At 44.2% G+C, this 205,958-nt stretch overlaps 3 protein-coding genes and 1 non-coding gene across 9 annotated transcripts; 2 read left to right on the top strand and 2 right to left on the bottom strand.

The window, feature by feature from the left end:
* Positions 1 to 6,212: 6,212 nt before the first annotated feature.
* ANAPC16 (anaphase promoting complex subunit 16) lies at positions 6,213 to 18,158 on the bottom strand. 2 transcript variants are annotated; one of them, XM_047072918.1, is made up of 4 exons: positions 18,068 to 18,158; positions 13,761 to 13,929; positions 7,830 to 7,904; positions 6,213 to 7,045 (listed from the first exon to the last, which is right to left on the bottom strand). In XM_047072918.1, exons 2-4 carry the CDS (start codon positions 13,900 to 13,902, stop codon positions 6,930 to 6,932), a joined length of 333 nt encoding a protein of 110 aa, XP_046928874.1. In that variant the 5' UTR covers positions 13,903 to 13,929; positions 18,068 to 18,158; the 3' UTR covers positions 6,213 to 6,929. The 2 variants fall into 2 exon arrangements, with proteins under 2 accessions (XP_046928874.1, XP_046928875.1); XM_047072919.1 differs by lacking the exons at positions 13,761 to 13,929; positions 18,068 to 18,158 and adding an exon at positions 13,178 to 13,399.
* Positions 17,896 to 132,234, top strand: ASCC1 (activating signal cointegrator 1 complex subunit 1). 5 transcript variants are annotated; one of them, XM_047072913.1, is made up of 11 exons: positions 17,896 to 18,001; positions 19,927 to 20,071; positions 21,388 to 21,487; positions 26,885 to 26,982; positions 34,540 to 34,718; positions 66,565 to 66,701; positions 73,754 to 73,873; positions 94,758 to 94,882; positions 100,695 to 100,780; positions 123,015 to 123,173; positions 125,056 to 125,239. In XM_047072913.1, exons 2-10 carry the CDS (start codon positions 19,960 to 19,962, stop codon positions 123,129 to 123,131), a joined length of 1,074 nt encoding a protein of 357 aa, XP_046928869.1. In that variant the 5' UTR covers positions 17,896 to 18,001; positions 19,927 to 19,959; the 3' UTR covers positions 123,132 to 123,173; positions 125,056 to 125,239. The 5 variants fall into 5 exon arrangements, with proteins under 5 accessions (XP_046928869.1, XP_046928871.1, XP_046928870.1 ...); XM_047072915.1 differs by lacking the exons at positions 123,015 to 123,173; positions 125,056 to 125,239 and adding an exon at positions 132,159 to 132,234; XM_047072914.1 differs by lacking the exons at positions 123,015 to 123,173; positions 125,056 to 125,239 and adding an exon at positions 105,820 to 106,533.
* On the bottom strand, positions 95,031 to 95,137 carry LOC124507337 (U6 spliceosomal RNA). Its single transcript, XR_006960991.1, has one exon. It is a non-coding gene; the product is annotated as a U6 spliceosomal RNA (small nuclear RNA).
* Positions 132,235 to 132,254: 20 nt separating the features above from the next.
* Positions 132,255 to 158,346, top strand: SPOCK2 (SPARC (osteonectin), cwcv and kazal like domains proteoglycan 2). Its single transcript, XM_047072912.1, has 11 exons — positions 132,255 to 132,653; positions 146,275 to 146,283; positions 146,626 to 146,671; positions 146,909 to 147,023; positions 148,306 to 148,420; positions 150,211 to 150,325; positions 150,671 to 150,787; positions 151,259 to 151,477; positions 152,830 to 152,892; positions 154,292 to 154,429; positions 154,557 to 158,346. Exons 1-11 carry the CDS (start codon positions 132,465 to 132,467, stop codon positions 154,700 to 154,702), a joined length of 1,272 nt encoding a protein of 423 aa, XP_046928868.1. The 5' UTR covers positions 132,255 to 132,464; the 3' UTR covers positions 154,703 to 158,346.
* The last annotated feature ends 47,612 nt before the right edge of the window (positions 158,347 to 205,958 follow it).

Here is a 205,958-nt window from a genome sequence, read left to right as displayed (position 1 = left end):
AAGAAAACCAATGTCTTGACTGTATGTACTCCTTTTTAACTGTCACCCTCCCTAGTTCTTCAGTTGTGCCTCCCCTTCCCGTCGAACTTCTTAAAAGGGTTGCCTTGATTTGGCACCATGTTCTCACCTTCCCTCAGTCTCCCACCCACAGCAGTCTGGCTCTGCCTCCACTGTACCGGTGGTCTTGAGACAAAGTCACCAATGATCTCCTTGGTAAAATCCATCCCGTATCTCACTAAAATATACACCAGATATTGCTGTTTGCAGCCTCCTTTTCCAAATGTCCTCTCCCCTTGGTTTCCACGACGCCACATTCCGGGCTTTCTGGTTCTCTCTCTGGCAACTTCCGCCAGGGCGTTTCTTCCTCTGCCTGTCCCTTATGTGTAAGAGTTCCTCGGGGATCTCTCCTTGGTCCAGTTCTCTTCTCACTCCATGGGCTCTCTCCCTGGGCAATCCCATCCACCCCGCCTTCTGGTTTCATAAATATCTTTAGGTTGATGAGTTTCAAATCTAACTCCAGCCTGTCTCACTCTCCCGCGCTGTCAACCCATAGGGTCACCTGCCTATGGGACATCTTGAATCTGCTCTTTCCATACCCCTATCTTAGTGAATAGTACCCCTAGTCCCTCAGTCACTGACACAAGAAACTCACGTGTCCTCCCTGAGTTCTCCTCCAAGTTTGACCAGGCACCAAGTCCTGTATAGGATGCTTCTTGAGTAACTCTCGAACCAGATCCATTCTTCTGTCTCCACATCTTAAACAGGTTGCAGGCATTTCTCATCTGGATCTCCACTACAGCTTTCTAGAAGACCTAGATCGTACTGCCAATGACTCGCCACCATTCCCTCCCACTAAAACTTCTGAAGTGAAACCAGATCTTGTCATGCAAACCTTTTAAGAATTCCCCAGTGTCCTCAGATTGAAGTTCAAATTCCTTAGCAAAACCCACCTGGTCTAAAACGCTCTGAACCAGCCATGACAAACACCTACAGCCCCACCAAAGCATGATGCCTTTTCTGACCCTTGGGCCTCTGCATAGTTTATTCCGTCTACCTACAAAATCCTTCCTTCCCACCCCACTGACTTGTTCTTCAGGTCTCTGCTTAAAAACATCATCCTAGGAAATCTTCTGACCCCTTGCTCGGCTGGATTAGCTGTCTCTGATTTTACAACATCTCATGCTTCCTCTTATCGGACAAGTTTTACACTTAAAATTACCCTTTTGTCTCTTAATATATTTATAACCTCAAGGTTGGTAACTGTGTCTCGTTTGACAGTATATCCTCAGCGTATAGCAAATGCTACATACATAGTAAGTGCTCAATAAATGTGTGTTGGATGACAAAAAACATTTGGAAAGGAACATCCCCCTCTGCTACTGCTAGTAATAAATTGTATGTTGTTTTTATCACTTGTCTTAAAGAGCCTGTATTATAAAAATGAAATAAGCTGATTCTGGAAAATAAGTTCTCCATGGAAACTTGACAGGCTGGAGAAATCAAAGTCTCTGGAGAGGCGGAGACTGGCTCGTGGTGGCATTTACCACCGGGCCTGTGTGCAGGAGCCCATGAGGAGGGCAGGGACGCACAAGCCTCCTTTACCTTGGCCCCTCACGTGCATGGGATCATGTGAGCCATGGCTGCTTTGGCATACCGTTTCCATTTTTCCACAGCTTCCAACTGTCAGTGTAGTATTATAGAGAGCTGTGGGCTGAGATCTGGGTTAGTCTCGGCTCTGCCCACTACCTCGTCTCAATAACCTTAGACATTACTCCACAATGGATGTTGCACTGTAAATAGCTACCATGGCTTCTAAATCAGAGTGGACAGACAACAAATGCATACATTCATTCATTCGATACCTATAACACACCTACTCCGTGCCAGGTAGGATTCTAGTTACTGAGTATATGGCAGTGAATGGGCCAGGCAAGATCTCAACATCTTATCTGTAAACCAGGGAGCTGAACTAGATGCGCTCCGGTCTCTTCCGGCTCTAAAATTGTGAGATTCCCTCTCCGACCAGATGCAAACACACAAGGCAGGCTAGTGGCAAAGTATCACGCTTCAGCCTCCTTCCCCCATTCTTCACCCATGGGGCCATCTCCATCCCAAAGTCAGCTCTGGAAAACAGGAAAAGATCTGGTGTCATTTGTACTCTGCCTGCAACCCAAGATTTGACTTTCCCAAGTATGTTATTTAAGCTCTTTTTTTCTCTTTTGTGGAAAAGATTGTCGTGGTTAGAATTTCAGGCAATTACAAGGAGACCTGGCAAGATATTTTAGGCAGAGTTAGGTGCTTTGGCAAAAGCACAGGGAGAGGCAGAACGGGCTCCTCCTTCAAGTGTAGTATCTCTTAGGTTTGCCTGAAAGGGCACCATGTCCTGGGCAGGTTGCTCCTCTTCCTTCTGGATGAGAGACATCTGCTGGTCATATCTTCTTTCTTCTACTTCTGACTGGGCCTTAAGGCCCAAAGTTTCTACCACCTTAGTATCTGGCATTGTGACTGGGAACAAGGGATCGAAGGATTTCCAACCATGTGGGGGAAGGGAAGCCATAGGTTGCAAATAAATGGACAGAAGTCCTTGGGTGAGGGACTCAATTTAGAGTTCCAGACCATTGTTGTTCGTATCAGGTATGGGATGGCACTAATAAATAACACATGTAAGTGTATCAGTGAAAAGTCAGGACTTTAATGCTGATCCGGGATCATTAAATGTGAAGTTAAAAAGTAAAATTTTGGGGGGTGCTGGGGTGGCTCAGTCGGTTGAGTATCCGACTTTGGCTCAGATCATGATCTCACCGTCAGTGAGTTCGAGCCCCGCGTTGGGCTCTGTGCTAACAGCTCAGAGCCAGCGGCCTGCTTTGGATTCTGTCTCCCTCTCTCTCTGCTCCTCCCCCGCTTAAGCTCTGTTCTGTCAAAAATGAATAAACGTTAAAAACAAATTTTTTAAAGTAAAATTTTTGTTCAATGATGTAAAAGTGGGTTTAAGTTTACTGCTTATATACTATTTATATCTCATTACTATGAAACAAGACACTTATATGGAGTTATGTATCAAACTGACATGAATCATTATTTATTCATTTATTTTTAAATGTTTATTTATTTTGAGAGAGAGAGAGAGAGCATGAGTTGGGGAGGGGCAGAGAGACAGGAGAGAGAGAATCCCAAGCAGGCTCCACACTGTCAGCTCAGAGCCCGATATGGGGCTCGATCCCATGAACTGTGAGATCATGACCTGAGCCGAAATCAAGAGTTGGATGCTTCACTCGCTGACCTAGGCACCTAGGCACCCCTTTTTATTTATTTTTAAAAAATGTTTATTATTATTATTATTTTTTTTCAACGTTTATTTATTTTTGGGACAGAGAGAGACAGAGCATGAACAGGGGAGGGGCAGAGAGAGAGAGGGAGACACAGAATCGGAAACAGGCTCCAGGCTCCGAGCCATCAGCCCAGAGCCTGACGCGGGGCTCGAACTCATGGACCGCGAGATCGTGACCTGGTTGAAGTCGGACACTTAACCGACTGCGCCACCCAGGCGCCCCTGTTTATTATTTTTGAGAGAGAGGGAGAACAAGCAGGGGAGGGGCAGAGAGACAGAGAGAGGGAGAGAGAATCCCAAGCAGGCTCTGTGCTGTCAGTGCTGAGCCTGATGCGTGGCTCCATGTGGGGCTTGATCCTAGGAGCCCCGAGATTGTGTCCTGAACCGAAATCAAGAACCGGATGCTTACCTGACTGAGCCACCCAGGCACCCCACGAATCATTCTTTATTAATGGCAAATTCTGTCTTGAGATTTGCTAGTTTCTGATGAATTAGAAGCCACAGAGACAAAGATTTGAAGGGTTAGCTCCCTTACGAACTACAATCTTAGTTAATAATCTTGGAACCTCACCCTCTTGGTGCCGTTTCAACCGTAACACAGTACTTGCCTCATTTATCTTGCAGGGCTGACGTGACAATCAAGACACAGCGTATGTGACAATGCTTTGGGAGCAGCAGAGCATTTTATTGCAGAGGCACCCTTGCCATCAGCTTGCTTAGGATGGCTGGCTGTGCCGTCCTGGTCATTAGCTGTCATCCACCCTTTGCCTTCCTCCTTGTTCACGGAAGTGTCCCTCAAGCATCTATTTTTTCACCATACTGAACCTTAAAGAGTTATGTAGACACTGACAAATAGCTAATTCTATCAGCTCCTCAAGGAACTGCCTGTCTCTTCATTTTGCTTGAGACCCCTTATCACCAATCACTGGGAGGAAGAAGGGAGAGTAGTGACAAAGCTTATTTCCTCCTGGTAGTTAATTCACTTTATCATTTAAAAAAAGGTGTTAGGGTTTTTCTTTGTTCAAGGCACTGGGTCGGGCTCAGTGGGGTGCAGCATGGTGCACCTAAAATAATCTCAGCTTTGGAATCTGAGAGACTTTGAATTCAAACCCAGGCGTGGCTATTTGCTTAGCTCTGCAGACTTGGCGGGTAATGCTCGCTCTGAGCTTTAAGTTCGTCTTCTGTACTGGGGATATTACATCTCTTGCAGCGATATTGAGAAGATTATAATTAATGCCTGTGAGTGACTGGGACATAGTGAGTGCAGAGAGGACAGATAAGCAGCAAGGACCATCTTCAAGCTCAAAGCGTGGTAACAGGAGTTGTGGATGATGAGATGTGACAACCAACAGAAAGGTGCAGAGAGGGAGGGGCATCTTCAAAAAAATAGCGAAGGTCTTGTTCTGACAGTACTCAAGTAGCAGCCGAAGGATCGCTGTGAAAGGTGCAACCCTGTGTTCTCTTCAGTTTCTGAAGTCATAAAAACAAAATGGCCAACCGAAAAAAATTCTGTTAAGTCCCAATACTAAAGGGTAAAGATGAGGTAATACAGTGTCTGTGTTGTAGTTATGAAATGAGAACAATGAGAGAAAGTTAGCGATGGCTTCTCAACTGTCACTGGAAATGTGACCTAAAGGTTTACTGCAGTCTAGGTATTTTTAATTTTTCCTTTGGCAATCATCACGATGGTTGGTGCTGGGGCACCTCGCTGGCTCAGTCGTTTGAGCGTCCGACTTTAGCTCAGGTCATGATCAGGAGTTCAAACCCCACATTGGGCTCGCTGCTGTCAGCACAGAGCCTGCTTTGGGTCCTCTGTCCCTTTCTCTCTCTGCCTCTCCCTGTTCTCTCTCTTTCAAAAATAAACATTTAAAAATAAATAAATAGCCTTAAAAAAAAAGAGATGGTTGGTGCTAAAAAGTACATTAGGAAACTCAATGGCTTCCAAATATGGAATTTGTTTGGGTTGAGAGGTATTAATATGGAAACAGGTGAGTCTGCAGGCTGGTCATTTTGTGCTCTGATGTGCTTTAGAGACTAGAGCAGTGGGCTGAATTATCAATAAACTGAAATCTATTCTAAATTCCAAGATCTCCTTCTGCCTGGGCTATGTGACCATGAGCAGGTCTTTAACATCCCCGTGTTCAGATTCTGGGAGTCAAGATTACTGACTCAATGAAGTCACCACCTCCTTGTCAGGTAGTAGGTGTTAAACGTTTTGAACTCCTGAGATTAGGGCCAATTGCTACTGGGATTATACTTATTCATCATTAAGCAACTCTAAACAGGTTGGGTATAAGTTACTAAGGAGGAGAAACACAAATGTTATCAAGACAAATGTATGCTAATTTTTTAGCATCCAATCTAAAATAAATGATCTTCCTAAGTGTACAGTGTGGACCCTGGAGTCCCATGAGGGAGAACAAAGGACATCTCTTAGCTTTCCAGGCTTTTCCATATCCTGGTGTAAGAGCCTACTAAATTCGGGGTGTCTGGGTCGCTCAGTTGGTTGAGCATCCAACTCTTGATTTTGACTCAGGTCATGATCCCAGGGTCGTGGGATTAAGCCCTGAGTTGGGCTCTGCGCTGACGGAGGCGTCTGCTGAAGATGTTCTCTCTCTCTCTCCCTCTGCTTCTCTCCCCAGCTTGTGTGCACACTTCTGCTCTCTAAAAAAAAAAAAAACAACAACAACAACAACAACAACAACAAAAAAAAAACACCCCAACCTAAGTTCATATGGTTTTGTAAAGACAAATATCCCTGGGATAAAGGAAATCTATCATTTGCTTAGGAGAAATGTTTTTAGACTCCCTTCTTCTAAAAAGTAATTTGACCTCTTCCTGGTATCCCAAATCCCTGAGACTTTGAAAGGACAAAGAAAACCAATTTGGAACTCTTTCAAAGGATTTATTTGCTACAGAATTGCTTGAGCCCACCAACAAGATGAACTCAGGATTTCTGTGTTTAAAAGGATTTTGCTCACAGATTTATTTTTACAAGTGCTTCAACATTCAAAAAGTAATTCTTTTTGCCAGCATTTGGCATGTCTAGAAGAGGTTAGAAAAAGTTAGAATCTATAGAATTAGATGTCTAAAAATAGAAAAAAACCCGAAATTTTAAAATTCCTCATTTGAACAGGTCCTGAGTTGAAATCACATTCATCTGCAAGAAGAACTGTTTTAGGTCAGAAACGCTGTGTTGTGTAACTCCAGATCCTGATCTTGGATTTGACCAGTGAGGATTCCAGGCACTGCATGAATGACAGCAGAGATGTCATTCAGTTGGCCAATTCCGGCATGTGTCCTACCTGGCTTGTAAAGTTTTATAAATATCTCTTAAACCCAAACCTTCAGGTTCTCTGACGCCGATTGTCTTATTCTGATTCTCAATACTTTTTTTAAACAAATAAACAAAAATTTTCCCTGCAAGATCACACATTTAAGTATTTGTTGCTTGTGGACAGATACAGAGAAACCAAGCATGGATGCGAATTAACAATTCAGCGATGGAGCTGTGAATCTCTGGATGGCTGTGTAAGCTGCGAGAAAAGTCCCTCGCTGGCCCTGCACTTGCTGTGCACCAGAGGCGGCCTTCCGGGCAAGGTCAACCTGAAGAGGGTGTGAACCCCAGCAGCTGCTCGATGGGTTTAAACCGCCACTCATCTGCCTCCAGCTCTTCTACCAAACCAGCTAATTTTTCCATCCGAGCAACTTGCTGATCTGTAAGGGTCAAGGAGGCAATATATAATACAACGTATTTCCCACGAGACAGTCACCACCCACCATGATGATTGGTTTAAAAATAATTTCCAGAAGGATTTTTTTCCTCACTAGTCGAGAATTGAGGTCTTACTCTTTGTTGGTCAGAAGACTTAATCTACAACAACAATGACAAAAAACAAGGAGTATGTACCCTCCATGCCATAGCAATTTGGTACTAAAATCCTTGAGCTCCAGGCAATTGCAGCTTTCCCTCCTACATCATGCCTTCAATAGAGAGAAACGATCTGGTGGGAGAACACAGTTCCCTGATGCATAAATGAAGGCCGCAGAAAAGGTGCTATCAGGGTCTTAGAGTCCGGGCTTCTCAGAGTCCAGACAGACAATAAGGTATCACATAAATACTTGAAGGTGAAGATGATGATGGTAAACAGTGGAGAACATTAAAAGGTTTTAGGAAGGAGAAGGAAAAGCAACACACGAATGGTAGGAAGCAGAGTCTCCTCTAGAAAACTAACACTTCTGACTTCAGCTTCTGAGCCTCAATGTGGACATGACATCTGGCTTAAGACCGCAGAAGGTTGTCCTCGCTTCGGCAGCACATATACTAAGAGATCACGGAATGTTTTTGTCTGCAGGTCATTTAGAAAGTTCGCTTAAACAGCCTTGTAGAGTTTCAGGAGTTTTTGTCACAAAGCACACCGACCTTTCTGATCCTCCGCTCCCATCCCCGCTGCCCCATAATTTGTTCTCATAGTTAAGTATACAACACTCATGTGCTTACCATGTTTCACCTGTTTAAGCGTAGATGCCACTTGATAACTGAAAACGGATTCGCAGAGGAATCTCTCAGAGCCATCTACAAACAGAAGAGGAAAAGTTTTAATCTGCTCTAAGGGTTTTATGGCTTCTGATAAACCAAGCAAGCGTGGCCATTCTTTTCCCTGCTTTCACATTCAGGGTAGTTTTCAGTGTTTACAAAGAGGGCTTCTGTTTCATTTAGAACTAACAGTCCTTAGCTATAAAAGCTACTTCTTCTATATCTAGAATATTAAAACAGTCCCTCTACTTGTTTCAAAGTTTAAAAATAATATTTAGAAAAACAAAAATAAGAAACCTCAGTGTGATGTCCTGGTCAACATTTCTCCCCTCCTAACCTGAGAGTTTCTTAATGTTCTCTTATTCTGCATGTCAGGCAAACACTGACATCTGACCCATTTGGCCACATGGCTCCTGTGCTATCCAAATACAAAGGTACACCAAAACTCTAGATCATTTTCATTCTGAAAAGTAAAACTGAGGGCAGAATAGCTGTTGTTGATTTTTAATATATCAAGTTACATCACTATGACCATCACAAAGCACTGCTGGGAAATTTTATTCTGTAAACGCAAATTGTAACCTTGATTTTCCAACTGAACCAAAACACTGCAATTTGGATGGTGATAAGAGTATGGTGCAATTTCAGAACCTAGCATTGTACCGGTGCCAAGAACTGGCAACAAGAAGGTAGCTAACTCAGTCGCAACAGCACTTGGAAGATGATTATGAAACATAAGCTAGTTCATGTTATTCTTTGTCAGGCAAGGGCTGATACAGCAAAATATACTCTCCAAAGACACGGAACTCATATAAGAAAATGTGACTTTTAGAAGGGTAGCAGAAACCATTTGGGGAAGGTGTCGTATTGCAAAAATCCTAAAACAAACGGAGGGAGAGGACACAGCTGTCTTTTTTTAGGTGGTAGTTCACGTCAGCACTACTAGGTGTCAAGCACTCAGCCATCAGTCACGGGCTGGCGTGTCACCCAGCTATTAAGTGACAAAGAGATAGGACTAACACATTCTGGCTTCATGCTGAGTTTCACACAAGGCTGACCTGATTTCAGAAGTCATGATTGTAGAAATAAAAGGAAACCTCATTTCAAATGGAGGCAGAAGGCCAGGACGGGGAGCTCTCATGCCCTAACACTCAGGGTCAATTGCAGACTCCAACAGGTAGAGGCAAATCTTGCTTTCCCAGCAGGAAGAAAGAAGCCTATTATTTTGCCACCCCAGCAGGATGAAGAAAGGTTTTTCTCCTCGCCAGGCAACAGCCTAGCCAATGAGAAACTGTCATAACTCAGCCAATGGAAAGCCACGACACTTCCCAAATGCCTACTTTGTGCCAATGGACTTTTTGTTTATAATAGTCTCTCCCAGCTCCCCCCTTGCATCTCCTATGTTCTCTGGACTTGCCTATGGTTTTGCCATAGCTTGCTTGTCCCCAATTACAATTCCCTGCTATTCCTGAACAAACCCATTTTTTTGCTGGTAAAATAATGTGACAGTTTTATTTTTAAGATTAACAGGGTGAGGGGTGCCTGGCTGGCTCTGTTAGTAGCGCAAGTGATCTCGGGGTCCTGAGTTCAAGCACCACGTTGGGGCTAGAACTCACTTAAAAAAAGAGAAAAAAAAAAGATTAAAATGGTGAACAATAAAACCATAGATATTGTATCCAAATGGCTTGGATGTACAACCAAGAGGGCTTCTGTCCAATATTATATTCAAAATTGATGCAAAAAAAAAAAAAAGAAAATGTAACTATTTTCAGATTATGTATTAATATATGCATAACGTTTTATTTCAAAATATTATTTCATAAAGTGCTACACTTTAGGAAGAAAGCTACGTTTGTTAAATTCAACCTCTTTTCTACATATTGAACTATATGGTGTATAATATCCTATCCCTTCCTCCCACCCCATTCCTCTGGCTGAATGGAAATCATTTGATAATCTAAACTGAGCAAAAAAATTTTTTATTTTCAATTACCTAAATATTATACTGTCCAGTTTATTATGTAAATATGCCAGTGTTCATTATCCTCTTCATACCCTTGCTTAAAGAGTCAAATTATAACTCAAGTTTTATTTTAGAAAGAGCAAAGCATAGAGAATTAGAGCCCACTTCTCAGGTAGTTTGATCCTAAACTTTAGGATCTCACTTCACGAAAGGCAGTGGGGATTATGGGCTATAAGGATCAGGCCAAGATGTATTTGGAAGCTCTTGGAAGTGCTACCTCGCACTTACATTTAATCACAGGTGCTATTAGGATAAAATGCTTAAGTTATAACATTTGCATATTTCCCTTGGCAATGAACTTCAAAGCAAAAAGATGTAAGCTAATCTTTCAAAAAGGCACTTGCGTATCACTTTACCACTTTATGCCTATGGAACACACTTTTGTTGACTTGCAGCTCTGTATTAACCACAAAGTCCACTGCTTAGCCACATCCTATTAGATGTGGTATCTGTACCAATCGAAAGCCTGGAATTTCTCTAGAGAGGAGTCAGCCTGGGGCAATCCATCTTCTATTTAGAAATTGTAATCAAACCCTTTGTAACACACCAAACAGCAATACATCAGCTTTCCTCTTAAGGGACAAGCAAAGGTTATAAGTAGTGAAAAGTTCAGTAAATTGCCAAATCTAATAAATAAATGCCATGCCAACTCCAATAAATAAAATGCTATCAAATTCATTTAAAAGAATATTACCTCACAGCAGGAAATTAGACTATGCCAGATAATTTATACTTCAGTAGCCTACAATGTCACTAAAATTCAGCTACTTCTGGGTTGGAAGGCATTCTCTAATTTGCTCACTAAACTGGGTGAGGACAATCTTAGCCAAGGGCAGGAAGAATGCTGAAAACTGCTGTACAGATCTTCTTCAGTTTATGATGGGGTTACATCCTGATAAACCCATCATTAGCTAAGAATATCAAGTTGAAAATGCATTTTTTAAAAAGATTTTTATTTTCAACTTCATTATTTATTTTGAGAGAGAGAGCTAAGAGTGGGGTAGGGGCAGAGAGGGAGACAGAGGATCCGAAGTCAGCTGTGTGCTGACAGCAGCAAGCCCAAAGCGGGGCTCAAACTCATAAACTGAGATCATGACATGAACCGAAGATGGCACTTCAACCGGCTGAGCCACACAGGCGCCCCAAGATTTTATTTTTCTAAGTGATCTCTACACCCAGCGTGGGGCTCAGACTCACAACCCTGAGACCACAAGTCACATGCTCCATGGACTGATCCAGCCAGGTACCCTGGAAGATGCATTTAATACACCTAACCTACCAAACATCATAACTTAGCATAGCCTACCTTAAAAGTGCTTGGAACACCTGCATTAGCCTACAGTTGGGCAAAATCATCTAACACAAAGCCTATTTTATAATAAAGTGTTGAATATCTCATGTAAATTATTGAACACTGTACTGAAAGTGAAAACCAGAAATGATTGTTTGGGTACAGAATGGTATCATCGGTTGTTTACCCTGGTGATTGTGTGGCTGAGATCCGTGGCTCCTGCCCAGCATCCTGAGAGAGTGCTATACCAAATATCGCTAGCCCAGGAATAGATCAAAATTCAAAACTCGAAGTATGCTTTCTATTAAATGCATATGGCTTTTGCATCATAGTAAAGTAACAAAATCCTAAGTCAAAATATCAGTAAGTTGGGGACCATGTATACATTATTTGAGGTGTCTGTTACAGAGTGGATGCGTGAGAAAGTTAATTCATAATGTTAAGTATATTACTTTGGTTTATTATCCTTAGACTTATGAGGAGGATGCAAAATCAAGTCGAACCTGTTATAAACAGTACCCAATCTTGGCTCCTGATTGCCTGTCTTCCTTCTCTGAAAAGGCAACTTTTCTTACTCTATTTTCATATTCAATTAAACTGGTGTAAGAAAACTGGTCCGTTAATGTGCGTTAGATTAGCTGCATAATAGTATCACCCATAAACACAGTAGAAGATGCTTCGAAATCCAACATCCTTATTAGGTTTCATTTAAGAAAATTCTTTTTAGGAGTACTCTTTTTCAATTCAACATTCTTGATTTGACCAGGATAATTCAGGAATGACCATCTTGAAGTTTTCATAGTTTGTCCTTAAGTGTAAGTGGCTTTAAAATATAGCTAAAACTTTAAACCTAAGAAAGGGAATCAAAACTGTGCACTTTGAATTTAAACCTAATATAAATTCATCCTACAACAGAAAGCCAACACATTTCCTCCATGAAGCACACTGGGATGGAATAAAAATGTAGAGAACTAAAACTTGTTAGAACATCAGCATTCAGACTAATCTCAGTAGCCTTTCTTCTTTAATGTTTCCAAGTAATCTGGTATACGCTGACACAGAACCCTTATAGCTTTGAGACTAAGGAGGTACCTCCTGTATCAAATTCCTCTTGTAGCTAGAATTTAAATGACTTTAATCTTAGAGTCCATTGTTAAACATTGATTCCTCTTCTGCGGCTATAAAACTCATTAAGCAATTTCAGTGCCTCCAATTTTTGATTTTTGTGGGCAACTTCCTTAATACCAGTTGTCTGCTGCATACAGTTGAAGTCATAATGTATTTTTAGTGCCACATATGGTAAACAAGGCCCCAATTGTTCACTATGTCCAGACTCAGTGATGCCAACTCGAATATTCGATTAACACAACTGAAGATGAAAAGGCAAAGACAGAAGTACGTACATCACAGATGGATCACCAACTACATTACCCAATTGTCTATTTCACTAATCGTGATTTCAACCACTTCTAGAGAGCCTTATGGTCCCAGGCTTCCCATGCTTCTTTGTCACAAATGATTCTTCTGTTTGGGCTTAACCCAAAATTCTTTTTACCCGACATAAATGAATAAAGTTCACCCCCAAAAGCTGACGCCTATAGTTTGTACCTTTCTCAGAGATCTCCAGATTTTTAAAATATACTTACCAAGATTTGCAATTTAAAGCAAAAAAGATCAATATGTAACTAAGCACAAAAGTGCTACAAACAAGTAGATTTTGAATCCTTAATAGGTTCTTTGCTGACTTTTTTCAAAGTATGATGAATAGTTTATAGTTACGGACCATTCTTTTGTAAGAATCCCTCGAATGTTAGTCACAAGACAGACTCCTGTGCTGCACCCTAGACTAATTCAGAATCTCTAAGGTGGGCCAGAAATGTGCATTTTAAATAAGCTCTTCAGGTGATTTTTTATGCTCCCTATTAAGAATTTATTGGTCTAGCTCCTAAAGTGACATGTATCCAATGAATTTCGGTATCAATGCGGTTTCATGCTTACAGCTTGTGCTCTGATCTTGGCCAGCCAGTTTGCAAATGTGTGCTGAGTAAGATGGTGGATGATTTGACGCAAATCCAGCTCCAGTGCTAGTAAAACCACACAGCACTGTCCTGCAATGGGCCAGGAGAGTCATCTTCACATATAAGAGTAGTATATTAGTTTTCCTCTTAGAACCTATTTGATGAGGTTAATCTATCTGTAGTTTAGAAAAAAACGCATCAAACCTACTCATCATAGGGAGGCAGACTGGTGCCAGGATAAAGCAAACTGGAGCAGGAGGTCAAGAGAATTCCTGGTTCTAGTGCTGACTTTGTCTTTAACGTGGTCAAATCACTTTAACTTTTCTGGGTCTAAATAAGTCTAGATGACTTCCTTGATTTCCAAAGTCTTTTTCAGCTCCAAAATTTTGACAGTGGAGAAAGATTTGTGTTTTGAACATAACATTTTGAAATGGGGACAAGAGATGAAATGTGAAGCTGAAATCAGGGCACACTTGTCTCTAATCCACTTAATAGCTTCTTTACAATTAATATTCATTGCAGGTCAGAATCCAATTATTCAGCAAAAAGCAGCATGAGATCACCTTCTAACATCTCTCCAGCTCCTTTGGGGTAGGTGAAAAGGGCTTTCCGTGGTGGGGCAAGGTCTGAGACACTGAAACCAGATCCCGTGACAGAACTTCCACTGACCCCACCAGCTGAGGAGGATGATGAAGAGGCAGCCATTTCCTCTCTAGCAGAATTCTCACTTCACTACAGAGAAAGAAAAACAGTGATTGGCAAGTTTATGGAAGTGAGACTGACAATGTTTCATTCTAGCTGCCATAAAAGCCAGCATACAGTTTAGTATAAGCTCTCCTTTTTTTCTATCCTTTCTACTTCCGCAATCTTTTACTAATGCCTCAGGCCAAAATCTCAGGATTTTAAGTGAAAATATGTTTATTCTGCTTTTCTACTTAAAACACTACTTCCTACCATTAGCAAACTGTTTATATCACTTGGGATCGACTGTGGGTGATTTATGGGTTATGAAAGGGTGATATGGCAGGGCCAAGGTAGCAATTTGACTGAGGAAATAAATTATATGAGGATAAAACAAATGCCTCATAGGACAATTTGTCTTGGCTACGTCCTGACCAAGCCATACCAAAAAATTCACTTAAAAAATTTTCCAAATAAAATTCCAGAATAACACTGTGTTCTGTTCTCAAGGAAAGGGAATTGGTTAGGAAATACATATTTGTCTTTTCATTAAAAATGTTTTAAAAACTTTTTCATCCAAATGTAATACCCAAATTGGTCACTTGGTGGCATCCCCAAACCAGAACAAAGTAGCTCATGAAATGGCTCGTTGAATTCATGGTTTATTACGAATACAGCAGCTGTGTTTAACCCCATGTCATATTAAAAAATCAGAAAGCCCAAATGTAAATGAGAAAATCTGTACTGAACACATGATTCCTTACAGAAGTTCAAAACCAAAATACTACTTTTGCCATCGAAGCTTATATTACACATTTACTTAAGATTCTAAAAAATGTACGTTTTCTAAAAAGAATGGCTAGCATTGTGCTAGAATTTCCCGCCATGATGGAAATGTTCTAACATTCTATTTCTGTGCTGTCCAATATGATAGCCATTGACCTTCTGTGGCTATTAAACTAGTGTGACTGAAGAACTGTATTTTAATTAAAAAAAAATTTTTTTTTAGGTAATCTCTATACCAAATGTGGGGCTTGAACTCACAACTGCAATCAAGAGTCACATGCTCCACCAACCAAACCAGCCAGGCACCCCTGAAAAACTGTATTTTAAAATTGTATTTAATATTAATTGAAATTTAAATAGTCACATGTGGCTAGTGATTACTGTATTGGATAATACAGCTCTAGTCTTTAGACTAAAAAATGACTTTACACTGAATTGTATACTTTAAAATGGCTAATGGTTAATGTTATGTTATGAGAATTTTAGCTCAATTTAAAAAAAACAGAAAAAATGACTTTAAAAGGATTTTAAAAATGAATTTCTGTCTTTAATGGCCAAGAATTTTAGCTGGTATTTTCTTCTTTTGCTAGTTGCAAAAAACATTTGTTACAAAAGTCAGAACTTATTTTTGAAAAAATAGAAAAAATGAGAGAATACTATGCAGACATAAATCCCACATATATATACATAATCCAGTGTCCTAGCAAGAAAAATGATATAGTGTGCATTTTTGAAATGCCGGCTGTTCTGTTTCCTTAATTTTGTGATGATGATTTAAGGCTGTCAGGGAAGCAGAGTTTAGTTTTTTATTTCATTATATGTCCATAAGTAATACTGATTAAAACTGAAGGGAGACATGGGAACAGTAAGGCAACTGCTATAATTAGAATGTCAGCCTATTTAAAAATACAAATTGATTAAGGACATCGTCAATTTTGCTATTAGATCACCTTTTCTTTTTTCTCTGAGCTCTGTAACTTTCCGAATCATAGTCAGAAAACCAACAACATTTCAAGTTGGATACATATCCAATCTTTGGGTGACACTAGCTTAAAATATAGCTTGACAGGTTCTTAAATACTCTTTTAAACAGAACTGAAGCAGTAATGGACCTGGTCTAAATTTCTAAGTGGATTCTTGTTGGAATTCAAATAAAGTATACAGATAATTTAGCCATCTTTTGAGAGGTACTCAGTCTTATTTCCCATCAGTTCAGAGCAGAACCTACTGTGAAGTGTTTATATATCTCACCTAAGACTTAAAACCCCAAATCTTTTTTCTACACCTTGATAAATGCTCTATTCAGTTGCAAATGCAAGGGATGCTTTATATTTTGAAATCAGTGGCTCAGCAGAGCTCCCTAGGGACTGCCAGAGTGAGGACAGCTTCAAAGGCTAGACACAGTGTGACTTCTAAACTGAGTATAATCAAAGGAATTCCCTTTCATCCCATTTTCTTTCAAACTCAGAACTACTATCATTCAATACACAAAACAGCTAAGGTTGAAAACTGGAGTGCACAATTAGCACAAAGTACCTTTACACAGGTAAGCAGTTTTCTGCTGAGTTAGAATAATACACCTAAGTAATTTCTAGCTTTAAAGATACAGGTTGAATTTTGCATGCTATCAGCAGATGGTAAGAGAGGAATTTAAATGAAACTAACAATAAACCCTGCTTTGTAACTGCTTTATGAAGGCACGCATTCTGATCATCAGAACCAAACATAATGCTTGGCTTACATTAAGTAGCTGTTGATTTAAATAAATGTTTGCTAAATGAATTAAACATTTCACAGGAACCACAAGATTCCTTAAAGGTCATCTAATCCAATTCCTTCATTTTATGGATGACCAAACAAAACCAAGCTATAGAAATGTTAGCTTCTATGCTGTGACACTTTTCAAGCAACGGCTTTGTGGACGTATCATGTGCCATATGAAAGCACTAAGAGTACAGACTCTGAAGCCTCTCGGCCTAGGTTCACGTCTTGGTTTTGCTATTTAACTTGCTGTTGTAACTCTGGACAAATCGTTTAACCTCTCTGTTCCTCAGTTACCTCATCTCTGAAATCGGAATCATAGTAGTACCTTCCTCAGAAAGGTGTCACAAAGGTTAATATAACTAAAGCATTTAGAATAGTTACAGGTATAGTAAACACTTAATACTAGCTATCCAAAATTAGTAATGGATATTTACTCCTGAATCTTTTTTTCCCCTAACGCAGATCCCAGTTTTGCATTCACAGTATGTCCCAACACACTTACTCATGAGAAAATTTTAATTCTCTCCGTTTGACAGAGTCAGCAAGCTCCTAGAGGGGAAAGGGTCTGCTCAGCAAGAGGGAAAATGCCCTCCATTAACCCACTTAACACTTTCATTTTACGGTTCATGAGTTTAGAAAGAATTCTGTGATCTAGGAAAGGGGGACCGAGTTGTCTTTCCACCTGCAAGGCCTAGCAACAGAACCCGGATCTCAACTTTCCCGAATGAATAACGAACGATGATAGAACACAGGGCTAGTGGCTCAGCAAAGATTATATGCATGGGAAAGACAAGTGGGGTGTCATGAGAGTTAGTCCATTACTGGTTTTTTTTTTCTTCTTCATTCTGCAGATCTACAGTATTAATACAACTCTAGCACACACTAGGCTGCCAGGCCCAAGGTAGGTACTCGCTAAAATTCTGTTTAATGAGTAAATATTCATGATAAGTAATCTAATGTGGGGCTTAACCTTATAAGGGAAGCTGAGTCTGTTGGCAGTAGAGATCCCCATAGCAGAGCAATGTTATTTCGGGGGGACACAGCATGGCTGTGTCCAGTGATAGGATGATCAAACATTTACTTTATCTACGACAGGGATGACCTCGTATTCATAAACTTTACTTTCTATCAGATCTACGTCTGTTTTCTTAAAAGAATTCTTCTTTTAGAAGGAGTCTCCTTATGAAAGACGCTGAAAGGACACTGGTACAATGGCAAGTTATTACAAGCAATCACTAAATTCCATCATCAACAAATCGTTCCATCGGGCTCCACTTAAAACAGCAGGACTACCACCCAAATGGATGCTGCAGCTAAAACTAGGTCGGGTGGAGAGAAAGGGGAGGGGTCAGGACGCTGGCAGTTTCCCCACTAACTCCCAGGCACGCTTCCTCCTCCTTCCCCGTGCGGTCCCAAGGGGGCGACGCCACCGGCGCCGCCCCATTGCGCAGGCGCCGCCCCTCGGCCCGCATGCGCACCCAGTGCGGCGCGGCCTGAGGAAATTTCCTTACACTCTCTCTGCGGCAGGCTCCAGTTTCTCCTCCCATCTTCTCCGTTTTACTAGTCCCTGCAGGTAGGATCCCAGGGATCAACTCCCTTCCACCAAGCTCCCGGGGTCCTTGAGCCCTCGGCCACTTACCTCAGAGGATTTGGCACTTTCCCCTACAGCCCCGCCCCCAGGGCCAGCCGGAGCGGCAGCGTTTACAACGACGAGGACGGCGGCGTGCGCGCGCCCGCGCGGAAGGAACCGGCGCCGGCGTGCGCGCGCTCGCGCTGGTGGGCGTGGCCAGGGCGGAGGGAAGTGGTGAACGCGCTCAGGGAGAGAACTTCCGGGTCCTTCGTCCCACACCCCCCCCCCCGCCCCCCCCAACCTTACCGTGGTTTTCCTTGGAGTCCTGGAGTTCCTTTCTCTTCAGTCGTTTTGGTGTACTCGCTTTTTTTTTTTGCTCGCTTTATGATGCGGGGCGTTAGCTTCCCCCACGACATTTCAGGCCTTCTTCTCTCCTCTCTCCAGGCTACCACGAGGCAGGATTAAATTGCTTATCTACCCCGTCCTTCCCCCCCCCCCCCCTTTCAGAGCAGTACCCCAGTGCTGAATGGGAAAGGCAGACGAAGTTTGCTGCTTTTGAGACACTACGCTCTTACTCCAGAGCTCATGGTCTGAGGGCCCGGCCTAAACATTAAACTACCTTTGTGAAGGGCCTTTTTTATTTTGTGAGGTCCTGGGGGAATAGGGCACTACGGTGTAATGTCCTTAAACTGTTGCTAATTATGCCTGTCTTCAAGTCTGCTTACCTTCTATGTTGTTATTTCTTGCAACGCGAAATCTCTCCTTCATTCCGGAAGCAAATTACCAATTAAAGTGACTTACTTGCTGAGGGTTGGATTGAGCTTTAGTATATTTAGTAAGGACGGGTCGGGTTTTTGAGGATCTCTCAAATTTTGGGCTTCAAGACTGTGTAACATGTAGGAACATTCGTTGAACTTAACCACAGCTAGTCCGTAAGGAACCTTTGCTTTAATTCTTGATTCATTAAGTGGTGACTAGAAGCTTGGCTTCTCAGTGAGTGATGTACAGTTTTTGGGTAGTGGCCTGTAGAAATGGATAGCAATGTGTTGGTTTGAAGAACCATTTGGTTAAGTGATAGTTTAACTGTTTTGATGGGCAACTGGATCTAATTTTGAGGTATGTTTCTAGCATCTCTGAAAGTACTTAGAGGTTATTTTTACTTCCTGAAAGATAAGTGTGCTAAACATTCCTAATCCTCTTAATTATCATGAGACACTTAGCAAATGGTTAAACAGAAAATTGTTTCTTACTCTCTTTAGGTTGAACTAATAAATAATAGTAATAAATACTATTCTCACAAAGTCATGGATGACCTGTATATAGAGGGCTGAATATTTTTTTTTTGGTTGCACGTGTGTGGAGGAGGGGCAGAGAGAGACAGGGAGAGAGAAAGAGAGAGAGAATCCCAAGCAGGCTCCTGATAGTGTGGAGCCTGACAAGGGGCTCGAACCCATGAACTCTGAGATCATGACCTGAGCTGAAATCAAGAGTTGCTGCCCAACCGATTGAGCCACCCAGGGGCCTCTGGGCTGAGTACCATTTAATCACCTTTTCTTGGAGTGCTGAAATAGTTTACAAATTACTGTTTAGGGGCACCTGGGCACCTGGCTGGCTCAGTCTGTGGAGCATGCGACTCTTGATCTCAGGGTTGTGAATTTGAAGCCCATGTTGGGTGTAGAGATTACTTAAACGTAAAATCTTTAAACACAAAAACAAATTACTGTCTAGAGTGATCCAGGAATGGAATACTGTTATGGAAGATGTAGCAACTGACTTAAAACAGCTTGCAGGTAGGGGAAATCTAATGGGAATAGGGCTGCTTTTGCTTAGTGTGTACTTTGAACAGATGTCCAATTGCATAATGGTCCATGTAATAGAGGGTTTTTATTTCTGATTAAAACAAGGTAAAATGATCATTTGTTTTTCAGGATTTCACTAGAGTACTATTGGGAGAAAGTATCATGGAAGTTCTGCGCCCACAGCTTATAAGACTTGGTGGACGGATTTACAGAAAAAATCCCATCCAAGAACAGACTTATCAACATGAAGAAGAAGATGAAGACTTCTATCAAGGTAATCCTAGTTGCTCTTGGGTCAGATTAGTACAGTGGTCTCTGAATTGTGGAAGCAGTGTTTTGTTCTGTTTCAAAGTGTTCTTTGTGAGCACTGAAATTTGAGATGTTTGGCCTCTACCTAGCTCCATTTGTGTGGATGTCTGAGGGGACTGATTAGTTTCAATTTGATGAGCCATTCTCAGTTGCAGTCCGTAAATCATGTTTCATCTCTGTGCAGAGACAAAAATGTAATAAGGGGTAATTTTAATAAACTCATAACAGTAGCCATTAATATTCTGTGACAAAATTAATTTCCTTTATCTGTAAAGTTGTGAAGTAGTATATATAAATTGTTGAAATAAATGAAATATACATTTTATCCAGTGCCCCAAAATGTTAGCTGTTATTACTGTTATGTTGTGATTTTTCTTCTTGTAATCATATAGGCATTTCCAAATATGTGACTAATGTAACTTCATTATTACGTAGGGATGATTTTAAGAAGTAAAATAAACAGTTGAGATGGATTATGAATATATATATTTTTAAGTTTACTTATTTTGAGAGAAAGGGAGAGAGAGAATCCCTCAGTGCAGGGGCCCAATGCAAGGCTCGAACTCACAAACCGTGAGATCGTGACCTGAACCGAAATCAAGACTTAGATGCTTAACCAGCTGAGGCACCCAGGCGCCCTGATTATGAATACTTCTAAGTCAATTAAATTGGGCTTGGGTTTAATGCACGAATAGGGCCTTTCATGTTCTCTGCTTCCTTTTCCTTTTGGTTTATAAACTTTTTCATCAGGCCCTAAGCCTTGGGGGTCAGTCTTCCCTTTGGTTTTCCCATTGTTTTCCTTTAGCCTTGGGGACTTGATCTCCTTTATTTGACCCTCCTTTCTCTTTGGCTGGCCTAATGGTGTAAGTTCTCCTGCTATCACTGCTATCTCATTCAAGTAATTTTGAAGTAATTTTGTCCTCATACTAAAAACTGCTTACTTGCACGTTGTAAGAGGATACTTTATGTTATGTGAATTACATCTCCGTAAAAAATAGTAAAAAAGTTTTATTGTGTCTTATCTTTCTGGGGGAAAACAGTTAAATAGTGCTACGTATATACGACTTTAACAGGGTTCTAAGACTGGAAGGTTTAACATAGTCACGTGTTTTTTATTTTTCTTCCAAGAGCAGATCAGGAGGAATCTGTCAGAGCAGTGTTCTGCAATATAAAGTGTTTGTACATGTGTATTTTTTTAAACCTTGAGAGTGGTTGGCAGGTGGGGAGAAGACTTCTCCGCAGAGCAGCAGCTGTGAGTGAGGTGTGATGGTTTCTCTGCAGGCTTCATGGAGTGTGCAGAAGAGCCCTGTGATGCCTACGAGGTGGTGCAGACCCAGCAAGGTTTCCGGTGTACCGTAAAGGCCCCCAGCCTGCTCTACAAGTGAGTGAGGCCCCCAGCTTCACGGGACATACTGACAGGAAATTCAGCAGGAAGATGACTCTTTTCTACACTTTTCTGCAGTGCTTGATTACTAATGACAAAACAGTTTAGTGTTTTATGTCCTAGAATTTCTAAGGACTGATAATGGATCAGTTTCATCATTCCAAATGTATCACCAAGTCCTGTTAAGTTTTGTCTCTTAAATTTGTCTTTTGAATCTACCACTTGTCTCTTTACTGCCACCCTGCCGCATCTTCTGTGAATTATTTCAACCTACTTACTAGGCACATAATTATTGTTCTCCTCCCAATCAGTTCTTCACATTGAGGGTAGAGGCGTCTTTCTAAAAGGCAAATGTGATTACTTTATTACCTCTGCTTATATCTGTCAACATCTTTCATTGAAGATGGAATTCTCTTCCATTGGAGTGATGGCCAAACTCTTGAACGTGACTTGCCAGCCCTGCATTTTCAGTCACAACTCACACCACTCTTTTTCTGGTTTTGCACTTAAGCCTAGCTAGTTTTCTTCAGTTCCTGAAGTGTGCTGTGCTCGTTCCTGCCTTAGAGCCTTGGCATATGCTGTTCCCTTTGCCTTATACTCTCTCTTCCTTACCTAGTTATATTGTTAAATTCTTCTTTCTAGGGAACCTTGCTTTGACATCTTCATCCCCACCAACCACGCTGATTACTCTACCATATGTTTTTGTAACACCCTCTACCTTTCCTTTGTAGCACTTTTCAGTTATGTATATTTATTTGCATATTGTTTGATGTCTTCTCCACAAGACGGGAGACTTCTGGAAGGCAGGACTGTGTCTGTTCGATTAGTCTCCAGTGTTTGTCAAAGACTGATGCTTTCTTCAGGGTCATCTTTATGAATTTGCTCAGAAACTTTGTGATCACTTCACTCTGTGCTTACTTACATGGTTGCCCACATTCTGTCTCCACAGTAACATGGTTAGCTTAAGTGGTTAACTGGCTTCTTTTGGACTTACACCTCTGGATATAGGCTGGTTTAGGAAGTGTGTAAATTATTATTCTGTGTTGTACCAGGTGAATTAGGTCTGTTCAAGCTCCTCTGTGGAGGAGATCTACAAATAGGGAATCCTATTCCCTTTAAGCTCCAAGAGGCAAATCATTTCATTTTCACCAATCTTGAGAATATTCTGAAACACCTGTTAAGGATGAAATTCTTCTCTTGGCGTGTGCCCAAATGGGAAACCAAATGCTAAACCTGACAGCTCATTTTCCTTTAAGGTTCCAGTGACATTTTCTTCTAAGAAACAAGATTTTAGAAAGTCATGTTCAGTTTCCTGGTGAAATCAATGTAACTGTTTTCCTTAATGTGTGTGTGTATTTGCCACCACTTAGGTGTATAAAAATTCCTTAGATGTCTGATTCCAACTTGATCTTTTGAATTCTATATATTCTAAGTATTCATTATGTTCTAGGTGACTTGCATGTTAGATTAGTTATTAGTTCTGCTCAATTGTAATTAATAGACAGTGTTTATTAGGAAGATTTTTTTCTTATTAATAATTTCTTTAGGCTTATTTGGATCAAGGAATAAATTTCTTGACCAAATTAATTTATAATGATATCTTAATAGTAGTAACACCTGTCCATGGACTAGATGTAATTCTTTAGTTCTCTGTGTCAGATACACATTAGAATCACCTGGAGAGCTTTTAAAACTCTCTATACTTGGGTGTACCGCAGACCAATTAAACAGAGTCTCTGGGAGCTGGATTCAGGCATCATTGGTTTTTGAAACCCCCCAGGTAATTCCAGGGCGTAGCCAAGATTGAGAACCACTTGATCTGGTTGGATTTTCTACCTTAAGGAGTCACCTTTTCACTGTGTATCTTTTTTTTTTTTTTAATTTTTTTAATGTTTTTTTTTTTTGAGGCAGAAAGTGACAGAGCATGAGCAGGGGAGGGGCAGAGAGAGAGAGAGAGGAAGACACAGAATCCGAAGCAGGCTCCAGGCTCTGAGCTGTCAGCACAGAGCCCGACCCGGGGCTCGAACTCACAAACCGCTAGATCATGACCTGAGCCGAAGTCGGACGCTTAACCGACTGAGCCACCCAGGCGCCCCTTCACCGTGTATCTTTTATTGTAGTGAATGTTTTAGATTCCTCATGTAAACCTCTTTTGAACCTGGCAGTAGTCTTAATTGGAAGGATGCCATTTGGGGATAGCATGGAATATACCGAGCTATGTACCAGTCACTGGGAAGCCCTTTTATATATGATCACGTTTAAGCCTTACACCAACTTTGTTGTACTTAGGTATTATTCATTCCATTTTTCTAAGTGAGGAAGTAGGCTTAGAGTGGTTAGATGACTTGCCCAGGATTTGAGTCTAAAACTTCTTTAACCTCAATTACTTCTTCTCTAAAATGCCTAGGCTATTAATAATACTTTGAGCCAGCTACTTTTGTGTTTTTAAAAAATATTTTTATTTTTAATTTTTATTTATTTTTACTTTTTAAATTTAAACTTTAGTTAACATACAGTGTAATATTGGTTTCAGGAGTAGAATTCAGTGATTCATAACTTTATACAATACCCAGTGCTCCCAGCATCCATCTAGCCCATCTCCCACCCACATCCCTCCATCAACCCTCAGTTCTCTATCATTGAGAGTCTCTTATGGTTTATTTCCCTCTCTTCTCTTCCTCCCTCCTTCCCATGTGTTCATCTGTTTTGTTTCTTAAATTCCACATATGAGTGAAATCATATGGTATTTGTCTTTCTCTGACTGACTTATTTCACTTAGCATAATGCATTCTAGTTCCATGCACATCATTGCAAATGGCAACATTTCATTCTTTATGATGGCTGAGTACTATTCCATTGTGTGTGTGTGTGTGTATACACACACCACATCTTCTTTATTCATCAGTCAGTGGACATTTGGGCTTTCTCCATAATTTGGCTATTGTTGATAATGCTGCTATAAACATTGAGGTGCATGTACCCCCTTGAATGTGTTTTTGTATCCTTTCAGTAAATACCTAATAGTGTAGTTGCTGGATTATAGGGTAGTTCTATTTTTAGTTTTTTGAGGAACCTCCATACTGTTCTGCAGAGTGGCTGCACCAGTTTGCGTTCCCACCAACAGTGCAGGACAGTTCCCCTTTCTCCACATCCTTGCTAACACCTGTTGTTTTTTGTGTTTTTAATTTTAGCCATTCTGACAGGTGTGAGGTGAGATAGCTCATCGTGGTTTTGATTTGTATTTGCCTGATGATGAGTGATGTTGAGCATCTTTTCGTGTGTCTGTTAGCCCTAAAGATTTTATTTATTTTGTTATTTTTTTAATATTTATTTCTGAGAGAGAGAGAGACAGAGCACGAGTGGGGGAGGAGCAGAGAGAGAGGGAGACAGAGAATCCAAAACAGGCTCCAGGCTCTGAGCTGTCAGCACAGAGCCCGACACGGGGCTCGAACTCACAAACCACGAGATCATGACCTGAGCCAAAGCCGGACGCTCAACCGACTGAGCCACCCAGGCATCCTGTTAAAGATTTTATTTTTAAATAATGTCTACGCCCAACATGAGGCTCAAGTTCACAACCCCGAGATTAAGAGTTGCATGCTCCACCCACTGAGCCAGCCAGGTGCCCTAAGCCAGCTACTTGTTAATAGGCTTCTCTACTAGCCACATGCTAACAACAGTAGCCTGGTTGAAAGTACCCTTATTGGGGATCCTGGGTAGCTCAGTCTGTTGAGTATCTGACTCTTGATTTTGGTTCAGGTCATCATCCTGGGGTTGTGAGGTTGAGCCCCAGGTTGAGCTCTGCACTGAGCATGGAGCCTGCGTAAGATTCTCTCTCTCTCTCTCTCTCTCTCTCTCTCTCTCTCTCTCCCCCTCCCTCTCTTCCCCTCTGTCCCTCTCCCCTGCTCCCACACACGTGCTCTCTCTCACTCTGTCATTTAAAAAAAAAGGTAAGTACCCCTTATTGATAAGGCATGGAAAGACTAAAGCCTGACAGAGTTGGTGGAATAGACTCTCTAGCCCAACACAGACAAACCACTGGAGAATTGTCCTCTTCTAAACATTTGTTTTTTAAACCAGCTTACTACAGTGCATCTTAATGGAGATAATTGGGCTGGTTATTCCATTTAAAAACAAATGCACAGTCTTAGACCTAGTCACTCATGTGGTTGCGTACTGTAACTGAAGTCATAGAAGGTGAAATATCGTTGATGATGGGAAGTTTTTTTCTCTTTATGGTCCTGTCTTTGCATCTTCAGTGCTTTATAGACTCTGAAACTTTTCTCCAGGGATCCAGTAGTCTCTTTACTTTAACACATCTAATTACTCTGGGTTCCAGAAGATAACCTTGGATTGTCAGAACTATTTATTCTAGGAGGCCCAGGCAAGTAATGTAAGTGAGTCAATAGATGGTGGAATTGGAGTAGATGAAACAGAGTAGGGAGTGATGGGGATTGTGATAAGCTCATGTTCCATTTTTAGGGACTAGAGTAAGCTCCAGCCTATTTCCATGAGTTGTCAGATCTTCTGATTTTTCTAAAGAATCTGGAAATCTATATTTTTAGGTTAAATTTCCCCATTTTTAGGTGAAATCTCCTGAACAAAACGTGTATTGCTGAATTCAGCCTGAGGGTTACATATTTATTCTTTTTGCTTTTGAAGCTGTTCTGAATAATCTGTCCTGAATGGTGGACGCTTCTCTTTGCCAAGCTCTTTACCTTTATTTCATTTTATTATTATTTAATATTTATTTTGAGAGAGAGCGCGCGCGAGCACGCGCACATGCATGCATGAGCAGGTAAGGGGTAGAGAGAGAGGGAGAGGAAGAATTCTAAGCAGGTTCTGTGCTGTCAGTGCACAGCCCAATGTGGGGCTTGATCTCATGAACTATGAGATCATAACCTGAGTTGAAATCCAGAATCGGACACTTAACTTACTGAGACACCCCTATGCCCCAACCCTTATTTTATTAAGGATAATTCTTGTAGGATGAACTCATAATATAGTTAATTTGCTCTCGAAAGGACAACGTTTTCCCTAAACTGTAGACCCACTGGTTGCTGGGAGTGCCTTTTGAGACTATGCCAGCTTTCTTTTTACTGAATTGCAGACCCAGATTTTGAATCTAACTTTGAAGAGCAAATAGGTGTTGGGTGTGGTTATTTTGTTTATATGTTGAACTGACTCTAGGGCATTATTTTGCCAATTGGTGTATTGCAGCACATTCTATAAAGCTATATGACTTGTAATTTCCTCTACAAATATTGAGCCTTTACTGATGCACTTTTCTATAAGGGAGTATCTCTGGCTACATATGATTTAAATATGTAATTTTTTATTCTGATGCATTTGACTTACTATCCTTCCATTAATTAAATTTTCTCTATATTATAGGCATATAGTTGGAAAGAGAGGGGACACTAGGAAGAAACTAGAAGTGGAAACCAAAACTTCTATTAGCATTCCTAAGCCTGGACAAGAAGGAGAAATTGGTGAGACTTGGTATATGTATGATATTTGCAATCACTTTTGCATGTGTATGGAATAGTGTGAACCCAACAGAGGTGTTTAGTGACTATATTCTTTGTGTGTGTGTGTGTGTGTGTGTGTGTGTCCATGGGCAGAATTGAATAGTGACTGTATTCTTTATGGGGTTCTTTGGCCTTTTTATGATACATTAATTGGGTTTTTTATAAATAATCAGTATCAGTCTCCCGATGAGGGAAGATGTAGTTATACTTGATTGAGTACCTGGGCCTTCACTTTATACTTTACCATGCCCTGATGTTATAAAGCTTCCAGATTTTGTTGTGTAATAGGAGAATTCTTCTATGCTTTCCTAGCTTGAAATGGAGTTTGTGAATTGTTTAAAGTTAGAATTCGAGGAAAACCAGTGAGGTCAGCAAATCTGAAATCAAGTTCAGCCCTTTTCAAAGGTGTTGTCTTGTTTTTCCCTTGCTTTGTAGACTGGGAAGGATATTATAAAAGCAATGATTAAAATAACAACCTGATTCAAGTAACTGCTCAAGTGAGGAAAAATAGCTGAGTATAAATCAAGTCAGAAAGTGTCTGTACTAAGCATCAGTGTGAACCAAGGGCACAGGCTTGTGTGGTAAAATGGCTTTGAGTGAAGGGCACTCACTGTAGGGACAACATTTTACAAAACTCATTCCAAAATGATAGGACTTTCTCAAAGTCCAATAAGCATAGCAGCCACCAATAATACATCTTTTATAAATACCCATGGGTTTTATTAAGTCTTAGGAGAAAAAAATTACTAGTTTTCTTCTCATTTTGTAAGCATAATCATCATGACAGATAAGATGCAGTTGACTGTAGAGCTGTGCTGTCCAGAAGGACTTTCTGCAATGATGGGAATGTTCTATACCTGCATTGTCCAGTACAGGAGCCACTAGCATGTGTGACTTTGAGTGCTTGAGATGTGGCTGGTATGACTGAGGAACTGAATTTTTAACTTCATTTAATTCTAATTCATTTAACTTTTAATTTAACTGGGTGCGTGTGGGCTCCTGTATCGGACAGCAGAATGCTAGAGTTTTTCTCAGTCCTTTGGTAACATCAGCAGGTGTTAACATAGGAACTCTAATGACATTTTTGAAGAACTCTCATTAAGATAAATATTCAGCTCATTAGAATTACAGATGGAAAAATTCAGGTCTTTCCTTAAGTATTAAAGTTGAAGCTGCAAATACTGAAGTCATTTTATAATTGCAGTTAAGGTTATTTCTTTAAAAAAATTTTTTTTAATGTTTATTTTTAAGAGAGAGAGAGAGCGTGAGCAGGATGACTGGGGGAAGGGCAGAGAGAGAAGGAGACACATAATTCAAAGCAGGCTCTGGGCTCTGAGCTGTCAGCACAGAGCCCGATGCGGGGCTCAAACCCACCAACTGTGAGATCATGACCTGAGCTAAAGTCAGATGCTTAACCGACTGAGCCACTCAGGCGCCCCAAGGTTATTTCTTTATCTGTTTTTTTTTCCTGACTGTAGATTAATACAGGCTTTCAAAAGAACAAAAGCTTATAGAAATTATATATATGTATAAAGGGAAATGTTTAAAAAAAGTATAAAGGGAAATGTCTTGTAATATGAACCTTAGACATAATCACTGTTAACAGTTGAATATATTTCTCATTTTTTCTATCTGTATAGTAGCTATAACAACTTTTATTGCAGTAAAAATTATAACATGGTATAAATGTGGAGTTCTTAGGCATTTTAAGATGCTGGAGTCATTCCAAAACTTATCCAGAAAAGGGTAGGCAGGTTGTAAAGATTCCATTTTGACTTAGAAAGCACAAATATTTCAGTGTGGAAACCCGTGTGTCTAATCGTTAAAAGTAAGAATTTAGTGGAACTAATTTAATTGGAAAACGAGGATAAACTGATTTATTGGTCTTGTAGGGAAGTATAGTATACAGAAAAATCAAATCTTTGGTTAGAGTAAATTGAATCGTAATGTGAGACTAAGACAGGTTGCACTGGTGTGGTATTTGCTTTCGTTTATTCATTTTCTTTTGCCTCTCCTAAAACTAGAGAGGCTAAAGAAGGGAATGATCTAGTAGGTTTTAATTTGTCCTCTTGGCAAGGATCTGGTCGTCTAGGCTGTTTTGAAGTCTCAGGATATCAGAAATGCTTCTTTTCTTTTTTTTTTTTTTAAATGTTTATTTTTGGGACACCTGGGTGGCTCAGTTGGTTTAGCATCCAACTTCGGCTCAGGTCACGATCTTGCTGCTTGTGAGTTCGAGCCCCGCATTGGGCTCTGTACTGACAGCTCGGAGCCTGGAGCCTGCTTTGGATTCTGTCTTCATTTCTCTGCCCATTCCTTACTCATGCTCTGTCTCTCTCTCCCTTTCAAATGGTTTACATTATATTAAAAAAAAAAAAAAAAGGTGTTTATTTTTGGGAGAGACAGAGACTGAGCATGAGCCGGGGAGGGCAGAGAAGGAGGGAGACACAGAATCCGAAGCAGGCTCCCAGCTCTGAGCTATCAGCACAGAGCCCAGTGCGGGTCTCAAACTCATGAACTATGAGATCATGACCTGAGCTAAAGGCGGACACTTAACCGACTGAGCCACCCAGGTGCCCCTCAGAAAATGCTTTTAAAATGATACTGTCAGGGCACCTGGGTGGCTCAGTTGGTTGAGCATCCAACTCTTGGTGTTGATTTTGGCCCAGGTCATGATCCCAGGGTCATGGGATTGAGCCCTGTGTCGGGCTCCATGCTGAGTGTAGAGGCTGCTTAAGATTCTCCTTCTCCCACTGCCCCTTTCCCCTGCTCACACGCGTTCTCTTCTCTCTCTAAAATAAAAAAATAAAATTATATTGTTATTGTAGTTAGAGAATTGGTTTTTAAAGGTTTAATGTCTTGGGGCGCCTGGGTGGCTCGGTCGGTTAAGCGTCCGACTTCAGCTCAAGTCACGATCTCACGGTCCGTGAGTTTGAGCCCCGTGTCGGGCTCTGTGCTGACAGCTCAGAGCCTGGAGCCTGTTTCGGATTCTGTGTCTCCCTCTCTCTCTGCTCCTCCCCTGTTCATGCTCTGTCTCTCTCTGTCTCAAAAATAAATAAACGTTAAAAAAAAAAATTTAAAAAAAAAAGTTTAATGTCTGGTTCCTGAGTGGCTCAGTCAGTTAAGTGTCTGACTTGATTTTGGCTCAGGTCATGATTTCACAGTTTCATGAGATCTGCACTGACATCCCAGATCCTGCTTGAGATTCTCCCTCTCTTTCTGCCCCTCCTCTGCTCGCATTCTCTCTCTTTCTCAGAAATAAATAATAAATAAAGAACTTAAAAAAAAGTTTAATGTCAATGCCTTTAATTCTCTTTTTCCTCTGTATCCCATGTTGTAGTCACTAGACCAGCTGAATTTTGGTCTTCTCAGATATTAGTGTTTGTAGAATATTTCTAACCTCATCATATTTGATCTTTAGTCATTATGTGATCAGTTTTGAGGCTTTTTGGGAAGTCACTCTGAGCACCTTTCAGTGCCCTTTTCAGTTTACTGTGTTACAAAAATGAAAGCATCTCATTGGTCTGTCTTTTTTTTTTAATATTTACTTATTTTTGAGAGAGAGAATAAGTTGGGGAGGGGCAGAGAGAGACAGTGGGGGACAGAGTATCCAATGCAGGCTCTGCGCTGACACCAGAGAGCCCTACACAGGGCTCGAATTCATGAACTCAGATCATGACCTGAGCCGAAGTCAGACACTTAACTGACTGAGCTACCCAGGTACCCTGGTCTTACTTCCTACCAAACCACCTTCTTTTTTTTTTTTTAAGTTTTTAAATTTATTTTGAGAAAGACCACGCGTGAGCAGAGTAGGAGCAGAGGGAGTGGGAGAGAGAGAATCTCAAGCAGGCTCCTCGCTTAGCACTGAGCCCAAGGTGGAGATAGCAAGATCATGACCTGAGCTGATATCAAGAGTTGGGCACTTCACCGACTGAGGCACCCAGGTGCCCCCCAAACCACCTTCTTAATAAAAAAGAATAGATTTAACATTTTGTACCAGATGTTTACAGAAATAAAACATAAAGACGAGTTTTAAGCTTCCTTTCCTTCTCCTTTTCCTTTTAATTTCTCACCAAATTTTTGGTCTCTGGCAGAGGTAATTTCTACTCTCCTTTAATTTTGTCTCTGTTTGCCTTTGAACCTCCTTTATCAGCATTTCTCTAGCACAACATTTGAGTATCTACTGTGCATGGATAGATAGATCCCTTCACTGAGCATTTGAGTCTTTTGGATTCTCCAGGTATTCTGTCTGATAATATAAATAATGTCATTAGAAAACACTGTATCTCTACTTACGTTTTTTTGGCTATTACTCCTGTCAGTTTTTTACTTAGGCAAATGGTTCTCATGCTGTTAATCCATTCATTCATAATCTACCTCTTTTCCTGGATATTTCTATCTTGTTTCTTTGTAATAAAATGGCTGTGATACTTTCATTCTTAGAAAAGGTTGTTTTTATTGAAAATTTCAAGTGCTCTAACAGAGAGTGTTAGGATAAATACATGGAATTATCTCTTTGCCTTCCGCAGTTGCTTGGAAGGACAAGCTTTGTGGTCTTTAAAGCACATAGCCCATTTTGCTGCTATTACAGTTAATACCTTAATATTTTATATCCTATTCAGAAGTCTGTCTTTAACCATTTTAATAAATAGTCTGTTGAGGGGCACCTAGGTGGCTCAGTTGGTTAACCTTTGGACTTTGGCTCAGGTCATGATCTCACAGTTCACGAGTCTGAGCCCTGCATCAGGTGAGCTTGAGCCCTGCTTTGGACTAGCATGAGCCCCACTTCGGATGAACCCTGCTTCAAGTGAGCATGAGCTCTGCATTGGGTGAGCCCCACTTCTCTCTCTCTACCTCTCTGAGCCTGGTGGGATTCTCTCTCTTTCTCTCTTTCTCTCTCTCTCTCTCTCTCTCTCTGTCTGCCCTTGCTCACTTGCACCCTCTCTTTCTCAAAAAATAGTCTGTTAAAATGCCAATTTTGTTCTTTGTTTTTATCTTTTGCACCTTTCCTTAGTTGCTGTTTTGAACCACGCCCTGCCAGTTCTACAACCTAGAGATTTAATCTCTGCTTACACAGAGATTGTATTATCCCTAAATGATTTTCTTTGTTTGCAGACAGTGGTCTGTGCTTTGTGGCTCCCCACCAACTTTCATTTATACATAAAGACATAGTCTAGATCAAAGAAGGCCAGATTATACCAAAACATGGGTATTTGGTATCCATCCATATAATGTAGATAAAGATAAAGATTTTACTTTAATTTTCTGTTTTCATACTTTTTTTTTTAAGTTTATTTATTTATTTTGAGAGAGAGAGAGCGAGTGAGCGGGGAGGGGCAAAGGGAGAGGAAGAGAGAAAATCATAAGCAGGCTCCATGCTGTCAGCACAGAGCCTGATGCGGGGCTCGATCTCATGAACCATGAGATCACAACCTGAGCCAAAATCCAGAGTTGGACGCCTAACTGGTTGAGCTACTCATGTACCCCCTGTTTTCAGACATATATGATAGGATTATATATATGTAGTAGACTCTCCTTTGGCCTTTCACTGTAGTGAATGTCTAATAATTATTTCCACAGTATTTTTTTTAAATTGAGATAAAATTCACATGACAGAAAATTCCAGTTTTTGCTTTTAATTTTTTATATTGTTATTTAAATTTCTATGTGATGTATTCATACTTTTTTAAAATTGTGGTTAAAATATACACAACATAAAGTTTGCCATTTTGACCATTTTTTTTTTTTACATAAACTCTACACCTAACGTGGGACTTGAACTTATGACCCCGAGATCAGGAGCTCCATGCTGTACTGACTGAGCCAGCCAGCCCCCACTCCTGCCTTTGATAATTTTAGAGTGTTGAATATACTGACGTTTAGTGCACTTATAGTGTTGTATAACCATCACCATTATCTAGTTTCAGAACATTTTTATCATCCCATACCCTCTAAGCAATTGCTCCCCGCTCCTCTCTACCTCCAGTCCTTGGCTGCCACTAATCTGCTTTCTGTCCCTGTGCATTTGCCTGTTCTGTCTATTTCTTATCAATGGAAACATACAGTGACATTTTGTATCTGGGGTCTTCCACTTAGTGTAATGTTTTCAAGGTTCATTTATAATTTTGCATGTATCTGTACTTCATTCTCTTTTCTATGGCTGAATTATATTCCATTATATGGAGACAGGACATTTTGTTTATCCATTTATCAGTTAATGGACACCTCCATTGTTTCCACTTTTTGGTATTGTGAATAGAGCTGCTCTGAACATTTGTATACAAGTGGTTTTGAACACCTGTTTGGTTTTTTTTTAATGTTTTTTCTGGATTTTTTTCTTCTTGTATTTCATATTATTATTTTTTAAAATCTGTTCTGTTTTTTTTTTAAAGTAAACCGTACCTGCAATGTGGGGCTCCAAGTCATGACCCCAAGATCAAGAGTCGCATGCTCTATTGACTGAGTCAACCAGGCACCTCTTGTTTTTACTTCTTTTGGGTTTCTATATAACAGTGGAATTGCTCATCATATGGTAATTCTCTTTTAACTTTTTTTTAAAAATGTTTATTTTTGAGAGAGAGACAGAGCATGAGTCGGGGAGGAGCAGAGAGAGGAGACACAGAATCCGAAGCAGGCTCCAGGCTCTGAGCTGTCAGCACAGAGCCGGATGCAGGGCTTGAACCCACAAGCCGTGAGATCATGACCTGAGTTGAAGTCAGATGCTTAACCAACTGAGCCACCTAGGTGTCCCTCTTTTTAACTTTTTAAAGAACTGCCGTACTCTTCTGTAGCTGTTGCACCATTTTACATTCTCACCGCAAGATATAAGGGTTGGCTGTGTAGCTTTTTAAACTCATTTTCCTACTTCATCAGGTGGTCTTAAGGATACTCTGTTTTTGTTTTTATTTTTATTTTTTCTTTTAGAGAGAAAGAGAGTGTGAACGGGGGAGAGGGGCAGAGGGAGAGAGAGAATCTGAAGCAGGCTCTATGCAATGTGAAGCCAATATGGGGCTCAATCCCACTCCCTAGGATCATGACCAGAGCCAAAATCAAGAGTTAGATGTTCAACTGTCTGAGCTACCCAGGCGCCCCAGGATATTCTGTTTTTAAATTTTTTTTAAGGTTTATTTATTTTTGAGAGAAAGAGACAGAATGTGAGCAGGGGAGGGGCAGAGAGAGAGGGAGACATAGAATCTGAAGCAGGCCCCAGGCTCTGAGCTGTCAGCACAAAGCCCAACACAGGGCTAGAGCTCGTGAACTGCGAGATCATGACCTGAGCGGAAGTTGGACACCCAAGCAACTGAGCCACCCAGACACTGCTTTGTTTTTAAACCTCATTCTGCTTAGATTGAATTCATTGGTAACTTTCCTACCCTTGATACTGTCCCTTGTTCAGAAATTATGTGCACATTCGGGACTGTTTTAGCTCTCCAGAGATGAGAGTATCAAGGTCACTTATTTTACAAGCATCTGATGGTCATGTTAAACATCCCTCCTTTTTTTTTTTTTTTTTGCTTGCAGTAATCACTGGACAGCATCGAAGTGGTGTTATTTCAGCCCGAACTCGGATTGATGTTCTTTTGCTCACTTTTAGAAGAAAGCAGCCCTTCACTCACTTCCTTGCCTTTTTCCTCAATGAAGTTGAGGTTCAGGAGCGATTCCTGAAGTTCCAAGAGGAAGTACTGGAGAAGTGCTCCATGGTAAGCAGCAAACAAAACAAAACAAAAAGTTAAAAAGAAAGGGTGCAAAGATTGTTCATAATTCAAGCAGTAGAAAGATATAAATTTCTTCTCCCACCAAAAAAGGTAACCATTTCTGATTTCTTTTGATTCTGAACTGAAAAAAAGATATAGACATATCAGCACATAAGCCTCTGTGTGTTACTGAACTATTCTTTAAAAATTTCAAGACATAAAAGGATCATTCTAAAATATATACTGTTCTGCACCTTGTGTATGGAAATATTAATGAAGTACCATTATCTGTAGATCTTCTGCCCTGGGTGGTAATGGCTTATTTGGGGTTAGTAACTAGAAGAAATTTGCATGTAGAATTGTCCTCTTATATAACAGTGAAATGCTTGTGACCAGGATAAGAGCAGATAATCTAGATTAGAAAACAAATTTTAAACCTCCTTTTGGATATAATTTTGGGCAATTTAAAGAAACATTGGTTTAAAAAAACTTATGAACATTAATAAATATTTTTTTTCTTTTTGTTTTATAATACATGTTTTTTCTAGAAAGTTTAGAAAATAAAGAAAAGATGAATAAAGTGTCACCCATAATCTCACCACTGAGAGATAATATTGTGGCACAAAAACAAATGTTTAAAAATTAGAATTTGGTTTGTGTATGATTTTATATCCTGCTTTCTTTGCAATTTTGCATTATACCATTATCATTGTTTTCTCATTGAACAAAAACCTTTACTTTTGCTTTGGAGACAGGAAGGAAATTCTAGCAGTGATGACTAAAAAACATAATTTCATTTCGATAACAGTTCAGATAACTTGATTTTTTTTTTTTTAATTTTTTAATGTTTGTTTATTTTTGAGAGAGAGAGACAGAGCATAAGCAGGGGAGGGGCAGAGAGAGAGGGAGACACAGAATCGGAAGCAGGCTCCAGGCTCTGAGCTGTCAGTGCAGAGCCCAACACGGGGCTCAAACTCACAAACTGTGAGATCATGACCTGAGCCGAAGTCAGATGCCCAACCAACTGAGCCACCCAGGTGCCCCCAGATAACTTGATTTTTAATGGCTGCTTTTATTATTCTATTACCTAGATATATAATAATTTATTCTATCTTTTAAAATTTCTATTTTTCATTATAAATAATGATGTTATGACTCTTCTTGCATACATTTTTCTGCGCTAGTCTAAGTAACTTCTTAGTAAATTCTTGGAAATGGAAAAGAGTCTTTGTGTGTACAATTTTTTTTTTAATGTGTATTTACTTTTGAGAGACAGAGAACGAGTGGGGGAGGGGCAGAGAGAGACCAAGACACAGAATCCGAAGCAGGCCTCAGGCTCTGAGCTGTCAGCACAGAGCTCAACGTGGGGCTTGAACTCACGAGTGCTGAGATCATGACCTGAGCCCAAATCAGATGCCTAACTGACTGAGCTACCCAAGCACCCTCCCCCTTTTTTTTCTTTTTTAATGTTTATTTACTTTTGAGAGAGAGAAAGAGTGAGGGTTTTGATATATGTATCTCCAAATTACCTTTGGGAAATGTTATAACACTATATGTCAAACTGTAGTTTTCTTGAGTTTCCTTTTCTCATCCTTGCCAATATTGGTATTACCATTCTTTTAAGGTTCTTTTTTTTTTTTTTGTAATCCAGTTGCCAAAAAATATTAGTTTATTGCTTGATTGTTCATTTATTTGATTATTGGTGAGATAAGGCTTTTTTTTTAATTTTATTTTTTAAATTTTACATCCAAATTAGTTAGCATCTAGTGCAACAATGATTTCAGGAGTAGATTCCTTTAGTGCCCCTTACCCAGTTAGCCCACCCCGCCTCCCACAACCCCTCTAGTAACCCTCAGTTTGTTCTCCATATTTATGAGTCTCTTCTGTTTTGTCCCCCTCCCTGTTTTTATATGATTTTTGTTTCCCTTCCCTTATGTTCATCTGTTTTGTTTCTTAAAGTCCTCATATGAGTGAAGTCATATGATTTTTGTCTTTCTCTGACTAATTTCACTTAGCATAATAATCTCCAGTTCCATCCACGTAGTTGCAAATGGCAAGATTTCATTCGTTTTGATTGTCAAGTAATACTCCATTGTATGTATATACCACATCTTCTTTATCCATTCATCCATCGGTGGACATTTGGGCTCTTTCCATACTTTGGCTATTGTTGATAGTGCTGCTATAAACGTGGGGGTGCATGTGTCCTTTCGAAACAGCACACCTGTATCCCTTGGATAAATACCTAGTAGTGCAATTGCTGGGTCATAGGGTAGTTCTGTTTTTAGTTTTTTGAGGAACCTCCATACTGTTTTCCAGAGTGGCTGCACCAGCTTGCATTCTCACCAACAATGCAAAAGAGATTCTCTTTCTCTGCATCCTCACCAACATCTGTTGCTGCCTGAGTTGTTAATGTTAGTCATTCTGACAGGCGTGAGGTGGTATCTCATTGTGGTTTTGATTTGTATTTCCCTGATGATGAGTGATGTTGAACATTTTTTCATGTGTCAGTTGGCCATCTGGATGTCTTCTTTGGAGAAGTGTCTCTTCAGGTCTTTTGCCCATTTCTTCACTGGATTATTTGTTTTTTGGGTGTTGAGTTTGATAAGTTCTTTATAGATTTTGGATACTAACCCTTTATCTGATATGTTGTTTGCAAGTATCTTCTCCCATTCTGTCAGTTGCCTTTTAATTTTGCTGATTGTTTCCCTCACTGTGCATAAGCTTTTTATTTTGATGAGGTCCCAGTAGTTCATTTTTGCTTTTGTTTCCCTTGCCTCCAGAGACATGTTGAGTAAGAAGTTGCTGCAGGCAAGATCAAAGAGGTTTTTGCCTGCTTTCTCCTCGAGGATTTTGATGGCTTCCTGCCTGCCTTACATTTAGGTCTTTCACCCATTTTGAGTTTATTTTTGTGTATGGTGTAAGAAAGTGGTCCAGGTTCATTCTTCTGCATGTTGCTGTCTAATTTTCCCAGCACCACTTGCTGAAGAGACTGTCTTTATTCCATTGGGTATTCTTTCCTGCTTTGTCAAAGATTAGTTGGCCATACGTTTGTGGGTCCATTTCTGGGTTCTCTACTCTGTTCCATTGATCTAAGTACAGATAAGACTTTTTCATGTATTTAATTCTTGTTTCTTTATGTCTTGGCCTGTTTATCTTTGAGGGTGTTAATTTTTTTAAAATGCTTATTTGTTTATTTTTAAATGTTTATTTATTTTTGAGAGAGACTGAGCGAGCACGGGGAAGGTACAGAGAGAGGGAGACGGAGGATCGGAAGCTGTCTCTGCACTGACAGTAGAAAGCCTGATGCAGGGCTCAAACTCATGAACCAAGAGATCACAACCTGAGCTGAAGTCAGATGCTTAACCAACTGAGCCACCCAGGCGCCCCTATTTATTTATTTGAGAGACAGAGAGGGAGCACAAGCAGGGGAGGGGCAGAGAGAGAGAGAGAGAGAGAGAGAGAGAGAGAATCCCCAGCAGGCCCCATGCTACCAGCACAGAGCCCCATGATGTGGGGCTTCATCCCATGAACTATGAGATCATGACCTGAGCAGAAATCAAGAGTTGGACACCCAACCGACTGAGCCAGCCAGGTGCCCCAAGAGTGTTCATTTTTTAATTTATTTGTAAGAGCTTCATATATATTAAGAGGATGAGTATTACTTCATAATTTGCGTGTAACTTTTTAGTTTATTTGGAATATATTTTGATACATAATGAGGTAAAACTCTAATTTTTAAAATCCCTATTTAGTTAACCAGTTATCTAGAGAAGAATTTAAAAATCTTATTTTACCTTAAAAATTATAATGCAGTAAATGGGGCGCCTGGATAGCTCAGTTGGTTAAGCATCTGACTCTTTTTTTCGGCTCAGGTCATGATCTTGAAATTTCGTGGATTCAGGCCCCACATCAGGCTGTGCACTGACAGCATGGAACCTGCTTGAGATTCTCTTTCTCCTCCTCTCTCTCAGGCTCCACCCCCCCCCCCCAGCCCCTTCTGGTGCTCTCTCTCTCTCTCTCAAAATAAATAAGTAAACTTAAAAAATTTATGATGCAGTAAAATGGACTTTTTTGGGACTTGTATGGATTTTTTAAAGCTTATTTATTTGAGAGAGACAGAGACAGTGTGAGTGGAGGAGGGGCACATAGAGGGAGAGAGAGGAGAGAATCCCAAGCAGGTTCCAGGCTGCCAGCCTGGGGCCCAAACCCATGAAACAGCAAGATCATGACCTAGACTGAAACCAAGATTTGGATGCTTAGCCAACTGAGCCACCCAGGTGCTCCAATTTTTTTTTAAATGTTTATTTATTTTGAGAGAGAGTGGGTGTGCATGCATGTGCGTGTGCACTGGGGAGGAGAGGGACAGAGAAAGAGGGAAAGAGAGAGAATCCCCAGCAGGCTCTGACAAGGGGCTTGATCTCACGTCCTTGGGATCAGAACCTGAACAGAAATCAAGAGTCGGATGCTTAACCAACTGACCTACCCAGGCAGCCTTAGATTTTTAATTAATATTTTATTTTTAAGTAATCTCTATACCCAGTATGGGGCTTGACCTCACAACCCTGAGATCAAGAGTCACATGCTCTTCTGACTGAGCCAGCCAGAAGCCTCTGGATCATACTTTTAATGTCATGTCTAAGAACTCTTTGCTTAACCCCAAATAACCAAGGTTTTCTCTTAGCATTTTTGTAATTTTGCTTATTTATATTTAGATCTATGATCCAGTTAATTTTTTTTTTTTTTAAATTTTTTTTTTCAACGTTTATTTATTTTTGGGACAGAGAGAGACAGAGCATGAACGGGGGAGGGGCAGAGAGAGGGAGACACAGAATCGGAAACAGGCTCCAGGCTCTGAGCCATCAGCCCAGAGCCCGACGCGGGGCTCGAAGTCACGGACCGCGAGATCGTGACCTGGCTGAAGTCGGACGCTTAACCGACTGCGCCACCCAGGCGCCCCATGATCCAGTTAATTTTTGTATTAGGTGTGACATTTAGGTCAAGGTTCATTTTTATGCACATGGATGTCCATGCTATGTTTTCTCAATCTTGTACTAAAGAGAGGAATAAAAGCATACAGAATGAAATAGAACAGTGGTTAGTATCTTTGGTTCTCGAAACAGATGAACCTGGATCTGATTCTGGGTTCCTTATATGTGTGGACTTTGGCAAGTGAACCTCTCCAGATTTTTACAGCTTGCTTTGGAGAGTTGCAGGAAGGATTAAATGTAACATAAAGTACTCAGCACCGTGCTTGATACATAAGAAGCATGTAATAAATGGTAGCTACTACTCCTATTTTATGGCTGTTTAGGTTAAAGTTATTTGTATTCCTTGGAGTATTAAGAAAAGATGAGGGCTGTCTTTAATAGCTGTGTGCAGGGTTAATGAAAATGTTCTGGGTGAAAAAGTTTTATAAGATTTCTCCTTCCCTCTATTCCTTTTATTTTTCTTTTCCCCTTTTCCTTTCCTTTCCTTTGCTTTCTCCTATCCTGTTCTATTGCTCAGCTAGGTCTTCAGTGTTAGAATTTGGCAAGATATAGATACGCAGATGTAGAAGTATTAGAATCCAAGTACTTGTGTGGGACAGGGAGTAAGAATTGCTAAAATTGATAATTTTTAAAAATTTATCTTTTAATGTTCATTTAAAATGAAATTAAAATTTTTTTAATGTTTATTTTTGAGAGAGAGCGTGTGTGACTGGGAGAGGGGCAGAGTGAGGGAGACACAGAATCCAAAGCACGCTCCAGGCTCTGAGCTGTCAGCACAGCGCCTGATGCAGGGCTCTAACTCACAAACCATGAGATCATGACTTGAGCCAAAGTCGGACACGTAACCGACTGAGCCACTCAGGTGCCCCTTTTTATTTGTTTTTGAGAGGTGGGGAGAAGGGGCAGCAGGGGAGGGGTAGAGAAAGAGAGAGAATCCCAAGCAGGCTCCGTGTTTTCAGAGAAGAGCCTAATGCAGGGCTCAAACTTACGAACTGTGAGATCATGACTTGAGCCAAAATCAACCATCTGAGCCACTCAAACACTTCTAAATGTTTATTTTTGAGACAGAGAATGCACGTGAGCGGGAGAGGACAGAAAAGGGGACAGAGGATCTGAAGTGGGTTCTGTGCTAACAGCAGAGAGCCTGAAACAGGGCTAGAATTCATGAACTGTGAGATCATGACCTGGGCCAAAGTCAAATGCTTAACCAACTGACCCACCCAAAAACCCTAAAATTGATTATTTAAGAAGGAGACTACAGCATGACATAATGTATAGAGAAATTGAATCATTGTGTTGCATACCTAGACTAATGTAACATTGTATGTCAACTCTATTGAAATAAAAAAAAATTTTTTTTAATTAAAAAAATTTTTTAAGTTTATTTCGCAAGTAGGGGAGGGGCAGAGAGAGAGAGAGAATCCCAAGCAGGCTCTGAATTATCAGTGCAGAGCCCGATTTGGGGCTTGATCCCATGAACCATGAGATCATGACCTAAACCAAAACCAAGATTTGGACGCTTAACCAATGGAGCCACCCGGCGTCCCCCAAAATTTTTTTTTTATTTTTAAAAAAAAAAAAATTTTTTTTCGCGTTTATTTATTTTTGGGACAGAGAGAGACAGAGCATGAACGGGGGAGGGGCAGAGAGAGAGGGAGACACAGAATTGGAAACAGGCTCCAGGCTCCGAGCCATCAGCCCAGAGCCTGGCGCGGGGCTCGAACTCACGGACCTCGAGATCGTGACCTGGCTGAAGTCGGACGCTTAACCAACTGCGCCACCCAGGCGCCCCATCAAAAAATTTTTTTTAAAGGAGGCTAGGGGTGGCTGGGTGGCTCAGTTGGTTAGGTATCCAACTTCTGCTCAGGTCATGATCTTGCTGTTCATAAGTTCAAGCCCCACGTCAGGCTCTGCTCTGAGCCTGGAGCCTGCTTCAGATTCTGTTTCCCTCTCTGTAACTCTCCTGCTTGCACTCTGTCTCTGTCTCTTTCTCTCTCTCTCCAAAATAAATAAGCATTAAAAATATTTTGCTTTTAATGTTTTTAATGTTTATTTTTGAGAGAGAGGGAGAGGGAGAGAGCATGAGTGGGGGAGGGGCAGAGAGAAGACACACACACACACACAGAATCCAAAGGAGGCTCCAGGCTCCTTTGGATTGTGCTGAGTTGTCAGCACAGAGCCCAACGTGGGGCTCAGACCCATGAACTGCGAGATCGTGACCTGAGCCTAAGTCAGACACTTAACTGACTGATCCTCCCAGGCACCCCTAAAAAATTTTTTTTAAGGAGGCTAGAAAGGTGAGTAGATTCAGACTGGAAAATATAAGTAGACAGTGTGGAATTATATAACCCATTTTTAAGTGATTGACTGGCATTTATGTGCTTGAACAAGGGCACATTTATAAATTAAATACTATATATGTATGCAGTATATATATGTATGTACTATGTATATATATATATATATATATATATATATGTATATAGTGTGCATATAAAATTAGTAAGCCGTCAGAATGTCTTTTTTTTCCCCTTAGCATTTCATAGCAAGATGATTTCATTCTCATTGGAGGGTGGGGTAGGAGATCAGGAACACTGAAGTTTCAGTGTGGGCTGGTAAGTTTTGAAATTATTTTACCTTATAAATACCAACTTATTGAAGCTCAGTGATTTATATTGTTTTGAAAAGTTACAAATGTTTGGTGTGCAATAAGCAGCTTGTAATAAGTAAGCCTTTTTGTCTGTGTGTGTGTGTACACTTTCTCCCTTTCCTTGTGGTTCCTGACATGGGCTGACAGGGAACAAATATTGGAGAATGATTGCTTTAATTCAACTAGAATAGGATTGGCCACTGTGGATATCATGCTGGCCTTAATCAGGTCAGAGTACTTTCTTCCTGCTTTCAGGGAGACTCCATAGTGACATTGCTTTCTTCCTGCTTTTAAATCAGGTTCTGATAACAGCAGGGGAGTAAGTACAGCATAAAAGAGTAAATAAGTAGTAAGTGACCATTATCTACCTATTATATGAAATTTTTAGTGGTTTTCATTCTGATGTTAGAACAACAGGCTGATGGCTGTAAGAGCCTATAGGCATTTTCTAGTAGTGATCTGCACTTACTACCCTAACTTAGATGAGTTTCCTTCCAGTAGGTTGTTTTGTTTTTTTTTCCAGATTTTATTTTTAAGTAATCTCTGCACCCAGCGTGGGGCTGGAACTTAAAACCCTGAGATCAGGAGTTGGGTGTTTTACCTACTGAGCCAGGCAGGTGCCCCCCCCCCCACCCCTTTCTGGTAGCTTTGAAGAGCACATACCTATTCATTGAGACAGAAGTTTCATGAAAGACTGGCGTTCAGTCTTGTTTTGGTTCCTCTGAAACTCATTTGATATCTCTGATCATGTCTTAGCTCCAAAATAAGAATGGGCTCGACATTCTCTTATTTTTAGGAAAAAGATGATACCTCTTGGTATAAAGTTGGCACATAAATTTTTTGAATTTACATATGTATTATATACATTTATTAAAATAAAATTTATCATACTTGCTTATTAAAATTTGTCATACTTGCTGTGTGTGTGTGTGTGTGTTTTTAATGTTTGTTTATTTTGAGAGAGAACAAGAGCGAGCGAATGGGTAGGGCAGAGAGAGAGAATCCCAAGCAGGCTCTGCACTGCCCAATGCAGGGTTCAGTCTCATGAACCATGAGATCATGACCTGAGCTGAGATCAAGAGCCAGACACTCACCCAACTGAGCCACCCAAGTACCCCAGTATTCACTGTTTTGTACCCACCTTTTGATTTAACAGGATGTTCCAGGTAAATACATATAAATCTAATTAGTGTTTTCAATTACCATAAAGTATTTTATGAATGTACCCCAACTTATTTAAGCAGTCCTCCTTTAATGGAACATTAAAGGAAATTATTTCTATTAAATAATGCTATAATGAACATTTTTGTACATGCATCTTTATGTTCTTGGCTCATGATTTCTTTGGAATACATTTTGGGGTAAATTCTTAAGAAGTAGAATATGTGGGCTAAAGGAACATAAAGTTTAATTTTTTGATAGTTTTTTTTCTATGTTAGATATCAACTTCTATGTTAGATGTCAACTTTATTGAGTTATAATTTACTTATAGTGTAATGTCCCAGTTTTGACACACACATACTGCAGTGTGACAGCCATCAAAAACAAGATACAGAGGGGTGCCTGGGTGGCTCCGGCATTATGGTCCAACTTTGGCTCAGGTTATGGTCTCATTGTTCGTGGGCTCGTGCCCCATGTCGGGCTCTGTGCTGACAGCTCAGAGCCTGGAGCCTGCTTCTGATTCTGTGTCTTCCTCTCTCTTTGCCCCTCCCCCACTCGCACTCCTGTCTCTCTCTCAAAAATAAATAAAATATTAAAAAAAACTTTTTAAATAAATAAAAATAGACTTTAAAAGAAAGTTTTTTTTCTTTTTCTTTTTTTTTAATATATTTTTTAAATGTTTATTTATTTTTGAGAGAGAGAGAGAGAGAGACAGAGCACGAGCAGGGGAGGAGCAGAGAGAGAGAGACAAACAGAATCCAAAACAGGCCCCAGTCTCTGAGCTGTCAGCACAGAGCCTGACGCGGGGCTCGAACCCACAAACCGTGAGATCATGACCTGAGCCGAAGCCAGATGCTCAACCAACTGAGCCACCCAGGCGCCCCGTAAAAAGCAGAAATTTTTAATTTGATGGAATCCAATTTTTTTTTATGGTCTGTACTTTTTGTGTTGCCTCTGAAAAATCTCTGCCTTTTTAAGATGTCAAAGTTTTCTTTTGTAAACTACAAACTGTAAAACTATGTTGTATGTTTTAACTTTAATGTTTAGGTCAGTAATTCATTTGAAGTTAATTTTTGTGTGTGGTGGGAGATAAGGATTCAGGTTCATTTTTCCCATATAGATGTCTAGTTTAAGTGCCATTTGTTGTAAAGACCATCTTTTTCCCATTGAATGGCCTTGCTACCTTTGTTGAAAATCAAATGATCTTTTGTGTTTGAGTCTGTTTCTGGACTCTATTCTGTGTATTTATCTACATGTGTATCTTTGCACCAATGTTATACAATCTTGATTACTATAGCTTTATAAGTCTTCTAATTAGATAATGTAACTTCTCCAATTTTGTTCTTTTTAAAGATTTTTTTCCATTTATAATACTTGGATTTCCATATAGATTTTACTATTTTTTAAATTAAATTTTAGTTTTTTGAGTAATCTCTACCCCCATTGTGAAGCTCGAACTCGCAACCCCAAGATCAAGAGTTGCATGCCCTACTGACTGAGCCAGCCAGATGCCCCTTGATTTTCATATAAGTTTTAGAATCATCTTGTTGATTGGTATAAAAATGCCTGCTGGGATTTTGACTGGAATTGTGTTGAGTCTATAGATCATTTTGGGGAGAATTAATATCTTAATAGTATTGAATCTTTTAGTCAGTAAACATAGTATATATTTATTGTTTAGGTCTTCAGTTTCTCTTAGTAATATTTTATAGTTTTCATTGTACAGGTTGCACATACATCTTATTAAATTTTATTCCTAGTGTTTATGTTTTTGATGCTACTATAAACAAAACTGCTTTTTAATTTAGTTTCCCAATTTTATGCTACTTGTATTAAAATTGTCCTAAGTTTTGCATATTTTGTGATGTTATTGGAAATGGTATCTTTTAATTTCGGTTGCACTTGTGTATTATTACTGTATAGAAATATAGTTGAGGAGCATACTGTAGTTCAGGTCACGATCTCATGGTTTATGAATTCAAGCCCCACATCGGTTCGCTGCTGTCAGGGCAGAGACTGTTTCAGATCCTCTGTCCCCCTCTTTCTTTACCTCTTCCTGCTGGCATACTGTCTCTCAAAAATAAATAAACAGTTAAAAGAAAAAGAAATACAGCTGATTTTTGTATGTTAAACTGTGTATGTATCCTGTGACCTTGCTAAATTCATCTATCAATTCTGTAATTGTGTATTAGTTTGCTAGGGCTTCTCTTACAAAATACCACACACTGGATAGCTTACACAATACAAATTTATTTTTTCACAGTGGAAACTGAAAGTCTGAGATCAAGGTATTAAAAAGGCTGGTTTTTTCTTCTTCTTCTTCTGTTTTTTTTCCCCTAAAGTTTATTATTTATTTTGGGAGAGAGAGAAAGATGCGGAGCTCGACCTCACAAACCAACAGATCATGACTTGATCCAAAGTCAGACACTTTAGAGACTGAGCCAACCAGGTGCCCCAGGGCTGGTTTCTTATAAGGCTTCTCTACTTGGCTTGTAGATGGCTGTTTTCTTTTGATGTTTTCACATGGTCTTCACTGTGTGTTTGTGCCCTAGTCTCCTCTTTTTATAAGAACACTATCATATTGGATTAGGGCATACCTGTATGACCTCATTTTACCTTAATTACCTTTTTAAAGGCCGTAGTTACAAGTATAGTCACATTATGAGTTACTGGGAATTAGGACTTCAACAATGTGAATTTTAGGGGGACACAATTCAGTTCACACCAAATTACTTTGTTGTTTCCTTAAAATTTTCTATGTATAGGGGCGCCCAGGTGTCTCAGTTGGTTGAGCATCTGACTTCAGCTCAGGTCATGATCTCACAGTTCATGAGTTCGAGCTCCGCATCAGGCTCTGTGCTGACAGCTCAGAGCCTGGAGTCCGCTTTGGATTCTGTGTCTCTCTTTCTCTCTCTGCCCCTCCCCTGCTCATGCTCACTTGCTCGCTCTCTCTCTCAGAAATAAACATTTTTAAAAATGTAAAAAAAGAATTTTCTATGTATATAATCATACCATCTGTGAATAAAGATAGTTTTACTTCTTCCATTTTTAAAAAAATTAGAAAAATTTTTTTTACGTTTACTTGGAGAGAGAGGGCATGTGTACGGGGTGGGGGGGTTGGGCGGCAGAGAGAAGGAGAGACACAGTCCCAAGCAGGCTCTGCACCATCAGCACACAGCCCAATGTGGGGCATGAACTCACAAACCTGTGAGATCATGACCTGAGCCGAGATCAAGAGTCGGATGCTTAACCAATTGCACCACCCAGGCACCCCTACTTCTTCCATTTTAATCTACGTGTCTATTACTTCTTTTACTTATTACATTGCTGGGGCCTCCAGTATTGTGCTGAATAGAAAATGTGAGAGGGGACATTCTTTTAAATAAATGTTTATTTATTTATTTTGAGAGAGAGAGTGTGTGGACAGGGGAGGGGCAGAGACAGGGGCGGGTGGTGGTGGTAGGGAGGAGCAGAGAGAGAGATTCCCGAGCAGAGAGAGAGATTCCCAAGCAGACCCCGTGCTGTCAGCGCAGAGCCCGACACAGGGCTCAGTTTCACAAACTGTGAGATCATGACCTAAGCTGAAACCAAAAGTTGGATGCTTAACTGACTAAGTCACCCAGGTGTCCCTAGACCATTTACTTTTAATGTAATTATAGATATGGATGGCTTTAGATCTACCATTTTGCAATTTTTTATCCTGTCTTTTCATTGGTCAAGTTTTTCCTACAATTTTTGAATTGAGGGTGTTTAAAAATTTTATTTTGTTAAAAATTTTTTTTTAGCATTTATTCATTTTAAAGAGACAGAGTACGAGTAGGGGATGAGCAGAGAGAAAGGGAGACACAGAATTTGAAGTCGACTCCAGGCTCTTAGCTGTCAGCACAGAGCCCAGTGCGGGACTTAGACTCACAAACCATGAGATTGTGGCCTGAGATGAAGTCGGACACTTAACTGACTGAGCCATCCAGGCACCCCTATTTTATTTTTAAACAGCTACTTTTTTTCTTTTAAAGTTTGTTTTTTAACAGTCTCTACACCCAACTTGGGGCTCAAACCCATGGCCCTGAGATCAAGAGTTGCACACTTCTTTTGACTGAGCCAGCCAGGCACCCCAGGTGTTTAAAATTTTTAATTTTATCAACTCTATTGGCTTATTAGCTATACCTGTTCATTTTTTAAGCAAATGCTCTAAGGTATACAATGTACGTCCTTAATTCATCACCTCCAGATAATATTACACTACTTTATGTACAGTGAGGAACCTTACAATACATCATCTCTTTCTTTCCTTCTGACTTTGTCTCATCATTAATTTTGCTTCTCTATATAAACAACTTCCTGTAAGATTTCTTATAGTTCAAGTCTTCTGGAAACACTTTCTCTCAGCTGTTATTTGTCTGAAAAATTATTTAGGTCATCTTTTTTGAAAGATAATTTTTACTGGCTATAGGATTCTAAGTTGATAGTTTTTTTCTCTCAGCAACATAAAGACATTATTCCATAGTCTTCTGGCTTACGTAGATTCTGATGAGAAATCTGTTAAAATTCTTTGTTCCTCTATGTGTAAGATGTTTAGTTGCTTTCTTATTTTTAATTGGAAATAATTTAAAATTTATAAAAATTGGGAAAAGAAATAGTATAACAAACACTCATATGCTCTAATATGATCGATCCTTTATAAACTTTCCAATACAAGTTCCAGGGCAAGGTCAGGAATTGCATTTAGTTTTTATGTTTAACCTCTGTTCTGTTTTGAGCAATTCTCTGGCTGTAATTTTTTCCTGAATTTTCTTTTGGGGAGAATGCTTCAATTTTGTCATTTTGGCTAAGTTTCTGTCTTTTGCGTGTTTTAATAGCTTGTTATGTGTCCTGCACTTGTGAGTACTACTCTTATTAAAAAGGGGGTCATACAGTGTCCAGGGTTGTCACTTTAGGAAGTGTTTTTGATGTATGTTGCGTGCACTCTGTTGTTGCATTTTGGCCGCTCTATCCCACTGGTCAGTCCTCTACAAAGCTTCTCCTTGCTTGTAGTGGTAGAGTGTTTGGACCTTCTACCACGTGTGCCTTGATTTGTTTGTTGAAGTTCCCTGGGCCTTCCCTGTTCCTCCAATCTGGGATACAGATACCGTGACCACTCCTCTTAGGGAAGGTCTTCAAGTTATGGTTTAGTTTTGTGTACTGGGAAAGTCAGTAATGCCAATTCCACCCAGTTTCTAGTCCTGTTTCTGGGTTGAGACTTGAAGACCATTCTTTGTTGCTGTAGCATTCAGGGTTAAGACTTACTGGAAAACTGGCTCGAGTTGTGCATAGACCTCCAAGAGTCTCGCCCGCCATCTACTTGGCCAATATGTTCCTCTCCCCAATCTTGCAAAGTAACCTTCGTTCTCATTGTTCCTTTTGCTCTCTGGCCTTACCCTAATAGTTGCATTTCTTCCCTTGACTATTATTTGTCTTTTTTTGCTCCTTTTATCCCTCGTGCAGCAGGTGCTCTCTGGGAGAGAAAACCAATGTTCTGTATAACTCCCTGCTGGCTCTGAAGAGCTGCCTTCCTTCAGCCTCAGGGGTGAAGGGCCTTTTCTAACCTCTTTTAGCTGGAGCATTTCATAGCCTTTCTGACTTTTATGTTATTGACATGTTTGAAGAATACAGTCCTTTCCAACATTCTTTTAAAAACAGAGCATTCTTGGGGCACCTAGGTAACTCAGTTGATTGAGTGTCTGTCTCTTGATTTCGGCTCAGGTCTTTTTTTTTTTTTTAATTTTTTTAACATTTATTTATTTTTGAGAGACAGAGAATGAGCAAGGGAGGAACAGAGAGAGAGGGAGACACAGAATCCGATGCAGGCTCCAGGCTCTGAGCTGTCAGCACAGAGCCCCACGCGGGGCTTGAACCCACGAACCATGAGATCATGACCTGAGCCGAAGTCAGTTGCTTAACTGACTGAGCCACCCAGGCGCCCCTCGGCTCAGGTCTTGATCCCAGGGTTGTGGGATCAAGCCCCGCCTCAGGCTCCACCCTGAGCATGGAGCCTGCTTAGGATTCTCTCTCTGTCCCTCTTCCCCTCTCTTGTACTTGCATGTGCTTGCACTTTCTTTCTCAAATAAAGAAAAATAAGCCTTAAAAACAGCATTCTTTTTGCATTTGTCCTGTGTTTCCTCATGGTTAGCTTGATGTTATCCTTTTTTTTTTTTAATGTTTATTTTAGAGAGAGAGAGACAGAGAGAGAGACAGCATCAGTGGGGGAGGGACAGAGACAGAGGGAGAGAGAATCTGAAACAGGCTCCAGGCTCTGAGCTATCAGCACAGAGCCTGATGTGGGGCTCAAACTCATTGATTGCAAGATCATGACCTGAGCCTAAGTCAGACACCCAACTGGCTGAGCCACCCGGGCATGCCCCTATACTTTCTCAATCAGAGTATTGCATAGGTGATATTGTATTCTTATAAAAATATCACATCGGGGGCATAAATATTCATCTGTTTTTCATAAGTGATGTTATATCCAGTCAAGATTTGCCCGATTTCTCCTAAGCATAATAACTATATTGTATCTCCCTTACAACTAATAAGTCTGTAGGGAGATATTCTAAGATCATGCAGATTCTCTTCTCCTCATCAACATTTCCCCTGGACTTAGCAGCCATTGATGATTTTTACTTGATCTGGTCTTGACCATGATGATTTCAAAATGGTAATTTTCTAACTCTAGTACTTACTCTGCATTTGGTATTCAGCTTTCTACATTCTCATACAAGTGGACACCTTCCTTCTCTCTTTACTTTTAAATTTATCTATTATTAGTATGGTTTCATGAATTTCAGTTTTTTCCAAGTGCTTGTAATTTACTATTGTGCTTAATTATTTTGCTGCTTAAATTGTCTCAGATTTGTTTTGGGGTCCTCTCAAATCTTTTCTGGGGATGTGTCTTCCTTGGCCTGTGTGTGTGCCAAGCCATATACATGGCTGCTAAGTGCCTTAATTTCTCTAAGATTTCACCACTGCTTTTTTTTTTTTTTTTTTTGGAGCCTTTTGTAGTTCTGTTGTATTCCTTTGCCTATAATCTCTTGCCCCCAGATACCTGTAGGTCTGCTTTCTCCTGCAGCTCTCTTGCTTCATAGGCAGAATTCAGCATTACTTATGGCCTCCAGCATGTTGTCCAGACTATGCCACTGTTCCCAGCAGCACTCCAAGTCAGGCAGGACAGAAACCAGTTCTTCAGATAGCCACCTAACAAGCCAGAACACTGCAGCCTACTTTCACTCTTCTTCAGCCCTCATGAACGAGTGGAAATTGAGTGGCTTTCTCCTGACCTGTTGTGTTCCCCTGAGGAAGGAGTCCGGCAAAGGGTGGAGAGAAAACTTGAAATTTCCTACCATTTTGAGTACAGCTTTCTCTTGATTAGGGTTAGGCACTTGCTTGGTTGTTGCTGCTTTGTAATTAGTTTCTAGAGTTTTCCCAAAGCTACATTGGTCTGTCTGTTGTTGTTTATTTGGTATTTTCATGGGGGAATGAGGGCTTGGATTTTATTAGATGCTGTTGTGCTGATGTTGCTCCATGTTTGGATAATTTTCAGGCATTATTATTTCTTTTCCTCTTCTCCTTCTGGAACTCTGATTACATATATATTAGATCAGTTGATACTGGTGCACAGGTTACTGAAGTTCTGTTCATTTTGCTTCCATACTTTTTTTTTTCCCCTCTCTCTCTCTCTTTGCTTTAGTTTGGATAGTTCCTGTAGTTATGTCTTCAAGTTCACTGATTTTTTTTTTCAAGTTTCTAATCTGCTATTAATCCCATTCAATGGAATTTTCATTTTTGCTCTTATTTTTTACCTGTTGAAGTTCTGTTTCTTTTTTTTTTAATTTGTTTAATGTTTTATTTATTTTTGAGACAGAGACGGAGCATGAGCAGGGGAGGGGCAGAGAGAGAGGGAGACACAGAATCCGAAGCAGGCTCCAGGCTCTGAGCTGTCGGCACAGAGCCTGACACGGGGCTCGAACTCATAAACCGTGAGATATGACCTGAGCTGAAGTCGGATGCTTAACCGACTGAGCCACCCAGTCGCCCCCTGTTTCTTTTTTTAAAACACCCTTTTCTCAGTATCTTTAGGTTTTCCTTGAACTATTGAGCATATTTATAATAGCTATTTTAAACTCATTGTCCACCAATACCATTAGTGTGATAGCATTCTAGATCTATTTCTGTGGACTGAGTTTTTACATACTTATGGGTCACATTTTCCTGCTTGCATGTATGGTAATTTTTTATTGGATGCTGAACATTGTGAATTTACTTCATTAAGAGCAACTTTTTTTCTCTTTAGAGAGTCTTAAAATTTTGTTCAGGAAGACAGTTATTTGTGGATTAGCATAATCATTCCAAAGCTTGTTATTATTATTATTTAAAAATTTTTTTAAATGTTTTATTCATTTTTGAATGAGGAATAGAGAGCACAAGTAGGGGAGGGGCAGAGAGAGAGGGAGACACAGAATCTGAAGCAGGTCCAGGCTCTGAGCTGTCAGCACAGAGCCTGACGCAGGGCTCAAACCCACAAACTGCGAGATCATGACCTGAGCGAAGTCAGACGCTTAACCAACTGAGCCGCCCAGGCACTCCCAAAGCTTGTTTTTAAGCCCCTTAAGGACAGAATAGAGTATTCTTTACTCTAGGGCTAATTTAGCCTCACTACGTACTTAGGTGTATCCTTTCTGGTATCTCTGTTTAATGCTCTGTGTGTTCAAGAATGGTCTGTCCCCTCTGGCTGATGAGAACTTGAGTGTTTACCTGCTCTTTGAGCTTTGGGTATTGGTTGGCTTACAGCTTCTGTTCTTGTCTTGTGGATTTCACCCTCTGCATGTGCAGATTTTTGTTCAGCCAGAGTCTCAAAGAGACTTTATGCAGATCTCTTGAGCTCCCCCCTTCCCATCTTTTTTAAACTTAGCTTCCTCCTCTTTCACACTTGGCCCTTCAAATTTTATTTGCCTTGGCATTCATTTCCTGAATTCCACTTTTTGTCACTTCAACTCATTGGGATCACTGGACTCTGGGTTTCCCACTCTGTGCCACTGTCTGGAAATTGTCTCCACTCAAAAAGCCAGGATGGGGTTCAGTTTGCTTTTTTCTCCTAACGTAGGTGTCACCGTTCAGGACCATCTGTTAATCTAATGTCCAGAAACATTTGTTTTATATATTTTATCTCGTTTTTATAGTTATTGATGGCAGAAGGACAAGTGCTATGGGAGTTAATTTTCCGTGGGCTAAAGGAGATATTCTCATATATTTTGAAATTGAGATATTCATGTAACATAAAATTCCCATTTTTAAATTGCACAGTTCAATGATATATTCACTACATTGTGCTACCATCGCCACTGTCTTAATTCCATAATATTTCCATTGCCCCCCAAAAGAAATCCCTATCCATTAAGCTGTTACTCCCCATTGCCTCCTCCTCCCAAACTCTGACAACCACTCATTTACTTTCACCATGGATTTGTCTATTTTGAATATTTCATGTAAATGAAATCATATGGCACGTAGCTTTCTGTGTCTGGCATCTTTCACTTATAAAGTTTCCAAGGTTTATCCATAGTTTATCATGTAGCACTACTTCATTTTTTCTGTGGCTGAAAAATAGTCCATTGTATGGGTATATACCACGTTTTGTTTCCTGTATTCATCACTTGAACATTTGGGTTGTTTCCACTTTGGGGCTATTATGAACAATGCTTCTAATAAATTGTAATATTATAAATAGGGCTGGGTTTACCACTATTTTTATTCACTTATTCAACATTGAGTGACATATAAAATAGCAAGTAATTGTTGAGCTCTTGCAGTGTGCTGGATAGTGTTCCTGTGTTTATTTTGTTTAATCTGCAGTCTATCCCTGTGTGATAGGTATTAGTATCCCATTTAACTGATGAAGAAATGGAAATTTAGGGAGGGTAACTTGCCCAAGATATTGCAGTTAGTGGGTGCTACCATCCTAAAGTAGAGTGAATGATACAGGGTTGTGTGCGACCTAGTCACTACTCTAATTCATACAGTGCAATATAACAAATACAGGAGGTTAGTTCCGGGAGTCACTGCAGGAAATTATGTGAGTGGTGTTGAAATTGAAATTGGCTGGCTCAGTTGGTGGAACGTGTTACTCTCAATCTCAGGGTCGGGAGTTCGAGTCCCGCATTAGGCATAGAGATTACTTATAAAATATAAAAAATACATTGAAAAAATAAAGAAATTGAAGATATTTGATGACTGCTTGTCTGTTAACCAGTTTCACCAGTTTTTCAGTGAGTGTTTTTTTTTTATTTTTATTTTTTTAAGATTTTATTTTTAAGTAATCTCTGCATCCAACGTGGGGCTTGAACTGGCAACACTGAGATTTAAGAGTGTCACACACCATTGACTAAGCCAGCCAGGTGCCCTGAGCAAGTATTTCAATGAGACCAGTCTTTACTAAAATTGGATAGTAATATACATAGTATTTGAGGATTTAGAAAAAGAATAGCAAAGCCTTCCTAGTTGTGCTTGGGTTTTTCAACTTCAAATCATCTCTTATTCTCTAATTGTTTTGGTTTTGTAAGTGAATTTTTTTAATGTTTATTTATTATTTTTTCGGGAGAGAGAGTGCAAGCAGGACAGGGACAGAGAGAAGGGGACAGAGGATCCCAAGTGAGCTTTATGCTGACAACAGTGAGCCCGATATGGGACTCAAACTCGTGAACTACAAGATTATGACCTGAGCTGAAGTCAGATGCTCAACCAACTGAGCCACTCAGGTGCCCCTCTTATTCCCTAATTGTTTAAAAAAGAAGAACTTTTGTTCATTAGGGATGTCCATCTTTCATCCTGAATCAGGATGGAAGGATCTTTTTAAAGTAATTTATTAACATTATTATCAAATATTAATATTATTTTTAAAAGGTGAATTTATCCTCCTGTGTAGCCTATGTCAAATATATCAAGTCCTTTTGGGATCTCTGGGGGGGGGGGGTGAAAGGTACTATGAACTATGAGTTTATTAGTTTATATTTGTACCCTATTTAGTGTATTAGTTTCTGTTGCTGCATAGTAAATTACGTCAATCTTGGCAGCTTAAAACATACCTATCTGTCATCTCACAGTCCTGTAGTAGTTCTGTAGATCAGACGACCTGGTGGGTTCAGTGGGTTTCCTGCTTAGAGTCTTACATGGCTGAGATCAAAGTGTTGGCCAAACTGGTCTTTTTTTTTTTTTTTTTTTAATGTTTATTTATTTATTTTGAGAGAGAGAGAGTGAGCAGGGGAGGGGCAGAGAGTGAGGGAGAGACAGAGAATCCCAAGCAGGATTCAGCACAGAGCCCAATATGGGGCTCAAACTCACGAACTGTGAGATCATGATCTGAGCTGAAATCAAGAGTCAGGCTCTTAACCGACTGAGCCACCCAGGCACCCCATAAGTTTATTTATTTTAAGAGAACGAGAGATCACAAGTGGGGGAAGGGCCGAGAGAGAGGGAGAAAGAGAATCCCAAGCAGGCTCTGCACTGTCAGCACAGAGCCTGATGTGTGGCTCAGTCTCATGAACCATGAGATCATGACCTGAGCCGAAATCAGTAGTTGGATGCTTAACCACCTGAGCCACCCAGATGACCCCCCCCCCCCAAACTGGTCTTTTATTTGGAGGCCCTGGGTAAGAATCTGTTTCCAAGTGTGTTCAGGTTATTGGCAGAATTCACTTCTCTGTGGCTGTAGGCCTGAAGGCCCCATTTCCTTGACTAGCTTCTATTAAATTCCTCTTGTGTTTCAAATCTCTGACTTTTGTCATCAGAGAACCCTCTGCCTTTTTTAAGGAGCTCATGTGTATAGGTCAGGTGCATTGGGATAATCTCCCTATCTTAAGGTCAGCTGTGCCATGTAACATAGTATAATTATAGCAATGATGTCTCATCACATCCACAAGTTCCACCCCCCAGTCAGAGGAGGAGAGGGGGTTATATGAGGCTGAGAGTCATTGAAGGCCATTCTTAGAATTCTGCCTACCACAGATATTAATTTTCATTTTTAAAAAATGTTTACTTATTTATTTTTGAGAGAGAGCCTGCGAGCAGGGGAGGGGCAGAGAGAGAGGGAGAGAGAATCCCAAGCAAGCTCCACACTGTCAGCCCAGAGCCCAACACGGCTTGAGCTCACAAACTGTGAGATCATGACCTGAGCTGAAACCAAGAGTCAGATGCTTAACCAGTTGAGCCACCCAGTCCCCCCAGTTTTCATTTTTAAACATTATTGTGAAGGTCACATTTTAGATACAGCAGATGACTTTCTACTCCCAGGTCTCATCCTATCCTTCCCTCACCCTTCCTTGAACTCTTCTCCCTTTCAAATACTTGGCCTCTTTTCTCTTTATTTGGTAGCATGCTCGTCCTTGACCTTACCCTTGACTCTCCAAGGAAACTGAACTTACCTTTTAGAAGAGCGTTTTCTGAAATCACCTTCTTTAGTGCTGATCAATTTATAAGAAATGTTATTTCACTACAGACATTATCATGATCATCCCTGTGCTTCAATTCTCTGAGCCTGAGTATTTAATGTAGGATTTAGCTGCTCACAGACATCAACAAGGTATTTTTCATTTGTGTGATCTGCAGATAAACTGTGCCTTATTTTTTTACTCTTTCCTCTCTTGCATTAAGATTCAAAGATGTCTCACTGTGAGTTCAAGAAGTATATTAAAACCTTGTATATCTCTCAGTCATTCTATAGCTGGTAATGCTGCTATAATTCCATTTTATCTCACAGCGGGGTCTGGTAGAAAGCACATCAGTAATGAAAAACAGTAATTCAAAACTGTGTTTGGTGGAACATTCTGAGGGCTTATAGCAACAGGGGATTTCTCAGGCTGCCTGGAGAACCTGAATAGGTTATAGCTCCAGAAACTACATAATTCTGCTCACATTGTAGTGTGAAGGCTGACACTGGGCAGAAATGACTAATGGTTCTGGGTCTCCCTCCCCCAATTGGGATTATTTTTCTGTTTAGTGTTATTTCTCTGAAGAAAATTTATATGTAAAAGCTTTGGTATATAATTTAGGATTCTTCATATATAAGGAGAGTTGTGGGATTTGTAATTATCTTATGAACTAATTTAGGATGGAGATGGAATAATTGTCCTTGGTAGTAAGAAAACTTGTAAATTCCTGAGTCCTCCTGTGGGGTAGGAAAGTAAGAAATGTTTACAAGATTCATATATTACACCATTTGGATGGCAACAGTTGTTATGAACAAGTAAATGTTTTTTGTTTACGAATTCATTCACTATTTATTAAATGTCTGCGATTTGCCAGGCTATGTATTATGTACTAACATTGGACTCTACTCCTACAGATGCCATACTCTGGCAGCAAAAATAGCGTTCTTATGGAAATAGTTATAGCACTGTGAGATAGGTGCCATTAGAAGGGACTGCAGTGGGTACCCACGGAAGAGGTTCTCCAGTGGATGGAAAAGGTTTAATGAGGGAGGCAGAGTCTTGAAGGAAGAGCAAAAGTTTATGCCAGGTTGGCAAATGGGGGATGAGCATTCTGGGCAGAGGAAATGGCACTTGCAAGGTATGGCAGCATTCTAGTCTGCTGTTCTCTGGGGAGAGTGAGGAGCTTTTTAAGATTGGAATCTAGAAAGTGGGTAGGGTAGGGAAGAGTGGAAAGGTAAATGGTATACAGGTGGTAAAAGATCTTGTGGGGGTTAAGGATTTGAGGTATATCTTATAGTCAGGAACTAGTAAAGAATTTAAGTAGGGATCGTGTGATTAACTTAGCATTGTAGAAAAATAATTCTGAAGGCAGTGTGGAGAATGGATTGAGAGTTAAGGAGTGGGGTACCAAAGGCAGCTAGCAGTCAGAATCTACTGATGTAGTCTGTTGGAAAAAAAGAGACTAGATCGCTGGTGTATTCAGGAGGGGACGTATTCAAGAAATGTTTCAGAAGGCTTCTCTAAAGTGGGGATAACAATAGCACCTATCTTACTGTTGATATGAAGAGTAAATACGTCAATAAATTAAGGTGTTTAAGCTATATGCAGAGCATGGCACCTAGCTAGTACTGTATAAATGTTAGCTCTTTTTGTAATAATACCACGGATGACAGTATGGGAGATGAAGGAAAGCATGGCATCAGGAAGAAGCAAAGGGTCTGCCTTGAAGAGGTGGTGTACTGTTAATCCATTACTAATGTGTGAGTGATCGGTGTCTTTCTTTGGGAATAAATATAGGTTGGTAGATGGATTGTTAATTAGTGCTTACACCTTACTTATGGAGGAATAGTTAAGCTTTAAGAAAAGTAGGTTTGACTCTTCATTGTGCTCGTCAAAGACAAAAGGGATCCATTCTTTAGTGAAGGGGAGATGCTCTTTGCTCCTTTTTAATGGGGAAGAGTATTTAGTGCATTCTTTTTTTTCTGGTCAGTGTAAAATCTGATGTTTCAATATTTGTCCTTTGTTTTGCTTTTTTTTAAAAAAGTTATTTTTAATGTTTATTTATTTTTGAGACAGAGAGAGACAGAGCATGAACGGGGGAGGGTCAGAGAGAGAGGGAGACACAGAATCTGAAGCAGGGTCCAGGCTCTGAGCTGTCAGCACAGAGCCTGACACGGGGCTCGAACTCACAGACCGTGAGATCATGACCTGAGCCGAAGTCAGATGCTTAACCGACTGAGCCACCCAGGCGCCCCTGTTTTGCTTTTTAAGTTTAATTGAGAGAGAGAGAGAGAGAGAGAGAGAGAGAGAGAGAGAGAGAGAGAGAAAGCGCGTGCACAAGAGGGGCAGAGAGGGAGAAAGAGAGAATCCCAAGCAGGCTCCGTACTGTCAGTGTGAGAAGCCCCATGTGGGGCTCGAACTCATGAACTCACAAGATCATGACCCGCGCTGAAATCAAGATCGGATGCTTAACTGACTGAGCCACCCAGGCACCCCTGTCCTTTGTTTTTAAGAATTTCCACTTTTCCTGTAATTACATCTGGACAGAATTTATAAGCCACAAGAATTCAAACTCTTTTCTGAAACTTATTCAACTGAAGATACTTTAGTATCTGAAGATATTAATACTGAAGATATTAATAACATATAGAGACTCTCAAAGTCAGCGTTTGTGAACATTCTTACATAGAAATGACTTAGCAGAGCCTAATTTAGCTCTTGATGGTGCTTTGTAAAAGAGAGCAAAGATGGCATTTGTTTAGAGTGGTACATGGTCACATAAGAAGCAGGAAGAAGGGGGAGCCTGTATTTATTCCATACTGCTATGTACCAGATTTCTTTTAATCCTCAGAACAACTTTGAGAGGAAAATGTTGTCTTTTTTGTAGATAATGAAGTTGGGTTTCAGAATGATTGAGTCACACTGCTGATAGGTGGCAGAATTAGAATTTGAACGTAGGCCTGTGTGGTTGCAAAGACTAATTAATGTTCTTTTCACCAGTCTGCCTTGTTTGAATAACTTTCCGATGTGAATGAGATTTATGTCACCTGCCCAGAAGTGATTTTATGGGATTTGGCCATTAAAAAAAGAAAGAAAATATAATGAGCACAGGGAAGGCTTCCATGTTTATTTCCTCTTTTCTTTGCATGGAATATCAAGAAGTGAATCGGTGGATCCCTCATAAATCCTATTTTGTACTTAATTATATGTTTTGTGGGAGCACGTAAAAAATTCTTAATACCTTTGACGTAGAGGTAAAGGAGGCATCTCCTTTATGTTACAGAGGAGGAAACCGAGGTCAGAAGTTAAATGGCTTGCCTAATTACAGCTGGTTTGTAACAGAGTTGGAATTAGGACCCTAGACTCTGTATTCTGGGTTAAAGGCCTTAGCTAAAGCACAAACCTTTGTTATGCCTGGAGCTCCTAGAAGATGATATATGTGAATTTAATTGAGGATTTGTTTGTTTGTTTGTTTATGTCTCTGGCTCTCAGCATGTACTGTCAAGGCAAGTGCTTCTGGGTGGTACAGGTTTGGGTTAGATTCATAGGTGTTCTTTTCTTAACTCACATGTAACGGCCCAGAGGCTTCCCTTCTGCTTGCTGACGGCTCTGCCAGATGCACCTGATTATATCCCATCTGCGTGGAGAGGATGATTGAGTTCTACCTAGGGCTTTAAGGAAGCAGAGAGAGTGAATGCTCCATGGTGATCTAATCCATACTTCTCTGTACTGGCCTTTTCCCCAAGCTTGACATTTTTAGATTTCACTATTCTTTATTACTTGTTCATGCTGATAGCATTGCCAGTATTTCTGCCCCAGTGGAGCCCAGGTGCTGGATTAAAAATGCAATCAATGAAAGGCCTGTGATGGTGTGGTGATTGCTAATGGTAGATCATGGAGTTGCAGTTTGAATGAGAGGGTTAAGGTCTTGCACCTGGGACTGCTCAGTAAGACTGTGACTTTGAACTCTGAACTGTGGGTTAGGACTGCACATATGCTTTCTGTGGAGGTAGTTTGTGCATCATTTTCTCCTTGGATGAGACCTTATCTAACAAATAAAGAAACTGAGGCTTATGGTATGGCTTAGCCATAAGAAACACTTTTTTTTCCCCTTCAATCTAGGCACACCTGCCCTAGGGAATTCTGTTACTTCACCCTTTGCTTATTCTTGTTGGGTGGAAAGTCACCACCATTAGAATTTTCAGGCGCCAGCTTGGTTGTCCAACCTAATGGAATAAAATAGTTCTAGCTCTGAGTAATGGTGAACTTGGAGCAGGGCCCAGTGTAATTAAAACCCCTGGAGTACAGAATTTGATGTTGGTCTTTGTTCATTTCAGTGAAGATGCTTGTGGCTGGGAATATGATGTATTCTGAGCAAAGAAAAATAATGGCTCTAGAGGATTATGTCACTGCCTTGAAGATTGGTTCCACATTAATTTAATTTTTTAAAGTTTATTTATTTATCTTGAGAGAGAGGGAACATGTGCATTGGGGGAGGGGCAGAGAGAGAGGAAGAGAGAGAATCCCAAGCAGGCTCTGTGCTGTCAGCACAGAGCCCTCTGTGGGGCTCAATCCCACAAACTGTGAGATCATGACCTGAGCCAAAAATCAAGACTTAACTGACTGCTTCACTAACTGAGCCACCAGGGGCCTCTCATTCCACATTAAATTTAGATAATTCAGTAAGAGAAAAGGTTTTCTCAATAGATGGCATTGCTACAATTCCGGGAGTTTCTTCATTTATTGAAAGACTGTCCGGGGCGCCTGGGTGGCTCAGTCGGTTAAGCGGCCAACTTCAGCTCAGGTCATGATCTTGTGGTTCACGAGTTCGAGCCCCGCGTCGGGCTCTGTGCTGACAGCTCAGAGCCTGGAACCTACTTCAGATTCTGTGTCTCCCTGTCTGTCCATCCCTCGCTCAAGCTCTGTCTCTCTCTGTCTCAAAAGTAAATAAACATTAAAAAAAAATTTAAAAAAAAAAAGAAAGACTGTCCAATAGGATTACATATACATTATATAACCTCCCATACGGTTAAAGACTGAAGGCTTATGACTCAGAGTTCTCCAAAAGAGTTCATATTATGTGGCCTTTAGGTATTCCATCTGTTCTTTTTCCTGCTCTTTTGTGTTCTCCATGGTTCCCCCACCCCCCCCCCCCCCCCCGGTATTCAGTGTTGTCTTGGCAAGCAAACTTAGGTTGACTGAAGTGATACGCTCTCAGAGAGTAAGGTAAGGAAAGAAAAGTTCTAGATCTTCCTTCTGCTAGGTAGTAAGATAAAAAATTTGTGTTATTTTGTTTATTTAAACAATTTTTTTTAATGTTTGTTTATTTTTGAAGGAGACAGTGAGAGAGAGACAGAGCATGAGTGGGGGAGGAGCAGAGAGAGGGGGAGACACAGAATCCAAAGTGGGCTCCTGGCTCTGAGCTGTCAGCACAGAGCCCGACGTGGGGCTTGAACTGATGAGCTGGTGAGATCATGACCTGAGCTGAAGTCGGACGCTTAACCAACTGAGCCACCCAGGTTCCCCAGTTTGTGCTGTTTTAAACTGTCAAGTTGGTAGTAATTTGTTACAGCAGCAATAGGATATTAATAATTTTAAACTCACAGAAAGGTTGGAAGACTGAGGACACTACCCTTTACTCACTTTCACCCGTAGTTAATATTTTACTCTATTTTAGTTTTATCATTCTCTCTCTCTCTTTTTTTCTTTCTTTTTGAACTACTTTAGAGTGCATTGCAGATGTCATGGCCCTTTAACCCAGCAATCTGTGAGCAGTTCAGTTTCCCCATGTCCTTACCAACACTTGCTATTGTCTGTTTTTTTTTTTTTTTAATGTTTATTTATTTCTGAGAGAGAGAGAGAGACAGAGCGTGAGCAGGGGAGGGGCAGAGAGAGAGGGAGTCACAGAATCTGAAGCAGACTCCAGACGCTGGGCTATCAGCACAGAGCCCGATGTGGGGCTCGAACTCATGAACCATGAGATCATGACCTGAGCCGAGGTTGGATGCTTAACTGACTGAGCCACCCAGGAGCCCCCTCATTTTGGTTTTGATGTGCATTTCCATGATGACTAATGATACTGAACATCTTTTCACACGTTTTTTAGTCATTAGTATATCTTCTTTGGTGAAATGTCTATTCAGATTCTTTGCTCATTTTTAAGTGGGATTATTTATCTTTTTATTATGGAATTTTAAGAATTTTTAATATATTTATATTTATCAAATATATGATTTGTAAATATTTTTCTCCAAGATATTTTTCTCTGTTTCTTGTCTTTTCATTTTTTTCTTATTTTTTATTTATTTTGAGAGAGAACACAAGAAGGAAAGGGCAGAGAGAAAGGGCTCTGCACTGTCAGCGCAGAGCCTGATGTGGGCCTCGAACCCATGAACCACGAGATCATGACCTAAGCCAAAACCAGGAATCAGACACTTAATTGACTGAGCCACCCAGGTGCCCCTTGTCTTTTAATATTCTTTTTTTTTTTAAGTTTTTTTTTTTAATGTTTATTCATTTTTTTGAGAGAGAGAGAGAGAGAAAGAGAGAGAGAGTGCAAGCAGGGGAGGAGCAGAGAGAGAGGGAGACACAGAATCTGAAGCAGGGTCCAGGCTCTGAGCTGTGAGCACGGAGCCCAATGTGGGGCTCGAACCCACAAACTGTGAGATCATGACCTGAGCCGAAGTCGGACACTCAACTGACTGAGCCAGCCAGGCTCCCCTCTTTTAATTTTCTTAATGGAGTCTTTTGAAGTATGAGTTTTTGATTCTGATCAAGTTCAAGTCATCCTTTTTTTCTTTTATAGATCATGCTTTTATGGTGTCATATCAAGAAAAGGCAAATATTAATATCAATTTTCAGAGAATTATGGGATTTGCGCTATTAGTTTAATGATGAGATCCATTTATTGTGTGAGCTTTGTTGAAATGTGTAAGGATTTGCCTTTGAGTGATGATCATATTGTCCCAGCCTCTTCTGGGTAGCTATTACTAGTGAGGCAATATAATATTCATAAAAAGTGCAGGCCTGACTGCTTGGGTTTGAATTTTGGCTTCATCCCTTTCTAGCAGTGTTGCTTTGGGAAAGTGACTTTATTTCTTTGTCTCAGTTTCCTCATCTGTAAAATGGGGATAATACATCTTTCCTCATAGGGTGTCTGTCTATGTAAAGTGCATAGGAAATGCCTGGAAGAGAGTAAGGGCTAAAAAAATATTAGCTCTTATTGCTAAGGGAGCAATTCTCAACTGTAGTTTGGGATGAAGTTGTGCATATTGGAATCTTTTGAGGGGCTTTTTAACACTTCGCATGCCTTTCTAAAATGACAGGTTCTGCTAAAGGTTAGAGCAGCTGGGGTGATAAATACTTCACTTTGCCTTCCTTGACACATTCAAAGCTGATTGTTCCTTAAAATCACTTTCATTAAATGAGGCAATTTGGGTTGATGTGTAGAATCACAAAACTCTTCATCAGATATAAAAATAGCTCAAGCTCCATTAACACTTACAAAATGAATAATCCATTAACTCCTGTTGCCAAGGCAAAAATTAGGCAGTCTTTGGCAAACCAAGAACAGAATGTAAGCTGTGTTTGAGAAATACATTTCTCTGCCTTTGGGATGGTTTATTTGTCCAAGGATTAGAATATGGGCCCAGAACTTGCAATTCAAAAATAGAATTATAGCTTTGCTCTTGTTGGAGGAGAAGATTCTCAACTCTTTTCCTTGTCTTCATTTGCATAATGAATGTAATAAAACTTGAGACCTACTTACCTTCAAAAGGGATTCATGATCTGGTATAGGACTAGTATCAGGATATATAAAGAATTCCATAACTCAACAATAAGAAGACAGAAAATGGGCAAAGAATTTGCATAGACATTTCTCCAGAAGAGATGTCCAACAAAGATATGAAAAGACGATCAACGTCATAGGTGAACAAGGAAATGCAAATCAAAATTACAGTGAGATACCACCTCATACCCACCAGGATGGCTGTAATAAAGATTTTTTTTTTGAGAGAGAGAGAGCACGTGCACACGTGCACACAAGCATGGGAAGGGCAAAGGGAGAGAGAGAATCTGAAGCAGGCTCCATGCCCAGCACAGAGCCCAATGTGGGGCTTGATCTCACAATTGTGAGCTCATGACCTGAGTGGAAATCAAGAGTCAGATGCTTAACCAACTGAACCACCCCAGGCACCCCTAAAAGGAAAGTAGTAAGTGTTGGCAAAGGTGGAGAGAAATAGGTACCGTTGTACAGTAATGCTAAGAATGTAAAATGACTCAGCTGTTGTCGAAATCAGTTTAGTGGTTCCTCAAAAAATTAAGCATAGAATTACCACATGACCCACCAATTCCACTCTTAGGTATGTACCCAAAAGAATTGAAAACATGGTGGCACAGAAACTTGTACATGAATGTTATAGCAGCATTATTTATAATATCTGTAAGATGGAAACAACCCAAATGGCCATCAAGGGATGAATGAATAAACCAGTTATTTTATATATACAATGGAATATTATTCAGCCATAAAAAGGAATGAACTACCAATACGTGGTACAACTTGGATGAGCTTTGAGTACTTGCTAAGTGAAAGAAGCCAGACATGAAAGTCATATATATTATATGATTCCTTTTATATGCTATATCCAGAACAGGCAAATCAAAAGAGACAGAAAGCAAATTAGAGGTTATCAGGGGATGAATGATGGAGAACGGGAAGTGATTCTTTAATGATTATAGAATGTTTTTATGGGGTGAAAAAAGTTTTGAAAGTAAAGAGAGCTGATGGTTGCATAACATTGTGAATACAGTAAATATCACTGACTTTTACACTTTAAGTTCATTTGTTTTGGAAGAGAGAGCATGAGCAGGGGAGGGGCAGAGACAGAGAGGAAGAGAGAGAATCCCAAGCAGGTTCTGTGCTGTCAGCCTGAAGCCTGATGTGGGGCTCAAACTCAGGAACTATTGAGGTTGTGACCTGAGCTGAAATCAAGAGTTGGACGGTGAGCCGACTGAGCCACCCAGGTACTCCTCACGTCATTTTTTTTTAAAGGAAGATATAGGAGCATATTTACTATTTTTGCTACCCAGAGACAAATGTTTTATTTAAAGTGCAGAGAATGATGAATGACACAAAAGGATAGCTATATTTGATGTGGCAACTCCAGTGTCTAGATATTTCTCCAGATTCATTTTTCACTCATCTCTTTGCTTGGGAGAATTTATTCTTAACACCTAGTATTTTACCTGGAAATACTACAGTGTCTGCTAAGATAGAAGCAACATTTTTTATAAAGAGTATATTGTTCTTTGGGGAATCCCATAAAGGCCTGGTTGCTCTGGGCCTAACAAAGCTGATAAAGGAGCAAAAGATATTCTGAGAGCCTACATTTAGATGGCATTCTGTTTTTCCTGGGCATGCCATTATATCAGGCTGTCAGTTCCTTTTTTACAAAACAATTTTTTTTGAGGGGAATTTCACATAACACAAAATTAGCCATTTTAAAGTGAATGATTGAATGGCATTTAGTGCGTTTACAGAGTTGTGCATCTACCAGCTCCATATTATTCGGAAACATTTTCATCACCCCAAGAGGAAATTCTGTATCCATTAAATACATCCTTGCCAGCATTTGTTATTTTCTACTTTTTTGATTATAGCCAGCCTACTGGGTATGAAATGGTATCTTATGGTTTTGATTTGCATTCCCCTAATGACTCATGAAGTTACCATCTTTATGTGCTTGTTAGCCATTTGTATTTCTTCTTTGGAAAAATGACTACTTAAGTTCATTTTCTATTTTAAAAATTGGGTTTTTTTTTTTTAGTTGTGTTCTTTATATATTATAGATACACACCCTCATCAGATACATGGTTTGCAAATATTTCTGTCATTCTGTAGGTTGTCTTTTTACTTCCTTGATAGTGTCTTTTGATACACAGAAGTTTTTAATTTAGGTGAAGTCTCATTTGTCTATTTCTTTCTTTTGTTGCCCATACCATTGATGTCATATCTAACAATCCATTGCCAAGTCCAAGGTCATTAAGATTTTCCCCTAAGAAAACTCTTTCTTCTAAGGGTTTTATAATTTTAGCTTTTATATTTAGATCATTGATCCATTTTGATGTAATTTTTGTATATGGTAGAGGTTTGGGTCCAACTTCATTTGTTTGCATGTGGTTATTGAGTTGTCCCAGCACCATTTGTTGATGAGGCTCTTCTTTCTCCATTAAATTGACTTGGCACCTGGTTGAAAATCTGTTGGTCATAGATGCATGGGCTTATCTCTGGACCCTAAATTGTATTCCTGCAATTTACTTTTTTTTTTTTTTAATGTTTATTTATTTTTGAGAGCCAGAGATACAGAGCACAAGCTGGGGAGGGGCAGAGAGAGCCAGCGACACAGAATCCAAAGCAGGCTTCAGGCTCCCAGCTGTCAGCACAGAGCCTGATGCGGTGCTTGAACCCACGAGCTGCAAGATCCTGACCTGAGCCGAAGTCGGACGCTTAACCTACTGAGCTGCCCAGGCACCCCTCCTGCCATTTACTTTTATGTGGGCTGAGTTTCTTATTTTTCTCCCTTTGATAACAGGATCATGGGGTTGATAGCACCATTTTCCAGAATCCCAGAAAGCTTCACCTAACTATTGGAATGTTGGTACTTTTGAGTGAGCAAGAGATCCAGCAGACGTGTGAGATGCTACAGCAGTGTAAAGAGGAATTCATTGAGTGAGTAATCTACAGGAATGGGGAAGGGTGATCACCTCATACTGGCTTCTTTTTGGTGTCACAGACTTGTTTTTGCACTAGGGAGCTGAGTCACATGGCAGCAAGATTTGTCGACTCACCCAGTTGTTAACACTTACCATTGGAACGTTGTCTGAAAGCTTAAAATGGATTTAAAGCATGTATTTACAAAATTTTATGGAAAGACTCTACCTTAAATTTTACTTGGTCAGTAGGCAAATTTTGTTCTTAATAGGACATCCCATTATTTTCTCCAAAAGGAAATTCTCTTCATTATCTGTTGAACAGGATAGACTACTGTATTCATTTTTTGTGTGTGCTGCGGAACACATTACTACAAGCTTGGTGCTTAGAACCATGCAAATTTATTATCTTCAAGTTTTTTGGGGTAGATGTCTGACATGGCTTTCACTGGGTTAAAATCAAGGTGTCTGCGAGGCTGTGTTCCTTTCTGGGGGCTCAGGGGAGGAGTTCATTTGCTTGCGCTTCACGCCCATCTCCTAGAGGTCATTCCCATCCTTTGGCTAGTGACCAAATCCTCTGTCTTCATCATCTTCATCATCTTCATCACTAGCTGCACTGCATCTCTCCGACCCTTCTGTTACTGCTTCTCTATCTCTGGCCGTAGTAGGGACAGGTTCACTGCTTTTAAGGACGCGTGAATTTGACTGAACACACCCAGATAATCCAGGATAATCATCCCGTCTAAAACTCCTTAACCTTGATCGCATCTGTAAAAGTCTGTCTGCCATGTAAGGTAGCGTATTTACAAATTCCAGAGAATAAGACATGAGCATCTCTGGAGGGCCATTATTCTGTTACCACAGTAACTCAAACATTACATAAATAACATGATTCCCTACTGAGGTGTTTATTGTATTTCAGAAATGCACTTTAATTTTCTTTTTTAAATACAGGTAGTATTGTTTGAATCGGTAAGGATACCAAAAACTGTCCAAGCAGTCTGTTTTGGCTCGGGGAAAGCATTGCTCTTCTGGGGGTAGAGTTCTTTTTACTATAAAATGTTAATTTACATGTATATCTGACCTAACAGCTTTATTTTAAAGAATCATCTCTTCCCTACCCTTTACTCCTTTTACTTAAGACTGATGAAGAGTAAGAGAAATTTGAAAACTAAATAACTTGAAGAGCTTTTTTGGTCACTTATAATATCCAGGTCCCATACTATGTTTTTTTAATCAAAAAAAAATTTTTTTTTAACGTTTATTTATTTTTGAGACAGAGAGAGACAGAACATGAACAGGGGAGGGTCAGAGAGAGAGGGAGACACAGAATCTGAAACAGGCTCCAGGCTCTGAGCTGTCAGCACAGAGCCCGATGCGGGGCTCAAACTCACAGACCGCAAGATCATGACCTGAGCCGAAGTCAGACACTTAACCGACTGAGCCACCCAGGCACCCCAATTTTTTTTAACTTTTATTTACTGTTGAGAGAGAGAGAGAGAGAGAAAGACACAGAGTGCAAGCGAGCCTGACCACGGGGCTCAAACTCCTGAACCATGAGATCATGACCTGAGCTGAAGTCAGACACCTAACTGAGCCACCCAGTCGCCCCTAGGTCCCATACTATTTTTTTAATGTTTTCTTATTTATTTTTGAGAGACAGAGATTGATAGAGAGAGAGGGAGAGAGCAAGTAAGGAGCAGAGAGAGGGGGAGAGAGAGAATCCCAAGCAGACTCTGCACTGTTAATGTGGAGCTCTATGCGGCGCTTAAACTCATGAACCGCAAGATCATGACCTGAGCCGAAATCAAGAGTGGAATACTCAACAGACTGAGCCCCCCAGGCGCCCCCCCATACTATTTTGATATGGCCTTGTAGAAGTGGGTTACCTAGTTCATTGGGTGAGGCAAGCTAAAAGGGTTACATTTTCTTATATATGCTGTAAATAAAACTATGTAATAGGGTGACTTGTTTGTGGGCCATTTCTTCTTTTACAGTTTTGAAGACAAGGTATTTTTCTTGAGCAAAATCATAAGCTGACTGGGTTTGCAGTCTGCAAAGAATACTTCTTTGTCTTGATCTTTGCTCACTGATGGACCTAACTGTTCTCTCTCCATCTTAACCTAACATTCAAAATCATTGTTTGTAATTAGATATTTGCAATTTCCTTGCATACGATAAAACTTTGTGCTTTACCTTACAAAACAGAGCAATTTTATCTGATTTAAGAATTAGTCCTCATACTTAACTTATTTCCAGATCATGTTTTGCCAAACGAAACGGAAAGCAGCTGCACTTTCTTGGCTGCCATGAGGGTAATCCTGCTAAGAAAAATTTAAAGGTAGATAAATTATTTGTTTAGGGAAGTGTTTGTTTTCTTACCTGTGAAAATCAGGCCACAGGTTTTTAATCACTGAAGCTTTATCCTGAGCTATGTGAGGATTTAGTTGAGTTCTTCCCTTTTATGTCTCCTGGTGCCTTTTGTGACTAAATGCCAAATCTGAGCCCTTTAAGCATGTCAGGGTTGGTGTGCATAGGAAATGAAGAGCAGCCTTAATAGTTCCTAAGAATTTTTGACATGACAGGATGAAAACAGTAATTGTAGTTTTTCAAATTCAGCAAAGCTTTTGAAATAGGACAGAGTTACACTGCCAAAAATCTGCAGTGCAGGCAAAAATTTTTTTGAAGAGGCTTTTTTCAAAAAGCTGAAAAGATTTGAAACTAGCTAGTAAAGGAACCCCTCCCCCCCCAGCCCTCTTCTCCCACTTTCTCCTCTGCCACACATACTTGTTTAAAAAGCACATAGTGCAAAATTAACTTATTTCTGAGGAGAATGAGAATCAGAATTGGCTGTTTAGGTTGGTTAGAAGTGCCTTGTTTCCCTAACAAGGGAAAAATGTCTCCTAAAAATACATACATATAGCCACACACACACTTACAGCCCTGGTGAGTAGAATTCTCATTTAACTTTTTTATTCATACTCTTTGATCTTAGCTTTTGTACTTGATATACTTAGATTGTCAGTAAATAGTGGCTTTTCTTTTTTTTTGAAATGTTTGCTTATTTCTTTTGAGATGGGGGAGGGGCAGAGAGAGGGGGGGAGAGAGAGAATCTGAATCAGGTCCCATGCTGTCAGCGCAGAGCCTCACAGGGGGCTGGATCTCCTGGGGTTCAATCTCCTGAACCCTGACTTCATGACCTGAGAATAGTGGCATTTCTAACCTGGGCCTTTTATGATGTAAAGATCCCAAATTAAAATATAAGAAGGAAAAACTTTGAAATTGATAGACTAATAAGTAACATGCTGTGGTTTAATTTGATGACTTTTTAAAATTGAGAGATTAAATCTACATGGCTAGATTGGCATTTAATTAAAACTGTGGTGCTAAATAGATATTTTAAAGAAATAGTTGAATATTTGTCTTTAATTTGGGGGTGTTTTTCGAGTGATGTTACCTGACCAGGAACAGAATTTTGATTTCAATTCTTAAGCTAAGGGCTCATGAAGCTCTATAGATTCCGAATGAATTATTCAGTGTTCAGTAAACGCTGAAGCTTTAAATGTATCCCTTGTGACTTTTCCTTGTGAGATGGAGAACACAAACAGTGCGCTGGCTCTGAGTATATAGTCTGACAAATACGCAGTATTTTTTTGGTTCCAGTATCACTCTTCTTGTACCTAAGTGTTCCCAGTAGGCCTGAGGTAAAACCAAATAAGTTAAAAAGGGACAAGAATAAGGAGAGAAGAGGAGGAAAAATACCCATGGATGAATGCTGGTTCCTGTTTATTGCCTCAAGTGTCAGTTGAAAAGTATGCTCACGGGTGTCCCAGGTGGACTCTTTGTCACCATGACCAAGAGTATGAGTCAGGTAAACCACTGAATTTCTCTCCCTCTTGGTAAATCCTAGGGAAGGTTGAAAGAGTTTCTGATCCTACTCCTGAGACAGGCTTTAGATCCTGTTTCATTGTTGCATTTTTTGTTGTTGTTGTTCCTGGTACCCCATCTAATTCCAAAGATTTGAGGTGGTTTGGATTGAGGATATACGTACAAGAGAAATGTTAAAAGTCAGAGAGCTCAGAGATAAAGATGGAATGGGAGAAGGTTTTACCTGAAAACCAAGGAATGGTTATAATTACACTTGAGCATTAAAATTTAATAGTTTTCAAGCACTGGTACACTTGAACTAAATTCCAAAAAGAAACACATCCATTATTACACTTCTTACCTGATAAAAAGGAGCATGGCAGTTTTTTAGGAGAGAATCCTTTTCTGGTTCTCAATGCAAGAAAAATTTGTCATGTAAATCTTAACCCAAAATGATGATGAGCAGTGTCTTCAACAGGACTTTTGCAGAGAATACAAAAATATTGTTTACATGGTTCTCTCTTGGCTCGATCCCTAGAATTTGAGGGTAGAGCATTAGGCAGAATCCAGTAAAAACATTTTAGTGGGAAACTAAACCAATGGTATGGTGGTTTGGGGTGATCTATGCGGGGTCAGAGTTGGGGGGAAAAAACGTAGAAGAATGTATGGTTAGTATTAAACTTTTTTTCATGTAAGTTTGTTTGACTATACCTTGATAGGATTGAATGGCAGTCTTCTGTGTTGAGTTTTCGCTTTTATTTGGAACGGAGATCTTCTGTGCTGTTGGTTGAAGCTATAGGCCTCAGGTAATAGTTCAGAGCGTGGCTTGTGTTTTGGAACACCCCACTTATTAGAGGTAGTAACAGGGATACTTATGATGGAGGCGGTAATTTTTATTGAATATCTGTCTAAAATAGTTTCTTACTGAAAAAAAATTCTGGTCTTGTGCAATAATATGGTCTTGAAGTTTTAAGGGAATATTTACCGTGAAGTTTCTTAGACTACAAAGGGTCTCTCTGTGGCATTGGTGCAGTGTCAAGAGAACTGTTTTGTTTTGCTTTTTTAGGAATTGTCCTTTGGTTTATCCTAACTTCCTTTTGTCTTTGAGCTAGTACCACATTTTTTTTCAATGACGATGTAGGCACGTGTCCACATTCTTCTCAAAATTGTCCAGAAAAGCTTCTCTGTTTAGTGTAGAACATCCAGTCAGTGTTTACCAGAGATTTATGGAGTTTACCTATTTTACATAAGGCATTGTGCCCGGCTCAGGATATCAGAGTGGACAAAATGGATAGATTGTCCAGCCTCATGGGGCTTGCAGAAGACTGTGTATGGTGAGCTGATTTTTAGCTGGGTTTCACCTTGGCACTGCAGGGCCTTTTCTGGTTGAAGGATAAATCTGTTTAAGGAGTCTGGGAAGGAAGCAGAACGGTGAAGTTTTACTTAACATGAAAGTAATACCTGCACCCATGAAACTAATGTAACATTGTATCTCAGTTATATTTCAATTAAAATAAATAAAGTCATATATAATTAGTTTTAGAAAAGTCAAAAATTATAGATAAACAAAAATATCACTTTTAATCTTACCGCTTAAAGATAATTACTATTAATGCTGTGGAGTATGTACTCTCAGACTTTTTAATATGCAAGTCTGTATTTCTTCTTTGAGGTGTAATTTACTTACAGTAAAATGCACAGATCTTAAGTGTAGTTGATGAGTTTTAACAAATGCATACACTCATGTAACTTCAGCCAAATCAAGATGTAGTACATTGTCATCGCTCTATGAAGTTCCCTCATGACCTTTTCCAGTAAATTCACTTCTCCCAGCAGCCAACTATTGTTCTGATTTCTATTTCCATAGATTAATTTAGCTTGTTCTTGAATGTCATATGAATAAGAAATCAGTCTGTACACTTTTGTGTTTGGCTTCTTTGGCATATATGGGCATTTTATAAACTTATGTGTGGCTTCTTTTGCATATATTTTTTATATTAACTTTTTAATGGATAATACATTTACATGGTGCAAGATTTTAAAGATTCAAAGGATATGCAGTGAAGGGTTTCCTTCCCACTGCTATTCCCACCAAGCACCCTGCTCTCTTCTCTAAAGGCAACAGATTTTTCCAGAGATTTTTTATACATACAGGGAATGGATATACATACACACACACATATATATGTATATATATGTATATATATATATATATATGTATATATATATAAATTTTCTTACTCCCATCTTTTGCACAAATAGTAATATATAGCATGTACATTGTTGTGCACCTTTTCTTAAAACTTTAATGAATATTTAATTTGTTGCCAATCTTTGGTTGTTCCAGACAAAGCTTCAGTCAAACCCTGTGCCCAAATTGTTTTTCATGAGTATAAGTGTAACCTGTTACATCATATCAGGAGATAGTATTGTCTGGTTGTTCTTCTGTGTGTGTGTGTGATAAGTTTGATCAGTGGGTTCAGGTGTGGTTAGCCTGATCGATCGTTATAGAGCTCCCCTCTTTATATTTTCTTTATATTTCAGCCTTTTGCCGTTAAGTTTTAGCAGCCATTGCTAATCATTGTCTTCATCCATTATTTCATCAGGGGTTGCAAAATGGTGATACCCTGATTTCATCATTACTTCTGCGTTTTTTAGCTGGAATTCTTCTGTAAAGAACTTCCCTTTGTCAGCTATGGTTGGATACGTAGCTGAATTCATAATGATTTCCTTAGGTTTGGCTCCCAGAAATTGAGTTGCTTGGACAAAGGGTTTCTACTCTTGAAGACTTTTTATAAATATTGCTGTTAGGATGTTATACCACTTTATGCCTCCACCATTGTTAGATGAGTAAAATACTGTTTGCAGCTTATAGAAATAATGAAATAAGACCCAAGAGATGGGCAACACATTAAATGTCTTTGTCAATCAGAACTGTCATTCCTTGGCTTTTTCTTGTGAGTACTAATAAACTGGTATTGGGGTAACTGTAGTGTGACTTTGGAACTACTTGTATTTCTAGTTGGTGTGCATAGAACACAATTTTGAAATTGGAAGGATGGTTAGATAATATTGTTAGTAAAAAAAAACCTCCCAACAATTTTATTTTTGGTAATATTTGACTGTGTATAATAACTATGTTTAAAATATAATGGCCCTCTTAGTTTAAACATTTGTAAAAATCTAACGTTTTTTCCTTTGCAGTGACATTTCTGGGGGCAAACCCTTAGAGGTAGAGATGGCAGGGATAGAATACATGAACGATGATCCCGGCATGGTGGATGTTCTTTATGCCAAAGTCCATATGAAAGACGGCTCCAACAGGTATGTTTCTGGAATGCTTCTTTGTTTCCATCAAGAGGTGCCTAAAAGCACTGCTAGAAGTTCAACAAGTTTTGATTCCTTTTCTTTGAGATCTTACTATCATAAAGAGTGTGTCAATTCTTTTTTTTTTTTAAATAGTAAGCAATTATCTTAAAAGAGGAATTTGTTGTAGGAAAAGTATCAGATTTTAGTCTGATAATTATTGAGTTACTTGGATGGTGGATATTGATTGTAGCAATCTAGTTTTTATGATGTATGCTTTCTTCATGTTTTTCAGTCTATAGGAGGCAGAAAGGATGGCATTTTAGGATGGTAGTTAGTTGCAAAAGTGACATAACACAGATCTAGTGAATACCATGACAAAATGGGATGATAACTATACAAACTCTATAAGATTATTAGGATTAAGCTAATCTACATGAAATGCTTAGAACAGTGCTTAGCACATACAAACATCCTCAAAACACATACCAACAGATGTTTACTGTTTTTTTATTTTTGTCGTTACTACACAGATCGCTTCTAGGGATTCTCAGTCTATGACCCAGGCTATTTCTGAGGCTAGTTTAGGCATCCAGAGCCATTTCTAATGTTAATGCTGTTTATTAGTCTATTCAAGGTCTTCTGTGAGCAGAGGAGCTAACTTGAATTGGAAGTTTGTTTTTGTGGTCTTTTTATTAAGGTGGGATAGAACAGAGCTCACCCTGAATCAGAAACCCTCCAGAGAAAATGAGTCTTTAGGCAAGCCCCCAAATTGATTTGCTTTTCTAGAGGATCCCTTGTAAGATTTCTCATATTTCAATTCAAATTGGTAATCTCAGTTATCTTCTAGCTCATTTCAATTGGAAGTGAATTTGGGGCGGGGCTGGGGGGGGGGAGGAAAAGACAGTATAGAATCAGATGTTGTGTGTGTTTTGGACCAGATTTGTCTTGGATACCTGGCATGTGCCTAAATAGCATACTAATGACCTTGTCTTTTTTTTTTTTTTTTTTTAATTTTTTTTTTTCAACGTTTATTTATTTTTGGGACAGAGAGAGACAGAGCATGAAGGGGGGAGGGGCAGAGAGAGAGGGAGACACAGAATCGGAAGCAGGCTCCAGGCTCTGAGCCATCAGCCCAGAGCCTGACGCGGGGCTCGAACTCACGGAGCACGAGATCGTGACCTGGCTGAAGTCGGACGCTTAACCGACTGCGCCACCCAGGCGCCCCAACCTTGTCTTAAAAAGTAGGGACACATTGTTCTTTCAGGACATCCCAAAACATTTCTTATGAGCTTGGAATTTGATACCCGGTATGGATCATTTCCTTTGCATTGTGAGTTATAACAGTCCGATGTCTTCACCAGTTATAGAGCTCCTGTGTATGGAGTAGATTACTTTTCAGTTTTGTGAACAAAAACAGTGAACGATAAGATAGCAGTTCTCAAGCTTTTTGTCTTCATAATCACTTAATTTCTTAAAAATTATTGAGGACACTAGAGAGCTTTCTTTATATGGATTATAGTTATCAATATTTACCTTATTAGAAATTAAAATTAGAAATTTAATATTTGATGGTTCATTAAAAATAGTAATATTTTTTTTGTTTACATAAATAATGCATTTTTCATGAAAAATCTATTTCCCAAACCAAAAATATTTAGTGAGAAGATAGACATTGCTTCACATTTTTGTGAATTTCCATAATGGAAGACAGCTGGGTTCTCATATCTGCTTCTCTGTTCAGTCTATTGCAATATGTTGTTTTGATTGAAGTATACAAGAAAACCTGGACTCACACAGAAACGTATTTGGAAAAATGAAGAGTACTTTCAGTGTTTTCAGCTAATTCTGGATATTTGATACTACACTAAAACTTGACAAGTTACAGTTTGGTAAAGGTCAGAAATCCTATCAGCGAACATTTCATACTCTTGCACTAAAATCCATTGATCTCTTTTACATTTTGACCGGACCTTTAATCTATGCACAGTTTTGTATTGGTCATTTAGAAGATACCGGCTCACTGAGTTATGAACATCTTCCTAATGTTGACATATTTCATTATGCGATGTTAAAAACGTATTGATCGCACTATTAATTTCACCACAGACTTTAAGTATTAAGAAGCTGCTGTCAAGCTCATGGTAGCAGAGACACATTTTCTAAAATTCTTATTTTCACTTGAAAGCTTAAATTTTATTATTGGCCCAAAATACTGTTTTCCTTGAAGTTCTTTTTTGAGAAAATGTCTGTCAAATAGCCAAGTCTGAATAACCATAATTTGTCTGTCAGTCGTTCTTTCAAATAAAAATGGTGTTCGTGGACAAAGAGGCTAGTTCAGCTCCAGCTCTGACAACCTCACAAGTGCTTTTCCTCCAGACAGCCATCTGCTTCCACATACAGCCCAGCTGCTTTATCCATACTGCTGATTGCATCACACAGATACATTAAAAAGACATGTACTCAAGGCCTGAGATTTAATAAAATCGATTATTTTTACAGTTTCATCAAGGATAAATGAAACTAGTTTTTTTAAAAACCATGTATATATAGTGAAGAATATACTGCTGCTCATACAATTTGCTGCCGCCGCCTTAGTTTATACTAAGGTGCCAGCAGTTTTTCTGTTGTTGTTTTGTTTTAAAAACAATTTTTTTAATGTTTTTTTATTTTTGAGAGGGAGAGAGAGAGAGAGACAGACAGACAGACAATGCGAGTGGGGCAGGGCAGAGAGGGAGACACAGAATCCCAAGCAGGCTCCAGGCTCTGAGCTGTCAGCACAGAGCCCAGTGCGGGTTTTCAAACTCACAAACCGCGAGATCATGACCTGAGCTAAAGTCAGATGCTTGACTGAGCCACCCAGGCACCCCAAGGTGCCAGCAGTTTTACCCAACATTGCTTTTGCACCGTCTATGCAAATGTCATTACAATGAAAAAGGCGGACAGTGTCATACAATTACTATAAATATAGTTGTGACCTCATGGGCTCCCCTAAAAGAGTCTCAGGGATCTCCAAAGGTCCACAGACCTTACTGCAACAACCTTTGATCTAGGTAAGGTTTTAATTCTAATATTGAAGATTGCATAGTTTCCGGGGAAATTATAACTTTTTTTTTTTTTTTAGCAATTACTCTTACTTGGCACTGTGCTTACATCGTATTATCTTCATTTTATCTTCACAGCATCTGTATAAGATGGATAGTATTCGTATGCCCGTTTTATAGATAGGGAGGTTCAGAGAGTTTAAGTAGTTTGGCTAAGGAACATATAGTCTGCAAAACCATGCTCTGAATCCCTATGCCAGAATAAAGAAGGTTTTCAGTGTGTGTATGCTAGGTTGAGTAGAATAGACTATGTTCCAATTCTTATTTCCACTTTTTTTTTGAAAGTGGTAAAATTCACATAACATAAAAGTTACCGTTTTAACCATTTTAAAGTGTATAATTCATTAGCGTTGAGGACATTAACAACATTGTGCAACCACCACCACCAATGTTTCAGAACATCTTTATCACCCCAAAAGGAAATCCTGTACCCATTAAGCAGTCACTCTTCCATACCCCCTGTTCTCTCCCCAGCTCCTGGCAACCAGTGATCTACTGTCACTATGATTTGCCTATTCTGGGTATTTCCTATAAATGGAACCACACGATATGTGGCCTTTTGTGTCTGACTTCTTTCACTCAGCATAATGCTTTCCAAGGCTCCTCCCTGTTGTAACAGTGTCAGTACTTGACTCCCTTTTATGGCTGAATAACATTCCATTATATGGAGATACCACATTTCAAGTTGATCCATTCATCAGTTAATGGACATTTGGGTTGTTTCCACCTTTTGGCTATTGTAAATGGAGCTGTCTTCAATTCTTTTGGACTGACTCACTTCTAAAATGTATTACATTTTTTATTTCCTTGATTAACCTTATAGTTTTATAGAACATCATAGCCACTGAGCCTGACCTCTGTTAATTTGCTTTCTTAGTATCTGTTACGGGATTTATTTAATTTTTGTTCATACTGGTTTAAACCTTACTGTTGTAAAACTGAAATCTTTGATAGCTTATAGACATACAGTTAACATGAAGCTATATGGAAAATTTACATGGGATTACAGCAATACAATAGTGAGTTTTTCCTAATCTATGGCTTCAAGTCTGCATATGTCATAGACATCACAGTTTTTTATTTACTCTATTCTTGGTGGCCCCCAGAGGGAAAAAGAGAGGTTACTGGGAAGAGATAATAAAATCATTACTTTGAGTTTTCCACTGGATATCTTTACCTTTTGCTTTAATAGTTAGACTCTTGGTTCTATAGAAGGCCTTCAAGTGTAAAGAATAATATGTTTTTGAGATTGGAAGAAAATAAGAGCTATAGAAGCTAGGTGGCTTTTGAAGACAGAGTTCAGACACGATTGGTACCCACATTAATGGAATGGTGAGTGCTCCAAAGGTGAATACACTCATTATTTTCCCAAAGATCCAGCCCTTAGAAATTGTGCACACTTACTATTGTCAAGGCTTTGTAAATTGAAAGATCTTATGAAGTATCCACCAAATCCACTAGTGTGATCATCCAAGAAGATTTTTGAATAATTCCCATCTCTCTTCCTGCCCATTTTTTTCTCTTTTGCCCATTCCTCTTCCACAGGGAGAGACATGTTTATGTTATTTCAAAAAGATTTGTAAAATTCCCTCCTCAAATGTGTGGTAATTACTAAGAGACTTAAACACCTCTTATTTAATTCAATTTTAAAGCAATTCAGATGCCTCCTTTGTGCAGGGTATTTTGGAGGGCTGTGCAAATTGATACGAATTGAGTAAGACATGGTCTGTTTTAAAGGAACATTAAATCTTTTTGTTTATATGAAGAGATCCTGCTCAAGACAAGAGGCATGGGAGAGAGACCATGTTGTAATAAAAACACATTCAAGTTTCTTTGTATGATTTCATGTAGTTTAAATCAGAGATTTCTTCCCTCAAAATGATTGAGTGTGAAGTGCCTGACCTTTAAAAGGATAGAACTGCTTAGCTCAGATTTTTCGTCTGGAAACTTGCAGCTGGGACAGCGAGAGGTTTACTTACTGATGCTTCCTTGGGTTTGGTAAAGCGTGACTGGGTGAGGAAGCTGTGGCAATCTTTTACTCATTACTTAGTAGTCAGCTGTTGCTAAGACTTAAGTATTGAACACAGTGGCTGTTCTGTTCTGTCTGGTACTGTCACGCAAGCTTCCATCCTTGCCCCTCTAAGAAGAATGGCTTCCTCACATTTTCCTGACAATACAAAGTCAACTCAATTTCCTTCCTTTTTCCCCTTACAGTCTGCTATTCTCATCACCCCTAACCCACTCAGTTTCACTCTCTTTCTGAAGAATGGCATGCATTATCTCTGATGAGGCTAACCTCTTATTCTCCTGACCTAATTCCTTCTTATTTCCTCAAAGACCTGGCTCCATCAGTTATTCCACCCTGCAGTGCATTTTCAGGCTTCTTTTCCCTCAGGCATTTTCCAGATGCCCAGTGTGTGTGGTGCAGTAGACTCCAGGGCTTCCATCTTAAGGAGGAGGCAGATGTCAGTAATTAGAGTACAGTCGGGTAAGGGCTCTGGTTGAGGTTCTAGAGGTGTGTAGATGGGCAGCAAAACTCTGCTCATGGGTGAGCAAGTTTTATAAAGGAAGACTTTACAGAGAAGGTTTCTTTGCTGAATAAGGAGTTCACAGGCCAAGAGAGTAGCATTTTAGGAAAAGGGAATAATAGCAAGGACAGATCTAGAAGCACTGTTTTGTACCATGTAAAAAGTATGTTGGATTTTTATTTGGTCATTTGTTTATTCAACAAAAATTTATTGAGTGCCTGTTGTTTGCCAGGCACTGTGCTAGGCTGTGAATATAGACTGGTGAATAAAGCCAGGTGCAATCATTATCCCTATGTAGTTTACAGACTAATGTTGGAAACAGATGCTAACAAATAACACATAAACGAATAGTTGACCCTTGAACAACATGGATTTGAGTGGCATGAATCCACTTACATGCAGACTTTTTTCAGTAAATACAGTACAGAACTGTAAATCTATTTTCCTTATGATTTTCTTAATATTTTCTTTTCTCTAGCTTTATTGTTAAGAATACAGTACATAACACATATAACATACAAAATATGTGTTAGTCGGCTGTTTACGTTACCAGTAAGGCTTCCCATCAACTGTGGATGGTCAGTAGTTAAATTTTGGAGGACTCAAAAGTTATCTGTGGATTTTCAACTGTATGGGGGGTCAGAGCCTCTAACCCCTGCATTGTTCGAGTGTCAACTATAATTGCAAAGTGTGATAAAGGTGAGGCAGGGGGGAAATGGTGCTCCATTAAAGAGGAAACTATCATAGCAATGTGGACTGGAGGAGGACAGGGTCAGGGAAAGTCTCTAAGGATCCAATATTGAATTGAGATCTAAGGGACTGAGAGTTTGCAGGCAAAGGAGAGGTGGGAAGGCTCTTCTCACCTTTTGTCCTAGGCAAAAGAAAATATAGAGCAAAAGCCCTGAGGCAAGAAAAAGTCTAGCAAATTCCAGGTATGGATGAGGTTTAATGAGGGAGAGGATGGTGTAATAGGAGATGGCCATGTGAAGAAATTAGAGGGGCTTGGGTAATAGATAAGAGAAAGAAGATTAAACACAAGCAGAATAACTAAAAACAGATCCATATCAAGGTAAATCATGATAGAACTGCAGAGCACTAAAGACAGAGATCTCGAAAGAAGTCAGCCACGAAGGAATGGCAGGTATAAGGACCTCTCAGTAACAACAGTGGAAGTGAAAAGACAGCAGAGTATTTTCTAGAGGAAATAACGGTCAACCTGGAATTGTGTCCTCAGGAAACAAAATCTTTAAGAACAAAGGTGAAATGAAGACTGTTAGAGATGAACAAAATCTCAGAGACTTTATCACTGTGAGATCTGCAGTAAAGGAACGAGTAACGGATGTATTTCAGGAAAGGGAAAAGGAATCCAGAACGTCTGAGATACAGGAAGGTTAGTATGAGATGCAGAAAAGAATGGTAGATACATAAAATGGCAAACAGTGTCTGTATAAAATAACTATTTTATAAAATTTGAGAGAGTTGTGGGTTTATTGTTGTTGTTGTTGTTTTTAAAGTAACTCCACGTCCAGCATGGAGCCCAATGCAGGGCTTGAACTCACAACCCTGAGATTAAGACCCGAGCTGAGATCGAGTCAGATGCTCAACTGACTAAGCCACCCAGGTGCCCCATATATTTGGGAGAGTTTAAAAAAAAAAACAAAAAACTGGGGCAATCTCACACTTCATGGGTTTGAGCCCCGCATCAGTCTTTGCGCTGATGGCATGGAGCCTGCTTGGGATTGTCTCTCTCCCCCTCTCTCTCCTCCTCCCCTGCTCACGCTATCTCTGTCTCTCTCAAAATAAATAAATGAACTTTAAAAAAAAAGAACTAACATTGTTCAGTTAAGAGCACTGTAAGTCAAGACTAAGGAGAATTTTGAAGTTGAAGTATTCTAATTTTTTGTATTATTATTATTTGGGGAGAGTGGTGTTAAGAGATTTCTTTAACTTTGTTAAGCTAAATGCACATAGTAAAAATTTTAAAGTAAATCTAAGAGTATATAAATAATAAACAAGTAGAAAAAGGAAAAAGGAACAAATGGAAATTAAATCCAAAAAGGAACAAGCGTAGAAAAAAGTGGGATGAATATTTAAATGTAAGATGGCAGGACGAAGTCCAGACATATATACGTTAATGATACACATTAATGAATAAACTTACAGCTTAAGATATTATAAGAAAGATATAAGCAAAATTCAGTTATATGCTCTTTACCAGAGATACATCCATCCATGAGGTTGCAGTAGTAGAAAGGAAAAAGATAACACTAAGCAAATACCAAAATGAAATTATGAAGTTGGCATAACAGAATTAATATTAGTGACAGAGAGTACTGTTACATAATGATAAACAATTTACCAAGATGTTATCATTTTAAACTTGTACCCACCTGAACATCCCCAAAGTAGATTCAGCCAAATTTGTATAATTAATTTTTTAATTTAATTTTTTAATTGAGAAATCCATCATCATGGGAGGAGATTGTGACATATCTTCCAATAATTGATAGGCCAAGCAGATACAAAGTCAGTAAAGATACAGAAGCTTTTTTTTAACTTATTTTTTTTTGAGAGAGAGAATGTGCCTGTGCGAGTGGGGGGGGGGCAGGCAGAGAGAGAGAGAGAGAGAGAGAGAGAGACTCCCACAGGGCTCAATGAGAGGCTCACTCATGAACTATGAGATCACGACCTGAGCTGAAATCAAGAGTTGGTCACTTAACCAACTGACAGCTTAACCCAGGCCCCCAACACAGAAGATTTTAACAATTAACAAGTTTAAAAAAAACAACAATGGCACAAAAACGGACACCCAGATCGATGGAACAGAGTAGAAGACCCAGAAATGGACTCACAAACGTATGGTGAACTAATCTTGGACAAAGCAAGAAAGAACATCCAATGGAATAAAGACAGTCTCTTTAGCAAATGGTACTGGGAAAACTGGGCAGCAACATACAGAAAAATGAACTTGGATCATTTTCTTGCACCAGACACAAAAATAAACTCAAAATGGATGAAAGACCTAAACGAAAGACAGGAAGCCATCAAAATCCTCGAGGAGAAAGCAGGCAAAAACCTCTTTGACCTTGGCCACAGCAGTTTCTTATTCAATACATCTCTGGAGGCAAAAGAAACAAAAGCAAAAATGAACTATTAGGACCTCGTCACAATAAAAACTTCTGCACAGAGAAGGAAACAATCAGCAAAACTAAAAGACAACTGACAGAATGGGAGAAGATACTTGCAAATGACCTATAAAATAAAGGGTTAGAATCCAAAATCTGTAAAGAACTTATCAAACTCAACACCCAAAAAAACAAGTAATCCATTGAAGAAATGGGCAAAAGACATGAATAGACACTTGTCCAAAGAAGAAGGCTAACAGACGCATGAAGAAATGCTCAACATCACTCATCATCAGGGAAATACAAATCAAAACCACAATGAGATACCACCTCACACCAGTCAGAATGGCTAACATTAACAACTCAGGCAACAACAGATGTTGGCAAGGATGCAGAAAAAAAGGATCTCTTTTGTACTGCTGGTGTGAACGCAGACTGGTGCAGCCACTCTGGAAAACAGTATGGAGATTCCTCAAAAAATTAAAAATAGAACTACCCTACAACCCAGCAATTGCACTACTAGGTATTTATCCAAGGGATACAGGTGTGCTGTTCTGAAGGGGCACATGCACCCCAATGTTTATAGCAGTGCTATCAACAATAGCCAAAGTATGGAAAGAGCCCAAATGTCTATCGATGGATGAATGGATAAAGATGTGGTATATATATATAGAATGGAGTATTACTCGGCAATCAAAAAGAATGAAATCTTGCCATTTACAACTACATGGATGGAACTCGAGGGTATTATGGTAAGTGAAATTAGGAGAAAGACAAAAATCATATGACTTCACTCATGAGGACTTGAAGAGACAAAACAGATAAACATAAGGGAAGGGAAGCAAAAATAATATAAAAACAAGGAGGGGGACAAAACATAAGAGACTCTTAAATACAGAGAACAAACTCAGGGTTGCTGGAGGGGTTGTGGGTAGGGGGATGGGCTAAATGGGTAAGGGGCATTAGGGAGGACTCTTGTTGGGATGAGTACTGGGTGTTATACATAGGGGATGAATCACTGGAATCTCCTCTTGAAATTATTATAGCACTATATGCTAACTAACTTGGATGTAAATTTAAAAGTAAGCAAATATAAAAACAATGAGCAAGTTTAATGCAGTAAGTCATTTCTGGAATTATGCACCCAGCAATTAGATAATTCATATTCTTTTCAGGTATACATAACAGCTGAAAAAAATTGATCACACAGTAGACTGTAAAGTAAGGCTTAATACATTTCAGTGAGTTGGTATCTTACAAATCACATTTTCTGACCAGAAATACAGCAAGGTTATTATCTACAATGACCAAGTTACTAGAAATAAGAAGAGAGTTTAACAAAGTGATTAGCTATAAAATTAGTATAGTTCTGTATAGTAGCAACAAACAGAAAATGTCATTTATGAAAGATACCCAGCCCTGTGACTTGCTTTGACTAATGGAATGGGACAGGAATGATTTGTAAATCTGTCATTGCTAGGCCTTAAGAGATTTTGCAGCTCTTTTGTTTTCAAAGTTAACCTCTTAGGACTTGGTTGCTATTTAGGGAAGTCCAAACTCTCTGGCTGGAAAAAAGACCTCAAGGAAAAGAATTTAGGTGTCCCCAGTTGACAGCCAGCACCAAGGCTCCAGTCATGTGAGTGGGGCCCTCTTGGATCCTCCAGATCCGGGTGTAGCTGCCTAAAGAGGAAACAGACCAAAAGAGTAAATAGAATAATTATAAATTATAATAGATTCTACAAAAGAAACAAACGAGAATAAGAAGAATAACATAGGGGGACCTACTTTTAGATGCAGTGGCCAGGGAAGGCATCTGTAAGGAATTGACATATGAGTTCAGACTTAAAGGATACAAAGGAATTGTGGTAAGAGTGTATGAGGCAGAGAGAAGAGCAAGTGCAAAGACGTTGAGAAAGAGCCTAGTGTGTTTCAGCACTTAAAGAAGACCAGGAAGATAAACAAGGGAAATGAGGCCAGAGAGGCAGAGACCAGATTACACAAGGTTTAGACAGTTGGTAAAGAATTGGTATTTTTTTTCCCTAGGTGGACCAAAAGGTTTTAAGCAATATAATGACATGATATTTTTAAAAAGGTCATGTGTGGGAGAATGGATTAGAGGGGGAAAGAATGCAAGTGGGGAAATCAGGTCATACTGCAATCTAGGCTAGAGATGAAAGCAGGTAGCCAGGTTAGAGCAGTAACAATGAGGAAATGAAAAATAAATAAGACACCATCCATTTATGGTAGCAACAAAACTCATAGGTACTTAGGAAATAACTATAATAAAGTATGTGTAAGACCTTTTTGCAGAAAATTATAAATTATACTCAATAATTATAAGTTACAGTGTAATTGTAACTTATCAATTACATTATATATACATGAGAGATTGCTCATGTTCATTGATAGACTTAATTTCATAAAGATGTCAGTTCTCCCCAAATGTTCTATATAAACTTAATGAAATTACAGACTACATATGTAATTGAAATGAAGAGCCAGGAGCAGGAGGGGAAGTAGTTAAAAGTCATTACAGGAATGCAGGTGAGAAACAAGGCCTGAACTAGAACAGAGCTATGAGAATTGGTACGTGGATGCAAGAAGAGTAAAATCTGCTGGATTTGGCAGTTTTCTGAAGGTGGTGTGTAGGAGTCCGATGAATAGGATCCATTATGACTAAGCTGGTTTATCTCAGGAACACAAAGATGAAGTAAGACCAGAAAATCTAATAACATCCAACTCAATAGATCAAATTTAAAAATGTCTAAATACATGCCTAAAAGCCTGCTGATGAAATTCAGCCTGTTTTTTTTTTCATTAAAAACTTTCAGAAAACAGAAAGATATTGCCTAATGTGATAAATAACAATTTTAAAGCAGAAACCAACAATCCTATTGAATGGTAATTTACTGGGTTTGTTATTGCCATTATATTCAGAAATAAAGCATGATGTAACCACCATCACTCTTAAACACATTGTTCGGAAAGTTCATGCGAAATCCTCAGCTATAAAACAGAAGACAGATGAAGACAAAAATTGCCATTGAGGATAACATTATAGTCTACTAAAAAAAAGCTCTAAAATTGATAAGGAAACAGTAAAAGTGCTAATCAGTGTAATAAGTGGTTGGACAAAAGATAAATACCCCCAAATAAGTAGTTCAGTACTAACAAATTGTTAGTTCTAGACACTGTTTAGACACTGTTTTAGGCACCATAAGAGATACAAAAATGGGTAAAATGACCGTTATTTTAAGGACCTGAAATCTACCTAAGCACTAAACTATTAAAAGAAAACACAAATTTTAAAAAATAGAAGACAACTAAGTAGATGTTTGATAAATGACATGAGAAGTCCACTGCTGCTAAAGGTATAAATTAGGAAAAGCTTTTCAGAAAGCAAGCTGGCACTTTATACCAAGAGTTTTATTTTATACTCCTTGGACTTGCTAATTCTCCCTATGGGAATTTTTCTGGTGGAATTAATCACATATGTGGACAGTTCACTGTATGTGGGAGATAGATCTATTACATATTGCCTGTAATAGTATATACTGGAAGCAATGTAAATATCACAAACAGAAGAGTGGGAAATAAACTATAGAACACTGTAGAATAGAGAATACTAGGGATCGACTAAAAATTGTGTCTTGGAAAAATGGCAGATATTCACTATATAGAGTATTATGTGATGAAAACAGTTTACAAAACAATTTATAAACACACGTTTACTTTTCTCCCCCTCAGAAGTGGAAGAGAGAGCAAGAGAGAAATAAATCCCTTAATCTCAATACATAAAAATCTTATCAGTGGTTCCTTCCAGATGGCAAGTGATTTTTTTTGCCTTTAGCTTATCTGATTTTCCTTTTCAATAATGTGGCTATAACAGGCAAGTGTTCTACCTGTCCACCTTTACTTGGTCAGGTTAAGGTCAGCAGTAATTAGTGTGTATTTGTAAGTGGTAGAATTATAATTTGACCTGGCTCTGACTGTGAAGCTCGTGTTCATGCTGGGGCAGAAAAGGGGATTAAGAACAATTGGAGACAGGGACGCCTGGGTGGCTCGGTTAGGTTAAGCACCCAACTTCAGCTCAGGTCATGATCTCGCGGTTCATGAGTTTGAGCCCCACGTCGGGCTCCGTGCTTATAGCTCAGAGCCTGGACCCTCCTTCAGATTCTGTGTCTCCTTCTCTCTCTCTGCCCCTCCCCCACTCTTATTCTGTCTCTCAAAAATAAATGAAAAATTAAAAAAAGAAGACAGAGGTCTTGGACACAGACTGCTCTTTTGAGAAGTTTGGTGAAAAGAAGATGAGACAAGTGTATGTTTGTGTGCAGTTAAGAGTTAAAATCCACAGCTGTGCAGCCTGGCATATCTTTTGGCTTGCCATCTTCCTTTCACAGCCAAGCTTCTTCTCTTTACATTGTTTTCTCTTATGAATGTAAAGGCTTACAGATGGGTAAAGTGAAAATTAACTGGCTCCCTTACCCCCTGCCCTGACCCTCCCACCCGGTAGATGGTACACAGGACAAATAATGCTGAGAGGCATCATGTACTATGCATATTGTTTTACACAGACAGGACCACATTACACACGTGGGTTGACAGTTCATTCTTCTCATAACACGTAACCTAGAAATTACTTTTATGTCAGTGCCTGTAGATCCCATGAAATAAAACTGCATTTGTCCTGAGGCATAACCTATATGCCATACGAGTTATTTGCTTAGAAATTTCCCATCGGAAATTCAAACCAAAACTATAATGAGATCTCACTTCACACCTGTCAAAATGGCTAAACTCAACAACACAAAAACAACAAGTGTTGGTGAGGATATGGAGAAAGGGGAACCGTCCTGCAGTGCTGGTGGGAATGCAAACTGGTGCAACCACTCTGGAAAACAGTGTGGAGGTTCCTCAAAAAGTTAAAAATAGAACTACCCTACAACCCAGAAATTGCATTGATAGGTATTTTCCCAAATAATACAAAAATACTAATTCAAAGGGATACATGTACCCTGATGTTTCAGCATCGTCAACAATAGCCAAATTTTGGAAACAGCCCAGGTATCCACTGATTGATGAATGGATAAAGATGTATGTGTGTACACGTACACACAGACATACACACAATGGAATAATATTCAGCTGCCAAAAAGAATGAAATCTTGCCATTTGCAGTGACATGGATGGAGCTAGAGAGTAAGTATTATGGTAAGTGAAATAAGTCAGAGGAAGACAAATACCATATGATTCCACTCAGGTGGAATTTAAGAAACAAGACAAATGAACAAAGGGGAAAAATAGAGGCAAACCAAGAAACAGACTCTTACCTATGGAGAACAAAGTGATGGTTACCAGAGGGGAGTTGTGTGGTGGGGATGGGTAAAATAGGTGATGGGAAGTAAAACACATTTGCAGTGTTGAGCACTGGGTGACGTATGGAAGCATTGAATCACTGTATTTTACACCTGGAACTAATATTACGCTGTATGCTAACTAACTGGTATTTAAATAAGAACCTTAAAAAAGAGAGAGAGAAAGAAAACATCTACCATCATTTCATCTCTCTCTCTCTTTTTTTTTTTTTTTTTAACGTTTATTCATTTTTGAGAGAGGTAGGAAGACACAGAATCCGAAGCAGGCTCCAGGCTCCGAGCTGTCAGCACAGAGCCTGATATGGGGCTCTTACCCACAAACTGCGAGATGATGACCTGAGCCGAAGTCCGACGCTCAAATGACTGAGCCACCCAGGTGTCCCACATACCTTTTGAATTAATTAATATTCCTCAGTCTAGCATTCAAGATCTTCCAGTAGGAAACCAACTTAATATTTCAACTTGATCTTCCACTGTTTGCACTTACTTACCCCCAGCCCTAGCCAACTTCACTGCTTATTGATGATTCTTTGGGTCTTTGTTAGTGTTGTGTCTTGTGACTAAAACTTCTCTCATGTTACTCCTCATCTTTTTCCTTTTTGCTATCTTTTTTTTTCCTTTTCTTAAATAGACTATAAGATTCTTCATGGCAGGGAGTACTCTTATTCAGCACTGTATATCCAGTGACTTTTAAAATTCAGGTTCATAGATGTTTAGTGAATGTTATTCACCTAAGTCGTTCACTCATTCAGCAGATACACAAGATGAATTGAGTATAGTTAGCTTCTTGTCCTGAGCCCATCCTCCTAACAGCCTATTCTGTTCCCAAAGCAGCTATACTCTCTTCCACGTTTAAATTACCTGAAGCACCTTGTCTTGCTTGTGTCATTATCAGAGTCTTCTTTATAGTTACCTCAGTAGATTATAAGCTCCTTAATACAAAGGGCTGTTTGCTTAGTCTTCTTTTTAAGGTTGATTTATTTATTTATTTTGAAAAACAGTGAGAGAAAGAGAGGGGCAGAGAGAATCCCAAGCAGGCTCTGCACCATCAGCGCAGAGCCCCACACAGGGCCCAGACTCATTAACCATGAGATCATGACCTGAGCTGACATCTAGAGTTGGATGCTTAACCACCTGAGCCACCCAGGCGCCCCTCGTGTGGTTCTTCTTTTTCGTAGAGACCAGCATAATGCCTGTATGCAGTAATCTCTCAGGAAATACTAACTGTATGGGACTGAATTAAACTGGAAAAAAAATCCCAAACAAAAGCCTGGAATTTGTACTTTCTAGGAAGTCAGTGATCTTCCTGCAATACAAATACATATCTGTAAAGATGCCTCTGGAATGCTTGAGCTCTGGAGCGCTTACAGGCCTTTTAAACTAAGAGCTTAGATTTAAGGCATTAATAACTGGCTTCTGTTTTCAAATTCAAAGCACTGTCTAAATGATAAAGCTGCTTAAGAATAATACATCATTTTTCACATAGCAACCCTATATTATTTTTAATTCTGTTATGAGGAAGAAAGGCATAGAGCAGCTCTGTGACTCATTCATAGTCAACCAGGAAAGGATCAATGAAGAAAGAATCAGGAGGCTATACTTTTAGAAATATATGGACATATGGGGCGCCTGGGTGGCGCAGTCGGTTAAGCGTCCGACTTCAGCCAGGTCACGATCTCGCGGTCTGTGAGTTCGAGCCCCGCGTCAGGCTCTGGGCTGATGGCTCAGAGCCTGGAGCCTGTTTCCGATTCTGTGTCTCCCTCTCTCTCTGCCCCTCCCCCGTTCATGCTCTGTCTCTCTCTGTCCCAAAAATAAATAAACGTTGAAAAAAAAAAATTAAAAAAAAAATATATATGGACATATTGTCCAACGCGGTATGTATGACATCAACCTGAAATTTAGTGACTGTACCCAAGTACCCTTAAATTCTTCTAATAGAACTCCAGAATATTTGTCATCTGTGAATCGTGTGTGCGTGCAACAGCTCTTGACTGAGAACTGATTATGTGTCAATTAGGCATTAATTTAGGTTCCAGGGTGAAACAGGGGATAAGATAAAGAGCCAGCCTTTGTGGAATGCACAGTGAATTGATAACAGCAGAACCGACTTGGATTCTGGTCTCTGTCCTGACTGGGAGCAGCTCAGTCTGTCTGTGCTTTACTCCTCTTGCATAAAATGAGAGGTTAGACTAGAACTTTTTAAAGGACTTCAGTTCCTTCAAAGTCCTAATAAGTCTTGAATTGGACAGAAATCTTAATTTTCCAGAAAGACAGAGCTGGAAATTGGTTTCTTTCATTTAGTCTGTTTAATTTCCTTCCTCTAATATTTCTTGCTCCCTGTTTCTGTCTAGTTGAACTCCCTATTCACTTCTTTTTCTTTAATAGAGGGGAGAGAAAAGAAGGGCATCATTCTGCTGTGATTTGTAGTTGAGGTAGATTTTGAAGTCCTTGGTTATATTCAGACTTAAGTTATGTTGTAGCGTTCAGAAGTATTTCAAAACCTTATTGTTCTGTCATGGTGTTAGTTACTCAGAAACTTTAGACCCAAAATAATGTAGGTCTTTGCTTGGAGATCCACATGCACAATTAATTGAATCGGCTAACTGTAAAATTAGAGTTCTGTGCAGCGTGAATAGATTTTTATTTTCCCTTTAGGAATGTGGGGACAAAGTTGTTTTCATCCTTTCCCCCTTTATAGCGCAGTCCTTAAGGCACGTACTCGGAAGCCACACGGCATGGATTCTGATTTGGGGTCTGCCACCAATTAGTTAATATGATTTTGGTCAAGTTTTATAACTTGTCTGTGCCTCAGTTTCCTCATTGGTAAAATGGGGATAATAATTCATTGTGAGGATTCAACGTGTTAACAGATCTCAAGTGCTTAGAATAGTGCTTGATACTACCACTCTAGTTGACTTCTGTACCTCTGGTCTCTTCTCCTTCTAAAGTGTTTTCTACTCTGCTAGAGTCAGCTTTCAGAAATGGACATCTGACCACATCGTTCTCTTTTTTAAATCTCCGTGGCTTCTGATGGTCCAACCACTACTTTATATCAAGCTCATCTCCACTGTTCTTTTTCCCTCATTCTCTGCTATAGCTATATTCAGTAATCAGTTTTCCAAATAAGATGTGATCGTGCATGCCTTGGCATCTTTGCACATGCTGTTTCTTCTGCTTGAAGTGTCCTTCCTTCACTGGTTTTATCTGCAAATCTTCAGCGATACTTCAAGACCTCATTTATTTTATTTTTTACATTCACTTCTCACTTTTTAATCAGTCACATCCATCAGTTAACCAATCACAGCCAGTAGTTACTGAAAGCCAAGTATAATGGTGCACTGGAAGATACAAAACAAATACAACATGCTCTTGAGCATATAATCTAGTAGAGGAACAGGACAGACAGACTTGAAATAGCAAGGGACTGTCACTGAGAATGCTAAGGAAAGCACACGTAAGTGAAGCAGCATTTCAGAGAAGGGCAGAGTCATTGCTCACAGATACAGGGGAGTGGGGATGTTAGGGTGGTTAGAAAGGCTTCATGGAAGAGTGGGATTTAGTTGGGCCTGGAAGGATCTGCATAGGTGGAAACTGTAGCCCAGGGAACAGAAGGCACAGAGGTGGCAGTTGTCAAGCCGCTCAGTGGAGGAAGCCTGGTAAGAAAATGTGCATGTTGAGGAGTGCTGAGGTCATGGGGCAGCAGGGGGTCCCTAGGGTCTCCAGAGCCTGGAGCATCCTGAGCGACCGGTGTGTTGTGTAACGTTCTACCCCATGCCAGCCACACTGGATCCTGACGCAAAGGGAGGACTCAGCAGTACTGGCCCCAACTTCATTCAAAATTTTGAGACTCTGTTCATCATGGATTTTTTTTTCATTAATTTTGATTTTTAAAAATACTGCATTAAAACATGATTTATTGGGGCACCTGTGTTACTCAGTAGGTTAAGGATCCAACTCTTGATTTTAGCTCAGGTCATGGTCTCACAGTCATGAGATTAAGCCTCATGTTGGGCTTTGCACTGGGGCATGGAGCCTGCTTGGGATTCTCTCTCTCCCTCTCTCTCTCTGCCCCTCTCCCACTCACATGTTCACACTCTCTCTCCAAAATAAAATAAAATCTTTAAAAAAAAAAAACCACATGGGTGCGCCTGGGTGGCTTGGTCAGTTAAGTGTCCAACTCTTGATTTCTGTTCAGGTCATCACCTCGTGGTTCTTGAATTCGAGTCCCACATTGGGCTCTGCGCTGACAGCGTGGAGCCTGCTTGGGATTCTGTCTTTCTCCTTCTCTCTCTGCACCTCCCCCACTCTTGCACACGTGTGCTCACTCTCTCTCTCAAAATAAATAATAAATAATAAATAACTAAAAATAATATTTTTAAATATAATAATATAATAATAATATATAATAAATATATAATATAATATATAATTATATATTATATGTTATATATAATTATTATTGTATATAATTATTATATATAATATATAATATATATTATATTATAATTTATTAATTATATATTATATTATAATAAATATAATAATATTTTTAAATAATATTTTTAAAATAATAAATTAATAAAAAAATAAACTGTATGATTTATTTAGGTTACTGCATTTTTTGGCACCCTCTTAAATTTTGTGCCCAAAGTAATTTCCTCACTTGCTTCACCCTAGTGCCAGCCCTGTGTTCTAGTTCTGAAGTTTGGTGGAGGGGACATGAGTATTTATGATTATAATTTATTATTATTATTATTATTATAAATAATAATGTTAACTATGGCTTACTCATTTACAAATATTTTTTGGTTCATGGATAGTATTTCATTTAAAAAAAACCCACAAGATAAAGAACTTAGAATTTTAAGAAGATTCATTCGGAACTTTGGAACCTGCAAACCATGAAAGGGAAGATAATTGTTTGTGTCCCCGAGTCAGTTTCTGGGGGACGTAGCTTCCTCTTGCTGCAGTGTATGCCATGCAAGCAAAAAGAGTTGTTTTGCCCACGTCTAAACGAGTGAAAGGTCACTGGAGGGTAGGGGTACTAGAGGCTGCTGTCCACTTGGAGACAGACCTCAAGCAACTGAGTTGCTGTAGCCAGAGTATTCTGCCTGAGGCAAGATGGGCCACAAAATGGGCCACACAGGTGGGTTTGGCCCATATCTCACATAAAGCAAACCTGTCTAGCTCTGCTCACTGGCCACAGTGCTTACACTGTGGGCCATTACACTTGGGCCATGGCCCAAGAAGCAATGGAAGATTCCCAAACTCTCTAAGTTTCTCAGGGCTACTTGTATCCAGGAAAAGAGGTGATGTTTGACCCAAAAGACTCTTACCAGCACATCTAAAAATGTGAAATACAAAAAATGTGAAGTCTATTGTTCATTAGTACGCTAGTGACTAATGGGAGATTATTTTGGGCCAGGGATGTCAGGATCAGCACTAATCTCAGAGGTGGCTAAGGAAGGGTTGAAGGTGCAGGCTGCTCCCTGCACTTGCCACCAGGTGCACTGCTCTGTCATTTGATATGGACTCGGCACATATCCAGTGACAGCTGCCTCAGTCTCAGAGTGGACATTTTGGCACATGATGTAGAAACCACAGGCTGCATTTTACCATCAGATGAGTGGGTGGTCACAGAAGATGGCTGCTTCCTGAGGCCTGCTCACCACACACTTGCTGGGATGCTGACCCCTCTTGTCGGCACAACCAGCAAAGCTGTTCTTCAGAACTGAAGTGTCCTTCACTTCAGAACTGAAGGAGAGAGAAAAGAGTTTTCCAGACGGACAAAAGCCGAAGAGTTCATCACCACTAGAATAGCCTTACAAGAAGTGTTAAAGGAAGTTCTTCAAGCTGTTGAGCAAAACACCTGCATAGAATGAAAACTTCTGTGCAAGCATTGTTTCTGGTGGAGGTGCTAGAGTGAATGGCCGTTGCCGAGATAGAACACAACCACTGCAGAACCCTTACTGCTTAGAGCTACCTGGAGTCCACAGGAGGAATGGTCACGCAGCCCATGGATTTTCCTATAGTTGTCTTTATGGGTACTATGCTTCAGCCTCAGTGAAACATTGAGATAGTGTCCAAGGCTACGGGGATCTTCACAGTGCGTGCTCTTTCCCAGTGAGCAAATGTCTTAAGACCTCCTTTGATCCTGGCAGAAACATATTGCCCACCTGGTAGCTTTAGGTTCTGTGACGGGATGAAGCAATAAGGCGCTTCCTTTTAGGCATGTCTCTGTTGAGCCTGGCTTCTTGAGCCCTGTCCCAAGATGCTAAGCTTCAAAGTCATGTTTAAACCTCCTGTGAAGGGGCGCCTGGGTGGCTCAGTCGGTTAAGCGTCTGACTTCAGCTCAGGTCACGATCTCACGGTCCGTGAGTTCGAGCCCCGCGTCGGGCTCTGGGCTGATGATGGCCCAGAGCCTGGAGCCTGCTTCCGATTCTGTGTCTCCCTCTCTCTCTGACCCTCCCCTGTTCATGCTCTGCCTCTCTCTGTCTCAAAAATAAATAAACGTTAAAAAAAAATTTTTTTAAACCTCCTGTGAAAACCTGGCCCTCCCTTAACGCTCACCATGATATATTACAGTTATTGGTTTCCATCTCCATCTGCTCCATAAGGCTGTGAGCACCACGTGCCTTTTCTCTCCCTCCTCTTATGCACGGTCTTGTACAGTGATTGGCCCAGAGCAGATACTCTGTAAATGTTCAATCAGTAATCAGGGATTTAGGACTTTACTAAGATTTTTATACTTCTGTCTTCAATTGCTCCAGGCTGCAAGAATTAGTCGATCGAGTGCTGGAACGTTTTCAGGCATCTGGACTAATAGTGAAAGAGTGGAATAGTGTGAAACTCCATGCTACAGTCATGAACACTCTATTCAGGAAGGACCCCAATGGTAAGTCCCACATAGAACTATAGCATAGTTTGTGATCAGTAAGGCCTTATGATACCCCTGGGGTTCAAACAAAACGGGCTATCTAAGAGCCTCTGGTATATCTTTTTTTGAACCTTTGAGTTGTTTTTTTCGTTTTTTTGTTTTGTTGTTTTAATATGGAAGCTTCACGAATCTGCGCATCACCCTTGTGCAGGGGCCGTGCTCATCTTCTCTGTGTCGTTCCAAGTTTAGTGTATGTGCTGCCGAAGCGAGCACAAACCTTTGACTTGTTTTGATGAGCACAGTGGAAGTGGGCAGAGACATATCTAGCATGGGACCATGACATTCTAGATCTTTGATTTCTGTTGCCCATAGCATTGCCAGATTTAGCAAATAGAAATACAGGATGCCCAGGTGAATTTAGGTAAACAGTGAATAATTATTTTAATATAAGTGTGTCCCAGAGGTGCCTGGGTGTCTCAGTTGGTTAAGTGTCCAACTCTGGAGTTTGGCTTGGGTCATGATCTTCGTGGGGTTGAGCCCCGCGTTGGGCTCCGTGCTGACTGTGTGGACCCTGCTTGGGATTCTCTCTCTGTCCCTCTGCCCCTTCAAATAAATGAGGGGACTTTAAAAAAATAAAAATAAATAAAAGTATAAGTGTGTCCCATGCAATATTTGGTGACTTTTTTTGAAAAGAAGAAAGAAGGAAGAAAGATTAGCTAGTAAAAGTAAAGGTTAGACCAGTGGTTCTCAAATAGGGGCAATTTTGCCCCCCTTGAGGACATTTGGGATTGTTGGAGACGTTTTTGGTTGTCACATTTAAGGAGTTGAGGGTGCTTTGCTACTGGCATCTAGTGAGTAGAGGCCAGGGATGCTGCTTAACTCCCTACAGTGTACAGGACAACCTACCTCAATAAAGAAGTATCTAGAAATGTCAGTATCACCACAGTTGAGGAACCTTGAATTAGAGTAATAATTTTTCCACATGGATTCTGAGCCTTTATATAAAAATGCCTTGTTTTAACCCTTGATTTGGGACAGTAATCTACATTTAAAAAGGATTCTTCTTTTCTTCCCATTGCCTCTCCCCAGCAAGTGAAAGCTTTTCTAGCACATTCAGCATCTATCTGATCAGGAACCACAAATTCAAGTATTTGAAATGGGTTTTATTTCCTTTGCTTAGGACCCTGACCTTGGTTTTAGAAAGTCTAGGTTGGAAGAGGAGATCTCCATCAGGACTTGACCCCATAAACTATTTGTAGATTTATACTTTAGGAAGTTTGTGTGTCCCATTTTTTGTCAAAGTACAGTTGATCCTTGAACAACATGGTTTAAACTGTGTGGGTCTCACTTACACACGGAATTCTGTCTATAAATACAGTATATACTATAAATGTATTTCCTGTTCCTTATGATTTTCTTAATATTTTCTTTTTTCTTTATTATAAGAATACAGTATATAATACATATAATATACAAAATATGTATTAATTGGTTATATTATCAGTAAGGCTTTTAGTCACAATGGTAATTTAGTTTTAGGGGAGTCAAGAGTTACACATGAATTTTCAACGGCATGGGGGTTGTTGTCCCTTATCCCCATTGTTCAAGGTCATCTGTGCATCTTTTCTTTATCTCAGATATATACCAAAGATCCCAAGTGGAAGTCATTTAATATTAAGCCCATTTGGTTAGAGCCATTGTAGGACTAAGAGATATGTAGCTGGCTAATTTTCAGTTCTAGCGTTTTGTGATGTTAGATCCTATTTTATTTAAGGTTTTTCTAAATAAATCACTATTTTACCTTTGGGAACACTGAGATCAAAAATGGCTCAAATGACTCAGTCAAAGCCTATAGACTCTTATTTGGGTAGTTCATAGAATCCAAAGCTCTATGCTTGCTCTTGTTCTGATGGAATGCGTTTCTTTCATTTGGATAATAGTATTGCAGAAGAATATGTAGAATTTCAGGAAAAAAATTTCTGGAATACTTCATATTTATAAATGTATGTACCTTGTCCAGAGCGAACATTTAAAGGAGTTTTTAATATTTATTTTCTTCTGGATGGTCAGTTTTAAGTTTGGAAACACAGATCGTCTGATGTGATGTACATCTTAACATCACTATGTAAAAGACAGAATTTTAGAGCTCTAGAGTATACGATAGATTCGTTGGTTCAGAAGTTACGTTGTATCCAGCACCATCCAATAGTACTTCCTATGATGATAGAAATATTCTGTATCTATAATGTCCAGTATGGTAGCCACCATCCACATGTAGTTATTGAGCACTTGGAGGTGGCTAGTGAGACCGAGAAAGTCAACTTTTCATTTTAATTCCTTTTAATTAATTAAATTAATCACATATGGCTGGTGGCTACTGATTTGGACTGTGCAGGTACAGACGGTATTTTATGAGACATTTAATACCATCAGTAGTACGTTCTGCAAATGTCCTAGTCCTTAAATCTTTCTTTGGAGCTCTTACCATGCTCCATTATTAACTAACCTTTTGACATGTAAGAGTTGAATTATGCAGGAACCTGTATCTTCTAAATTGTGTGGATCCAGATTTATATTCAGTTAGCACCAGAGCTTCATGTAAGAAAATGTTCTGTGTTCACGGTATAGTTATCCTTTCTTACTTAGAGATAGTTTGAATGTAACACTTTCATTGAGATAAATTCACATACTGTATGATTCACTCATTGAAAGCATATAAGCCAGTGATTTTTAAGTATAGTCAGAGTTACGCAGCCTTTACCACGATCAATTTTAGAACACTTTTCATCACTCCAAAATGAAACCCCATTGGCGGTGTGACTCCTTAACCTTGCAGTCCTACACACCATCAGTCACTTTCTGTCCTATAAATTCGCCTTTTCTCTGGATATTTTGTATAAATAGAATCATGCAATATATGATCTTTTGTGACTGGCTTCTTTCACTTAGCATAATGCATACAGGATTCATCCATGTGATAACATGTATCATGCCTCATTCCCTTTTTATTGCCAAATAATCATCCACTATATGGATGTTCCACATCTTATTTATCCATTTCTCAGTTGACGGACATTTATATTGTTTCTTCTTTTTGACTATTAGGATTAATGCCGCTGTGAACATTTTCATACAAGTTTTTGTGTGGGCGTATATTTTCGCTTCTTTTGGGTATATACTTAAGAGTGAAATTTCGGGTCATATGGTAAACCAGTGTTTAACTTTTTGAGGAGCTGCCAGACTGTTTTCCAAAGTGTCTGCACCATTTTACATTCCTACCAGCAGTGTCTGAAGGTTCCAGTTTCTCTCCTTCTTTGCTGACACTTGTTACTATCTATCTTTTTGATTATTGCTGTCATTTTTGATGTGAGGTGGTATCTCATTTTAGTTTTGATTTGCATTTCCCTGATGGCTAGTGCTACTTACAGATTTTTGAACCTGTCATTGATCTTTGATTAAGTGAATACTTTGTCGTTAGAAGTTACCAGTGTGTAATTCCAGTGGGCTAGCTAACTTATATTATGCACGTGGAGTTAGCGCTCTGGACATATTTTACCAGTTCTGACTTGGTATTTTCCATAGCTGTATACAATAAAAGAGCATATTCAAAAGTGGCAATACAAATACTTTTGAGTGTCTGTTGGTAGGCAGGAAAGGGTAAATATCTTAGAAAATATTCCGAGGGTTAAATAATTCTTAAGGATGCTTTGAATTTTCTATACCTTGGATTCTTCTGTATGATGAATTTTTACTTGAAAAGGGGATAGGAATCAGGTGTTTCACTCTTTCTTACCTGTCATCCCTTTCCTTTGAAATCCTCTTCCTGCCATATTTCAAGGATGTCCTTCGGAATAAGCATGCTAAATTAACACAAGGAGTTAGAGCATAGCTTTGATGAGGCTAAGGTCATAGATTTGCTGCATTTCTGTGTAGAATGTCTGTAAAGATACCTTTGAACTGAAGGGGGCTTTCTCATTTGCAGGGGTGGGGTTTCCTTAAATCAACCCACATCTTGTTGGTTGCAACCCAAATCAGCGTTGCCAGCACTTTTGACTACTTAATGTGTGAGTTTTTGTATGTTTTTTTTTTTTTACATATTTCATTTTTTTTTTATTTAAACATTTTTTTTTCAACGTTTTTTATTTAGTTTTGGGACAGAGAGAGACAGAGCATGAACGGGGGAGGGGCAGAGAGAGAGGGAGACACAGAATCGGAAACAGGCTCCAGGCTCTGAGCCATCAGCCCAGAGCCCGACGCGGGGCTCGAACCCACGGACCGCGAGATCGTGACCTGGCTGAAGTCGGACGCTTAACCGACTGCGCCACCCAGGCGCCCCTTTACATATTTTAAAAGGCATGCAGCTTAGACAAAATCTTGGGCTTTTAGACTTCAAGGAACCTTTGGAGATACCTAATCTTAACCCGTAACTGTGTAAATGAACTGAGGTCCATAGAAGAGACATAATTTGCTTAAGAATATGGTTCATTTTATACACACAAGCACACACACACACACCCCCCACATCTTTTTTATCCATTCATCTATTGATGGACATTTTAACTGCTTCCATATCTTGGCTATTGTAAATAATGTTGCAATAAACGTAGGGGTGTATATATCTTTGAATTAGTGTTTTCGTTTTCTTTGGGTAAATACCCAAAAGTGGAATTACTGTTTGGAATTATTGTTTGGTACTTCTATTTTTAATTTTTTAAGGAACCTTCATCCTTTTGCTCCAAGTTTACATTCCCACCAACAGTGCATGAGGGTTCCCTTTTCCTCATGTCCTTGCCAACACTTGTTATTTCTTATCTTTTTTTTAGAATGGATAAAGAAGATGTGGGGGGGTGTGTGTGTCTACTTGTATATACATATACCACAGAATATGACTCAGCCATAAAAAAGAATGAATTCTTGCCATTTGTGACAACATACATGGACCTAGAGGGTATTATGCAAAGTGAAATAAATCAGACAGAGAAAGACAAATGCCACAATGATTTTACTTATATGTGGAATCTAAAAAACAAACAAAAAACACAAGGCGACTAATAACTATAGAGAACAAACCAGTGGTTGCCAGAGGGTTTGATGAGAGGTGGGGTGGGCAAAATAGGTGAAGAGGATTAAGAGGTACAAATTTCTGGTTATAAAATAGGGGCACCTGGGTGGCTCAGTCTGTTAAGCGTTCAACTTCGGCTCAGGTCATGATCTCACGGTTTGTGGGTTTGAGCCCCACATCGGGCTCTGTGCTGACAGCTCAGAGCCTAGAGCCTGTTTTGGATACTTGTCTGTGTCTCCCTCTCTCTCTGCCCCTCTCCTTCTTGCGCTGTCTCTCTCCCTCTCAAAAATAAATAAATATTAAAAAAATAATAATTTACAGAGATGGAAAGTACAACATGGGGAAGGAATATAGTCAATAATATTGTAATAATGTTGTATGACAGATGGCGTATGGCACATGGTGACTAGACTTACCACGGTGAACGCTGAGTAATGTATAGAATTGTTGAGTCACTGTGTTGTACACCTGAAGCGAATACAACACTGATGTCAACTATAGTTCAATTAAAAAAAAAAAGACCATGGCTAATGACATACATAACCTACCTCGAGTGCTTGGACAGTGTTGAATGAATAAATGTGTATGGAGTTGATAACAGAGCTGAGACTGGACCCCGGGCCTCTTGACTCAGCCTGCTGCTTTTCCCTCCCACTGTACCACTTTCCAGGTAATACATTTTGCTAGCTATACCTGTAGAAACCCAAAAGAAAACAAACGTATATAACCCAAGCTTCTTTTCTAATATTGTCTTTGAAATATTTACAGCTGAAGGCAGGTACAATCTCTACACAGCGGATGGCAAATACATCTTCAAGGAAAGAGAATCATTTGATGGCCGAAACATTTTAAAGGTCAGTGCATAGCAGGTGAATTGGAAATTCTTTGGCATGTATCCTAAAATAAGAGAGGAAAACAAGTTGATCTCCTTTTAACAGTAAAGTACATTTTTCTCATGCTTCCCATAAGGATCATTGATTGAAAGTCTGGCTAAAAAAAAACAAAAAACAAAAAACAAAAAAAAACTAATGTCCTAAAGGAAAAGGGAAATCTTTTTGAATCTGTCGAGGCTCTGATGTCTCTTATTAGAGTACTTGAAATTGATGATTTAAGAAACAAGTATCTAAACTACTTGGACCCATAGCAATAAGTTGATTTTAATGTGGTGAGTTTTACTTTGTATTTTACCTCTGGAGGTCTGAGTTTGCATTTTTTCAGTGAAAAAGAATTGTTTTGTTCTAATAGACTTTTCACTCACTGCTCTCTAAAGTTGTTTTGTAATTTGTTTTTACTCAGGAATAGCCTCTGTCTGAAAAGTAGGCAGTCTGTCTCTGACTGTTGAGGTTTTGCTTTCCTGAGTGTTAAAGTAATCTATGAAATTCCCATAAAAAGGGTTCTTCAGGATTGCATTTATCTTTCTCCTACAGACCACATTCTGTAATATCCATGATTTATACCCTCTCTATCAGGTTAACATGTCATTGTGTCTCTGGGCAAACACAAACAAATTGATACAATGGAGAGGTTTTTAATTCTTCATTTCACTTGTTCTGTAAGGGGTTTAGGTCATACATTTTCAAAGCCATTGGATGGTTTTTAGAGTTGGGAAGAGAGTCTGTGTATATAACTTCAGAAAAAACTTTAGCTTTAAAAATGCTCTTTCTTTTTCCTTCCCCACCTCATCCTCCATTGCCATATCTGGTCACTTGGCACTTTTCTTGCCAGATGCCTAATGTGATCCAGTTACCTCTAATTCATGACCTCACTTCAGCACCTGCAGACTTCATACCACAGAAACCAACAGGGCAATGACCGCATCCACTCGTAGGCAGGCATTCAGGCTTCTACAGTTTATAGAGCTGTGTCGATTCCTTCTTTCCTTGATATCTTTCCTCTTTCTGAGTACTTTTCTTGTTTGCAAAGTAGCTATGGTAGCTTTGGTTTGAGTGGCAAGCTGCTAATGAATTCCACAGCCATTTACTGATTTTCCCAGGCCACATCTTCAGTGTGATATGAATCTTTTTCTTCCTCTATCTCATTTTCTGGGCCTTTTCCAATAATAGCATTAGTTATTTTGCTTTTTTTGTCATTGTTGTTAGCTTGATTAAGAAAGAAAAGTAGACTGAATGGGGAAAGAAATCTGTAGGAATGACTCAAGCTGTCTTGGTTCTTTTGGAATCCAAATTAGAGCTCAGAAGGTATGCTGATCAAAGTCAAGTGTGAGGCACTTTGACATCAGCAAGAGGGAGGTCATGGCAGAAAGCCTGTGCAGTGGCTGTATGAACAGTATGGGTGTCTCACCTAATACTTAATTCCTCTCATTCTGAAAAGTCCATCTTCCAATTTATTTATTTATTTTTTATTATTATTATTTTTTAATGTTTATTTATTTTTGAGACAGAGAGAGACAGAGCATGAATGGGGGAGAGGCAGAGAGAGAGGGAGACACAGAATCGGAAGCAGGCTCCAGGCTCTGAGCCATCAGCCCAGAGCCCGACGTGGGGCTCGAACTCACGGACCGCGAGATCGTGACCTGGCTGAAGTCGGACGCTCAACCGACTGAGCCACCCAGGCGCCCCCCCCTTTTTTTTTTTTTCCCCGTCTTCCAATTTAAAGATGCTTTGCCTTGAAATCTTCCTATCCACCCCAGTGATGGCATGGGTGCAGCTCCCTCTAGTGTTAACAACGGCTTGCTATGTTAGTAGTACCCTAACTGGTTGGTGCCTCATCACAGTCTCAAAGCTGGGCTCAGCTAGGGATTTAGAGACTACTTAATCCAGTTTCCCACTTTAATTTCTAAGGGCACAAGATCCAACATAATTAAAGTGGCTGGCCAAAGGTTACCGATCGTTAGTAGCTGAGTCTGAAATGAGAGCAAAAAGATTCAAATCACAAGTTAGCATCGTCTCTGCTGCCTCCCATAAAGAAGCTCAGTGTTTAGGTAGATATCATTAGGTTTTTGCAGTTTGGCGTATCTGTTTGAACTGTAATAATGTCTGATTAGAAGTTGTTTCATAAATGTTGGGGCAATGGTGTATGCCAGTTAGTCTAAAACTGTGGCTAATTAAGAATTAGACGTTGAATTGAATATAACACCAACACCAGCAGAAATACTTACTGGCTGTATACCATCTGCCAGACCATGTGCCCTGCAGATAAAACAGTCATTATGATACAATCCCTGTCTTCCAGGAGCTTCCTGTCTTTGAGGGGTACGGACTGTTAATAGGCAATTATAATATAAAATGGTGGGGGCGGGTTACGAGTATGGAGAAGTTCCTTTGAACACAGAGAGTTAGAACAAAGTGTCTTTTGATACACTAATATTTTACTTTCTAATCACTAGCTGCAGAAAATATAATCTTTCACCTATATTCAATCAAAGGAATTCACTTTTCTTTGAGAATAAAGGTAATATGTGGCCTCCAACGATTACCCACCCCTAAACGCAGAAGTAGCTATGGTAGCCCACCTTTTGGAATTTCCATGAATGAACATGCCTTTCTCAATTAGAACATAAGAACCCATGGGCCCTGACACCTTTGGGGACAAAAAAGATTACAAAAAACCAATGAATTGTATATGTAGTTTTTGTATCAGATAAAATGATTACATTTAGAAAGAAAAAAAACTTCAATTTCACTAACAAGATAGGAACTGACGTGGAGAAAACCGAAAGATTAACTGCATTGGTGGTTCAGGAGCCCAAGCATATGTGTGTAGCATATTAACAGCTGCTTAGGTCAAGGATCAGGAATGCGGGTGGTGAGAAGCAGCCTTGGAAAAAAATCAGCTTCATCTACTATTCAAAGAGAAACAAAAGGAGAAAGCAAGCCATCGCACGTTGCTCTGAGAATTTAATAAGTAACAGCCAACTGCTCTTCTCCTCCATGAAGGGAATTGATCCTTTTGGCCTGGTGTAATATTATGCGTTCTGGGTGCCTTAATAAGAAAGAAAAAAGTCTTTAATGTCTTCTGGAGGTAGAAGCCACATTTTTCTTTTGTACGGCTCTTTTGAGAGTTGTTGCAGCTGTAATAGACCAGTATTGGGTTATTCATAACTAAAATAAGAATTTTACCTGAAGAAGGACTTTGAAAGAACTAACAAGTAAAAGAATCATTCTCCTGTGGTTTTCAGATTAGAAAAGGAGCATATGTAGTTGTGATGGGTTTTTATGAAGACGGACAGATAGCTCTGAAAGGAGCATGTACTCATGAAGATGAACGAGGCCAAATTCACAGGGTAATGTCCCCTCAGACAGTTTCTATTTCTAATCTAAGAGATAGGAACAAAGATGCTATTTGTTTATCTATAAGGCAGTGATAAACTTGTAATTGGAGAAATCATGCTGACCTAAAGACATACTATACTGCCAGAAATAACTGCTCCCTCGCAAGTGGAACAGTCAGAAACTGCCAGCCCCAGAGAGAGAAGTGGTCTTAATGGCAGTCCGTTTGGGGGGCTTGTGAACCTACATTAAGCAGTAGAATCATTATTCCAAGACTGTGCTCTCAGCAGATTGAACAGGAGTACAGTATTAACTGTTCGAAAGCATAGCTTCTGACTGCAGTGAAGAGGAGATATTAGAGCCCTAGGTTGTACTTAGTAGAGGAGGTGATGCCGTACAAATAAAGGCACAGTTGACACAGTATTTGGGAAAGAATAGAAAGAAAGTTCTGTAGGTCCAGAATCAAAGGACATCATCACAGTGCCATTTCTTCAGACACTTGAAAATCCTGGAAAATATAAACCAAGTAAAAAGGAGATGAATTTGTGCCTTTTCCATTTTATATATAGGAATCTTTAGAGAAAGAGGGAATTGGTGCCATTAAAGTAACTGTATTGGTTCAGGAGGTTAAGCATCCACCTCTTGATTTCAGCTCAGGTCATGATCTCAGGACCATGAGATCAAGCCCTCCATCAGGGCTCCATGATGGGTATGGAGCCTGCTTAAGATTCTCTCTTTTCCCATATTCATTTTCTCTCTCTCTCTCTCTCTCTCTCTCTCTCTCTCTCTCAAAAATAGCCATATTGGTTTTTAATATTTTACTTGAAAAGTGGTTTTATTTTTGAAAATGTTTTAAATCTGTCTAGCATCATTGAAGCTTTTCTTGAAAGGTATAAATGAGAGTAACTCAAATATTCCATTCATTTTTGCTTTTGTTCCATCTCTGTCCCTTAACCTCTTTTTTAAAAAGGACAGTTAGAATAAATAAATTTAAATGAGAGCTTTATTTAATTTACTTAAGGAAGCTGTTTAAAAATATTTTATCTTTTTTTGGTAAAACATATACATAGAACAGTGCATGAAACATACATATACATTTAACAAATAATCATGAACAGTGTAACTACTAACAAGGTCAAAAAGTAGAACATATTCCCCATGTCCCTCCCTGGCCAACTCTTTAGTTTCTTCTTAGGTAACAAATGCACAATTAAATTCTTAAACACTCTCAGTGAACATTCTTGTTTAGAATGATTACTTTGTTTCAAAGTATTAGAAGACTATTGAAAAGTTGAATTCATTTTTGTTTTTTTCTAGGGAAGAGATGTGAGACTGGGAACTATGTAGAAATTAAAAAAAAAACAAACTATGAGGGGCACCTGGCTGGCTCAGTTGGTGGAGCATGATGCAACTCTTAATCTCAGGGTTATGAGTTCGAGCCCCACGTTGGGTGTGGAACGTTCTTAAGGAACGTCCTTAAATTTTATATATATTAATGACTACAAAGAAAGACTAATATTTAGAAACTATTATTTCTAAGGAAGAAAACATTGTGTCTTTCATTATCCAGCTCAGTATTCAGCCATATTATATACTGTGATTGAAAATTACTTCTTAGTCACATGGCTGTTTAGAATTTTTTTTCTTCAAAACTGCTCTTTCAGAAAGACTTTCCTTGAGAGTCTATCACTACTTGTTCCACTGCACTATTATATCAGGATAAATAACAGCAAATTGAATGTGGCCTAAAGTTCTTCTCTCTCATTACCACCGTAAGTATGGTGTTGTTTTTACTAACTGCTGTCTCTGTGACTTGACGTTTTTTTTTTTTTTCTGTGACTTGAAATTTTAATCTTATTTAGGTAAGTAAAATCACTAAACAGACATCACTTCCTCTCTAAGCTATTTATGCTTATACACTATTGATACTAAGTTCAGTTCCCTTGGACACACAGATAGTTTGTAATAGTTTTGTCCATAGCGTTGAAAACAGTCACATTATTCGTGATAATCATGTGAAGTAGGAAACATGTTAGAGGAGCAAACATACAACTTTCTGAAGAATTTGACTTGTCAAGTTAAGATGTGGAAAAGGTCATTTAGAGAATAAGAGAATCCGTGGAAATTATATACACTCACACACACACACACACACACACACACACACACACACATATATTCAATTAAGGATTGGAAGATAGAGTTAAGAAAATGGCAAAGGTGAAGAGATAGAAAATATGAGGGGGAAAATATGACACAGAGGATCCTCAAACAGTGCAAAAATTAAGATTCTAAAAGGAGGGAGCTCCTGGATGGCTCGGTCCATTAGGTGGCCAACTCTTGATTTCGGCTCAGGTCATGATCTCATAGTCACGAGTTCGAGCCCCACATCAGGCTCTGTGCTCACAGAGTGGAGCCTGCTTCGGGTCCTCTGTCTCCCTCTCTCTGCCCCTTCCCCACTTCAAAAAAAAAGAAAAGTTAAAAAATTAAAAAAAAAAAAAGATTCTAAAAGGAGACAATAGAGAGACTGTTCTTGAACTTGGATGAAGGAGGCTCTACTCTGATGTTGCCCCCAGGCACTTGGGAGTTGCAAAGAAAAATCCTCTCCAGAAGACAGTTTCATCACCCTCCACCTACTAACATCCCTCCAAGGAACTTTCCCCCCAAAATGGCCAGTACACAGAGATAGCGAGGCATCTGAGGAGACCACTCTCTGTAAGCAAACAGACATCCAAAACTCAGACACGACATGCTGGAGTCATCAGACTCAGACTAAAAACAACTATGCTTCCTGTGTTCAAAGGAATAAAAGCCAAGCTTAAAATGTTATCAGGTAATTGGGAACTGTTACAAAAGCAAAGTGACGTAGCAGTTTTTTAAACCAAATAGAAATGCTAGAGCTGGAAAATGCAGTAATTGAAATTAGGAGCTCAGCAGTAACGTAGACAGAGAGAAAGAGATGTAGTGAACTGGAAGGTCAGAAGAAATCCTCCAGAACGTTGCATGGACAGAGGGAAAGGTAAAAATTAGAGCTGAGAGGATAAGAGACCTACCTGTAGGATAGAGCGAGAAGATCCAATGTGCATCTAGTCCCAAGTCCCAGGAGAGAAGAGTGCAAATGGAGCAGAGCTGATGAAAGACACGTGAATTCCAAACAGGAGTTTTGTGAAGTGAGCTTATATTGTACTTTTCTTTCCTACAACCTATGACTGCATCATGGACAACAAAACGGACAGCCTTAATTAACTAAACTACTTGGGCCCCAGCAGTTATTAAACTGAATGACTGAAATTTGTTGGCAATAGCTACATTACAAAGAACAAAAAAACAAAACAAAATTCAGCTAAAGAATGCTTTTCTTAAAGTAGATGATAAAAAAAAAAAGGAGGATAAAAGGTATCCAGGAATTCTTTTTATTATTCTTATAACTTTGCTCTGAAACTGTCAGAATAAAAATTTCTAAATGTAGGAAAGACAGACGTGCACATAGGAGGGGAATAGGACACTAGCCATTTGCTGTATTTTTAATAACCACCTTCGAGAAGAGTTGAAATCTTAGCTGTGTTTTGTTTCAGTGTTTAGAATAGACGCAGCTTTTATTAATTGTTGATCTTACTGCAAAAATTGGGCCATTTGATTTCAAAGGGCATAAAAATTTAACATAAGGAGCAATTTTCTGATTAGAATGTTTCATATTAGAACAAGCTACTAGGAAGGTAGTGGCATCTTTCATTAGAATGCTTTTGTTTTAAGAAATGAGAGTTCCATTTCATTTCATTCTCCCTGCTGTCATCCCTTTCAGAGTATTCCCTATGTAATTCCCTGAAACCTATCTCTCACCTCTATTGTTGAACTGAAACAGCACTGTAAAGGTCACTAGTAGTCCCTATTTGTTCAGTGCCTTGACCCACTTTTACTTTTTTCCAGTAACCACATTGAGAGTATTAAGTGCTTTTCTCCTTCAAATGTTCTCTTCTCTTGGCTTCAGTGGCAATTGGCTCTCCTGGTGTCTACTGTGCCAGTGAATCTACTTTTTTTTTTTTTTTTTTAAACATTCACTGCCTTGTAGGGCTACCTTCTAAGGTTTTGTCCTTATCTCTGTTTTTCTCTTAACTGCAGTCTTGTTTTGTGCAAATTCTACTCATTCTTCACGTACAGATACTACATCCTCCCTAATGGTTGATGACGCTCTTCCCCCTCTCCTTACTTTGATTGTGCAGAGACCTGTCATGTGCTCCCCAGTGTTGAGCAATGTTCCTGTCCCTGGCAACCACTCAGGAAGCTTTTCTGGACCGACTAAAACTGTTTTTTTTACAGGAATCAGATTTTAGAAGAGGAGACGAAAAAGAGTTTTTGTTTGCCAAAGGAGATAGTTTTACCCCATACATGAGATTGTAAGTGCTTAGAGCAGGGGCCAGCAAACTGTAGTCCGAGGGCCAAATATGTCCTGCCACCTGTTTTGCACGTGGCCCTCAAAATTATATAAAATTCAGATGTCAGGGTCCATAAATAAAATTTCTATTGGCACACAGCCATCCTCATTTGTTTATGCACTGACTGCTTTTGTGCCACAGTGCCAGAGTTGAGTAGTTGTGACGGACACCATATGGGCACCTTGCCTTTTATGGAAAAACTTTGCTGACACCTACATGGTTAGAGTTTAGTTTAATTTTCTTTTATTCCACCCAACACAACTTCCTGCTTTATGATTAGACGTGATGCTCATATTTAATAGACCCTCAAGATATACTAACTATGTCATATTTAGTTAACAGTCAATCCTATTGAATTTCTATCTACTTGAATATTTTCTAACAAATGTTTGTTTCTTTTTTAAAATGAGTTTACTAGGGGCTTCTGTGTGGCTCAGTCAGTTGACCATCCAACTTTGGCTCAAGTCATGATCTCTCGATTTGTAAGTTCAAGCCCCACATGGGGCTCACTACTGTCAGCGTGGAGCCTGCTTCAGATCCTCTGTATCCCTCTCTCTCTGCCCTTCCCCTGCTCATTCTCATTCTTTCTCTCTCTCTCTCTCTCTCAAAAATAAACACTTAAAAAAATGAGTTTACTAAATTCAAGAAAAAGAGAGTCCCAAATTAAATATACCTATAGCTCATACTCGTAATCTTCTGTTAATAAGTGAAGTTCATTTTTCAGTTAAATTTGATTGCAACTTTAGTACTCCATATAGCAAGATTCAGCTGATACAGATCATAATGAACTTGAATTTACACTTAACCTCCTTTTATTTCAGAATACATCCCAAACTAATTTTATATTTCTCTGTATACATTCATTAACTTGAAAGACAAACAATGATTTCTTTAACAGTTTTATTTATGCCTTATTACAGAATATTTTAATAAAAATTATTGAATGAAAAATAAAGTGCATTGCACTTGTAAGTAAATTGTGCTGATTTTATAATTAGCATGAATATCAGAAAAATTGGGGTTTAAGAACAAGCCTGGGACAAGACATCTTGCCAAAATACAGCCACTATTATTTTGCAGTTAGTGATAAAATATGGCTCTGCCTTCATTCATTTTTTTTTTTTAACATTTATTTATTTTTTGAGAGAGAGCACAAGCAGGGGAGGGGCAGAGAGAAGGAGAGACAGAATCCCAAGCAGGCTCTGGGCCATTAGTGCAGAGCCCAATGTAGGGCTCAAACTCACTGACGTGTGAGATTATGACCTGAGCCAAGATCAAGAGTCAGAGGCTTAACTGACTGAGCCACCCAGGTGCTCCTGTTCTTGACGGTTGAAAACAAAACTCATGAAAATGGGAGATTGCAGGAAATCATTAGAGGCTTTTTCATATTTTACTAGTAATAGAAATAACATACTGTACTTGAAAAGAAATGAAATACTTCTGACAGGTGATGGGACAGTTTTTTCAGGCATCAGAGGTAAAAGAAAAGTGCAATTTGGAATGCTTTAGTTTAGTTTTACATAGTCTTATTTTAGGCTGTGGGGTTGGGGTGGGAGCCAGGGGATGGGGAAGATGCATATTTTGGGACAATGTCTTGTCCTAAGTAGTATTTTACCATAACTTTTCCTCTGCCTTTGTTTATGTATCACTTTGCTTGGAAAGCGAAGTCTTAAATCATTAATGGGGGCAAGCAAAGACAAGATTGTCAGTGAGGTGAAACCATCATTGAAATGAAACTGGAAGAGAAGCATTTGGCTGATTTTCGACAAAGCCAACATCCATTCTAGAAAAATGCACCTTCTCTGGTCTGTTGCTGTCTGTTCGTACATGGTATTTCACTCTCTTGAATTTATGCTTATTGGTTATTCATCTTTGCACGGTGCTGGAATACTTGTATGTGTTGTCTTGGCTCAGGCAGGGAATGATGGGTTTGGAAGGGTCTAACTGCACAATGACAAGATCTAGGCCATGGTTTGGCAAAGACAATGACAGTAGAAAATATCTTCTTGAATACCTACTAAATATAAAACACTAAGCTAGACGCTCGGTGTATTGGGGGAGGGAGAATAAATAATTGTCTTTTGTCCCTCCAATTACATTCCTGTGAACTCTTTGAACAGGGTGCTTGTTTTCATTGTGGGAAATAGTAATCTCTTTTATGTACTCATTTCTAGGGATCCAGTCATATCACTTGGGGTATATATCACAAACTTAGTGAGTTGTGTTATAGTTCATTTGGGGTCCATTGTAGTTGTTTTTTTTTTTTTTTAATGTTTATTTTTTTTGAGAGAGAGCACAAACTGGGGAGGGGCAGAGAGAGAGGGAGACGGAGGATCCGAAGTGGGCTCTGTGCTGACAGCAGCAAGCCTGAGGTGGAGCTTGAACTCATGAACTGAGAGATCGTGACCTGAGCCGAAGTTGGACGCTTAACTGGCTAAGCGACCCAAGTGTCCCGTTGTGGTTTTTTTAAGTTGTGGTACAACATACATGATAGGAGATTTCCCATTTTAACCAATTTTAGTGTGTAATTTAGTGGCATTAAGTGCAATTCACATGGTGCAACCACCACTACCATTCCTCTCCAGAACTTTTTTATCATCCCAGTTGAAACTCTGTACCTACTAAACAGGAAGTACTCATCTTCTCCCCTCTTTCCCTGGTACCCACCATTGTACTTTCTGGCTCTATGGATTTGATTACTGTAGGTGTCTCATATAAGAGGAATCATACAATATTTTGCCCTTTTGTTTCTGGCTTTTTTTTTTAATGTTTATTTATTTTTGACAGAGAGAGAGAGAGAAAGAGAAAGCATGAGCAAGGGAGGGACAGAGAGAGAGGGAAACACAGTCCGAAGCAGACTCCAGGCTCTCAGCTGTCAGCACAGAGCCCGATGCGGGGCTTGAACTCACAAACCGCAAGATCATGACCTGAGCCAGAGTCGGACACATAACTGACTGAGCCACCCAGGTTCAGGTTTCTGGCTTATTTCAGTTACATGTCTTCAGGCTTCCTCAATGTTGTAGCATGTATCAGGATTTTATTTCTTTTTAAGAATGAATAATGTCCCAGTGCGTATATATACTCCATTGTGTTGTTAGCTACAGTGTAGACAAGCCAGTAGCCAAATATAAATCTGTACCCAGAGATGGTGACAGGGCACTGTCTTCTCTGGAGCAGCCTATTGTTTAAAGACCATGTTAGATTGGGTGGCTTGGTGCCAACAATACCTAAGTGTTATTCCAAATGTTAAAGGACACTGGTGCGAACAGATCAAAGAAACAAGAGTGAAGTCCACTATGCCAGGAAACATATTAAGTTGATGACTAATTAAGAAACAATGTCCTCTTTCCCATATCCCAAGGATGAAACAGTTTTCCAATTCATGCTCAAATGTGAACATTATTACAAGTTAAAAGTGAAAACACAGGATGTAAATCAGCCAAAACACCAATTCAGAGTTGACCCTCTCAGTTGTGGATTAAAACATTGACACCATTTTCTTAAATTATAGAGGTCTTGTTCTCCTAACTCCTGAAGTGTGGCAGGGCTTCCGAGGCCTTTTGCTTATTTGAGGTATAGCCCTTTGCAGAGGGGAAGGAGGCCGTCTGAACTGAGTTATGGACAACTAAGTGTGTGTCATAATACATAATGCCACATTGATGCTGCTGGGGCTGTGGTTCTGCCAGAGGACAAAGTATTTCATGCCTCCCTGTGTAATAAGATGACTTAGTTGAAAATCCAGGATAACATGTGGCAACCTCTCTCTCATCTTCCCGGGAACCACTACAACCTCAGCTATTATTTGGACAACTGTTATTTGTACGTATTTATACTCTTGCCACCGTCTGATGTTGCTGAGGGCCATCTGATTCGCTCAGCTTCTGGATGCTGCTCTCACGTTGGAAAAGTTGGAACAGAGTGGACGGAGCCTGATGACCTTGTTTTCTCCCCTCTCACGTTGTTCTTTTTCTGAATGTGTTGCTCGGCACAGGAGTCAGCCCCTTTATGCCCAGCCTCCCTAACGCCACTTGCCTAGAGACACGCAGGCCAAGAAGAAACCATCTCTGCTGCTGTCCCCCGTGCTCCCTTTCAGGGATTTCTTTCTGCCGACTTGCACCTCCTGTCTGATATATAATACAGAGATCAAACACTTCTCTTCTGTTGCATTTGTTTGTTTGAGGGATAATTACAAATAATATCTGAGGGATGATTATCAAACTGAAAATAAGAGAGGTGACATATTTGAGTGACCGAGAAGAGGCCTTCTTCCGAGGGCAAGAATTTATCTGCAGAAATATTAGCTACATTCGTTCTGAAAAGCCACCTCCCGGGGGCCTGGAAGAGCCTCTACTAGCCAGAAGCCACCAGGAGCCACCAGCGGCAGTTTTGCCCTGCTGAGGCAGTAATACCCATGCCCTGAGGCAACGCCTTCTCTGGAATAGATTTTGTAGCCGAACCAACTCCCAGCTGCCCATCTCTGATGGTAATTCTACCTGCTGCTGTGGAACCAGGGCAGAGCGTGCTTTTGCGTGCAGGGTTGGTCCAGACTCTGCAGCCCTGGCAGCATGGCCTCCTCCCTCTTCCTTCCTTCTACCTCCACCCCGCATTTTTTTCCTGCTGCTTTTTAAAATTGAACAGCCCTGCAGGGAGGGGAAGTCCCTTGGCATTTTGAGTATTGAGGTGCTCAGCAGAACTGCCTGGCATCCTGTTTGTGTGTAGCTGTTTTAATTCACTCTCTAATAGGTCATTTGGCCTTACCAGCAGAGTCTTAAACTAAACTTGATAATCCTTATGTCAGCAGTGAGGCTCAGGCCAAACATCCAAAAGTGCAACCCTGAGTGATGATTTGAGGGAAGTTTTGAAGCCTTTATTCCCTGGCTGTGTCTGGCTGGCTTCTGCCTGGTGCCTCCTCGGGTCATGCTGTTAACATCCCTCATGCTCACTGCGGCTAAGACAGGCAGGTGGTCCGGGAGAGCAGAGTGAACGAAGGACTCTCACGTTCACGTTCACGTTCCCATTCCGTGTAAGGAGCCCTTTCGGTCACTGGAGATGGGACTTGTGCTCTGGTGACGTGCCGGCTCTTGGTGCCCCTTTAACGGATGTGTGCAGAAGCAGGAGTGACGTGCCGATGGTAGAAGAGCTACTCCACTGATTCACAGCCTTCTTGCCGCGGTTCTGATGCAGGCACTGATGTTATCGGGACCTCCTCCCACAGACTGGCCTTCACCTTGCTCCCTGGGGCTGCGGTGTCCCAGGCCTTCTGGAAGTACATTATGTCCTCTCTGTATTGGCTATTATTAGCTATTATTATTGGCCCTCTCACCACTTGATTCACTGCAGTTTGTGGTTTCAGACATTAAAAGTGGCATTTTGGGCAGAGTTAGGGCTGTATTTGGAGATGATTCTAGGAAAATAAGTACCTGCCGGCCACTCTGTCTTTTATTCTGAAGCAGGTGTTCCTATTCCAGTCTGTTTATTCTAAAGGCAGTGTCCCTATTCCAGTCTTTAAAAATACTACAGCCCTGTGAGACCAGATGATGACTGCAGAGGCTGTAAGTTGTCACAGTTCCTACTAAACCTTTTCATTTTTTTCTTTAAAGGAAACTCTGCTCTTTGGTTCCTATGATGATGGATTAATGGTTATAGTCAGTGAGTGATGATCGTAATCAGAGCTCAAAATTCCATCTCATAATTGATCTTGCTGTAGTGCAGCACATCCTTGTAAAGCATTGTCGCTGTTTAAAGATGGAGAAATTGGGGGAAAGAGTGGCTATGTGGTCATTGACAGGAAAGCATTAGTCTGCCCTAAGAACCATTTTGACCTCTCTCTCAATAGAAAAGAAGTTTCTATCTCTGGTTTTCAGACCAATTTGTGTTTTGTCTGTGTGTAGAGGAACAAGGCTTAGTATGAATAGGCTGGGTTGTGTTCTTTTGTGATATTTAGGAAGAATCCATAGGAGTACAGTCTTTATGAGTATTTTAAAAGTAGATGGGAGGCTTTTTTTTTTTTTTTGACCCCTGGATGCATTGGATCTCCGTTTTCCTTCTTGTCTCCTATCTCCCACATTTACTTGCTTCAGAAGTAATGTCGCATGTAGCCAGAAGAAAAATGTAAAGTACCGAAAGGCTTGAGAATTTGAATTGCATGCTACCTGGGCAGAGATCCAGAATCTTTTTTTTTTTCCTTAGGTGAGGGGAATTTTAACAAAACTTTGAAATAAAGCTTATTTGTGGGGAAAAAACCTTTATTTGTGATCCTAATTCTAAGTGAGATTAGTACTGTGACCTATGCAGAGCTGTGATATTCTTCAGACCTATTATATTTTCAGTCCGGTGCCCATTACTTTCTGTCTACTACCTAAAGCCTTCCTCTTGGACGTGCAGGCCAATTTCATGAAGAGCATTTCTGACATATACCGTTATTTGTTCTGTTGCTTTTCAGAGAGGATCTGCCGGGGCCGTGCTGATCGTTTTTCACATCATTTGTTTCTCATTCTTGGCCACAGAGCCACGTGAACACTTTCTTTGCAGTCTGATTCACGCACGTAGCCCAAGGATGGCACTTCTCCACTTGGCATTCTTTGGCATAGATTTGTTATTCGAACCGTGGCCCTCAAAACACACTGGCTTGTGGGTGTGGCCTTCTACTGGCCCGTGTTCTGGGCCTGGTCCTGGGGTCTCTTAAATTTATATCCCAGTGTTAGTGGTTCTGGCCTATCTGGTTCCTTTCTTTTAAATGGAGCTAATACGGGGCGCCTGGGTGGCACAGTCGGTTAAGCGTCCGACTTCAGCCAGGTCATGATCTCGCGGTCCGTGAGTTTGAGCCCCGCGTCAGGCTCTGGGCTGATGGCTCAGAGCCTAGAGCCTGTTTCCGATTCTGTGTCTCCCTCTCTCTCTGCCCCTCCCCCGTTCATGCTCTGTCTCTCTCTGTCCCAAAAATAAAAATAAACGTTGAAAAAAAAATTAAAAAAAAAAATAAATGGAGCTAATAAAGCTCAGCTCTGGTTTACATCACAGCAATTTTTTGAAGGGTTAACAAGCTGGGCTTATTGAGATACTTTTAGATCCTTAGAGGAAAGGTGTGATTTAACCACAGCAAGGTTTCATGCTGGGATTGCCTTCCTACAGAACCCCAAGTGCTTGTCAGACTATCTTCCATTCATGCTCATACCATCCTCCCTGCTAGGGAGGCAGGTGGGTAAACATTGTTATTAAGTACAAAATAGTGTTATTACTGTTACTCTTATCTGAAAACGGGGTAATTGTAAAAAAGTAGAACTTGGTAAAACAGATTATGGAAGAAAAACACTGGGGAAAACCTTAGAGTATCATGCTCTTGACGTTGCTGTTTACTTTGGGTCTCAAAAGTCTGATTGCTATACATGAAAACAATAGGAAACATTCCTTCTTCTGGAGAAATGGGACCCGGCACATCCTTCTACATACTTGCATTAACTGAATACCAGTACTTATTTTCTGTTGCACTACTTTCTTTATGTTCTAAGGGTTAGTTTAACTCACATCTACCAGGAATGAGTATACATTTCATAGGACTTCTATACGTTGGATCTATTTTGGACTTCAAAACTGGATTTCCTCACAGTGTAGTCATGTTGGACAGCATATAGTTCCCTGGGGCCTCTCAGCACAAGAATTGGATTTCCGTAAAAGAGAGATCTTTGGAGAGAGGAGGCCACTACTCTGTCTAAGATGGAAGAGAGGGAACAAGCCTCATTTGGGAAGCCAGTTGGGCAGAGGTCCCCAACAGATCTGTCATTGTGCTGTTGAGGATCGGCCATTCATTCAGTTCTGTGGCTTGAGGTCACAGATAGAAGGCCCCTTTCCACCCTCTTCCCACCTGTGTCTGAGACTTTTAGTCTCATCTTGCAGCCTAGTCACACATGGAGTTATTTCTGGTCTTTCGTGGTTGTGTCACAGGTCCTAGGAAGGGAGAAGTAGGTCTGAAAGGAATGCAAGGAAAAATGACCACAGTTAGCCTTTAAATCTTGCTGTTTGTTTTCTTTCAGTGTATACCACGACATTACTAGAAATCAATAATTCTCTCTGTGTTCTCTCTAGGAAACAAACATGTACAAACTAAGAAATGATAGGCTTCACAGATCATGTGAACAGAGGAAAGCAGGATGGTTGGATTTTATCTGTCATGGAAGCCTTGGCTTTGACCTATTAAAAAAACAAAATTCAACTGAGTACATTTAAAGATCTGATTGACTTTATTAAATGATTCATGAATCCGGCAGCATCCGATCCTTGCAGATAAAAAGGAGCTCCAAGGAGACATACAAAATGGAAGGCTTTTATTGGAAGAAGGGAGTTGGGCGCGAAAAAGCAGTTTCTAGCAAAGAATGGTTTGTTTCAGGCAAGGTCACCTTCCTTTAGGGTGAAGGCAGGGGTCTGTCAGGCAGATGACCTCACCAGTACTTACCAGGTAATTCCAGATTGGTGAAAGGTCACATTCCTGGGAGAGGCTGAAACTGTAGTGAGGTTAGTTATTAAGTCTTTGCTGGCGTCGGGCTTAGCATAGGTGACTCCATTTGGGGCCTGCTTTTATTTGTTTATTTTTTAACAGAGCAAAAATGTTTCATCTTGATAATCCACACTTCTGTCTTTACTTGGTGAAAGGAAAGGTTTGTTCAGTTATTCGGTGAAGGATAGCAGCTGCGTGCACAACAGTTTTCAAATGTTGTATTTATACTTACTTAGATTTACGTTTTTCTTCTTAAATTGTCCAGTTTGGTACTTATTAATTACAAGTAGTATCATGAATGTTTGAAGTCTTAAATTGTAATTTTATTTCCTTATCAAATATTTGTAGTTTTGTGTAGCTGTTTATCGTTATGTTCCTGTACAGCAGGCTTTTTTTAAAATGCTGGCTTCCAGCACAACAGGGCTCTGTGTGAGTGTGTGTCAGAGATGTTTTCAGAAAGAAAGTGGCTTAGGTTTCAAAATTCCCAAGGGAGTTGTTATAAAACAACAGTGAGGAGAAAAAACTCAGCATGATTTAAATACCTCAACATGATTCTTTTTTAATTTAAATTTTTCCTGTTAGGTCTTTTATTTCCCAAACAATAGACTGCTTTGCTCTTCCTGAACTACTTTAGGCTAGAGAGAATTTTTTTGAGTTTAAGCTCTTTCCTCTTTCCTGTCTCAGGTACCTAATTAAATAGAGCCACTTGTGCTTATGTTCATCCAGAATTCCAGTAGAATTCTTCCAGCTGAACTAGAGCAATCCCACAGCAGGTTCCGGATACAAAGGTGGCAAGGAAAGTAGGAGTAGCAGGTGAAAGAATGTGCTCATTTCAGTCACCTCAGCGTGACTGGCTGGGGTGCCCTCACTGGGGCTTGAGCTGGGGTGTTGGAAGGGGCACCACCCACAGAAAGGGGCTGGGGGTGCAGGGGTACAGGAGCCCAGGTTCCAGAAGTTAGGCTGCCTAGGCTTACATCTCCATTTGCCTTTCTTTTTCTTCTCCAGCTTTATGAATCTCAATTTTGCACCCTTTACTGGCCATGTACCTGTGGGCAAGTTACTTAAGCCTTTTAAACTTCAAGTTCAGCTATAACATGGGAACTAATAATTAGTATCTGCTCCTTGGGGTTTTGAGGATCCAGTCAGATGGCCTCATGAAGCCCAAAGCATAATGCCTGGCACATACTTGCCCAGTAAGTTGGCCAGTAACAATCTTTATTTTATTAGTGTTGTCAATACATACGTACTGTTCACTCTGATTTTTTAATAGACATTTAATAATACCGGCATTGGTAACTTTGTTAAAAAAAATCTCCTATTTTGGGGGCACCTGGGTGGCTCAGTTGGTTAAGCATCCAACTCTTGATCTCAGTTCAGGTCTTGATCAGTTCAGGGTTATGAGTTCAAGCCCTGCGTTGGGCTCCGCATTGGGCCTGAAGCCTACTTTAAAAAAAAAAAAAAAAAAAAAAAGAATCTCCTGTTACAATGCATTTGAGTTCATAAAAATTTAAATGGACCTGGTAAAAACCACCATAAGGGAAGTCAAAAGACAAATGACAAAGGAAGGGGGGATATATTTGCAATTCATACCATAGACAAAAGGGTTTACTTCTCTACTGTATAAAGAACTACTAGTCACTAAAACAATAGACAGTTGTAAAGTTTTTAATGGTGATATGCTTCTATTTAACTGTGCTACAGATTTCATGTTGTGAATACATATATACTCTGAGCAAAACGGGAAAACTTTAGGTTGGAGCGGGGCTTGGGACACATGTTGCCAAAGAAACGGCCATGAGTGTGTAAACAGACCTGAAATTTTTGTTTTTCCCCATAAGATAGCTCCCTCTCAGAAACGCTCTGTTACTGTCCATGGTACCCTCATATTTACTCTGTCATCCAGGATTTTTCTTATCTCCTTTTCCTGACTCCTCCATCTCCAGAAAGTCACTGAGTCTTTTCTGTGTTTCATTCAGAGCAGAGTATCTCTGCTCCAGTCTTTCCAGTCATGCAACTACTAATCTCTGTCATGACTGAGCTGCTGCCCTGGTTTCCTTTACTTTGTCTTGTTCCCTCGTCCATTCGGCACAGTATACCACAGCCAGATCAATTTCCCTAAAACAGGGTTTCATGTTGGGCCACCAACCTGCTCAGAGACCTTCAGTGGTTCCCCACCATCTAGAATGGAGTCTGACTTCTGAACCAGACCCTCAGGGTCCCTTAATGTGATTCACCGTCCTATGTCTCTCGACTTAGTCTTTCTCACTATGATTTTTCAGGGACCCTCCAAACACCTAACCTGGTCTGCTTGACCCTGCTGCCCATGCCCATTTCTGCCTTCATGCTAATCTCCTCCTTCTGTTTTCTGAGTCTTATACTTGCTGCAAGCCCCAGCTCAGTTCCCATCTCCTCTAGATAGCTGTCCTAGGTGCCCAACCTCAGCGCCCATTGTTTTCTTGCCTTGATGCATTTACTGATTGCCTGTACCTCCCCTCTCACACTTAACCTTTGCCACCTTTGTTGTCTTCGGTAAACTTTTTCATTGAAGCAGGACATACTACAGAAAAGTACCTAGATCACAGAGTAAGTCAGTAACTTTTCACGAGGTGGACACACCCGTGTCATCCACGTTTCTCTCTTCTGATTCACACCCTGTCTCCCTAACTGGATGGTAAGCACCTGGGAGACAGAACCAAATCGCATGCCTTTGCATAAAAATGCATCACATCAGGTACTCGGTGACATTTCAGATCAGGAATTGGAGCTAAGAAAGGGGTCTAGGTTTTAACAAATAAGAAATACATAGAAATTTAAAGGAGTACACGAAATTTCCATTACTAACTACAAATTCTTTCTTGACAACTAGTTAACAGTTGAGGCACGATTAGAGGGAATATAGCTTTGGCGAGTCCTGTTCAAGGATTCCTAGATGGTGACTGTATGTAAATAAGACCTTTAAATCTGTTGCCAACAAGGCCATGTCATACTTTCTCTTTTCAGACATAATGTTCACAGACATATGCAGCATGAGTTTTTGTTGTCATTGTCTCCAGCAAATATTTATTGATCACATGCATCCTACTAGGTGCGGTTCCAGTGTACGGTGCTATTCAGCTGTGAATAACATAAAAGATCCTTCCTCTGTAGAGCTTATATTTTAATGAGTCACTAGAAATAGTTGACAGAACTGAAAGAAAGGCTTAAGACTAAAGATACAAGGACTAAACAATACGATAACTGACAAATTGTTACAAAATCCTCATCAACATACAGAGAGAAAAAGAACATGGAGATAGGAGGGGCTAAAGGAAGATTAGCACCACCCTAGGGGTTTCTGGGTAAGAAATCCATTTATGATATTATCAAAAGGTATGAAAGAGGATGGCTACTCAGAAAGGTAAAACAAGTTCAGGGTTAGAGAGAACAGAGAGATGTCAAAACCATCATAGGAAATACTCAATTTTCAAGAGCACCTTACAGTTTATAAGGAAGGTACTTTGACTTGTTCCTCTTACTGGATTTTTGCCCACTCTGATCTCGTACAGTGGGTGGTATCATCTACGCACAGTCATGCAGCTCCCGTGTGCCGGGTGTAAGTTTACGCTGGCTGCAGCACTCTCCCATGCTGCTCTTATCACCATATTTACTATTTACTTTAAACCTAAAGCATGAGGATCTCTCTGGCAGATCACGCCGTCTACAGGTTATCCGCATAAGGCAAGGTAAAGTTACAGGGGTATCACTTGCCAGCTCCCAGCTGTGGCTCTGTCACTTGGAAACATAGGCAGAGGGAATGGAAGGTAGAGGACCCACCCATAGGCTGCTAATCCTTAAAAAGTAACTTGTTGAAAGTGTTATGAGTTCCCTTTTAGTTTAGTTTTGTCTTGTCTTTTATTGCCCCTTTGGTGATACCTTTTTAGCATGTAGAAGGCTTGGGTTTGCAAAGCTATAAATCTGCCAGTCTTGTCGACATGGCTTTCACTTCAAATTAACGTTCAGCAAAGGGATTAGCAGATAACCGTTTCGGGCTGTATTTCTTTACACAAAAGGGTGGATATGGTTTGAACAGGCTGCCAAAGCCAGGAAGAGAAGTTAATTGTATAAATCAATGCAGGCAAGAGCTGATCACCTTTCTGAAAGACAAGACAATGCAGCATACAACCTCTAAATAGATCTTTGGGGTCAAGTTGATGTCATGTTGAAGGATCAATATTTACGGGGCTTTATAAAGTTAGCCTTTAATGAACCCCAGGCATTTTGCTAGGTCATTAATTGCAGGAAGAGGAAAGGCAACAGCTATTGAAGTCCATGGCTGTGGAGCTTGTGTAAAAATAAGTGAAGAGACGGTCACTTGCTTATGTGCAAACGTCCCATCCTAGGTTCTCCCCAAGCATTGTTGGGTTTGTGTATAAAAGACTTTCTTGAGATTTTACTGACATTTTAAGAAACGGCAACTCTTGTATCCTAACAGAAGGCAGACCCTTTACACTTCAACAACGTTATCTAAGCAGTTAATTTTCCTAAGCAGGGATGAGTTCTGATTATCATTTTAGATTCTGCCTTATAATTGTGCTAATCACAAGGGCCGGTCCCTCTCAGAGTATGACTCATCCCTCTCTCTGATACCCTTGAAAGCTTTTAGAGTGAAGAATTGGGGCACCTGGCTGGTTCAGTTGCTAGAGGGTAGAGCATGTGACTCTTGATCTTGGGATCATGAGTTCAAGCCCCAGGTTAGATATGGAGCCTACTCTAAAAAAATAAAATAAAATATTTTTTTAAAAAGTGAAGAATTATAATATAAACTTACTTTAGGATGCTAGCTTGAATCCAAGTCAGGGGGAAGGTTGTTGATAAATATTATCATTTTTGGGGTGCCTGGGTGGCTCAGTCAGTTGAGCGTCCGACTTCAGCTCAGGTCATGATCTCACGGTTCATGGGTTCGAGCCCCCGCGTTGGGCTCTGTGCTGACAGCTCGGAGCCTGGAGCCTGCTTCGGATTCTGTGTCTCCCTCTCTCTCTGCCCCTCCCCTGCTCACACTCTGTCTCTGTCTCTCAAAAATAAATAAATAAATAAATAAATAAGTAAGTAAGTAAGTAAGTAAATGTAAAAAACAATTTTTTTTTAATATATTATCGTTTGCACGTGTAATATCATCCAGTAGAAGACTATTTGGTATATATAAGTGTTCTGTATTCCTCACGAGGTTGTCAGGATCACTCCTGGGTTAGGAACCTTCTCTTCTATTTATTTTAGTCAGTGCTTCTACCAAATGTTGTTGACTAGTTGGAGGAAGGTACCATATCAAATTTTCTCTTGACTGTCATAAGACCCCATCGAGGGTCCTGTCAAGTCAGGGCTGAAAATCATAGAGACAGCTTTGTTGGGCCCTGGGAGTCAGGGTGTTTGTTATAAGTTCTTGGTCAGAGCTGCTCAGCAGATAAATTTTAAAATTGACTTTTCAGCTCTCTTCCCCTAGTGCATTTTGTTAGAGGAGGCTTTAAAATTCAGGGCGCCTTGGTGGCTCAGTCAGTTAAGGGTCCAACTTCAGCTTATGATCTCGCAGTTTGTGGGTTCAAGCTGCGCATCTGGCTCAGTGCTGACAGCTCAGAGCCTGGAGCCTGCTTCAGATTCTGGGTCTCCCTCTCTCTCTGCCCCTCCCCTGCTCACACTCTGTCTCTCTCTCTCTCTCTCTCTCTCTCTCTCAAAAATAAATATTGAAAAAAAAAATTTTTTTTAATTCACCGGAGAGAAGAGCTACTGTTCTTTTCTCACTCCCACCCACATCCAGGATCGTTTTTCAGAATAAATACCGAAAAGAAAAAGCATGAGAGGTTTGTTGGGACTGTTGCAGTGTTTTTTACAAGAGAATCTGCTATTTGCTCTTTTCACCTGTAGTTTTCTTTGGACACTCATTCGGATTTGTATTCTCTCTTTTCAGCTCTTTGAGAACTTCTACTTTGGCACCCTGAAGCTCAATTCCATTCACATCTCTCAGAGGTTCACGGTAGACAGCTTTGGGAACTACGCCTCCTGTGGGCAAATTGACTTCTCCTGAGGAGGATCTTGGGAAGCGCCAAAAATTGAACATCCTCCCGAGGTGCCAGGGGAAAGAAGATCTTTGTTTTTATTGCCAATGAGGGATGTGGAAATTTGGATGGTGACTTTCCTGGGTGGTTCCCCACAACACAGCATGGTCTCTAATATAATACTTGTCCACAGTCAGCAAACTGCCGGTCAGCCCAGGTGGTTGTGGGCACAAGGGGAACTTGTGTCTGGTACCCTTGGCTTGTTCCTCTTTCACAGGGTCTACTTTCTTTCTGAAGCTCTTCTCTGGAAACGTACCTCTCAAGCCCACTGGAGCTAAGATTCGCATTATTTCTTACACACATACTGATTTTGCCCCAGCCGTTAAGCTCTTTCATAGTAACACTTTAAAAGAGAGTTTTATTTTTTTATTTTTATTTTTTAATATATGAAATTTATTGTCAAATTGGTTTCCATACAACAGCCAGTGCTCATCCCAAAAGATGCCCTCTTCAATACCCACCACCTACCCTCCCCACCCTCCCACCCCCCCCCATCAACCCTCAGTTTGTTCTCAGTTTTTAAGAGTCTCTTATGCTTTGGCTCTCTCCCACTCTAACCTTAAAAGAGAGTTTTAAAGACATGGTTTCATTACCATCTCCACGTAAATCGAATGTCTCCAGTTTTAACCAGGTTTGATTTTTACTTCCCTTTGTACTGTAACTTTTAATCACTACCCAGAATTCCTTTGTGGTAAAAAACACACGACATAAAGTTTACATTTCTTTGTAAGTATGTAGTTCAGTAGTAGTAAGTATATTCACGTTGTTGTGAAACATCTCCAGAACTTTCTCATCCTGCAAATCTGAAACTATACCCATTAAACAACTCTCTGTGTCCCCCTCCCCCAAGTCTCTGGCAGCCACCCTTCTGCTTTCTCTTTCTATGAGCTTGACTGCTTTAGATACCGCATAGGAGTGGAATCATACGGTATTTGTCTTTTTGTGACTGGCTTATTTCACTTAGCGTGACGTCCTCAAGGTTCATCCACGTTGTGTAGTGCATGTCAGAATTTCCTCCCTTTAAGAAAGGCCAAATAATATTTTGTTTTACGTGTACCCTGTGTTTTGTTTATCCATTCAGCCACTGATGGATGCTTGGGTTCCTTGACTGTCGTGAACAGTCCTCTGTGAATACGGCTGTACAGATACCTCTTCCTGATCCTGCTTTCAGTTCCTTTACTACTCAGTTTTATCTTCAGCGAAATAACATCACGGTTTTTTTTTTTTTTTGATCTTTTACTTTGGTCTGTCCTTTTTCTTCTGAAGTTGGTACCCTTTTATGTTTGTTGGATTCCTGTTCCTTATCCTACCCCCCCACCCCCAGCCTTCCCAGGCCAGTGATGGAGTTGCAGTATCGTAGCTCCTTTGTGTCAACTCTGCGGGGCAGCAGCAGTAGAAACAGCGATGGCATCAGCAGGGCCGTGCACGGTTCCACGGGGCAGAGTCAGCTGCGGAAGGACCGTCTCCCTTCCTTGCTCCAGCCTCGCTCTCACCTTCCTCTCCTCTTCACATTTCTTCTCCCTCCATGTCCCCTCTTTCTCTTTCCTTCATTCCTTACTCTTGATTCTTTCTGTTTGAAAAGTGTGATTCTGAACCCTGTGCATTAAGGCCACTACCTAGTAAGGGCTGTGTAGAACACTCAGGTTTGCTTATCAGTGCGACTGCCCAGATCACTTGTGAATAAATGAATTTCCAGAGTTACTGTTTTTCTTTCACTCTTACACAGTTTTAGTTTGACTCCCTCAGTCAATGTATGTTGGGACACAGTGTTGCCATCACTTAGTTGCTGGCATAGCTGTTAACCGTTCCTCCAGAACTTACATGTTCGTGCCTGTAGGGTTGGTTTTTCCCCAAACACTTAGTAACATGAGATTTTATCTCGTTTACCTTCAGTGGTTGGATGGCGCGGTGTGCACGGTGCAACGAGTTCTCCCAGAGATTGTGCTGCATAGCAACGTTGACAGTGGAGTTTGGTGCCCTCACCTCATCTCCACGCATCTCTCTTACGGCCTTCTTTCTGCCACCCGCCACTGGGCAGCCTTGCCCAGGAAGTAAAGATGTCTTGTTTTGTTTTTAATGTTTTTTCATGTTTATTTATTTTTGAGAGAGAGAGAGATGAGTGAGTGCAAGTGGGGGAGGGACAGCGAGAGAGAGAGAGAGAGGGAAGGAGACAGGATCTGAAACAGGCTCCATGCTGATAGCAGAAAGCCGGATGCGGGTTCGAATTCAGGAACCATGAGGTCATGACCTGAGCTGAAGTCGGACACTTAACTGACTGAGCCCCCCAGATACTCCTAAAGAGGTCTTATTTTGGATGTTAGAGATTTATGACTTGTGTTTCTAGTAAATTTATCTTTGGAAAATGTAACTTTATATACCAAATCCTCAATTATTTTTTTTTAAGATTTTATTTTTTAAGTAATCCCTACACCCAATGTGAGGCACGAACTTACAACCCTGAGATGAAGAGCCACATGCCAAGCACCCCCAAATCCTAAATTCATAATAGAATCGGAACTTCTGTTATTTAAAATTTAGAGGCAACTGTGCATTTTAAGGACATATTGTATTATTAAGTAATTTTTCACAAGTAATTTACCTCTTTCAGTCTCCTCTCATGACTTTATGGTGGATTTTTCCAGAGGCTACGTGACGTAGTGACATCATCACTCTGATGGCTAATGGAGCGTGTGCTTATGTATTTTTGTATTTCCTAGAATCTTGTAAGTTGTAGAAATTCATAAGAATCTCTCAAGATTCAGGGTCCCCTCTCACCAAATTGTAATGCAGTTCGTATTGGAAGATTTGCTGTGTTTATAATCAAATCTCCTTAAATATTATCAGTTAGTATTTCATCCTGTATTGAAATAGAGTTAAATTGCAGCTAACATCACTCCAGCCAGTTTTTGAGGCACTGACTTCACCCAGCTCCTCAAAGAGGAGGAGGGAAGACAATCCCACTGCAATTATTACACAAGATCTGTACTGTTATATAAGGAATTTTGGCATGGAGAATAATTTTGATTTTTTTGGAGGGGACACAGTTTGCCCCAGATGAACTCCTTACCCATGGTAGAAGCATGATGAATGTTACTTATAGTGGTTATTTTTTTAAGTGAGCTCCAGAGTTTACTACGTTGGACATTGATGAGAATCCAGCTTCGTAAAGACACAAAGTTTGCTTCAGGTTCGCTTTTGTGTTGTGCTCTTTTCCTGGAGCTGACAGGAACCCGATGGCACCAGAGGTATATTGAGTTGAGAAACACCTCTCAAATTCTTTTAAAAAATTTTTATTTTATTTTATTTTTTTAAATTTTTTTTTAACGTTTATTTATTTTTGAGACAGAGAGAGACAGAGCATGAACGGGGGAGGATCAGAGAGAGGGAGACACAGAATCTGACAGGCTCCAGGCTCTGAGCTGTCAGCACAGAGCCCGACGTGGGGCTCAAACTCACGGGCCGCGAGATCATGACCTGAGCTGAAGTCGGATGCTCAACCGACTGAGCCACCCAGGCGCCCCCCCAAAAAATTTGTTTAATATTTATTTATTTTTGAGACTGAGAGAGACAGAGCATGAATGGGGAAGGGTCAGAGAGAGAGAGGGAGACACAGAATCTGAAGCAGGTTCCAGGCTCTGAGCTGTCAGCACAGAGCCCGACGTGGGGCTTGAACTCACAGACCATGAGATCATGACCTGAGCCGAAGTCGGAAGCTTAACCGACTGAGCCACCCAGGTGCCCCTCAAATTCTATCTTAATGCCTATAGGGAACATGGATATCAAAGCCCCAGGATGCTATAGCTGTTGTGGCTGTTTTATTAATAGCTTTTTGGTTGTTAATAACAAAATTTTTAAATTTTTTTTCAATGTTTATTTAGTTTTGAGAGACAGAGCATGAGTAGGGAAGGGGCAGAGAGAGAGGGAGACACAGAATCCAAAGCAGGCTCCAGGCTCCAAGCTGTCAGCACAGAACCGACATGCGGCCTGAATCCACCAACTGCGAGATCATGACCTGAGCTGAAGTCAGAGGCTTAACCAACTGAGCCACCCAGGCACCCCTAATAAAATGTTTTTTAAACAAAAGATAAAGTAAATTCACTTTGTGAAAAATAATCTAGCGGTACATTCATGCTTTATGTTTTTTTCAATATGCATTTTATACTTCAGTTTAAATGTTGTTTTAAAAACAAATTTCATCCTCCAGAGGTTAGTCCTCCCTATGCATTTAAGCACATATCATATATCATACTGTTAAATAGTTTTTCACAAATAATAAATAATATTCGTGGAATGCTCACATTTGTCATTTATTTGTGTATACGCTCATTTAATCTTTACAACAGCCCACTTAAGTTGGTATTATTCATTACCCTCATTTTACAAACTGAGGCTTCACAAGGTTAAGAAATTTGCCTGAGGTCATAACAAGCTTATACCACCAATTCTTAAAATGTGATCCGTGGACCCCCTGTGAGTCCCTGAGAACCTTTTAGGGCTGTATGTGGTCCACACTATCTTCTTAAAAATACTAAGGTGTTATTTGCCTTTTTCATTCATTCTCTCATGAGTGTACAGTGGAGTTTTCCAGAGGCTATGGGACATGTGACATCATCACTGATGGTTAATGGAATATGTGCTTGTATATTTTGTGTTTTCTAGAATTTTGTAAGGTTGGCAGGTTTACATTATGTTTTTAGACTTTAACTCCTTTTGCTCTCAGTACTTCTGTACTCCAGCTACCTGTTTTCAGTTTTATCTGCTGTTACGGCTGAATTACATGCCTGAGAATTTATATGTTGAAGCCCTAACCCCTCAGTAGCTCAGAATTGCAACTGTGTTTGGGGACAGGGCCTTTAAAGAGGTGATTAAGTAAAAATGAGGCTGAGGCTTTTAGGGTGAGCCCTAATCCAGTCTGACTGATGTCCTTATAAGAAGAGGAACTTTGGACACACAAAGAAACATCAGATCCCTGGCCTCCAAGGTCCACCCCCTGGGTCTGTCTTCAAAAAGGGTTGGCGATGACATCACCAAGGCAACCGGTGATTGCAAGGGTCTGAGGATTTCAGTGAAACTGACCTTCTAGCACAGACAGGCCCCAATTGAGGTAGTTCCTTCTGCCTTGCCCTGATCCAGGGGCTGCAATGCTGATGGCTGCTGACTTCCTGACATGAACAGTGATGTGGAGAAATGTCCAGTTAAGAACTAGAAAAGAAAATATTTTTTTTTTTAATTTTTTTTTTCAACGTTTATTTTTCGGACAGGGAGAGACAGAGCATGAACGGGTGAGGGGCAGAGAGAGAGGGAGACACAGAATCAGAAACAGGCTCCAGGCTCCGAGCCATCAGCCCAGAGCCTGACGCGGGGCTCGAACTCACGGACCGCGAGATCGTGACCTGGCTGAAGTCGGACGCTTAACCGACTGCGCCACCCAGGCGCCCCGAAAAGAAAATATTTCAATAAAGGATTGTTTGACAACCAAAGGAAAAAAAAAATCTGTGCATGCACAGAGGAAAGACCATGTGTGACACAGCAAGAAGGCAGCTAGCTATCTGCAAGCCAGGAAGAAAGACAAACCTCAGGACAAACCAAGCCTACCAACACCTTCATGTTGGACTTGTACTCTCCAGAACTTTGAGAAAATGCATTTCTATTGTTTAAGCCACCCAGTTTGTGGTATTTTGTTATGGCAGTCCTAACAAACTAATATGCCTGTGCTTTTTTTTTTTTAAAGTTTATTTATTTTGAGAGAGAGCATGAGTGGAGGAGGGGCAGAAAGAGAGAAAGGGAGAGAGAGAATCCTATGCAGGCTCCACACTCCTAAGCGTGGAGCCTGATGTGGGGCTTGAACTCCCGAACCATGAGATTGTGACCTGAGCTGAAATTAAGTTGGACACTTAACTGACTGAGCCCCCCAGGCACCCCAGTAATATGCTTATTCTAATGCAGGAGCTAATCTGTGTGTCTTGAGCCAGACATTAAAGAAACTTGCAAAAAATGTAAGTGCCCTCTTCTAGATTTTTTGGGGGGGGGAATATAGTTGTGTTTCACAAAATACGTTATTTTGTTAATATGTAATGGGTTCATTACTCTTCTTTTTAAATAAGCATTTTTTTCCCCGATTCTCAGGGGTTTCTTTAAAGATCTGATTCTTTTTAAAGAGCAGTTTTAAGTTCACAGCAAAATTTAGAGACAGGCTTAGTTTTATTTTCAAGTACAATAGATGATATCTATATCTATATATCTTACATAAACCAAAGTTACATAAACCAAAGTTCTATTGAGGATTCCTCAATAGACTTTTAGTGTAAAGGACTCCTGAGACCAAAAAGTTTGAGAACTGCTATACTACACTATACTTCTTCCAAATAGGATCATATTACACATGAGCTTCTCTAACAAGCTCTTCTCATCCGGCAATATATAGTGGGACATTAGTTGTCAATACAGGTTACATTATTATTATTATTAATTATTTTGTTATTTTAGAGCAAGCACATGTGCACAGGGGAGAGGGGCAGAGGGAGGGAGAGAGAGAATCCCAAGCAGGCTCCATGCTCATCATGGAGCCCGACAAGGGGCTTGATCCCACAACCCTGGGATCATGACCCCAGCTGAAATCAAGAGTGGGGCGCTCAACTGACTAAGCTACCCAGGCGCCCCCTACCTATATTATTTATAATGTCTGTGCACCAGTCCATTGTGTGTATGTATTGTACTTTAACTAGTTGGTCCCTGAGTAATGGACAATGAGTTGGTTTCCAGGTATGGCTATTATAAACAATTCTGGATTGAATATCTTTATGCATTTTTTTAATGCTTGTGAAGTCATCCAGAAATGAGATTAAATGGTTTTAAAGATGTGGTTAGATTTAAATTTCTTATTTGGAAATGAGGGTTCTTCCATTTTGTATTGCTAAATATTAAATACAAACAGAAAAATGCATGAAACATACATACCATTTAACAAATACACCCGGCAGCTTTGGGGCCCATTGGTCTGAAAAGGCTGACCTGCTAGTAATTCTCTCATAGTTTGGGAAAAACTTTTCTTCTTTATAAATTTCAACTGTCCATTTTCTACAGCTCTTTTACCTGTCATCTGGAAAATTGGATTCTTTCTTCTAAATTAGCTTTCCTATTATTAGCTTAACTAACAGTCCTGGACTCCTGTGGGTTTGCTTTCAGGGCAAATCAACTGACCCAGCTTGAAGGTGTGGCCCAAGACCAGTTTCTCTGGAGGAGCTGCCCAGGACTGTGGGAAACATTTTGACCTTCAAAAGTCTGGAAACATCTATTGTCTTATTGATGGGCATCTTGTCAGTGCCCTTCCAAACTCTTTATCAGGCAACTTTGGTAATTCTAGAAGATCAGGGACTTCATGAGATAGTACTGGAAAGGGAGAGCTATATCTAGAATCTACTGCCTCAGTGCCTTGGTGGTCCACACTTAGCTTTGCTAGAAGATTAGGATTGAGATGATGTGGGGAAATGGCAAGTTTTAGCACATCTTCAGAACTATGGTACATCAGAGCCTTCTCTTCCCAACCTGAGAGAATAACTAACATTTTGGAAATGCCCACTGTGCTCAAGCACTTAATATGTGATTTTGCGTGAGTTTCACAACAATCTTCTGAGATCTTCTGCAATCTGTAATAGAAACGAGATTAGGGAATTTGCCCAATAACACAGCTAACAAGCGGGATCACCCCCAGTCTGACAACAGACTGTGTTCTTCCACTATACCATGCTGCTATAAAACCCGGCCAGGTAGCTTTATTTACTGGGAGATGAAGAGATCAATGGCCAGGGCCTCACTGCAGCACCACCTCTAAATCCAACCGCAAAGCAAAAAGAAAACACGGAAAAGGAGCTATTGTTTTCTGTTTTCCCAAAGGGATCCCAACCCAAGCCATTGATGCGATCAGAATTCCCAGGCAGGCCAGATTCAGGGTGACTACGAACTGTATTACCTGTGTTTTTTTCCTACCGATTAAGATCATGTGTTTCATTGCCTTTGTTTTTTTTGTTTTGTTTTGTTTTTTTTAAATATCACAGCAGCCAAGTCTTTTTATAAAAACACAGTCTAGGGCTTGGGTCCCAAAAGTTCCTTATGTTTTGTCCTGTCAGATTCTCTGTTTCCTCTTCAATTTATCTGTAATGTAAGCCTCACCCCATTTCTGCTCTGATCCTGGGACTGCCCAGCCTCCAGCCTTTCCAACTGGTATGTCAACACATTTCTACAGGTAATGATAAGGGTCACAATATTAACAAAAACCTGAACACCTCAAAACCAGCCTCCCCCCGCAACCCCCTTCCCCAGTGGCTTATTAAAATCAACTTGAAGTCAAAACCATGAACAAATGTGCCTTTTCCAAATTTGCAGCCTCAAGGCAGATGAAATGGTCAAACGTGTTTGCCTTTTAGGGTTGCCCTAGGAAGAGCTAACAAAAGGGGTGACGGCCCTTAAACAGCTGCTTGGGGAGAAGGACATCTGCCTCTTTTACCAGCCATTCAGTGCTCAGGCCTTGCCTTGAAAAAAGCACGCAGGGCTGGGAAGCAATAGTTCTGGGGCAGCCAGTTGTTATATGGCTTTTGTCTTAACGAAGTCACCCATTACTGTTGGAGCCATAAGTCTGCAGGAAGCCAGCTGTCAGGGCTGTGGCACAGGCCCCTCTGGGTGGCAGGCAAGGGGAGACAGAGTGTCTGTGGCCAAATTCCCTTTTAGACACCTGAGCCTGGCTGGCTTTGTAACTGGAGAGATTTGTGTCCTCCCCACTCCCATCTTCCCTGGGGAGACCACGGGGCGCTTTCTCTTGCCCTCCACCCTTGGAGAGACATCGGGGACATCTCGGGCTTTGGATTCCTTGGTTTGCAACTCCCCAAGTGCTTAGCTGGGCTGGGTTCTGCTTCGGTTGGCTGGCGTTTGGCGCTCTCATCTAGCGCTTCCCTTTGAAATCTACCCCCTCCTTTTTTTTTTTTTTTTTTTTTTTAAACCAGGTATGATGATGTCAAACGTGATGCTGATGCTACAGTTACAGACACGGCCCCTGCTGGCGCAGCCTCTCTGATTTTCTCTCCCTCTCCGCGTCCAGCGCTGGGCTTTTTCAGACAAGTGCATCTCCTAACCAGGTCACATTTCAGCCGCGACCCACTATCCGTCTGTCACCGGAGTCAGACCGCAGGAGGAGGGCGGAAGAAGACGACGGCGTTTGCTTCTCCGACCGCAGGGTGGGAGGAAGGACATTAAAATACTGCAGAAGTCAAGACCCCCCCCCCGCCCCCCGAGGTCCGACCCTGACCACGATGCGCGCCCCGGGCTGCGGGCGGCTGGTGCTGCCGCTGCTGCTCCTCGCCGCGGCCGCCCTGGCCGAAGGCGACGCCAAAGGGCTCAAGGAGGGCGAGACCCCCGGCAATTTCATGGAGGACGAGCAATGGCTGTCGTCCATCTCGCAGTACAGCGGCAAGATCAAGCACTGGAACCGCTTCCGAGACGTGAGTCTGCAGGGCCGCGAGGGCCGGGGGCGCGGGTCTGGGAAGGAAGGCTCGGAGCAGAGCCCCGGGCGCCGGAGCGGCGGCTGCACGTCGCAGCGACCCGCTCCGCAGCCCGGGCGGCTGACCGCACCGAGAGTAAACAACGTGCACCCACCCGGCTCCCGCCGGCCGTCGCCGGGACGGCTCGGCGCCCCCTCCCCGAGGCCCCCGGGCCCAGGACCCCAAGCCCCACAACCACCCAGGGCGAGTCCTGGGCAAGGAGTTGCTCCAGGGGCGCGCGCTCCAGACGCTGTCTCCACTGCAGGCCGGGCGCGGAGAGGGGCGCGGGATGCAATGGGGGTGCAGGACGGGAGGGTGGGGGCCCCGGCTGCGGCTGAACCCCCCACCAGCTCCCTTTTTTTTTTTTTTTTTTTTTTGGTGGCAAAAAAAAGGAGGCCCCCAGGCCTGCCCCCAGCCGGGTGGATGCTGCAGGCTCCACATACGGGGCACTGCAGAAGGGGCAGCTCTGGGTGCGGCCGGGAAGGTAGCATCATCTTGTGCGAGTGCCCTCTGTTCCCACCTTGGGCTTTGGGGGAGGGAGGACAGAGGGGAGAGAGCCCTTGGTTGGGGCTTTGAGTTGGGGTGGGGGGGGCGGGGGGGTCCTAGCAATCCTCATTAGGCGACATGGTGAAAGGCGTGTCCATGACTGGGGGCGGGTGACAGCAGTCGAAAACAGCCGAGCCCACCTTTGGGTGGCCACCAGAGCCAGGTCTGGGGTCCCCATGCAGGGTGGCGCGAACTCATGGAGGCTGGTTTTCCAGGACCAACCTTTCGTGGGGAAGCCGGGCCCAGAGTAGGTAGCGGCTCCCATCCAGAGGAAAGACTGCGGAGCCCGGTGGCCTTGAAAAACCAGAGGGGAGGGCGCAAGAGCTGGGTCTGGGGTCTCTTCGCGGACGCCTGCCCGAACCCTGGCTTAACCTTGGGCCGAACTTAGCCTGGTGGGGGTTGGGGAGGCGGCTGCGGACTCGCTGGCGCTGGCGTTGCTGCAGCACTTTGTTTACGGGCACCTGTAGATCGGAGGGGAAACCAGAGGCTGCGTTCCCAGAAGGGGGAAGTTGGGGAGAGGGGGGCGGGGGCGGAGAGCAGAGGGCGTGGCTGGGACCCAGAGAAGGGGGGGCGGGGTGTGAGGTGGAGGATGGGCCCGGATGCAGATGCACCAGAGGAGAACGCTGGTCCTGGCCACCTAGTGCTCTCAGATGCCTCTAATATGACCCCAGTTCTTGCTTTTCATTTGCCACATTCCCTCATCAGACCCACCTGGTACAACACTGACCACACCGGTGACCTTTCTCATCTTCTCTTAAATTGTGCATGTCCAGAAGTTCCTTAGAAATGTGTTTAAAACACACATGCTTCATATGATCTCCAGCCAAATGATGGAAAGAGGCAGAGATAAGGATTTTTTTGTTATGGTGAGAGAAGTGCCAGTTTCTCTTCAAAGTCTAGGGTAGGTTGTAATTCATCAGAAAGAATCGCATTCAGCCAGGTGCTGGGGCAGAGTGGCCAGGGCCCCAGAGCAGGCAGTTTGCCCCTCCTACAGCTGATCCAGCCAAGGGAGGCAGGACCCTCAGCGAGGCCTTCTCCGAGGCCCCTGCAGGCCCAGCACAGATTAGCTGCAACCGCCTGCCGCTGCCTGGGAAGCAGCCCCACGGCAGCAGCAGCGAGGGGGCGGCCGCAGGCTGGTCCATCCCAAATCCACGTGTCACCGGTCCAGGCCTCCCTCTGACTCGCTGGCTGTTTGATCTTCCAAAGTGAGACTGGTGAAGGTCAGAGGGAAAAGAAATGCTTAATCAGAACAGTAAAGGTGTAAAAATAAAGATGCCTCCCCATCTCCCTTCCTCCACCTGCTTCCAATAGCCAACTCTGTAGGTGAGGATAAATGACTGACTGCTTGGCCCCCTGACACAAGGCTGCCCACCTGTCTCCCTGTACTGGTGCCAATCACTTCCTCCTTCCTCCAATGCTTATCACAGGAAAGGCAGCAGATTTGAAATTCTGCAGGACCTGACCCCATAGGGTCCATGGAAAGCTTTAGGGCATGTATTAATTTGGGTGGCCTCAGGCTTTTATAGTGTCCTCTAAAACACCTTTTAAGGTAGCCTTGGCTTTGGGAAGACAGAATCAGGGAGAGGAGGACAAAGAAAGCTGGGCAGGAGGGTCTGGCTCTGGAGTTCCACTGGCAGCTTCTGCAGAAGGGCAGGAGGCTGCTAGCTCAGAGCCACTGCATTGCACAACTCTAGAGGTGCCACAGTATGAATGGCGCCCCCTGGAGTTGTGCAGTGCTCAGACCTTCCACAGGGACTGTGCCACCACTATAGACTCTTCTCATCCCTCCTCTGTTAGTAGAGGCCCCGCTTCATACTCTAAAGCCTGAAGGCCCTCTAGTTGTTCACAGTAACATAGGGCTTTATATACCTTTCATCAGGCCAGCTTTCCTGAAAATATGCCCCTTGGATCCTCAAAGGATCCTGGCATCGCCAGGTCAAACCAGAACCTAGTTCATAACCACAAAATGGCGCAGCCCCCCCCCCCCCGTTTTCCCTCAGTAGAAGGGAAGCAAGCGGGAGGAGTGGAATGTTGTTGGGGAATAGGATGGAGGAGTCAGTACGGAAGGTGAGGGACAGGTCTCATTAAATGCTGTTGACTGAACTGAGGGGAGAAGACTCAGGGAATCACGTGGAAGAGGTCAGGAGGATGAAGAAGAGGAAGAAAGCGTGGGCAGTTGCTGCAACATAGAATTGGCCTGAGCTGGTTAGAAGGGAGTTCAGTTTCGCATTCTTTCTCTGAGCGCTAGGATTATAGGGAGGCAGGATTTACCAGCAGAGTAATCCTCGCCTCCAGTGGGTGCAGGGCTCTCGCATCCTGTGCTTGGGTAGATTTCCTCTAATGCCCAGTGCCTTGCTGCCAGGGAGGAGAGAACGTCATGCCAGAGGAGAGGAGGAGGTTGGGATCTAGCTGTGCTCTACCCTAGGCAGGCCTGGGCTTTTCAGAGGCTTGCTCCCCAGTGCTATTATCTCCAGATTCCCTCCCTGCAGAACTGGGTGGGATTTGACTACAGGTCTCGGAATAGAGCATCCAAGGCCTCATAGATAGAGATGGACACGTGAGAGGAGGCAGGCCCATTACACAGCATTCTTCCCGGCGGGCTCCAAGAGCCTGGCTGGGCAGCACTGAGTGTTCTTTTTCTTCTTGGCTCTTCTCTACTTTGTACTCCACCTCCATTAAACTTTAATGATATTTATGGGCGTCTAGCACAGTGCTTGGCCCCCAGGAGGCATGCAGTTAACTAACATACCTTGAATCACCGATTGTGGTGAGTGCTTACATCTGCCAGTCCCTGCAGTAAACACTTGATCTGCATTGCCTCTCACGCCCCTCAACAACCCGTGAGCTATTTATCATTCTTTGTGATGCACCCATTCTATGGTTGAAGAAACGCCCCCGCACAGAGAAGTTAAGGAATGTAACTTACCCAGGGGTTGAATAGCTGGTAAGTGGTAGAGCTGGGATTTGAATCCAGGTCATCTGATTACAATCTGCTTTTAGGGAAACTCTAGGCCTAACCCTTAGTGAAAAATGGGAAGAAAGAAGTCTCCCCTAGTTTGTGCCCTGTGAGCCTTCAAGGTTGCCCTGGGCTGGAGCCGCTCCTCCTAGGAAGAGGGGGGCAAAGCCCTCAGTGTCTTCAGTAGGCTGCCACCAGCCTGCTCCCCACCCCATGACCTAGTGAGACCCGAAAGGCCTCTATCCAGGAGAGGCAGGAGTGCAGTATGCTAGGAGAGCTCTGGCCTGGGAGTTGGAAGGCCCGGGTTCAGGTTCTGACGCTGCCACTGGCTGGCCAAATGATGCCAGGTCCGTCCCATCCCCTCTCTGAGCTTTGGTTCAGGCTGGGAGGCTAAAACGAATATGTAAGCGTGGAGGAATCTTGTCAGAGGGCTGCAGGGCACCCCGTTTCAGGCACTCTCCAGCCCCGTCGAAAACTGCCAGATGGATCATCATTTCTGTGCCTCCGTCCCCATGAGAAAGACTTTGATGTATGCTCACTCACTCACTCGTTCGCTGCAGATCTGAGCACCAACCCTGTGCCAGGGGCTTCACCTGATCCTGGGAGCTGGCTCGGGGAAGTCATGCCTGCTGGTTACTCGTGATTCTCACAGTTTTATGACCACCAAGTAAGCCAGTAACAGGTTTTAGCCACAAAGGGGCTCCCTTATCACCACCCCTCCCCTCTCCCCACTCCATACACCTAAATCGATGCAAGTGTGGGAATGAGCTGCACAGGTGTTTGTGAATAAGTGTGGGTGTGTGAGAAGAACCCCAAACTGGGTCAGAATGGATTCCATAATTGGGATTTGGGGATGGGAGGGTAGGTCCTTTCCTGGCCTCCTTCCGCATTCTGATTTTGAATCCTCTCCCAACTGGAGGGGCTGGCATCTCCCAGAGCCGCGTCAGCATGGTGAGGGGCACTTGAACACCCGGCGGGGCTCCAAGCCTTGGGAAGAGAGGGAGAGAAGAGCACTCTTTGCCTGGAGAGGCTGTCGTATGGTCCTCTCATCTTCCAGGGAGGCTAAAGAGGGTGGAAGATCAACACCACCCCCTCCCATTCTCCAGAAGGTCAGAAGTCTGTCTAGAGGAGCAGAAGAGTGCTATCCTGCCCCAAGGGCCCAGGGAGAACACTCAGCCTGTCTTCCTCACGGGAGGACAGAACTAGCTTTGTGACCTTGCAAGAGCTCCTTCCCGTTTCTAGCCCTTGATTTTCCCATTGGTTTAATGGGCTGGCTAACAGAAGCATCTACAGAACTCTTATCATTCTTTGACTCTAGGAGGATGGCACCAGAGTCAGTCAACAGCCCCTTCACCCAAAGACGTACCCCACCCACCCCCCTCCGCCTCTCCCACGAGCTGGGCAGCACAGTCTTTGGGTTGAGGGAAGGGATTTTCTCTTTGCTCCAGAGGAAGTATCTGTGACCAGAGCAGGGTAGGGTTTGCATTAGCCAGAGACAGAGAAACCTGAGAAATGGGGCCTTAATGATATCTTGGGGCAAATACCAGGAGGTAGTCCTACGCCCCTGTGTATGTTTCCCTGCAGGTGTAACATGGGTCTTCTTCGGGCTGTAAACAGGGAAACTGTATGCCTAGGCCTAGGCCTGGATACACCGCTGTACCTCACCTTGGTGGGCAGACCTAGGCCCACCTACAGGCTATGGGGTGCTGTGGTTCTTGACATGCAACAGCCTCTTAGCTCCTAAGGGCTCAGCCAGAGTTCATTTGCGGGTATAGCCCCTTCCTCAGGCTTCCCACGGTATTTATTGGTCATAAATTCATTTGGCACATGTTGGCACTGCCTCACGATATCACCTCCACTGTGGGCTTGTATCTCAGAAGTCCTCCCGCCGGCCTTTTTAATGTGTGTTTATCACGTTCCTCCCACGGTTAAACTCCTGAGGGCAGGATCTGGGGACAGACTACTTGCGCACCTTACCCCCCTGTCCTCCGGGGGGGTGTGCACACAGTATAGGTGCTCAGTGTAGATGTATGCATTGTGGAATGTGCCACAAAGGATCTCAGCTAACTCGTCCTGTGAGCCACCCTCCTCACCGTCCTCTCTGGGTAGCAGCATGGTGGGTGCTGGGGCTCTGGGCTGAGCCATGTTGCTTATCTGGGGAGCTCTCTTCCTCTTTCTGGATCCTGGAAGGTTGAGGCAGTCCAACTAGAACCCTGGCACCCTGACTCTCCAATGATTCATTTGGAGGAGAAGGGAGTGCATGATGCCTTGAAGGAAGATTGTCCTTCAGCCCCTGTGTCTGTGGGCCTGGACCTGGCTGATGCCAGCCTCACCCTTTCAGCCTCCTCCCCATCCTCAGTATGCCTCCAGAGCAGTCCATCCACCTGTCAGACCCTGGAGCAGCTAAGCACAGGACTCTCGCAGGCAGGGCACAAGTTCCCCATGGCAGGGCCTCCTGCCCCCCCCCCCCCCAGCTCTCTTCCCTGACATCAGAAAAGATGTCAAGGCTTCACTCAGCTAGACGGATAAGCCAGGCCTGGCCAGTGTCTTACCTCTACCTGAAGGACACCCTCTGGCTCTTCCCCTGCTCCCTTGTTCCCTTGTAGGAGTCTGAACTTCAGGCTCTTTCCCCTCTATTCTCAGAGCTCTCAGCTTGGAAGAGCTGGGGGAGCAGAACCATGGAGCCTCAGTGGCTCTAAAGCACAAGCTCCCACATTTTACAGATGGAGACGCAGACCCAGAGAGGTGCAGGCACCTGAGAACCCTTCTCCCCTCTCAGCCCCGTGTTCTTTCCTCACACCATGCCTGTGTTTCCTCGGGGAGTAAATCCTGTCTCCACTCATGTTCCAGAAGGGAAATCGAGGTCTCGAGGCAGCTCAGAATAGAATTTCCAACCCCCTCTCCCTTGCACCCCGCCCCTGTCCTCTCTGCCCTTTATGGACCCCTGGGGCTGCCGCCTAGAACCAGAAACCCAAGGGCGGGGGTGTGGCTGTGATGCCCAGAGCAGTGGAGAGGTCAAGCCCGTGGAGTGCGGGCAGGGGTGCTTGCATACCTGCGGCCAGGTGGAGCCCTTGGCATGCTGGGAGTGATAAGCACATTTTGGCCCTGCAAGGAAATTCCTCCAAGGGGAGAAGGGGTGGAGGCCGAGAGTCTCACAGATGCCTGTCTCCTTCTGTTTGCTCAGGCCAAATACGTAGCCCCTGCCACTCCCTCTGAGAGAGGAACAAATATTTAATGACTGCTCCTGTTTTCACAGCCTCCACAGGGCAGGCACTGCCCCCTCAAGATGCCTCCTGCCTGGGTATGTGACGCAGGAGTCGGTATTCGGCTGAGAAGGAGCCTAGATGGCCCGCACTGGGCCCCTCCTCACTCCTTTCTGGGTCCCTCACTCAGTGCTCCTCTGGCTGTTTGTAGGGGTGGGGGGCGGTGGGAGGAGGCCCCAGCCACAAGTGCCCCCTCACCCCCCCGGGCCTTCTCCTGGGGACTGGGCTTCATCGGAGGCTCCCTTGCCTGAGGAATGAGGCAAAAATAGTGCTGGGCACCGGGCCTTTTGGAGGTTGAGAGGGGCCTGGCCCACTTACATTTTTAGAGGTTCTCGATCTATTAAAAAATGAAGAAATGCCCTAACAAGGTTACAGAAGTTGTGCTGTATTTAAAGTCTCACGATGGACATCTTTCTGTCCTGTTCGTGTGCCTCTGTGCCTCTGCCTCGTTTGGTGACAATATCCAAAGTCTATATTTGAGGCCCCCCCCTGTGACCGTGAGACTCAAAAGCACCTCTGCCCCCCCCCACTCCCACTGGAACCCTGGCTTCAGTGGTCCTGTTTCGTGGCTTTTGAAAGTGCAGTGCTCCGCAGTTTCTGAAGTCCTCTGAGACATTGCACTGGGTGCCCCTGCAGCTCAGGGTGGAAGGCAAGGGAGCCTGCCCATTTTACGGACACAGAGGTGGGCTACGGAGAGGGCAGTATTCCAGCAGGCTGTCTTGCTGGCAGTCAGAGGCAAGGCCAGGCGGGAGCCCAGTGCCCTGATTCTACGTTGGGGGGGGTGGGCGTCAGGCTCCCCATCACACTCTGATGCAAAGAGGCAGGTGGAGATTTGCCCAGGTGCTTTTTAGCCCAATACATCGGGGCCCCGGGGGCTGCTCTTCTTCTGCTACATTCATTGTTGTGTCCCGTCTCCCTCACCAGATGGAGAGGCTGGGAGAGATTGGGTTAATTCAAGCTGTGAAGTGAGCGGGTGATTTGGGTGCTAATTAAAATGACAGGAAGTAAACAGCGCTTGGAAACACCCAGCATGCGCCCCCTAAGCCCGGCTAGGCCTGCGCACATACCACCAGCTCTCCCCCAGCTTGGCACAGTGGGCCCTGTCTCCATGGCAACCGAGCTGAGCCACAGAGATCAAAGCAGGAGATGGGTTAGCTCCAAACCAGCAGAACCGGGGGCTTATGAAGGGGTTTGTGGAAAACGCCTGAAGAAGACTGGGCCCAGGTGTCTCTCCCCACCCTTGCCAGCCCCTCCTCTGACTACAGGACTCCCCGTCTAGGGGTTGCAGCGGAGCTGGTGTGGTGGGAGGAACCATCCATGAGCTGGGATTGGGCCTCCAGGTCCAGCCCCTGGCCTGGGACTTTCCCCACCTGCTAAAGTTTATGGGTTTATGGAGCGGTATGGAGTCCTGGTTAGGGGCATGGATTCTGGAATCCCAGTTCTGGGTGGGAGGGGTGCCAGTACCCTGCTGTGCAATTGATATGGGATCCTGCGTAAGTCACTTAACCTCTCCAAGCCTCGATTTTATCGTCTAGAAACAGGGATAATAATAGTAATTTTCTCTCAGGGTTGTTGTAACGAGTAAGTACCTGAGCCGATGATATAAGGTGCTTAGCACAATGCCTGCCAAGTGGTAATTGCTGAAAAGATATTAGCTGTTATTAGCAGTATTTTTACTATGTGCTAGGTGCTGGGCATAGACAGGTGACTTTTATAAGGTGTCTGCCCTCAAGGAACTGGCCATCTAAATAGGGCAGAAGCAAGGGCATCCCTTGGTGTAACTGTACCAGCTGCAGTTGGCCCGAAGGAAAACTAGCTATGGGGCCAGGTTAGGGAAGATGATGGCCGAGTCGGGCTTTGAAAGAAGAATAGAAATCCTGGGGCTGGATGCAAACACACATCCCACTTGGGGAAGGAGGCTATGCCGAGGTCTGGCCATGCTGAAGCATCGGCTGAAAGGACATGGGGCTGGCGTAGCCAGGAACAGATCGAGAGAAGGCTTTCTTCTGTAGGTGACCGGGAACGGTGAGGATTTTTAAATACAGTATTTATTGTAGTTTTTTCCCTTCATTAGAAAGTAAAACATGTTCACTGGGGTGCCTGGCTGGCTCAGTTGGTTGAACATGTGACTCTTGATTTCGGGATTGTGAGTTCAAGCTCCACATTGGGCATAGAGCTTACGTAAAAAATTTAAAAAAAAATTTAAATTAAAAAAAAAAGTGGGGCACTTGGGTGGCAAAGTCAGTTAAGCATTCCATCTCTTTTTTTATTAAAAAAACTTTTAAATGTTTATTTATTTTTAAGAGAGAGGAGCAGAGAAAGAGAGAGAGAGAAAGGGAGACACAGAATCTGAAGCAGGCTTCAGGCTCTGAGCTGTCAGCACAGAGCCTGACACGGGGCTCAAATCATGACCTGAGCTGAAGTCAGACGCTTATCCAACTGAGCCACCCAGGTGCCCCAAGGCATTCCATCTCTTGATCTCAGCTTAGGTCTTAATCTCAGGGTCATGAGTTTAAGCCCCAAACTGGGTGTGAAGCCTACTTAAAAAAAATGTTTTGGGGCGCCCGGGTGGCTCAGTCAGTTGCGCATCTGACTTCAGCTCAGGTCATGATCTCACGGTTCGTGGGTTCGAGCCCCGCGTTGGGCTCTGTGCTGACAGCTCAGAGCCTGGAGCCTGTTTCAGATTCTGTATCTCCCTCTCTCTGCCCCTTCCCCGCTCATGCCCTGTCTCTCTCTGTCTCAAAAATAAATAAACATTGTCTTTAATGTTTTTAAGTGAAAAAGAAAAAAAAAAGTAAAACATGTTCACATTGTAGAAATTTTGGAAACTTGGAAAAAAGCAGAAAGATGCTAAAATCCTTTGTATTCCTATCCCCCAGAGCAAACCATGTTAACATTTTGCTACGAATCCTTTTTACCTACTAACCTTTAGGAATTTTTTTCAAAATGAGAACGAAGTATATATTCAGTGAAGAGTTTTAAGGAGGGAGAGATGTGGTCAGAATTGTGTCTGGAAGGACCCCTGTTGCTGTGGCCGTGTCGAGGACAAACGGTGGGAGACCCGCCGGGGACGTGGCAGCGACTGAGGCTGGGGTTGGCAAGGTGGGACAGGGGCATGGTGGGGAGGAAGGCAGGCTGGAGACAGCGGGTGGGGTGGACAGGATGTGCAGATGATAAGCATGGCCTTTGCCTTGCTCTTGTAAACTTGGCGAGGGTGCCGTGATGTGCACGCCACGGGAGAAGGCGGAGAGCCCGGGTTCCCGTGAGTCAGCCTGTGCCTGGCGCACTGAGCATCTGCTTTGTGTGTGGCGCCTTCAGAGGGAGGGAGTAGCTGCTCTTTTTCCTCCCCAAGGCCCTACGTTACGGGCGACAACGCCAGAGGAGATGAGGACAGCATTAGACCCAACGTGCAAAGCTGGAAGGACCCTACCTTGGAGAGCTGCTCAGCACCAGTGAGGGCTCTACCAGAGCCAGCCCACCCATACGGGCATTTTAACATGTTCAGAAGGTGGTTCTAATGCGCAGCCATTGCTGAGACCCACATGGCACAGAGGAGGACCCTTAACCCCGAGGATGCTCAGGGAGCCAAGCTTAGAGCAGTCTCCGAGCCCAAAGGCCTCCCTACCTCTTCTGCACCCCCTTCTCAGTGCAAGACTGTTCCTCTCTCAGTGAGTGAGGCCTCGCCTACGCACGTCGGGTCGTCCGAGGGGTCCTGACTCGGCTGTTCCTCTGTCTTCTGGCCCTTGGCTGGCTGCCCTGCCTCCCTGGGCCTCAGTTTCCTCCTTTTTAATGGGGTTGATCCTATTGGTCCTGCCGGTTTCCCAGGATCGTGAGGGTAGAAGGAAGACAGTTACATGAAACTATTTGGAGAGGACGTAATTTGAAAGCACCATGAAATACAAGTCGTGGTGCACTTGTACATTCCAAAAGTTCTTCCACAGGCCTGCTCTGTGCTGAGCACCGCTGGGCACAGGGGTGGTCACGGCTGCTGAAATCAACCGGGTAAAATAGATGTGCTCTTCCTTTGCCCAGAAATGTGGATCTCAGCCCAGGACCCACCTTCCCTCTGGCCTGGCCCTCGCTCCAGAGCACTGGGCAGGGGCTCTTCGGAATCCTTGTTTCTCAGGGGAGGACATGATAGATCAGCAGCAAAGCCGGGACAGAACCAGGCCCCCTGTTTCCTGAGACGACCCTAGTGCCTTTATGAGGCCATTTGTCACAACTGCTAATAAGCCCACTTGGGTGCCATAAATAGACGCCATTGCACTGAAAGGCATTATTCACACTTACCAACAAACACCTCCTTTTCAGCTTATAGATTGTGCCAGCCCACACCCAACCTCAGGGTCCCCTGAGTATATCCCTGGGCTCTGCCCCTGTGCCACCCACAGGACCCCATCACCCTTCCCCAAGGGATGCCCCAGGGTGATTCTCCTCACACTCCACTGGTCTCTGCTGTCCCTGGGGGCTGGGGGGAGAGCTCTGTCTCCTCACTTGCAGGGGCTCCTCATGGGACCTCTCCCTGCTCCTTTTCTGCTCCTCTGCCCAGAGTCCTTGGTCTCTTGTTCTGCTCTAACAGCTTTTATTAGTTGAGTGCTTTCTGGACACCGAGCGCCCCTCAGACACCATCTTTAATCTCTGAGTGGTCCCAGGAGATGGGTGCTGGGCTCCTAAAGGTCAAGGTGCTTGCCCAGGGTGTGCTGCTAAGGGGAGTATGGGGACTGTGTGACCCTGGGGCCCTCTCTCTTTCTCATCCCCCTCTCTGGCTGGCGGCTCCCACTCTCCTGGGAGTGAAGGCTGCTTAGACATGGGCGGTGGGCAGGAACAGGCAGAGTGAAGGGTACGCAGAGAGAGAAGGGTACAGAGGAGATGGACAAAAATGCACAGAAACACCCATGAAGGCAATACAGGTAGCACAGAGCTAGCACAGCCAGGCCCTGGTGGGGAGAGGTCTGCTGGTCTCTCTCCCTCCCCTTGCCCCCAGCCCCGTCTCCCCTTCTCTGTCTGTGTGGAAGAGGCAGGAGGGCCAAGCCCGAGGGAGGGCCTTGGCACCCAAGTGGGAAAACTGGGGGCTGCTCACAGAAGTGGGCTTTGTTAACCTCGTTTCTGGATAAAAACCATCTGGCATTGGGTGAGCTGCCTCGAAGTGTCCTTGTTTCCTTGCACACCCAGCATGCGCTGTTACCTACACGTGTGTGCCTGCGAACACACGCTCACAGACGGGACCTGCACACCAGCACATACACACGCTACAAATGTGTGCCTGCGAGTGCGCACGCGTGCACCCAGGGCCCTCGTGAATGCACACGCGTGTGCAGAAGCACATACACAGGCATACACACTTGGCCCCGGCCCCTTCCTGGCCTTCGCCCAGGAGGCCATGTCGGTAAGGGCCCTCGCCCCTGCCCGGTGCCCTGATGCTTGGCAGCTTCCAGAGTCAGTGGCCTCAAAGCCCTGGGGCTTTCAAAGCACTTGTGGGTGCTTGTTGCTGCCTCCATGTAGCTGCCCTCTAGTGCGGGAACCCCATGCCCTCTTCTCCAGGCCTGCCAAGGGTCTGGCCCCTCCCCACCCGCACCCCCACCCTGCAGCGTGGCCTCTGTCTTCCATCCCTGCACAGCTCTGATCTTTGGGTGGATGGGACTCAGGATGAAGGGTGCGGCTGCACGTGGCTTCTCATGCCCCTTCGCCCCCCAGCTCCAGAGCCCCATCCAGAGGAGGCCAGCAGCTGGCTCCGTGATGTTGCCAGCCTGCGGTCCCAAGAAGCCGTCTCCCCACCTGCCTGCCGGAGCTTCCACCAGGAGCGCCTTGGGAGCTGTTTGCTGGTTTCAGCAGCTGCCTCTGCCCCACAGGGGCTAGTGGGGAAACCGAAAGGAGTTGGGGATTTTGTGCCAGTGAGCTTAGGCCAGGCAGGAGCTGCTCTGCCTTGGCCACAGTAGGATCCGTGGGCCCTGGGAGGCCCTTGTGGCTGGAGCAGAATGAGGGGCTATCTCCCTGTGCCTTAGGTCTTGGAGACTGTGTGCTGTAGCCAAAAGAGAGGTCTGTGCTGGGTGCAGGAGACCTGGGTTCTAAGACAGTGGGATCTGGGGTGGGTCATGTCCTGTCTCTGGGCCGTCCAACCTCTCCTGCAAATAGAGGGGGCTCGGCCAGATGACGTCAGAGGGCTTTTTCAGGACCCTGGAATCTGAGGATTTGCAGCTGGACCAGGGTAACTGAGGAAAACATTGACATCAGGAAGGACCACAGCCCCCCTTTCTCTCAGTGCACCATCTAAACACTACAGGAAAGTCAGAACTTGAGTGAAAACAGTCTCTGTGCAGTGGAAGAGAGGCCCTCCCTCTTGCCCCACTCACATGGTGGCTGGTGGCAGGGGAGGGGACTACCAAGGGAAAGACCCTGGCTGAGGGAGAGAGTGGCATTTCTGGGACACTTAGGGCATAGGTGTGAGAATCACTGGTCCTGGGCACTATGGGTCCCTTAGACATCTGTCTGATGGTCAGGCCATGGCAATGGAGAGATGGGGCCTTGCCCTTTCAAAGCCTCACCTCTAGTGCTCCTAAAGCCAGCCCTGAGTGGGCCCAGGCCTTAAGCTCCCTGTAGTGAAGACATAGGAATACTGTCCTCCAGTTGAAGGCCATAGAGCTTAGAGAACTGTATAGTAATCAAAGACCATTGCCCAGCACCCACGGTCACATGATGAGGCCTGAGTGCACTGGGACCACATGGTCTAAGGGTGGGCATCACACTAAAATCCCCATCTCCCCTTCTCTCCTCCTGCTCCATTTCCCGTGATCTGCTGCTGCTGCTTCTGGATCCCCAGGAGGTAGAGGTAAGTACCCCCCCGGGGTCTCTCTGTGGTCTCTCTGCAGCCCTGCACCCCACCCTCCTCTCCTTTCCCTCTGCACCCTCTCCCTGCACCACCCAGCATGGGATGGAGGGGTAAAGAATATAAGGGAGAGGCCGGAGGGATTCTGGAAATGGGTTTGGGGGGATACAATTCTGGGAGAGGCAGCTAGCAGGGCCCGGGTCTGGGCAGCCCCTGGGGTGACAGCAATTAGCTTGGGGGAGCAGTGTCCCAGCCCTCTTCCCTCTTGGCCCTGGAGTTGAGCCTCGCCTCTAGGATGTAAATCTTAGCCCTTCCCTTCTTCCTTACCCCTGTGTCCTTCCTTAGGATGACTACATCAAGAGCTGGGAGGACAATCAGCAAGGAGATGAAGGTAATGTGCCCCTCCCAGGTGAGGGAATATGATACTCCTGAAGATAAGAGGGCACATCCCGACCATGGCCTTGCGGGTTCTGTGGCATCCAGGCCCTGATGGCAGTTGAGCTGAGGAGCTCTGGTTATCAGGACTACTGGAGAGAGGAGCTTCCCAGCTCGGAAGTGGGGCTGGGGTCCCTGGGCTTTCTGGCATTGATTTCTAGGTGACCTATATTCTGGCCCTGTGTCCTTGCAGCCCTAGACACCACCAAGGACCCCTGCCAGAAGGTCAAGTGCAGCCGTCACAAGGTGTGCATTGCCCAGGGCTACCAGCGGGCCATGTGCATCAGCCGCAAGAAGCTGGAGCACAGGTGAGGGGCTTGGGGAGGTGGCGTTTCTTGGGGCATTGCATAAATAGCAAGGGCTTGCCTGATTGTCTCCTATGTGGTAAGTTATCTATTGCTGCAAAACAAACTTCCCCAAAACCTAGTGCTTAAGACAACAAATGTATTATCTCACATGGTTTCTTAGGGTCAATAATCTAAAAATGGTTCTGTTGGGTGGTTCTGGCTCAGGGTCTGTCATGAGATACAGTCAAGATGCTGGCTGGGGCTGCATCATCTGAAGGCTGGATTGGGGCTGGAGGATCCACTTCCAAGCTTGCTCGCGTGCCTATTGGTTCTAGTCATACGGACCTCTCCATAAGGATGCTTGAGTGTTCTCAGAACGTGGCAGCCGGCTTCTCCTAAGTGAGGCATGTAAAAGAGAGAGAGAACAAGGAGGAAGCCACAATGTCACTTATGATCTAGTCTCAGAAATCATGCATTGTTACTTCTGCTACTTCTCTTTATCAGGAGTGAGTCTCTAGGGGAAGGGAATTAGACTCCATCTTTTGAAGGGAGAGTGTCAGATAACCTGTGGACATATTTTAAAACCACCACACTGTATGAGATCAATCACCAAGCAGTGTGGGACTCAGGGAAAGTCATATCTCTTCTCTGGGACTCAGTGTCCACATCCATAAGACAAGTAGGTTGGTCCAGATGGCTTAAGGTTCCTTCCAGCTCTGACATGCAATGACTTAATGAAATATTTATGGTTGTAGCTTCTGAGGCTTGCAGAGGAGGGAAAGGTATTAGCTCTGTCCCAAGGACAACACCTGCCAGGATCCAAGACCCCTGGAAAAGGTCCAATTTCCCTCCCCTTTCTCCAGGAACCCCGGTTTCTATGTGAACTCTTTCATAGAAGAGTTTGTAAATGTTGGTGAATAACTCAAAGACAGAACCCTTGGTGGCCAAACAAAACGAGTCTGTGGGCCAGACGTGGCCTGTGGGCCATCAGTTTGCAACCTCTGATAAATCTTGCAGTCAGCCCTGGGGTTGCTGCCTGAAGGCCCTGTTGGACTCAGTGACCACAGGAAAGGGGAAGCCGGGGGTCTGTCCCCTGCCCGGTTGGCTCCACCCTTATAAGCTGGAGGAGGGTCTAGCTGGGGGTGATGGAGAGGGGGGGCCGGGGCAGGGAGGAGGCCACACGTGCTACAGATTGCAAGGGCTAGCTTCTTGTTAGAACCGGTCTCTCGAACATTCCCTTTGCGTGTCCCTCTTTCATTTTTGCCTCCATCCCTGTGCCTTCCCCACCCCTGTCCTCCTGTAGGATCAAGCAACCTGCCCTGAAGCTCCCTGGAAACAAAGACACCATCTGTAAGCCCTGTCACATGGCCCCGCTTGCCTCTGTCTGCGGCTCTGACGGCCACACTTACAGCTCAGTGGTGAGGACCCCAGGCCCCGGGTGGGGGGGTGGGGGTGGGGTTACACCTGAAGCCACAGGGAGCAGAGAGGACGACTCGACCAGGGCCTCCTGTGGGGCTCCCGGTGCTGAAACAGAGCCGGAAGTGCTTGGTCGGTGCATTAAGCGTGGCTGACCATAGAAGGGTCACCTGAGCCCTGGGCTAGGGCTGCCTGAGAGTCCCAGCCAGACCCTGCCCCTGGCCTTAGGCAGATGCGGGTAGGCAGTGGGGCTTGGAGGACATAGGTGGTCAAGTAACTGCAAGTCAGAGTAAGTGAGGTGAGGTCCTCAAGAAAGTACCCAGGGCTCTGGAACGAAGGAGATGTGTCATCCAGTCGTCAGGGGTGACAGATGTATCTTTCCACAGGCATATTCCCACCTGGAGGGCATGGTGTTCACTAGCAAGCGCCAGGCACTCTGGGGCAGGAGGAAATAATCCTCCATGAGACAACCATGTGGGAGGGAGTGGCGACGGTTGGGGGCGGGGCGAATGGATCCCTACCTTACAGGATTTCTTTGTGGGTTAAATGAGACCTTTGTGAAAGCATCTTATAAACTTTAAAGTACCATAGAAATGCAGGTGCTCGCTGTGACTGCTTCTGCTAGGGACCAGGGGGTGGTAGTTGTTTGGTTTTTGGAGGGCACTGTCAGCCAGGGTTGGGTTCTTGGGCTTAGGAACCCTTTTGGGGTGAGATGCAGATTTAAGAGTCACGCGCTATGGGTGCTGATTGAAGCTGGGGAGGGGTGAGGCCGCCGGGAGAGGAGAAGGAAGAGAGAGAGAATAAGCCAGAGGCTGAGGGCAGAAGGTACACTGAGGAGGCGGGAGGGATACAAAGGATCCCAGTGAGCTGACAGAGGGAGGGGGTGGAGGACAAGAGTGCTGTTGCACAGCCCAAGGACAGAGCAAGATTTGGCCAGGAAGCTGTGGTCTGAGGGTCATGGCGGTAAATAGCAAGGAGGGAGAGATCATCAGGACGTCAGGCTTGCATCCCAGCCCCACGGCCTTGGACACATCCCTGGGCCTCTCTGAGCTTCCATGTTCTCTGCTGAGCACGAGAGACAGAATTCCTCCCTCACGGAGCTGGGAGAGAATCTAAAACACTATGACCGCTTCTTAGTAGCCATCATCTCACGGGGATAAGCCAGACACGACAAAGGAAAACACTTTCAGGGCCAGGAGTGGATGCGACCCTCTCCGAGGCTGGCTTCAGCAAACAGCTGTGGCAGAGGGTTTTTAGTAAAGGCCGGGGGAATTAGCAGATGTTAGCAGATAGCTGGCAGCTTTTGTCCAGAGCTGAGCAAAGCCCCCCGGGAGGTAACTGTGCAAAGACCATTGAGGGAGGGGCCAGCAGTCAGTTCCCCAGGGACTAAGGGACTGTGGTGAGAAGGAAGATAGGCCAGAAGGCAAGGAGGCAGTGGCAACAGGCAGCTAAATAGAGGGGTGTGAGGGGATGGGGTTGGGGGTAGGGGGAGACTGGTGTCCTGGGAAAGATAACTGTGCAGAGAGATTAAGCTAGTGCAGACCAGGGTTCATGGGAGCCTTTGAATCCCTGGGAGGCCCCTTCCAGGGCCTTCTGCCCCCTCACACTGTGGACCTGTGGCTTCCCAGAGGGATCAGCAGGGCTAGCCCTCCAGGCTATTCATGGGGACTGTCCCTCCTGTCAAAAATGGGGAAGGCAGCTGTGGCTGCCTGGTAGGCTGGAAGGACCCCCAGCTACAAGGGCCCACGGGTGAGCCCCGCCATCACGCAGCCTGACCTTTCTTCCCGTGCAGTGTAAGCTGGAGCAGCAGGCCTGCCTGACCAGCAAGCAGCTGACCGTGAGATGCGAGGGCCCCTGCCCCTGCCCCACAGAGCAGACCTCCCCGTCCACCACCGATGGCAAGCCAGGTAATGAAGAGTGCTGGGCCACAGCCAGGCCGGGGGAGGCCTCGCTGCCAGCGTCTCCTGGGACGTCTCCTTCAGGGCTCAGGGATGGCCAGAGCAGGAAGGGAGAAGTGGCAGAAACAGGGACCTGCGGGGCTGGGGCGCTTGGGGCTCGGGTATAGGGAGCAGGTGCTGTGTGTTCTCGGTGCCAGGGACTGCGGGGGGAGGAAGACGAGGGGTGATTTCTCCCCTTCCCCCTTGACCACTGCCCAGCCTCTGGCCTGTCGGGCAGCATCCCAAAGTGAGATCGTGCTGTGCTTCGCCCCCACCTTCACCCCTGCCCGTTTCTCCCCCTCCTACCGACTACAGAGACCTGCACAGGTCAAGACCTGGCTGACCTGGGGGACCGGCTGCGGGACTGGTTCCAGCTCCTTCATGAGAACGCCAAGCAAAATGGCTCTGCCAGCAGCGGGGCCAGCCTGGCCGGTAGTACAGAAGCTTCTTGCTGTGCCTGGGAGGGGGGAGGGCAATGGGGAGGCAGCGGTGCACTGAGCCAGCCTGCCTTGTGCTACCTCCTGCCAGACCCTGAGCCTCAAAAAGGGCCTAACCCTGGAACAAGGGGAGGTAGGCTGCAACTTGGCAGGAGGGGTTCAGGTTAGCGAATAGGAAGAACTTCTCGACGAGTGTGGAAGGATCTCAAACCCTGAAATGGGTAGCCACGGGAAGGCGGGAAATTCTCTTCCCTGAAGGGCTCCCCAAATAGGGTTTTGAGTAGCTCAGGTACAGTCCTGTGTAGAGGCAGGGGGACTGACCTTCGGCCGTTCTTGAGTGTCTCACTCCCACGGTTACAATCTGAGCTGCCCTGACCCTTCCCCTAAATAGATGGAGAAGGGATGGGTGGACAGGTGGATGAAATGGCTTACCTTGAGCGTGACCTAACCGTGGCCTTCTCCCCAGGGCTGGACAAGAGCCTGGGGGCCAGCTGCAAGGATTCCATTGGCTGGATGTTCTCCAAGCTGGACACCAGTGGAGACCTCTTCCTGGACCAGACAGAGCTGGCGGCCATCAACCTGGACAAGTACGAGGTCTGCATCCGTCCCTTCTTCAATTCCTGCGACACCTACAAGGACGGCCGTGTCTCCACCGCTGAGTGGTGCTTCTGCTTCTGGAGGGAGAGTGAGTGTGGCGCCTCGCTGGCCCCGGCCCCCTGCCCCCCTTCCAGCTCACCTGCCTCCTGCCCTCTCCAGTGCCATGTCTGTCAGAGTCCGGGGAAACCAATGCTTTCACTCCATTCCTTGTCAAGCTCCTCGGTGATCCAGATTTTGTGGGTCCTGGAGCACATGCCCTTTGGGAAAGTAAAAACTACAAATGTCAAATTTCCAAGCCCCCTCGGGGACTTGGAGGGAACCGATGGATCCTAAAGCTGAAGCCATATTGGCTTCTTTAGTGGTTCCACTTCTGGGAGTGTCTCACATTACTTGCTCCCAATCTGTGATCGTGTAGGTGACCATCAGCCTTAGAGATAGGACATCATTTGCTAGGTTTATATATTCGGAACCAGAGCTGGACGTGTGCTTAGAGGTCACCGAGGCCAAGTGGCAACCATCGCCAATGGGGAAACTGAGGTTCCAAGGGGTTGGCTGACCTGCTGGCCCAGAGGTAGGGAAGGCCCTGATGCTCTGCCTCTGGTGTTCTGCCTGGTTGGTGGGAGTTCAGCATCCGCGGCCTGAGGCCAAGCCTTCCACTAGGGCTCCACCATAGGCTGGTTTGGGACTCTGGGCCAGTCACTGAATCTTTCCAAATTCAGTTTCTTCATCAGATCTAGGAGACTGTTGTGAGGGTGAACGGAGAAAATCTGCGTGCAGAGCACCGTGTAAATCACAAATCCATCTGCCAGAGTGAAGTGCCTCGATCACTTTTAGTGGCCCTCCTGCCCAGCCTTCCTGCTCTCTGCCTTGCCCCAGCACATTCACCTTCCAGGCCTGGGAAACTCACTCTGTCGGTCCTATACAGCAGCCTCTTTGCGTAGGAGGCAGAGGATGATCTCATTTTACAACCAGCCAGGCCTCTAGTTGGGAAGGGCTAGGGACTTCTCAATGTCACAGGCAAGTTAGATTTGGCTGCTGTTATTCTCAGGCTTCTGTCTAACCTTGGGCCTTTCCCCCTGGGGAATCTGTGCCTTCTACCTCCTCTTCTGAATCCTGCACCCTGATCCCATGAGTTCCCAGCATCCTCAGAGAACCCCGGGCCTCTCGGGGCACCACGGCCCATGCCACAGCCAGGGAATGGCCTCCCCCAGTTGGAGTCTCCATGCTTTTTTTTTTATACCGAAGAGCCCCTTTGTCGGTTTTCAGGACCTTAGAGGGATCAGTGCATTCCACTACCACTGTGGGGCTTCCCCAAATCAAAGCCTGGGTATTTTCATCTTGCAGAGCCTCCTGCCTGGGCTTCTAAGCCTTGGGGGCCTCTCATGAGTCCCACGAGCACCATGGGATGGCCCCCAGCAGAGGCTGCTTTTCTCCCCACAGAGCCTCCCTGCCTGGAGGAGCTGGAGCGCATCCAGATCCAGGAAGCTTCCAGGAAGAAGCCAGGTGAGGGGGTTGAGCTGGGCTCAGAGAAGGAGGCAGGGGAGGGCCGCCCCAGGGACCCCCTGAGGTGCAGGGACTCCAGCTCCTGGGCATTATGGAAGACATTGAGCCCAGAGGAGGCCCTGGCCTAGGAAGACAGGAAAGGGAACTCCCTTCCTGTTCTTATCCTCGTGGTGGGACAGGGTCTCCCAACCAGCCCCTCGATAAGTGTGTTTTAAGCACTAATTTTGTGCCCATACATTCTGGAGCTGGAGGGTGGGATACAGAAGGTTCAATTCATTTCAGCAGGGGTATGTGCAAAACTCAGGTGAGCCCCATCCATAGCAGATGTTCACGTAGGCAGCAAATACTTAGGCGCCAGCCCCAGAGAGACGGCAGTAGACCTGGCCCAGGTGATGGGCAAAACAGACTTGGTCCCTGGCCTCATAAAGCACACAGGTTACTTGGGAAAACAACACACAATTGACACACCAAAAAGATAGCACTACCGACTGTAGCTTGCGGAAGTATGGTGCCAAGGGAGAGCACAGTGGGGAGAAATTAGCCTGGGGGTCTGCAAAGACCTCTGTGGAGAGCCGGTCTTCAAAGGAAGACCTGAGGGATGAGAATGAGCCAGCCCAGGGTGGGGAAAAGCTCAAGGGTCTTGGGAAACAGTGAGAAAGGCGCCCCCACGGGCGGATGGTGGTGGCTGAGGGGACAGAGGGCCAAGGGGCAGATCCCTTGGGGCCCCATAGTTAATTGGGCCCATGGCATCAGTGCCCATGGGACCAAGTGCTGGAACCACCCCACGAAGCCTTGTTGACAGAGAGCCCAGTGGCCTTTGGGGACGGGTGTTAGTGCTACTTCCTCCAGGAAGCCACGCTCTTTCCTGCTGGCAGCACCCCTCTCTGGTCTGTGTTCCCCGAGCGTGCTCGCTGGGCCTCCAGGTGCCCATCCTGTGGTGCCTGGAATTGTCATTTCTACGTGGGTCTCACCCGCATCCCGCAAGGGGCAGAGTCTCTGTCTGGGTCGGTGCTCTCAGAAGAAGTCTGTTGAGTGGACAGAGGAGGCGCACTTCTAGAGCCTGAGGGAAAATGGGTGGGCCCTGAGGCTGAGGGGAGAAGCCTGGGCACTGCCGGAGAGGACAGCCAGGCTAGAGGAGCTGCTGCAGGATATAGGGGGTGTTGAGCACTGTGACGTCAGGGAGGCGGATTTTCTCGGACCCCGTGAGTCGAGCCAGAAGAAATGCTGGGCGTCCCGCACTAGACGTTCCAGCCTTGTCGAGTGGCTGGTACCTGGGGCGGCTGGGCTCTGGTGGGGTCTGGACCCTTGCCGCTCACGCCCAGGGCTCCAGGGCCACCTCTCCAAAGAGCTCACACCCCAGCGCGTCTGCTCTGACCCTGCCGGGCCCTGTCACCTTCAGGAGTCTTCATCCCGAGCTGTGATGAGGACGGCTACTATGAGAAGACGCAGTGTGACCAGAGCAGTGGTGAATGCTGGTGTGCGGACCAGCTGGGCCAGGAGCTGCCAGGCACGCGCGTCCACGGCACCCCCGCCTGCGGTAAGGGCCGGGCGGCAGCATGGGACCCTCTGACCTGCACCTGGGAGGGCTTGTGGGGCGCCCGCCAGCAGGGAGGAGGGCTGGCCGGCGGGGTCCTGACCTGCCCCTCGGCTCGTTCACTTCACAGACGAGATCCTGAGCTTCTCAGGGGACTTTGGGAGTGGTGTCGGCTGGGAGGACGAGGAGGAGAAGGAGACAGAGGAAGCAGGCGAGGAGGCTGAGGAGGAGGAGGGCGAGGCGGGCGAGGCGGACGATGGAGGCTACATCTGGTAGAGCCGTGGCAGGCCAGGGTGCCGACGGCCGGGGGAGACAGGCCAGCAGAGACCTGGACAGAAGCGGGCGGCTTATGAATGGATCCGGAAAATACAACTGGAAGGACCCTGGCTCCAACGGGGAGGACTGGGTGTGTGAGTGTGCATGGCACGCGTGTGGCACGTATGGCCAGGACGTGTGAATGTGTGTGTGTGTGTGCGTGTAGCATGCGCTGACAAACGTGTCCTTGGTCCACGCTGCTCCAAAGACCTCCTTGTAGCTGTTTTCTTTCCATTTACTGTTGGTTTCAAATACACATCCACACACGTATACCACAAGGTCAAAATCGATGAAATGAGATGCTCCCTGCCGCGTCCCAAGCCCCATTCGGGCCCGTCCTGACACCCTTGGGTTGCCCTACCTGGGGTTCCTTGTCTTGATTGCTAATCTTGGCTCAACCAGCCCTGCCTTCTCCTACCCTTGCCTGCCCTCTCCCTCCCTGCTTTTTAGGGGTCCCCATTGCAAAGGGGAGGGAGGGCGGGGAGCTGTCTGCTGTCTGAAGTCCTCCTAAGGCTGGGCCAGTTTGGCTGTGACACTCCCGCCACCCTCAGATGACGTGGGCTGGGCCACCTACTACAGTGAGCCCTTTCTCTTCACCGGGTTCCCTGGCCCTGGAGAAACTCTCCTCTCCTAACCCAAGCCTGAGTGACCGAGGTTGGCTGAGGCGGAGAGGCAGGGGCAGGGGGTGGCCTTGCCAAGCTGCTGGGCGGGGAGCAGACTGAGGAGGAAGGAAAAGGGGCCCAGGGTGAGTCTGCCTTTGCAGATCTGGCAGGAGCTCTGAGAAGTGGAGGCAGGGTAGCCCTGAGAGCCAAACCCCGGAGCAGCCGGGCCCCTCTCCGTGGGCCTCAGGTGGGGGCCTGGTCTGGGCTGCTCCCTTGGAGGCAGTGGGCAGTGGTTACGCAGGTGGGTTCCGCCTGGCCTTGTGCCCCCGGTCTGCTCCGGGAGCCTGAGGATCAGGCAACAGGTGAAGAGGCCGGGTCTTGGCCAGGTGTGCACCCACCTCCTCGCTGCCCCCTTAATAAATGCTCCTCTCCCATCCAGGCCAGTGGAAATGTCGTTCCTGAGACCTGGGGAAGGAGAAGCAGAGAAAAGTTCCACTTGCCATGACTTTTCTCTATCTCTCCTTAAGACAGAGGCGCCAGGCCCATTTCCATCCCCTCTCCTCCCAGCACCAGGGGTTACCCTCTGACCATTCTGAGGGTCCCCTGAGGCTGCTCTAGTGGAGGGGCTTCTCCGAGCTCTGAAGTGTTCAGAGGTTGTGAAGTCAGAGGGGTAGGACTGGGGCAACCAGAATCTGAAGCCATGCCTTCCTGTCCCCCCAAATCTCCGTATCAGGTGGGAGCCAGGATGGATGAAACCATGCTCCATGGCATGACGAAACCATGTTTTGTTCTAATCTGTCCCGTTCTCCCTGTTGAAGCAAATTCCTTAACACCTTTGTTGAAGAATTTCCAACCTGGATCTGGGCCTCTCATGCCCTTCTGTGCGCAGTGAGCACAGTGTGTGTATGTGTATGTGTGTGTGTGTGTGTGTGTGTGTGTGTACGAGAGTCTAGGGGCCGTCCCTGGGGGCCTGGGAGGTGAGGAGGGGTGCCTGTGTGCTGGGCGGGCAGCAGGTGTGGTGTCCCCCCAGGCATGGCTCCCTGGGCAAGGCTCCAGCCCGTGCCTGCCAGCTTCTGCAGCATCTGCTGTGTCTGTCGGACCTCATGGAAGAACCTCACCTAGTCTGCCCCTTTTACTGCACCCCGGAATCGACATCTTCCAAGTTTTCTCTTGGGGAAAATAGTGAAACTGCAGTTAGCCCCATGAACCCCGCTTCTCATTCCACAGCACAGCAGCACGATTCTGGTCGTGAAGGTGTCACGCTGTTCCAGAGCCAGCCCCCACCCCCACCCCCGCCCCGCATCCCGTCTCCCTAGCCCTCTCCCTGTCCTCCCACCTTCTCCCTCTAGCCCCGGCTCAGTTCAGGGAACTGCCCTCTGCCCTCTGAGCAGGCCACCCCTCTCTCACTCGGAGCTACTTGAAGCTTCCCAGAGCTCTCGCTAGGTATGGAGTCTGTCTGTCTCTTCCCTCTGCCCCAGCTGAGGCTTCCAGAACTGTTGCTGGGAGTGGCTGTTGAGGAGGCTGGGGCGTTCCCGGGTGGGGACGGGTGGGGAGGAAGGGGCACCCCTGTCTCACTGTTGCCCTCCCCTCCTCGGGGCACGTGCTCTCTCTGTCTCTGGGTCTTCTGACTGTGCACGTTTCTTATGACCTTGTAAATATGTTGTAGAAAGAAAGCAAAAGGCGCTGAACTAGACCCTGGTGGGACTCAGGGGTCCCACCTTGCCCTGTCTCTGAAGCCCCCACACTGCTTTTCACCCCACTCTCTGAGACTGAGGCCCCCCCAAAGCTAGACAAAGCAGCTTGTTCCCAGTGGGTCGACAGCCTCCAAGTGACTTATCACACAAGCTGTAGGTCTTCTCGCGAACAAGGTTGCAAGGTGGCCCTTCCTTGGCTCCTCGGATTCATGCCCTTGACCGAGCTGCCTGCTACCGGCCCCTCCCATGTCCTTCTACTGGGATATCCTCTCTTCCCTGGGTTAGGTGGGCAGTGGCGTTAGGGCTCTGTTGAAAAGAGCTCAGCCAAAATTTAAGAGCAGTTTCTTGCCTGGCCCTGGAGCTGCCTTTGGCCACCCCAGGCGTCCTCACCCGTGGGCGCTGGGAGAGATAGGAACGCCTAAGATGGGGGGAGTTGGAGAGAACAAATGTGCCTTGAGAGACCACTCAGAGGGTTCAGGGTGATGGGGAAGGAGGCATGGCGTCTGAGCTCAGGAAGGAGGAAGAGGAAGGTGAAGTTGATGAGGGCACCATGGGGCATCATGACTGCCCCCGATTGTCCTGCTGGTGCTGTGACCAACATGTGGTCAGTGGTCACACTTCCTTCCCCACGCTGTCCCCCTGGTGTCAGTGGCCACCCCCGCGCCTTTCATGAGCTCTGTCTGCTTCCAGCTTCACCTCTGAGTGGGTGGAGTCCATGGGACCCGCGCCGGAACCTTCCATTTCACCAAAGCCTCACCTCAGCCCTTGGGGAAGACGAATGGCTAATGTACTGGCACCCAGCACCATTGTGAGGCTGTGGGCTGGCGGGGGGGGGGGCACAGGGAAGAGACACTGGGGGCACAAAAAGAGACGGGAGACATCCCGAGGAAGTCCCAAGCAGAGCAAACTGCTTTATAGCCTGAAGCCTACTTAAATTGTGTTATGTGCAATAACTGAGCTTAGAGTTAAGAATTGTGTTCAAGTGCTTGGATTTCCGTCTGTATATTTAAGTGCTGAAATCGTATCTTTCAGTAATTTTAGATGTCTTAAAAAAATCGAAAAACAAAGTGTTAGACCGTGTGTGTGCATTGATGGGCACTCAAGCGTCCCGTGAGTCACCCCACCCTCTCCCTTTCCCCTGTGTCCCCAGCCCCTCACCCCCAGCACCCCCTCCACTTGGGGACCCCACCTCGTGTTGTCTCTATCTGCCTATTACTCAGCCTAAGGAAACAAGTATACCCCACACATGCATAAAGGAAATCAAATGTTATTTTTAAGAAAACAGAAAATAAAAACTTTATAAACACCACCCACTGGCGATGTTCTGATTACTCTTCCCCTTGGCGTCATTTTTCACAAGAATGACATTCACAGATGCGGTCGCAGCCTACAGACTGACGGTCAGCATGCTTCCCTTATTCACCGTCATGTGTGAGACCCCAGAGAGGGGGGGCCAGGAGAGGGGGGCCTGATGTGAGGGGAGAACCGAGATCAACTTAGAAGGATTTTTGGTCTTGTTGCAAATATCCACGCAGTATATTTGTATGTATGCCAATAAACACATCTATACCACAGAGTGGAGACCAAACCCTATGTCCTGCGTTTTCCATTTAACTTATTATGAACCTTTCCCCGCATCATTGAAATTATTTGAAGACCTGACTTTAATAGTGGCATGGTGTTCCATGACATGGATGTACGTGATGAATTTAATCATTTCCCTATTTTGGGACATTTGTACTGTTCCCAATCTCTTGACACTCTCAACTCTGTCTAGCCCTAGAACTTGCCAACCATGACCTTCGGCAAGTCGTCTGGCAGACAGAGAGAAGAGCTCGTCTCACAAGGATGACTCTTCATAACCTGTGGAAGTGCTTTCTAACCAGTGGAAACCCTGCGTGAGGTCTAGTTAACCTCCCCCACTGCCCAGTGCCAGCCCACAGCCGGGGCAGGCTCGGCCTGGCTGGCTGGAACAGATCCTAAGGCAAGGGAACTATCTTCTAGGGGTGGGAGACCATGCCGGGTGGGTTTCTGCCTCTCGTTGTTTCTCACAGCTACCTGCAAGGTCAGCCTTGGAGGCTCAGGAGTCCTCCTGGAAGGATGTAAGGAAGGAGGCGTCTTGCCAAGGGGCCGCTCCCAGCATGCAGGATGGAGAATGGGGACAGAGGTCTCTGGGAACGGTTCACTGGCTGGGCTTGTGAGTGCCTGTTCTTTTAGAAATAGAGGAGCCATGGGGCGGGGGAGGGCCGGAGGTTGGCATCCGTCAGTGGAAGCGTCTCCTATCAGCCTATGAGGTAGGTACTGTTATTAAGGCCCATTTTGCAGATGAGGAAGGTAAGTCTCAGAGAGGTTCGGTAACAACCAACGTACAGCTAGTGACGGGCAAAGCTTGGATTCTGTTTGCTACCTCCCGCTGATGCAAAGCAGGCTGCCACCAGCATCAGGTGACTACTGCTCATGTGGGTGAGGTGCTCAGAGGAGAGTCACCTGCACGGGGTAAGTTCAGGAAGACTTTCCTGGAGGAATGGGACTTCGACTAGGCCCCCAGATGGGTGGGAATGATCTAGTCGCTTACTCCTGGCTGCACATTAGAATCATTTGGGGGAAGTCTAGGCTCCCAGGCCCCACCTGCAAAGACTGATTTTGTTGTTCTGGGTTAGGGCGTCAGTGTATTTTAAGAGTCCCAGGTGGTGCTCCTGTGCAGCCAGATGGCTAAGCAGACAGAAGCATGTCCCTTGGGTGAAGACAGGATGTGCAGGAGGCCAGGACGGAAATAAGCCTATGAGGAGCCAGAGCTGGGCCCCCATCTCTGGACGGGGGCAGGGGGAGGCCTATGGGCCACTTCAAGGGCAGAAGGGCTTCTGTTTTATTGGTTTATTCAACATTTTGTCATCCCCAAGCCATGCCTTGGTACCGAGTCCGTGAGGAACCCTCAGCCTGCCGAGGGTGCTGTGTCCCTCCTGTGGGAAGCCTCCCGAGTGATTATCCTCAACCTTCAGGGGAATACTGGTGTCTGCACTCATGACCACATTTATTCAGGCCATGGGGCAATAGAGGCCCAGGGCCCTAGCTTCTGACATCCATTGTCACCATGTCCCAGCAACCCGGGTCCCCAGGGCGCGTGGCTCAGTACTAATGGGGACAGGGACTGTGAATTTACTGCTCTCTGGTGCATGACCTGGGCCTGAGAACAAATCTAAAAGGGGAAAGACAAACTGCACACAATCCCATACAGGTACCAAGGAGCAGAAGCAGCCTCCCCCACCGGCCTCCTGGGTCCCGAGCCAGCGGCTGCTCTCACACCTTTGCGGGGGCACAGAGACCAAAAAAAAAAAAAAAAAAAAAAAGCAAACAAACACGATTAAAAAAAACCCCAAAAACCTAACTTTAAAAATTTTTTAAATTTATTTTGAGCAAAACAGGTGGAGAGGAGAAAAAAAACACAAATGTTTCTATGTTCCCATCAACATGCTTTTTCCATCATGTCTAATCCTGCCCACGACCCTGAGAGGTAGATATTGTTACAAACCCACCCCCATGTTATACAGCAAACAACTACCCCTCTGGGGAGTGACCCTGGTGTATGGGGTCACGATGTCACCCCAGGCCCGGCTGACAGCCCCCACATGTCACTGTAACAAGCCGTGTCCTGGGTGAATATGGGTGGCAGCGTGGGTGTCAGGGAAGAAGTCCGGAAGAAGTGAGGCCACGTGGATGTTGCCTGGCTCTGCCTCCCAGCACCTCCCTTTGAGCCTCAGTTTCCCCATCTGTAAGATGACAACATCTCCCAGTCTTGTGATTCTGTGGAAGAATGCAAAGGCATGAATCCAAAAGTCAGTTTCTGTAAGGTTCAGCGTTTTCTTTCTCTCTCTCTCTCTGGAACATTCCACGGTTGCTGTAATTAACCCCAAGGGCTCACACATTTGCAAAGCAAAATTAACTGTGCTTTAAAAAGAACGCTGGAGAAGGAATGAGGAATATAAGGAATGGCAGCCATCTTTTTAGGGCTCAAATGACGAAGTGCTTCTTTTGGTGATATCTGAAGGTGCTTGATGTCCAGGCAGGGGGATGTTGCTTGGAATTTTGGAGGGCTGTGGCCAGACTTCGGGACATGACACTCCCTATAGTTGGGGAAACAGGCTGGAAAAGCCGAGCACCATCCCTTTGGCCTGAGCGCACTGCCGCGCGACAGCCACGGGGGCCGAGGCCAGGACTGTCACGGACAGCACCTCAGCAAGTGGCCAGAACAGACGTTAACCTCAGGCCTGGGACAGGCCACAGTCTCCACATATAGGATTTCACCTGAGCCTACAACATCCCTCATCGTCTTATGGATGAGGAAACCAGTCACACGACCATCTGTGACAAGTCGTCTCGCTGCTGCCCCCCCCCCCCCACGATGGTGAGGCTCAGCCACCAGCTGAGGCTGAGTGAGTGGCCAAGTCGGGACTTGAACCCAGGCCTCCTGTCACCGCCAGCCATGCTCTAGGCCGTCACCTGATGTGACTCTTTGTGCCGCTTCTCTAGAAGGCTGGGCAGCCTCAATGCCTCTCCCTGTGAGAGGACTGGCCTCTAGGGAAGGCTGGACTGAGCCAAGGGGCCGGGCGTCTGCCCCCTCCTCCCATCCCTTCCTGATTCCTGCCGTGCAGTGAGAGGTGGGTAGTCTCCTTCCAGGCTTCCCTGAACATTTGCTTCCCTGGCCCTATGGGAGAGGGGAGCCCTCCCTGCACCGAATCCTCTCAGATACATTTATAGTCAATGACAGACACCAGCAGAAACTCCACCCCAGGCTGGACAGCCTTCCCTCCCCCCTCCCCCTGGCCTCCCCTCTGACCCTAACCCGTGCCAGGCAGCCAGCCCCAGCGGGCCCCTCCAGGATTTACCTTGCCCGGGCGGGCCCAGCCCAGGGCTTGGAAGCAACCAGCTGCCAACATAGAGTATGTCTCCCCAAGGACCCTCAGAACTAGCCGGGAGGGGCCCACATCAGCCGGGCCAGGGCTAAGGGCTCCTGTTCACTCGCACACCAGCTGAGGTCCTGTCCCTCAGCAGTGAGCCGGCACCCCAGAAAGGTGCTGGGCTCCTCCCTCGCCCTTCCCTGCCACCTGACACCCTGCACGGCCGGGACTCCACCCGACTGGGTCTCTCTGGTTCTGCTCCTCATCTGTTCTCTCCGCCCACATGCCAGGCTCCAGAGCCTGCCTTGCTCGGGATTTCGGTGGCCGCGTTGAATTTGAGTTTCTCCAGCTCAGAGAATCCTGCAATCAATCCCCGGGATATGTCGGAGCTCATCTGGTCTATTCCTGCCCCAGAGCCTCACCATCCTTGACCCATGGAGTTGGGAAGTCCACGCAGCTGAATTTATCAGCGCCCCCCACCCCCGCCGCCCCCACCCCTGCTTGCAAGGCTCTCTGTTTATCACAGCGTGGAGAGAGGGAGCGGGGAGGGATGGGAAAGAAGAAACAGAGAGAAGTAAGCTGAGAAGGCAGTCTCATACACAAGAATACAGTCGGAATGTGATTCTTGCGGTGCAGGAAGGTGCTGTCCCGGGGTTGCAGACTCAGTGAGAGGGTGACAGGGCCTGTGTGACAATAGCATCGTGGCAGGCACGTGCCTGTACAAAGGGGGTCGCCACTGCTCAGATCTGTGTAGGATGACCGGGGCTCAGGAAAAGGTTCAGAGGAAGGCTGGAGAGGTAGGTGGGGTCAACCTGGCAGGGTTTCCTCCTCTCTGTGTGGCTCCTTGACTCCCCCAGGTCAAATGCCACCTTCTTTGGCAAGTGTGTGGAACAGGGTTAGTGCAGCAGGCCCGAGACTGCCATCCTTTGAAAGGCCTGCTCACGAGGCTGGCCCTTGGCTGGGGTCTGGGAACTTGGATTTTGGGAATGCTCCCACGATTCTCTGAGAAGGGCTGGCTGCGCCTAAATCGTTTGTGCAAACAACATGGCTGATGCGAAAGCCCTGCTCTCCTGCGGAGAATCTGGTACATCTAGGCAGGGGTTACCTATGTGACCAGCCCCCAGGAAACACCCTGGGCTCTGGGTCTCTAATGAGCTTCTCTAGCAGACGATGTTTCACACACGCTGTCGTGACACGTCGCTGGAGGAGTTAGGCGTGTCCTGTGTGACTCAGCGGGACGAGGACCCTGGGAAGCTTTTGCTTGGTTTCCCGTAGCCTTTGTCCTGTGCCGATGTTGCTCTGTATCTTCTCACCGAGATGGGTCTTAGCTGTGAGTCCTCCTAGCAAATCACACAGGGAGTGGTCCTGGGGACCCTGACCCAGGGACTTTCTCGGGTCACTCGGTGTCATAGTTAATCTCTTCTTTCTCAGGATCCTGCAGAAGAGAGAGGTTGCTGGGTGAAGGGTATTTGTAAACTCCTACCTAGCCTGGGCTCCTGGGGACCGTGACACTCACTGTTAATGGGGCTAAGCCAGGAGGGGTGATGCAGATGGCTTTCATTCGTTCCCTGAGGGCTTGCTTGCCACCAGGCCCCGCCCAGTGGGCTGCGCGCCCTGAGTCCTCTCCTTCCGTCTGCAGGGTCTGGAGAGCCTGGGCATCTCTGGGAGCCACTGGCATCCAGGGGGGTGTCATAAGGTGAGGAAGAGGGCCTTCCCGCCTAGGCAACAGACCCCAAACCCCACGGATCCCCGGCAGTTCTTCAAACACAGGCTGGAGAGGAAGCTGCCGGAGAACCCCACGCCCCCTCTCCCTTTCTTTCCTAACACAACCCTCCATTTCTAGCGGGGCGCCCAGGTGCCGGACGAAGACCACCCTTCCCAGCTCCCTTGCAGCTCCCCGTGGCCAGAGGACTCCATGGTAAACAGCGAGATGTGAGCAGAAGTGATCGGAGCCACGTCCTGGTTGTGGCCTTCAAGAGACAAGGCCATGCCCTCCCCTCTCCTCCTTCCTCTCCCCACGGGCTGGAACATGGACGAGGTGGCTCCATCTTGTCCGGGCCGCAACCAGGAGGCAGGAGCTGGGGCCCCCGGCACCCTGGAGTCACAGTCCAGCCCGGGACGGCCCGGGGCCTGACTGTTATGGAAAGAGACGTAACTGTTTATTTTGTTTAAGCCAGAGTTATTTTTGGTCTCTGATACAAGAGCCAAATCTACATCCTAATTTTGAGGGTTTCAAGCTTTTTGGCCTCAACCACAGAAAGAACATTTAAAAAAATTTTTTTTAATGTTTATTTATTTTTGAGAGAGAGAGTATGCGTAGGGGAGCGGCAGAGAGAGAGAGAGAGGGAGAGGGAGACACAGAATCCAAAGCAGGCTCCAGGCTCCGAGCTGTCAGCCCAGAGCCCGACGCGGGGCTCGAACCCACAAACCGCGAGATCATGACCTGAGCCGAAGCCAAGAGTCGGGCGCTCAACTGACCGCGTCACCCAGGCGCGCCTCTGTTTCATTTCTTTTAAAATGCCGTGTGCGTCTTCACTAAATTGTTGTCTGAAAAACAGTCTTGACAATGGTCTCCGCTGCTCTGCTCCCCTCGGCCACCAGCTTTTCCGCTTCTCTGCCGCCCGACCCATCCCCGGCACCACCCGCCTCGCGCCACCCTTTTTCCCCCCTTCCAAACAGTCGTTCATTCAACAAACATTTATGGAGCCTAAATCTTCCCCACTTCAGGCCCCCCACGTTCTGTTCCCTCTGTCTGGAAGGCTCTTCTCCTGCCTCACCACCACCGGACCCCCGGCAAGGACCACCTGGGCTAGCATCTGTCTCTCGCCAGGTGACGGTCGATAAATAACTTGCTGAATGAATAAATTCCACCTCAGCCCTGTTCGTCTGTCACTGGGACACCTGCAGCAGCCTCCAGCTTTGTCTTCTAGCCCCCTCCTTTCTGGCACTCCCAGTCTGTCTTTGTCATGGCTGCCATGGAGACAGGATCACTGCCTCCCTCTGATAAAACCCTCAGTGGCTCCTCACTGGCCACAGGGTAAGAGTCCATTTCTATTTGGCTCTTTGAAAGCCTGGTGATTTGGCCTCCACACTCCTCACTAGCATCTTCTTCCCCTTCCTCCCCATCTCCTGTGCCTCCGAGCCTCAGTGTAGGCTCCACCCCAACCTGAAAATGTTCTCTGTTCTTCTTTGCCTGCGAAGCCCCTACACATCCTTCAAAACCCAGATCAGACATCATGTCTCCCTCCCACCTCCTCAGACGTGGAGGGTAAGCCACCTCTGTTCCTCCCTGGCCCTGTGCAGGCCTATGCCTTGTCCTGGAACACAGCACTACATCACCCTGATGATTCCCTGGAGGCCTTGTCACAGCTGTATCCTGAGTCCTGGGCCTGGCACAGGGCAGGTAACTGGGACATACGTGTTAAATAAATGAACGACTGGATGAATGATCTTGTTCCAATTCAGCCCTGACGTCACCATTGTCCAAAATATTTATCATCACTCCTGGTCCTGCCCATCACCATCGGGGATTCACTTCCCTTTGTTTGCTTGAACAATTTTATCCTTTCCTGGAGAACCATTCTGCAAACTGACTCCAAGCCAATGTATCCCAACTGTTTCTTGTTGGAAACCAGAATGTCAACATTTTACATGAATTGCTGAAAACGTTATATTTAGTTAAAGGAAACAAGTCTTTGGTAATTTCTTTAATTGAGTAAATTTGGTGCATTCATCTCAGGCATATTGAGTTTTGGGCAAATTGGCCTACTTTCTGCCTCCTAAACTTCTCTCCCAGCTTCTACTTAGATTTCAAAAGATGCATTCAAAGGAATGAATCTCTAAGGGTGCAAATGTGTCTTTGGGGGCAGAAATATCAGAGAGGCTTCCATTCCTTATCTTCCCTGCCCTTATCTGTATTTTACTTGGATTCATACCCCTGTGCTTTTCAATGTCAATTGAACGCTAACAGCACCAAGTGCTCACAGGCCCACGGGAAAGTGCACAGGGGCAACCTCGCTGAACTGCAATGGGGCCGCTGCTCTGGAGGGGCACCATCTTCCTCAGTTCTCTTTGGCTGTTTGGCCAGCAGCAGGAGGGTTTTGGAAACAGAACCATATCGTCCAGGACAATTTGGTTGCAAGTGACAGAAACCTAATGCAGACTAACCTAGACAGAGAAGGAACGGATTAGTCCTCACGAAGGGGGTGGATATTGGCACAGCCCTTGGAAATGGAGGAAGATGTCTAGGAACCAGAGCCCGGGCATGGCAACTGTGAGGTTAACGAACGCCGGACACTGGCCATCTGTCACCCCCGGTTCACTCTGTTTCTTTTCAACCTGTTGGCCTCATTCTCTCTGGCCCGTGATGGGCATTCTCCACGCGGCAGAGAACGTGCTGCTGGAGCAGAGAAAAAGCTGCCCGCTCCCAGACTGTATACAGCAGTCCCAGCACAGGACTTGCACTGGATCGTAACCCTACCAGGCGGTTGGAGTGCTGTGATTGGCCGGGCCTGGATCACATGACCGCCCTTGTGCCTGGCACACGGCTCTTACACTAGCAGAGGAAGTGACGCAGGGAAGCTTCTTGGAAAGGAGCCAACCCAACAGTCTTTTACACAAGAGGAGGGGAGAGTAGTTTAGCTTGAAGGAAAAACCTAGGGATGTGGATAAATGTCCCATCCTCCACTTGGGAGGACAGGATTTTTTTTTTTTTTAATGTTTGTTTATTTATTTACTTTGAGAGAGAGAAAGAGGCCACAAGCGGGGGAGGGACAGAGAGGAGAGAGAGAGAGAACCCCACGCACGCTCCACACTGTCAGTGCAGAGCCCAATGCGGAGCTCAAACTCACGAACCACGAGATCATGACCTGAGCCCAAACCAGGAGTCGGTCGCTTAACAGACTGAGCCACCCGGGTGCCCCAGGAGGCCAGGATTTTTAAAGATTCAGACCCACCACCAATTCCAACCTACTGACCTCACCCAGCCACACGTCCCCGTTGCAACTCACCTCCATTCCACTACTCGCTGCTTAGCGAGTAAATATTCCTAGAAGAGTTTGAGTGAATGTTTGCATATACGGCCCATACTCCTGGGCCTGCCGCGTCCCCGCCACCTGGAACACGTGCCACCGCATCTGTTTCCCCTTGTTTTGATCATATTCATCCCTTAAGGCCCAGTTCACGTGCTGCCTCTTCCATGAAGCCTCCCCAGATCCCACAATGCCAGAAAGGAGTTTCCAACAAGCAGTCCATCACATAGATGGGACGTCGTGAGCTCTCCGTCCCGGGAGCTTTCAAGCACAGGTCTGTTTGCGGAGGGGGGGGGGTGGGGGACACCGTGGAAAGCTGAGGACCTCAGGGACGTGGCGTATAGTCTCCCAGGGCTGCCGTAACAAATCACCCCAAACTGGGGAGCTTAAGTCAACAGAAACTTACTCTCCCACAGTTCTGGAGACCAAAAGTCCAAAATGAAGGTGTCGGTGGGGCTACTTACTTCCGGAGGCCCTGAGGGAAGCCGGGCCAGGCCTCTCTCCTAGCTTCCAGGGGCCGTCGGCAACAGTGGCATTCCTGGGCTCACAGGTGCCTCACTGTCACCTCTGCCTCTGTTGCCGCGTGGTGTTCTCCTCTGTGCCTGTTTGTGTCCTCTCTTCCTCTTACAAGGACACCAGAGCCCACTCTAAATCCAGAATGATTTTATCTCAAGACTCTTAACTCATTACATCTGCAACGAATCTATTTCCAAATAAGGTCACCTTCTGAGGTCCTGGGTGGACACAAATGCGTGGCAGAACTACTCCACACACTGCAGGGATCCTGTGTAGGACAAACTCAGCACAGGCCAAAGTGGCTGCAGTAGAGGCTGGACAGGTAACTGGAAAGCACAGGCCTCAGCCCCCGTCATCATCAGATCCAATTTTCAAAAGAAGCCAGAGAGCTGGGTTTTTTATGTAAAACATCTAGATTTTTAAAAAATGTTTATTTATCTTTGAGAAAGAGCATGAGCGGGGAAGGGGCAGAGAAAGGGGGATGGAGGATCCAAAGAGGGCTCTGCATGGACAGTGGCAAGCCCGATGTGGGGCTCGAACTCACAAACTATGAGATCACGACCAGAGTCGAAGTCAACCAACGGAGCCACCCAGGCGCCCCTACATTTTTAAATGCTGGCAACATATTCAAAATGTTGTTGTTTTTTTTTTTTTAAAGTTTTAAAATTTATTTCTGAGAGAGAGAATGTGCGAGCAGGGGAAGGGCAGAGGGAGAGAGGGACAGAGGATCTAAAGGGGGACAGAGGATCTGAAGGGGGCTCTGCGATGACAGCAGAGAGCCAGATGCGAGGCTTGAACTCTTGAACCGCGAGATTATTACCGGAGACGAAGCTGGACGCTCATCCGACTGAGCCACTCAGGCGCCCCTTAAAATGTTTTTAAGCACTGTGACCCACACATTTATACAATCATAGCACATCTGTAAGTCAGATTCGGTCTCCGCAGCACGTCTGTGACCTCTGGTGTATACTCCAACTTGGCTTCTGTGAGCTTGCTCAGAAAACAGGGTCTAGTTGCACTTCTTGAAGAAGCCACCAGATGGCGTGCCAGTCATTGCATTAGGCCTGCGTCTTCCAGCCGGGTCTGGGAACCGTCCAGGAGCTGAAATCTAACCATGGGGGGTTATCAAGGGGAGGGGTGGGCAGGGGAAGGAGACGTGAGGGTGGGGGTAGCGTGAGATTAAGCTCGATGCCAGAGGTCACTGCATCGCAAACGTACTCTTCCGTCTTTATCTCCATCGTTGATGCCTGCTAGCTCTTGCTTGTATTTGCTCTCTTGGCAGACAAAACAAGTTCAAAGGGACATCCAAAGATATACTATAGGAAAAACAGAGGAACAGCCAAATAGTACATGTTCAACAGCTTTAGTCTAAATAAACCAATTAACTTTAAATTGTTCTTTATTCTAAATAAACCAATTAACTTTAAAAAATTGACACACGCACATGGCAAAAAAATTCTAAAGCATACAAAATATTCCTGCTCCCGCTGCCAATGCCTGCTGTCTCTGCTAACACGTCCTCATTGCTTCAAGAGCTTTGCATTCAGGGGTTAGGATTATTTCTGTTGTTGCACATATATAATATATTATTTTTTTCATTTTTAAATTTTTTAGAGAGAGCACATGTGCATAAGCAGGGGACAGGCAGAGGGAGAGAGAGAGAGAGAGAGAGAGAGAGAGAGAGAGAATCTTAAACAGGCCCTATGCCCAGCATGTAGCCTGACACTGGGCTCAATTCCATGACCCTGGGGTCATGACCTGAGCCGAAATCGAGTCGGATCCTCAACCGACTGAGCCACCCAGGCGCCCCTGTAATACACTTTGCTTGACAGGAAAATTCTGCATTGTTTGTACAATGGAATTAAGTATATCAGTCCAGATGGTTACTGACTTGTCTGTAAATGTGACCCTGGTAATCCTTATTAAAATCACAGGGTGAGTGTATAATGGTTATGGAGAGGGGGCATTTCCAGGAATTTAATTACACCTAATTAGAGTTTGACTTTTAGATGCAATACTTAATGATACATTTCCAATATTTAATATAAATTTATTTTTACTTTTTATTATGGCTCAGTCGATTAAGTGTCCGACTTTGACTCGGGTCCTGATCTCACGGTTTGTGAGTTCAAGCCCCATGTCAGACTCTATGCTGACAGCTCAGAGCCTGGAGCCTGCTTCAGATTCTGTGTCTCCCTCTATCTCTGCCCCTCTCCGGCTTGTTCTCTCTCTTTCTCAAAAATGCATAAACATTAAAATAATTTTTTTAAAAAGAAATATTCAGGGGCTCCTGGGTGGCTCAGTTGGTTAAGCGTCCAACTTCGGCTCAGGTCATGATCTTACAGTTTGTGGGTTCAAGCCCCGTGTCAGGCTCTGTGCTGACAGCTTGCTTAGGGCATGGAGCCTGCTTCGGATTCTGTGTTTCCTTCTCTCTCTGCCCCTCCCCCGCTCACTCTGTCTCTCTCTGTCTTTCAAAAATAAATAAGGGGCGCCTGGGTGGCGCAGTCGGTTAAGCGTCCGACTTCAGCCAGGTCACGATCTCGCGGTCTGTGAGTTCGAGCCCCGCGTCGGGCTCTGGGCTGATGGCTCAGAGCCTGGAGCCTGTTTCCGATTCTGTGTCTGCCTCTCTCTCTGCCCCTCCCCTGTTCATGCTCTGTCTCTCTCTGTCCCAAAAATAAATAAACGTTGAAAAAAAAATTTAAAAATAAATAAATGTTAAACAAATTAAAAAAAAAAGAAATATTCAAAGATTCACAAAAATGGAGGAAATGGTATAATGAACCTCCATGCTTCAATAGTTAGCAACTCATGACTAATCTTCCCCTGACCCCCATATGCCCTTTTTGTTTGTTTGCTGGAGTATTTCAAAGCAAGTCTTAGGCATTGTGTCATTTCGTCCAAGAACACCTTAGTAGTACATGTTCTTTTATTTTGTTCTTCTGTTTCTGTTGTTCTCTTTCTTCACGAGAAAACTCATGGTCAACTGGCTTAAGACCAATCTCCATCCAACTCATGCCAATGAGAGTCCATCTTGACTTCATCTCTAAGACCCATCTGTCCTAGTGTGGGACCCCACACATTTTTCATCATTCCCATTGGCAGGTTTACTTTTCTCTTTTCCACTCATTTTTCAAGAATCAGACAATATGGGTAAAACTCAATAGTGTATTCAAATAATTACCCAAAACTCAAAGATGGCCACTGCCAAGGTCCATCTCCTGGCTGGCACTCAGTGCACCTGTGCTATCATAGCTCAAAGTGTTTGTGGGTCAACTGAAGCCTGAAATGGCTGAATTCTGTGTAAATGAAAGGTAGTCTAGGAATATCAATGTCACAAGTACCAAGGCCAAAAGTCACAGGGTTTCCATCTTCCTCAGTTTGTCCCTGCCTGCCCCAGAAATTAGTGATGGCTCTGTGTGAAAGATTCTATCTTCCCAAGATGGTTGCACCCGCACCTCCCAATCCACATGCCACTGAGTCACCTTGGCATTGCCCCCATTGAGAGATAAAGTCTCTGTCCTCTCCTTGAATCTGATGGGTCTCTGACTTGCTCATAACCAATGGAATTCAATAGAAGCAATTCTGATGACTTCCAACACTGGCCTGTAAAACACGATACAGGTGCAACCCGGCTAGCCAGAACACTCGGGCTTGAAGCCCTGTGTCGCCAGGTAAGTAGGGTCACCATCCTGAGGTCACCATGCTGTTAGGATGCCCAAACTATCACACTGGAAGAGATCACTTGTAGATGCCCAAGACCACATGGTGAGAGCAGCTTGGCCATCCCTGTCACATGTTGTTCCAACACGAGCCTCCATCTGAATACAGAGTCGTGAGAGCCTGAGCCAGAATCACCCAACTGAACCTTCCTTGAGTCCCTGGCCCACAGAAATCATGGCAGATAATATAATGATTGTTTTTGCTTTAGGCCACTGAGTTCTGGGGTGAGTTGTTACTCAGCAATAGGTAAACATGTTGTTGGTTTTGTGACGATTACCATAGCGTATCATGTTTTTACTGCTGCTGTTTTTATTGTATAATTTATTATTGTATTATTTATTTTGTATTATTTTGTATTGTATTTATTTTGTATTATTTATTTATATATAATAATATATAATAATAATTATTATTATACAATTAATTATTGTATATTGTATTATTTATTATTGTAATTTCAGTTTTGCCTCCACTGGAGAACCTCGACGGGAGCTGACAGCCTGACCACCTCCCTCTCTCTACCAGACTGTCCCTCTGAATGTGCTGGGAACCTCGGAGTGCCTGACAGGAGCTCCTCAATGTTAGGAACTCCTCACCGTTAAAATTTATTGACAACCGGAGCCTCTTGTCTGCTAGCGATCTCTGCTCCCTTGGCAGGGCACTCCCTGTCCCCTCCCCCGGGTGGGTAGTAAGATCTGCCTCATCTTGGGTCGAGGGAATAGCTTTCCGTGCATTCTGATTGCAGTAACCCCTGCACAGTCTATTTGTCACCATTACTGGCTCTTTGGGATGTGTCACTGCTTTTTCTTGTGAGAGAACAGGGAGAGCTTCTGACCCCCTGTCTCCCTCCTGCTCTGTAAGGGGAGATGTCAGCTCCCTTCCTGAGTGGGGCCTGCAGAGCAGGACTTCGGGGAATTTCCCTGGACAGACCAGTACCTGCAGGCCCTTAGCCCCACATCAAGATTGACCTGCATCCTGTCCTCAGGGAGCAGGAGGGGACACCTCACATGCTCTTCATAAACCGACGTCCCCCCACACCCATCCCACCTCTCCAGAGAACTCGCTACCCTTTTTAAGGCCAAAAGCAGCCATGAGCTTTCTTCAGTGGACACTAGCAATTAGTAATTGACCGCATTTCTGTTTTTGCTTTGGTTTCTAGAAAATGGATGGCCAAAGCTGTGGTTCACCATGACAAGAGTATAGATTGTGCTGGTAGAAAAACAAAGGGAAAAAAAGTCAGTTACAACTCTATTACCCGGAGATAAAGAAACTGCATTTTGTGGTATAGCCTGCCAGATTACACACACACACACACACACACACACACACACACATACACACGTAAAAGTGGGACTTTATAACATGCACAGTTTACATACAATGTATATATCTAGTCATGGCATTATATACCCTTCAACAGGACAGTGACTCTTTATTTCTTGGAGACCATAGTCATTTCAACAAGCTAATGAGGGAGTGTCTGGCTGGCTCAGTCAGCAAAGCGTGCTACTCTTGATCTCAGGGTTGTGAGTTTGAGCCCCATGTTGGGCATAGAGATTACTTAAAACTAAAACCTTGAAGAAAAAAAAAAAAAAAGAAGCTCATGAGATTTCTAGTCCCCTTACTAGAACAATATGGCATATCCTTACAAATTTGGCATTAGTTTCTATCAATAAATAAACTATTTGTAAGCAAATTAGATTCTATAGGTGTAATTTTAATTTTTGTGGGTCCATAACGTTCAGCTGTGTGGCCATATCGTAACTTATTTTACTAATCCCCTATTGTTGGGCATGTAGGCGTCTTCTAATGTTCCACTGTTACAACTACTCTGAAAATCTCTGCAGCGAAATCATTAGGGGCATCTTGGTCCCGTCCTCATTTATGCTGGCTGCGTGTTCCAGGACTCTGTGGCGATTTTATACCTTCTCTGGAACAAGGCAGGGCATGTTTAAATACACGCAGTGTCTGCAGATCCGAGAGTTGGAAGGGCTCCCTGCCGTGGCCAGGGTGTAGCCTGGGGGATCCTGGCCCAGTGTCACTCAGGGCTCAGAGAGGGGCCAAGTGGAGGGGAGGCGCTGGTGTGGTTTCCAGCCAGCAGGGTGTCAAGGACGCCTGTGATGCAGGCTGCTGGGGACCCGGCCTCCGCTGCCCAGCCTGAGGAGCAGTGATTTATGTCTTGGGCTGAGGAAGAACAGGGGCTGTGTGTTCCCTCCTGGAGCCGGGGCTCGGCAGAGCCCGGGCGGGGGTTGTGGGGTGGGAAGATGGCAGGAGGGTGGCAACAGCTGGCTTCCAGGGACCTGGTACACAGGCTGGCGAATCTCTGTGTCCATAAAGCGAGCCTTCAACAGCAGGCCAGCCGCGTGCGGAGGCTGCCCGTGGAGGTGGGCAGGGACCAACCCAAACAGCCAGCAGAGAAAGGGGCCTTTGTGGCCAGTGGAGCACGGCTGCTGGAGTTGGAGGGAGGATGCCAGGGCCGTGTGGCCAGGGAGGTGGCCGGCAGGTGCGGCTCCCAGGTCGCCTGATAGTGCAGCCCCCGGAGGGGCAGGACGGGTCGCAGCATGCAGTGCTAGAGGCTGGGGCCCTCCGTCTCGAGGCACTTGCTTCCTTCCTTTTTTTTTTTTTTTTTAATCATTTTTCCTTTAAAAGGGTTTTTTCTCTTTATTAATTTTGGTAATTAGAAGAGTGATCTGCTCATTTATGTGGTGAGTCCATGCAAAGCTGGAGAAAAGAGCATAAGGAACTCCCCCTGTCCCCCAATTCCCACATCAGCCCCGGGGCCCTCTCAAAACCCCCCTGGGGTCCTTACATCTACACGGCTAGGGCCTTGCTATTGTTTGTTAAAAAAAAAAAAAATAGACACTCTTTTTCATCTGGGAGTAGCCGCCATTTTCAACCAAATGGATGGAACTGGAGGGTATTATGCTGAGTGAAATAAGTCAGGCAGAGAAAGAGAGATTATCATGTGATTTCACTTGTATGTGGTATTTGAGAAACTTAACAGAAGACCATGGGGGAAGGGAAGGAAAAATAAGTTACAAAGAGAGGGAGGGAGGCAAACCACAAGAGACTCTTAAATGCAAACTGAGGGTTGATGGGGGTGAGGGGTTGAGGGGGTGGGGGGAGGTGGGTGATGGGCATTGAGGAGGGCACTTGTTGGAATGAGCACTGGGTGTTCTATGTAAGTGATGAATCACGGGAATCTACTCCTGAAGCCAAGACTTCACTGTGCGTGAGCTAACCTGACAATAAATTTAAAAACAAAAACAAAAAACAGGGGCGCCTGGGTGGCTCAGGTGGTTAAACATCCGACTTCGGCTCAGATCATGATCTCGTGATTTGTGGCTTCAAGCCCCGCGTCGGGCTCTGTGCCGACAGCTCAGAGCCTGGAGCCTGCTTCGGATTCTGTCTCCCTCTCTCTGTCCCTCCCCCACTCGTACTCTCTCAAAAATAAATAAAACATTAAAAAAATTTTTAAAAATATTTGGACTTAGTGAATCAAGAATAAAAACTGAATAGGGGTGCCTGGGTGGCTCAGTGGGTTAAGCATCTGACTTCGGCTCAGGTCATGATCTCACAGCTTGTGAGTTTGAGCCCCGCGTCAGGCTCTGTGCTGACAGCTCAGAGCTCAGAGCCTGCTTGGGATTCTGTGTCTTGCTCTCGCTCTCTGCCCCTCCCCCGCTCACACCCTGTCTCTCTCTCTCTCAAAAAATAAATAAAAAAATTAAAAAAAAAAAAGATTCTGTGTCTCCCCCTCTCTCTGCCCTTCCCCTACTCACTCTGTCTCTCTCAAAAATAAATAAACATCAAAACATTTAAAAAAAAAGAATAAAAACTGAATAGCACATGGAATTGCTATTTTTTCCATCAGTTTTACCTCAGAATCTGTTAACATGACATGTACAATGATTGAAAGCATAGAAGAAAAAGGTTTACATTAGGGTCCCCACTTTTTAAAAAAAAAATTTTTTTTTAACGTTTATTTATTTTTGAGACAGAGAGAGACAGAGCATGAGCGGGGGAGGGGCAGAGAGAGAGGGAGACACAGAACCAGAAGCAGGCCCCAGGCTCTGAGCCATCAGCCCAGAGTGCGACGCGGGGCTCGAACTCACGGTCCGCGAGATCGTGACCCGAGCTGAAGTTGGACGCCCAACCGACTGAGCCACCCAGGCGCCCCTAGGGTCCCCACTTTTTAAGAAGTTTGTAGACTTTGTCACTGCTTTCCACGTAAGAGATAGTAAGTCCCCAGATGAAAGGCACAAAGTGCTATCAGAGTACAGGTTGGACAATGCTTATATGGTAATTCTCATCTTTCAAAGCATTTTTTTTTTTCATACTAGCTATCTGAGGCAAGCAGGGATGGGATTCTTCTTTATTTGTAATATAGAAAACTTTCAGGGCGCCTGAGTGGCTCAGTCAGTTGAGCATCCGACTTTGGCTCAGGTCATGATCTCATGGTTCATGGGTTCATGCCCCGCGTAGGACTCTGTGCTGACAGCTCGGAGCCTGGAGCCTGCTTTGGATTCTGTGTTTCGCTCTCTCTGTCCCTCTCCTGCTCACGCTCTGTCACTCTCTCTGTCTCTCTCTCAAAAAAGAAATAAGCATTAGGGGCACCTGGGTGGCTCAGTCGGCAAGTGTCCAACTTCAGCTCAGGTCATGATCTCACGGTTCATGAGTTCGAGCCCCACGTCAGGCTCTGTGTTGAAGCTTGGAGCCTGGAGCCTGCTTCGGATTCTGTGTCTCCCTCTCTCTTTGCCCCCCACTCCCGTTCGTGCTCTGTCTCTGTCTCTCAAAAAGAAATAAACGTTAAAAAAATTTTTTTAAAGAAATAAACATTAAAAAAAAGTTAAAAAAAATAAATAAAAATAAATTTAGCAATATGCTCACAGGCCTCCAGATAGTAGGGCTGCTGCCATCCACGGTTTGTTGTAACACCTGCATGATCCGCGACTGTAGGAATCTACCAGTGATCACGCAGACCCCTAGGGGGGCAGTGGTCTCACTGTTTCAAACAATATTGTAAAACCACTCTTTTTCGGGGCGCCTGGGTGGCGCAGTCGGTTAAGCGTCCGACTTCAGCCAGGTCACGATCTCGCGCTCCGTGAGTTCGAGCCCCGCATCAGGCTCTGGGCTGATGGCTCAGAGCCTGGAGCCTGTTTCCGATTCTGTGTCTGCCTCTCTCTCTGCCCCTCCCCCGTTCATGCTCTGTCTCTCTCTGTCCCAAAAATAAATAAACGTTGAAAAAAAAATTTTTTTAAAAATAAAAAAAAAAACCACTCTTTTTCATGTACCCTTTCGGTGGCTGCTTTTCTTCCCATAGGAAACTTGTCAGCGTTGGCGCTGCGGGGCTATAAAATACGTGTGTTTTTCTTATTTTAGAAGAAAATGTCAGGGGCGCCTGGGTGGCGCAGTCGGTTAAGCGTCCGACTTCAGCCAGGTCACGATCTCGCGGTCCGTGAGCTCGAGCCCCGCGTCAGGCTCTGGGCTGATGGCTCAGAGCCTGGAGCCTGTTTCTGATTCTGTGTCTCCCTCTCTCTCTGCCCCTCCCCCGTTCATGCTCTGTCTCTCTCTGTCCCAAAAATAAATAAATGTTGAAAAAAAAAAAAAAAGGTGATGCAACACGCTCATGGCAAAGTTCAGCTGCCAAGTCCCAGACCCCCTCAAGTGCCACTGCTATTGTGGCTTTGTTTTAAATTCTGCTCTGTTTGTGGGTAAAAATTAGTATCTCATTGCTGCTTTCATTTGCATTTTTTGGAACTCTGATAAAGCCAAACGTCATTTCCAATTTTTATTGGCCACCGGCTTCTCTCTTCCCAATTCCTGCTTCACAGATACCTCTGGAGAGGCCGTCCCTCGTGGAATGGGGACAGACCATAGTCTTAAATGCCCCTCCCATGACATCATATTAAAGGTACACGGTAACATGACTTAGCATGTTGATGCTAACATTGCTTCATAATCTCTGAGCAAGGCATTTTCATGTGGCACCAGGCCCCGCCTCTAATGTGCACATCCTTCAGGACCTGCCGATACAGCTAATCTGGGGTTCCTGCCTTCCAGAAGCAGCGTCTCCCTTCGCCAGCACCTCCAGCTGAGAGGGACACAGGCCAAGCTCCCCCGAGCACTCCGCTTATGCTTCCGGGTCACCAAATGACAGCCTCTCCTCCTCACAGGAACGCCCAGTCTCCGTGTGGGATCCCGAGAGCCTCCCCGCTTCCAGCCCTTAGTTGGGCTGGGGCCAGGGCGAGCCACCTTCCTACCATGGGGTGGAAATAGTTGCTCATCACCTGTGTGCTTTCCCTACAAGAGACTATCTCTACGCTCTGGGTGTGATTGAGTGAGGGTGGGGGCTGCCGGGCTTGGGTCAGGTGACTAGCCTGGCGGGCCCGTGGGGAGGGGGGGGAGGTGTCTGGCCCCAACTGGGCTCTCTTTAAACCCGGGTCCCATTCTGGAAGTCCTTGCTTTGCTTCTCTGCTGCCTTTCAGAAACACAGGACCAGTCCCTGTCACTCTCCTGTCATGCCATTGAGTGAGAAGGTGAACCCTGATGATGGTTCTGGACCCCACTCACAGGGACCGAGAACCCATTGCATGCCAGCCTGTGCTGTGGGCTGAGTGGCGGGCCTGGAATCAAACAAGGCCTAGACTCTATGGGCTCACATGATGAATCCGAAATAAAGCGGATACCCGCTAGTCACTAGGCACAAAGAACACCCAGGGGGCAGGAGGAGGGAGGGGGCTGTTTTACACAGGCCTTCCTGAGAAGGTGACTTTCAACTGAGACCCAAAGGGTGAGGGGGCAGGAAAGTTCTAGAAGGAGGAGACAACAGCCATCACCCTGCCGGGGTGGGGGGTGGTGGGGTGAGAGACAGCCTCTGAGTCACTCTCATCCCGCCATTCCCCAGCCTCGGCTCAGGTAGAATTTTCCTGAGGTGAAGGCCCGGGCCTCCCTGAGGTCCTCTAGGCACACCTTGTTGCCTGGTGTTTGTCTCCACAGCTCCAGCTGTCCCCTGGCAGGAAAGGGTGGGTGTCAGGCCTGCTCCTCCCTGCTCTTCTGCCCTCCAGCCCCGCCCCAGCCTCCCCACCACCACCCCACCCTGTAATTTCCCTGTCTGCCATAGGAGCTTATTTGGGACTTGCTCAGGGGGAGAACACGGTCCTCAGCCCCCTCCCTGAGACAGGGCCTCAGCCTACCCACCACCACCACCTCCCTGCAGTGGCCTGTGCCATAAGGGGCTGGTGACAGAGCACTGGCCTGTAGGCACGGGGCTCAGACCTTCTCCTGGCCCTTCGGAGGTTCACTGGTGACCCCAACTTAGCATTGGTCCTCTCTGGGCCTTGCCAAACTAGGAGCACAGAGTTCAGTTGAAGGGAATTTAAAACCCCTAAGAATCTCAGATGACAAGGAGCCCAGTATCGTCCTTGTAGAGGAGGAAACTGAGGCCGTATCACAATGTGCTGGTTCAGAGGCTTTATGGTGTGGGGACAAGAAGCTGGGCCTGGAGGGGAACTTGTCTCCTAGTGCCATCTCTGATTCCCACCAGCCATGAGGCCTGGCTACACAAGACTCCCAGTACCTCAGTTTCCCCATCTATAAAATGGAGACAGAGTTCTCTTCTCTCATGGGTGCCATGAGGTCAAAATGCGGCAAACAGTGTTGTGAAAAGGCCTCGCGTAGAGCAGCTCCTGGGGAAGGAGGTTTGCTATCTGTAGGAAATGACCCCAACTTCAGCCCTGACCAAGCCTCTCATTTTATAAACCCCATGCTACTGTGAAAAAACTTCAGACAGAACTCAAAGGAGCAGCTGTTGGACATATGTCTTTCTTGGTGGCCAGGAGGAATTCGGAAGGAGCTTTGTGACAGGAGGCAGACACTCTTCAAGGGTGTCTATGGTGGCCGACTTTACTAATGTCCTTGAACCCCAGTTTCCCTATCTGTAAATAAGAACCCTAACACCTCAGAGATGCACATATGAGCAATTCACCAAGTAAGAAGCTATTATGATTATTATTACTATTAGTTCCTTTTTATCAATGAGGGAGATACGAGGCATCTCCTCTGCCCATTCTCCGGACAAGGAGGAGTGGGCTCCAGAGACTAGAAGGTGGGCCAGGGGAGGCCTGAGAACCAGGAACAGGACCAGCCTTCAATTCTGAAAAATCAGACTGGGTCACAGGGGGACAAGGTGCTGGAGGAGACAAAAACAGGCCCAGACCATTTCCTGATTGGGCACTGAAAGCCAACACCAACCTTTTTGCTCCATAAATAAATTTCACATTTAAGTAAACGGGGAATGACATGACATTTTTCCCATCTGCAAAAGAAAAGGCCATTTATCCTGTCTCCAGCTCATTCCTTATTTCCAGTTCCTCTCTGACATCACCCAGGGGCAGCATGGGAGGAATTTTCTCTTCTCATCCCTTGTGGGAGTCAGGTCAGGCCCCTTTGGGCAGTGCTTGGCCCTCGAGCCGCAGACAGGCTCTGTTCCCACAATTCTCCTAGAGGTGCTTGTTGGGAACTCAGAATGGATTTTCCCTCTGAAGCAATATTGTCTGTGGTTCTTTGGTTCCCAGCCTACACCAGCAGCCCATTTGGGAGGCAGAGAGGAAAAAGCAAGGGCTTTGCAGTCAGATTACCTGGTATAACCCAGGCTCTGCTACCTCCTAGCTGTGTGACCCTGGGGAAGTGACTCAACTTCTCAGAGCCTCACTTACCCAGTCTGTCAGTATTGGGAGACAATTCTCCAGAGAGCCTCTGTAATTTCTGGAAGTCTTGTGACAGCTTTTGCTTTGGACTATTTTTTCAAGTTATTTAGCAAACAGCTTTGGGAGATAAACCTAGTGTCTCCCTCTAGGGCAAGGGGAAGATTTCTTTGCCATCCAGGATAATAAAAACAATGTCTCCTGAAAGGGAAAAGATTGGGCAGTTTTGCTAGAGGCCCCTTTCTAAAACTGGGGGTTTCCTAATCTCAGGGTTCCTCAGCTGTGACCCAAACCCACTGTGGGTGCAGCCTTCACCTGGGCTCACCTCCCCATTGGCTCATGAGACAAGGGGGCGGAAAGAACCAATGAGAACACAGAACTCCGGTCACCTGTTTGTCTGTAGTAATAAGTCCTTTGTCTCTGTCCGAGAAGTCTTGTGTCTTCTGCCAGCATTCATGGAACTGGCCGACGGACTGCTGACTTGCGAGTAAAATCTCAGACCCCACACGGTCCTTGGCAGTCGATTGCCTGGCTCTCACATCCACCCCATTGCCGGGAGGGTGGGCAGTGCCTGGCCCTTGCTGGGGAGTTAATAAATGTTAGTTGGAACAATGGTGGGAAGTTGGTTACTCACAAGCTACTCAGAATTCCCACCCAGGATGCCAGCAGTGCAGCATGGCCTTGGCCCTGGGATTGGAAATTCCATCCTATCTGGGGGAGGCTGGCAGCTGGGACGGGCTTGCAGGACCTGGGTCCAGGGCTCCAGCGGGGTGGAGTTTAAGTCTTTCTTGACCACACGTTCAATTGCCTCCCTCCTCAAAGGCAGCCTTTATGATTAATTTGAAATATATCTTTCTACACCTTCCTTGGTGCACAAGTGTGTTTAGAGAACGCATACTTTATTTTTACGTAAATGATTTACAGTGTCTGTATCGTTTTGCAGTGTTCATTTTCCACTTAAAAATACATCCTGGACACCTTTCTGTGTCAACCCACGTGGCTTTTAAGAGCAGCTGGATAACATTCATAATATGACTTAACGACCACTTATTCACCACCCCCTCCAGATGGACATTTGGGGGTTTCCACTTTTCATCAGTGCAAAGATGCACATGTGCACGCTGAAAAGCCTCCCTGGATATATGGGGGAGGCTCCTCCAGGGCAGGGAGATGCTCCATCCTCTTATCACAAATGTGGGGAAAGAGACGCAGAGAGGTTCCAGACTTCTCTGAGATCACCCCGTGCCACGCAGCTAGTCGCGGCTCCTGCTGTGTTCCCAGCTTCCTCTCCACTCAAAAGAGGTGAGGAGGGGTTGGGCCATCAGGCTGTGGGGCGAGGAGGGAGGAGATGACTGGGTCACAGGGGCTCTTCTTCCTATGATACTGGCCAGGCACCATGGAGATAACTGATTAGGCAGCACGGAGGCCCCTGAGGAGCCACGTCATGGGTGCCAGAGGGGACACATGGGCCACCATGGGCCAGGAGAGACTTCTTAAGAGCTCTCTCCCGGGTACCCCACTTTGGGAGAAGGCTCTGTCAAGCGTGACGCTGTGTTCAAAATCGATGAGATCCTCTTGGAATCTGTCCGCTCGCTACAAGAATATGTCGCCTGGACGCTGCAGTCCAAACCAGTCAGGTCAGCCAATAGAGCAAGGCCTGGGGGTAAGGCCAGCCAAGACACCAGGCCAGTTGACAGAAACACCAGCTCGCGTCCCTGAGAGTGCCTGCCAGGCTCTGTGCCGGGCCTGCTGGGAACACCGTGGAAGGCACAGCTTGCTAAGGTCGGGCCTTAGAAGAATGTGACATTGAACACAATGAGCAGAGTAGAATTAACTAGTAGTTAATTAGTTGACTGCATACTAACGTGCCAGGCTCTGTGCTAATCTCTTTATCCTGCCTCTCCTATCCTCCTAATAACCCTGTGAGCTAGGTGTTCTTACAACCCCCTTTTTACAGAAGAGGAAACAGGTCCAGTGAGGGTAAGGAATTTGGTCCAGGGCCCACAGCTAGTAAGTGATGCACCAGAGACTCAATCCCAGGCCTGCCTAACTCAGGCACTTAGCTACCAAACGGTTCTTAACATTTAGAGAGTCGCAGACCCCTTCGAGATTGTAACGAAAGCCCTGAGCCTTCTGATCGGAAAAGTGCCTGCAGTAGAAACACAGTGCACCCGTGTGCACAGGACCCACTTCCTGGGTGTGTGTCCTGTGTTCAGACGGCACCTGTGTTCAGAAGGGACCTGTGCTTCGCTTAATGTTTTGCCGTTGCCATCATGAAATGCATAAAACTTTTTGAGCACTGAGTCCCACATTTTCATTTTGCACTGGGCCCCACAAATTAACATCTCGCAATTACTTGCACTCTACACACACGCTACAATTTTGCAAACCACCTTGGATGTGCAGGAACCCCATGAGGCTATTCAAAGACTCCTCTGCTTTCCTGGAAGGCTGTGTATGTGTGTGTGTGGGGGGGTCTGCAGGTGTGTGTGTGTGTGTGTGTGTATGTGTGTGTAGGTCGCAAGTTGTCGGGTAGAGCTGGGCACCCTGGCTGAAAGTAGGGCCAGTGAACGGAAGAAGAGGTGGGGGATGGCATCTGTTTCCACAAGGTCTGTGACAGCAACTTCCTCACCTCCGAGAGAGGAAGCCCGGTGCTGGAATAAACAGCCACGGTCCTAACCCGCGTCCTTACAGACCTGCCACCTGGGGACCTGCACAAGGAGCCTTTGTTGGGCCTCACGGTAAACACGGGAAGGTAACCAGAGCCGGGTGTTCAGGCTCGCTGTCTGGGACAGGATTTTCTTTTTTTCTTTTTCCCTTCCTTCCTTCCTTCCTTCCTTTCCTTCTTTCTTTCTTTTTTGTTGTTATTGTTTTAAGAAAAAATATTTATTATGTACGCCACTGAAATAGTCCCAGAAGAACAATATTACACCATGTTTATTTGAAAAGCAGGGCAGGATTTTCTTTCTTTTTAAAAAAAAAAATTTATGTTTTTTAATTTATTTAATATAATTTATTGCCAAAGTGGTTTCCGTACAACACCCAGTGAATGTTTGTTTATTTTTGAGACAGAGAGAAACAGAGCACAAGTGGGGGAAGGACAGAGAGCGAGGGAGACACAGAATCCGAAGCGGTCTCCAGGCTCCGAGCTGTCAGCACAGAACCCAACGCGGGGCTTGAAGCCACGAACCGTGAGATCATGACCTGAGCCGAAGTCGGACACTTAACCGACTGAGTCAGCCAGGCGCCCCAGGATCTTCTTGTTGAAATCATCTTATTGAGGGGCGGCAGGAGAAGGGAGGACAATGAGATTCCGCATCCTCGGCTGGCTGAGATCTGCCCAGCTCTACAGTCTCTGAGTGCCACGTCAGATTCCTTCTTAGGTAATACCTGTATGTATCCATGTGTGTACGCTCTATGCCCAACAAGGCTTCAACTCACCACCCGAGATCAAGAGTCACACGCTCTATCGACTGACCCAGCCGGGTGCTCGAAAGGTGAGGCGGGATTTTCTAAGTCAGAAATGGCACTGCGCTCAGAATGCTGCTTCCTGTGGCCAGCTGGAAGGCCCCCAGACCCACCCGTGAGAGTGGAGACACCCAGGCAAGGGGTGGGCACGAAGACGGCCACACGGCACCCGGAGGACAGAGAGAACACAGAGACCCTCAGCAATCCTGAGAGGCCTGCTGGGTGGGGGAGGGGCCTTTACACAATTCTCCCTCTGATCTGTCACCTTGGGCAAGTGGCTTAACTTCTCTGTGACTCAGCTTTCCCATCTGCGAAACGGGGATAATTACCTACCCCCCAGGGTTGTTGTGAGCATTGAATTTAGTGGAACGTCCTTCTAACCAAGTAAAATAAACAGTAGCTGTAGTTATTACTATGATTATTATTTAAAGCTGGATCCGAGGATAAGGCTTCATACATAACAGTTGTGCTTTTCGTTTGGGGGTTATTTTTGTTGTTTGGCAGTCGGTTAAAGCCTAGTAGGCTATCGCTGCTGGACGGTGAGGAGGTTTCCGTTACTGGGATGCAAAGTGCCCTGAGAGGAGATGCGGGGCTGGGGGACACGGTCTCAAGAGACCAGGAGGGAACTGACCAGCCCTGGGTCTGTGGCTGCAGCTCTCTGCAGGGGGTAGGCATAGACAAAGGAGGATTTCTTTTCTTTTCAATCAAAACAGCAAAGGGCTGTTTCTGTGTCTTTGAGGGTGATAGATTTCTGGGTTCCTGGCTTTGCCTCCCCAGCCCTCCACCCCCAACCCGTCTCTGGGTCAAGTCACGAGGAGGCTGTTCAGGGTACCAGCGTGAGCGGCCTCCTGCCTCACGACAGGGCATAGGGGCTGGGGCCCAGAGACTCCCCTTGCTCTGGAGCTCTGGCCCTGGGGCCCTACGGGACCTGGCAGGGGGTCACCGTCCACCCTCTGCCACCTCCCAGAGGAGACGAGATTGGCAGTGCATTCTTGCCATATACGTGCAAGCTAACCTTCCCCAGGCTTTCCACGTGCCAAGCCCTCTTCTGAGTTCTCTGCCTGTGTTATCTCCTTAACCGTCTCAGTATCTGTGCAGCCCTCAGAGTCCCTGCAGATGAGAACACTGAAGCTAAGACAGGGACAATAACCAGCCCAGATCGCCCAACCAGGAAACCATGAGCCTGGACTGAGGTTCCGCTCAGGGGAGGTCAGAACTATGTTCTTAACCACGGGTGGCCCCAGGTGGCCCACACGCCTTGGTGACAGAGGGAACCCTCAGTACTTTTACTGGCCTTTCAGGATAGGTGAAGTGCCTGGCACTTGGTACGTGTTGAATAACTGTCAGCTGTTATCATAGCTTCCAAATGGGTTTCCCAAGCCCCTTCAAAGACAACACCTTCATCCTCCGCTTGAAGGCAGAGGGAAGTTGGGTAATTTGCTCAAAGCCACTCTTTCACTCAATTGGTGCAGCCTCCCACCCTCCGAGAAGCTATGGCCCCCACACCTGCGAACCTTGGACAGTGGGCGGGTGGGGGGGGTTGTTTAGGGGTGGGGAAGGCTCACGCCTTGGGGTGGGTGGGACAAAGAGAAACAGGCCTGAACAGGGTAGTCCTCGCCGGATTCTCATATTTTGCAGAGGGCAACTGGGGTTAATTTGGGAATGTCTGTCCTTCCCTGAGATCAGCGCCTCTCCAAGAGGCAGGGCACAGGCTTTGTTCAAACCCTGCTTTTCTACTTAGCAGCCACAAGACCCTGAGCAATTTACTTAACGGCTCCAAACCTCAGTTGTTTCCTCTGTGAAATGGAAATAATAAAACATCTACCTTGCAGAGCTGACTTGAGATTATTTTACGTCAAGGCCCAAACAGGACCTGGTACATAGTAGGTGTTAAACAAATGATGGCTAGTTTCATTCTTTGGTCCTCATCCCTGTCTTCAAAAAAAAATGTTCTACCGTTAACTCAATTTTTCCTCTTTTATAAGTTCTTACCCTAAACAATAAACAAGAAAGCCATCCAGATATGTTTCACCATTTCCCATCACCTTAGAGTCTTAACTCCCGGCCATACCTCACCTGCTTGAGGGCTTTGGAGAAAGTGCAGAGACCATGAAATGGGTATTCATATACTCAACTGGCAGGAATATAATTTCAGAAAGTGACTTGGCAGTGTGTATTGAGGGATATTAATATGTTGACATTTTTTGACCCTAAAATTCCAAGACCAGAAATCTTTCCCAGGAAAATAATAAAATATATGAGCACAAACACATAGACTTAGAGTTTTTTGCAGAAAGAGTTTCACATTACACTATTTAGAATAGCAAAAACTTGAAAGTTCGTCTGAATGTCCCAACTTAACAAATAGTTAAGTAAAGGTGTCACGTTTACTTTGTCTTTGAGGGTGATAACTAAATCAAATAGCATTAGAGTCAACCTTGAGTGACAGAAACCAAAAATTATAGCAGCCAGATAGAAGTTTTAGACATAAACTTTATATAAACAAGGTCCAGAGACAAGCTGTCTAGGCTAGTGTGACACCTCCATAATTATCAGGGATTTAGGCTACTTCTATCCAGTTCTGCTATTCTCATCGAGTAGCTTTGACCTCATGCTCCAATATGGCTGCTTGAGACTAGCCATCATGTCTGCATTCTAGTTATCATGAAGGAAGAAGAAGCAAAAAAGTTGCTCTGTGAATTTACACCTCACGTATCCACTTACTTTCCATTGGTTAGAGCTTAATCATCCCTCAGCAGTGCATTCCTAGCTGTAAGGGATTTCAGGAAAGACAAGAAAAATCCTTACTTCTAGGAGGCCATATGTCCCTCAAAAAACTTAGGAATTATGCTACAAGGAAAGCAGGGGAGAAAGGTTATCGCCACAACATTCATATAATGTTTTTTTTAATATTTCCGTTATTTATTATGGAAAATTACTAACGTATGTAGAAGTAGAGTGAATGATATACAGAGCTACCTTTTACCAATTACTCAGTCTCAAGAATTATCATCTCATGGCCAACTGCTTTTAACTTGTCCCCTTTCCATTCCCCCAATTATTTAAAATAAAATCTAAGACTTTACATTATTTCATCGGCAGGTATCTTATCATGCACCTCAAAAAGATCAGAACTCTTTTTTTAAAAAATCATTATTCTACTATCCCACCCAGAATTTTAACCAAATCCTAAATATCCTTTTAGCCGTGTCCTTAATATTGTCAACTATCAAACCAGCGTTCAACTTTCTCCCTTCTTTCATAATTGTTTACTGTTTGTTCAAACCAAGATCCAAAGGAGGTCCACACAGTTTGTTTTGACGAGGTCCAATTTGTCAATTTTTCCTTTTATGGCTCATGATTTTGGTGTCAAGTTTAAGAACTCCTTGCCTACTTACAGATCCTGAAGTTTTTCTTTTTTTTTTCTTTCTTTATTTATTTTGAGAAAGTGCATGTGTGTGTGTGTGTGCGTGTGTGTGCAAGCAGGGGAGGGGCAGAGAGAGAGAGAGAGAGAGAGAGAGAGAATCCCAAGCAGGCTCTGGACTTTTAGCATGGATTCCAATGTGGGGCTCCATCCCACAAACCATGAGATCATGACCTGAGCAGAAATCAAGAGCTGGGCACTTAACTGACTGAGCCACCTGAGGTGCCCCAGATCCTAAAGCTTTTCTAAGAGTTTTGGAGTTTTATGTTTTACTTCGAAGTCTATGATCAGTTTCGAGTTAATGTTATTTATTTATTTATTTTGAGAGAGAGAGAGTGCAAGCAGGGAAGGGGCAGAGAGAGGGAGAGACAAAATCCCAAGCAGGCTCTGTGCTGTCAGTGCAGAGCCTAATATGGGACTCAAACTCAGGAACCGTGAGATCATGACCTGAGCTGAGATCAAGAGCCACCCAGGTGCCCTTGAGTTAATTTTTAATGTTTTTTCACTTTTTATTTATTTTAGAGGCGGGGGGCAGAGAGGGACAGAGGCAGGGAGAGAGAGAGAAAATCTTAAGCAGGCTCCACTCAGTGCAGAGCCTGACGTGGGGCTCGATCCCGTGACCTTAGGATCGTGACCCAAGCTGAAATCAAGAGTCAGATGCTCAACTGACTGAGCCACCCAGACGCCCCTTCAGTTAATTTTTGTACAAGGTGCAAGGTTTAGGTCGAGGTTCCTATTTTTGTCTATACGGATGTCCAATTGCTGTAGCACTACCTGTTGAAAAGTTTCTTTCCTCCATCAAATTGCTTCTGTGCCTTTGTGAAAAATCAGTTGGATGTATTTGTGTAGGTCTGTTTCTGGGTCCTCCCTTCTGTTCCATTGATCTAAGAATCTCTCCTCCCACCAATACCACATAGTCTTTATTGCTGAAGCTATACAGGTAGACCTAATATTTGATAGAGTCATTCTTCCTATTTCCTTCTTCTTTGTCAAGATTGTTTTAGGGGTGCCTGGGTGGCTCAGTCGGCTGAGCCTCCAACTTCAGCTCAGGTCACGATCTCGCGGTTTGTGAGTTAAGAGCCCCGCATCGGGCTCTGTGCTGAAAGCTCGGAGCCTGGAGCCTGCTTCGGATTCTGTGTCTCCCTTTCTCTCTGCCCCTCCCCTGCTCACGCTGTCAAAAATAAATAAACATTAAAGAAATATTTTTTAAAAGATTGTTTTAGTTATTCTAGGACCTGCGTATTTGCATATGAGTTTAGAATAAAGTTCTAAATAAAGATATATTCCAAATAAATTTATTCTAAATAAAATATATTCTAAATAAAGTTAGAATAAGTTTGTCTATGTCTACAAAGATCTTGTTTGGGATTTTGATAGGAAATGTAAACCTACAGATCAGTGTGGGAAGAATTGACATTTTTACTCTGTGAATCTTCCAATTCATGAACATGGTATGTTTTTTCATTTATTTAGATCTTTTATTTCTTTCACCAGGATTTTGTCATTTTCAATAAAGATCCTACATGTGTTTTGTTAAGTGAATACCTAAATGTTTTATTTTCCTGAAGCTACAGTAAATGGTATTGGGTTTTTTAATTTTCAGTTTCTGCATGTTTATTGTTAGTATATAGAAATGTTATTGATTATTGTGGGTTGATCTTATATCCTGAAAATTTGCTGAACTCACACGTGATGGAATATTATGCAACCAGTAAGTTGATGCTTATATTACCTATCTCTCTGCTCCATTCAGGATGAATTTCTCTGAGTTAAACAGCTGTGTCCCATAGGAGTGTATCCATTCTATTAAGTTCAATGATGTGTTTTTTACTTTAAAGATATTTTAAAAATTTATTGAGATATAATTGACATATAACGTATAAGTTTAAGGTATACAATGTGTTGATTTGATACATTTATACATTGCAATATGATTGCCACTGTACTGTTAGCTAACATTTCTATCATGTCACATAATTATCATTTCTTTTCTGTGGTGCAAACAATTATGATCTAGTCTCTTAGCAGCTTTGTAGTTTATAATACAGTGTTGTTGACTCTCATCCTTATGGTGTTCATTAGGTCTCTAGGACTTATTTACCTACTGGCTCCAAGTTTGTACCCTCAACCAACAATTCCCCAATTCCTGCCCCCCAACCCCTGGTGACTACCATTCTACTCTCTGATTTTACAAGCTTGGCTTTTTTAGATTCCACATATAAGTAATATCACACAGTATTTGTCTCTCTCTGTCTGACTTGTCTTGCTCAGCATCATATCTTCAAATTGCATCCGTGTTGTTACAAAGAGCAGGACTTCCTACTTTCTCATAGCTGAATAATATTCCATCGTGTGCATACCTATGGATATAAATATATGCTGTATCATAATATATAATATATTGCATTATAATATAGATAATATTCTATTGTATCTCTTCCTTATCCATTCATCCAGTGACAGACCCTTAGATTGTTTCCATATCTTGCCTATTGTGAATAGTGAACATGGACGTGCAGAGATCTCTTCAAGATCCCATTTTCATTTCCTTTAGAAACATACCCAGGAGAAGAATGTCTGGGTCACATGGGAATTCTATTTTTAATTTTTTGAGGAACCTCCATACTGTTTTCCATAGTGGCCAAATCAATTTACATTCCCACCAAGAGTGCACCAGGGTTCCCTTCTGACCACATCATCACCAATATCTGTTATCTGTTGTTTTCTTTTTTTTTTTAATTTTTATTTAAATTCCAGCTAACATACAGTGTAATATCAGTTTCAGGTGTACAATTTAGTAATTCAACACTTCCATATAACAGCTGGTGCTCATCACAACTGCACTCCTTAATCCCCATCACCTGTTTCACCCATTCCCCTGCCCAGCCCCCCTCCGCACCTCCATCCTCTCTGGTAACCATCAGTTTGTTCTCGAGAATTAACAGTCTGTTTCTTGGTTTGCCTCTCTCCTTTTTCCCTCTACGACCATACAATGGAATATTACTCAACCATAAAAAGAATGAAATCTTGCCATTTGCAATGACATGGATGGATCTAGAGAATATAATGCAAAGTGAAATAAGTCAGAGAAAGATAAATACCCTATGATCTCACTCGTGGAATTTAAGAAACAAAACAAATGACCCGTTGTCTTCTTGATGATAGCCATTCTAACAGGTGGGAGGTGAATTCTCACTGTGGTTTTGATTTTCATTTCCCTGCTGATGTTGAACATCTTTTCATGTACCTGTTGGCCATTTGGATGTCTTTTTTGGAGACATGTCTATTCAGTTCCTCTGCCTATTTTTTAATTGGATTGTTTGGGTTTTTTACTATTGAGTTGCATGAATTCTTTACATATGTTGAATGTTAACCCCTTATAGGGTTTGCAAATATTGTCTCCCATTTGATAGGTTGCCTTTTAATTTTGTTCTTTTTTTTTTTTTTTTTTTTGCTGTGCAGATAATTTAGTTTGATCTAGTCCTACTCGTTGATTTTTAAAATTGTTTTAACGTTTTATTTATTTTTAAGAGAGAGAGAGAGGCAGAGAGAGGGGGGAACAGAGAGTCCCAAGCAGGCTCTGCACTGACAGCAGAGAGCCTGATGCAGGGCTCAAACTCAGGAACTGTGAGATCATGACCTGAGCCGAAGTCGAATACTTAACTCACTGAGCCACCCAGGTGCTCCGTAACTTGTTGATTTTTAAAAATATATATTTTTACGTTCACTGTTCTTGTTTCATTTCTTCCCACTTAGGCTTCATAATTGCTTATTTTTTAAGAATTGATTCCTGCATTGACCTCTAAGGAGCCTAAACATACTTCTTTTAAAGAATTTTTTGAAATTCGTCTGCAGTGAGTTTACTCCTTATTGTTGAGTTTGTTTTCTTAACATTAAATGTCTTCACTTGATTTGGAATGTTAGGGTCCCAAAGAATAATGGTTAGCATAATGGCCTCTGATTTGGAAGGTGAGTTTCGAGGTCAATTGCAAGTGAGAAGCTGGTTCATGTTTCTGTTTTCTTTCTTCTATCTCTCCTGCTCACCATGCCTGTCTCAGGCTTTGCCCTCTGAGCCCACAGTCTGGAACTTAGGTGGGCATTTTGGGGGGCCTGCTCCAAGCTTATACGGGGGAGGTCAGACACAGGTTCCTATGCAGAGAGGGTTCTCCTTTGGGTCCTGGAGGAAAAGTCATGCCTGTGCCCCATTGCGTCCTGCCCCCCAAAGTGCAGCTTCTCACCAGCTTTGCTGGCTTCTGCCTCTGACCCCAGGGCTTCTGCCCCTCTCACAGCTTGGGGTTTTCATTCCATTTCTGCACCGCACAAATGTTGATCATGTTTTTGATTGTGACTTTGTCTTTTTTTGGGAAAGGGAGCTTTTTAATTTTTACCAACATATTTTGCTCATTATTGCTGTATTTCTGGAACCTGGGAGCCTTCATTCAAAGCATCGATATAAAACTATGACATCCAAACTCTAAAACCTTTGTATTGTTTCCTTCCCATCTGGGTTAAGGGGAATCCTGCCTCAGTCCAACAGGAGACCCCCGGGGGAGGTTATGGGCAAATATGGAGACTTAAAAAAATAAAGGTGGGGTCTCTGTGCCCTGGGGCTGGTGGAGTAATGGGTAGGAACCCAGGGAAGAGCACAGGAAGATATATGGATTAACATATGTGCACACACACCCTTTCCTGTTTCCCCACTTGCTTAATAGCAGACAGAGAAGGTGGAGCAGAGGTCATCTGTCACACCTTCTAGACTGAGGTCGGCTGTGATGCCCGCTCATTCTGTCGGGGCCACATCACCAGTTGGTAAAAATGGGAAAGTTAGAGATGGTCTGCCTTCCAGACCAGCCTTGCGGGTGGGACCCTAAGAGAGCCCCACGGCTGTTTGTTGTGAGGAGAACACCGCACCCCGTTTGTGTGGAGGGAGTAAGAACGGAGAGGAATTTTAATTTCTTGGAGGTTTTCAACATCCTTGTTGAAGAGTTCAAGAGGATTTACATCAAGGGCAAGGGTGGTTTTACGAGGTCTGATCCCTGCCTCCGGGGACTGACAAGAAAAACACGATTCATTCTCATCATCACTGTGGCTCCAAATGTTTCCTAGCCTTCCGCCTCAGAGGAAGTCATTATTACCTTGGATGGAGCGTTCAACGAGACAGGCTGGGATTCAAGTGATTTTTACTTGCTGGCCACGTGTGATCTTGAGTAGTATGGGTGGAATTGTGCTCCCCCAGATTTAGATGTTGAACTCCTAACTTGTAGTACTTCAGAACGAGATCTTACTTGGAACTGGGGCTGCTGCAGACGAAATGAGTTAAGATGAGGTCATGCTGGAGTAGGGTGGGCCCGTAATCCAGTATGACTGGGGTCCTCATAAACGGGAGAAATTTGGAGGCAGCTGCCTCTAGGAAGAACGCTGTGTGAAGACAAAGGCAGAGGTCAGGGTTATGCTTCTACAAGCCAAAGAACCCCAAGGATGTCCGCAGACTGCCGGAAACGAGGAAAGAGGCACGGAACAGATTCTTCCCCACCGTCTGTGGAAAGACCTGAGCCTGCGACCCCTTGGTCTCTGACCCCTGGCCTCCAGAACAGTGCGACAACACGTGTCTGTTGTTTGAGCCCCCCAGCTGGTGATACTTTGTGGTGGCAGCCCAAGTCACCTCACCTCTTGGTTTGAGTCTTCTTGTCTGTAAAATGGGAATGCGGATAATAGTAATCCCTACCTGTGGCAGAGAAAGTGATGGTCCCCGAACTTTTTATTTGTTCCCCTGCATTTCCGAGCGCCCCCTGCAGTTTGGTGGGTGCCACGTGACTCGCATTTGCCAGCGGCCTGTGGGCCGAAGCGGCGGAGAAAGGCCAGCACGTCACCCTCCAACCATCTTTTTCTCTGCCTCAGCATCCAGGTGGCCTCCAGCTCAGTTGGCCAAGCCACAAGATCAAAGCTTGCTTGGTCACTGAATGAAGGAAAGTTGCCCTGGAAAGTCACATGGACACATAGCAGGCTTTGCGCAGGTGGAGAAATAAACCTTTGTTATGTCAGTCCTTGAGACACTGGGGATTACCACACTACGACCTAACCTATGCTGACTCATACACCACTTCTAGAATTGTTGTGGGGTTTGAATAGGTCACTATGTGTAAAAAAAAACAAACAAACAAAAAACTAAAGCAGTGCCTGGCCTGTAGTAATGACTCAATACATGTTAGCCAACATACTAGCTGTGTCAATTCAGGCAGGTGCTCGACATCTCTGAGCTTGTTTCCTCATCTTCAAAACAGGAGCAATGACAGCATCGCCTGTGGGGATTGTTGTAAAGATGAAATAAGATACCATTTGTAGGGGCGCCTGAGTGGCTCAGTTGGTTAAGCGTCGGACCCTTGATCTCCGCTCAGGTCGCGATCTCCTGGTCGTGGGATCGAGCGCCGCGTTGAGCTCTGCACTGGGTGCGGAGCCTGTTTAAGATTCTTTCTCCCTCTCTCTCCCTCTGCCCCTCCCCCGCTCACGTTTTCTCTCTCTCTCTCTCTCTCGAAACAAATAAAACATTTAGAAAAAAAGATACTGCTTATAAGAACTTGGGCCAGGGGGTGGAGTGTGTTCATTCTCCTGCCTCTGCTCTTCAGGGCTGCCTGGTCAGTCCGCTTGCCCGTCTGTGTCTATCTGAGGCTCCCGTAGCAGGAATGGGCCAGCCTCCAATGACCCTTCCCTTCCTGATGTGAATGTATTGGGCTCCATTCTTGGGGGAGTCATTGTTCAGAGCATCTGTTCCTTGTTTTGTAAATCTTCCCACAGCTCCCCTTCTGCCAGGCCTCAGATGGGGATTTATGCCCTTGCAGACCAGGGATCAGACTGTCAGCTGCGTGCTCAGCTGCTGCCTCCCCTGAGCCGAGCCAGCCCGCCCAGGCCGTGGACGTGGGCTCACAGGACCTTGGCTCTTGCCCTGATCAAGGCAAATCAGCTTTCCTTGTCGTAAGGAAGGCGAGGCCTAGGGGACGTCTGCCCCATGTGCAAGGTGAGGGAGCGTTTCTCTTGGAACAACGCAGCAGGGAGGGCAGGAAGACATCAGGGAACCTGCAGACTGAGAGCTAAGGGCTGTGACCAGTGCTGATGTTAGCACTCAGCCAGAATCCAGAGCAAAGCAGAGACATGCAGCGACGGCCTCTGGGAAGCTGCAGACAGGCCAGGTCAGGTGTCAAGATTTCTCTTTGATGTAAAAAAGGAAGAGGAGAGAGATAAGGCCATGATTAAGAACAGCTGGGTTTTCATTAGTACTTAACTGATAACTGGATGTTTGTACTTATTTTTATAGTGTCGTCTTGTAGCCCATCGTACCTTAATTGACCCTGCAGGTGACGGAGGTTCTCCCAGAATCCTCTGGGCCCTTCCTTCCTTCCTTCCTTCCCTCCTTCCTTCCTCCCTTCCTTTATTCAGTTATTTATAAGTAAACTTTATGCCCGACCTGGGGCTTGAACTCACGACCCCAAGGTCAAGAGTCTCATGCTCCACATGACTGAGCCAGCCAGGCGCCCCACTCTGGGAACTTTTAAATAACGGATGTCCAGGCCCCACCCCAGACCAGTTGAGTCAGTCTCTGAGGACAGGGGGAGGGCAGTGCTTCTCAAAGTGTGGCCCAGGGATGAGCAGCACCAGCAGCACTTGGTAAAATGCAAATTCTCAGGCCTGACTTGGGCACTAACCACAGTGCCTGAAAATAGGCGGCCTGTGTTAGCCGACTATGCCCATCTCAAGTGACCTCGAGGAGAAACCAAACCAAGAAGGACCAGAAAACCAGTTAAGCAGAGGCATGCAGGCAACATTTTTTAGCAATCAGGTCTGTTAGAAACATAATATATTAAGATATATTATGGAGGGATGCCTGGCTGGCTCAGTCAGTTAAGCATCTGACTCCAGGTTGGGTCATGATCTCACAGTTTGTGGGTTCGAGCCCCGTGTCGGGCTCTGTGCTGACAGCTCAGGGCCTGAAGCCCGCTTCGGATTCTGTGTCTCCCTCTTTCTCTGCCCCTCCCCCACTTGTGCACGCTCTCTCTCTCAAAAAAAAATGAATAAGCGTTAAAAAACATTAAAAAAATTTAAAGATTATGGAAAATGTATGTGACTATATGGAAATCAGTAAATCTTAATTTTTACAACTGAACACATTATACTCTGTGATGCGCAATTGCATTTTTGGAGGATTGTTTGCAAGCATGCATAACCTCAGACAGCCAATAAAGCATTTACTAACCTGTTCTGAGGTTCGCTTTTTTTTTTTTTTTTTTTTTTTTTAGTTGACACGCCCTGACCCACTGAGTCAGAAACTCGGGTTAGGTCCAGAAAGCTGTGTTTTTTAGCAAGCTGTCCAGGAGATTCTAATGCATATGAAAGTTTGAGAACCAGTGGGTGATTTTAATGTGTGCCCAGAGTTGAAAACCACTGGGTTAGCTTAGGGAGCTCTATTTTTGTTGTTACCTAAGTAGTAAAAAGGTGATTGTTGAGTTTAGTGGCTTCATCAATGGTGGCTTATCTCTTCCCTGCTGAGACCCAGAGTTCGGGTTGAAGGTATCTGGTCTCTACTTCCTGTGTGGGAAGGGAACATGACCTTGCCCATTCTTTGCACATCTACATACAGAAGGGAGAACAAGGCAAATATTGTCACAATTAATATCCCTTCACAATCTGTCCTATTACTAACAGCAATATCAGAAGAGGCCAGCCCCCAAACCTGCTCTGCATCCTTGACCAACTGTATTTTGAGACTTTACTGATGGGCACAGAAGTCAGGCACAGTCTCGCCTCGCCACTGCTTTGTGAGCTCCATCTAAGCCAAGTTGATGCCCTGCAAACATAAGGCCTTTTCCTTGGGTCTTGGCCCATTCTTCACCATCCTAATCCTGGAGGAATTAATTTCTCATTTTGGAGTAATAGAATAGTTGTGGGAAGTGGGTGGAGTGGGAATTTCTAGGAATCACAGCTTTTTTTTAATGCGCTTTCTCTCATTTTCAACCTAATGCTTCTGTTCACCCTCCCGGATGCTGTCTCCAACAACAGGTAATCTGCTTTGTCTTGGGTCAACACAATTAACACCCGTGTCCTTCCAGATTAAACCTGAACACTGCAGCATCCTTCCGGGTTAAACGAACTGGAGGATAGAGTCCGGATGGAAAACCCCATAACCCTTTTGTCTACCCTGTCTGGAAGGAGAGGTGTGTGTGTGTGTGTGTAAACAACTACAACATGTCCCATGATCCTATTCTTCTCTCCATCTGGAGAAATCTGGGACCCATATGAGCCAGCTCCTGCCTCATGAGGGGCCACAGAAGAGGATAGAAACCAAGGGCAGGTGAATGCTTGCCAGAGGCTGCTGTCAGCTCCAATGGGCATGTCTCTCTCTGGCCCATCCCTCTTGATTTCTAAATACATCAGTCACATGTACATGCCTCCCCTCCCCCCCACCCCAGATGCGCTCTGGTCCTCACTAGGTTATCAACTACCCTCCCCATTCTTATCCATCTCTGCCTTTCAGGGCTCCTGCTGGCAACACCGTGGGGTTTGTCCGTGGCTTCTTCCAAGTCTGCTGGGCTAAGGGAGATGTCTTGGATTTATTAAAATCAGCCCCATATTGGAGCCAGATGCTTCACAGCAAATGCTGTGGTCGGGATGAAGTGAAGAAACAAGCGGGGCAAACACGGAGGCTCCAGCGACCAATGACAGTCTCTTCCTGGGCCTTACTGAAAACTCTCCTTTCTTGCTCCTTCTCTCCTCCCAAATCAAACATTTGCTTACGCATTTTTGTAAACTTCCGCGTCTCACTCTGAGACCAGCAGACCGATGTTTGCTGGGCTGTTTCTTCCAAGCCCTCTCTGTGGACGGGGGCAAGGCAGACGGAACACCGGAGTCCTGGCAAGGGCGAGCCGAAGGCCTCGCTACAGGTCACAAAACAAGTGCCGGCCACGGGGGGCAGGGTGGACCTGGTAGGGGGCAGAGGAAGCGGGCAAACACTCAGGCTTTGCTCCTTCCTAATGGCAAAAGTTATACGAATAATCAGAACAGGGGCGCCTGGGTGGCTCAGTCAGTAAGCGTCCAACTCTTGGTTTCCGCTCAGGTCATGATCTCATGGTTCATGGGTTTGAGCCCCGCGACAGACTCTGTGCTGACAGGGTGGAGTCAACTCGGGGGTCTCTCTCACCCTCTCTCTCTCTGCCCCTCCCCTACTCACCCTCTCCCTCAATAAAGTTAAAAAAAATTACAATTAAAATTAAAAACAAACAAAAAATTAAAAAAATAATCATAACAGTATTTAGTCATGGTAATCACAGTAATGGTAATGATAAATCACGTGAAGAATTGTACTACCATCTCATTTAGAGCTTCCCAACATCCCCTGATCAGGTGCTTTGGCGTTATTATTATTATCCCCATGTGTACTTGAATGTAGAAATCCAGAGATGTGTCCACGAACCAGAGACAGAAATGGGATTTGAGCTTGGGCAGCCTGATTCCAGAGGCTACAGCCTTTTTTTTTTTTTTTTTTAATTTTTTTTTAACATTTTATTTATTTTTGAGACAGGGAGAGACAGAGCATGAGCAGGGGAGGGTCAGAGAGAGGGAGACACAGAATCTGAAACGGGCTCCAGGCTCTGAGCTGTCAGCACAGAGCCTGACGCGGGGCTCGAACTCCCGGACCGAGAGATCATGACCTGAGCTGAAGTCACCGCTTAACTGACTGAGCCACCCAGGAGCCCCTTTTTAAAAAATTTTTTTAACGTTTTATTTATTTTTGAGACAGTGAGAGACAGCTTTTTTTTTTTTTTTTTTTGAGAGAGAGAGAGAGAGAGAGACGGGGGGGGGGGGCAGAGAGAGAGAGTCCTAAGCAGGCTCCGTGTAGTCAGCTCAAGTCCAACGTTTAACCAACCGAGAGCCACCCAGGCGCCCCCAGAGGCCACACTCTTAAAGGTCAAGTGACAGATGTGAGGAATACATGCTTGTTAAAGTAATTGGTGAAAACTCAGATAAGTAATTTACTGTCCACAGTTTGGTTTATGTGTTTCCAATCATTTCTCTGTGCAAACGTGTTCATGTTATAGAGAATATTTTCTGTTAAGTCGAGTCATATGGTTGGTACTTGCTGTTTTACAGATTACTTTTGTCATGTAATTTTCCTAAACATCTTTGTCATGAAAAAAAAAGTCTTCTGCATGCTCATTTTAGTGGCTGCAGAGAATCCCATTTTATGTGCAACCACAGTTTATTTGACCAATTCTCTCTTATTCAACACTTAAGTGGTTTTCCGGGTTTTCACCATTGTAAGCAATGCTTAATGTCCAACAACATTAAATCTTAGCATTCAGCCATAGTTATTGCCTTAAGAGAAACTCCTGTACTGAATGTGCTGGATGAAAGTGTAAGAGAAAAGGTTAAGGTGTTTGATACATATCTCCAAACTTTCCTCCTACAGTCTCCCATAGGATGAACGGAGGTTTCTCCCCACCTTCTCCAGCACTGGGTTTTTACTATTTAAAAAACACTGTTGTGGGGCGCCTGGGTGGCGCAGTCGGTTAAGCGTCTCGCAGTCTGTGAGTTCGAGCCCCGCGTCAGGCTCTGGGCTGATGGCTCGGAGCCTGGAGCCTGTTTCCGATTCTGTGTCTCCCTCTCTCTCTGCCCCTCCCCCGTTCATGCTCTGTCTCTCTGTGTCCCAAAAATAAATAAACGTTGAAAAAAAAATTTTAAAAAACACTGTTGCTGGGGTGCTCGGGTGGCTCAGTCTTTTGAGTGTCCAACTTCGGCTTAGATCATGATCTCAGGGTTCGTGGGGTTCGAGCCCAACGTCGGGCTCTGTGCTGACAGTGTGGAGCCTGCTTGGGATTCTCTCTCTCCCTCTCTCCCTGTCCCTTCCTGACTTGTGCTTTCTCTCTCTCTCAAAATAAAGAAACTTAAAAAAAAAAAAAAAAAGAAAGAAAGAAAATAAAAAAACATTGTTGCCAATGTAAGAGGTCAGTGTTGTTTTGGTTCACATTTCTTGGCTCTGCTGTTTGAGATTTATTCCTGTGTTTGTTATGGGCTGGTTTCTGGAGGGCAACAGTGACCTTTCATCTAGGAAACCGGCACGTGCTATTTCCTTGTGTCAGCTCCACGCCGCTGGCATGAAAAGCCTAATTCTGGAGACTCTGGTCCCACTGCCTCTTTCTTGCCCACGTCAGGATCCCATGAGCACTGTTCACACAGGCAGACAACATCTGCAGGGATTGCCCAAGGCCCTAGACAACCGGGCCAATGAATGAGTCCCTTTATTCATCCTGTCACCAAAGAGAGGGACGAGCGGGCTGACGGCCCTGCGCTCACAGATGTCCCCACAACGGTGCGGCACAGCTATTCTGAGGTCAGGCTCTAGAGGCAGCAAGACCCGGGTCTGCAACCTGGACATGCCGTCGCTTCACTCCCGCGAGCCTTAAATTCATTCAGCAGTAAAACGGGTGATAATCGAGTGCCCGTTTCACAGGTTGGGAGGGGTGGCCAGTGAGATCCCGCAAAGTAGGCACCGGGCACAGTGCTAGCAGAGAGAACATGCTCCAAAATCTTCATCGTTATGATTCTCAGTCAGTTGTGAGTATCTGCGGGGGGCGGGGGAGGGGGAGCTTCGAGGGAGGTTTTTGGGTGAGAAACAATAATACAAATGTTCACTTGCTTGGAATGTTCACGGACACTCAATCAACCTTGTCATTTCTGGGAAGAGAACTCATCAGAAGTCCATTTTATTCTCTTTATTCCCACCTGTGACCAGGCTCTTAACATAAAGGGTGACATTTACAAGGCCTTCCTATGTGCCTGGCCCCTTACCCATAGGACTTGACTTAATCCTTACAGTAACCCCATGAGGTACATACCATCCCTTTCCCCATTTTACAGATGAGGAAGCTGCAGCACAGACAGGTTGAGCGCTTTGCCTGAGGTCACACAGCATGGCGGAGCCAGGATTTGCGGACAAGCAGGTTGGCTCCAGATTATACTCTTGTCCTCCAGGCTACACAGATGCTGATATTTGCAAAGATGGTGGCATCTCTGACTCTTTGGGAAAAAGTGCCCAATCTCACTTAAATTCCACTTCAGCGTATGCTCCCAGAGTTCACACGTGTACCTGCCGGGGCCCTGCCGGTAGCTCCTGGGACAGGCACTAAACCTCCCGCAGCCTGAGAAAAGACACACAGGGATGGGCTCTGAGCCCTCCAGCTCCTACCACTTTGTGCCTCTCTGCTGGGTCCTGCCCTGGGGGGAGGGGGGTTCAGTGACCAGAAGTTTTGGCAGGGTCCTGCATGAGCCTTCTCCTGCTTATGTCCTCAGGATGCCACTCTGTCCCCACAGCCACATGACCACGGGGCTCTCCAGGCACAGTGCTGAGAAATCACTAAGCCAGCCATAGGACTGGGGTCTGGTTACTCTGCTTCTATGTCTGAGATAAAGTGCCCTGCAGGGGCGGTCCTGGACCTCTTGAGAAGACCTGTAAAGCTCCCTCGGGAGCCGTTGGTACAGATACGGAGCGAGTAACTTACTGCTGTCAATGGCAGAAAGTTGCTGGTGAGTTACACTTGAGCCGGCGAGGCCCGGCCACTTCAACTTGGACATTCCCGTCAGTCATAGGCAGCGGGGTGGGGGAGGTACTGACACAGACATGGAGTATTGATGGTGGGTTTTATTTTTCCCTGACTGGGAATTTTTGGGTACAGATGGTTACAAAGCCTCATTGGAGCTGTCAATGAATTTCTTTTATTGGAAAGTATGAAAGCAAGTCATACTGGGGTACCTGGGTGGTTCAGTCAGCGAAGCATCTGAGTCTTAGTTTCAGCTCAAGCCATGATCTCGTGGTCTGGGAGTTCAAGCCCTGCGTCAGGCTCCACTGACAGCATGGATGGAGCCTGCTTGGGATTCTCTCTCTGCCTGTCTCTCTGCCCCTCCCTTGCTTGCTCTCTCTCTCAAAGTAATAAAAAATTAAAAAAAAAAAAAAAGAAAAGTAAGTAACACCAAATCTGCCCTGAAAAGTCGGACGTGGGACGTCTGTCCCCGTGGGGATGGGGACTGTACTTTCAATTTTCTACCCTGCAGTTCGACGTGGGGTCTGGCACATGGCGGGCACGCAGCCCACGTTTGTTGGGCTCCGCTATTTCTATCTCAGCAAGGTCCTTAAACCTTGCCGAGCCTCAGTTCCTTTATCGGTGAAATGGGGAGATAATTACCATGTAGTTGAGAGCACTTAGGAGGGTTCAAAAGGAGATCATGAGCAGACACCCAGAACAGGGCCCGGGTCATAGCAGGTGTGCAGGAAACGTTTATCAAATGGCAGTGCTACCAAAAGTTGGAAACGACCCGAGGGGGCCATCGACGGATGGACGGATAAACAAAACGGGGTCCATCCACACAGCGGACTATTCTTCAGCCTTAAAAAGGAAGGCAGTCCTCACGCATCCTGCTTGGATGAACCTTGGAAACATGATGCTCTGTGAAAGAAGCCAGATACCGAAGGCCTCATACTGTGTGGTTTCATTTACATGACATGCCCAGAGCAGGCAAATCCATAGGGACAGAAAGCAGATCCGTGGTTACCAGGGAATATGGGGCTTCCTTCTGGGGTGATGAAAACGTTCTGGAGTGAAAGAGTGGTGATGGCTGTACCTTAGGCATGTACTAAGTGCCACTAATAGTAAGTTTGATGTCATGTGTATTTTGCCACAATAAAAAAAAAAAAAATGGAGGCGTTTATTCTAAGTGCTTCTTAAACTTCATCACCATTCATTCATTCTTTCCGCAGTCACTTGCGCAGGGTCAGGCCCAGTGGGAGCCGATGCTGAATGAAGCCTTTCGCTGAGGCTTCATCACCCGTGAAGGACAGGAAGCGGGCGGCACACTGACATCTATAAGTAAGCTATCGGGAGCGCTGCCCTGTAATGGGTTCCTTGGACTCTGCTTCCATGGGCCAGGCTTGACACACGTCTTCCCAACTGTTCCTCTGCTCCCTAGCCAGGCGGGACACGTGTCAGGAGCAGTGGGCTCCAAGCCGAGGGTGAGCACGCCTCTGTTTGGGGCGGGGGCAGTGGGGAGCAGCACCCACCGGGCACTGTTCTGAAGGCATTGACTGAAGCCCAGATCTTCTTGGTTCCCTAGCCTCAGTCTCTCCACTCACCCAGACGGAAGGCTGAGGCCATGTTCTCCTGGAAGGGACGCTGCTTGAAGAAGTCACCACTGAGCAGGGAAAAGAGAATGTTAAGGCGCAGAAGGGGAATTCGTGAAAACTTACAAGAGGAAACAGGACCCACCCCTGTTCACTTACCCAAACTCTGAGAGGTGCTCCATGGGGCATCTCGGGGTCCGTCTCTGAAGCTCAGCTCTGGTTTTCAGTATTTGTCCTGAGGACAAATGATAATCTCTACTTAGGGCTCCCTTCCAGCCTTCATAACATCGGTCTATTCACTGACTAACTGAGGCACTCAGCAGAGGGCGGGCATGGGGTGAATGGCCTCAAGTAAACGCAGTAGCTGTTTGCTCAGTGCTCGTCATGAACCAGGCACATGACATGCATCCCTGTCTCTCATGTTGATATTGTCCCCATTTTACATGTGAGCAACCTAAGGCCCAGAGAGGACAATGCACTGGTCCAAGGTCACACAGGCAGGACACAACGCTGCTATTCAAGACTGGAGAGCAGACTCAGGGGGCAGGCTTGGAAAAGTGGGCACTTAGAAGAGGGGTCGGGCTTGTTCTGTGTGACCCCAAGGGGAAGTCTTTGGTTCTGTGCTTGTGTGTCCCTGGCATTTATGTGGCCTGTGGGGTCTCAATGGATAGAAGCAGGAGACTTGAGGCAAAGGAAGGGACAGAAGGGTTTGTGAGGGTGAAGGCATGGATTCACACACATCCTGACACTGCCGGTAATGTCAGCTGTCTGGGCCTCCCTCTTCTCATCTGTAAAATGGGATACAGTGATCACAGCCAGCCCCTCTGCTTCACTCTGGCTTTCAGTGGTTCCCTAGCTTGAAGGATCAAGTCCAGTCCCTTCTTACTGTTGGCCTAGAGGCTCCTGCGCATTCAGGCCCTGCTCTTCTCCTCAGCTGCCTGTCTCATCAGAAGCAAGCTGTCTCTTGGGCCACAAACACTCCAAATCCTCTTTGTCCTCCGGGCCCTTGCACGTGCTGCCTCCTGGGTTAGTCACTCTGTTGAGCTTTCCTGGGTGAGAGAGAACGGGGTGGCATTTGAACCCAGGCACTGGGGATTGCCACGCTGATCATTGCGAGAGCACGCCCCAGGGGACCCGTGTACCCCACAGGTGAGCATCGCCCACCGTGCACATCTGAGACAAAAAAAGTTGAAACCTTGCCGGGGAGGGCAGCTCTGGTGTGGACTGGACACGGGTGGCCCCATCCGCCCTCTAGGTGGGCAGAACCACCTGTCTTCTTCCTCACTGCTTAGTCTGGCCCCTGTTCAGGTGGGGAGCAGCTGCTCCCGGGCCGGGTGGACAGGAGAAATCCAGGTGGGTGCAGAGAGAGAAGGCCATCGGGTGGTTGATTTCAGGGTTCTGACCAGGCAGACAGAGGCCAAGCCCGTGGTTTCCAGAATAACCAGCTTATTCCTCAGGTGTAAGGAGTGTTAAGGAGCCCGGGGCAGGCATTGCTGGGAAATGCAGCTCAGACCCCAGCATGCAACCGGGACTTCAAGCTGGAGGTTGAAAACGCAAAGGCCTATGGGTCCCGGGGAGCAATTATAATGAATGGAGTCACAGCAGTGGCCCTGTTGGCCTGCTGCTTTCTCACTTTGGACAGACATGGATACACAGAGATGTCCCAGTTGGAGGTAAAATAGAGCACGTGCTGTGCTAAATGCTGCCTCGGCGTTGGAGAGACCGGGGGCGGGGGGCGGGGCGTGGGCCCTGGCTCTTCTCTCCTTGGAGGGGTGCCTGCCTTCCCCCAGCTGTAGCCCTGTGTCCCTGTGGGAGTGAGGGCCCCACATCACCCTGGAGCAGGTGCTGTCAGATCCCTCCCCACCCCCACACACCTCGCTCTGCATACTTACACTATGCTCTGGAGACCTCCAACTGCCTGCATCTCTAGGCCTGACAGGCATGTTCCAGAATTCTGGAATGCTCTTCCGCCAGCAGGGCTGTGCTGGGGAATGAATACTTCCCCAAAGCAGCCTTCAGCCAAAGACTGACAAGCATTGGTGTAGGAATAGTTCAGGCTCCCTTACCCTCCCCCCTCTGGTGGAATTAGGCACCTGCTTTAAACCGTTTCCCAGAGGGTTTCTGCTCCAATAGCCCAGGGGAGTAGCTGGCCTAACAGTGCGCCCTTCACTGGCTGTCTCGCTCTCCTCCTCCCCTGCCGGCTGTCAGCAGGTCTCTAACGCTTGTCTCAACATCAACTCCAGGCGTTACTCAAACCAGGACACCTGATTTTCAAGAGAAGCTAGAAATCTGGTGGGGGTTTTTCGTTTGTTTTTGTTTTTTGTTTTTAAATAAAACCCCTTACTTTTTAAGTGTTGGCTTCTAATGTCAATTGCTAAAAACAAAACCAGACACTGCATGGGCCACTTGTCCGCAGGGTAGATTCGGTCCGTGGTCAGCAGTGTGCAAGGCAATGCGTGCACCAGGCCTGGCCTGAGCCTGCACGCCCCCTGAGTTCTTGGACGCCGTGGCCGTGGTTATCCTCATGGGTATTCTCTTTAGCAACTTGGCTGTCTTCCCCCCCTGCACCTCATGAGGATGTGCCCTCCTTGCTGTCACTCTCCCCACGCCCCTTCCTTCCTCCCTTCTTTCTCACGGCCTGATTTTCCTGGGCAAGCCTCTCCTGCTGGGCCTTTACTACTTGCTTGTTCTTCCAATAAACTGCGCAGCAGCGTTTAGCGAGGGGTTTACTAGCTACTAGAGGATTACATCTCCAGGGAACCTGTTTACTGTTGGTAACCTTTGTCCAGCTGTTTCAGAAACGGCTCCTTTAAGACTTACCTCCAAGCTCAGATCAAGAGTGTCCTGTGGTGTTTATGCGTGGCCTGCTCCCGCAGGGTCCCCACTCTCTGTGGGGGTCACCACACCTTTTGGATAATGCTGCAGAGGCCCTGCAGGTGTGGGCTGAGTTAAGGAAGCCAAGGGCTAAGGGTTTCAGGTGACCAGGAGGTTTTACAACAGTAGCGTAGATGCCTTAGGGCGTGAACTTTGACCCACAGTGCCCTGGAGGCTGCTATGATCTCCACAGACCAACTCTTTTGCTTCCGCCCTGCAGCTCCGTGAGAATGGTGCCGAAGGTGGGCTGGGGCCCTGAAGCTTGTTCCTGAACGTTTTCTTCCCACCCTCTTCACCCACGACCTTCTCATCTGCTTATCATGGCTTTTAGTCCTATATGCACACATTTGCAGGTTTCCAATGGCTACAAAGTGTTCTGTAGAATGCCAGAGTCTTGAAAATGTTGTTTGGTAAAAAAAAAAAAAGTTTCCATGATGAAAGAATTCCACCCATAAAAATTGTTCTGAGTGAAGTCTGGTAAGCTGGGGCAAAGGAAAGCAGGACTTCTCAGAGCCTTTACTATGTTAATGGGCACTGTAACTTCCTAAGAGCCTCTAGGTGATCACAGTTCCTCCAAACATACTTGGGGACACACGGATGCAGACTCCAGTGCTGGGCCTGCTGTAGGCAGATGACACGGGTCCCTGCTGGTGATCCCACTGCTTCCCGGATGGATCCAGCTGACTGTCACTCCCTCAGAGACTCCCTGGGTATTTGGCTCCTTCCCAGGGTTGGGTAAGTTGGGACGTAGTGGAGGAAGATTCGGGAGCTCAAAAAGGGTCTGAGAGTGGAGAGGAAAGATGGTTCCAAGCCTGACTGGTGACTCAGGGGGTGAGTGGGTGGAGAGGTCTCCAGGCTTCTCTGCTCTATGATTATGGCAATTTGTTTCTCCAGGAGGTCATTTGTGGTAGGAAACATAGCCCAGAAATTAAACTAAATATACCCAGTGCCCAGAAGACTGGAGACAGCAATGGCACCTGGCTGGGGTTGGGGGGGGTGGGCGGAGATACTGAGGTTGGAATGTCATGGTACAGGCCTGTATTTTAAGGATTGGGAGGAAAATGGTTTGAGGTTTCCCCTCCGCCAAGGCCTGGCCTGGGTGAAATGGTAGAGGTACATGTCTGAGTTTGGGGGA

This window comes from Lynx rufus, unplaced genomic scaffold, assembly GCF_022079265.1.
Source record: "Lynx rufus isolate CCGP_SWC_20201006 ecotype Redwood Valley unplaced genomic scaffold, mLynRuf1.p SCAF_11, whole genome shotgun sequence".
Classification (NCBI taxonomy): Eukaryota; Metazoa; Chordata; class Mammalia; order Carnivora; family Felidae; genus Lynx; species Lynx rufus.
This window is presented reverse-complemented; position numbering and strand designations above follow the sequence as displayed.

Bases quoted from the DNA above. Each gene is read 5' to 3' on its own strand.
- ANAPC16 (XM_047072918.1), bottom strand. From the start codon at position 13,902: ATGGCTGCCTCTTCATCATCCTCCTCAGCTGGTGGGGTCAGTGGAAGT. The intron at 7,905-13,760 runs GTGATCTCATGC...TTCTGTTTGTAG, and splicing joins AGCTGGAGAGATGTTAGAAG to ATGGCTCTGAGAGATTCCTC. The intron at 7,046-7,829 runs GTAAGCACATGA...TGACCCTTACAG, and splicing joins GCTTAAACAGGTGAAACATG to ATCAGCAAGTTGCTCGGATG.
- ASCC1 (XM_047072913.1), top strand. From the start codon at position 19,960: ATGGAAGTTCTGCGCCCACAGCTTATAAGACTTGGTGGACGGATTTAC. The intron at 21,488-26,884 runs GTGAGTGAGGCC...TCTATATTATAG, and splicing joins GCCCCCAGCCTGCTCTACAA to GCATATAGTTGGAAAGAGAG. The intron at 73,874-94,757 runs GTATGTTTCTGG...CAATTGCTCCAG, and splicing joins ATGAAAGACGGCTCCAACAG to GCTGCAAGAATTAGTCGATC.
- SPOCK2 (XM_047072912.1), top strand. From the start codon at position 132,465: ATGCGCGCCCCGGGCTGCGGGCGGCTGGTGCTGCCGCTGCTGCTCCTC. The intron at 146,672-146,908 runs GTAATGTGCCCC...GTGTCCTTGCAG, and splicing joins CAATCAGCAAGGAGATGAAG to CCCTAGACACCACCAAGGAC. The intron at 151,478-152,829 runs GTGAGTGTGGCG...TTCTCCCCACAG, and splicing joins CTTCTGCTTCTGGAGGGAGA to AGCCTCCCTGCCTGGAGGAG.